The 220,255-nt window shown below is 42.0% G+C and overlaps 4 protein-coding genes, 1 long non-coding RNA gene and 1 pseudogene across 9 annotated transcripts; 3 read left to right on the top strand and 3 right to left on the bottom strand.

Annotated features, from left to right (window-relative positions):
• Window positions 1-3,380: 3,380 nt before the first annotated feature.
• SMPDL3B (sphingomyelin phosphodiesterase acid like 3B) lies at window positions 3,381-26,499 on the top strand. Its single transcript, XM_077896506.1, has 8 exons — window positions 3,381-3,699; window positions 14,217-14,430; window positions 17,879-17,976; window positions 21,517-21,660; window positions 22,652-22,824; window positions 23,158-23,338; window positions 23,421-23,554; window positions 26,134-26,499. Exons 1-8 carry the CDS (start codon window positions 3,639-3,641, stop codon window positions 26,497-26,499), a joined length of 1,371 nt encoding a protein of 456 aa, XP_077752632.1. The 5' UTR covers window positions 3,381-3,638.
• An 884-nt stretch (window positions 26,500-27,383) lies between these two features.
• On the top strand, window positions 27,384-33,692 carry XKR8 (XK related 8). Its single transcript, XM_077898895.1, has 3 exons — window positions 27,384-27,791; window positions 30,244-30,440; window positions 32,088-33,692. The coding sequence occupies exons 1-3, from the start codon at window positions 27,499-27,501 to the stop codon at window positions 32,795-32,797; spliced, it is 1,200 nt and encodes a 399-aa protein (XP_077755021.1). The 5' UTR covers window positions 27,384-27,498; the 3' UTR covers window positions 32,798-33,692.
• A 2,221-nt stretch (window positions 33,693-35,913) lies between these two features.
• On the bottom strand, window positions 35,914-138,426 carry EYA3 (EYA transcriptional coactivator and phosphatase 3). Of its 4 annotated transcripts, XM_077898892.1 has the most exons (19): window positions 138,272-138,412; window positions 123,522-123,684; window positions 104,291-104,389; window positions 96,308-96,351; window positions 91,129-91,208; window positions 86,315-86,381; window positions 83,320-83,456; window positions 76,816-76,953; window positions 70,309-70,394; window positions 66,949-67,132; window positions 64,967-65,106; window positions 59,892-59,975; window positions 58,369-58,458; window positions 56,059-56,117; window positions 53,644-53,804; window positions 50,982-51,096; window positions 49,805-49,926; window positions 41,916-42,016; window positions 35,914-40,040 (listed from the first exon to the last, which is right to left on the bottom strand). In XM_077898892.1, exons 3-19 carry the CDS (start codon window positions 104,321-104,323, stop codon window positions 39,960-39,962), a joined length of 1,722 nt encoding a protein of 573 aa, XP_077755018.1. In that variant the 5' UTR covers window positions 104,324-104,389; window positions 123,522-123,684; window positions 138,272-138,412; the 3' UTR covers window positions 35,914-39,959. The 4 variants fall into 4 exon arrangements, with proteins under 4 accessions (XP_077755018.1, XP_077755017.1, XP_077755019.1 ...); XM_077898891.1 differs by lacking the exon at window positions 123,522-123,684 and having other exon boundaries at window positions 138,272-138,426; XM_077898893.1 differs by lacking the exons at window positions 123,522-123,684; window positions 138,272-138,412 and adding an exon at window positions 103,167-103,180.
• LOC144314581 (large ribosomal subunit protein eL19 pseudogene) lies at window positions 125,826-126,522 on the bottom strand (annotated as a pseudogene).
• LOC144314583 (uncharacterized) lies at window positions 137,647-173,179 on the top strand. The gene is made up of 6 exons (XR_013380468.1): window positions 137,647-137,836; window positions 138,224-138,647; window positions 165,514-165,626; window positions 171,228-171,396; window positions 171,899-172,060; window positions 172,192-173,179. It is a non-coding gene; the product is annotated as an uncharacterized LOC144314583 (long non-coding RNA).
• Window positions 173,180-195,665: 22,486 nt separating this feature from the next.
• Window positions 195,666-217,249, bottom strand: PTAFR (platelet activating factor receptor). 2 transcript variants are annotated; one of them, XM_077898890.1, is made up of 3 exons: window positions 216,703-217,249; window positions 208,133-208,291; window positions 195,666-197,687 (listed from the first exon to the last, which is right to left on the bottom strand). In XM_077898890.1, the coding sequence occupies exon 3, from the start codon at window positions 197,646-197,648 to the stop codon at window positions 196,617-196,619; it is 1,032 nt and encodes a 343-aa protein (XP_077755016.1). In that variant the 5' UTR covers window positions 197,649-197,687; window positions 208,133-208,291; window positions 216,703-217,249; the 3' UTR covers window positions 195,666-196,616. The 2 variants fall into 2 exon arrangements, with proteins under 2 accessions (XP_077755016.1, XP_077755015.1); XM_077898889.1 differs by lacking the exon at window positions 208,133-208,291 and having other exon boundaries at window positions 216,703-217,247.
• Between the last annotated feature and the right edge of the window lie 3,006 nt (window positions 217,250-220,255).

Genomic DNA, 220,255 nt, shown 5'->3' with positions numbered 1-220,255 from the left:
TATTTTCTTGTTGCTATTCTTTTTTTAAAGATTTTACTTAGGGAGAGGAAGTATGAGTCGGGGAGGGGCAGAAGGAGAGAGAGAACATCCTCAAGCAGACCCTGCACTGAGCCTGACATGGGGCTCCATCTCACCACCCTGAGATCATGACCTGAGCTGAAATCAAGAGTCAGATGCTCAACTGACTGAGTCACTCAGGCGCCCCAGTGGTTTCCTTTTTGAAAGCCCCTTGATTGAGCTTGTGCAGTTACAGGGAGCCCGAGGCTCTCCTGCGACTCTGGACCCTGGGCTTTGCCAGGCCAAGAGCCTTGTTGATTCATTTGTGTCATGTCTGTCTCTTCTGCTGAATGTAAGCTCTAGGGGAACAGAGGCTTTGTTTTGTTCACTGTGTCCCCAGGCCCAGAAGCAAATAGACATCCAATATTTATTGAACCCAAGTAAATATCCAAGTACCCCCTGTCTGAAGATCTGCTCACTCCTGGAAACAGCCTAGACACGTTTGGAACCCAGCAAGCTGTGTCTGCTGTCCTGGCTGGGCCAGTCTCCCCTCTCTGAGAGATGCTTCTCCTCCCCACTCTATTATTATCCTTTTTAGGAGGGCAGAGGATAAAAGCCCCAGAGGTGGCTGTCTTCAAAAAGTTATGGCCTTCCACTTGAACACATCCTCCCCCAAGGGAAGGGACCTTTGCTACCTGCTTAGAGCAGGGTTTATTTATTTATTTTTTTATGATTTTATTTATTTATTCATGGGAGAGAGAGAGAGAGAGAGAGAGGCAGAGAGGCAGGCAGAGGGAGAAGCAGGCTCCCCACAAAGGCAGATGCTCAACCGCTGAGCCACCCAGGTGTCCCTAGAGCAGGGTTTAAAAAAAAAAAAAAAACAGCGAGAATACAATTTAATACCTCAACCAATGCCTCAGCCACAGTCTGCTTCATTCTTCCCTACCTCTACTTACCTAGTCCCTAGTGTAGACTCTCACTGCTTTTCACCAGAACTTCTCTGCTTCAGCCTCCTTACTGGTCTCCCCAGAAACCCACCTTCCATGAAGCCAGTGCAGTCTATCTAACATGTTAATTGGGCTGTCTCTCCCCTAGTTAAGACTCTTCCATGGCTCCCCACAATTCTCACTTGGCAACTGAGCACGGCCTGGCTCTTACCCGCTTCCCTGGCTCAGAACTCCAAACTCTCAAATCACTCACCACTGCTCCCTGGAATGTTTCAACATCTCTGCCTTAGCAGGTGTTACCCCTCCTGCCTGGGATGCCATCCTCTCTCTTTTCCCCTTCTCCTGGCTACCTGCTGCTTATACATCAAGATCAACCATACAGTTTATATGCCTTATGATGCAGTGTAACAGGAGCGACACAAGACCACCTGAGGAGTCTTCTTGCCAACAAAGCAAACCCGAATGCCATCAAACCTCTAGGTCTAACTACCGTTAATAGGAAGTATGCAGGATAGAGGAACATGTGAAATTACACTACCAAGAAGCCATCAGCCAAATCCTCCAGAATGTGGGAAATTTAATAGGACAAACAACCAGGTTCCTTTGAAAAGAACAAGGCCAAAGAGAAGGAGGGAGAGGGAGGTACAGATTAAGAGAAACTTAATAGACATATCAAGCAATTGGAATGTGTGGACCTGAGGTAGGGAAGCCAAAGGGACCCCATTTTATTTCAAAATGTTACTTATTTATTTATTTGAGAGAGAGAGAGGGAGAGAGAGAGAGAGAGCACAAGGGAGAAGGGCAGAGGGAAAAGGAGAAGCAGACTCCTCACTGAGCAGGGAGCCCGATGCAGGACTTAATCCCAGATTCTGGGATCATGACCTGAGCCAAAGGCAGGCGCTTAACCAACTGAGCCACTCAGGTGTCCCAGGACTCCATTTTAGAAAGGCTCTGGGCCTCATTCACTCATGTTCCATATTTTGCCTCTGAATACACCAAAAAAGCTATGTTCCCACTTCAAAGGGAAAACAAGAAAGTTAACCATTCTCTGAATTTTGTCTTAGACCCCAGACACCTAGTAATACCTAAGAAGAGTCAGATATCAAACATGTTCCGGGACATTAGCTTCAAACAAACCTTAGCTGACACTGGCATCAATGCCCCCTACCTTCAGTGATTTATGGAATAACATCTATTGTTCACCTGACACTTGCCTGTGACTGACCCTACCCTGGATTCCTGGAGAAACACATACCCTAGACCCTTTTCTAATAAAGAACCCCTACCCCCAAGCAACAAGACTCATTCTTCATTCCTTTCTGAGGCTTCTAGACATTCTGTCTGCTATTCTCTACCTGTCACTTCACTATTCAATAAACCAGGTTTTCACTTTCTCTGGCTTGTATTTGATTTCGATCTATCCTGCATTAAGCCAAGGACTCTCTTGGCTGGCCTGGTCGGGACCCTCCTCTGCATTTTCATATTTAGTCTGCCTGCATCAGACCTGGTTTGGATCCTGATATGAGTGAACCAGCTATAAAAAAAATAATGAGACAATCAAGACTTTAAATGTTGACCAAGTATCCACCTGGTGATAATAAAGAATTACTATTTTATTGCTCTGTTAGGAAAAAAAGAGTCCCTATCTTCTACAATATGGGCAAAACGATATGATCTCTGAAATTTACTTTAGAATAATTCAGGGGGCAGCCCCAGTGGCGCAGCGGTTTAGTGCCTCCTTCAGCCCAGGGCGTGATCCTGGAGGCCCGGGATCGAGTTCCACCTTACGCTCCCTGCATGGAGGCTGCTTCTCCCTCTGCCTGTGTCTCTGCCTATCTGTCTCTGTCTCTGTGTCCCTCATGAATAAATAAATAAAATCTGAAAAAAAAAAAAAAAGAATGATTCTGTACAGTTGGGTGGGGGTACAAACGAAGTAGATTGGCCATAAGTTCCTAATCACTGGAATTGGAAGATGGGTGCCGAGGGCTCATGATCTATTCTCTCTATTTCTGTTTATGTTTGGCAATTTCAATAATGAAAGAAGAGATTAGGCCCATCACCTCCCTTTCCTCAAGAGTTAGATTCCTCCTCTGGGCTTGTCAAGCCACCTAACACGTAAAGCTGCAGTCCATTGGTTTCCTTCTCCCTCTTGAAGGCAGGGGCTGCCGTGGGTCCCCTCCATTTTCTGGGGATGTGGCTCCTGGCATAAATGTGTGACCTAGTCTTGGTTGGCATGTGGTAGAGCATCTGGAGCTCCAGCTAGCAGTAAGTTCCTTTGATGGCAAAGGCCAGAATCTCATCCAGGTCTGTTTGTTGGGCCGAGGTGGGGCAATGTAAAAGCTTGGAAAGTAGATGATTTTGCCACTCAGTGATTGGGGCTGGGCCAGTTTCCTGGGGAATCTGGTTGCTGTCTGGACAGACGTGCTCTGAGGAACAGGCAGGACAAGTGCTGCTTTCTACCTCAGAGTTCAAAGGCCTGGCTGGTGCATCTTCTTGGGCAAGCCCAGCTCACACCCTGCCAGGCAAAGGAGGAAAAGCCAGAGGAGGCAGTGCCTCGGATGACTGGGCACACAGGGAAATAGGACGGAAACTTCTGCTTGGGCCCATGGCCACAAGCACCCAGAGAGGAAACCTGTAGTGTCATCCACAGTTCCTGGAGAATCCAGGGGCTCCCTTAGAAAGTGAGCCCCAAGGATGAGGCTGCTCAAGCTGCTAATTTTCCTGGCCCACTGGGGAGTCGCCAGAGCTGAACCAGGTAGGTGCTGCAAGTGCCTTCGTTTTGTACTATGAACTTGGGATCCGTGGCTCCTGGAAGCTGCCCAAAGAATGCTGAAAGTGCTGCTTAAAAATAGCAAGGCAGAAAGCAGGGAGGTCAGGAAGAGAGTTAGTGAGTGGTGGGGGTATTCTTTGAGCCTAAAGATTTTTTAAAATGTATTTATTCATGAAAGACAGAGAGAGAGAGAGGCAGAGACACAGGCAGAGGGAGAAGCAGGCTTCCTGCCAGGAGCCCAATGTGGGACTTGATCCCAGATCCCGGAATCATGCCCTGAGCTGAAGGCAGATACTCAACTGCTGAGCTACCCAGGTGTCTCTAAAGATTTTCTTTTTATTTTATTTTTTTATTTTTTTTATTTTTTATTTTTTTTAGATTTTCTTTGTAATATTTTATTTATTTATTCATGAGAGACACACAGAGAGACAGAGACATAGGCAGAGGGAAAAGCAGGCTTCCCATAGGAAGCCTGATGCGGGACTCAATCCTGGGATCCCGGGATAACGACCTGAGCCAAAGACAGATGCTCAACCACTGAGCCACCCAGGTGTCTGGAGCCTGAAGATTTTAAGTGGAGGCCAGAACTGACCAGGCGAGGGATACTGACTTTGCTAAGAGTTCATGCGTAAGAGCCAGCCCTCTGGTAGAGGTAGTTGGTGGCAGGCAGGTTTGTGGAATCATTCAACAAACATTGGTTACGGGCCTTCTGCATATCACACAGCATTCTAGGAGCCAGGAATGCAGCAGGAAAGAAAAGAATCAAAGCCCCAGTCCTAGTGAGGCATTCCTTCAACTAGGGAGAAGCAGACCAAAAGACACATGAACAAGTAAATGGATGATATTCCAGGAGTAATAAGTGTTAGGGAGAATTATAAAGCAGAATAAAGGGGTGGGAGTGGGGCTGGGGGTACTTACGGTGTGGCCAGGGAGTGCCATTTGAGTAGAGACCCGAGTCAGTGAGGGAGGGAGCTGTATGGACATCCAGGAGATCATTCCAGCAAGAGAGCTCAGAAAGCACACAGGCCCTGCGCCTGACACTCTGGGGGTACACGTGAGGATGAGCCCGGGGCCAGAGTGGCTGGAGCAGGGTAGGCAAGGTGGGTGGCAGAGATGAAGTCGGGGACCACGGGAGTGGGGCTTGGGGCTGGCACCAGCTCACATATAAACATGTAGATAGCGTGAGGACTCAGGGTGGGATGGAACATCATTGGAGGGTTTTAGGCAGAGCTATGGGGTGATCTGACTCCTGTAAGCTTAAACGGCGCCCGGGGCTATGCATTGAGAAGAGACCATAGTGGGACAGAGGCAGGGTGACCAGATTATCTCATTGTGCCTGAGATTTGCCTCCTTTTAGCACCTGGAGTTCGGTGACCTGGGCACTCCCTCAGCCCTGGGCGCACTGGGAGGGGGGGGGGGGTTGGTCACCTCAGTAAAGGAGAAACAGCCAGACCCATGGCTGTTGTCATCCTCCAGCGAGCCAGACCTCCCGGCTCTTGTCATCCTCCAGCGAGAGGAGATGGAGGCTCGCCAGGATGGTAGGAGCAGGGCTGGCTGGAGATGGTCTGATTCTGGACAGGACTTGCTGGCAGATGGTGGGGGTGACAGGAGGACTCCAGGGTGACTCCAGGGTTCTGTCTCAGTAGCTGGGAGGACAGAACTGTCATTGGTGAGGCGCAGGAGGAGAGGATGGCAGTTTGATCAGGGATGTGTCCAGTTGGAGATGCCTGTTAGATTTCCCTGTGGTGGAAGACGAGTCAGTGGGCAGGCTGGACCTGTGATTCTCCTTAGGATCCTAGGTTGTCCTTTCCTGGAGTTCTGGGATGGGACCTTACAGGTGACCCAACACCCTTTCTGTAGCGGCAGAAACAAGGATGAAAGAGGGAAGGGAAAGGCTCAGGGCTCTGCTCGTTGCCTGTTCTGTGGGGCTCAGTTCTCTCAGGCTGGAGCCTGAAGGGCTGGTGGCCTCTAGGGACTGCCTTGGTCAGTGCACACCCTTGGACACTGCCCAGGAGTAGCTGGGAGCCCTGGCCAAGTGCTCTGCATGCATGGTTGGGCATCTCAGAGGCCAGCGAGGTGGAACGCCAGGGCCTGGGGCCAGGAGACCAGAGCAAATTGCCAGAGAGGGACTAGGCTCCAAATGCTGTGACCCAAATGCGGAAATATCATGGGGACAAGGCCTGCGATTGTGCCATTCCCTGTGAGGGCAACTTGCCTGGGAGAAGGCTGAGTGGCAGTCCTCCTTCCATCCAGGAGGCAGACCCTAGCCACTCCCTGGGGACCTGGGGGCCCTGCCAGCCTGACTGGAGAACAGAAATGGTTGGAAGCATCTCCCACTCTCTCTGTCCTTCACTTTCAATATGCTTGCTTGGAAATCCAAACACCAGTGGGCGGGCAGCCTCAGAGGCCACCCCAGAGTCCTAGTGGTTAGAAAGGATCCCCCTCCCCACAAATGCACTAAGACGTTCATTGTAGTGTTGTTTACTGTAGTGAAAAATCCTGACAGCAATAATGGAATAGCTGAATGGATTGTGGTAAAACCACCCGGTGGAAAAGTTTCAAGGCGATTCAGCAAAACCAAAAACAATAGTGACAATTATTAAGTACTTGTTTTGTGCCAGGCACTGCTGAAGTTCTCACGTAATACCCTCTCGACAGCCTTGTCAAGCAGGGATTATCGAAGTCGCTGAGGAAGTTAACTAACTACCCCAAGGTTACACATGTAGTGTCTGAGTCAGGACATGAGCCCAGGCTGTACAACCTCACCTTGTTTATAAAATGATGCTGTCAAAATAAACCAAGAAACACTGGAGGTCAGTGTGAAGAAGAGCTAACATTTTTTTTTTGGGGGGGGGGGCGGTTTGAGATTTATGATGGCCCAAGCTGGTGCCAGTTGCTTGACGTCTACTGTTCATTCAAAACCCACTTGAAAAATGAAAGAAGAAAAACCTCCTTTGGTTTTTATAGTCCCTATAAAGCAGGTATTATACTCATTATACCCATTTTGCAGATGAGGAAAATGAGAGTCAGAGGATGCACAACACTTGCCCAAGTCCCCAGAGTCAGGAAGTGGCAGGACCAAGTCTGTTCTCAGCTGCCTTACACACTATGCCCCATGAAGGGTCCTCCTGGGATGGTGGGTTTTATAGGGACTATTTTTTCCTCTTTTCTCCAGACTTTCTGGAATGTATCTATCTATACTTTAAGAACAAAATTACATTTTTTAAAAAGATTTATTTATTTGTATATTTATTTATTCATGATAGAGAGAGAGAGAGAGGCAGAGACACAGGAGGAGGGAGAAGCAGGCTCCATGCCGGTAGCCTGATGTGGGACTCGATCCCAGGACCCCAGGATCGCACCCTGGGCCAAAGGCAGGTGCTAAACCGCTGAGCCACCCAGGGATCCCCAGAACAAAATTACATTTTAGAGGAATCCCTTACAGCACCTGTAAGTTTTCTCCGAATCTGACACTTTCCTGAAGTGCAGGAGAAGGTGGAGACACCCCGTCAGAGAGCAAGCATACCTGCTCTGCCTCGAACTGTGGGGTTTCTACTTCCACCTTCCTTAGCCAAGAGCTTGGGTGGGGCACCAGCTTGTTGGCTCCGACTCCTCCCACGTATCCCCTTCGCAGCACTGTGTTTATCCTTCAGCTTCTAATTGCAGAGAAAGGGACAATCCCTTTCGGTGTGGGTCAGCATGGGAGGCAAACAGTTCCCTCAAGAATAAAGCCTATGGGGCTGTCATGTGAAGAGAGAGCAATCTATGGACGTAACACTAGGGGTCAGTCAATGTTGGATTTAACAAGGGAAGCTTCTGTGTTTCAGAGGGCCTCAGTTTATAGGGGAGGAGGGTTATTGCCCAGGGTCAAAAGCAAAAGACTAAAATAGAGACCAGGATCGCCTTGTGATGTGGCTTATACACGGTAAGAGAGAAAAGTCATGGAATCACAGAGCATTAGAACCAGCAGGACCTTCAAATAACTTTGTGCAAGACTTTCATCCTACGCTCGAGGTAACAGAGGCTCCAGAAAAGAAGAAAAATTGAGGCCTGAGGGACAGAGTGGCCCAGAATATGCACCCACGCTGGCTTGTCCACCACGTGGCCAGGGGCTCCATGTGAGATCACTCCTCTCATCCACGCCTTTATTACTGTCATCATTACGCCCATTTTACAGATGAGGAAACTGGGACTCAGCTGGGGAAATCTCTCATTCAAGTTGCCATTGCCAATGTGGAAGAGTCAAGGTTCAAAATCAGATTTCCCTTATTCCAAGTTCCATGCATGCCCTTTCCAAAACAACCTGCTGCCATAAGCCGGAAAACCTGGGTCCTACCTTTCAATACCTATGTGATCTTGAGCCTCTATGTCACTATCTGTAAAATAGGATAATGATAAAGTAGAGATTAAATATGATAGTTAAGTGAAATCATACACACATATTGTAATGTGCTGTAAAAGTTTAAAGGATCTTTTTTTCCCCTTAAATATCCAAGGTCACACTGCTTGCTAGTGACAGAGTAAAGTGCATTGTGATCATTTCTGCTCTGACACGATGCAAATCACAGGTCTGCCACTAGCTAGCTCACTTTCTTCATCTATAAAATGGTACAATAATAGAATATATTTCATAATTTTGTCATGAGTAGAGTGCATGGGTAGAGTGCTTGGCACAACATCTGGCATTCAGTTAGGCGCTAAATGAAAGGCAGGTGTCCTTCTGCCTTCCTTTTCTTGCCTCCAACTGTAGGTAGACTCATCTTTTGGTCAGTTTAAGACCTTCTTAGGCTCTAGGAATTATTTTTGCAAGTCTCCCTCCCCCTATCAGGCATCATAGTTAAAGAATCTCACATTATATGATTTTACTTTATTTTAAATTTTAAAAGATTTTATTTATTCATGAGAGACACACAGAGAGAAGCAGAGACACAGGCAGAGGGAGAAGCAGGCTCCCTGCAGGGAGCCAGATGCGGGACTCGATCCCAGGACCCCTGGGTCATGACCTGAGCCAAAGGCAGATGCTCAACCACTGAGCTGCTCAGGTGCTCTACATTATATAATTTTAATAAACTTTAAAATACATTATTGTTGTTGGGTTTTTTAAAAAAGATTTTATTTATTCATTCATGAGAGACATACAGAGAGAGAGGCAGAGACACAGGCAGAGAGAGAAACAGGCTCCATGCAGGGAGCCCGACTCGGCACTCCATCCCAGGACCCCTGGATCACGCCCTGAGCCAAAGGCAGACACTCAGCCACTGAGCCACCCAGGTGTCCCTACATTACTGTTTTTAAAATGAATTATTGATTTTTGATGGTATTGTTTTTTTCCCTGAACTTGGGAGCCAATGCATTTTTTTTTCAGCTCTCAAACATTCCCCTGTCCCTTACAAGGCTACAAGGCCCTAGCCCCTATATTTGTTGTCCCCTGTGGACAAGGAGGCCTGGTGACCCTTTGGTGATGGAGAAGGAAGACCAGGAGACTGTTTTGCCTGCCCAGGGATGGGAAGCAGAACTGAGCTCTCAAAATTTATTTTATTAAAGATTTTGTTTATTTAGTTTAGGAGGGGGGAAAAAGTGAGCAGGGGGAGGAGCAGAGGGAGAGGGACAAGCATATTCCACTCTGAGCATAGAGCCCAACATGGGTTTGATCTCAGGTTCGAGCCTGAGATTATGACTTGAGCTGAAACCAAGAGCCGGATGCCCAACTGACTGAGCCACCCGGGTGCCTCCCTGAACTCTCAAATTTTATTTTATTTTATTATTATTTTTTTTAATTTTTTAAATTTATTTATGATAGTCACAGAGAGAGAGAGAGAAGACAGAGACGCAGGCAGAGGGAGAAGCAGGCTCCAGGCACCGGGAGCCCGACGTGGGATTCGATCCCGGGTCTCCAGGATCGCGCCCTGGGCCAAAGGCAGGCGCCAAACCGCTGCGCCACCCAGGGATCCCGAACTCTCAAATTTTAAACTAGAGGGAGGACTGTGGCCACCAGCCCTTTGCTCAAGGAGGGCCATCCAGGAGGAGACAGGATCTGTCTTCACATTGTTCTGCTTCAAATTCTGGCCCTGGATCTGCACTTTATCTGCAGAGGACAGTAGCTAAGGGGACTCTGGGGTGACAGGGGGAAGGTTGCAGCCACTCCCCCCTCATCCCATCTCCCTCCCAAGGTGAAAGGGGGACTTGCAGGACACCCCCCCCCCCAATCAAATTCAGAGTACCTGCTGTTTCGCAGTGCTGAGTGCCTCGGCAGTATCTCAATTAACCCTCACATGGACCCTGAGAGGTAGGAGGCACTGTAGTCCCCCTTTTACAGATGAGGAAACTGAAGCACAGAACTGCTCATGCTCACACAGCTAGTGGGCAATGGAGCTGGAATTCCGTGCTCTCAACCACTCGCTGTAATTGGTACCAAATTTATTCATAGTCTCCATGGTTAATGAACAATAATGACAGCTAAGACTGATACAGCTTTTCCTAAAACTGAAGGAACTCATGAATACTTTCTTACTGTAAAAGATTCAGGCAGTATGGATATATACTCTTCATTTTAGTGGGACCCTCAGGTGAGGCATCTGCCCAGTGAAGTCTGAGGAACTCTGGTCTAAGAGTAAAGTGTTGAAGTGCCTGATTCCCCACACCTTCCCAGTCTCTCCTGGCCCCAGGGGTCACTGCCAGGGACAGCAGGTGTATCGGGATTCTTCTCCACCAGCCCTTTCTCTTTATTATTTTATTTGCTGCTTGCAGACAAGCGGGCCAGATGTCGAGCACCTATAGGCTCAGCAAGGCTAACCAGCTTGTCAGAATCCTCAGCCAACACACCGAGGAGCCTGCATTGGAAACCAGATAACTCACCTCCCTTAGGGTCCTTCTATTCACCTTCTCCATGATGTTTTTGAGCTTAATTCCTCATAGTCTGTGACTAATTCCATAGAAGCCTGTGGCTCCCACTGTTTTATGGGCAACATGTGTGTCTTATGAAAGCCATCTTCTGGAGGCTGAGTCAACATTTTGTCTCAGCTTTGGAGTCAGAGAGGGCTGGGCTTGAACCTCAGTTTCCTCATCTGTGAAATGGGCATAAGAACCCTACCTCACAGAATGGCTGCAAGGATGAAATGAGATGAGCGTGTGAAGGGCACCTAGCTCACATTCTCTGAGTGTGTATTAGTCCCCTCATCCTCCCCACAGTCTCGCTCATTCATTGAATACATGTTTGGGCGTCTTCCACACCCCAGGCATTGTTCTAGGTGCCGAGGACACAGAGATGAACAAGACAGGCCACACGCTCTCATGGCACTGACACTGTAGACAAGGAAGATGGATGATAAACAAGTCAGCGAGATAATTTCATTACGTGAGAGCGCTCTGGAGAAAATAAAAGTGAAGGAGGTGATAGCTAGTGACCAGATGGGTGGTGAGGGGTGGGACTGGAGAAGAATTTGTCAAGGAAGGCTTCTCTGAGGTGGTGACCTTTTGAGTTGAGGCCTGAGTGGGGAGGAGAAAGCAGCCGTGGGATCACTGACCTGGGGAAGATTGGGTTAGGCAGCAGAGGAACCAGGCAAAAGGCTGTGCGAGGTGAATGAGTGGGCTGAGTTGCTCCGTGTGAGGTCTGGGTGATCTACCTCCATAATGAAGCCACCAGAGCCCAAGGAGGTGGAGACCTCTGCTCTCCGTGCTATTCCGTCCACTCTCGTAGCTTCTCCTGGAAGCTCTGGGAGGCCTCTGGGGCACGTACACACACACACGTGCACACACACGTCACTCCTGGGGAGGCTGGAAGGAGTTTCAGTTCTGTGCTCCGACTAGACTGGAGCTTGTGGGAAGAGGGAACCTGCCAGCTGATGACCTGTGAGCCTGTCAGCAGACAAGGACTTTCTGAAGTGAAGCAACATTCACTGAGTTTTTTGAGGGCTGACATCAAAGGGGCAGAACCGCTCACTGTTTACGATTAGTTGAGAAAGGAGTCTGCTTGAGGCCCAGGAATGGTCTCTGCATGGCCTTCGGAGGAAGTCAGGGCACCACACTCTGGAGAGAAGGGCGAAGGGCCTCTTGCTGCATCTGACCTGGCCAGCGGGTCTCAGGCTTGGAAGCAGGTGCGCCCCCTTTCAGTTTCTGTGCAGGGGCTCAGGAAAACCCACCAACTCTGCCCATTTACTAGTTGAAATGGGGCAGTTAGTTTCTTTGGCTTGGGGTTTTGTCTCCGTAGGAGTAATTTCGCATATATTAATCACAATTTGTATGACAAATTTTCATTCCCCCAATTATAAACAAAGACTCTCAGTTTGGGTAAAAAATAAACAAGCAGGCATAGGCTGTCTACAAAAAGACACATAAAAAAAAAAAAAAAAAAAAGGCACCGGTTTGGGGCCCCTGGCTGGCTCAATCGGTAGACATCCAACTCTTGATCTCAGGGTCATGAGTTCAAGCCCCATATTGGGCATGGAGCCTACTTCAAAAATAATAATAATAACAAAAGAAAGACACTGGTTTTACCCCCTTAGCAATCACATCTTCCTGGGAGAACACTGAGAACCACACGCCGTCCACCGTTTACCGTGTCATCTCAGAAGGTTGACATCTTAGACTTAGTTCCCTTATCTGCAAAATTGGGATAATGATCAATGTAGTTGACCCTTGAACGACACAACCTTGTACTGCGTAGGTTCACTAATACACAGATTTTTTGATAAACCCAGTACTATAATGTATTTTCTCTTGGGATTTTTCTTAGTAACATTTTTTCTTTAACTTACTTCATTGTACAAATACGGCATATAATATATATACAAAATATGTGTTAGTCGGCTAACACTGTTAGTAAAGGCTTCTGGTCAACAGTAGGCTATTAATTACTGTTACATTTTGGGGAAGTCATAAGTTATGCACAGATTTTTGACTATGGGGATTGGTGCCTCTAACCTGCACTGTCCCAGGGTCAACTGTACCTTCAGGGCTGTGGTGACTGTGTAATGAATGACCTTGGGAGGGATCATGATTTACTTAATCAGTCATTTGCACCTTAATGTAAATAAGCTTCTGATCCTTTCCTGGGACCAGGTTTAGATAAGGAGAAGTGAGAAGTCTTGGAGAGAGGATCAGGGGCTGGACTTTGCCTTCCCAATTCTCCTAGAGCCACGCTGAGTGTCCTGTGGCTTGGGTGGTGCCCCGGCTTTCCAACCTTGAAGGCAACCCTGGGAAGCTAGGACTCCCAGGCCCAGGCAGGGATTTGCTGGGCTGGGGGCAGGGCTGGGGGTATGACTGTCAACACTGAGTGATACAGGAAATGGAGGAGGAAGTGACAGCAATGATGGATGGGGAGGAAGTCCCAGGCCTCACCCTAGTCTTAGCCAAAAACACAGAATTTAGGGCAGCGCCTAAACCTGTTCAATAAGCATTGTTGTAACTACTTATCTAAGGCCCTGTGTTGGGTTCAGATGACAAATCCACCCCATGGGAACTGTTTCTTTGTTTGGATTCCTTTCTCTTCATCACACCAAGAGATTTTTTTTTTTAAGATTTTATTTATTGATGAGAGACACAGAGAAAAAGGCAGAGACATAAGCAGAGGGAGAAGCAGGCTTCCTGAAGGGAGGGGAGCCCGATGCAAGACTTGATCCCAGAACCCCGGGATTATTACCTGAGCCGAAGGCAGACGCTCAACCACTGAACCACCCAGTGGTGGTTTTTTTTTTTTTTTTTTTTTTTTAAGATTTTATTTTTAAGTAATGTCTATATCCAACATGGGGCTTGAACTTACAACCCTGAGATCAAGAGTCGCATGTTCCTCAGACTGAGCCAGGCAAGCACTCCTCATGCTGAAAGATTTTGGACATTTTAGCCACCCTCGGTTGGAAGCAAGGCCAAGTTTCAGTGGACCACTCCCAGCTGCACTCAGAATTGCTAGCCACTACACACACAAGAAGTTCAGCCCAATCTGAAGTTGTGTTCCTCCTTTTCTTGTCCAGCACTCTTGAATTCCATCTCCACACACGTTCCCCAGGCCTTTGCTGGTATTAATTCACAAGACCTTACTATGCAATTGGTGCTGTAAACCTTCTCCCAGGTCAGATTTTTGTATATATTTCCCTGTAGCCTGAGAAGATCTGGCTCCAGTTCTGGACTCAGAGAGGTGCAGCGAGTCACCCAAGGTCACACAGCTTGTAGGTGGCTCCAGAGCTCGAGTGCTAACCGAGTGCTTAACCATGACACTCCTCAAACTTTGCTTTCAAATAAGCACTCTGCTTAGAAGCCCCAAAGGATTCTTTTGAGAGTCATGAAGTCCAATTCCTGTGCTGCTGGGTCCCCTGAGGTGGGGAAATGGAAAGGTCAAAGGTCACAGGGCAAGGTCAGACATGTGGCTCTTTCTCTCTGAACCCTGGCTTCTGAGGAGACTTCGTTTCACATTTGCAGCTCTTCTCCCAGCCCAGGACCCCTCCTGGGCTTCCTCCCCGTCTAGGCTCAGGGAGGTACCAGCATCCAAGAGGGTCTCCTTTCCCCTGCAGGGAAGTTCTGGCACATATCTGACCTGCACCTTGACCCTGACTACAAGGTATCCGAAGACCCCCTCCAGGTGTGCCCATCGGCTGGCTCGCAACCGGTGCCCAACGCAGGCCCCTGGGGTGACTACCTCTGTGACTCCCCCTGGGTCCTCATCAACTCCTCCATCTACGCCATGAAAGAGATTGAGCCGGAGCCAGACTTCATCCTCTGGACTGGGTGAGAGCAGTCACAAGGGCTATAGTTCACCGGGCCGCTGCTGTGTGCCACCTGCTGGCCTGGCCCCCTCCCCACCCTGTCCCCCTTACTCCCGATTCAGAGAGGATGCACGTGAGGCTCCAGGGGCACAACCTGCCCAAGGGACAGTGGGCCTGGCTGGCCCCACAGCCTGTGCCCTTGACTCTGTGTCTCCTAGCCTTAGCAGAATGCACCTCTCTGAGGCTGGGGATGCAGTCATGGCACATCTGGTATCTGGAGAGCTTCTGGCTTTTATTTTATTTTTTTTAAAGATTTATTTATTTATTTGAGAGGGGGAGAGAGAGCGCAAGTAGAGGGAGGGGCAGAGGGAGAGGGAGAGAGAAAACCCCCAGCAGACTCCCAGCCAAGGTGGAGTCCCACACTGAGGCTTGATCCCCTGACACAAGGTCATGACCTGAGCTGAAGTCAAGAATCAGAGACTTAACAGATTGTGCCACCCAGGTGCCCCGGGAACTCCTAGATTTTAAGTCAGGGGGATGAATACTGGGGTCATTCTCACCAGGGTTTAGGGACTCTAAGCCCTAGAGATCCACATGAAGAGAGGGAAGAAGGGAGGGGGGCTGAAAGTGGTCCTGGCTTTGGGACCAAGTGCCCTGGCTGCCCTGGCCCTGGGGGTTCTCACCGGTCAGAGCACTGCTCTGCTGAGGATAGCTTGTGGGGTGATTTCTACTTAGCCAGACTCCATTTCTGCTCCTCATCCAAGGATGCTGCTGTGAGTCCTCCAGCTTCCCTCAGAACTGGCTGTCCTTGTCACTCATGGTCCCGGCTCCTTTTTCCCTCCCTTGGCAGGTGGCCTGTCTGGTGCTCAGCCCTGGGTAGACACTGGGGAGCTGAGATGAAAGAAACCTGGAGCTCCCGGTCTTGTGGGCGTTACAGACAAACGCATGGACCATCATATCCCTGCCAGGAAAGAGGGGAGCACTGGGGGTGTGGGAGCTTTTCCAGGGCACCTGACTCCATCCGGCCGGTTGGGGGAGGACTTCTCACAGGAAGTGGCAACCAGGGAGCTAGGGGGGAAGGTTGGCAGGTGCTCTGACTTCCTGCTCCTTTGTCCAGCCTCCATGGACACTTGCACAGGACAGGATCAAACCCATCCTGCCCCCAGCTGTCCACCGGTGTGGTGTAGGAATGACCGGGAATGACCCTCAGATGGACCCTGTGGTCGGCAGCGGGAGGCTGCAAGGCTGGACACTTCAGAAATGTGACAGTGTCTCAGGAGGGGCCTGGGCGGCTCAGGAACCAGCGTAAGAAGAGAGTGAGCTCTCAGGCTGTGACCCTGAACTCTCCCTCCTAAAGGGATCTTGCTCCAGCAGCCTCTGGATTTTCCAAGGAGGGGCCCTGGGAGGAACACGTAACACTCTGAAAGTCATGATTCCTCTGGGAAAGGCGACTGCTTTGGGATATTCACATCCTTCCACAGAAACATCATGTTGGGCAGCCCCGGTGGCACAGCTGTTTAGCGCTGCCTGCAGCCCGGGGTGTGATCCTGGAGACCTGGGATCAAGTCCTGCGTCGGGCTCCCTGCGTGGAGCCTGCTTCTTTCTCTGCCTGTGTCTCTGCCTCTCTCAATCTCTCTCTCTATGAATAAATAAATTAAAATCTTAAAAAAAAAGAAAGGGAAAGAAAGAAGAAAGAAAGAAAGAAAGAAAGAATGAAAGAAAGAAAGAAAGAAAGAAAGAAAGAAAGAAAGAAAGAAAGAAAGAAACATCATGTTTCCGAGAAATCTCTGACACCTAGAGGAGGTGTATCATGTTGAATGAGATGACCTCTGGGACCTTTTATAATTCAATTTCTAAAAAGTTTAACTTCTCTGGGCGAGTTGCAATCTCTTAGGGGTAGGCTGTAGAAACTGGAAGTGTTTTCTAAAAGAAAGAATTAGATCCTCCAAACTAGAAAACAAAGGGGAGGGATCCCTGGGTGGCGCAGCGGTTTAGCGCCTGCCTTTGGCCCAGGGCGCCATCCTGGAGACCCGGGATCGAATCCCATTTCGGGCTCCCGGTGCATGGAGCCTGCTTCTCCCCCTGCCTGTGTTTCTGTGCCCCTCTCTCTCTATCATAAGTAAAAATTAAAAAAAAAAAAAAAAAAGGGGAGGGGGTGGTGAATTTTGTTGTTTTTGGACCTGCTGGCCTGTCCCTAGGGAGGCCAGAGTGAATAGGTGCCTCTTGCGGCCCTAGGGAGGGTGTCAGAGACAGAGCAGGGTGTAATGAGGGTAAGCACAGCCTCGAGCCAGCCTCCACCACTTTCTAGTTCCACAACTTACCCAGAATTCTCCACCTCTCTGTGCCTTGTTTCTTCATCTGTCAAATAAGACTAACAATAGAACCCACGCTGGGGGGCTATCATGGATAACTAATTAGGAGATGTAGGTACAACACATCCCTGCACAAAGCAAGCCAGGGTGAGCTGCTAGTAACAGTATCAGTACTACTATGCTAATTAACTTCTGTGGGGGCTATCGAGGCAGCAGCTGCTTCACCCCATTGGGTCCAGCAAGGTCTTCAGACTTTAGATTGTTGGGGCTCCTACCCATCCCACACTGCACCTTTCCCCTTACTCCTCCCTTGCTCCCTGCCCTTGCTGTGCAATTTTTTAAAGCCCAATGTGGGACTTGAACTCATGACCCTAAGATCAAGACCTGAGCTGAGATCAAGAGTCAGATGCTTAAGTGACTGAGCAATCCACGCACCCGTTGTTGTGCATTTCTGAGTTGGAGGCAGGTATTTAGGGCCAAACAGGGGATTAAATGGTCCTGGGGCAGGTCCTGGATCTGTCCATAGAGTAGGATGAACTCTAAGCTCTGAAGCCAGTTCCAAACTCCTTAGGACCCTTGAGGTACAGAGCAGGACTCAGAGATGGCTCTTCCACCCCAAGGTCCCTGGGGGTTTGCCAATGGGACTGGAACCCCCAAGCTTCCCTCTTTACATAATAATATTAACTGCAACCTAGCAGCTACTATTCTTTTATTTTACTTTATTTTTATTTATTTTTTAAAGAGAAAGGAGAAGAGTTTTATTTGAGCTCAAGATAGGATAGCTGCCTGGGAAATATGCTCTTTGCAAGGAAGAAAGTGGTTCCACGAGTCTACATTTTATATGTATAATATCCTCCCCTTGCCCTTTTTAAAAATCTCACAAATACTCTAGGAGTAGGTACCATTATCACCCCTATTTTGCAGATCACGAGGCTCAGAGAGATTAAGCAGCCAGCTCAGGGACCCACAGCAGGTCAACGGCAGAGCCCAGGTTTGAACTCTGCCCTGCGTGACCCCTGCCTCCCGGCCAGCCCTTGCCTCACAGGGGGTGTCTGAGGGGCAGTTCCACAGCCCATCTCTCATGGCTGAGCTGCCCCTTTCCTGTCTCGTGCCCCTTCTGAGCTGCCCACACCAAACTGGCTCGGTGGTGTTTTGCAGGGATGACACCCCTCATGTGCCCAACGAGAGGCTGGGAGAAGCAGCCGTGCTGGGAATTGTGGGGCGCCTGACCAGGCTCATCAGAGAGGTCTTTCCAGGTAAGACCCTGCCCTCGTGCTCCCCCTTCACCCTCCCCCCACAACCCCAGCATTTCCAGAAGGTGGAGTAGCAACAGCAGTAAGATGTGGGGAAAGAACCTTCAACCACTGACCATGCTGGCTGCTGGCCAGGCTCCTCACAGCGATCGATGGCTCCTCCGCTTCGGACAACCCTGCGAGGAACACGAGCCATCCCCGGCCTGTGTTTACACGCAGATTCCTACTAAGGGGAGCGCCTGACCTTCACTGTCCTCTGCCCCAGCCTGTTTTACACGGGCTCACAGCCCTTCCCAGAGCACCTGCAGCTGCATGGAGGCGCGGTGGCCTGCTGGGTCTCACAGGGACTCAGGCACATAGCCCTGTGTCCTGCTCTGGCCCCGGAGCTCCCACTCACCGCCCTCAAACCACCCCGGCTCCTGGGGCCTCTGGGAGATGCTCCTTTCCAGCCAAGGTGCCGTTCTTGGCGTTCCCAAGGTCTCCAGGGCCCAGGAAAGCAGGCAAAGCCTGTGGGTGATGAGGGAGGCAGTCCCATGGGACTTGACAAGGAGAGCGGGATCTGCACACCCCATCAAAAGGCCCCCCAAAATGTTTTTAAGCAGACTGTGCCAAACATAGGGTGCTGGGGACTGACTCAGGCTCTCAGGCTGCCAGTTGGGGGCCGGTCAGAGCAGCCCGCTAGCCCCCAGCCCTACCTCCTCCGAGTTGGGGCACCACTACATCCTCTAAAGGTCTTACTCCCGGACCCCCAGGACCCAGATATAGATTAATCATAATAAGTCATCGCTGCAGCAGTAACTACATGTGTCTATGTACTGAGTGCTAAGTGGCAGGCACTGCTCTCAAAATATTATATGCTGTGGCTCCTTCATTGTCGTGATGCTCCTGGAGAGAAGTGCTATTAGGATTTCAATTTTACTGGTGAGAAATGTGAGCCCTGGGAGTCAAGTAAACTGGTCAAAGTCACGTGCCAAGGGCAGCGACACAAATCCTGGTTTGAGCACCACTCTTATCCATCACTCCCGCTGCTGCTGTAGGAGGGGCCCTGCTCTGCTGTCACCATCCCACATCTGTCCTCAAGGCAACCTTCTCTCTGCCACCTCCTTCCCTGGACTTGAATCGTTTCGTGCAGAGTTGTCTGGATGTGTAGCTAAGGCACCTGGGGCTCAAAGCTAGTCAGTTTGTAGGGAGGGATTCAAACTCAGATCCAACTCTGAGCACTCCTTCCTCTGCTCCACATGGGCTTCCGGAATAGAAGGGAAATAGTGGACAAGAAAATGCTTTACATGCTCATTACTATGAGTTCACATGCAGATGTCAATTAGAAGATCCTGTAGTTTATTACACATGTGCACATTTTTATTGAATTTCCTAATATCCAACATGCCATCAACCACAACATGCATCATTATTTTAGGTATTGCTCAGAAAAACATGCTTGTTAAGGTATGACGGCGCTCTCTCATGGCCTCAGGGGTAAGTCACAGCCCACCTGCAGGGACGTTAAAATAAGAACATAGGAGAAGCACTGAAATGAGGTATTATCTTATTTGGGAGTTATAGCAACACAGGCCATGCAGAACACTCTCCATTTTATAAATAAGCCGAATCACAGAGAAGTCAAAGCAAATTGTTAGAGAGGAGGAAGGGACTGGAAGTTGATATCTAGGGTCCACGTCATGTGTCATGTGATCTTCCTGCCATGTGCCTACTACCTGCATTTCCCATCAGAGTCACCGTGAGCGCTGGCCCATCTGCTCCAGCACGGCTGAGTGGTGTGCACAGGTGCACTAGGCAAACCGAGCCTGCTCCCGACTCAGGCTTGTCAGTTCCAGGGGAGCCATGCCCCAGAGATTCCATTTTCTGTCTGTGCAGAAGGAGGAAAATAATGGTACCCATCCCGTACGTTGTTGTGAGGATTCAGTAAAGCAATCCACTCACTCATTTAGCCAACAAGTATTTACTGAGGGTCTACTGTGAGGGAGCTATCAAAGGAACTTGGCTGTGAGCTAGATGCCAGGTTGTGCTTCTGCATGTAGGGTGGCTTTTCACCATGCCCAGCACAAAGCAGCAGCAAAGAAGGGGAGAGCTTCTTTCTCTTCTCATCTGTCCTTGGAATTCCAGGGGTTTGTGTTTTTTCTAAATGGATTCTTTTTTTTTTTTTCAAGATTTATTTATATTTTAGCATGGGGGGGGGAGAAAGAATCTCAAGCAGACTCCTTGCTGAGCATGACCCCAAGATCATGACCTGAGCTGAATCCAGTCTGAATCTTAACTGACTGAGCAGCCCAGGTGTCCCTCTAAATGAATTCTTTTTTTTTTTTTTAATTTATTTATTTATTCATGAGAGACATACAGCGAGAGAGGCAGAGACACAGACAGAGGGAGAAGCAGGCTCCATTGCAGGGAGCCTGACATGGGACTCCAGGATCAGGCCCTGGGCCGAAGGTGGCGCTACACCGCTGAGCCACCCGGGCTGCTCTAAATGGATTCTTAAGGGCTACCGGCTAGTGGCATGTATGTAAAAGGGGTGAGGTTTTTCCGGGCCGTTATGGAGATGGCTTCTGGGTTTGCAACGATTCCTGATGGGAATGTTACAACCTCCTCCTTCTCCAGAGTTTTCAGCGCTCCCAGATCTTGTAGGCTCCGCGGGGCAAAAAGTTTGTGAAAACTTCTCAAGTGGGAATTAGAGGCTCCAGCCTCCCTCATTGGTTCAAGGTCACTCCCTGGGGAATGCCAAGCTCATGAAAGGGCACAACCCTGCCCTGAGCTCAGAGGACTTTTTGGTTAATTGTCCAATATTTATTGAGCAACTACTACTTGCCAGACATAGACGTAAAATAAAAGCAGGAATGAGGTTCCTGGCAAGGAGGAAGTGACTCTGATGGGTTCCCCTCCCTGAGGGGTCATCCACAAGCCACTTCCTCCTCTGACTCCTGTTCCCCCTTCCCCCCAATCTCCACTGCACACTTCCACAGAAAGTGGCTCTTCCCTTTTTGTGACAGCCCTCACACCTCTATTAACTCAATACCTGTCAACCCTATAGCCCAGCAAGGTCCCTGGGACTAGGAATGGGTGCCTGGTTCCCGGGGCTATGCATCAGTACCCATGAGGTGTTCAATAAACACCTGTTGAATCACGAATCTGTGAAACTCCTAGGGCTCCCAGAGTGAACCAGACCCCTTCCTTACCAGGAAATGGACCTGGAATTGATAAGAACAAGCAGCTCACAATACCCAGGGGCTCACAAGGGATATGACGATCATTTAGGTCTTCTAGCTTTCTTCTCATCCTCTGATGTTTCCTTCCAAGCGGGAAACTTTCTTCTGGGAATGGGGTTAGGAGCTGGAATCAGAGAACTCACTGTTCTTCCTACCCAGATCTGAGCAATGTTGAGCCAGATTGTACTGAATGTTGTTCTCTGCCTGTCTCTGTATTTGTGCTATGGCCCTTGGTTCTTGATGGCCAGTGGCAGGGCAAAAAGTACTAATTCCCCCAAGCGCTTTCACATAAATATATTTATATGTCTCTTTTTCCTCCCAGATACCAAAGTCTACGCTGCTTTGGGAAATCATGACTTTCACCCTAAAAATCAGTTCCCACCAGGAAACAACAACATCTACAATCAGGTAGCAGAACTGTGGACACCCTGGCTCAGTAAGGAATCCATCGCTCTCTTCAAACAAGGTACTAGCACCATTTGCAACTAGAAGCACCTACTTGTCTGCCAGGGTCTGGTCGAATTCTCTTCACAACGACCCCAGGAAATAGGTACTGATTTTATCCCCAGTTTACAGAAAAGGAGACAGAGGCTCGAAGATGTCGAGTCCCTTGGCCAAGGTCAGCCAGCTTAGAGGTGGCCTACTTGAGAGCAGAATCCAGGGCTGGCTCCACTGCCCATGCTCTCCACGGCACTGGGGATCATAAGTGAATGTTTATTGAGCATTTGCTGGTGCCAGGCACTACTCTCAGCATATTCCAAAACTCCTTACGGAAACACGAAAGGGGCAGCAGTCACCTCCAGTTCAGCCAGGGTTTCCCACCCTTGGCCCGAGGGACATCTTGGGCCAGATAATTCATTGTGGGGGCCATCCTATGCATTGTAGGATGCTTAGGGGATTCATGGATGCTAGATATGAGTAACCACTGGATACGAGTAACACCTTCCATTGCCAATACAAAAATGTCTCCAGACACTGCCGAATATTCCCTGGGGGACAAAAATCTGTGGCTGAGAACCACTGATCCAGAGACACAGCCAGCCCAAGGTGACCCTGGCCTACTCTCTTCCCTGTCCTCAGTCCCCACTGGTCAAACCCGCCCAGAGGCCTGCTGATTTACTCCACAGAGAGTTGAGTGAACAGGGTTGATGGTGGATCTGCAGGGGCAAATGCATCTTATTGTCATGCACATTATAGAAAGGAAGAAACCAAAGCCCAGAGAGGTGAAGTAAAGATTTTCCCAAGCTGCACAGCTAATAAGTGCTAGAGTCAGGACTTGAGCCTAGGCAGCGGGCCTCCAGAGCCCCTGGTCTTGCTCACATGCCCCTCCCATGGGGACGATGGGAAGGGGGATGCAAGGGCGGGAGGAGGTGGGAGTGATGGGGAGGGACACAGAAGCGTTCTCATCAGAGGCAGGGGGCTGGCCCTTCAGATGCTCTCTGGCTGTGACACCTTAGGCGCCTTCTATTCCGAGAAGTTGCCAGGACTGAGTGGCGCTGGGCGAGTCGTGGTCCTCAACACCAATCTGTACTACAGCAACAACGAGCAGACAGCTGGCATGGTGGACCCCGGCCAGCAGTTCCAGTGGCTGGAAGAGGTGCTGACCAACGCATCCCGAGCTAAGGAGATGGTAAGGCTCCTGCCTCCACCTGCTACCTCTCTGGGGTGGACTCTGAACACGTCTCCCACCCCTGTTCGACCTCAGCCACTCGCACGAGGTGCCTAGCTCATGGAGGGTCCTTCATCAGCCTGGCCCGGGAGGGCGCTCCTTCTGTCCTTGCCACAGCCTGTGTAAAAGAGCAGGGTACTCCAGGTGGCAGGCTCAGCACGGGCAAAAGTACAGAGGTGGGAACCACATGGGGGAAAGCCATGGCTGGGTACTCAGTGCTGGAATCTGCCGCAGGAGGGGGCTGGGGGTAGCTTTGAGCATCCCTGAGCCCCCTGGACCACCCCATCCTTGCAGGTGTACATTGTCGGCCACGTGCCCCCGGGATTCTTTGAGAAGACGCGGAACAAAGCGTGGTTCCGGGAGAGCTTCAATGCGGAATACCTGAAGGTGGTCGGGAAGCACCATCGAGTCATCGCAGGGCAGTTCTTCGGGCACCACCACACCGATAGCTTCCGGATGTTCTATGATGATGCAGGTACTCGATGAGGAGGACAGCTGCCAGCCCACCCCCTCCCACTCTTGCCAGGCTCTCAGGCCTGCTATCTCTCTCCTGAAAGGTGCCCCCATCAGTGTCATGTTCCTTACACCTGGAGTCACCCCCTGGAAAACCACCTTACCTGGCGTGGTCAACGGGGCCAACAATCCAGGCATCCGGGTATTTGAATACGACCGAGCCACACTGAGCCTGCAGGTGAGGGGCCCTGGGTCTGCTGGGGCCAGAGCGGGAGGATGGGGAGGGACCGAATGTATTACTGTCTTGCCTAACTCCTTCCAGCTGGTCCACTCTCCTCTAGAATTCGGGTTTAGAACCCTTGAGCCACTCCAAATTCTGCAACCAAGTCAGGTCAATTCTTGGTCCCCAGATCTCCCTTCACCCCTGATCACAGCCTCCTACGTGGCCTTCCTACCTCTAGCCCTGCCCTGTCATAGCTCATCTACTCCATACTACAGAAGGCACTAATCTTTTTAAAGCACTTGTCTCTCTCCTGATCAAAAACTTTCAGTGGCTCCCCAGTGCCCACAGATAAACTGGATCCCTTTGGCCTGGTATTCAAGACCTCCCACAGTATGACCTCATGCCCATTGCCTACCTCATGCCTGCACCGACTAGGCCTCAGCCAAAGCAGGCTCCTAACTCATCAAGCAATCCCTCATCTCCTGGGAACTGCTTGTGATTGTTGAAATGGCAAAGAAATAGCATTCCGTAACTTTTTCAACAAAATGTACTATAAGCATCTACCATGAGCCAGGTTGGGCTCAGGAGATAGATAAGTGAACAGCTTTCCTGCAGCTGACATTCTTACGGGAGGCACACAATAAATAATAAAGGAAAGTTAAGCATGGCATGGAAAGAAGCACTAAGGACAAAGCAGAGTGAGGAGGCAAGCGGGCTTGTTGTCGGGTGTGTGGCACATGCACGTGCATGCTGTGAGGTCGGTGGGACTGGAGTGCCACCAATCGGGTGACATTTGAATTCTGAGTAAATTGAGGGTGGGAACCAGGTGAGGATCTGGGGAAGGTGGAGGAAAGAGCAAGTCAGAGGCCCTGGGTGGGAACATGCATGGTGTGCCAGGGAAGAGCAAGGTCTGTGGCTGCAGAGGAAGGCCCCAAAGGGAGAGTGGAGGGACGAGATCCTGTCAGTCATGATTAGGACTCTGGATCTGGAGGGTTTGGGGCAAATATTCTGGCTTAGAATTTTATAAAATCACCCTGTCTGCTATGCAGAGAACAGGCTGTAGGGGGCAAGGGCAGAAACGGGGGTGACAATGAGTTAGGGGGTGACCCCACAATAACCACTGAGAGAAGACGGTGGTGTGGGCCAGGGTGTGGCAGTGGGGCAGTGAGATGCCTCAGATTGTGCATGTAGGCTGAAGGCCGCGAAGACAGGATTTGCTGGTGGCTGGATGAGGGTGTGAGAGAAAGAGAGGAGTCAAGGCTTTGGCCTCGGTGCCTGGAAGGGTGAAGCCACCCTTTACTGAAATGGGATCACTGTGGGGGGAGGGGGCAGGTTTCAGAAGGAGGATCAGAAGTCTGGTTTGGGACCTGTTTACTTTGGAAGGTCTAAATGGTGTCTTAGTGAAAATGTCTGAGCTGAGGAGGCAGCTGGGTATTCCAGCTGGATGCCCAGGAAGAGGCGGGTGTAGAGGTTTAATCCAGTTGTTGAGGGAGGACATTTAAAACTAGGGACTGGGGCAGCCCCAGTGGCTCAGCGGTTTGGTGCCGCCCTCAGCCCAGGGTGTGATCCTGGAGACCTGGGATCGAGTCCTGCACGGGGCTCCCTACAGCAGGAGCCTGCTTCTCCCTCTGCCTGTGTCTCTGCCTCTCTGTGTCTGTCTTATTTATTTAACAAATAAATAAAATCTTAAAAAATAAATAAATAAAACTAGGGACTGGATGAGGTAAGCCAGGTCAGGTCCTTGATTCTAGAGTCAGTGTGCATGGAGAGGTCTGACGTCTTTCAAGAGTGTGGCCTGTTGTCCACATGGGCACTCAGAGGGCCTCAGCACAGGAATCACAGGCTGGCTCCCCACGCCCCCCACCCCCAACATGCCCTACATCCTTCTCAGGGAGGGAGTCAGAGACTTTGAATCCTGGCTCCAGCACTCATGACATTTTTGACCTCTTCCCGCCTCCACACATCTGTAAAACGGGAGTAACAGTACCTCACAGGGTTTGGAGAGGACCCACTAAAATAATGTAAGATGCCTACGGGGAAGCTGCCATCCATACATGGCAGCTCTTCCTACCCCACTTCTAGTGACCTGAGGCAGGTCCACAAAAGTTAAGTGGAAAGCAGGGAACAGATCAACCTTTCCAGATTCTAGTTCTGAAGATAACATGCGATCCCAAACCCTCCTCAACCACAATTCCACAACCTCTTTCAGCCGGGCACCCCATCCCGCTTCTTCAAGTGGCTTTTTATCTGTAAATATTTACTGAGCTTCTCTGGGTACCTGGGACAGAACATGCGGAGGCCGCCGCGGGGTTAGCAACCTGGATTCCAGACCCCGCCCCTGCCACTAAACACCTGTAGGGCCCTGGACAAACGAATTAACCACTTAGGCCTCAGTTTGCCCATCTGTGAAATGGGGGTCATAAGGTCAGTCACCTCATCGGCACAGCGGGCCTACCCGGTAAGTAGGAAATGCTAACCAAAGGCCGGCATTGTGGGAGCTGTAAAGAATCTGGGGGCAAATGCGAGGTGCGGGATTGTGGGGGTGAAAGCTGCCAGCTGCTCACGGCCTGCCCTCCCCCGCGCCCTCCCTCCAGGACATGGTGACCTACTTTGTGAACCTGAGCCAGGCGAACGCGCAGGGGACCCCGCTCTGGGAGCTCGAGTACCGGCTGACCCAGGCCTACGGGGTGCCCGACGCGGGCGCCCGCTCCATGCACGCGGCGCTGGGCCGCATCGCCAGCGACCCCCGCGCGCTGCAGCGCTACTACGTCTACAACTCGGTCAGCTACGACCCCTCGGCCTGCGAGCAGGCCTGCCGCGCCGAGCACGTGTGCGCGCTGCGCGAGGTGGCCTTCGACGCGTACGCCGCCTGCCTGCGCGCCCCCGGCGCCGCGCCCGCGCCCCGGCTCGCGCTCCTGCTCGCGGCGCCGCTGGGCCTGCGCGCGCTGCTCCCGCGGTGACCCGGGGCCGCCCGGAGCAGCCGCCGCTCGGGGACCAGGCCCGGAGACCCCCCTCCCCACCTCGGCACGGGGTTTAAAAGTTTCATTGGAAAAACAATGCTCACCGAGCATCTTATGCTGTGCGTCTTTCCTCTTAGTATATAAGTAATGTGTGTGTGTGTGTTTTTTTTTTAAGATTTCATTTATTTATTCATGAGACACACACACACACACACACACACACACACACACACACACACACACAGAGGCAGAGCCACAGGCAGAGGGAGAAGCAGGCTCCGTGCAGGGAGCCCGAGCCGGGACTCGATCCCGGGACTCCAGGATCACGCCCTGGGCCAAAGCGGCGCTAAAGCGCTGCGCCACCGCCACCGGGGGACCCCTATGGATAATGCTGAATGCAACTCCCCTGCGCAGTTTCTGGACGGGTCTTGCAGGTCCCCCCACCCTGGCCTCCCCGCGTGTGGATGGTCCGAGTACCGGGGGCCTCCGGGGAGGGGCGCCCCGCGGGCCCGTGCCCTCGGGCTCAACGGGCGCTCGGCCCGCTCGAGGCACACCCGCTTTGCGAAGTTCCGCCGTCGGGGAACAGAACCCGCCTCGCTGTCCCGCGACCGCGCAGATGCGAGGGGTCGCAGTCCCAGCCCGGGCGCCGCTCTCCGGGCCCTTCCGTCGTCTCCATCGCAAAGCGAGGCGAAGAGAAGTCCGGGGAGGCTAAGGACGGACGGAGTGGCCGGCGGTCTCCGGGCCCAGCGGCCCTCGGGCGCGGCGGGGCCGGCCTCCCGGGGCGCCGGCGGGCGCGGGCCGCATCGCGGGCGCCCCCAGCCGCGGGGTCCGCGGGCCTCGCTCCTCCCCGGACGGGGCGGGGCGGGGAAGTCCCGCCCAGGAGGCCCGGGCCCTGGGCGGCCCCTAGGGCTGCGCCCGCCTCCTTCCTGCCGCCGCGACCCCGGGCCCCGAGGGCGGGCCTGAGCCCAGAGGAGGAGGAGGGGGAGCGGCTGGCGGGTCATGCCCTGGTTACCCCGCGCCGCGCTCCTCTGGGACGTGGTCCTGGGCTTTGGGGGCACCGCCGCCTTCCTGATCGACCTGGGCGCCGACCTGTGGGCCGCGGGCCAGTACGTGGTCAGCGGCCGCTACCTGTGGGCCGCGCTGGTGCTGGCGCTGCTGGGCCTCGCCTCGGTCGCGCTGCAGCTCTTCAGCTGGCTCTGGCTGCGCGCCGACCCCGCCGGCTTGCACGCGCCGCAGCCCCCGGGTCGCTGCCTGGCGCTGCTGCACCTCTTGCAGCTGGGCTACCTGTACAGGTGAGCACCACGCCCTCGGGGAGAGGGAGGCAGGCGCCGCGGGCTGCTAGCCCGGGGGAGGGCCGCGACACCCCGAAGGGGGCGGGAAGGGAGGATCCGGACCCTGGAGAGGAAACTAAGCCCTGTGGGCACTCCTGCCCACAGGTGAGCTCCCCGCCCCTAAAGCCACGGAGGCCAGGCCGGCAGACAGCCCTCTGAGCGCCTCCTCTAGCCCTACCCTCCTGCCAACCCTGGGGAAGAAACTGAGGCACTTGGTCTGGAGTCAGGCCTCTCTGGGCTCCAGTCCTCGCTAATTTACCGTCTATGGCCTCATGCCTGCGTTCTCTAAGCCTTTTTCCTCTTCTCTGAAAAGGCAACAGTGATGTAGAAACAGGTCTGGCAGGCGGCCTCTTGTGGGGAGTGGAGGCAAGAGCTGAGGTGCCTAGTATGGTGCTGGGCTCTTGGTGGGCTCTAGGGTAAGGGCAGACTCCTTATATTTTCCATACAAAAAAAAAAGTTCCTTTTTTTCCCTGGGTGGGGCCTCAGGCAAGTCACTGGAGCCTCCGGGTCTGTTTACTCATTGCTCAGTGGGGATGGTTGTAGCGCCTGCCTCTTTTATTTATTTATTTATTTTTTAAATTTTTTTAAATTTTTATTTATTTATGATAGTCACACACACAGAGAGAGAGAGAGAGAGAGAGAGAGGCAGAGACACAGGCAGAAGGAGAAGCAGGCTCCATGCACTGGGAGCCCGACGTGGGATTCGATCCTGGGTCTCCAGGATCGCGCCCCGGGCTAAAGGCAGGCGCTAAACCGCTGCGCCACCCAGGGTTCCCCCTGCCTCTTTTAGTAGAGATTAAATGAAATAAGATCTGTAAGTTGCTTTGAGTAAGCATTCAACAAATGTCAGCTGGCTTGATCACTTGGGTCACCGTGTATGGAGCGGGGTTGTGTGTGTGTGGGGGGGTGCGGGGCGGGGAGCTTCAGCAGCCCTGACCCCCAGAGCAGAGCTTGTTGTTTCAATCCCTCTTTCCGAGTTTTGTTCTCTCTGCCCCAACCTCTCACCCCCAGAGCAAGTGAAAGAGCAACATGGGGTCTGACTCACGCATGTCCCTTGAGCCAGCCAGGGCTGGACACAGGCTGGGTTCCAGAAAATCTGTGTGGGTTATACTCCTCCTCTGAACTGGCAGGGCCCTCTAGAGATGAAGAAACTGAAAGAAAGCAAGGGATCAGAGTCATGGGATGGAGTCAGGACACATGTGGTCTGGGTTGGGATGGGGTGGCTGGAGCCAGGATCTGCTCTTGAATCGATTTTACAGATTCTCTCCAGGTCTTGCTTTGACAAAGCTGCATCGGGTCTTAAGGAGTGGACAAGAGGAGCTTTGATATTGCAGTTTTGCCCGAGGGGCTGCACAGGCATCAGTAACATGCTGGGCGGGCGCGAAGGAGTGGTTATTCGGGTCCTGGCAGACCTCGAGGAGCCCTGAATCCGTAACTGTGTCATGCATCTTCCCTTCTCCTATTTCTGCTGAGCACGAGGCCAGCAGACTTTCCTACACTTTGGTTTTGAAAATGGGGTCTCTTTGACTAGACTGAGGCAGGGGCCTTGGGGGACCAGGGGCAGAGGCTTTTGCTGAGGGAGGAGCCCCAGCCTGGGCCTACCCGCTCTGCTCCCTTAGTGTGTTAGTCCATCCAGGGGGAAGTGACAGTAGATGACTGAATTTGCTGTGACTGAGTGGGCTCAGTAGCCCGCTGAGATCAGCTCTGTGGGGGAGATCGTGGTACATCTTCCTACCACCTCATGCCAATGCCAGTGGGTCAGTCACCCAGGCCTGTTTGGCCAACCTCTGGACCCCTTAACTCTGCCTCTGTCTCCATGTCCATTACTCTGGACAGTCCTCTTAAATAGATCTGTGCTCTCACAGCTGAGGGCTCACCCCTCCACCCCTTCCTCTTCTCCACAGCCAGGGTAATCTTCCTGCAGCACCATCTGACCTATCTTGTCTGTGCTCGCAAGCTCTCAATGTCTCCCCACTCCACCCCCCGGCCCCCAGAATCCTAAGAAAAATCTTATGCTTGCTAACATTTGAGAACTATCGCCCGAAGCAGTTTCACAGTAAACCTTTGAAATTCACACAGCTTTGGGGCCAAATCCTGTTTCCACCATTGATTAGCTCTTTGGGTCTATTCCCCATCCGTTAAATGGGAATGTTGTCAGGAGTAAATGGTTTGTGATGACCTTAGGACACCCCGGCCAGCTGGAGCCCCGGTAGCTGGTACTGCTCCCCATTCTACAACAAAAAGCAAGTTCAGGGAGGTTAAGTCACTTGTGCCCAAGGCCCCTCAGCATGTAAGTGACAAAAGCTAGGACTGGAGGCCACCTGCATCGACCCAGTGGGTGAGGGAAGGTGGGACACCACCACACACTAACCTGGCCCCTTGGAGCATCCGTGTCCGCCCCCCCCCCCCCCAGGTGTGTGCAGGGGCTGCAGCAGGGGCTCCTGGTGTGGCGGCAGGAGGCGCCCTCGGAGTTTGACTTGGCTTACGCCGACTTCCTGACCCTGGACATCAGCATGCTGCGGCTCTTTGAGACCTTCTTGGAGACGACTCCACAGCTCACGCTGCTGCTGGCCATTGTGTTGCAGAGCGGCCGGGCCGAGTCCTACCAGTGTGAGTGATGGGCCCTTGGCCAGTCCCCCTGTGGTGACTTGGGAGAGCTTCTGATGAACGTCATGAGTGTTTTAACTCTTTTATAAAGGCTGCTTAGAAAATAGGAGAATGTCCCTTAGGCAAGGTCCGAGTCCAATTTGGAAGTTCTTCCTTAGCCTCCTGAATTAGGACAAATAACAGGAATGGTGGCCGTGATGATTGAGGGCCTGCCATCAGCCAGGCACTGTGGGAGGTGCTCTCCTTTTGACATCGCTCACATGCACAGCAGCCCTGTAGGCTCACGTGCTCTCCATGTCACATGAGGGCAAAGACGTGTCAAAAGGTGAAGTGATCTGCTCCAGGGCACGTGGTACTCACTGGGCACGTGCTTCGTCTGTTGGAGCGATGTGGGTGTCTAGATCAGGGCTCCCTGGGGACAGTCTCCACTGTACATGCAGGGGTGGCAGGGAGCTAGGGAAGAGACAGATTTTTCTGACTTTTTATTTAACCAACATTTATTCGGCTGCTATTATGTGCCAGGTCCTGGGCTGCTGGGGACCCCAAGGGAGCAAAATGTTTTATACCGTGAAGGAGCCCCGAGACAAGGCAATAGATAATTACTGTGCTAAGACTCCAGACAGAGTGGGTGAGGTGCTACAGGTCACCTGCAGAGTGGGGCGGGGTGCGTGGGGTCAGGATGGGTGACTCTAGGGGATAGTCAAGCTGGAGCTCGCAGGGCACGTGCTCCTGGCCTAGTGGATACTGTGGGCTAAGCTTGTCCAGGTCAGCGAATGCAGCATGCTAGGCGGACTGTGAGATATCGGCCCCGCCGAGACCTAGCATGGGGTAGTCAGAAGGGATGTTGCCACAGATCTGCTCCCCAGGCGGTGGGGGGGGGGGGGGAGGCGGGGCAGTGGCCTCCTGGGCCACAACAGGTTCCCAGTAAACCTCTGTTGATGGTGGGAAGGGACAGGGGAGGAAGCATTCCAGAAACGTTCCAGTGCTGCTTTCATCCCTCCTCAGAGGTCCTAGTGCTTCTTGTCCAGCCTGGGCACCCAGGAGGTGGGATAGGATCTCCATCGTAAACTGCGAGCATTGAAAAATTGAAAAATCAAAACGAAGGCCCAGCCTGAGCTGGGATGTTGTTTGTATGGCAGGGACGGCCCTCCTGGCCTGGAGGGCAGCTTCAGCCACCGGCCTGTTGCCACCCCTGGGATTTCCTGCTTCCGTTTCTGAGACTACGAAAGAGGAAACTGGGATTGTTGGTTTTCAGGCCCCAGAAAGGCTGGGCTCTTCTGGGAAAGGGTTACAGGGCCCTAGAAGATGCTCAGGATGTGGCCAGGGCCCAAGGTGCCAGATGCTGGGTGACAGGGGTGCAGATGCGGGTATGTAAGTCACATAGTCCCCCACCCCAAATCCTGGAAGAATTAGCACCATGCTAGCACCTGAAAAGTAAAGCCTTGTGGCGAAGGGCAGACTCCGTATTTGGGTCCTAGCTCTGGTTTTGGTTGTGTGAACAGGTGCTACCCAGCTGTGGTTTCCCTTCAGCAGTCGGGGGCTCTCACACCCTCCTCAGGGTGGCTATGAGGTCGCGTGGTGTCTGCGACCCCTAGGGAGTGCCGGGCAGGCTGCCCACAGGGCTCACCTTTTTCTGCTTACTCTCTGTAGGGGTCGGCATCTGCACGTCCTTCGTGGGTATCTCGTGGGCGCTCCTTGACTACCACCGGGCCTTGCGCACCTGCCTCCCGTCCAAGTCGCTCCTGGGGCTGGGCTCCTCTGTGGTCTACTTCCTGTGGAACTTGCTGCTGCTGTGGCCCCGAGTCCTGGCCGTGGCCCTCTTCTCAGCTCTCTTCCCCCACTATGTGGCCCTGCACTTCCTGGGCCTGTGGCTGGTGCTGCTGTTCTGGGTCTGGCTTCAGGGCACAGACTTCATGCCAGACTCCTGCTCTGAGTGGCTGTACCGGGCAACGGTGGCCACCATCCTTTATTTCTCCTGGTTCAACGTGGCTGAGGGCCGCACCCGAGGCCGCGCCACCATCCACCTGGTGTTCCTCCTGAGTGACAGCGTTCTCCTGGTGGTCACCTGGGTGACCCACATCGCCTGGCTGCCCGGCGGGATCCCACTGCAGATGCTGCTGCCTGTGAGTGGCATTTGCTTCCTCTTGGGCCTGGCTCTACGGCTTGTGTACTACCGCTGGCTACATCCTAGATGTCGCCAGGAGCCCGACCGGGTGGATGGGGCCTGGGGCCTCCGTTCCCTTGAGTGGCGTCGGCTACCTCAGAACAGGCGCATGGCCCAGCTGGCTCAGAGCTTTTTCCCCAGGGTCAGGGATGAGGCTGCTTTGCCACAGAAGGGAGAGGCGAATGGGGTCCTTTGAGGCAAGGCCAGACCCAGCAGGTTCAGAACAGATGGAATCAACTGGTAAAATGCAGAAGATAAGCTAATTTTGCTGCTATGGGTGTTGATTCACCCCAGAAGCACTTACTGCCTGATGTGCCGGGCACTGGCGACCAGAGTTGAGTAAGACAGAGGCCTGGCTTCAAGGCTGAGAACAAGATGAGGACGGCTGGGCCCTGGGAGTCATGGGCTCTGATTACGTACAAGACACTTTGGGAGGAAAGAAGAGACCCCCTGCCCCACCGCCTACCCCCACCCCGCCAGCCAGTAGAGCTGGTTCCCCAAGGCTCTTAGAGCTGGCCTTTCACCTCCCTGGCCACCTCTAAACCAATTGGTGAAAGTGCTGTCCCAGTGCCTGGCTCCCCGATCCTTGGCTAGAAGGCCCAGGATCTCCGGGACGTGTTCAGAATTCTTCCTTTCTGCCCCACCTGTCACTCTGTTCATCTGACAAATGTTTACCGAGAGCAACTTCTGTGCCTGGAATATTCTATCCTTGGAACCTGGAACAAGATGAGCTGCCACCCAAGCTTCATCCCTTGTCCTCTCCAGCTACTCCTGAGTAGGCTGCCATGCGGGAAGCCAGGGGTGTCCCAACTGGCCACCCTGTCAGCCTCCTCAAGGCCTCGGCACAGCTGGCCCAGCCTCTGGCCCTGCTCTCAAGTAAGCCACCTTTCAACCAAATGCTTGTGAACCTGTGGTCTGGGCCATGGCTCAGCCCAGAGAGTATTTTTATACTTTAGGCAGTATACTTTCTACCTCAGAGTCTATGTGAGAGCAAGAGAAGGGGTGTGCATATGTGTCTCTACAAGTGAAGGACATGTATGTGTTGTTTTTGTTTAACAGTATTATTATTAAAACCTCACGAAACCCTCCAACCTAGTTGTGTCATTAAATCTACAGTGTTCAAAGACACTTGGAAAGAAGGGTCCAGGGACATGAAGTCCATCCTTAGAATTGGTAAGGGCCCTGGGACCAGACAAGAGGGCTGGTGCAGGCAGGATTTCTCAACCTTGTTTTCCAAGTTTCAGGAGCTGGTAAGCCATTGTGGGGTTGATTGTTGCCAGGCGGGCATCAGAACCCAGATCTGGACCGACCCTAGTGCATGCAGCTTTGCTGCTAGGTCTGGTTGGAGTAGCCACAGACATCTCTGCAACCAGGAAGTGATTCCCAGAGCCCGGGTGAAGAAAGGTACCTGTGCTGGGAGCTCAGGGAGGGTGTAAGTGAAGAGGCAGCTTCGGGGATGTGGGTGTGGGCAATGATGCCAGGGCGGTGGGACTTCTGTTGCTCTGGAAGATCTGTGTTTGGAGAAACTAGGGAACAGGGAAAGGGCACAGAGACAGGAAAAAAAAAAGTAGCAGTCATCCATGTGAGGGGATCCAAGACAGTCTAAGTTCTAGTATTCTTTTTAGTGGAGACACGATAAACAGGAGAAGTCAAACTGTTGGAGATAGCGTAGATGTGGGGGAGGGCACAGGGAGAGGGTGAATGTAGGCTGTGGGTGGGGGTTACGGTTCTGTATAGAATGGCCAGGGAAGGCCTCCCTGAGAAACGGATTCAGCCCTAAAGGAGGGAGGGTGAGGAGCATCCAGATGCACTCTGTCCCAAGGACCAAATCAGCAGTGTCCGGCGGAAGGCTTGTGCAGCTTTATGGGCAGGCCCAGGATGAGAGATGGGTGGGGTGTGGGAGGGGGGAGCCCTGGGGAGATGATGCTGGTGCTTTTTGACATAGAAAGGGAAGGTGGAAAGGATCTCCAGGATCATGTTGTCCAGTGTTTTCCAGATTTGAATATCACGGACCAGGGACACCTGGGTGGCTCCGTGGTGGAGCATCCCTTCAGCTCAGGGTGTGATCCTGGGGTCCTGGGATTGAGTTCCGCATAGGGTTCCCTACAGGGAGCCTGCTTCTCTCTGTCTTTCATGAATAAATAAATAAAATCTTAAAAAAAAGTATCACGGAGCAGTAAAAAGGCCAACATGGTTGCTGACTTAATTGTAACAAAAAAAGGTGGTAAAAACTACCATCTGTTATCTTTATCATCTCTTATAGGAGATAAAGGCCTCAGAAAAGGGACCATTCTTGTAATCAAATATATTTAAATACATATAAACACATCCATAAGTGAAATCATTAGAATTTCTCTCAAATCAAGGGTTGAGACCCTAGAGGGTGGACTTAGTGCCTAACCTAGCCTTGGACATGGGTCCTAAGGGTTTCACTGAAACAAAGATTGACGTTATTTACTTTTCCAAGCTTCTTGTCATAATGATTAGGATGTAATGTAGAGATTAGGTTCAGGGGAGATGCCATATATGCCCAAATAGAAGACACAGTTTTAGGCAATTCCCTACTTTGCCCTGACAAAAATCCCAAAGATGTGTTTTTAATGTTTTGGCGAAACTCTCGTCTATAATCACTAAATTGTCAAATAATGGTAGTATGTACCTAAATTAAAACATAGAGTGTAACACTTAAATCTATGGAATGAAGCAGTCACTTCATTTGTATATAAAGCTTGCAGAATTACATTTTTTTAAAAAAAGATGACAGTGACATTATTTGCAATTAGAAATTGCCTTTCAAGATTCCCACCAAGAATTTTTTTTAAAGGTCAAGAAACTTGTTTTTGAAGAATAAAACCATCCTGAATTACTAACTTGTACCTGCCAGCAAAAGGTTTTTGAGAAATACACAGATGTTATACTTACTATACACGAGATGTTTACTCCTAGGGCTTGAAAAGCAAATAATACTCTAGTATTTATTTGTACTTAGGACCAAGTAAAGATGTAACAACTAACAAGTTTGCTTCAACTATGATGTGGCTAGAAATATGTACCTTCTGATGCAAACATTTAAAGCCTAGAATATAAGGTAAGTCCCTTTTCTAAAGGGGAATTAATTTGGAGGAAAATACATCTTAGAGTCTGACGCGTGTACTTAGAAGCTAAACTCGAATTCCGGCCTCCTTCGTTGGAATAAAAGGCAAAGGGATTCTCGACTGTTTTCCAGACAAGTTAGTGACAGATCCAAATATGAAGAAATGAAATGAGATACGGTAGTTGATGTGACAGGAAATCAGGCCAAATCAAGCGATGTTTGATATCAGTTTGTCAGTTTTATTGCTTTTGCATTTTAAGCTCATCACAGCAAGGTATCGATTTCTCTTTAATAATTATATTTCAGCACATTTGACAGCAAATGAAACCTCTTATCATTCCAGTCCTAAATTTTAAAAAGCAATAGGTTTTAGAAACAATTAATAAACTTTCCCTTGCAAGTTATTTTAAAATATTTATTTCCCCATGTACATTTATTTATACCAAATGGGTTAATTTGTTTTTGTTTCTGATGAAATGAATGACTGGGTTATTGAAGGGTGCCATCTTTCTAATGAGCTCTTCAGGTTTTTTTTATGAAGCCCTACTTAGCCTACTTAGCTGGGCAACTGGGCTGATCCTACTCAGAAAAGACACAGGAGCAAACTGTATAGAAAATAAAAACTTTATTTTTTTCAAGTTTATAAGATAGTTCCCATTACATATAACATTATGGTCAAGGACTCTACACAGCCACGAATGCCCGCAGTCACATAAATATATCTGATCCACTCAATGCCTTTTCCTGCTAAATGAGGCATCTGAGGTCCAGAGGGTCATGTTTTGAGTAAAAGTTGTCCTTAATGAGATGGCTCCCGTCAGTGCATTAGGAACTAGCCACGGAGCCTTGCTTGCTGGAGCTGTCTAACTCAGAGGAGAGGAAGGGGCAGAGGGACTGCAAATCGGGGATGGGACAGAACGAGATTTTTCTCTCATAGTTTAAGATATTTTAGAGTCCCAGAATTAGATTTAGCTTCTTTGTAAGTGTGAACATCTGGGGAGTTCCAAGTTTTGGATGAAAAAGGAAGCCAATTTAGTTGTAAGAAATAGAAGCCTGCTTAGGAAGGGCCTTAACTAGCCCCCTTCTATAGGAGTGAGGAAAGGAAGGCCCAAGCTCACCACCCTTGGCTTAGACCTTTATTCTCCCAGGAAGAGGAAGCATGTGGCTCTGCCCCTCCCCCCTCTCCCCCATGGTTCAGTGGCACTGACACCCATTCAAGGTAGTGAACATCTAGATGCTCCATACGCTGCAGCTAGAGTTTGCCAATCAGAATCTACTTGGAGCTTTAAAAGTGAGTTTGTATGAACTTTTTGAACAAGCTGTGGCACAGGTCTCCTGGGACACTAGCTTTGCCCCCCAACTTACAGAGCAGAAGACAGGAACACCCCAAACCAAATAAAAGCCCAAATAGGCATCTAAATTTGGAACAGGCATCTATTCTCCTGGACACCACCAGCTGCCCCAGGGGAATTGGACAGGGTGATGCTAAGGCACAGTCAGTTTTACATTCGAAAGTCAAGCCACCTCTTAAACCCAGGACACATCTGACAACTCCAGGTCCCATACTAGAGACAGTCCTCACCGTGAAATGTGCAGACCCATTTTGTAGAACCCACAGTGCCCAGCTGGGGGAAAGACTGATCACATGGCCAATTTCAAGGGTATACTTTCTAGCAAAGAGGGTTTCCCCCTGAAGAAATGACTCATGGTATCCTTTTGCCCTGAGCTTCTAAGAACTCTTGGTGCTACCCACTTATTTTCCTTTCCAGCTCTTTGTGCTGGGGAGGAAGAAAACACAGGGTAAAAGGAGGACACTGTGTTCCCTGGACAACTCATTTTGGCAAAGAGGAATCAGGAAGCTCTCATTTTCTGTCTGTCCTATAACGAGGGCAGCAACCATCAAAAAAAAAAAAAAAAAAAGGCAGAGGTTGCTCTGCTCAGTAGAGCTCCTCACCTCTTGTAGCCAATTTCAAGTTCCTTTTGCAGGCAGTCAGGGCAAGGGTGGGGAGTGGGGGATAAATGCCATTGAAAAGAGGAGTCCAAGTCATATTACAGGGATAAAGAGCTTCTCCCAAAGGGCAGGGAGAGGAAAGTGTTTGTGTGTGGACCGGTGTGCATGATGGGGGTACCATTCCACAGCCTCAAAAGCCTGAAGTACAGCACCAACTACATGGCCTATGTCCAGTGCAGAGAACCAACAGTTATACTGTCAGTATGGGGAGAGCTTGGGGCCTGGAAGAAAGGCCCCTCATAGAGCTTTCTAAGGTCAATTATCAAGCAAGGCAGAGTAGCATGTGGATAACTATGCTGAACACAGACCACAGAAGGCTGGCCTCAGACTACATGCCTCATCTCTTCCCCACCTGCCAAAGGAGACTGGGTCAGAGACGCAGCTAAGTAATGAGCACTGACTTCAGCTCCTCCCCCAAAACTGCTTCCCTAAAATTGAGTAATGGAGCACTTTCTCAATGAGCTCTGAAGGAATGTGTCTATCAGTCAGTCTTTGTCTGCTGCCATCTGGGTGGCCTGGCATTGGAAGGAGCCGGGCCCCTTTGTGCCGCAACATCTCTGGAAATGGATATGCAGAATCTCTAGGGGTGAGCAATTACAGCTGGGGTTGGTCAAGGGATGCCTCCTGCTGAGGACCCAGACTGCACACCTGAGGTGCTTATATGATCGCCTCTTCATGCTGCCTGGGAGAGGCTGAACTTCCTCAGCTCTAGGAATTTTGTCCTGAGCAGATAGATGCCCACATTGGTCTTGGAGAGATGGAGCATCCACAGACACAGCTAGGCTGCAAGGTTGGGATTAGTTGCCTGGCACCCACCAATCTTCCCAGAGGTCAGGGTGAGATGTTCCTGCATTTGGCCCAGGATTAAAATTTCAGGCATGGAGTAGGGTTCCAGCACTCTCATTTAAATCAGGAAAGTCTTTCTGGCCTTCTAGTTTCCCATTTTAGAACAAGATTTGAGAAGCAGGAAGGGTGTTCCATGGGAAAAATGGGTTTTGATCACAGCAATCTGTTCTTTAGTTTCAGGCAGAGATTTGGGTAAATATAGGCCCAAAATACCTTTCTTGGCTTAAGGGCTTCAAAGGAAGTCAAATGTAGTTAGAAGTCTGTTTTTAGACTTAACTTCTTAGATCCAAAGCAGAGGGACTGGCCAGACCTGCATGGAAGTGGATGTGAGGTACAGGGGGCAGGAAAGGGGCAAGAGTCTAGTACTGATGACTAAGAAGGAAGAGAAGGTTGTAGGGGTGTCTGCCGGGAAGTGTGCTTCTCTGCAGGAGGAAAAGGTGGAATCTTCTTGTTTCAAGAGCCAAAGAAGCAGAAATTCCTCAGAAGCCTTAGTCCTTACCCTCCAGTTTGGAGGTAAGCCCTCTGGGATGCAGTCTTTGAATAAAAGTCAAGCTGAAGGCTTAGAATTTACTGTCAAAAGGGGGCGTTTCTAGAGTTGTGCCATTTGGTTAAAGGGGAACAGGGATTGGGATGGGGACTAAGGCTTCTAGGATGGGAAATACCAAAGCCTAAAGTTAATCAGTATTCAGTGCCCCACAGTTCAGCAAACTAGGAGATGGAAGAACGGGAAGGAAACCACCCTAGAGAGCAGACCACTGGAGCAGCTAAAGAGGTGCTACTGTCACAGAGAGGTATTTTAGATATTTCAATTGCTATTTTCCAAGGAAACTTTACACACTCCTTTCTTGCTAGAAAAAGAAAGGAGGGAAAACCTGCTTCAGAGACCAGACCCTTAACTATAAAAATAACATATACATTCCCTGGGAATATTTTCTAGAGCTAAGGAGATTACAAAGACTGCAAGAGATGGTATCACAAAAGTCTGCCATGTTTATCCTGTTACCGCAAGTCCAGAACAGTTCTCAAACTGGGCACGAACTAAGAGTGCAACTCTGCCCCAAGAATTTCCTTTTCTTTTCTTCATTTTTTTGAAACAAAATAAAATGAAACAAAAAACAGAAGAATTAAAAGCACTGTAGCTGCGGTGAGTCTATTGTTCTCTCAATCCAACTGTCTCCTGCCTCTACGAGGATGAACACAGGGCTGCAGCTCACTCTTGGCAAAAAAAAAAGCTTCGTCCCTTGCAGCTGTTGGTTCTGATTGTGTTCTCGCCAGCATTCCATGGAGAAAGAGAGAGAGACACACACACAGAGACAGAGACAGAGAGAGAGTTCCCAGATGGTTCCGGTCTCTAGCTCCCTTGACGAATAAAAAGGAGCTCATGGGGAAAGGTCTTCATTCCAGTTCTCAGAGAAAATCAAGCTCCAAAGCCTGGTGGAGGGACACTAGGTCTCCATGGTTTGTGATTCTCCAGAAAGGCATGTTGTGCTGGAAGAAAGGAGGACAGCTGATTAGCCCAACTTCTTTTGCGAACTTATATTTACCTATATATACCTCTTCCTCTCCCCAAGATACTTGGGAACACTCTCTCCTCCTGCCCACCTTATAGGGCTGTTACAGGATCAAGTCAGTCATATGTGTAAGGATTTTGTACACGCTAGGATACTTTATAAATGTGAGAGATTTTTATCAGGTCTTCAGTTGTAACTCTGCTTTTATGATATATACTTGTTCTAGCCATTACATAGGGTCTTCAGGATCAAATAAAATGACCCATGTAAGACATTACAACTAATATTGTATTTTCTTATAGATGGTCAGTCTTCTGTAAGTTTCAGAGCTACAAAGCTTAAATATTCTTCACAACTAAGATACACGAATCTAAGAAATATGATCCCATTTACTATATTGTCAAAATCATGTCCAGGAGACCATGTGCTGTTGTGGAAGCCATATTTTAAAGAAAGGATTTGAAAAAATCGAAGTATTGGAAACCATGTTCAATGAAGCTAAAGGGGATTAGCTTTACTGATCATTTTGCTCAAACTGGTTGCAAGTCACCCAAAATACTGAAGTCTTATTACAACAGTTCTTTGGCAGTAAGCTCAGCGTTTTTCAAGCATGTGGCTTGCACATAATATTTAAAAGGCTTTTAATATGCCGAAGAGGAAACAGACTTGTTACGTTGTGCTCAAGACTAGGCCCAGGATGTGAAAGAGACACAAGTTTTAGTTTAGTGGAAGGAGGAACATCCTAACAGCTTGAGTGACTTCACAGAAGGGGATACACAGGAAGCAGTCTCCCCATCCTTGGGTTTATTCAAGCAAGGACTAGAAAGTCTTCTATCAAAGGGCCACAGAGAAAAAACAAAAACAAAAACAAAAACAAAGGGCTACAGAAAAGGCCCCTCACAGGATAGAGTCTGAACTGGATAGAGCTCTAAGGCATCTTCCAGTGGGTATATTCTATGGTAGATCAGGCATCAGCTTAGAGGCACCAACTCTGCTAATGACTTAAGTTGTTCTTTATCTCCCCAACTCCCTTCTTCAAACCAAGCAGCACTATTGCCTCCATCCACTAGTGTCTTTCCTAGAGCGCAACAAGCACTTCAGAATCAAAGCCTTAGAAATAACACATTAAAAAAAAAAAGGTCCTTGAATTGCTACATAAAATGGTAATGAAAACATAATGAGGTAATAGTGCCACCTGATTAGCAATCTCAATTTATTAATAGTTGAAGTTTTTACATTAAGTGATGAAGAAAAGCAGGACAGCTAGTCCTAGTTGGCAATCTTCCACTTCCAAACCTAAGAAGCAGAGTTGCTGGAAGGAACCAGAGTAGAGGAAAAGAACTTTTGTAGATTCATTTAATAAATGCAGATGAGGAAACTCAAAGAGAAGTAAACTGTCCAAAGTCACACAGCTAATAAATGGATAAGATCTGACCCAGTCTAATTTTAGATTCCATAGGCAAGACTCTTTCATCCACCATTTCCTGTAATGAGAAGAGGTGGCCTGGAGTTGGGACCTGCACAGCTGAATAATCTTTTCTGGGCTCAAAAGCAGAAAGGACTTTATCCAAAGAACTTTCACTTGGTTGTATTGGCCTCTACCAGGTTTAATGATGGGGGTCTCTCCAGCAAGGCTCAATGATTTTAAGATTTCTGAGTGGCAGGGAAGAGAGAGAAAGGAAGGATCTAACAACTTATAGGGAAAATTCTATTTGGGGAAAAAAGGAACCTCTTTCTTTAAAGAAAAGGGAAAACATTATAATGCATAAGATTACTAAGATTTCTGACTTTTACCATTTTTCTAACTGCTTGATGCATTACCACATGGGATTATTCTCTTAACCATGTTTACCTGTTTGGCTGCAATTTCTTCATCTCGTCCATCTCCAATCACTACGTATGTGACTTTCTTTCCAAACCTAGACACAATTCTCTCGAAGCAGCTCTCCTTACCTGGTAAGAAAAATAAATTTCCCATTAGGATAGTCTCCCTACCTTTTTTCAGCACCAAAGAGGGCTGCTGCTGGTTCACCTGCCTAAGCTTAGACAAAATAAGTGGCAGCCCAAGTAATTTGTCTGGTGGGGAATATGGGTGGCCGCTAGAGATCCAGCAGGCCTGCTACCCAAAGAATGTGAAATTGTGCTATTAAGATGACAACAGACTTCCTAGGCATTGTTCTTTTTAGGTTCTTATTTTAATCTGCATACTGAGGGTAAAATCCCTAAGATCTTAGTGTGGGGATTTTTTTTTTTTTTAGTAGGGTCCACACCCAGCACAGGCTTGAACTTATGACCCTGAGATCAAGGTCTGAACTGAGATCAAGAGTTGGACGCTTGGGGCACCTGCATGGCTCAATGGTTGAGTGTCTGCCTTTGGCTCATGTCATGATCCTGGGGTCCTGGGATTGAGTCCCGCATCGGGCTCCTGCAGGGAACCTGCTTCTCCCCTGCCTATGTCTGCCTCTTTCTCTGTCTCTCATGAATAAATAAATAAAATCTTTAAAAAAAAAAAAAAAAAAAAAAAGGGTTGGATGCTTGACTGACTGAGTCACCCAGGCACCCCTTAGTGTGGGGAATTTTTATAAATGGGAAGCAAAGGGGCCTAGGCAGTGTGAGAGCTGAGAATACCACCTCCCTCTTCCATATCTCCTGTAGCCTACAAAGCAGTTCTCAAGGTATTCCTTTAATGAACTCTCAAAATAATCCAGTGAGATGAGTATCATTTCCCTACTGTAAAGATGAAAATGGAGCTGAAAGGATTAGTTACTTGTCCCAGATCACAAACAAGCTAGTAGCTATATTTTGGGCTCCAGGCTCCAATCTAGGCTCTAGCTATCTTGCCATGATATAAGAATGATTTCAGAGGGAACCCGTTTTAGTGTAGGAAAAAAAAAAGTGGAAGCATAAGGTCCTGATTTCTTGTTGGTAACAAGAAATAGGCAAACAGCCATTTCCTCCAATTCTTCACTTTCCAGAAACAGTCCTTAGGCCAGAATCTTATGTCTTTCAGTGGGGGAACAGCCCCAGACTACCAATGAATATGGCAGTAAATCTGTCACATCCAGAATATCCTATTATACTTTGTAACGTCAGCTGAGATAGTGTCTCTCTGAAATTGACCTTGGGGAAGGTGATTTCAAGCCATGGTAGACAGCTGAGGAACATGGCAGTGTATCAAAATTCAAATCCCATCTGGAACAACTGGAAACATGCACTGATGATAATGCTGTGGGAAAGATACTTTATTTGCGTAAATAGAAAGGAAATTATTTCCTTTGCTCTTATTTCCCTGTTTCTGCCACCTTCTTCAGTTAAGCAAGGTCCTAACTCTGCTTTCTTCTTCATCCTTTCTTCCTGCAAGATCCAGTGACTTAGCACCAGGGTTCCTGTGTGAACAAGAAAAAAAGTGCCTCTTCCCCAAGGCACTTGTCTGCCATCTGCTGGAAATTTTTTGTAATAAACATATAAATACATGAATTTGAGATGACTACATCAAAATTGACAAGAACCTATCCACCCATACTCAGAAGTCCTGCTTGGCACATGTGAGCAACTGCAAGTCTTTGAAACTCCTAGCCTAACTGGCACCTCAAACCAGGTGAACTAGTCACCTGAACCAAATTCTGGTCCATTTTGGACTTTAGCCTCCCACTTGTAATAAAAAGCTTGGCTCAGGTGCACGTAGGTCCCTTTAAGTGCTAATGTTTTACAATAGCATTGTCAAGCCTGACATTCAAATCAAGCAATGCAGTCAATGTTTGCAGAATAAATACACATTAATCTCATAAATGATTCAGTAGATGACTGCAGTCCATGTCTTGAGCCCTAATTCAAACATTAAATAGTTCAACTAATAAATTTTTATTATGTTCAAAGTGTTGAAGAGCTGTTTGCGTAATTCCATGCCAAATATTACATCCTTACAACCTAAGCCAACCTCTGCCAGATCCAATCTCCTTTATGATCTGTTTATAGAAAAGAACCTTAAGTCAGAGTTTAGATTTTTTTCTATAAGACCCAACAAAGGGAATGTCTCATATTTAAAGGACAAGGACGTAGAAAGATTTTTGTCATGGCATGTAATGATCAAGGATGAAATACATTTAGGAATGTCTCCTCTAAAAGGATGGAGACAGAAAGATTTATTAGCAGCTCAAAGTGAAGAAGTAGCTATATAAAAAAATGACTCCCATACTGTTGGTAAATATACTTCCTCCATTTTACACTCTCAAAACAATCCTGAAGATGAGCCCTGCATGCAGGAGGATATGGCCAATGATCACTCAGCTTACCAAGTATCAGACAACTAAATCTGTAACAGCAAGACCAACTAAACCTTTGGAGAATATTAGGTTTCTAGGATTCCTGAAGCATTTTTGAGAATTCTTTTTATTTATTAATTATTATTATTATTAAGATTTTATTTATGAGAGAGAGAGAGAGAGAGAGCGCAGAAACAAAGGCAGAGGGAGAAGCAGGCTCCATGCAGGGGGCCTGATGTGGGATTTGATCCCGGGATTCCAGGATCATGCCCTGGGCCGAAGGCAGGCACAAAACTGCTGAGCCATCCAGGGATTCCGAGAATTCTTTTTAATATCCAAGATAACAGAGTGGCCATTTAGAGAACCTTAACTCAAAATCATTTCAGAGGAAGAAAACAAATATTTCTTCTCCTTACTCCCACTTCACAGTTCTGTACAGGAAAGCCTCAATTCTCTCACTGTGGTTACCAAGGTCCAGGTACCTATTGCTTTGCAAATTAGCTCTGGGTGAAATGAGACTGAGAAAAATTACCAAATAAACACAGGTACTGTCAAAGGGAATAAAATCATTCCCATTAGTTGGATGAGCCTTTGGATGTCAGGACTCAGTATAACAAGGACTACAGAGAATTTACCTTTCAGGTGTGAAAGGCATAAATTATTGGTAAGTGCTCTGCATTCTTATGAAACGCATAGTGAAGCAGTGGCAGTGATATCAAAACACAAAGGGGAGTGTGTTTCCTGCAATCCCTTGTAAATGAAATAACTAAACATACAGAATAAGGAGAATAAAAATAAATTCTTGTATATCTACCACCAACTCACTTTTGTCAAATCGTAACACTGTACATAAAAAAATAAGAATAATGAGATATTACAGATTTGATTTCCTGTGTACCCCTATCTGTTGACCCTTCATTTATCTGAGTATATATATATCCATAAACAATATATGGTTACATGGTTATGTACGTTTTTGACCTTTAGATAAATTATACACTCTGTACATATCTACAATGTGTTTTTTGTGTTAAACACTGTTTTTCATATTAATCCTTATGGATGTTATGTAGTTTTAGTTCATTTACTTTTTTAAAAAACATATCTTATTTATTTGAGAGAGAGAACACAAGCAGGGGGAGCAGCAGGCAGAGGGAGAGGGAGAAGCAGGCTCCTTGCTGAGCAGACAGCTTGACATGGGGGGGGGCTACATCCCAGGACCCTAGAACCATGACCTGAATTGAAGGCAGATGCTTAACCGACTGAACCATTGAGGCGCCCCAACAGGTTTTATATATGAATTAGTAAGTAAAAGAGCTGCAAATATCTTTTCCTAGTCTGGTTTATCATTTTATATTTTCACTCAATATAAAATAAGATTCGTCTAATTAAAATGATAATTTTTTGTTTTTTGAAACTTTTTTTGGGCCATTTAAATAAGATCCTCTTCTATCTTAAGGCCATACAGATACTATTCTGTATTTTCTTCTAAAAATTAAAGTTTTGCTTATCATGTTTTTTTTATCTACCTCAAACTTACTTTTACAAATAGCATAAGGAAGGAATAAAATTCTGCTTTTCTCCTCACATGGAGAACCCAGTTATCCTCGTACCAGTGAGTGAAGGTAAGTTCCATGAGGAGAGAGGATTTTGTCTCTGTTATATTCCTAGTGCCTTGGCAATGCCAGACACACAGGAGTCACTATTGTCCCTCATCATCTAGAGAATTGCTACCACTTGCATATAAAGTTGGTATAATTTCTCTTATGTTCAAAAATTCTCTTGAACTCATATAACCTTCCATTTATAGACTCATTTCTTTGTTCTTCTTTACATCTCATCTAAAGTGTTACCATACGGTTACCATACCTTCTGCAGCTCTTCCCTTCCCATTCTCTCTTAAACCCATTCCAATTAGGAATCACCCCCATCACTTTGCTCAAACTGCCCATTCAGGGTTATTAGCAGCCTCCAGGTAGCAACCTCATTTGACCCATCAGCAACATCTGATTGAGCCCATCACTCTCTTCTTTTAAGACACAATTTCCTTGTTTTCTTCCTATCTCACAGACCTCCTTCTGACACTTCTGCTGGTTCCACCTTAAGATCTAAACATTTAAATATTAGAGGGACTCAGGGCTTAGTTCATAGACCTCCATTCTTCTGTCTACATTCATTCCTATGATTTATCCAGTCATTTTTATTTTTATTTATTTATTTTATCCATTTATTTATTTATTTATTTATTTATTTATTTATTTATTTATTTATGATTTTTATTTATTCATAGAGACACAGAGAGAGAGAGGCACAGACACACACAGGCAGAGGGAGAAACAAGCTCCATGCAGAGAGCCTGACATGGGACTCGATCCCGGATCTCCAGGATCACGCCCTGGGCTGCAGGCGGCGCTAAACCGCTGCGCCACTGGGACTGCCTTATCCAGTCATTTTTAATAACCACAAGTACATGAAGAACTCCCAATTATTTATCTCCAGCCCGTACCTCTCCTTTGACTTCCAGATTCAGAAACCCAACTGCCTACCTGACACCTCCACTTGGATGTCCAGCAATTATTTCAAACCTAGCATCCAAAAGAAAAGAAAAAAGGTAGCTTTTCCTTGAGGCCTTCCCTAACTACCCTAATTTGAAACATGATCTTCTTTTCCTAATTGATTTTTAGCTATAGCACTTACTACCATCTGACATATGTAGTTTATTTTACTTACTTGTTTACTGTTTTTACCTACTAGGATTTTTGTCATTTTTGATCACTGCTGTATCCCCAGTACCTAGAAAAAATGCCTTGCACATAAAGGTGACCAAAAAATATTTGGTGAATGAATGAAGAAAAATAAATGTCAACAGGACCTGGTGGGCTTATAACCTCCACAGGTCCTGGGGTGTGTGTATGTTTTTTATATATATAACATATATATTTTAAAAATATTAAAAATATTTATATTTTATATAAAATTATATGTAAAAATTTTATATATATAAAATCAGACCTATTTTTTTTCAGACCTCCTTTTTATGGAGAAAGCTCCATATAATCATGCATGTAGCAGATTAAAAAAAATAATAACCACAGCTCACTTTCAAACTCCATGACCCTCTCCTTAGAGACAACAGGGAAGTAGGAACTGTAAGCACAGACTAAACAGTCTGGAGAGATGAGGAGTGGGTTGTCATATTCCTCCTTCTCTGACCGTGTTCAGCACACAAGAAGTTGAGTGACACATTCTACGGCCTTCTTAGTGCAACAAGTTGGTTTTGTATAAACCTGGTGCCAATGAATTAATACTGAGTACCTACTGTTTCCCATACTTGGTTCTGAATATATTTTATTTATTTATTTATTTATTTATTTATTTATTTATTTATTTATTTAAGATTTTATTTATTCATGAGAGACACACACACACAGAGAGAGAGAGAGAGAGAGAGAGAGAGAGAGAGGCAGAGACACAGGCAGAGGGAGAAGCAGGCTCCATGCAGGGAGCCTCACGTGGGACTCAATCCAGGGTCCCCAGGATCAGGCCCTGGACTGAAGGTGGCGCTAAACCGCTAAGCCACCTAGACTGCCCTGAATATATTTTTAAAGGTTAAACAGTACCTTAATAAAAATAGTCCCATTGATTTTCACAAACTCTCTCTACATGTTTGTCATTTTATATGAGAAAACTGAGGCTCAGGAGAAAAAGTAATTTGCCTAAGGTGAGAACTAGTTAAGTAGGAGAGATAGGACTTGAATTCTAGTCCTTTTTCCCCCTTTTAAAAAGATTTTATTTATTCATGAGAGAGATGGGGTGGGGAGAGAGAGAGAGGATATGAGAGAGTACAAGCGGGGGGGGGGGGGGGGGGGGGCGGTGGAGGGAGAGGGAGGAGCAAACACCACCCCCCACGGCAGGGAGCCTCATATTGGGGCTCCATCCCAGGACCCTGGGATCATGACCTGAGCCAAAGGCTCAGATGCTTAACTGACTGAACCACCCGGGCACCCTGAATTGTAGCCCTTATTACTGTTTTTTTCTTTTTTTAAAAAAATGTACTAAAACCATAAAATCTGCTATCTTAACCATTTTCAAAAATATATTTAATTTTTAAAAAATATTTTATTTTATTAACCATTTTTTAAAATGTGTACTTCGGTAGTGTTAAGTATACTCACATTGTTGTTCCAGAACTTTTCATGGTGCAAAGCTGAAATTCTATATCCATTAAACAACAATTCCCTACTTCCCTTTCTCTAAGCCTCTGTTAATCACCATTCTACTTTCTATCTCTAGGAGTTTGACTACTCTAAGAAACACATAGTACTTGCCTTTCTGTGACTGGCTCACTTCATTAGCATAATGTCTTCAAGGCTGATACATGTGGTAGTGTAGGACAAGATTTTCTTCCCTTTAATGGCACAATGATATCCCACTGCATGTATGTATATGCCATATCTTTTTTTTTTTTTTAAGATTTTATTTATTTATTCATGAGAGACACAGAGAGAGACAGAGGGAGAAGCAGGCTCCATGCAGAGAGCCCGATGTGGGACTCGATCCCAGGACTCCGGGATCAGGCCCTGGGCTGAAGGCAGATGCTCAACTGCTGAGCCAACGAGGCATCCCTGTATATGCCATATCTTGTTTATCCATTCATTTCATGGATTCATTCTACCTTTTGGCTATCATGAATAACGCTACTATAAAGATGGGTCTGAAAATATTTTTTTGAGATCCTTCTTCCAATTGTTCTGGATATACAGCAGGAGTAGGATTGCTGATCAAATAAAAGTTCTAATTTTAATTTTTTGAGGAACCACCATACTGTTTTCCACAGTAGTCATACATTTTGTATTCCCAACAACAGTGCAAAAGGGCTCCCATTTATTCATATCGCTGTCAGCATTTGTTATTATTATTATTTCTTTTAAATATTATTAAATAAACTCTATGCCCAATGTGGGGCTTGAACTCACAACCCCAAGATTAAGAGTCACAATCTCCACTGACTCAGCCAAGCACCCCAACTATTTTTTTTTTTACAGCAGCCATCCTAAAGGGTGTGAGGAATTTAACCAATTTTAAGTATACATCTTAGTCTTTGATTTTTTAATCTAGTACTTTTTCTATTAGAGACTATAGCAGCACTCTCTCTGTGAAAAAGAAAAATAAATCTGGAATGAGGCAAAAGTAGATTTTCAAGCTACAATATTATGTTCTTTCAATTATTATAAAAGGTAAGAACATGATAAACATTAAGTCCTACAAACCTGAATTTGCTTACTAGCTGTGAAGCCTTAAGCAAGCTATGTAACTGGTAAGCCTGAACTGGCCCATCACTAATCTTAGGAAAAGACTGCTATGAGGATTAGAGATATGTATAAAGTGTCTAATTAAGGGATTGGTAAATAATTAAGTACATCATAAATTATGAAGTATTATGTAAGGCAAGTGACAAGAAATAGAATAGAAATCATACCAATTTTGGTAGCACTATAGATGTTTTCAATAGGAAATATTTCTCCTAGCCCATATAGGAGAACCTTGGCCAGAGCTGGAACCAGCTGGGTTGTAGTGATCAGAACATTCACACAATTCTTTCTAGAAGGGAGAAAAAATAAAAAAGAAAAGAAAAAATAAAAAGAAAAGAAAAGGAAAAGGAACCAAACCAACATGAGAGCAAGAATTCAAATGCGTCTTCTCTTTAGGATCTAATTAAAAACCTAACCTCAAAGGGCCTGTTATTTGTTCAATGCCATGTTGGGTTATCACTCTATCTCAGGTTTATTCATTTCCCATATTAAAGGACAGAGTCTATATATATAGTTGGCACAGAGCAGCAACTTGATTCTTGCCCCATTTCCCTCCTGACCATTGTAGCTCACTACACTTGTTAGCAAATAAACCACCACCACCGCATGTCACTGATGCCATACTCTGGAAAACCAGCAATGAAGACTTTTAGTCACAGACTATTCTATCTGAATGTAACTCAGCCCTTAAATAAGACATGATTTAAGTCCTCTCTGCCTTTCACACAACAGCAACACAGATTCCAGAATACATGGTAATCTCATCACATGTCCTTTACCTTTATGGGTATCCACCCCTTGGTGTCAGTTGTACTATTTGCTCTACTGGTTGTAGATCTGGAATTCCTGATTTGAGGGAGGGAGCAACAGGGTACTGATGCAGACTATATTTGATTCTATTTCCCATTCTAAGCTTCAAGCTGAAATCTCCTTAGACTGCTTAATATATTCCTTTTCTTGTGAGTCCTGCCTTCCTGAGTGGGTTTTGGTACATTTCTCTGGAGCTTCCTCTACTTATGTGGTGTGTCTCCTACATGGATTTTTTGATGTGACCAGGCCCATCTCCTGGGCTGGAGATGATGGGTTACTCTGATCTTTTAATTCTGTGAGCAAAAAGTAAGGGGAAAGAAGACAGTTTCCATATATAAATATCCTTTGAAAATTCAAACATGTACTGTCAGCACAGAATGACTTCGTCTCCCACTTAACTTGAATATTTGTTGGTATCCTTTGAACTCCCTTCACCCCTGTCCCAAACCTATGTTACAGAGTGGCCTATTGTGGACTGGTACAGGAAAGAGCACAGCCAGGAGAGGATGAGAACTGAAAGAACCATTTCCATACCTGGACTGGATGAGAAGTAAGGACTTCAATGCAGTTCCTAGCCAGGAGTCTGTTAAAACTTCAATTTCGGCTCTCAGTCTCTGCAGTGCTTCCTTCCTCTGGGGACTGAGCAGGCCTTCGGGAATAAAAGCAGACACATTCATCACTCATCATCTGACAACATATCCCTGCTGTCACTGAGAAAGCAACTTCTAGAGTCAATTTAGAAACAGTGTGAGTCACTGAAATACTCTAATGAGCGAACAGATTTCTCTTCTTGGTAAAACCCTAGAGTAGCTTACTTCATTAAGATGCCTTTTCAACTTTATCAGAATGTTTTGCTAGGAGGGCCAACACCACCACAACAAAATCAGCTGAAAGAAACACTGTGATTAGATTCTGCCAAAGCAGAATCTTTCATCAACAGCCAGTAACATAATTTGCAGATGGGTGGACCATACTGAGTAGCACTGCTTTAGATGTGATATCAAGAATCAAAGGGGGAGAAATGAGGGTTATAGTTGGAAGAGTGCAGCATTTCCAATCTCTCTAAAGAAACCAAAGCCCAAGGAGGAAAGGGGGGCTGCCTAAGATCACACAGCAAGTTAGTGGCTTGGTTTCAGAAGTCTATGCACTGCCATACATTGCTCCCATGGTGACTGTGCTTTCACCCTATCACAACACATTGACTTGAGATTTCAAGTTGAATGACCAACTTTAGGAATGTCATTTATTTGTACTGAAACAACTCCAGCTAAAAAGAGACTGAAACACTGTTTAAGATCGGTCAATTAAGCATAGAACAAAACAGAATTCATCTGATGGGAGCATGTTAGCAGACATTTGAACTGTAATACTCAAATAATAAATCTGGTGTTGTATTTTCTGTAGTGAAGGTAAAAACACAAATCCTATATTCTATTTCAAATATTTCACAAAAACAGAAGGCATTTCTGTGAGGAGAATGGTGTATCATGTTTTCAGACTGATGGTTTCACAATGCAACCCTAGAATCACATGACTTTCAATGTTTCTGATAAAACAACAAAACCAGTACCTGTATGTCATGTGTGGCATACACATAAGTACACAGGTCACACACTTAACTAATAATATGATGTGGCACTTTTGTTAATTCCTATTTACAAAATCAGGTGGACATTACTTTTCGTGTTCCTTAGGGTAGGCTCAAGGGATTCTCACAGGATTATATCACTTTCTTCAGGAGACCAGGTCCTGGCACTCATTGAACAGAGGAAGGATCAGATACTTAGGTTGTATATGAAAACTAACAAAAGAAAGGCTAATATGTGGAGAGAGTAAAAGCAAAAAGATGGAGTTGCCAAAATATAATACTGGCTCTGAATCATGAGAAAAAAATAGGCTATTAAAAAGGGAGTCTAAAAAAAGCTAATTAGGGACACCTAGTTGACTCAGTGGTTGAGCATCTGCCTTTGGCTCAGGTTGTGAATCTGGAATCCTGGGATCGAGTTCTGTATTGGGCTCCCTGCAAGGAACCTGCTTTTCCCTCTGCCTGTGTCTCTGCCTCTCTCTGTGTATCTCTCATGAATAAATACTATCTAAAAAACAAACAAAAACTAATTAAATTCCTAAAGCTTAGATGCCTGTGATTTTTATCTGGTACTGGGGGCTCTAACAGAAGTGAGCAAAATTATCTTTGAAGCCCTGTTTTTATTTTCAGCACCACAACATAAGGCAGCATGGTATGGCAGGAGGACTCTCTTGATCTGGGGTAATATACCTCTTGATAGTCTATCGAATCCCTGAAACTTCATGCAACATTTCATATTAGATCTTTGAGGGTGATAGTTTATAGCTTAAAATTTTCTTCTCATAAGTATGTCACTAAAAAAAGGAACTGCATTGGGGCACTTGGCTGCCTGTTAGTAAGCATATGAGTCTTGGATCTTGGGCTTGTGAGTTCAAGCTCCATATTGGGCAGAGAGCTTATTTTAAAAATAGATAAATAAAATAAAAATAAAGACATTCTTTATATATATATATGGCCTGCATGAATGTAAAATGCACTGGATCAAGAGTTAGGGGATTGGGTATGACCATGGGTAAAATGTCCTCAGTATCCTCATAATAAACATGCTTTCTCAAATTGAAAATGAGAGGTTCTAAACATCAGAAATCTAATCTATGGCTAAGTTATTAATTCCAAATAATAGAATTTTAGGCATAGTGACACTGATAGTTGAGGGATTTCTGGGCAGAATTTCCAAGGTCTAACACATGGCTACTGCCAATCTAGAATTCTGGACTGAGTTTTCCATCCACCATAAACCTAGTCACTAGTTCTAACAAACTTGTTCTGGTAGTTTCATTAATCAGTCAAAAAATACGGCAACCTATTAACTAGTACTGACAACAGTTGTGACTCCAGAATAAAACATATGTCATCCAACATAATCTTGGGAACATATTTCTTTAAAAAGGTATTTGTCTAAAAAGAACAAGAGAACTTTGCTAAGAGAAGTCCATGAGAAATGCAGAGCTTCCTCCTGACAGGGTTTCAATCAAATCTCAATTTTTTTAAATACAAAGTTAAAATGTTATTGTGGCCCCAATTCCTAAGCAGTTGCTAGGAATCCCTGGAAAAGAACACAGGAAATAAAGAGGGAAACAGAATACCAGACTGGTTGTATGCCACACTTACCACCCACGTTGCTTTTATGCTTATCATAGATTTCTCTCACTTTTCGGTAGCGGAAAGCCAGTTTTCTCATCCAATCCACACCTCCCTGGACACCCACAGAGGAACCATGGCTCCCCCCACCTCCTGATCCACTGAAACCATCTGTTGAGAAACTGTAGTTGCTGCAGAAAGAGAAGATGATGAAAATTAATAAGTATACTGTAAAGGGTTTTGGACTGAATCCCACCTGGGATTCTCTGTCCTATTCCTGGCAACTGACATCAAGTCTAAAGGCTAAGAGAACTTTCTCCCCCAATTTCTGTGTGTCAAATCTATCTTCCATTAGTTGTCTACCTCAACCCTATTACTGCCATCAAAAAAAGGAGGGAGAAAGAGGGAAAGAGAGGTAGGACCCATCCAAACATTAGCATCCACTAGATGTTGTCTTGGGAATAGAGCATCTTTTCATTAATGACAGAATATCTTATACTGAAAAAAAAAAAAAAAAAAAAAAAGCAGAAGAAAACCCCACCCCAGAATATAACATTTTCATGTACACACATACACACAAATGATGGCAACTATGTAAAGCAGAGAAACATGTCAAGAAGTAATGGAAGGAGGGATCCCTGGGTGGCGCAGCGGTTTGGCGCCTGCCTTTGGCCCAGGGCGCGATCCTGGAGACCCGGGATCGAATCCCACGTCGGGCTCCCGGTGCATGAAGCCTGCTTCTCCCTCTGCCTGTGTCTCTGCCTCTTTCTCTCTCTGTGTGTGTGTGACTATCATAAATAAATTTAAAAAAATTAAAAAAAAAAAGAAGTAATGGAAGGAAATGACTCCAAATATTAATAACTGCAAGGTATAATGGTAATGTTCTTCAGAGACAGAAGAACTGTCTGGTTCTTGGTTTATTTGATGGTGTCAGATCTCTTGCTCTCTCTTGGAGTACCTGCTCTGAAAGAAGTTAGCTATCACATGAGCACACTCAAGCTGCTCCATGGACAGACATCAGAGCGAAGAACTGAAGTGTCCTGTTAGCCACATGTGAGAGAGGCGGCAAACAGATCCTCCAGCTCTAATCAAGCCTTCAGATGATTTAAGCTCCAGCCAATATCTTGATTTTAATCTCAGAGACTCTGATTCAAAACCACCTAGGTAAGTCACTTTCAAGTTCCTGTCCTACAGAAACTATGAGATGATAAATGTTTATTACTTTAAGCTACCAAGTTTTGGGGTAATGTTACAGAGCAATAGATAAGTAACACAGTTAAACAGGCTGGGAGAGATTAATACTTCCTAAGTAAAGATTTAAAAAATGACAGAATTAGAGACAACTTGGTTCAATCAAAAGTCAAAAATGAGTTCAATAAGTACGAGGTTCTATTCTTAAGAAAATGAAGCTGTCCAGATATTTAGGTAATTAGTGGTTAGCCACATGTAGAAGAGGAAAAAAAAACCCACTAGGCTTCAGGGTAGATCATAAACTGCTTCAGACCAGGCACTTTCCTAAAAAGTCTAGTAAAATCTCATTAGAATGGTGTGTTCCAAAAAAAAAAAAAAAAAAAAGAATGGTGTGTTCCATGGCTGTGCAAGCACCACATGGAGAACTGGATGCTGCTCCTGATGTTAAATCTTTTAATCTTTCTCAGCCCAATAGGATTAGGTCCTTCCTAAGTGTTATGTCCAGTCCTGCTCTATGCTTGAGAATTCATGGGTGAAACAATTTTAGGGTAGATATAGGGAAGAACCTATGAAAGGGACAAACATGAACAACATGAAAAAAATGTCTTTTTTTTTTTTTTTCTGAATGTCTTTAAATAGAAGCTACATAAACTTTCAGATTATTTGCTAAGACTACTGGGCCAGAAGATAGTAGCCAAGAGAGAAATGAGGGGACGAGCAAGCATTTTGTCCCAGAGATCCCCTTGGTGTAGTGTTCACTGGTACAATACTTAGGACTGGCTACTATAGGCTTATTCCTGACACCAACAGACTTCCACCATTAGTTTCCTTGGCAAAATTCCTGATGTTAATTTGTATATAAAACTAATCAGTCTGGAAGCACATTTTTCCTGATTTAAAAATCTGGCTAAAAAAAAACTAATGTATCCTTTACTCTGAAATTCTCTTCCCTCATCCCGTCATTGCTACCCATTTTTTAAGGCCAAAATCAAATTCTACTGCACTGAGAAAGCCACTCCAATGCTGGCAATTAGCCATTCTCCACAGCCATCAGAATTACTTTCTTTTCTGTGTTCCATCACATTTTCTACTGTCACCTCTACACATCGCAGTCCATTGTTAACTCTGTTTCCTCTAATAGACGGTGACATCTTTTAGGGCCATGTCTTACTCATTTTTGTTTTTCTCTGAATCTAGACAGTGTCTCGTGCTTAACAAGTAATCTGATATTTAAGACATTACTGTTTCTATCACCTCAAGTCTTGGCCATTGTCATCAGAAGCCACATCTTCCACGTGTACCTGGTCACACTCCTGTTAAAAGACAAAACCACACACTATTTCAGTGCAGGGAGTATAAGTGCTATCACCACCATGACATAATGTAAAAAGATCACAAACAATGGCAGATGATGAAATACCTTACAGTCTTTCTTGTGTGTGGAGGATCACTCTCACCCCCCTGCTGTCCAACTTCTTTTAAGGTTTAATTCATGTCCCACAGTCTTCATAAAATCTTCCTTAACCAGCCCAACCCTCAGGTGTGCTCTTCTCTTAGCAGTCATGGGTATAACACAATAGCTCATGGGTACAAACATAAACTCCCCTACACTGTCAAGGATGTCTATGTCCTAAGCTAGACTATAAGGCCTATTACACTGTTGCCCTTCTATGGCACAACCTGTATCTTATACCTCCTTTGTACCCTTCTAGTCTAGTCCTTGTGTAGCATGTGCTCTTATGTAGCATGTACCCAATAAATTTTTGTAGATGAAGCAGATATTGGCAGAGTATGGTATCAAAATGGAGAATGACTGAAACAGAAATCTGTAAATTCAAACTTAGGAATTAGAAGTGGTCACCTAAGTTAATCTCATGTTCTAAAAGTGAGATGAAATGAATGACCCAAAGTCATACGAGTGATAGAAAGAAACTTGAAAGAGCCTGGGCCTTCCAATTTGAATCTAAGGTTCTTTCCACCAAGCCCGTGTTACCACTGATATAAAATGCCACCCACTGCCTAACTGAGAGAATCACTCCTCTGACACCACCTAGAGCAATGTTGTGATGTCTGCCTGCATCAGAATCCCCTGGGGAAGTTTTTTAAAAATGCATATTCTTGGGTCCACCTCAGACCTCCTTGAATCAGAATTTCTGGGTGTGAAGTCCTAGAATCTTCATTTTTAATAAGCTCCCCAGGTGATTCTTATGCCCCCTAAAGTTAAGAACCACTGACCTGGGGGGCAGGAACACATTCAGGTCAAATTCTTCACAGAACTTTCAGTCCTGAGTGAGGACTATGTCTAGAAAATCATTACAAATACAATTTGGCAATAATTATTGGCACAAAGTAGGTTTTCAATAAATGTTTGCTGAATAAAAATTATGATGCCCTAACGTATCAACATGTGAAGTTGAGGAAGATAAAAGCACTGTGGAGGTCAGACAAAAGTACTGAAGTTTAGAGCCCTGGTAATTCAATTTGTTGGAGAATTGTCCATTGAGTAGAACTAGACTGTATTTAAACAGAAACAGAATTACTTTGTGTTTATAAAATGCTATCTTATTTTTAATTAATTAATTAGATTTATTTAATCTTTACACCCCATGTGGGGCTCAGACTCACGACCCTGAGATCAAGAGTCACATGTTCTCCCAATTGAGCCAGCCAGGCGCCCAACTATTTTATCTTTTTTTTTTCTATTTTATCTTTTTAAATTAAAATTTTCACTGTTACTAAAAACTAGGTTATGTAAGTAGTACACAGCATGAACTTAAAAGGGCATGAGATATGCCCTTCCCACCTCTGTGTCCCAGCAACACACCCCCTTTTCCAGATGGAACAACTGCTAGTTTCTTGTGTAGGACAACTGCTTGACTGAGGTCCAGCCAGAATGGGGAAATAACTTTCCTAACCTGGAACTCACACTCTGATCTTCTGACTTCCCAGTCTCGTGCTCTTGCCTATATCATCATGGGTCACCACAAAGGTAACTCAAATGTCAAAGCCAAAAAATTCACCAAGAAGCTCTGTGTTCTTGCTTTTCCTTGTATCTAACATAAAATGATTCTGGACATCAAAGTTAACCTACACATAGATAATAAGCATGTATAAATTACAATGAGTTAGAGCAGCCGTTTATAGATCTGATACATCAAAAGATTGTATTTTTAGAAAGTAAAATAAAAGAAGTCAAAATATAATTGAATACAAAGAATCAAATCCACCATACTACATGTTATTTAAGATAGATGAATAGGAGTGTTGGTTTATATTTCACTGTTTTGCCTAAAGGGCTGGCATTTCCTCTAGAGCTAGATCATTTCCAAATAATCTAACAGAAATAAAATTTTTGAGTCAATGAAATTGAGGGCCAATACCAAGACTGATGACCTAGCCAAGGCCTTGTTCTTATAAGACTATATAAGCCTAAGTGGTCAGCTGGCCTCTTCACAACCACCCCTTCTCCCACATTTCCTTCTAAATAAAATAAGCATAAGGCTAGATAGTTATTAAAGAAACAAAATGTTTCACTGAAGCACAGAAACAATTTAAAATGCTTACTTCTAAGTCATTAAAAAATAGATGTGTATCAGCCACTTCAAAAATCATCTCTTCCATTGTTAAACCTGAGCCAATCACTACTGTTGGATCCTAGAAGACAATAAAAGAAAAATTTGTTTAATTGGTACTAAAAACACTGTTCCAATCTTTAAATATTTCAAAGTTATTCTGGGTCAAGACCAAAACAACACAGACTAGCAAAAGTGCTTCTAACTATTACTTATGCAATTTCATTGACAGAAGATTGTGCAAAGGGATTGTGCAAAGTTAATAATTTTAGGACTTAGTTTTTAGAAAACTAAACCCACCCCCCAAAAAAACCCCAAAACTCCAATTTGGGTAGAAATTCCCTGTTTTGTGAGAAATGTTATTGCTGAAATATTACTATTATAACACCCATCTCCCTTCCACCTCACAGCCATGCACGAGCATATACGGTGTAATACTGCAAGTCAGTTATCTGACAATCTCAACAGCCAGGAAATAAGTAAAGAAAGGAAAGAGAGTCAAAATATTTGTATGAAGAGCAATGCATTTAGCTTTATAGTGAACCATCAGGTCTTCACTTAAGAGGATGTATGCTCTTATTTTATATACTTTTATAATCAGCTTGTTAGTGTTACTAGCTTATGTCAGCTTACCAGCCTAGATATTAAAACCCCATGGAAAGTACTTCTAACAGAAACATTAATGACAATAAGAAACAAATGGGAATAGTAAGAAAGCAAAGGAGGCAGATATTTTTATAAAACTTATTCACAGAAACTGAAAACTAGAAGCCTGGAGATAATTTAGTGTAGAAATATACAGCTTATCCCTCTATTAAAACTGATGCTTAGGGGTGTATGAGTGGTGCAATTGGTTAAACATCCAATTCTTGATTTTGGCTCAGGTTGTGAGATCTGCACTCAGTATGGAGTCTGCTTGGGATTTTCTCCCCTTCTCTCTTTACCCTTCGCCGCGTGTGCACTCTCTTTCTTGCTCTCTCTCTCAAATAAATCAATCTTAAAAAATAGAAACAAAAAACCTCCCCAAAATCCTGATGTTTGTATTGACGACTAAGTAAGTTAAATTCTGCTTTGTATATTTAGTTTATGAAGGTATATAATTTTAGAAAAGTATTTTATATGTACTTTAAATTTACGTATCTAGCATATACTCAGCTAAATAAAATACTCAGTTTGGGCTTTAAAAGTGACTTAAGGTTAACAGATCAGTCTTTGGAATGAATATATAATCCTTAGGTTCCACCATGTTTTGAGCTTCATTTCCATATTTAATCTTCATAAAATAGTGCTCTTGAACAACTTCAGTTTAGTACTGGTCCCGGGTCTAGTGTTCAGTTTTATCAATACTGCCTGACCACGTAGCCTACCTGGTACAAGTCATCAGGTAAAGTTTCACATAGAAAGTAAAATGCCAACAGGGTAAAATGGAGGTAGCAGAGAAAGTGATTTTGGTTACCTGTCCATATATTGTTAGGAGGAGGACGGTTACAACAAAGGAAGAAAGACTTCAATTACCTTTCCGTATTTCTGGGCATAGGATCCAGTAAGAAGAGAGTGAAAGATGATGATGGTTTCATCCAAGTCCCACAGAAATACCCGCTGAGGAAGGAAAACATAAAAAAAAAAAAAAAAAAAAAAAAAAAAATGAGTGAGCATCTTTTCTAAATACAATGGAAAGGAACAAGAAATAAGTAATAGAAAGAAAACTAAAAAATTCATAAATATGTGAAAATTAAACAACACAATTTTAGACTACCAATGGATCAAAGAAAAAAAACCCCAAGTGAAATTAGGGAATACGTTGAGATGAATGAAAACTAAAACACAACATGCCAAAATCTATGGGCTGCAGTGAAAGTAGTACAAAAGGGAATTTGTAGCTGTAAATGCATGCCTTAAAAAAGAAATAAGATCTCAATCAATAATATAACTGTACAATTTAAGAACTAGAAAGAGCCAGCAGAAGGAAGGAAATACTAAAGGTTAGAATATCAGAGAGTAGGGGCACCTAAGTAGCTCAGTGGGTTAAGCAACTGCCTTTTGGCTCAGGTCATGATCCCAGGGTCCTGGGATCGAGCCGCACATCGGGTTCCCATTCAGCTGGGAGCCTGATTCTGATTCTCCCTCTCCCACTGCCTGCTGCTCTCTGTTCTCTGTCAAAGAAATAAATAAAATCTTAAAAAGAAAAAAATCAGAGAGTAGAAAAATAAGAGAAAAATCAATGAAACCAAAAGTTGGTTCTTTGAAAAGATCTACAAAATTGACAAGTTTTAGCTAGATTAACTAGGAAAAAAAGACTCAAATTAGTAAAATCAGAAATGAAAGTGGGGATGTTATTATCCAATAACATGATGTTTAAACAATTTTATAGAAATAAAAAGAATTATGAGAATACTATGAATAGTTGCATACTAAAATAACCTATATAGAAATGGACAAATTCCTAGAAATACACAAAACTGCCTCAAGAAGAAATGGAAAATCTGAATAGACCTTTAATAGAGGTTGAAATCAGTAATCAAAAAGATACCAAGAAAGAAAAGCTCAGGACCAGGTAGATTAACTGGTAAATTCTACCAAAAATTTAAAGAATTAACACCAATTCTTCTTTAACTCTTCCAAAAAGTGGAAGAGAGAAAAGAAAGGAATACTACCTAAATCACTCTATGAATCCAGCATTACCCTGATACTGAAGTCAGATAAAGACACGTCAAGAAAACTGCAGACCAATACCTCTTACGAACATCGATAGAAAAAAAAAATCCTCCACAAAATAAGAGCAAACAAAATTCAAGCAGCATATTAAAAGCATCATACATCATGATCCTGTGGAATTTGTTTAGAATGCAAGGATAGATCAACATACCAAAATTAATCAATGTAATCTGCTACCTTAAAAAAACAGAGGGGAAAAAAAAACAATGGTCAACTCAACTGATGCAGGAGAAGCATTTGACAAAATTCAACACACTTTCGTGATAAAAACATTCAATAAATTAGGAATAGAAGTCAGTTTCCTCACATGATAAAGACTGTGTATGAAAAACTCAAAGCTAATATCTTACACTTAATGGTATAAGACGGAAAGCTTTACTCCTAAGATCAGGAATAGGACAAGTATGTCTGTTTTCACCAGCTGCATTCAATGTAAGTATGAGAAATTTTAGCCAGAATAATTTGGCAAGAAACGGGGAAAAAAAGGTACCCAAACTGAAAAGGAAAAAGTAAAACTATCTCTGTTCACAGATGACACAATCTTATTTGTAGAAAACCCTAAAGAATCCACAAAAAATTGTTAGAGCTAATAAATGAATTCAGCAATGAGCTGTACTTCTATATACTTGGAATGACTAATCGTCAAAGAAATTTATTTATTTTTTATTTTAGTTTTTTTTTTTAAGATTTTATTTATTTATGATAGACAAAGAGAGAGAGAGGCAGAGACACAGGCAGAGGGAGAGGTAGGCTCCATGCCAGGAGCCCGAGTGGGACTCGATCCCTGGGCTCCAGGATCGCACCCTGGGCCAAAGGCAGGCACCAAACTGCTGAGCCACCCAGGGATTCCCCCTCAAAGAAATTAAAAAAAAATTCCATTTACAACTGCATCAAAAATAATAAAATACTTAAATATAAATTTAACAAAGGGGTGCCTGGATGGCTCAGTCAGTTAATCATCCAACTCTTGATTTTGGCTCAGGTCATGATCTCAGGGTTATGAGATAAAGCCCTGCATTAGGCTCTGTACTGAGCATGGAGCCTGCTTAAGATTCTCTCTTCCTCCCCCTCTGCCCCTCCCTGCCATTCCCTATCTCTCTCTCTTTAAAAAAAAAAAAAAAAGGAATTAATTTAACTGAGGAGGTGAAACAATTGTACACTGACAACTATAAAACATTGCCGAAGGAAGTCAGATGGACATAATAAGTGGAAAGACATATCATGTTTATGGATGAAAGATTTAACAATGCTAAAATGACACTACCCAAAGTGATTTACAAATTCAATGCAATCCCTATCAAAATTCCAATGCTTTTTTCTTAATAATAAATTTATTTTTTATTGGTGTTCAATTTGCCAACATACAGAATAACACCCAGTGCTCATCCCGTCAAGTGCCCCCCTCCGTGCCCGTCACCCATTCACCCCCATCCCCCGCCATCCTCCCCTTCCACCACCAATGCTTTTTAAATAAACAGAAAAACTCATCCTAAAGTTCATATGGAATCTCATATCCCATGGCCTGAATGGCCAAAATATGAAAAAGAATGAAGTTGGAAGACTCATACTTCCTGATTTCAAAACTTATTACAAAGCTACAGTAATCAATACAATGTGGTACTCGTATAAGGACAGACACACAGACCAATGAAATTGACAAGATAGCTCAGAAATAAACCCTTACATATATGATCAATTTTGGCAAGAATACTAATACCATTCAATGGGGAAAGGAAAATATTTCTAACAAAAGGTGCTAGGAAAATTGTATATCCATGTACAAAAGAATGAAATTAGGCCCTTACTTTATACCATATACAAAAATTAACTCAATATGAAAAAAAATTCAATATGAATCAAGACCCAAGTTTATGAGCTACAACAATAAAACTCTTAGAAAACACAATAATTTTTACCTTCCTGATAAAAAGAACTCACAGGAGAAATATTTGCACATCATATAGCTGATAAGTGATTAGCATCTAGAATACACAGAGTTCCTAAAACTCAATAACAAAATACCAAACAACCCAATTAAAAAATGTGCATAGGATTTGAACAGCTATTTCTTCAAAGAAATCTACAAATAGCCAATAAACACATGAATAGATGTCAAACATTATTAATCATTAAGGAAATGTAAGTCAAAACCACAATGAGTTACCATTTCACATCCATTAGGATGGATATTACAAAAAAAAAAAAGGGAAATAATAAGTGTTGCGGAGGTGGAGAAATTGGAACTGTCATGCGTTGCTGGTTTTTATTCGTTCTTCAAAAAGTTGAACACAGAATTACCAAGTAATCTAGCAATTCTACTCCTTAGTTTATACCCAAAATAACTGAAAAGAGATACTCAAAGAAATATCTGCATAGCAATGTTCATAGCAGCATTATTCAGAATAACTCAAAGGTGGGAAAACCAATAGTATCCATCAACAAATGAATGGGTAAACAAAACATGGTATATGCATACAATCAATGGAATATTATTCAGCCATAAAAAGAAATGAAGATCTTACACATGCTATAACATACATGAACCCTGAAACCATTATGAAAGTGAAAGAAGCCTCACACAAAAAGGTAATGTATCATTCCACTTAAACAAGACAGTTAAAATAGGTAAATTCCTACAAACTGAAAGTAGAATAGAGGTTACCAGGGGCTGATAGAAGGAGAGAATGGGGAGTTATTGCTTAGTGGGCACAGAGTTTTTGTTTGGGATTATTAAAAAGTTGTGGAAATAGGTAGTGGTAACAACCACCATTGTAAATGTACTTAATGTTACTGAATTGCACACTTAAAAAAATAGTTACAATGGTAAATTTTATGTTATGTATATTTTACCACAATTTAATAAAACTAAGTGAGTTCTCAATAAATGTATCAGGACTTTAGATTTTCTTTCTTGCCTTTTTTTGTCAGGAAGAAAGGGAAAGAGAGTCCTCAAACACAGCCTCAATTTACTATTATTTTTTTTAGATTTAAAAAAAAATTTATTCATGAGAGACACAGAGAGAGAGAGAGAGGCAGAGACATAGGCAGAGGGAGGAGAAGCAGGCTCTACATACAGAGCCTGATGCAAGGAGCCTGATGCGGAACTTGATCCCAGAACTCAGGGATCATGTCCTGAGCTGAAGGCAGATGCTCAACCTCTAAGCCACCCAGGCATCCCAATTTACTTATGTTTTAACAATTTACTTATGTTTTATGTTTATCGATGAACTCATCATATTTAAATACAGTATCCCCCTGCCCCATTAAATGTTCATATTATAGAAAAATCAAAAACAAATGAAAAATGCCACTATTATTAGTGTTTTGTATAATTTTCTAATCTTTTTAATTACAAAGCCAAATGTATGCCCATAATAAATTCTTTTAGTGCCTAACCACAAAATAATTGAGTGCCAATCTTGTTAATAAGTTACCAGATCTCGCTGCAGGTTTCAAAGAAGCTTGGCCTAAAGCCTAAAGCACTCTCACCTTCTCATTTTACTTTTAGATGTTTAAATGGAGAACACTATGACAGTACTTGTGATACCCTCTGCTTTCTGAATATGATGGAACTGTTCTTTCTGTTCTCCTCCGGAACATAGAGAACCATTTGTTCTTCCCCTTAAAAAGTTATCTGGCTACCTAAATTCAAAAAAACTTTTTCAAAGCCTTGGTGAAAAGCATCTGAAAGTAATATGGTGAGCTATGGGCACAGAGAAATGTGTTTCTATGTTTCTCTCTTCACTTGGCCAATTTCATTCCTCTTGCCCAGGAATCAGGAGGCATTCAACACAGAACTACAGTATCTCTAGGAGTTTCAGATATGTATGTTCGATAAACTTAAAAAACGAGAAAAAAAAAGTTTCTTCCCATACTTCCAATTCACTGTCCTGGGAAGAGCTGGCATCAGCTTTCCTTTTGCCCCGGTTCTTGCCAGTCATGTTTTTTCTGGATTGCTCATCAGCCTCTTTATTTGGTGTAGTTTGGGACAAAGACGGACTTGTAGAAGGGTCTCCTGGAAAGGAAAAGCAAGAGATATATTGCCAGTAATCACAGGCTTTAAGGACCAGAGTAGGAAGAGGGTCAGCATGTTTTCTCTCCTTAAGAATCATATTGCAAGGATAAAGGCTGAAAAAGCAAACTTTCTCTAATCAGTTTAAGAATATAGATCTAGGCATCAACAATGAGCATTCACAGCTCCTAACATCACAGAAGAGAGTTATAAATGGAATTTATATACCTGCCTCTCAATGGAAGAACACAGCTATGAAGTTGTTCTACAAAAAAGAACCTGTATCTGATAAAGTTTCTACACCAATTTCTCAACTTGGCACAACTGACATTTTGGGCCAAATAATTTTTGTCAAGTGGATGTCCTGTGCATTATAGATTTCTGTCCTCTATCCACTAGATACCAGTAGCACTCCCCCACCCACGGTAACAAATGAAAACATTTCCATACATTGCCAAATGTTTTAGGTGAACTGGGGAGAGAGCATGGCACAAAAATCACCTTTAGTTGAAAACCATGACTCTAAATCTATTTAACAATTTAAAATAAATTAGAGAAGGTAGCAGGACATGCTGAACTACCCAATATAGAAATAATCAGCAAAATTCAGACTAGGAAATGGTATGAGAGAGAGAGTCTGGTTTCTTCACAAATACAGTAATATCAGGGAATAAAAAAAGAAGGGAATTTGTTAAGAGACACAAAATACATATCTACCAACCCCAATGTATGGACCTTACTTTGATCCTAATTAAACAAACTATAAAAGGAAAAATAAAACTCCTAACATTCATGAAAAGCTACAAATAATACCTTTTAGTATTTTATGATATTAAGGAATTATTGTTGAATTATTTTAGATGGGATAATGGCATTGTCGTTATGATAGCAAGTATTTATCTTTTAGATATATGATGCCTGGCATTTGAGGAGAGAACTGGACGAAGTATAGTTGAAATAGGAGTTAACTGCTGAAGATTAAATGTTGAAGATTATTTAAAGGTTAAAACTGTTATGAAGAACAAAGATATTTAGAGATATGAATTCAAAACTAAGGCATCAATATGTGTAATTATTTCAAATTTATGTAGGTTTGAAGCAGTGACCATCTATATGTCTACTTAGAAGACTAATGAAGGCAACGTGCACAGAAAACTGCTTCAGTTATAACAGAGAGCACTGTTTTTAAAATTGTATCAGTGCTAATGATAAGCAGTCCTTCCTCCAGTTATGTGATGTGACAGCCAATCACAAATTTTCTTGAAAAATGAAGACAAATTAAAAGCATATACATACGTTTATTGAATGTGTGCATAAAGCCTTTATGTCAGTTTTTTTTAAACCTAGACTTTGTAATTTATCGATACATTTCAAGCCTAAATGTATAACTTTAAACTTATACCTTAAATTTTATGTATTTACTTGAGGGGTAAAGGATCATAGCTTTCCTCAGAATCTTGGCGATTCGTGACCCATAAAAAGTTAAGAACTACTACTCTAAGGCCTCAGCAAGCACCTAATATAAGCGCAGAACTAAAACTGGAGTCCTCCAACTTTTACAAACTGTGCTAAGATTTTGATGTTCCCCATGACAAGCACATTAAAGCTAAAGGGTGGGGTGGGTGTCACAGTCTTTTCATTCTTGGTACTTTCTGTTCACAGCACCAGGTATTACATTCAGCCTGTCAATGACTCATCATATAGTCTGGATCCAATGTTTAAATATTCCTTACCTGAGAGGGAAAGCCAATAACACAGTGACTCAGACCAAAACAAAATGATCTTTACTATTATATGTTGAATGAAGTGCCCTTAAGCCAAAGTTTTTGAAACAATGGTGCTTACCAGAGGAAAGCCTCTGTGCTGTAGGCGCAGGTACCATGACACTAGGCTTCTCCGCCTGGTATGTGGCTGCTGCTAATGTGGTACTCTCAGCGTCACTGTTAGTCTGGCCTGTGACTCCAAAGCTGGAGCTGGGGTAGCAGGTCTGGTACTGACTCTGACCAAGGATAGTATAGGTGGGATAGTCCTGGAGACCGAGGGGAATAAGGGGGGAAAACAAGACTCTCAGAAAGAGCAAAACACTGATTTCAACACAAGAGACTTTCATGTCCCTCTTATTCACAGCTATTTTCTTAAAACATTTATTTGACTCCTCATTTACCCATCTATAGCTTCCACTTAAACCAATGATTTTCAAAATGCATTCTGTGGCAGCCTAAGAGTCAAGAGGAGAGACCTGAGGGGCTATCTTCACCATGAGCAGAACACTGAGGGAAGGGTCCCAAGCACTCTAATTTCTCTTTTCTACTCAACAGCTTTCTTATTTTCCTATTTTACGTACTGAATTTCTGTGTAAATTTCTTCACAGAGTATCTCTATCTTCTTAAAATAATCAAGTTTTCTTTAAAAATGAAGTTTCTTTAAAATATCTGGAGGGAGGCCTCAGGTGGCTCAGTTGGTTAAGCCTCTACCTTTGGCTCAGGTTATGATCTCAGGGTCCTGGGAGCATGCCCCAAGGGTCTCCCTTGCTGAGTGGGGAGCCTGCTTCCCCTTTCTCTCTGCCTGCCCCCCCCATCTCATACTCTCTCTCAAATAAATAGATAAAATCTTTAAAATAAAATAAAATATTTGGAGGGAAGGGCTTCTGGGTGGCTCAGTCAGTTAAGCATCTGACCCTTGATCTCAGCTCAGGTCTTGATCTCAGGGTCATGAGCTCATGCCCCACTTTGGGCTCCATGCTGGGCATGGAGCTTACTTAAAAAAAAAAAAAAAAAAATGGAGGGAACTTTTGATGATTTCATGGGCACATACATGTCAAAGCTTATCAAACTACAACTGCAACTTATGCAGATTATTTATTACTATTTTTTAAGACTCCAACTATTCATTCATGAGAGACACACAGAGAGAGACAGAGACACAGGCAGAGGGAGAAGAAGCAGGCTCCATGCAGGAGCCCGATGTGGGACTTGATCCCGGAACTCCGGGATCACGTCCTGAGCTGAAGGCAGATGCCTAACCACTGAGCCACCCAGGTGTCCCAAATGCAGATGTGTTAATTATACCTTAATAAAGCTGCACAGAAATGTGCATGACATATAGCTCAAATACATATGCTAAAAAATTTCCACTGATACTGATGTTAGTAATAAGTAGGAAGAAACCAATCAACCAGACCAATTATAAAGAGTGAACATCTATCATAAACAAATACAACTCAGTGTGTGTGTCTGTGTATGAGCTGGAATATTACAGAAAAGAGTGAGTTGTACTGGCTGAACTCAAGGGAGTTAAAAACCTAGCAGAAGAAGACAAAAATATGTCCAACAAATTGGCAATAAATTATATGTCAAATGAGTGAAATACAGAAGAAGTCAACTATCACTGCAGACTGTTGTCAGAGAGCTTTCTGAGATACAGGGAATAAGAGCATGAATAGGCCCTTATTAAAGGACCAGAGGTGTTGAGTCTGGTTGAAACAAAGGCTCTTAGAGGCTTGAATGAGTTATGCAAGCCCATGAATGTGACTTGGATTCTTTAGACAACTGTGTATAGTTTGTATGGGGCAGGTAATAAGGACTATCAAAATAAAACAAACAAACAAATAAAAATACAACAAGATTCTGGACAGGTAATTGATGGGATAAAAGTGGACTTTTGAGAAAATTACTCAGATAGTGTTTTAAATTTAAAAAAATTTTTTTGGGATCTGTGGGTGGCTCAGGAGTTTGGCGCCTGCCTTTGGCCCAGGGCGTGGTCCTGGAGTCCCAGGATCAAGTCCTATGTCGGGCTCCCTGCGTGGAGCCTGCTTCTCCCTCTGCCTGTGTCTCTGCCTCTCTCTCTCTCTCTCCCTGTGTGTCTCTCATGAATGAATAAATAAAATCTTAAAAAAAAATTTTTTTTTTTAGTAATCTCTAACCCTAACAGGGGCTTGAACCCATGACCCCGAGACTAAGAGTTGCACGCTCTACTGACTGAATCAGCCAGGCATTCACAGTGTTTTAGGAAATGGTTAGGCACAGAGAAAAACTAGAAATGAGATAAACAGTTAACTAAAGTAATTCAGGATTAAAGGGGAAAAAACCAAAACATGGGAAATAATAGCAAAAATGGAAAAAAGAAAGAATTCTAGAAATGGCTGGATTAGAATAGGTGAGGGAAAAAACTGCAAACAACTGGTCTGGTTTGAGGCCTAGATTTATTTAAAAATCGTCTCACTGAGAATTCATAGGGAAAAATGGTTTTACTTTTGGAGGATGAGACAAAAAAAGGTGGAATAAAAGCCTGGTTTTCGATATGATGAACTTAGGGAAATAGTAAAACATTAAAGAAAAAAATGGCCATCGATCAGCAGGAAGTCTGTAGATATTATGAAGTCAGAACTAGAATAATCATTTCAGGGGTAGTAAATGGATACTGTGAATGTGGTTAAATATTACTGGGGATGAAGTAATAAACACGTGGAAAACAACAAAGACTGTCCATGAGAGAAAACAGGATCAAAAAGAAAACCTATAAAAGGGAAAGAGATAAACAGTACACTGAAAAGTGCCAGGTATATAGTAGAAATTCAGTAGTCTGCAAACTATAAGAATGAATGAATGCAAAAACAGCCAAACATAAAAGATGAACCAGAACAGTTATGTTAATTATAGCCAGAAAAAGAGATTCATGGAGAAAATTTCATTGCTGCAGAGAAAACAAATAATAACATAACAGCAAATCAAAAAACCCTAAAACCTAAAGATATTACTAGTGATCTAAACATAAGGAGTTAATAGAACAGTGATCAAGATCAGATCATGAAGAATTCACAAAGGAATGAGTAGCTCAATAAAAAAGTGGAAGAACATTCATTCCACAAATACTTATTATGTGTCTTTAATGTGAGAACCAGGCATTTTCTGAACTCTAGGAACATGTAAGTGAACAAAATAGAAAAATAAGTCCCTATCCTCATGGAGCTTACTTTCTAGTAGGGATAGGGCAGGAGGTAGACATGCAGAGTAAGTGAAGGAGCAGATACAGCTCTATCACTCAGAAGCTTAGCAGAGTAATGAGAGAAACTAGAAGGCAGCCTGAAAAACCATGCAGGATCCTAGAGTTCTGGTTGTTCATTAGACTGGCAAATTGATCTTGGAGAGAAGAGAAGAGCAAGCTTGATGAACCATATCAAATAGGATGAATAAAGTAGCACAGTACCTGGTTTGAGATGCTGGAAACTGCTGCTGCTGGAATATTGGCAATTGTAGATGAAGTGGATATCAGGCTGGCATTTGTGCTTGAAGCTATAGGATTGAGAGTGTTAAAAGATGTTAAAGATATCATGCAAAAGCCTAGAAGAAATGGAAAATATATTGTATCTTATGTAAACAGATCTACAAGGAGATAAAGAACATTGGGCAAAAGAAACAAATACTGGTTTTGCTCTACTGCATGCCATACCTTACTGTAATCTTGATTAGAAATAAAACAGTTCAAACATTTTTCTGTTTCAACTCTTCCTATTAGGAAGTATACTTATACAATACACTCATTCATACTAATGATATCAATAATCAGAAGCTACGCCAACTCCAGTCTATCTTTTGAGCCGTTGAAAAATGACTCATCTGCAATATGACCTACTGACAACCAAGAGAAATAACAAGAGCTCTGGTAAATCCACGTGTAAATCCTGCACTGTGATATTTGTTGTTACTTGCCCCAAATTATGCCTTTCCTAATGCAACATAACTACCTTGAGAAATAGAGCTGATCCCCCAAACATGCTTAAGAGTTGCTTTTGGGCTCTACTCAAATCATGGACTATTAATATGATCAACAAACATGATGATGGCATTTGATGATTTTACCAGTAAGCCTGGAAAAACTTGGAAAGTATTAAATATTATTCTGGCCAGGTAACGATGTAGTCTGTAAGCTATTTAGGCTGCCTATGCTGGGAAAGGAATTTGGGTTAAGTTTTCATACTCTTCTATCACAGATTCCACTAGGGTTTTAGTCAAATCTTCATTGACTACTATTTGTTACGGTGACTTTTTTCAGGTGGACCATGTGACTGAGCCTGTGAGGTACCTGTCTTGAACTCCTCTCTCTCACTTATCATAAGCACACTTAGACATGGTTCCCACTGCAGTTACATGTGCCATCAGGGCTCACCATCAAGTAGACCTGACTGACTACCTAACCCATTAGCAACAAAGTCTTTAGAGGTAAAGTTAAGTCATGGAAATGGAAAACTTCCATGAAGAACATAACAGATGAACAAATGGAGCAGAAATGTGAGAGTTCTTGTCAAAATCAGAGGCATCCTTACCCTTTCCCAAGGGTACACTGCTTAGAATGAGGTCTAGAAGAGATTAGAAGACAAAGTCTAAGAAACAGCTATTGTTGCAACCGCAGCTTTCATACGAAGAACGTGGGACAAAGAAGAGTTAAGTAATTTGTCCACTATCATGGAACTAGTGGCAGTCATGATGGTGATTGGGATCTCCAACTAGATGAGCTAAGATCAGATTTCCTGACTATCCAGGGAAATTTTCTTTTCTACAATACTTCTTTCCCCAGGAGAACTAAATGACTCTTAAGAGTTTACCTTCTTAAATCCCAAGACCAAATGAAATAGATTTTATAACCCCATAGATGGTATTTTCTTCCTACCAATATTCATTTTCTTCTCTACTTAACCCATTTTGTCCCCCTATGAGGAAGTACAAGGAATTACTGTACAATACACAGGCTTCAATAATTCTTTAAATAGTTTTTAATCATTTTTGTGGATAGAGATTTTGAGTGGCTTTCAGGTTCTATTACCAGTATACTATGGTAGGCACCCATGCAATAAAACAGATGGAAGGACACAATGTGATTTAAGGTGGGAAAGAAAATGAATAATTTACTTAATCTCTCCTAGCAAAGTCCATTTCTAGCTCAATTTTTCTTTGGTCTTTATTCTAGCATATACTCCTCTTTTACTCCTATGTACCTTTAATTGTTTTACCTTCTAACTTATAAATGGTTAGCACTACAACCCATTCATATCTGATCTTTACATACATGGAAGAAAAGGTACTCTGACTGACAAAGTGGTTTTACAAATTTAACAATTTTTCAGATCATTTACTGAATTGGGTAGACCTTACAAAACAATTGGTCATATACCCTATGCTAGGAAATTTAATGACTTGATTAGTTAGTTGCTGATCCTGAGTTTTTAACAAGTATCTTACTAAAAATCACTAACTACCTTCAGCAATAGTGACTTCTATTATAGGAAATGCTGGCCTGATGACCTAGAAAGTTTATAGGGTTCAATAGCCCTTCTTTCTCCAACTCAAATCATTTCTATTATGTGCCATTAGTTCATTCATTCAGCAAACTACGGTTTACTATGTACCCAGAAACTGTTCCAGTCACTGAGGAATAGAGGAATGAACAAGGCAAAGTCCCTGCTCTCATGGAGATTAGATTCTACTGATAGAGTTAGATGATAATCAAACAATATTTTTAGGCTCTTTTAACAATCACAGAACTCAAGCTAAACTCACCTAAAAATATATATAATCACTGTATACTCTATACATAACTGACTAAAAAGCCATGCATCTCAAAAAAGTACTTATCATTCTGTGCATATATGTGTGTGTATATATATATTATATATTCCATATATATATATATATACATAAATTGCAGATATAAAAAAAAGCAGCAGCAATAAAATTGCAACAAAAAAATAAACTTAGAGGATCATCAAAACTGAAGTGGTAGATCCTATTGATAAATATCTGAAGACTATTAGCTCTCCAAAATGCCAATGGCATGGGTAACTGTTTTTGGATAGTTTCCACTCCTGTTCTGACAATGGAGCTGTGAAATCACAGAAAGACAAAATTTCTGAGAGTCATGCCCCACAAGAGGTCCAACTGATACAGTCAATATACACAGATAGCTTTAATCAGAAGATGGTGGTTATAGAATTGAGGGCATAGCCAAATTAAATGATACTGCCCCAAAGCCAGAGGACCTAAGGGTTAGTGATACATAAAAGTTGGCACAAGATTTATTTTCTACCCATATCTAATCTTATACATGTCTCCCTCTACCACCCTTGCTTACCTAGCTTTCAAGTTACTCAAAATAAGATGAGCTCTTTCTCACCTGAGTACCTTTGTAATACTGCTTGCTCTGCCTGGATTGTTCTCCCTGGCCTGTCCCTTTTGCCCTCCCAGCATGATGGCTCCTCCTCAGCATGTCTACTTCCTCAGAGACATTCTCTTTGAGCCCTCTATTGATACTAACTCTTTGGGGAACCTCAGTGGCTCAGTTAAGTGTCTGATTCTTGGTTTCCAGGTCATGAGATCAAGTCCCACGTCAGGCTCCATGAAGCCTACTTAAGATTCTCTCTCTCCTCTCCCCGCCGCCTCCCACTTGGCACGCTAATAAAAGATAAGTAAAATAAAAATTAAAACTACTTGTTTTCCCAGTCCCAGCAATCTATTCTTTTTTTTCTTTCAAACTTTTTGAAATCTATTTAATGATTTACATGCTTATTTTGTTTCCTCCACTCATCTGTAGCTCCATGAAGGCAGAATCTGTCTTATTCATTATCTCCAGTATCTAGCAAAAAACCTGGCACAGTGTATACAGGTGATGCTCAATAAATACTTGCGGGATTCATGTATCATGTAACATGTCAAGGTCATCAAAAACAAGAAAACCCTGAAAAACTGCATAGTCAAAAGGAGCCTAAGTAGACATTACAATTAAATGAAATGTGGTATTCTGGATGGGATCCTGGAACAACAAAAAAAAAGGCATCAGGTAAGAACTAAGGAAATATGAATAAACTACGGACTTAGTTAATAATAATACACCAATATGGGTTCATTAATTGTAATAAATGTTCCAATCTAATGTAAGATTATGTCAATAATAAGGGAAATATTATGCAAGATGGAGGGGATATAAAACTCTATACCATCCTCAAAAACAAAACTCCTACTAGTCAATGAAAGACTATCAAAAAGATTATCATGTGCTACCAACAATACTAGAGCACAAACACATTCATTAAAATTCAAGATTGAGTTAAAATTAATTTTGAAATTTCTGAAATTAATTTCACCACTTAATATCAACCATTTAAACCACCTCAACTGAAGAAAATAATCAGGGACTGGACCACATAGTTATACCTTAGGAAAAGACTGATTTAAAGAAGCCAGATTTTTTTTTTTTTTTTTTTAAAGAAGCCAGATCTATTTCATCAAAGAGTTTTCATGAACATTGCTATATAAACTAAAGAAAGGTTTTTATTTACTTTTTTTTTTTTAAAGAAAGGGTTTTGATCAGAGTTGATCAAGCCTGAAGTAAAATTATTTTAGGCTGAAATTATATACATTTTAAAAGAAATTGCAGTATGTTGACACACAATGTTACATTAGCTTCAAGTGTACAACATAGTGATTTGACAACTCTATACATTAATGGTAGAACGCTTTGGGGTAAAACGAGGAGACACTGCTGTTTTGACCATTAAAAAAAATTGATTTTTTATTGACTAATAAAAAAACCTTTTTATTCTGTGGAAGGACTGGATAGTTACACAGGGGAAAGGAGTAACCCTGGATGGCTGATAGTCACTATCTATGCTAAAGTGAAATTAAAAGTGTGAGGAGAGTAATATTGATAGAAAACAACCCAGTACTTGTATTTCAATTTTAGACAATTGTTTCAAACTCATATTCTACCAATTTTTTCTTCAGAATAAATGGCAAAAATCAGTAACCTGATGGTTACCTTCTGCCTTAAATCCTACCCTTTGCCAAAGTTCTAATGAACAACGAAATGGGCCAAGCAGTTAACCAGAAAGGGAGGAGGAAAAATGAACTTAGTTATCTGTCAGTAAAGGTTCTCACTTAAGGGAGAGTTGATTTCAATATTGAAAATCATAAATACTGTACTCATGCTCTGAGGTCAGACTGCCCAGCTTACATCCTGACTTAATTATTCACTAACTTTGCGACCTTTGACAAATTACTTTGCTTTTCTGTGTCTTATCTTCTCCATCTGTGGAACTGGATTAATAATAGTAGCTTCCTTATAGGTGTGTTGTGAAGATTACCTGAGTACACCTGTTATTTAAAACAATGCTAAGAACATGGTAAGCATTTAAGTACCAACAATGATCATTATTAGCAAATGAAGAGAACAAATTTAATTGATCAAAAGGAGAAAAATGTACTAACATGTAACAAGTATGGATAGTGGTTAATGAAGTTCAAAGATGTTCTCATGACCCTTTCAAGTCAATGGGTCCTAAGTCCTAAGAGACTGTAAAAAGGTTGTTCCTCTTGTTTGACAAGGAGGGAGAAGTAAGCAAAGCTATTAGATTTCCTTAAACTCAAGATACAACTACAGAGGAGTGGTGATGCTACACCTTGGAAAAGGGTTATTAATATAAAACAAGAGAACTCTTTGCTTTTCTTCCATGACCTAGGTGTAGTCATCAGGAATGTTTAGGAGGGACATAGCAACTAGATTTGCCTGTAGTTGGATCTAAAGGCCTATTAACCTAGAGAAACACTTTACAAAAATGAAATGGGGTAGAAGAGAAGACAAAGTCATGCTCTTGAGTTTTTGCCCTCCTAGTTTATTACCATTTTAGAAAGAGGAAGGAAGGGGGAAGAGATAGACAAAGAAAGAAGGGAAAAATAAATAAAAAACAGGAGACTCAGTAACTGCTGGGAGGTAAAGACAGCTCAGGGCAAGGTCTTAGAATGTAGTGACCAGTTTGTTCTCAAGCAGAGGTAGTTCTCAATCATATAAATGAAAACAATTAAAACTGAGCATCAAAATATTTTATTTAATCTACATCGAAACATTCTTCATCACCAAAGTTTATATCTTAAGAGTACCTCAGACTAGTTTTTGCTGTCCCACTCCCACTCCTCTAGCATCTATTTTATAAGGAATAAAATTTTAAAGCTGGGAGAAATCAGAAGAAAGGAGGCAGATGAGATGCCAGGTACATGAACATTAATTCCTGATCTGGAGCAATGACAAATTGCCTGTGTTCCATTTGGAAGGGTACGGAATTAATTTCATAGTGCCTTCTGAGTTTCTTTGTCTTCATTTGCCATTGTCTAATAGTCTTGTCATAATTCTAACCTTTTAGAAGAACAACTCAGGAAGGCAAAGATGTTTAGAGTTCATTTAAGGCTATGCTTTTTATAATGAAATAGGAATAAGATTGAACTTTTTGAGAAAGAAAAACGCTCTCACCAAGAAACAGCAAGTGGGAGTGGAGATAAGGCTGTAGCAAAATACCTCACATTCTGCCCTATGTGGACTTCACATAAAGAAGTCAGTAAAGTTCTACCCCATGGAGTCTTCTGCTTACAGGACAAAATACCACTGAGAACAGACTAAAACAAAATCAGATAGGTTTTCTGGACACCAACATGCAAAAGGGAAGGCTTTGATGCTACTAAGCAGCTCATATTTAAAGGTTAAACTACTTACAAATCATAGTCCTGGGTTCTGGTTTGCCAAACACAAAAAAAAGCATGCACAAATGCAAATATCATCCCCTTCTATTTTACAAGATAGATCTCCTGTATTACCCAATTTGTTTGGAGATCTAGGTAGACTGAAAACAACAAAAACAACAATAATAAAACACACACAACCATGCCTATTTACCTTGAATGGGGTAAGAATAATGTGCTGGGCTTGGCTGGCTTGTGGTTAACCCTGTAGTGCAGGTAAGAACACTGTGTTGACTTGGAGATGGAGTCTGAATTAAACCACTTTCAGGTTTCATACCTGGCCACAATGCACCTGAATCAGATAAATTGGACCAATTACAAACAACAAACTGGGACTGAGGAGCATGGTTATGCTTTCAAATATCAGCCAGTAGGTTTAAAACCTAAATCTTAAAACAAAAGTAAATTTGCTTGTAAGAGAAAATTACTGATTCTCCCACTCATAATATACCACAAGCAAATACAATTTCAAAGACTGGGAAGTGGGGCCACAGAAACAAAATCTTGTCAAAAACCCCATTAATGATATGATATAAATTCATTTCAATGGCTGGGGGAGACTGATCAGGGTTCAGAAAAAAAGGTACTGACACCCAACTAGAATACTGATTGTAAAGTGCCTGTTGACCATGTACAGTGATAAATCATTTATCCGTTGTCAAGGTGGGAGACATTCCACAGTTTAAAATTCACTTACCCATTAAATAAGCACCAAATCTTTCTAAAATGTATTATGTACTTTTCTGCCTTCTTAAGCTGGTTATTTTGTTACCTGTTTCTTCTGATTAGGAAAGACATACCTGCTTATTTTTATAAATTAAAAACATTAAGGAAATATGTAACTTAGAAAAAAATAGTCATATATAATCCCAGCATCCAAACTTAAGCACTATTTACAGTTTGCAGAAGAGTCACTTAGATTTCTTCTATATATGTACTAATCTTTTTTTTAATAAAAATGGGATGTTATATATACTGTTCATAATTTGCTTTTCCACATAATACCTGTGAAAGACATCTTTCTACGTCAGAACATATAAATCTCTCATATTGATAGACATCATAGCTGTTCACTTTTATTTTATTTTTATCACAATGCTCCTGGGTGACAATCTTTCTAAAATATATTTATATCCTTTCCTGCCTTCTTTGCAGGGAGGAAAGAGTGAACAAAACATACCTTTAGATTTTCTCAGAATTACTGTCACAAAGATTAGTAGTGTGCTGTGATATATATATTACAAAGACACTCCCCAGAGGCTACTGGGATATGTGAAGACATTTGCTTAGTACTAAATAGAACTCAGTTATAGATCTTTATCACTTTGTTTTTTCCTCTGTGACCTATCACTTGACAATCACTTGTTTCTCACTTTCTCTTTCATTTGCAGTAAACTAGAAAACCATAAATGAACCTTGCTTCTATGTGACAGCCTAAGGATGTCCTTTATGGTGTATAGTTTTAGTGATAATTTTGGCTACGCAAAAATCTATTTATAAAAAATCTTACCGTCTGGTTGTTCACTGTATTCTGAGCAGCTATGGCTGGTGGATTGGTGTAGTTGGAGCTAATAATTAGGTACAAGAAAGCTCATCAATCACATTCCAGGCAAGAAATCAATACCAAGGTCAGCCATAGCTTCAAATTTAATATTAGCTCATTTCATTTACTTCTAATCTGATACTGAATTATAGAAGTATAATGTACTGATAATGCCTCTGCTTCACGAGGGCATTGAGATATCTAGGTGCAACTCTGATCTGATCTGTAAAATTTGTAGATTAGCAAATGTAAAGGAGATGTGAAAATCTCAAATGGTCGTGGGCTGTGGCAATTGCCTTGCCCCCAACTCTTAAAATATAAAAAAACCAAAAGTCATATTCTTTCTTCACCTATTAAACACATGAAATAACTTATTTGATGAGACTGAAGAATACCATCATCTCCAAAATGCATTAGGAGGATTTGCCCCCGTTCCATGCTTAGTTTATGATAATTAGCCACAGCTACAGTTCTACTATATCTAAATTTCAACACTAAAAGTATTTGAAAATGTTATTTTTTAAGTATTTATATGAAATTTGAATATCAGTGCCACGATTCTTGGTGGTTGAATATCACATTTTTTAGTAAACAAAATGCCATTTTATTTTATTTTTTTAATTTTTTATTTATTTATGATAGTCACAGAGAGAGAGAAAGAGAGAGAGGCAGAGACATAGGCAGAGGGAGAAGCAGGCTCCATGCACTGGGAGCCCGACGTGGGACTCGATCCCAGGTCTCCAGGATCGTGCCCTGGGCCAAAGGCAGGCGCTAAACCGCTGCGCCACCCAGGGATCCCCAAAATGCTATTTTAATGTCACAATAACTTTCAGATTTATTGTAATCAATGTAATTTTTTTCCTAAATAGGTTCTGAATCTGAGGTGTTGGATCTGTGAAAATGTTTAGATTACACTGTACTAAAGTATAATCTTATTAATGAGAACAGTATTACCTGAAAATGTTTTACTAGTCTCATTATTTAAGATATATTTAAGTTTCAAAATGTAAAATATCTATAAACTGGCCCTAAGGTAAAAAAACAGACAAAATGTCCAAGGTAAGTGGGAAAATGACTACTTATAGTAATTTTGAATGTTTTTGACTGAAAACATGAAGTTGATATTTAAAATACAATTATTTTATGAAGAATAGAAGAATAAAAGACCATAGGAACAGTGCCTCCAGCATCACGGCAGCCTTGCTCTGCAAGCATATAAACATCTTCCTTTAAAAGTGCCCTCCCCAGAATTCCAAGTCACAGACAGCATGACCAAATGATCTGACTGTACTGCAATATTGCCCATAGTAAAGATGAAACCAAATCCTGGTTTCCTGACTGCTAGTCCATTGCTCTATCCCTACAACTACAAAGCTTATCAAGTCATTTTAAGCACCAAGAGCGTGGTGTGGAACAACAGCTGGTCTAACAGTGGCAAATGAAGCCTGTCTCTGAAATGCTATCCTCTCAATGCCCCACACTGGGGTCTTATCACAAACTCTACCCAAGTTTCTCAACACAAATACCTCACCTTTGGTTAGTCACTAACGAAACTAATCTGAGCAGCTCAGTTTACAGTAATACGTATCAGAGTAGTGGACCCTAAGAGAAAAATTAGTTTGGTTAGGAACTGAAGTACTAGTTGCTTAGGAAAAAAACACAAGAAAGAATATCTTGATTTGTTGATTCAATAGCTCAATGGGATGAGCTATTATAAATACTAATTTAATGAGTATTTTTCCTAATTATAAAGCAAGTATGTTATAGGAAATTAAGAAAATACAGAAAGTATAAAGAAAAAAACTACAGTCTCATTGCACAGAAAAAATATATAGGCAGTTCTTGCTTTTGTATGGCTCTGTGTTAACTGAAACCCATGCATAGTGCAACGGTGTCTTCACCGTGCATGGTTCTGTGGTAACTGAGATCGAAGCTGTAATGCCTGTGCTGTGAACATTCACATTTGTCTTCCAAAATATTCTTTATGTACATTTTTGAAAAATACCTACTTGGACTACCATATTGTTTTTAGTTTTACATACTGCTTTTTGAAATTAATAAACTTTTCTCAAGATGCTGAATACTTCTAAAGAATGTGAATTTATAAGGGACACCTGGGTGGCTCAGTTGGTTAAGTATCTGCCTTTGGCTAAGGTCATGATCCTGGGGTCCTGGGATTGAGCCCGGCATTGAGCCCTGCATCAGACTCCCTGCTCCAAAGGAGCCTGCTTCTCCCTCTGCCTGCCTCTCCCTCTGCTTGTGCTCGCTCTCCCTTTCTCTGTCAAATAAATAAACAAAATCTTTAAAAAAAAAAAAAAAAAAGAAGAAGAATGTTTATTTATAGAACATGATTTCTAAGTTTTCCATTCTGTAGATGCACTGCAATTTAACACACACCTTTCAATTAAAAAAATGTAGGCTGTTTCTAATCTTTTACTGTTAGAAGTAATGCTTTTTTTTTTTTTTTTTTTAGAAGTAATGCTTGATGAATACCTTGGTTTGAAAATTTCTGTATCTCTAATTAGTTCTCTAGGATAAATCCCTTGAAGTGAAATTGCTGGGGGAAATGGCATGAAGATCCTTAAGGCTCTTAACAGTATTACCAAATCTCTCTCACATTAAGAGTTCTTTCAAAAGAGGCTGGGATAGTGGCAGCTAGGTAATCTTTTATGAGTTCCTAAAGAGAAATGGATGCCCCATTCCTCTCACATGTTTATTGAGATCAGTGGACCCTCTAATCCTCTTTCTACCATTTTACTACTTTCTATGTAGCTCTTAAAAAGAATATGATCTTTATTCCTTTACTTTTACAGACTGGTCACAATATACTGCCTCCTAGATTTCCTCTAGTCTTGTCTCCTTTCATCAAGAGGAGGAATATTTTTTAATTTCAAATTCAACTCTGAGACACAGACTAAATTTATGAGTACTTCTGAAATTAAACAGACCAGGGTTCAATTCTAATCCCAGGCATTTCCTGATTGTATGACCTCAGGCTAGTCACATGATCCTTCTAAGCCTGTTTCCTCATCTATAAAAAGGGATAATGCTACTGCTCACTCCCTCAGACTGTTCTGAAGAATAAGTAAGACAATAATGTGAAGTGTGAGGTACCTGTTCCCAGCTTACTGCTTTGTATATAAAGTACTCCATAAACATTAGATATTATTACAACAAGATTTCCTGAAGCCCTGTTTACATCTGAAATAAAATAACAGACCAGCAATCTAACTTTAGTGCTAATAGGCAACACTAAGATAAAATTGCCAAATCTTCACAAGAAGAAATAGTGTTTTATACTTGAGTGAACACACTTTTTAAAAAAGAGCTATATCTATAATTTCCTTAATAAATCTGAGACTATGCCACATCTACCATTCACATTACCTCAACCTAGATCTCCAAGTAAGCATCATGTTACTTAAGAATCAAGTTTAGCTGATTCTCTTTGAAATACTGATAAAGAATTTATAAAACCAGTCTCCCTCATTCCCAAATATTAAACAAAACCAGATTAATAAGTCTGTTAATACCAATATTTCTTTACGATATAAACAGTTTCAAGTTTTTACCAAGGATCTATTACACAGAATTTTCTTTCTTTCTTTAATACAAGGGAATGCAGTGATCATAAAAGACACTATAATATGCATATAGTACTACATTAGGTATTTTATAATCTGAGATTAGAGATATAATAGGAATTTTATTTAACACTGAATAGCAGGAACGACCGCCTGTTCAACAATGTCATAAAGGGCTCTGGGCTTACTGATAATGAATTTCAATCAAAACAGAAGGTAAAAAACCAATATAAATATACTTATTTTATACTTGCTAGCTTTTACTAGATAGCTATTGAAAAATTATTTTGATACAGGCAAAAAGATAGAAGCATAAATGTATTCACAGAGAGTTCTATTTCCAAAAGGACTGCTCAGTCTTGGCTGGTTAAATATATAATAAATTTAAGATTTTAGTATAGTGGCTGATACTGACAGGCATGGAGACATGGACATGCTAATGGGCAAACAAAAGCATTTGTTTGTCTCTGTTCATGAAGATATCAACTACCGGTATCATTAAAACATAACCTCTCATTTTTGTTTCTAGTAGTTACCAGGAACTAAGGCATGCTAACAAGCATAAAACTAAGAAAGCTGTCACTATCATAGAAGACTAGCCCATGGGCCAGGTAAAACAGGAATGTAGAAACCAAAAGGAAGCAACACTAATACATCCAGAGTCTGAGGTGGCCTTTTAGAAGATCTTTCTAATTTGCAGCTAGTTTCAGTAAAGGCTACAGAGATGTAATTTTATTAACATGTTGCATATGTGAAAATAATACAGTTTTCCCTCAATTTTCTAACACCAGTTCTAAGAAGCCAGGGAAGGGGCAATAAAGCACACTGCATATATCTATCAATTTACACACAGAGAGAAAAATCAGCACAGATATTAAGTGCTCAAAAGAGTCTCAATCGGACTTCTAGCAAATCAACCTAAATTCACAGTTCATGTCTAACATACCTAAAACGACAGAAAAAACTATGCACAAGGTAAGGGTTCATAAAATTGGGGACTCTCTTCATTCTAAGATGACTTTATGGTTCAGCAGAGCAACAACTGATTGGTTTGGGGCACAAGGAGGAAAGAGAGGGTGAAACTGACCAAAAAAAAAGGAGAGTAAACTATAAGGCATATTCTATCTGGATATTTAGATTACCAAGTTTTAGCAGGAAACTGAGTCACCTCAAATTATATTATGCTTATCTAACCATGGTAGCATATTTTATATAATGAAAAAAATAGTAACTCCTCAAAGATTCCAAGCTTTACAGTCAAGATTTTAGTACCTTAGAAACAGCTAAATTTTGGCAGATAAACAAATGAGTATTGAAAATTAGGATTTTATTTAACATGCATCAAACATACTGTTGGAAAATTGCACACTTAACTTCTATCATACTCATAACTGAGTAGATACTCTTTAAGAACAACTCATCACCTTTCGGCTTCCTGATTAGCCAGCCATACTTGATTTTTGGGAAAGATCAAAGTTTCTGAGGGATAAAATCAACACTCTTAGAAACTGCTTATAATAGAATGCCTTACCAAAAGGAGGTAGTCCATATGTTTGGGTTGCCTGAGGGTAGACAGCATAGGGTTGAGACTGCTGTAGTGTCTGGTACGGAGTCTGCCCAGGGTAAGCAGTTTCCGAAACAGGAACTGACAGGATATGTGCATAAGGTCTAGAAAAATTCAAGAAAACAAAAACTTTCATGTGTGATTTATTTTTAATGAAAAGCAGAGGAAATAGCTAATACCACTAAAAGCAAAAAAAATCAGCAATGAGGAGACTAACTTTCCACATAAAATGTTTCTTACTATGGTCAGAAAGTAGTAGTAATTTTTCTTTTCCAGGTTCTACTATCACCTAAGAAACATTTTTATGGGAAATTTAATAGTTCCGAATACCCTCCCAAGGTCCAATTACTATGCTACAACCATTTGTGATAGGTTACATGTAGCTTGTAGATAAACTTGTTTATCTACCTGTAGAATGAACCCCTAACAGAAAACTGGATAGAAAGAGATTCACAATTGGCTCTTATTCTCCATCCAGCCCTCTGGGCCAAACTTAAGTTCTAAGAGGGAAAGTAGAACTTGAGGAGAGGGTTAGGCTGGTAGAGATAAAGCAAGCAACCACTATAAATCAAAGAACAGGGAGTAAGGGTAGGCTCCAATATTCCCAAATCAAGCCTACAAAACAGGAGCCAGATAACTAATAAAATCTGAAAAGTCCCAGACAGGGCTCAGAATCTCCCCACGGATATTTAAGCCAGAGTATAATGCCACTGGTTGCAGCCAACCATATCAGGTTTAGCTAGGGAATTTGACTTTAGCAGTGAAACTTCTGGGACTTTAACTAGATGACATGGTCATTTCATCCATGCAATAAAATGGTCCCACATTTTGTGCACTGAATTTTTAGATACCAGTTATTTGGTGAGTTATGTTGTACTTAAAATTGTAAGCATTTTGCGTACCACGGAAATCAGAACAATAAAATATTGGGAAGAAGGAATGTTTCAGAAGGCGAAAACATTTTTTTTTTTTTCAGCTTTGGGGGAGAGGAAAATGAATGAAAGCTATAAAGAAGTACTATGTGAGCTGAGCAGATAAGATGTGCAGAAATGAGAAAGAAAGGGTGTTCAAGGTCAAGAGAAAAACTCTGGTAAAGGTACAGAGGAAGACAAAGAAGGGCTTTAGCCTACAAGTAGCACAGATTATATTAAAGGTTATATAAAGTGAAGGAGAGTAGCAAGAGAAGGAAAAGACAGCAAAGACCTTGAATACCAGGCTGAGTTCAGACCAATCTGAAATAATTGGGAGTCACTGAAATTACTGAGCAAAGAGTGACAAGATTAGAGCTGTACTTGAATAAAGATTAATTTGACACTGCTTTGTAAAATGGGTTAGAAGTGGGAGAAAGTTGAAGGAGAGGTCCAGTTAAAAAACAGCTATAATGCGATGGTTCGCATAAATGCTAAAGAGGTCTGAACTGAGATAGAAGGTATAGCTAATGAGGGGATGTCCTGAATGCAACAGGTATGAAAATATTTTTTGAATAGGCAAATGAATCTGGAAATGCCTGATGTTCCTATCTATTCTTCTTAGCCAGATCTAAGAAGAAATAGCTCAGATTGTAGCTATTAAGTTACATGGGAATAATTTAAAATCCTGGTGACTTCAAATGGACTGATCTCCAGATATGTTAAAGATCATAATACCTAGGGTGGCTCAATTGGTTGAGCATCTACCTTTGGCTCGGGTTGTGATCTCAGAGTCCTGGGATAGAGCCCTGCATCGGGCTCCCTGTTGAGTGGGTAGTCTGCTTCTCCTTCCCCCTCTATTTCTGTGATCTCTCTCAAATAAATAAAATCTTAAAAAAAAAATCATAATATCTCTTTTTCCTACAGTGTTTTTATAGCTCAAAGTATTTTCTTATTTCCTTCATAATCTCAAAGAACATGTTCAGTCATTTCACAGAAAAAAATGGCCCAAAGATGGACCATTAATGGTTAAATACCAGATTAGAATTTGGAGACCTCATTGAATTGACTTTTTATTTTTAATTGATGAAAAATTCAAAAGGTATAAGTGGGCACAAAAAGGAAAAAAAGAAATGCCAGTTTTCTTTCTATAACAGTTCCATAGGTATCAGTCATCTTTGTTACCAATTCCTTTTGGTGTTTTGCCTATGTAAGCACTTGTGAATACCTTCTAATTTAATAAACACATTTCATGTGTCGATGAATGTGCAGGCTCACTCTTTATCAATGAACAGCTGATAGGCATACACTCAGTTCTGTACCTGCTCATCTTGGGAGATGATTAGCTTGTAGATCTTAAATGCTGATCTTACCTGCTGAAGGCCCCAAATGTTGCTCTTAGTGACTTCAACCTGCTATGCCTAACTTGAAGCCTAATTCTACTTTGAGGGCATTCCTAAAGCAAGAAACTGAACATAGATCAGGCTGAGAAGTCCCACTAGGAGGCTGGCTTAAGCTGTGTTTATTGATGTAGCAAGGTAGAGGAAAGAGAGAATGATCAGAGGTCAATCAGTGATATGCTTTGATCACGAATAGTATTTTTCATTTTCAGTGGGTAGTCATTTATTTATTTATTTAGATTTTTAAAAAAATTTATTTATTCATAGAGACACACAGAGAGAGAGAGAGAGGCAGAGACACAGGCAGAGGGAGAAGCAGGCTCCATGCAGAGAGCCTGACGTGGGACTCGATCCAGGGTCTCCAGGATCAGCCCTGGGCTGCAGGCGGCGCTTAACCGCTGCACCACCGGGGCTGCCCTCAGTGGTTAGTCATTTAGAGCAAGCTCATGGGTAACAGTGATCTACCCCAGGCAACCATCTACTTTTTAAAAGTATGTTACAGAGACTCTATGATTAGAGGGAATAAAAAAATTGGAGTCAGAAAATAAGAGGTGAAATTAAGTTAAATGACTTAATAAGTAAAATATCAAATTAAATTTTGAAACGAACCTAGAGAAAAGGCATATATATTTTTTAAATAATTATTGAACTTACTTTGCAGAATACATTTGTGAGGTATAATCATTGGATGAGCGAGGGATGTAATCGGTGCATGTCATAACTGAAAGAAAGATATCACCAGGTAAAAAGTTAGAACATGTCAAAAATGAAATGAGAAAATTGCATATCTCACTGTAGAGTCTTTCAAACTAAGTAACAGCTTGGACATGAGAAATTTAGAAAGACTATGCCATAGAAAATCCCTCTCTTACAGTAATGGATTTAGAGACTTTTTGAGACAGTAAAAGAAGCTACAATGTGGGGGGTTTGGAAAGAGCTGAAGGTTAGCACCAGTTATCTTTACCTTTATCCATCACTGATCTAAAGCCACAGATGAAACAAACTCCTAAGCTTTAACTGTGCTTACAGGCAAACTTAAAAAGCAAGATCCGTATCTAAAAAACTGCATTATTCAGCTTATTCATTCTTTCAGTGCTTCTACTCTTCTGAGTAAAAAACCAGGAAGACAGATTTGGGGGTAAAGTACCCAGTTTTATTAGAAAATTGTTGCTACTGCTGTTTACAATGCAGCAAAAGATGCAAGTAGCTTCTGTACCACTATTTTTCAGCTCTGTAGATAGCTTTCAAATTTGGCAAAGACAGATCTGAGGAATGATGTGATACTCTGATGAACCATCAAGTAGAGAGACTTTCACAGGTAGTATCCTTTTGATTCCTATGATTTCATCTAAAATAGCTGTTGTGAAGGCTTAACTCTACTGATTTCATCTGTAAATATTCTACTGAAATCTGACAGGTAGCAAAATCCTATTCATTAGGCACTATTTCAGTCCATGCTGTAGACAGAGTTATATCATAAGAACTTGTACCAGATCCCTGAACTGTCCAAGAACTTCCTTTAACATCTATAAAGGAGGTTGCTCTACTATTAATAGGAATTAAGAGTAAATCAACTAACTTTATATCTAGCTGGGTTTCCTGAGAGTCTGAACTAAAAAGGGAACTGTGGTCAAGAGCACATGAGGGGCCAACTCACGGTCAACAATAAGACACTGTTTTTTTAAAAGATTTTATTTATTTATTCATGACAGAGAGAGACAGAGAGAGAGAGAGAGAGAGAGAGAGAGGCAGAGACATAGGCAGAGGGAGAAGCAGGCTCCATGCAGAAAGCCCGATGTGGGACTTGATCCCCAGACTCCAGGATCATGTCCTGGGCCAAAGGCAGGTGCTAAATTGCTGAGCCACTCAGGGATCCCCCAACAATAAGAAAAATTGATATCTGTGAGTTTAGCATAGAAGATCTTTCCACTGCCATTGTTCAAAGTCTTTAAAAATAATCACTGGAAATTTGTAGATCACATTCATCCATAATAATTTTAACAAAAATGAAAGAGAGATCAATTAGGTCTAAAGTTCTTTATTCACATCCATCACAGAAAACATAACTTCATTTGAATTCTGCATGATAGTTCCTTCCCTGATGACAACTACTTTCAAAAACCCCAACTCAGGATGCGTGGGTGGCTCAGCGGTTGAGCATCCTGCCTTCGGCTCAGGGCATGATCCCAGGGTCCTGGGAATTGAGTGCTGCATTGGGCTCCCTTCGAGGAGCCTGCTTCTCCCTCTGCCTCTGTGTCTCTCACAAATAAATAAATAAATAAATAAATAAATAAATAAAATCTTAAAAAAAAAAAAAAAAGAACCCACAAATCCTTCTCCTCTGATTTAATTTAATTGTAGAAGAGATCGACAAAACATCCTGGGAGACTTAGGCTGATATTTACTTCTCTGTAGAATGAACGAAGCTTTATCTTTGCAGTAGTTAGGAACCATGAAAGGATTATAAACAGTCAAGACATAATCTGCTATAACATTAGAATGGTAGTAGTGAAGATGAGGCACAACCTTGAAATACAATCTGGAGATAAAACTAACAGGACATTCTGACAGATCTGCATATTAGGAATGAGGAAGACAGGGGAATACAGGATAATTTTTGTTTTCAGCTTGAGCAACTGGAGGGACAGTGAAACTACTTCCTCAGATGGAGAAGTTTGGGAAAAGAAGAGATTTGATGGGGCCTAAGGGAATAAAAAGCTTTCACACATTTTAAGTATGACTTTCAAATATCTAAAGTTGATTTATCAAATAGGCAGTTGGATACACAAATGAAATTGGGGGAGAAGTCAGACTGGAGATACAAATTTGGAATTAACAATGTATACAATATGTAAAGTAATGTAGTGGATGGGAGGATGCAGAAAAAGAAAAGATGCTGGACTAGAAATATATCCTGAGGCCCAACATTCAGAGTTCAGGCAGAGGAAGAAGGGCCAACAGAAGAGAAAGGTGGGAGGAAAAGTGGAGAGGCAGAATATGAGAAGAAAGAAACATCCACTAGAACTAGCACTTTCACAGTAACTCCAAGTAGCTAATGACCTTAACAGGAGCAATTTCCTTGAAAGAGTGGTGATAGAAGCTAAATTTGAGAGGGCTGAAGAATGAATAGAAGACAAGAAAACAAGAAAGGGCAACTCTTTCCAGAAGTTCCAATGGGTCATGGAACAAAGGAAAGGTCTAAAACTAGTAGGGAATGTGGATTCAAAGGAAGATTTTGTTTGTGTTTTAAGATGGCAGATATTGTGTCATGTCTCTTTTCTGACAGGAAGGATTAAGAAGAGAAGAAGAATGTGGTGATGCAGGAATGGTTTAATTAACTATAATACCAAAGTCCTTGGGGAAGGTAAGAAGGGGTTAGATATGGAACCCAAATAAAATGTCTTACCTTTGGCAGCACTAAGAATACTATTTCCATCCTGATGAGAATGAAGCAAGAAAACATGGGTACAAACACAGGTAAGCTTGCAGATTTCGTGGTGGAAGGAGGATAAGGGAGTTTCTTGTCTGACAACTTCTATTTGTGATGGAGCCATCAGTTAAGAATGAGGAAAGGTGAATGAAGATATGGGTACTCTGAGAGGACAGTAAGTGCTTGTGAAATATCAAAAGGTAGGGCACCTGGGTGGCTCAGTGATTGAGCATCTGCCTTTGGCTCAGGACGTGACCCGGGAGTCCTGGGATTGAGTCTTGCATCAAGTTTTAAATATCAAAAGGTAAAATTCATTAAGGAAATGTAAGAGGATTTCCAAGCATGCTGGGTGCCTATTTGAGGACTTGTGAGTAGTAAGTCAGCTCGGTTTATATTTATCCAATGTTTAGCTATGTGAATGCACTTAAAGGGAAGATGGAGAGTTGTATTAAATTAGATTAAATTAGGACTGGGATTTAACAAGGAGAGTACTAGAGGCAAAGTTATTGAGGGTATTTAAAAGAGAGTAATTATAATAAAGAGCCACAGAATCTATGCTGAATAAGAAGGGATATAAAGGCAGACAGATATGATGACAGGTATTTGATAGGTCATCTACATGGATTTTGAAATTACCAAGAACAGTAAGGGTTTGGATGGAGAAGAAAACAAAGAAGACCTACTCTTTAAAGCACAAAATGACCAGGAGTTCAGTCTAGGGTAAAAAGAAATGTAGGGGAGGCATAAATATAGATTTCAAAGGAATTAGAGTTTTTGGAGGGAAAAGAGAAAGAGAAATGATTTGGAAGGAACAAGAAGACTCAATTTACCTCCTGGCCCTGGAATATATAATTCTCGGGGATGAGTGGCACATTAAAAAATATTAGAGAGACTTGTCGTTGATTATAGCAGTTTCCCATAGCATGAATAGTTTCTCCTATGCATCAAAATTACCCAGCTATCTTCTTGAAAATACAGATTCTGTGTATCAGATTTATTGAATGATAATCTCTGAAAATGAGGCCAGAATTCTACATTGCAAACAAGCATTTCAGATGATTCTTAAGTATGCTAGAGAACCAACAGAGTAGTACTTTCGAGGAAATAATATATATAGCTTAAGATATACCATTTCCCTCCTTCTCTCCTTCCATCCTTCCTTTTTTTAAAGACATAGCATTTTCTAATACATGGAATTATATCAGGTTAAGCATGACCACCTTAAGAGAAGAAAAATCTCCTAAACAAGTGTCTTTTTAAAAAGTGTCTTATAAAAAAAAAAAAAAAAAAAAAAAAAAAAGTGTCTTATACAAACTTATTCTTTTAAATTATTTGGTGAAATACGGAAGGGCACCAATATTTAATTTCAGGGAGAACTACTTGTCCTATAGAGGCAATCTGGGGTAGTATGTGGGTATGCTAGAGAAACTTGACACCTCTGCAAAAAACAAAAACAAAAACAAAAACAAAAACAAAAAAACACCAAAACCAAAAACAAACAAAAAAAACCCAGAACACTCTACAAATTTTTGTCTATTATATGAATGTATCTGTTGTATAGGAGAAAGCAGATTGGTAAGTGGATGACGTATCTTATTGGGCTGGATATTTCCCAGGGCCATCAATCTTACTGGATTACTGGATTAGTTTTCTTTTTTGGCATAGATGGACAGGTAGAGAATCATTTGGTTATTAGAAAGGTGGGAAGACATCAAGGCGTCTGGAGGAATAGTTAGTGGTTGGCCCACAAACTTTTCTGATTTTGAGTAAGGCAGTATTAACATTTAGAACATCCAACTTCAAAACAAAAATAAATTCACCAAGTGTGACTCCTCAGGTACATGGATTCCATGTGCTTTTGTTCCTCAGCTGGTATGTCAATAAAGCTTATATGAAAGCACAAGGATAAATACACACATACACACACAGAGAAAGGAAAGGCTTCTGGATATATGGGGCAAACAAGGCAATTAGTGAAAAACAATTCGAAAAGAAGACCATCATCCATTTATAGGCGTACATAGAATACAGTACTTACTTTCCTCTGACATGGTAAGGTTTGAAGCAAGGCTTGAAGTTTCAGGTTTCTGATCACTGACTTCAGGGCTGCTCACTTGGCTGAGAGAACCAAAATGAATACATTAGCCCCTCATGGACTTGCTATATTGCTAAAAGTGATTAAATCAAACTCATTTCTCTTCCTAGGCTGTACACGTTAAGAGGCAAAGTAAGACTTCATGGTATCATTCTTGGTTCTTAGCAGCTATCTGAAGAGGTAGGGCCAGGGCTAGTATCCTCAATATTTGACTGTTCTTTCTCATATCGCTAGATCCTTTCTGTTTTCATGTCTCTCAGAACTTCCAAGTAAGTCGGGGGGATCCCTGGGTGGCTCAGCCCAGGGCATGATCCTGGAGTCCCAGGATCAAGTTCTGCATCACGCTCCCTGCGTGGAGCCTGCTTCTCTCTCTGCCTTGTGTCTCTGCCTCTCTCTCTCTCTCTCTCTCTCTCTCTCTCTCTCTGTGTCTCTCATGAATAAATAAATAAAATCTTAAAAAAAAAGAGAGAGAGAGAGAGAGAAGAAAAAGAAATTCCAAGTAAGTCATAGGCAAGTCAGAGTTTTCCTAAAGACCATGTAGTAAAAACAAAAAACACACACAAAAAAACCCAAACCAAACTGCGCTGTTACTTTGTTTCCATAAGTTCCACAGGAAAGCAGGGAGATGTCTGATTTCAGAGAGTGGTTTTCCTAATTACTAGAGAAATTTTTTCAAATTACACATGCTTGTTTCCAAGAAGGGAATTCTGAACCTTAAAATGGTTCATTCTACCATATTTCTCTTTTCCTCCAATTAAAAAAAAAATTAAAATTTGTTATCATATCCCAGACTGAGCAATATCTTTATTTTTTTAAGCTATAAGGAGAATTCAGAGAAATTACAAAAGGTAAATCACAAAAATTGGGGGTACAAATCATTATGTTAGACACTTTAATGATGGTAAGATTCTCACTGAAATTCTGGAATAGAGATTTTACTAAGTTTCACCCCTCACAATGTCCTCCCTCTTCCTTCTACTTTACTTTCTACTTTCCAGTTATCTTCTCAACTACCAGGATAGCATAGTGGTTAAGGGTACACATTCCAGAGCCAAATTGCTTACAATTATATTCCACTCTGCCAAAATTCACTTAATGACTTTGGGTTAAATTTCTTTGTGCCCCAGTTTCAACTGTCAAAGAGGGACAATAACAGAGCCTAACTCATATGGCTGTTAGATTAATGAGTTAATATGTGAAAAGTACTTACAGACTAGAACAGAGTAAATACAATATAACCATAGCCATGATTATTATATTACAACTTCTCCCCAGCCCAGGCAACCTTCTCACATTAATTTTCCTTAGAAAGAAATCTGCTTTGCTAATGTATATGCTAGGGACAAGCAGACAGCACTGTCTGTACCAGAGGCTCCATATATCTCCAAAGATAATACTCACTAATAAAAGGTAAGAGTAGTTTCTACACAGCAGAATTTTTAAAAGAAGTGTTACTTATAAAAAATACACAGCTCAAAATTCTTAAGCTCTCTTCTTTTTTCTGAATGGACCTGTAACATTCAAGTATAAAATCAAGATTTTTTTTTTCCTGGTATATTCTCAATGTTCAAACAATTTTTCCTCAAATGTAATTAACTTTTATTTTTTTCAAGTTTATTTATTTTTTAAGTAATCTCTACACTCAGTGGGGGCTTGAACTCACAACCCTGAGATCCAGAGTCACATGCCCTTATGACCAATCCAGTCAGGCCCCTGTAATTAACATTTATTTATTTATTTTTCTTAAGTAGGCTCCATGCCCAATGTGGGGCTTGAACTCATTACCCTGAGATCAAGAGTTGCATGCTCTACCAACTGAGCTAGCCAGGCACCTCTGTAATTAACTTTTGCTTATTTATTTATTTTTAAAAAGATTTTTTTTTATTTGAGAGAGAGCACAAACAGGGGGAAGGGGAGAGGGAGAAGCAGGCTTCCCACTGAGCAGGTAGCCCAACTTGGGGCTCGATGGGTCAGGACTCTGAGATCATGATCTTAGCAAAAGGCAGATACTTAACTGACTGAGCCACTCAGGTACCCCTGTAATTAACTTTTAAAGCTAAATCCCCAGATAAAGTTTATCTATTTACTCAAATGCCTGTATTTTTGGAATAGCATTTAATGTACTAACCAAGATGTGACTATGAAAATTGAAGGGTAAGGGTAAGAAATCATACTAAATAGTTACATCAATGTTTCCCAAACTGGTCTATTATTATAATTACCTGAATAATTGGTAAAAATACAGACTTTTGGGCTCCATTTCATGCCTTAGATAGGATTCCCAGCAGAAGGGTATAAAAATAGACAAGAACTTATATTCCTGACTACAATGACTGTTTTGTCTTCTATGTGTACCTGGATAAGTCTGGGGTTCACTGTTACACCCATTGCTGAAGGACTATTTCTAGACCCTATAACTTAGAAGGTGTATTTTTATAATCTAGGATATAATGGTATAAATCCTATGGTCCTGGAATATTATATTATAGCAAAATCCCCTACATAGTTCACTGAGCGTCTAGAGATTCAATAGAAACAACAGTGTCAATGGGATGCCTGGGTGGTCGGTTGAGCAACTGACTCTTGATTTTGGCTCAGGTCATGATCTTAGGGTCATGGGATTGAGCCCCATGTCAGGCTCCGCACTCAGTGGTGAGACTGCTGGAGATTCTCTCTCTTTCCTTCTCCCTCTGCCTCTCCCCTGTTCATGCTCTTTCTCTATCAAATAAATAAATCTTAAAAAAAGAAAGAAAAAGAAACAACAGTGCCAAAACAGTGAATTAAGTAGCATTTTGTTAAACATTTAAAATTATTTTATCCAGGAAAATTATGTATTGTCTCAAAATTTAATTATTTTTAATTATATAAACACAAATTTTACTTAACAGTGTGTGCATGATGGAACAACAACAAAAAAAGATGTTCCAAAATAAAATGATGGGATCCCTGGGTGGCGCAGCGGTTTGGCGCCTGCCTTTGGCCCAGGGCGCGATCCTGGAGACCCGGGATCGAATCCCACATCAGGCTCCCGGTGCATGGAGCCTGCTTTTCCCTCTGCCGGTGTCTCTGCCTCTCTTTCTCTCTCTGTGACTATCATAAATAAATAAAAATTTAAAAAATTAAAAAAGAAATTTAAAATAAAATGACTTCAAGGTGCCTGAGTGACTCAGTCATTGTTTGCCTTGGACGTGGGTCATGATCCTGGGCTAGAGCCCTACATTGGGCTCCCTGCTCAGCGGGGAGTTTGCTTTTCCCTCTGCCTAGTTTGCTTTTCCCTCTGCCTGCTGTTTCCCCTTGCTTGTACTCTCTCTCTGTCAAATAAATAAATAAAATCTTAAAAAAAATTAATAAATAAAATGACTTCTACCCCCCAAAAAGCAAGAACACTCAAACTCCAAAAAAGTGAGCATTACAAATACTTGATACTCATTCAGTAGAATTTTTGTCAATAATCAACACAATCAACCAATACACAAATAAGCAAAATTCGGTATGGACATATAATGGAATATTATTCAGCCTTAAAAAGTAAGGAAATTCTGACACCTGCTGACATTGATGAACCTGAAGACATTGCATTAAGTAGAACAGGTCAGTCACAGAAAGATAAATACTGTATGATTCCACTAATATGAAAAACTATTATTTAATGAATAGTTTGTTTGGGAATATGAAAAAAGTTCTGGAGACGGATGGTGGTGATTATTGCAGAACAGTGTCAGTGCAATATGAATGAAATGGTGAACTTATGTTTATGTATGCTTTATCATAATAAAGAAACTGAAGGAGAGAGAAGGGATAACTGCAGGAAAAGATGAAGTTGGTAGGTTCTATAATATAACTGGAAGGATTAGCCTTACATATAAGCAGGGGAATAACTTGAGAGGATAGAGTAACAGGGAATATTGTAGAGAAGCAGATAAATGGGTAGATTTGGTTATAGGTAAATGAGGTAGTTTCTATCTAATTGTTTCTAACTTTCTGAATTAGGTAGCAAGATCCCCAACTGTGTGAATAGGGACAGAGTGGAGGGGAGGTGAGATGAAAGGAAGGGGAGCAAGCAGGAGGCAGGGAGGGAGGGAATGATAAAAGGAAGGAAAGAAAGTTAACTTTAGAGACTACGGAATAAAATACCAGGAAGGGTGGCTGGACCACCAAGAGTGTTTAAGTGCCTGTGTAATTTTTTTTTTTTTTTTTTTTAGTGCCTGTGTAATTATAAATGAAAACAGATCAATCAGCTCAATTTTCTGTTTTTCTCTCACAAAGTTCAGGTGATTGGAAATAGCATGGAATAAATGGATAGTGGGTTTAACCAGGGCTGTGGTTTTGCTAACGCAACGTGACATAAGGGAAAAGGAGAGTTAAAAGTGTTTGTAAGGGACTGATTAAATTAATAGATGTTATAATTTAAACAGCATAAGAAAGAAACTGAAGTCTTTTTTTGTGGGAAGGGTAAATGGTTAAGAGTGAAAATATGATAGCTCATTTAATGGAAAGTGAACAGGAAGATATATAGCTACTGTGGCAGTAGCATAAATGAGCAGGAACGTAAAGTGTGGTCCTAACAGTAAGATTTTGGAAATTAAGATGTCAGAGGTGATACAGTTACTGGTTCACAAACAATAGGAAGAACGAAGAAAACAGAAAACCATGGTGTTTTGGAAGCCAGAGGGTGAGGTACAGAGACTGCCCCTTGTCTAAGGGGAGTGAAGCTAATGATTAAGGCATCCCATATCCATTCGATAATTAACAGAAAATCCCTTGGATTTCCCTTATTTCTGCTTATTCTTCCCATTCTGTATACTGTACATCTGACTGAAGAACATTTAATTTATTGTCATGTCTCTTCCATGTATCACAGTAGCTGACAGATAACCTGAGCTCAGTACATATTATTGAACAAATAATGAATAAGAAAATATCAGCACATATTTGTTTCAAGGACAATCTATTAGAAGGAAATTTTCATCTTAAACCAAGTAATTTCAAAAAGAAATTTGTAAAGACTGAGATACAAAAACTCAAAAGGAGACTAGTCAACCCAAAATGCACCCATTTACTAATCAGTGTGTGAAAAAAACCTTCTATGTAGATCACTAAAAAGAAATTCAACTTTACATACCTTAAAGTTTGCTCTCCTGATTCCTGCATCTTGGCTTTTTTCACCTGCAAAAATATATACAAAGCCATCAACACAGTGATCTGATTTTGAAATCATCTATCTATTTAAATGGCAGGCTAATATTAACTAATAAATTATACAGTGTTGCATGTTGTTTTGCTTAGATTTATGTAATTAACTTTTGTTATATTTTAGAGATGAACTCCTTTGTATTTCACATGAGCTCTTTTCTTTTAATGAAATAAGTGTTTTCCAGATTCAAGGTAAAATGTTTACCAGGATTTCTACTCAAGATAAAATGTTTATCAGAATAAAGTATTCAAACTTGAATACAAACTACTTGGTTTTAAATTTTAACAGTCATATATTATCAAATAGTATGGCAATCTCAATATCATTTATTAATTTATTAAACAGAAATGCCTTAATATCTAAATTACTTGCATGCCAAAAATATAGATAAATTCTTATGAAGTTATGAGTAATTTTTTAAAATATTATTTATTTATTGAGAGAGAGAGAAGGAGGCAGAGACAGGGAGAAGCAGGCTTCCTATGAAGCTGGGAGCCTGTTGCGGGGCTCAATCCCAGGACCCCAGTATCATGACCTGAGCTGAAGGCAAACACTCAACAGACCGAGTCACCCAAGAGCCCCAGGTTATGAGTAATTTTTTAAAAAGATTTTACTTATTTAGTTTGAGAGAGAAAGCACACACGAGTAGGGGAAGCGCAGAGGGAGAGAAATTCAAGTGGATTTTACACTCAGTGTGGAATCTGATACAGGGCTCAATCCCACAACCCATGAGATCAAGACCTGAGCCAAAACCAAGAGTGGGATGCTTAACCAACTGAGCCACCCAGGAGCCCCAGGTTATGAGCAATTTAAAAAATATTCTGCATGCTGTTCTGTTTTATTCCAGATTTTCACCTTTTCTAATTCCTTCGGAGGTGAAAGCATTTCCACTGAAACAGTTTAACCCACAAACGGATGATCAACATTTAACACTACTAGTGGATTTTCCTGCTTTCATATTACAAAGAAACTGATGTTAGAATTAGAACTCTAAGATTAGAATAACTAGTCCTAGTAGAAACATGCTTAGTATGCTTAACCATACAAAATTATGGATCCTTAAAAGTAGTTCATGCTAACAAAAGGCAGAAACTCTGTTAAATAATTTTAAACAAAAATATCAAGTGGAAATATAGCTATTTAATATAATTAAATTTAGTATCTCAGACATTGTTTGCCTTGATTTGGGCAATTCTGTGCCGCTGTAATTCAGGGATAGGAAGTACGTGCTACCTTGGTACTAGAGGCAGGTAAATGAACTCAAAGGATACAGAGGGACTTCACAAGTAGGGGTTCAAACAACAGAATTCAGCAACTGACAGAATATAAAAAAGATAGCTACTCTGGAAAACAGTCTAGTAGTTCCTCAGATAAGGCAAATAATAAATATAAGATAAATACAAGGCTATAACATTTCTCATGGACATCTATTCCTCATGAGAAAACATGACAAATTCACTCTTGGTTCCTTGCTTATGGCATGCCACATATGTTATATTTAATGCTACTTTAATTTTCAGTTACCAAACAAGATAAAACAATGAAAAAGGGGGCATTAAAAACAAACCCTCTGGGGGCCTGGGTGGTGCAGTCTGTTGGGTGTCTGACTCTTGGTTTTGGCTCAGGTCAGGATCGAGCCCTGTGTCAGGCTCTGTGCTCACCTCACCTCCACTTTGTTCCTCCGGCTCATGCTCTTTCTGTCTAAAATAAATAAATCTTAAAAAAAAGAAAAAAGTCTAAGAATAATAGGCATAGCATACAGCATATAGTCAATCACATTGCAACAGCATTGTGTGGTGATAGATGGCAGCTACAACTCTGGTGAGCGGAGCACAACACAGAGCAGCTGAATCATTATGCTGTATATCTGAAACTAATGGTGTATCTACTATATTCAAAAAATTTTTAAATCCTCTAAATTTAAAAATAAAATTACAGAGGCATATGAAGAAAAACAAGAGCAAACAAAAACCAGTGAGGCAGATAAAGTCTTACTAAGCATATTAAATTCCAAAGCCATAAAATAAAAAATAGATTTGAATATACAAAAATTCAAAACTTCTATATGATAAAAGATACCAAAAACCAACCAGGATCAAGGGGTCCTAGGATGATATACGGACCTGGACAAAAACATTTAACTTATTACAACTGTATGATATAACCCCACTGAAAGGGGTGGGAGACAAATGAGGTACTTAAGAAAATAATGGATGACATTTTAACTGGAAATTGCAAAGTTAGACATAAGAAAAATTCAACTATCTGGTTTCACAAATGACAAAATATATGCCTTTGTTATAAAATGTGCTGTCCTTCCCACCTGGACAGTATTTACATTAGGTCAGATGATAATGTAATTTTCTAATAGTGGGGATGAATTTATGCTTAGCTCACCCTAAGACTCTCCTTCTCCAAACAGTCATCCATATAAAGAAAACTGGAGCACTGAGGAATCTAATTTATAATCTTAATTTTATTAAAACCACACAGTAATAAACTTAGCTCTAAAATTCCAAAAAAAAAAAAAAAAAAAAAAAAAGGTGGCACTGGAGCAAAAAATCTAAATTTGCCACAATACCATAGGGTCTTTTTTATTTTTAATTTTTAAAGGTTTTGAGAGAGAGGGTGCACGTGCATGAGCGGCGGAGGGACAGAGGGAGAAGCAGATTCCCTGCTGAGCAGGAAGCCTGATACAGGGCTCAGGGCTCAATGCCAGGACCCTGAGATCACAATCTAAGCCACCCAGGCGCCCCTATCATAAAGCCTTTCAAATTTTATACCACTTTTTATTTATTATAGGGCCAACCCAGTACAAAGAACAAGTAATACTAGAAATGGAGAAAATGTACCCCAAATCATATCTACCAAATAAAGTTTGGAGGAAGAAAATGTGTTATCAGCTCATTTTTTACTTTCCATGGCCCACTGTTTGCCTTGACTTGAGCAATTTTGCTCTCCTATAAATCAAAGATAGGAAGCATGTGCTGCCTTGGAACTCCAGGCAGGTAAAGGAACTAAAAAAGATACAGAGATTTCACTGGATTACAGAATCACGGGTTCTAACAATACAACCCAGAAACCGAGAGAATGTAAAATAATGTAGCTACCTTGGAAAACACTTTAGCTGTTCCTCAAAAGATTACATATATAGAGCTATCATATAACCCAGCAATTTGACTCCTTATCTATATAACCAAGAGAAATGAAAACATATGTCCACAGATGTTCATAACAGCATTATTCAAAATAGTCAAAAATTGTAAACAACCTCAATGCTCACAAATAAACAGATAAATGGATACATAAAATGGTAAAATAATGATAAATTAAATAATGATGAATGCTAAATAAATTCATATAATACATTTAACAATAAAAGGGAATGAAGTACTGATACATGCTAAAACATAAATGAACCTTGAAAAGATTATGTTAAGTGGAGGAAGCCAGTCTCAAAAAATCACAAATTGTATGATTCCATTTACATGAAATGTCTACAAATTGGTAAATTTTTAGAAAGAAATTAGATTAGTAGTTGGCTAGGGTTGTAGGGGATGGAGCAAATGGAGTGTGACTGCTAATATGTATGGAGTTTCTTTCTGTAATGATGTAAATGTTTTAAAATTGATTTTGGTGATGGTTGAAAAACACTGTGTTTAGTATATTTACATATACTAAAAACCAGCAAATTGCACACTTTAAAATGAATATGTGAATTGTATCTCAAAGCTGTTATTTTTTTTAAATGACATATAATCTTATTTTTGACTTAAGATAACACAAAAAGAACCACTGGCAAACTCATGAATCAGGGTTCTATTTGTGCCTCTGCTTAAAAAAAAAAAATCCTGCTTTAATTTAAATGTAACAGAGTAAGGGAATGCTAGTAACACAGAACATGAATTCAGAATATCCACATTCTGTTTCAAGTACTTCTTCACTATGTGATTTTTCAGATGATCAATGCTGGCTTTGTATTGATGTCTGAAAGTTTTAGTTTTATGAGATAAAACTGCTGTTAAGTGTGGAAGAATAGAACTCATTTGAAATAACTTAGGTACTTGCTTATACATATTAAAATAAAAAGTATTTTTAAAAATTGAGGTATGCTACTCTTTACAGCTCACCTTCTTTCATAGGGAAGATAAAGAAATCAGGGGTTCTCTCCTTACTAACTGTTCCACCTCTTTCTTCTCCTTACCCTCCAAGCCCCAAACACATTTTTTTAAAAGATTTTATTTATGAAAAAAAAAAAAAAAGATTTTATTTATGTATTCATGGAGGGGGGTGGGTGGCAGAGACACAGGCAGAGGGAGAAGCAGGCTCCATGCAGGGAGCCTGACTGGAACTCAATCCCAGGACTCCAAGATCACACCCTGGGCCGAAGGCAGGCGCTAAACCGCCGAGCCACCCAGGGATCCCGCAAACACAATTTTTAAAGTCCTTTTTTTGTTCTCAAAAATGTTTCCCAAGATTCGCTCTTTTCCATGTTTTAGCCTAGAGAGTATACTATGGCTATTGGCTATAAGCATCTGCCACCTCTGTTGTCTACAGTATGAGGAATTTCTTTTAAAAATTTAAACACAAAAGGCATACATGCTCATATTTTTAAAAATTCAAACCATTCAGATATGTATAAAAAATAGAAGATCTTTTTCTGACCCATCACCTCCATGAAATAATCAGTATTAAGTTTACTTTATATTACTCTAAAAATTTTTCCTACCCCGTGTATCCTTTCAAAATGTGAATTTGGAAAGCACCCCTGACAGCCATGAAGGAGTTTTTAAAGTGCTTCTAACCTTGCCAGGGACAGTCTTGGTTTATATCTCTTATCCCCAAACCAAGTCTGGTTAGTGTCCTGTTTTACTCTTCAAGAGTATTATCCAGTTTAGAAAATAATACAACTGCTTCAGTGTATTTGAAAAAGAGGAAGGCTGGGATGGGGGGGAAGAAGGAGGAGACTGAGTAATTTCAAAGTAACTGGTGACCACAGAGTGAATCATTTCTGACTGCAGAAGACTATGGATTGACTGGCAAGAAGGGAGAGTGAAAGAGAGAACCCAATGTTAGGATTTACATTGCATTGTCAACAATGACCTGAACAAAGCTTAAGATGGAGCAAATAAGTAGTAGAGAAACAAAAAGATAATTCAGTAGGCAAGAGACAAAAAGACACAAAGAGTTATAACATAACTCCAGTTAATACTGCCCACCAACATCTATGTATACAGGTAACAGTCAGTAGGGTAAAACTCTTGGTTTTATTTATTATCATCAACTTGGGATAGAATCATTCTTTCTACTCAATTTTTAGATCTCTACTACAGCCTGTGAAGACTTTTCTCCTCAAAGTACAATATTTACCCTTCCCATTCTAATTATTTTTAACACTTTATAGGCATTCATTAATCATAGGGACAAACTACAGACCAAGGCTGTGTACATCTCCCCTGTGATCCAGAGCCCATACTCTGATCCTTCTCTTTTATGCTACTTACACACCAAGTCAATATTTCCCCTGCTCCAATCATCCCAGAGCCTGACACCAGACACCTACTGACAGCCTCAAAATCCCAAAAGCTCTTGGAATTATTCAAACAAACGAAACTTAAATTGTTTACCCTGCCTTGCCTGTGGAAACTCCAATAAAGACCATGTCTTCTGTATTCCCCTATCTCCTTTCTGTCTCCTAACTGACGCTGGTACTTCCCCTGTGGCCTGGTGTGATGTGCATGGCCTTTCATTTCTAAGGACTGTAAGTAACATTAAACTTTTCTTTCAATGGCATTGACCTCCCCATGTTGTCACTCAATTACCTTTATAAATTAAGACTAAGGCACAAGTCAATAAAAAAAATTATGCCCTGGGTCAATCACCATTTAGAGTCAGCAGAAAATTTGCTTTTAAAATGGTTTAATCAGGGCAGCTCAGGTGGCTCAGTGGTTTAGCGCTGCCTTCAGCCCAGAGTGTGATCCTGGAGACCTGGGATCGAGTCCCACGTCGGGCTCCCTGCATGGAGCCCGCTTCTCCCTCTGCCTGTGTCTCTGCCTCTCCTCTCTCTCTCTCTGTATCTCTCATGAATAAATAAATAAAATCTTTTTAAAATTTTTTTAGAAAAATAAAATGGTTTAATCTGGGACACCTGGGTGGCTCAGCGGTTGAGCATCTGCCTTCAACTCAGGGCGTGATCCCAGAGGTCCCGGGATCCCGCATGGGGCTCCCTGTGGGGAGCCTGCTTCTCCCTCTGCCTATGTTTCTGCCTCTCTCTCTCTTCATCTCTCATGAATAAATAAACAAAATCTTAAAAATACAATAAAATGCTTTAATTTCTCACCTTCTTAAGTAACAATCAGGGTTGCATATCATGTTATAGAAATTGAACAGAACAGAAAGGAAATGAAGAACAGAAAAGATGATCACCAGCAGGTCAGCCTCACAATCCTCATTACCTTCAATAAGTGAGGAGTAACTAACAACAATACCCTTATTTCAATAGTGTGTCAGCATGTAAGTCTTGAAACTAGACCTCTATCTTGACTAGATCTCTGTTTTGCTACCCTAAAAACTCAAATGACATAATTTTCTTTTTTTTTTCTTCATAATTTTCTTTAGTACATTTAATGTCTCTAATCTAGCTATATTTGTTCTCACTGTACATATCCTAAGAACACTGCTGAGGATGATTTCCATAATTATCATTGCCCCATCAGGGATAGTGATGACATTTCTTGTTTCAAGGTCATTTTACCAAATGTGTATGACTTTCTAGTCTTATACTTACCTTAAGTGAGAGGGCTAAAAGAATAATGGCAAAGTAATCATTAGTATGACTTCTCAACATAAAACAAATATTAGAAATGTATTAAAGGACTTCATGCAAGCAGGTGTCCATCCTTCTGAGGTTTAAAGAATATATCCGGAACATGAAAAACATACCCTATTATCTGCTTTCAAAATTCAAATTTTTCTAAGTTGGATTTTCATAAAGGTAAACATGTATCATTCTACATTCTCTCTTAATATGATATTCAAGAGGCTCATTCAGGATAGTAAGCTGACTCAGAATTTATCTAACTTCAGAAAAATAATCAACACAACAGGAAAAGACTCTTTATTATAAAGAGATCTTAAAAGAATGATTACTATTGTTTTCCTATTTTATTTTATTTTACTTACTTTATTTTTTAAGTAGGCACCATGCCCAACATGGGGCTTGAACTCACAACCCAGAGATCAAGAGTTGGATGTTCTACTGACTGAGCCAGCCAGGTGCCTTTGCTTTTTTTTTTTTTTTTTTTTAATGCTAAGGGTCAAAATACAAATAGAGCAAAACAAACAAACAAAAGGCCATGGCGGCAATAAATCTGTATCACATGGAGACATTTATAATTACTTTATTTATATTAAATATTTCAAAGAAATTAAGAATCTAACCTAGACTCTAGGGTCTTACCTGTTTTTAACAATCAGCTAGTAGTCAAATTATACTTTTCTTCAACTACTGTTTTTTGAAAAATTAAGTCAATCAGAGAAATTTAGGTAAAGATAAAGCTAAGTTTTCTGGCAGAAATGGTATATATTGTTTTCCTGGTAAATAGATATCTTCTTTTATTTTCTAAAAACTGTAAGAACAGCCATTGGTGTTTTTTTCTTTTTTAATGATATTTCCAAATACAATACTTGTTTTGTAATGCTGAATCTTCTAAGCAGACTCCCTAGCATTAAGCTAACAAAATGTGAATTTTAAGAATATAACATAACACTGTTTTCTTAGAAGTATTAGGAAGTCTTTTCCTTATTTTTATTCTAATTTTGAACTTGTAGCATAACAGTAATATTTAAAATCTCGTACGATTACATTTTCTAAAAAGAATTTTAATTGAGACACTTAAAGGAGACACTTACTGGTTGTTCTGGTAAGTCTTGCTCTTCTTCCATGAGGACCAGTATTCCTTTCTATCGTTTATGTGGCTGGATTGTGTCTGTCACAGCAGTCTTCACTGTCTGTTTAAAAAAAAGGGATGGGGGATTCAAAGCTTTATGTACTCTTAAAGCATTATCATTGAGGCCATCAGAGAATAATTTTTTAAAACTTTTTGTTACTCCAATCTTTCTACGTGAATCCCAATCTCAAAATCTCAAACCTGCACGTGGCTTTTCAAAATTGACATGCTGCACCAAGTCAAGATAGGTGTACACAATGACCTTTATACTACCTTGTAAAAGCCAACACGTGGAACTCCTTCTGCTGTACTTAAAACATAGTTACTATAGTGCCTAATGCACTAAACATTTTATAATGACAGCCACGTGCAGATAACTAAAACATGATTTTTAGGATTATTGTTACATTAAAAAATGATAAAAACTAGCATAGCAAGTCAATAAGTTATGATAACATCTAACCTGCTTGAATGTGGAACATTTACATAACTGTTAACACAGACACTTTAAATAGGACAAATTGGAATAGCAATTGAATACTTTCACAACCATCTATCTGTATATATGTAATTAATTTAAAGGAAAATTCTTCTGGATTTATTTTAATAATGCAAATAAATAAGTAAAGCAAAACCTTGAATTTTAGAATTAAGGAAAAATCATGTAAAACTAAGACCCAATTTTATTCTGAAATAACAAGCTCCATTAAATATACTACCTAGTCAATTTAAGGGAGGGAGAGAGCGAGCACGTGCATGTACACACTAGCAGGGGAGAGGAACAGAGGGAGAGGGAAAAGCAGACTCTCTGGGCTCAATCCCAGGACCCCAAGATCATGACCTGAGCCGAAGGCAGACAGTTAAACAATTGAGCCACACAGGCAGCCCGCTACCTAGTCAATTTTTAAGCAAACTCTTTACCTTCTCAGACCCTATTCTTCCTTTCCTGATTTTCAAACTAAAAAGAAAAAAAGAGGACTCAAAGCCGCACATTTACAAGTAATAACATCTTATGGTGGCCTGCTGGCAAGAAAGAGACAGGTAGAGATATTAGCAAACTAAATACATTATAAAAATAAAACTCCATTTCTATGTAACACAAATGAAACCGACACTTCTCCAAAACAGACATGATAGCTTACGCCTTTAATGAAGGTCACACCTGTTTTCACTTCTACCAACCACTGTAATTAAACATATTAAAGCTAAGTATAGAACCTTATTGCTAAAATAATGAAAAGAGAAAAAAAACATGTAAAGGTAAATAAAAACTTCAGTTGTGCCAATATACCCCCCCTTCTACTGCTCTATATTGATGCAATACAAAACACTATTTTAGAGCCACACTCCAGAATGGGAAAAAGAGGGAACACACAAGTGATCAGATGCAAAATTGTCTAACTCCACCACAGCTTTACTCCCTTCTCTGACCTAGATGTCAAAGAAAAAGTTTAAAGGTCAGAAGCACTTGATGATCAATACTCACGTGTAGCTCATACATAGAGCCTCAAAAGCCAAGTTCTCCAACTACATGACGCAGGTAATTGGTGCTGCAGAATTACAGGGCGCAGTAACTAAAGCCCACAGGAGCTATCTTGCCTGAACTTGTTTTGCTCTCCTCAGAAGAGCATAATCAATGTGACGTGAAACGGATTCACAATTGTGAAAGATGAAACATTTTATGTTTTACCAGCTTATATCTATTTTAGTTTTAAATTGAAATGTCTTTATGTTATGGGATTTTAATATCGTCTAAATGTACATAAGGTACACATAAAATTTCATCTGAAAAGAAGGAACAAAATAGGGCCAAATTATGAGGGAAGTGTAATACCTTTAATAGCTCATTTGTTGGATTTTTGTATGACCATTTCTTAGCTAAACAAAAAAGTGATAATATTCCATATTTTACTTAATTGAGGGACATATGTAATAACTGCAATCTGTAGATTTTCAGCACGGCAGAGGGTAGGGATATTCCTTCTTATGGGGGAAGGGTTATAAAATCTGCCTCCAGGCAAGAAGGTAAGAAAAATTGTTTTAAAAAAAGGATACTCAGTAACATGTGCTTTAAGTTTAAAACACAGGAACTAATTGATTTAAGAAATATAAACATTTAAGAAGAATTGTTTTTTAATCGATCAAAGGGATCACAGATTTTGTAAGGTAAATACTACTCTTAATTGTGGGGAAATAAATTCTTAAGCCATATAAAACTAAATATTAAAATCTTGAATTTTGTTTTTTAGAAATATGGCAATATTATAGTGATTTTATAATGAAAATGAACAATTTCTCTATTTTTCCTAAGACAAATTCTATGGTAAGTTGAAGAAAACTTTAAGGGAAAAAATTAGAAGACATTTTTTTCTACCTCTCCTATTTCTCCTTTGAAAATAAGCACTGGTTGTTGCTTCCATCTTAAAAGTCACCTTATTTTCTCAGCTTTTCAATTTAGGGGAAGAAAAGGGGCACAATTTCTATGGTTAGGAAAAAACTTTTAAAAATCAAGTAGCTGTGGCCCCCCACGCGGCCCTGGTGTGGTGTGGGGCGGGGAAGGTGGGAACCCCCTGGGCGCCTGTGGGGTTGTAAAAAATTAAATAAATAAAATAAATAAAAATCAAGTAGCTGATCAATGATCACCAATAATTTTGATCATTTAAAACAAACAAAAGCAATCTTAAAAGGAAAGCACATAATTTATTACAGAATCTTCTGGGATTCTATTGGCAACATGTAAAATGCATAAAGTTGCAAGCATACATTCTGGTACATTTGTGTATATAATATGTTAATAACTATAAATTATGTATTTCCATCACAATATTCATCTAAGTACTACTTTCTGTTAATACAGTAGTTTTCCTTCCTTCCGATAATTTATAATTTGAATAACCTGAAATATAAGGACATACTAAATACAAGAATACAAGTACTTGTCACATTCCTCGAACTTCTCAATGAGCTAAAACTTTAATATTAAGATCTGACACCATTTTCTGTAAGTGGCACATGCTTACAATCAAGTCACATTTACTAGCAACCAAATGGAAGTGCTGTATAATATAGACACAGTACTATAATAATTGATAATAAAAAAAGTACAGAATTACTATACAAATCTTAGTATTCTCATTTCCATGTTCTAGAGTTTAATCTAATTGTGGGTTTTTGTAAACCATTAATCTAACATGACATTATTCTACACTAAACGAAATTCATCTTCTAAAATATCCAAAAATACACAGACTTGACATAGAAGTAGAAAATGGATTCTTATTGGAACTTAAATGAATACAGTTACTTACAATTTAGTCAAACAGCCAGTGAAATTATGAAACAAGGTGTGAGTTAATCTTTTAAGTGCCTTTCAGCATTTGGATAGTAATGTCTTCTCACAACTTTCTAGTTTCAATTCTTATTGTTGATTTCTAAATACACCTTTTTAATCACAAGAGTTTGTCAGTATCTAAATGCCTTTATGGGCAGAAATTGGGAAAATCTACAACTGAGAACAGAAATAGTATTCTGTTCCGTATCTGCAAATAGATATGGAAATAGACTTTCCGTATCTGCAACTGCTCACAATGAAAAAATAAGGAATTTTGTTTGGATTTGAAGAGATCACATAATTTTAAATACTGTGATTTCACATGTTCATAAATAAAGCAGGATACTTTTATAATATGGCAGCCATAATTTTTATTTTTAATCTTTAGAAATCAGAAGGGAAATAACTAGTAAATATTTTATTTCAATATTCTAATTAGATTTCTACCTCATAATTTCTGTTTTGTATCAAGTTGAATATACTATTCATCCTGTAATTGTAAATGGCTACATGCAAAAATCTAGGTTACTGCATTATTATAGCTCTTACGTATAGGAAGGGGAGAAAATATATATATTCTAAACACACGTATAAAGAACAAAGATCAAATCATAATGAAAATAAACACTACTCTTAATTATAACATCAAGAGAAGTGTCTAAATAGGGCACAACATTCTGATCCTAGAAGGGGAACTTGCATGTGGCAAAGTGTGCACAGATTAACTGAATATCTTTGATACAGTTCTAAAGAGTATCTCTAAAGAGAAAACAGGTAGATCATAAATTTAACCACTGACCATGCCGTGTTTTAGCAGTCTACTTAATATTTCTTCCAACGCCTTATATATACATATTTTTAGAACATAACAAATAAAGGCTGTAGAAGTTTCCCTGTGGAAAATTAACAGCATCCTTCCCAAAATTAAGTATGTCACAGCAATAGTTATATACAACAGTAATCTAAAGAAGTATCCAAAAAAGTGGGATATCATCATTTAAGATTATTAACATGTGTATTACTCTAGGATTTAAAAGTACATAATCAGCAAATATCTACCACGGTATCCTCAAATACGTGTATGCCTTGAAGAATGAAAACAATAAGCAAAATACCATCTTCTAGTGGCTTTAAGATGACTGCTTCAGGTATTGTTATTTTCAACAATAACTGATCTATTTTAAAGGAGATCTATAAATGAATTCAGAAACTAGTGCTCTAATACCCAGAGTATCAAACATAAAACTTAAAGATATCTCTTAAAAACAAACTCTAATTTATAAACTAAGGGGCCTTAATAAGGCAAAATCAGAAAAAGTGTCAGGAAAAACGGTTTCAAAACGTAAAGAAACATTTCTATGATCTCTTGCAGAACACTGCTTATTTGTACTGTTAGTGGGTGTGTAGAAAACTGGGCTTCATAATCTATAGAATGTATACATTAGTTTCAAACAAGAAGTGAACAAAGGTTTATTCCATACCTACAAATGTCTTACTGAAATTAGGCAAAAATAACAATGAATATCTTGGAGGAGAGGAGAATTATTAAGAGAATTAAGGAAGACGTATGCCATACCAGCCTTTAAAATCAGTTACAAAAAAAAAAAAAAAAAAAAAATTCAGTTACAGTGGGAAGGATGAAACAGGAATAATTTACCAAGCATGTAAAATACACCACATATTTTTACATTTATTGTCTTACCTAGTCTTATCTCCACAACTATCCTAAGACACAGGTGTTATCCTCATACTATGGAAAGGGCAACTGGGACTCAAGAAATTGAAACAATTTGCCTGAGAATAACAGCAATAATGTCTCAGGTTAAGGTAGAAATATACCAAATAAAGAGACTAAAGAATGGTGGTGATGGCTGCACAACACTGTGAATGTACTTAATGTCACTGAATGGATATTTAAAGTGGTTAAAATAGTTAATTCTGTTATGTATATTTACCACAATGAAAAAATACAAAAGACCTACGAAACAAGAAATACCAAATGATCAAATCCAAAAAGTGCTTATAAACTAGAACTTAAATAAAAACTTGAAACAAAACAAAAACAAAAAAAGTGCTTCTAAGTAGAGAAAATCAATACTTAAAAAGTACTGCCAGAGCATGCAACTATCAGTCTTCCATCTTCAGGTTTTGAGTTTGAGCCCCACGCTGGACATAGAGATTACTTAAAAAAAAAAAAAAAAAAAAAAAAAATACTGCCAGAAAAACAATATCAATATGGAGAAAAGCATGACTAATTCTAAATAAATTAAAAACTAGGCATTCAAGAAATTTTGGAGAAAACGGATTAGCATATTTTTCTCATCTGTGGAAACGATAAAAATTGCATGCAATAGAAGAAAACATAAGCAATGAATTAATAGACCCAATTATATAAAATATACTTTCATGCAATGAGGAATAATATATCTAATACTAAAAGAGTGTAACAAATGGAAGCAAGACCTGCAATAATTATAATAAACCTAATGTCTGCAATATAAATCCACCCAATTCTATATTACTGATCACTTATAATGTGGCAAACCGTAACTAATACTTATATCCATCAAAGGATACAAACAGTTTAAGTAACCACCAAGATCAAATCAGCACTTGGGAAAAAAGATTCTCACTACTAATTGAAAAAACTTTAATAATTTCAAGAGACTACTTCATTCCTATGAAAATACCAAAAATAAAACTAAACAAAATCAAGTGTTATCTGAGCTATAAGAAGATAAGAAATGTTCAGGCACTGGGACACGTTGGGTGGCTCAGCAGTTGAGCATCTGGCTTTGGCTCAGGGTGTGATCCTGGGGTCCTGCATCGGGCTCCCTGCGAAGAGCCGGTTTCTCCCTCTGCCTATGTCTCTGCCTCTCTATGTCTCTCATGAATAAATAAATAAAATCTAAAAAAAAAAAAAAAAATGAGAGAGAGACAAATGTTCAGGCACAGCTGTAAAATCATGTTATCTTCAGACTGTTTTCTGGTTAGAGTATAAAACAGGTCATAAAATTGCCCATGGCCTGATTAATTTTCTAATTTTTTCCCCCAAAATTAGATAGAAGGGTAAAAAGCTAACTCTAATTCAAGAAACAGTAAGTTTGTTCAGAGAAATTAAAAATTGGAAACAATCAGCATGTGGAGAATGGCTTACCTAGGCTGTAATTCTATAACATTCTATATTAAAATAGAAACTGTAGGGGTGCCTGGGTGGGTTAAGGTAGAAATATACCAAATAAAGAGACTAGAGAATGGTGGTGATGGCTGCACAACACTGTGAATGTATTTAATGTCACTGAATGGTATATTTAAAGTGGTTCTAATTTTTTTCAGTTAAGCCTCTGCGCGCAGCTCAGGTCAGGTCCAACTCGGGTTCCCTGCTCAGCAAGGAGTCTGCTTCTCCCTCTCCCTCTGCCCCTCCCCACTGCTCATGTGCTCACATTCTCTCAAATAAATAAAATCTTAAAAAAAAATAAAATGGGAACTATAACCTATTTCAATAAGCTCATTTAAAAAGGTGAAAGAAAAGATTTTACATTAATTATGAAACTTAATATAATTTGTTAAGAGTCAAAAGCAGATCCAAAGGGATACAATGTTAGATGTCTCAAGGTTTGTACAGTAAAATGTTTACACACATTATTTTACAAATGCTCCTAAAAAAGTGTTCAAGACATTAAGCTAAAATTGGACATAAATTCTCCATTCTTGCCCCACCCTTTTTCCTCAGGAAAAAACTTCAACTTTGAGAGAAAAGCAACTTAAATTGTATTGATTCTCCCTTACCCCAAATCTTAAAGAAGTTCAAGACAACACTACAGGCAGAAAGACTTGTTAATTTTCTTGTTCCGTTATCTCTTTCATAAGCAAAAAGTCTAGTTAGACCCTGCACACAAACCTAGGGTTGTTTCATTTTACAGTTCTATACAAAAGCACTGAACTTCCACTAAAGAATTTGATATCAGAAGATATTTCACATTTGATTTTACCCTATTAGACAGAAATTATGAATGCAAGAAAATATATAACATAAAATGCTATACAAGGAATATAGATTTTAGGGTTGTAAACTAAAATCAAAAAGGTGAAGACACTGCCTCATGAAGCCTCTTAAGTAGCAGAACCAGTAGTAGAACCCAAGACTATAAATTCCCTCATCTGAAGCTTTTTTTCCCCTTTCAGGTAGAATTGAATATAGGATTTCCCTTTTGAAAACTACATTCCTAATATTAGCATAGGCTATTTATTCCTTTTCCTACACTAAATCTCTTAACTATTCTATTACTTTGACTTCGTGGCATTATAGCATAATTTTTAAATGTTTTAAATTTATAAATTCAATACATTTTCAATATGTTAACTGGCATCTTAAGGACCGCCTCAAAATCTTAAAACCAGATTTTTTTTTTTTTTTTTAAGATTTTATTTATTCATGAGAGACACACAGAGAGAGGCAGAGACACAGGCAGAGGGAGAGGCAGGTTCCCTGTGGGGGACCCAGGTGCCCCTACCAGATTCTTTTCTAATGTTACTTTTTCTTTTTTTTAAGATTTTATTTAGGGGATCCCTGGGTGGCTCAGCGGTTTGGCGCCTGCCTTCGGCCGGGGGCATGATCCTGAAGACCCGGGATCAAGTCTCACGTCGGGCTCCCTACACGGAGCCTGCTTCTTCCTCTCCCTGCCTCTCTCTGTGTGTGTGTCTCTCATGAATAAATAAATAAAATCTTAAAAAAAAAAGATTTTATTTATTCATGAGAGACACAGAGGCAGAGACACAGGCAGAGGGAGAAGCAGGCTCCACGCAGGGAGTCTGACGCGGACCTCGATCCCGGGCCACCGGGATCACGCACTGGGATGAAGGCAGGCACCAAACTGCTGAGCCACCCAGGGATCCCTCTAATGCTACTTTTTAACTTCTTGTGAAGTCTAGCAAAAATAACAATTGGTCTTTACAACATGTCTTTAATTTACAATGTACAGATGGATTTACTGTTAACGAAACAGGTCGTTTTAATTACAAGGTATATGAAAATAAATTCCTTTACTATTTCTACTCAAAGATAAGCATCACGATTTTAGAAAATTAAAATACCTATTAACCTACTAAAACCTCAGTGTTGTTAGTGAAAGTTCCATGTTTCACAATTAATGATTAAGAATTCTTCAAATGGAAAAAAAAATTCTTCAAATGGGACACCTGGGTGGCTTAGTGGTTGAGAATCTGACTGCCTTCGGCTCAGGGCATGATCCTGGGGTCCTGGGATCCAATCGCACATTGGGCTTCCTGCATGCTTCTCCCTCTGCCTGTGTCTCTCATGAATAAATAAAATCTTAAAAAAAAAAAAAAAGAATTCTTCAAAACTCCTCTAAACCTCTACTATGGTCTGTAAGTCTGACAGTTTATAATTCTGTTAATACCACTGTTGTATACTCACTTGTTACCAATTCAAATTCATGTTTTCAAAGCTTGTTTTGGACAAAGTTGTGGTATGAGCTTGTTTTGAATAGCTTGCTTTGATGGAATTGTTTTTGAAGATATTAGGATTTTCTTATCGAACTTTTGCACCTTGAGTGGAGAGGACCATGAAGTCCCCGATACCATGGTAAGAGCAGTGGTGTCCATCAAGTGATGAACTTAAAAGTTCAACTTTAAAAACCAAGAGGTCTGACCACCAACTCGACAGCGTTCGGTCTGGGCAAGGCTATTCTTTGCCGATCTACACAGCCCTCTGAAATCTTGAGAAGCTTGCTCCTGCTATGGCCAGACTACCTGTGGTCGGCAGTGGCAATAAATCATGTAGCAGTCTCAGGAGTAGAAGGGGCATCTGTTCTGGCCTTGGTGAAGCTACTCCTCACAGGCAGTGGCTCTTGGAGTAAAAAACCTGTGGAGCAGCCCACCTTGCCCGTCAACACCACTATTAATTACTGTCTGTGAGCAATGTGCCCCGGCAGCAAGGGACCTACGCCAGCAGTTGACACTCAGCTTTTAGTTGCAATGACTGACTCCACCAAGACCAGCTTGTTGAAAGGTATACCTCAACTAAATTTGGATTTTATTTCTTTCATCTCCCTTTACCTGAAACAATAGGGTAATTAATTTATCATTAGTTTGCAATATCATTGGTTTATTGGCTTATTACAAGACATTATCCTTTATGCCATTGGTTTGTAAGATATTAATATTATAAATTCTAATTCCCATAAACGTGTGTTAAATAAATTATTAGCAAAGACAATCTCTGTCTCGGAGCATAATTTGCCCCAAACAAAACAACTACTAGTTTTCCTTGGGGTTGATTCCTGTGGAATTTGATACTAAATTCCACAGTGGCAGAGACCACTTTCTTCTTTTTAGTATCTGACAGCACATTGTGGGCATTCAATAAATATTCAACCAAGTACAATTTCTAGGCTCTTGATTCCTCTAAACATTTACTTAAAAGCAGTTCACTAAGAAACTTCAATACATTTAGAGGCACAGAACATTCAAATCTTCACGTTTCCCATTTCTCACCAGGGATGTCTAAATCACAACTTTAGTTCCTTACAAAGTTTTGTTAACTGACTTCAGGAATATCACTTTGAAGTCCGTGTTAACTGAAAGGTTCCGTTCAAGTAAAAGCAAGGAATGATATACTTTATATCACATCCATAACAAAGAATTTCAGCACAGGTACTACTTATATAGCAATCAGGAGCCCTCGGGTTTCTCTCCATTAATAGACTAAAGTTAGAAAAAGAAAAATGGGGGGGGGGAGCACAGAGAAAGAGGAAAAAGAATCCCCTTTCCCAAACACACATATACACATAAAAAAGATTTCTGATGAATGATAGGTCCACACTTTAATCCCCAGAACCAACAAATGCCATCTTATTTGGAAAAAAGTCTTTGCAGATGTAATTAAGGATTTTTAGATGAGATTATCCTGGATTATCTGGATAGGTCAAAAATACTATCTCCAGTGTTCTTGTTAAAGGTGAAAATGAGTAAGAGAAACCTCATTTGAAATGGAGTTCAAAGGCCATGAAGGGGGTGCTCTCAAGCCCTACCAACTTGTCAACTGCAGACCCCGAAGGAAGAAACATACCTTGCGTCTTCCAACAGAAGAATCCTACTTTATTACAACAGTGGCAAAAGGTAAGATATCCTCCTAGCTAGGCAATAGCCCAGTCAATGAGAAACCATCACCACCCTGAACTCTCCTCCAATGGACTTCTGCTCAAAACAGCTCCTCCATACTTCCTCCTTTTTCCCTATAAAGGAGAGATATAACTTGCTTTGGTGCACTTCACTTTATTGCACTTCCCAAATACTCTGATTTTTGGAAATTGAAGGTTTGTGACAATCCTGTGTTGAGCAAGTCTATTGGCACTATTTTCCCAACAGAATTTGCTCACTTTGTCTATGTACCACATTTTAAAAATCTTGCAATATTTCAAGCTTTTTCAATATTATTATGTTTGTTGTAGTGATCTGCAATCAGTGACCTCTGATGTTACTACTATAATTGTTTTCAGGTGCCATGAACTGTGCCCATACAAGATCATGACCCTAATCGATAAATGTTGTGTGTTCTGACTGCTCCACTGACCAGCCATTCCCCCATCTCTCTCCCTTTCCTCAGCCTCCCTAGTCCCTGAGACACAACAATACTGAAATTAGGTCAATGACTAATCCTACAATGGTCTCTAAATGTTCAAGTGAAAGGAGGAGTCACACATCTCTCGCTTAACTTTTTTTTAGTGTAACCTGTTTATTGAATTAGCTGACTTGATAGGGTGCCTTCTCATCAGGTCTCCTCTTTCTCTTTTAAAAAAAATTTTGAGGATATTTGGCAATGTTACCTTAGTTTCAGATATACAACACAGTGATTCAAGATCTCTATAAGTTACATTATGCTCACCACAAGTGTAACTACCATGCGTCACTACACAAAACTATTACAGTATCATTAACTATATTTCCTATGCTGTGCCTTTTATTCCCATGACTTACTCTTTCTATAACTGAAAGCCTGTATCTTCCATTCCCCTTCACCCGTTTTATCCCTCCCTCTGGCAACCATCACTTTGTTCTCTGTATTTGTAAGTCTGATTCTGCTTCTTGTTGTTTATTTATTTGTTTTTTTAGATTCCACATATAAGTGAAACCATATGCTATTTTTCTTTCTCAGTCTGACTTATTTCACTAGCATAATACCTTCTAGGTCCACCCATGTTGTAAATGTTGTAAATGTCCTTTTTCTGCATATCTCACTTTAAATGAAAAGCTAGGGGCAGCCCCAGTGGCACAGCGGTTTAGCGCCGCCTGCAGCCCGGGGTGTGATCCTGGAGACCCGGGATCGAGTCCTGCGTCGGGCTTCCTGCATGGAGCCTGCTTCTCCCTCTGCCTGTGTCTCTGCCTCTCTCTCTCTGTGTGTCTCTATGAATAAATAAATAAAATCTTAAAAAAAAAAATAAAAATAAAAAAATAAATGAAAAGCTAGAAATGATTCAACTTAGTGAGGAAGGCATATCAAAAGCTAAGGCAGACTAAAAGCCAGGCCTCTTGTGCCAAACAGTCAAATTGTAAATGCAAAGAAAAAGTTCTTGAAGGAAATTAAGTTTCCTTTTAATTTTCAGAGTAAAATTTCAGGGAAATTTTACACACTTTTCAGAGTGTAGTGAATACATGAGTGGTAAGAAAGCAAAATGGTTTCATTGTTAATATGGAGAGATTTTGAATGATCTGGATAGAAGATCAAACCTGCCAAAATATTCCCTTAAGCCAAAGCCTAAGCCAGGGCAAGGCCCTAACTCTCTTCAATTCTATGAAGGTAAGAGAGGGGAGGAAGCTGCAGAAGAAAAATCTGAAGCTAGGTGAGGTGGATTCATGAGATTTAAGGAAAGAAAGCCATCTCTACTTCATAGAAATGCATAGTGAAGCAGCAAATGCTGATGTAGAAGCTGCAGCAAGTTATCCAGAAGATCTAGCTCAGATTAATTGATGAAGATTGCTACACTAAACAACAGATTTTCTTTTTTTTTTTTTTTTTAAGATTTTATTTTATTTACTTATGAAAGATACAGAGCTAGCGAGAGAGAGGCCCAGGTCTCCAGGATCAGGCCCTAGGCTGTAGGCAGCGCTAAACCGCTGCGCCACCGCCACCGGGGCTGCCCCAAACAACAGATTTTCAATGTAGATGAAATGGCATTAAATTGGAAAGAAGATGCCATCCAGGACATTCATAGCTAAAGAGAAGAAATCAACACTTGGCCTCAAAGCTTCAAAGGACAGGCTGACTCTCTTGTTAGGAGTTAATGTAGCTGGTGACTTTAAAATGAAGCCAAAGCTCATTTACCATTTCAGAGATCCTAGAGCCCTTAAGAACTATGCTAAATCTACTTGTCTGCACTCTGTAAATGTGACATCAAAGCCTAGACAACAGCACATCAGTTTACAACATGGTTTTCTGAGTACTTTTTTTTTTTTTTTTTTTTTTTAGAGAGAGAGAGAGGCAGAGACAGAAGCAGGCTCCATGCAGGGAGCCCGACGTGGGACTCGATCCTGGGTCTCCAGGATCGCGCCCTGGGCCAAAGGCAGGCGCTAAACCGCTGCGCCACCCAGGGATCCCCTGAGTACTTTTTTTTAAAAAAAGATTTTATTTATTTTAGAGACAGAGTGAACATGCCTGCATAAATGGGGGGGAGGGGCAGAGAGAGAGGGACAAGCCCTCTGTGTTGAGTGTGCAGCAGAGTTCAGGCTCCATCTCACGACCCGACCCTGAGAGGTCATGACCTGAACCGAAATCAACTGAGCCACCCAGGTGCCTCAGTTTTCTGAGTATTTTAAGCCTACTGCTGAGAACTACTGCACAGAAAAAAATATATTCCTTTCAAAATATTACTGCTCATTGACAATCTACCTCATGACCCAAGGGCTCTGATGCAGATATACAATGAGATTAATATTGTTTTCAAGCCTAGAATATATTATTCCAAAACTAAAATTATACCAAAATAATTACTCCAAAATAAAAAGTTTATCTTTTAAAAAGGGAGTATCATTACACACTAGCATGGCTGAAATGAACAAAGGAAAACTGACCATATCAAGTGTTCACAAGGAAGTAAAGCAACAAGAACTCTCATGCATTGTTAGTATGAATGTAAAAAGTACAATATAGCCATTGTGGAGAAGTTTGATAGTTTCTCAGAAAGCTAAACATCCACTTACCAGATGAACCAGCAATCCTACTCTGAAGTATCCACCTAAATGAAAATTTATGTTCACCTGAAAACCCGCACATGAATGCCTATAGTGGCTTTGCTCATATATACAATGAGAACTGGAAACAAATGTCTTTCAAACCAGTGAATGAATAAACTGTTGTACATTTATAGAATGGAACACTATGCAGCAATTCATGGAACTCAGATGAATTTCCAATACATTATGCTAAGTGGAAGAAGCCACACTCAAGAATCTACATATTGTATAATTCCACTCATATGACATTTTTCATGTAAGGACAGAAAAGAGATCAGTGGGTGCCAGGTGCTAGGGATGGGGAAAGGACTGGCTACACAGAGTTACAAGGGAACTTATCGGCATAATTGGAACGGTTTTCTATCTCAATTATATTGGTCGTTACATGATTATATGCATTTGTAAAACTCAAGAGAACTTAGTATGATGACTTTATTATATGTGTGAATTATACCTCAAAAATTATATAGGATCTGTTTAAATGTTTAGAAAAAAATTAATTGTATATGAAGTTGAATAAAATTCTGATTGTGAGCACCTAGGATCGAGCCCCACATTGGGCTTCCTGCTCAGTAGGGAGTCTGCTTCTCCCTCTCCTCCTCCCCCTGCTCATGCTCTCTTGCTTTCTATCAAATAAATAAAATCTTTTTAAAAAAATCTTAAAAAATAAAATAATAAAAATCTACATCTTTTGTTTAAAAAATTCTATAGCTGTAATATATACAAATAAAATTATAAACATAGATCAATGGTTTATGAATACAGAGATTGAAATGTTGGTTAATAAAATTATAAATAGGGCAGCCCCGGTGGCGCAGCGGTTTAGCGCTGCCTGCGGCCCAGTGCGTGATCCTGGGGACCCTGGATCGAGTCCCACATCGGGCTCTCTGTATGGTGCCTGCTTCTCCCTCTGCCTGTGTCTTTGCCTCTCTCTCTCTCTGACTCTATGAATAAATAAATAAAATCTTAAAAGTAAAATAAAATTATAAACAGTTGGATCAAAAATTCACAAGTACAGAGACTGAAATGGTGGTATTACTTGATATTATCTTAGAGGAGTTTTCCATCACATAGAGGACTTAAATAAGGTCAAATTGTATAAATTTTTTATGTTAAATGGAGCTACCTTCAAACAGATATCCCTACCTAAACTGGAGTGGTAGAAGAATTCTAACCCTATGCTAAGCCATTAAAGGTAGATCTATACAATACAATTAGAACCAATTACACCTAACTAGAAACAGATAAATTACACCTAAAATAGAAACATATGTACTCAAAGACAAAAACAAAGAGTAAGGGGTACTTAAGAGACAGGCAATGAACCAAAGATCTCTGCAAAATACATAGACATTTATCAAGCCAGAAGAATTACTCTACAGAAAATACTTCGCAAACCCAATGATATACCATGAAAACATGTATCTGGAAAAAATAAATAAATTTTAAAAACAAAAAAAAAAAGAAAAGAAAAAGAAAATCCTTTAGTTGGAAGTCTTAAAAAAAGTCGCATAAAATCCGTATCTTTTCATCATTTACCGGAGTGTCATTATGGATGTTAACATTGAACAGCACTGTTTTCTTTTAAAAAAAGATATTTAAGGGGCTTAGAGGCATAATACCAAAAAGGTTGCAAAAAATCATTAAGCAAGTTTGCTTTATAAGACAGATGGTTCTGGGCAGCCCCAGTGGCGCAGTGGTTTAGCGCGGCCTGCAGCCCAGAGTGTGCTCCTGGAGACCTGGGATCGAGTCCCACATACGGCTTCCTGCATGGAGCCTGCTTCTCCCTCTTGCCTATGTCTCTGCCTCTCTCTCTCTCTCTCTCTCTCTGAATGAATGAATGAATAAATAAATCTTAAAAAAAAAAAAAAAAGACAGATGGTTCTTAGAAGTTTGTGATCAAGTTTTTATAAAATCAGTCATTCCAAATACACTACAGGAGCTTGCTTAATTTAACCGGCAAATTAATACAAGGGAAAGAGATGGGATTCAGAGTCAAAAAGGTTTATTTACTCTGTTAACTACTAGCTGTAAGACCTGGACAAGTCACTCTTATCTCTCTTGTAAATATAGATTCATTTTAAAATTCAATGAATACTTAGAAAAAGAGTCTAGTAAAATCCATGTGTCTAACACAAATATAGGTACCCCCAAATTGTTAGTCCCCTTTGCATTCATAAGTGTCTTGCTATGCACTGAGAGGGGAAGACTAAATAAGGTAGGACCGTATCCACAGGTTATTTAGTCCAGTGGATTTCTTAGGTATGAAACCACTGCAAACCCACAAAAAAAAAAAAAAAAAAAAAAAAAGAGAAATCGGACTTCATCAAAATTTAAAACTCCAATTCTTTAATTTGTATTCTGGTTTCTATACCACTATAAAATGTTTCCTATGGAAATTAAGAGTTAATTTTTTCACTAATGTTTTCTCAGTCCACATCTGTGTATGTCCTATCAGTGCTTATCGTAAATGTAGTCTCCTTAGACTTTACCAACGCCCCACCCACTCACCTATGGCAACTACCAGTTTATTCTCTGTATTTAAGAGTGGTTTTTTTGGTCTCTTTTTCTTTGTTCATTTGTTTTGTGTGATACGAGTGAGATCTTATGGTATTTATCTTTCTCTGACTTACTTCACTTAGTATCATATACCCTTTAGGTCCACCCATGTTGGTGCAAATGGCAAGATCTTTTATTTTTTTTATGGCTGAATAGCAGTATTCTATGTGTGTATGTACCATATATTTATTCATCTGTGAATGGACACTTGGGTTGCTTCCATATCTTGGCTACTGTAAATAGTAATAAACATAGGGGTGCATATATCTTTTTGAATAATTAGTGTTTTCATTTTCTTTTCCCATTTTAAAATTTTATTTTGTATTTTATTTAAATTCAATTTGCCAACATACAGTCATCTCATTCTGTGCCTCCTTAATGCCCGTCATCCAGTTAACCCATCCCCCCTATTTTCATTTCTTTTGGGTAAATACTCAGTAGTGGAATTACTGAATCACATGGTAATTATATTTTTAATTTTGAGGAACTTCCATGCTGTTTTCCACAGTGGCTATACCAATTTGCATTCCCACCAACTGTACACAAGGGTTCCTTTTTCTCCACATCCTCACCAACATTTGTTATTTTGTGTGTACTTTGGAAAAATGTCTACTCTGACTTAAAAATCAGAAGACTGCTTATTTAGTGTTGAGTTATATATGTTCTCTATATATTTTGGATATTAACCTCTTATCAAATGTGTCATTTGCAAATATCTGCTCCCATTCAGTAGATTGCCTTTTTATTTTGTTGACAGTTTCCCTCTCCATGCCAAAGCCTTTGATTTGGATATACTAAGTGTACTTCTGCAGGATCTGATGATGCTGACTGGCCCCTCTGTACTAGATTTCTTTGGGGATACTTGAGAATTGCCTTCTTTACACACAAGGTTAGGTACCTTTATTTTTTTATTTGATTTTTTAAAAGATTTTATTTATTTATTCATAGAGACAGAGAGAGAGAGAGAGACAGTGGCAGAGGGAGAAGCAGGCTCCATGCAGGGAGCCCGATATAGGACTCGATCCCAGGTCTCCAGATCACGCCCGACGCTGCAGGTGGAGCTAAACCGCTGCACCACTGGGGCTGCCCGGTTAGGTACCTTTAGCCCTTACAAACACACATGTATTATTTATCTGTGTATGTGTATGTGTACATATATTTCTTCTAAGTAGTTCTGCTTCTCTGATGAACCCTAACTCTGCCAATCCTGACAATTTACTAATAAGGTTGCAACCATTAATACCCACTTTGCTGTGCCTTAACCAGCACCAAGTACCATCTTTTAAATTTCTTGCCTAACTCAACAAGTAAAACATGATCTCAAATTGCAAAATAGAAAGCATGATTTTTAAGAAATAAAACTTGTCAATCTTTTTTCCCTTTGTGCTTTCTAGAATTTATGCCCTATTTAGCCTTCTCCAACTTATACATTCATACTTTTGTCTACAACTTCGATAGCTTTATTATCTACATTTACATGTATTTATCAGGAAAGGATATTAATTTGGTCAAATGTTTTTCTGGCATCCAAAATGATCATACAGTTTTTCTATCATCTATTAAAACTTGTTAATAGATGTTCTAATATTGAGCCATATATGCATTTATTTCAGAAACCAAACTCTTGGATTGTAGAATATTATTTTAATAAACTGTTAAATTCTATTTTCTAGTACTGAATTTAAGATTCTTACATTGATACTTGTAAGATTCTTCCACAGTTTATTTTGTGGTTTTCATGAAGTTTTAGAATCAACATTTTATTGGCTTCCTTAAAAAGACCATAAACTTACCTTTAAAAAACTTTTTTATTTATTCATGAGAGACATAGAGAGGCAGAGACATATGCAGAGGGAGAAGCAAGCTCCCTGTGGGGAGGAGCCTGATGTGGGTACTCATCCCAGGACCCCCAGCCTCATGCCAGAGCTAAAGGCAGACACTCAACTGCTGAGCCACCCAGGCATCCTGGGGGGCTGCTGGTTTTCAAAGTTACCATGGAATTAGAGAGAGGAGGATGGCACTTGGGCAAGTTAAACTGCTACAAAGTTTACTGTTTTTCCTGAAATGTGGCCATTTTTCTTGAATAAATACTCCCAGTTTACTGTAAGCCTATGGTTAATTTTCAGAGTTCTGAAACAGTTGATTGTGTCTGCCCAGGTTCCCATTGCTTTTATGGAAGGGAGAATTTCAGAGGTTCTCACTGTCATTACTGCTGACATCCTGCACTTTAACTGAGAAACTCCTTTAACTCAGTTTTTTTTGGTTTTTTTTTTTTTGTTTGTTTTTTGTTTTTTGGTGGGGGGGGGGAAGCTAGCCCCAGTGGAGCTAGGGGTAGGGTGATGAGAGTGATGGGTGGGGGGGGGTAAGGAGAGAATCTTTTTTTTTTTTAATTTTTTATTTATTTATGATAGAGAGAGAGAGAGAGAGAGAGGCAGAGACATAGGCAGAGGGAGAAGCAGGCTCCATGCACCGGGAGCCCGATGTGGGATTCGATCCCAGGTCTCCAGGATTGCGCCCTCCAGGATCGCAGGATTGCGTGGGCCAAAGGCAGGCGCTAAACCGCTGCACCACCCAGGGATCCCCGTGAGGAGAGAATCTTAAACACCCTCCACAGCCAGTACAGAGCAGATGTGGAGCTGGACCTCATGACTCTGGGATCATGACCTGAGCCTAAATCAAGAGTCCGACATTTAAATAACTGAGCTACCTAGGCAACCCTTAGCTCAATCTTTATGTTTATTATTTTGCTATATTTGCTTTTGAATTTTTCTCTTCAAAATTTCAATATTTACATTTATTTCATTATTTATTTCCTCTGAAATTACTAAAAAATGCTTATCTTTAAAATCTTCAGTTCATACTATTCACTATTTCCTTTAGTGTCAGCTGCATTTGATTCTTTTTTCATAACATTACTTTTCCTCAAATGATTAAATCTAGACTATTAGAGTTCATTTTTACAGTTGGGAGTTTTACTTTTTTCCCTCAGAGTAGATGAGAATTTTTGTTCATCTGTTGTATAGGTAGGTTCTAGTTATATACATTCACTTACGGTATTATGGAAGAGGGGTGAAATATACAGTTCATCAGTGTCCGCAGGTAATCTGCTTTCCGGATATGAATCCATCTCTTCTGAACATCAAATAAATTATTAGGGATATCTCTGGCCTCTTATGCCATGACTTTCACTTTGGAATAGCTATCAAAGCTTTATCCTAGGGAGAAATACCAGACTTAGCTAGTCACTTTGCATTTCATTTCCTCTACTTTTGTTATAGCAGTCTATAGTTACTTCAGACTCCTCATTCTTCTTTTTCTAATCCCAAAATTCATTCATTCATTTATAAAATATTCATTGAATGTGTACTATGTGCCCTCCATTAGCTTAGATACTGGGAATTCAGTGATAAACACAAAATCCCCAGCCTCAAGGAACTTATATTCTAATAGGAAGATGAACAAATACATAAGGTAATATAATTTTACAAAGTAATAAGTACTATGGAAAGGAACACAAAGAGACAACAACGGACTACAGGGGAGCTATTTCAGATAGGGTAATAATTTCTCTGAGGTGGTAATATTTCAGCAGAGTTCTGAATAATGAAAAGGAGAGAGTTATAAGCAGATGCAAAGGAAGAGGTTTCAGAAGAAAACAAGAATAAAAAAAGTGAAAGGATAACATCTTGGCATGTTTGAGATATAGCAAAGAGACCAGTATTAGAAAGTGAAGGAATGGTTGGAAATGAAGACTGAGAAGCAGGCAAGAGCCACATCACATACCGCCTTGTAACACATGATATGGAATTTGGGAAGGCAATGGGTGCTTCAAGCTAGAGAATGACATAATTTGTTTAATATACACTAAACTCCAAGGGGAGAATAGACCAGAGGGAAACACATGCCCTCTCCAAGCAGACTGTACAATGTGTCTTGAAAGCATTTCTCCAGGCTTTATCCAGGAGACAAACACCAGATGCTCAAAATCAAGAGTAAGGGCCGGAAACTGATTTATGCTCCAAGCACCCTTCAATTTCTTCATAATTGTTTCTTGGAGTCTGATACATTTTTGGAACTTCTACATATACTTCCAGCTGTGATTTCTTCTCCTACTCTCTATTAAATCCCATCTCATTGTTTATCTTTCAGAAATTCACCAGTCTCATCAAATGATGGCAACCTTTCTTGATATATTACCTTTCAAAAAACATCTAACATATCTAACATATTACTCAAAGTCCTTTGTACTCGAGTCCTGCTGAAGTAGACAAAAATATCTCACAACCCTGGGATCATGACCCAAGTTGAAACCAAGAGCTAGATGCTTAACTGACTGATGACTTATGTTTATTATTTTGCAAGCTGACCCACCTTAAAGCTGACCCACCTTAAAGCTCTCTTTTAAGGGAATTTAAGAAAGCCTTTTAGCTCTCACAATTCAGGCATCAACACAAATTACATTTCTGTGGGGGAAAAAATTATAACCAACAACACCTTCCCTGCAGAACTGTCTGCAGACAGACAAAAGCCATCACCACGGTGGTGAACTCCTTCCATAAATAAACAGCCAACTGACTGTGGTAAAGTTGGTGAATTCTTCTGGTTACTTTATTTGGGAAGTATGACTGACCGACATATCATGGTATTGTCAGCTGTACGAATATTTATAGTAACTACACACTTAACAGAATACTATCAGAACTTACAGAGAAATAATTTTTAAAAAATACACTTAGGCTGTACCACGTTCTTTTTTTTTTTTTTTAAAGATTTTATTTATTTATTCATGAGAGACACAGAGAGAGAGGCAGAGACACAGGCAGAGGGAGAAGCAGGCTCCATGCAGGGAGCCCGATGTGGGACTCGATCCCAGGACTCCAGGATCCCGCCCTGAGCCAAAGGCAGACACTCAACCGCTGAGCCACCCTGTACCACGTTCTTAATAAGAAAAATACTTTATCAGGAACAGATTCTCTAAGAAGAATTGTTCTTAACCTAATATTATTTCTTGGAAAATCATCCTTCAAGCTGTCTATAAAATAACCTTTAATAAAAATTAAAAAAACTTTCCCCCCACAAGCTTCTGATAAAATAGGGGGATGTGTTCTACAAGAAAAATTCCAAAACCATAGTAAAAAGTATTGCAAAGGAATGAGTTAATCTGAATTAGATTTGTCAAAGTGAGCTTAATAATAATCTAACAGTTCTACTACAATCCTTCCAACTCTTTCTGTTTTTAGTAACTTGTCAATCACAAACCTAAGAATTTATTTAATGTGCCAGATCCAGACTCCATGGAACTCAAAGCCTCCAAAATTTTCTCTTTTTTTTTTCTTTTTTTTTTTTTTTTTAGGCAGATAAAGGTTTGTTGTATTGAATAACTGATCTGATTCATGCTGAGGCCACTATGTACAGACAAGAGAGAGGGAGTTTTATTTCTTGGTCTCTTCCTCCTTGGAGAGAGTCTTGATGATTTCCTCCTTCTTGGCCTGGAGCCGCTCTTCAAGGCGCTTGCGGGCCTCCTTTGTCTTAGATCTCCGGGCCTCAGCCTGGTCAGCCAGAAGCTTCTTGCAAGCCTTGTCTGCCTTCAGCTTGTGGAAGTGTTCCATGAGATCCGCTTGTTCTGGAACATGTTACCCTTCACTTTCAGGTAGAGGCTATGATACATGTGGTGGTCAATCTTCTTAGATTCACGGTATCTTCTGAGCAGCCTGCGTAGAATTCTCATCCTCCTCATCCACGTTACCTTCTCAGGCATTCGAGCATTGGCAGTACCTTTTCTCTTACCAATGCCCATATGCCTGCCCTTCCGTCGGGCCAGAGTGTTTTTCCGGCACCGAGCTCGGGAATGGACAGTCACAGGCTTCCGGATTATCAGCCCATCTTTGATCAGTTTTCGTATCTGATGACGGGAGTCTGCATTGGCAATTTCATTGGTCTCATTGGGGTCCAACCAGACCTTCTTTTTGCCACAGTGGAGGACACTGGAGGCAAGCCTCTTCTGAAGCATGAGCATACTCATGGCTGCGGCCAGCAGCAAAAGGAAGGAACCCAAAATTTTCTTTATCCTTCTTTGATCTGTGAGGTTAACATTTCTAAGAGAATCGCAATTTTTTTCTATAGGTGCTATGGCCTGATACATGGTTTAATTCCAGTATGAATATCCTATGTGGGACCCAGGAAATTTAACAAAAATCCCCTACCCCTGGACAAGCAGAGCAGGACACTAACTCCATTTTGTGCTACACCTGCCACCTCCTGTATGACCCCCACATAACCTGCTTATTGCTTAAGGCGCTGCCCCACCCTAGCCAAACCGCTGGGCACACCCTAATCGGAAATCGGCTCATAACAATGTAACCCCATCTTGTGCCTGCCAAAACTACACCCCCGATTCTGACCAAATAGGCCAGCTCAAATGGATACTATAGGGGGAGATGTAATTCAACTGGCCACCTGCGTGTGGACATGACTGCAACTTTCTGTATATCCCATTGGCCACTGGCCCCTATAAAGCTGCTAGGGCTCTTAGTCTCGGGGTCCAAGTCCCTGCTCCGCTGTGTCGGGTATACTTGGACCCAAGCTCGAGCTTGTAAATAAACCCTCCTGTGTTTGCATCGGTGTCGGCTCCTTGGTGGTTTCTCGGATTCGCAATCTTGGGCACGACACCTATAAATGTGTTTTCCAGTTATATAGAAAAATTTTTACCCTATTTCTTCCACCTTTGAAAAACAAAACTGTATCACTTCCTATAAATCTATCTATATATTTAATTACCAACTCTCTATTATTCAGATCAAATTTATCTTACACTATACTAACAGAACTAAGTCTTTTGAAATGTATGTCTTCAGTTGTCAAAACTATAAAATCTAGGTTCAGTTCTTCTATTAATGTTTTATTTCCCCAAACTTATTTACTCTTTTGAGAATACATCAGCCAAAAATTCAGTACTGTCATTTCAGCACAAGGTGAGGAATAGTGAATTTTTTTCTATATTTAAAAAAATTTAATTCCAATGTAGTTAATGCACAGAGTTGTATTAGTTTCACAGTAGTAGTGAAGTTTGAACACCTGTTATTTTACTCTTTTCAACATAATTCACCTCTAGAAGAAGCAGGCTGGGCAAGCTTGAAGCATTAACTCTGGAGCCAGACTACTTAGGCTCAAATCCCAGCTCCACCCTGATAAAAGGTATGGGAGTTTACTTATTTATAACCTTCCTATGTCCCAGTTACTTCATCTGTAAAATGGGAATAATAAATAAATAATAAATAAATAAATAAATAGATAAATAAAATGGGAATAATAATAATGTGTCTTCATCATAAGATTTAAATGAGTTAATATTTGTGAAGCTCTCAGGATAGTGCCTGGCACTACAGGAAACATGATATAGCTATTTGTTAAAGAAAAATAATAAATAAGTATCTTAGGCGTAAGATAAATTCAGGAAAGAAATCTGGTCTTGAGTGAAAGTCAATTTGATAACTAGTTGCCCTTAGTTTTTCAAAGGGAAAAGTATTTAGATTATTAAGTATATGGTCCAAATAACAAGAGATTCCTATGAAAGATTAAATAAGTTGGACCTGTAGCTTTACCTTTCTCATTTGGCTTTGATTCCCAATACCCTATATAACAACTTTCCCTATGAGTCCTTTCCAAGAAACGCTGTTTTCAAGCTCCTGGACAATAAAACATTGAATGTCAATCACAGACTGTTACTTAGCAAATACACAGAACTCATCATGGTCACAAGTACTTTTAGGAGATCCAACTGTGAGTTGTGAGTTATTAATAACTAACATTTATGGAATGTTTTTTATGGGTTAGAACACCGTTCTAAGTACTTTACATGTATAACTCATTTGATCCTCTCAATAAGTCTATGATAGGTACTATTTATCATTATCACCATTTTACAGATGAGGAAACTAAAGTACGGAGAATGACTTGCCCAAGGTTATTTACCTAGGAAGACACCAACCTGAAATTCAAGCCCAGGCAGCCTCGCTTCAAAGTCTGAGGTCTCAAACCACAGCTATGTACCATTCAATATGGAACATCACAGACAGTGCTGATGACTTTAAAAGGCTGACCAAGCTAAAAATGCATGCTATGCCATGCTACACCAGTAGCCAGAATTCACAAGCCAGATAATAATAAAGAGGCAAGTTTTCTTCTTTATCCTCTCATTCTCATTCTCCTAGGCCTCCCAAGCGAATGAAGTGCTTTATTATTTTTTTAAGACTTATTTATTTAGAGACAGAAAGAGAGAGCGTGTTTGTGCACGCATGAGCACAAGTGGAAGGGGCAGAGGGAGAGAAAATACCCAGCAGACTCTGCACTGAGCACAGAACCCCATACAGGGCTCCATCTCATGACCCTGAGATCATGACCTGATCTGAAACCAAGAGTTGGATGCTTAACTGACTGTGCCAGCCAGGCGCCCCAAGTGAAGTGCTTTAAATAGTGCATGGAACATAGTAAGTGCTTAGTAAATGTTAGGAGGTGGTGGTGACAAAAAAAAAAAACAAACAAACAGTAGAGTATGCTGCTGACCCTGCCTCACTTATTGGCTACGATATGCTAGGAACTGTTGATATCTCTACTCTCTTTTCCCCTTTGTGATTACAGGAAAGGAGTCAGGACAATACATACGTGCAGTCTACTCTTTAGACATGTTACTTTCACCTGACCATATACACACAAGCAAACTGCTTCACTCCTCAGGTCTCTTTTTTGGTTTACAAGGACTGGATTGGGGCCAGAAGAAAGTAGAATAAAGCAGCTTTGTAACCTTTTGATTAGCTGCCAAGGGCAGAAACAAAATTTGTGAAAAGCAACTTCATCAACTTAAACTTTGACTATTATTTGGAACCTAGCAAAGGATTCTAATGATAGAAGTTCTACATGTGAACAAGTGTTTTCAACCTCCCGATTCTTTATTATTGCAGTTTTTAAAATGATATGCCTGGACACAGTAAAGAACAGAGATGACAGTAATGGCAATTGGCAATAGAGTCTCCCTCTCTTAATTGTTCTGCATAGTTATTTAGATTAAAAGCTTAACAGATTCAAGATACATTTCAGAGAAAAAAGTAACAAACTCAAACATTTTCAATTCCAAAAAAACAATATTGGAAAAAATCTAGCAGTCATTAGAATTTTTCAAACTGCAGGTAAAATGTATTAATATCTTATTAACTTAGTGGAGATCAACAGTTTTAAATGAAATACAGTAAAACAAAATAGAGTAGAAAATATTACAATTCACATCCAGTAGTAAAAATAACACTTTCACAAAACTCCTGTTTCAATTTTAAACATTAATATGTACATTAATATGTACAAGTATTGGATAATACACATATATATGTGAGTACTGGGTAACAATGAAAAACTGCATCTTATAGTGGGTCCTGATCAAAAAAATTTGAAAGCCACTTTATCAGAATAAAAGAAAATGCCAGACAATAGGAGAAAAATATCCACTTCAAACTACATAGGAAATAACATTCAGAATTTTGGTGGTTCTCTAAATTACAGTATTTTTAAGGCAACCCTCTGAAAAAGAAAACCATCTGCATAAGAATTAATAGTTTAACAGTTATTCCAAATAAACAATTTCACAGAATGTGAGGTACCGACATTAAATAAATACATACTAACAGGAGATACACAAAAATGAGATAAAGCAAAGATTTTCTGTTCATCTAGCTATTAAATGTCACGCCAATGTTAGAGATGGCTTATTCTCTTTGCAAAAGCTCTCAATTCTCACTCTCATGAACACTTATTCATCAATGTTATCTAATCATTGCTTCCGAATCTACAGCAAAGATGTGGTAAAAAGAAAAAGCAGATTTGAAAATTTCAGTGAATTAGTAACACTTTTTTAAAAAATAAGACCTGTAAATACTATTTTTTTATCCTAAAATGTTCTCTAAATTCTAATTTTCTAAAAACCAAGTCACGTACACATTATTTTCTATGATGCTGTCGATAAAGAGAGTGAAGCTATCATATCAATCTAGTAGGAAAAAAAATTAACATCATTGTGCTAAATTAAAATTCCCTCTTATTTTGAAAAAAGGAGGAACAACAGGTAAATCTGACCTAAATCTTTTTCAACTACTATGGAAACTAAAGAATAAAGTTCAATCCCACCTAAGAGCTAATCATTCTAATTTATTCCCATAGTAACAGTGCTGATAGCAATAAACAATTTTTGTAAATTCAGTAATTACATTATTAAATTTCAGGTAAAAGTACTATTGAAATTTTAGAAGAGAAACTGATTATCAAACACACATAAAAGAGCTTCTTTTGAAACAAATATTAAATGTTTAAACCAAAGTACATTCTAAACACCAATAAGTAAATTATCATAGCAAAGCCTAGACTTTTCAGCTCCATAATAGTATTTTTCCCAAAGAAAGAAAAAAAGACAAAAGCTACTATGAAAAAGGGTGTACTTATGTCTGAATTAACAAGTGGAGTTAATATGTAAAAAATAAGTAGTATCCCTAACCAAGTGTCACTTCTTACCAGAAATAACTGTAGTTTTTTTCTGTTAACCAGATCCCATGATTCTCAACTGTTTTTAAAATACTCAGAAAAATCACTTCTCCTATCTCAGTCCCAGATTCTTAAACTACCACCTCAACTGATATAAAATCATCTCCTTCCCTTGGAGACGCAACAAAAATTTTTATATTTGGGAATAACAAAAGCACAAAGAAGTATCCTAATATGATTAATGATATTCTAAATGACTATTTGCATTTTTTAATTTACAAAGGAATTCATTTGTCAAAATTCTCCTCCTCTTTTCTAAGTAAAACTAAAAACACTTAGTTTTGCACAAAGTTCCAAATTTGGAAATGAAACACAGGTAAGTCAGAAATTTTAGTTTTAGTTTCGTTTTGTATTTCTAAGTTGTTAAATTCATATTGGGAACATTAAGATTTCAGAGTTTGAGACATAAATTTGTTGAATACTTTGCAGATCAAAGAAAGAAAAAATATTAAGATCAAGAAGTAAGGGCAGCCCCGGTGGTGCAGCAGTTTAGCGCCGCCTGCAGCCCAGGGTGTGATCCTGGAGACCTGGGATCAAGTCCCAGGTCAGGCTTCCTGCATGGAGCCTGCTTCTCCCTCTGCCTGTGTCTCTGCCTCTCTCTCTGTCTCTCATGAATAAATAAATAAAATCTTAAAAAAAAAAAAAAAAAGATCAAGTAAGACATGTTAGTAATATAAAATGCACTTTATTAAAAATACTGCCTTTTCTCCAAAAACTCAAAAGTAACTAACTTCCACAAGATAATTTTTTTAAGAGGCAAAGACCTGGTCCTGTTTTCCTTAAGCTATAAAGGAAGAAATCACTAAACTAGTAGAACTCTGTACAAAAAGATCATGAACTCTGAAGCCAGAAAGACTAAGTTCAAACCCAGCTGCCCAACTAACTGTGTTACTTTGGGCAAGTTTTATAACTTCTGTGCCTTGTTTCCTCATTTGTAAAATGGAGATAAGAACAGTACTTACTTCACAGGGTTGTAAAGATTAAAGAGTTAATATAATTAAAGAGTTAAACCACACGGAATAGTTATATATATATATATATATACGAATATAATGAATTTATTATATATAAATGAATGAATTTATTATATATAAATATATAATATTATATATAAATATATATATTTCATTATATATATATTCATTCATTCATTTATTTTAGACATAGAGAGAGAGAGGCAGAGACACAGCAGAGGGATAAGCAGGCTCTCTGCCAGGAGCCCGACATGGGACTCAATCCCAGGTCTCTAGGACCGCGCCCTGGGCCAAAGGCAGGCACTAAACCGCTGAGCCACCCACGGATCCCCTAAAGCTGCTTTTATGTTTACTGTTTTACCATTATAGATTTTTACAGTTCATTTGTGAAGACTCCCAAATGAAATTGATTTAACTGTACCTATAAAGAACATGATTTTATATTAAACTGTGATGCAAATTAACACAAGAACCTCAAACTAGATTACTGATGAGAAACCAGTGTTTTGAAAACATAAAATCATAAAATCTTTAAAAAATCATATACCATTGTCACTGGTTGAAATAACATTTTCTTAGGATGAAAGTTTAATTCTAATTATGTTATCTCCTTCTGCTTTTTTTTTTTTTTTTTTTTTGCTACCACCTGGTGATATAGGTTATATTACATCCTATAGTTTAATTCAAATATGTAGAAAGAAAACCAAATTCAGGATTTAAGTGTAAATGTCATTCTTACATAATGTTACCTAGTTCACATGAGCAGCCTGTACATGTATTATTGAAACCGAACATAGTAGGGACCCAAAATAAATTTGCTAAAAGAAATGTATTACAAAGATTATTGCTATTTTCTACAGCAAATAAAAGCAAGTCTACCTAGTACAAATTATTAACCAAGCTAATAAGTTAAAGTGCATCCAACACAATCTGTAGTAAGATCTTTAAGACGTTAAAGTACTAGACTGCCTTGGGAAGGATCTGTTAACTTACAGTTAAGTCAGCAGTATTTTTTTTCTTTCTTATCTTTTTAAAAAAAATTTTCCACCCAAATGTTAGAATTATTTGTTCCAGTTCTGTGAAAAATGTCACTGGAATTTTGAAAGGAATTGCACTGATTTTGTAGATTGCTTTGGGTAGTATGGACATCGTAATAATATTCTTCTGATACATGAACATGGACTATCTTTCCATTTATTTGTGTCATCTTCAATTTTTAAATCAATGTCTTATAGTTTTCTGTATACAGGTCTTTCACTTCCTTGGTTAAACTTATTCCTAGACATTTTATTCTTTTTGATGCCATTATAAATGGGATTGTTTTGTTAATTTTTCTTTCTGATAGTTCATTATTATTGTGTAGAAATGCAACAGATTTTTGCATATTGATGTTTTACCTGCAAATTTACTGAATTCATTAATTCTAACACATTTCTGGGGAGACATTAGGTTTTCTACATGTAGAATTAGGTACCTGCAAATAATAGCAGTTTAACTTATTCCTTACCAATTTGGATACATTTTCTTTTTCTTTGTGTAATTGTTGTGGCTAGGACTTCCAATACTATGCTGAATAAATACAGTGGGTAAGAGCGGAGGCATCTTTGTCTTGCTTCTGATTTTAGAGAAAAAAGCTTTCAATATTTCACTGTGGACTATGTTTGTGATGGCTTTGTCATATACAGTCTTTATTATGTTGAGGTATGTTCCCACTATTGCTATTCTAAGAGTTTTATGAGTTTTATGATTTCAATGGAGGTTGAAAGGATAGCACTATTTATAATTTCCTTTTTTGATTTAAAATACTAATACAGGGGCACCTGGCTGCTTCAGTCGGTAGAGCATGTGACTCTTGATCTCGGGGTCACGAGTTCCAGTCCCATGTTGGGCGCAGACTAGATTACTTTAAAAAAAAAAAAAAGTAAAATACTACTACATATTTAAAAGGAGAAATAGTAAAGATAAATTTTATGAAGTCCATATTTCAAATAACTGGGGTTTTTAATTATTTTATTTATTTATTCATGACAGACACACAGAGAGAAGCAGAGACATAGGCAAAGGGAGAAGCAGGCTCCCTGCAGGGGGCCTGATGCGGGACTCCATCCCAGGACCTTGGGATCACAACCTGAGCCAAAGGCAGATGCTCAACCACCTAGCAATTCCCAAATAACTGTCTTTAAATATACTATAAATAACAAAGAAAATACTCAATTATTTTTACATTTAATAATTAGATACTAGGACTTAGATTGATGGGACCAAATAAAGATATCAAGATGATGGTATGGTTTGCTATGTTCTCTGCCAATAAAACATATTCAGTTTATGCCATACATTCTATATAAGAACATGCACCTGTATTTTTAGGTTCATTAGCAAATAGAAAGTACACCTATTTTCAACTTTATTCAAAATGTAATAATCCCTTGACATAAATGAATGTATGAGAAGAAAAACTATTCCTTTTTTTTTTTTTTAAGATTTTACTTATTCATGAGAAACACAGAGATAGAGAGGCAGACACAGGCAGAGGGAGAAGCAGGCCCCATGCAGGGAGCCCAACATGGGACTCAATCCGGGGTCTCCAGGATTAGGCCCTGGGCTGAAGGCAGCATTAAACCGCTGAGCCACCCAGGCTGCCCTATTCCTAATATTTTTAAATACATTTTGAACTATTTCTATGTTAAACTAGTATATGTTAACTATTTTTAACTATTCTTCCTCCATTTAAAATACACAAAAGGTAAAATATCCTGCCGTTATATGCAGAACACAAAAGTCTTTTAGACATACAACTACCAAAATAGAAGTTTTATCAGCCTTTTATCTGAAAGCAAAACAAAAAGAATGAAGTTATGAAGTGGCTTAGGCAAATCACAGAAACCATCACACTGCAAGGTACAAAAGGTAAGGCCATGGTAGAGGTGTACTTTGCTTCTGGAATTTTTAAAGCTGCACTTTCCTTAAAACATATTCCAGGGTTCAAGAATAAAAATTAAACCATGTAAAACAAAGCACAGTAACAAGGAAAATGACAAAACAGCAAAATAATTAAACCAAATAAAAACAGAAAACCTGGGGCACACGGGTGGCTCAGTGGTTAAGCATCTGCCTTCGGCTCAGGTTGTGATCCCAGAGTCCCACCCACATGGGGCTCGCCATAGGGAGCCTGCTTCTTCTCCCTCTGCCTATGTCTCTACCTCTCTCTGTCTCTATGAATAAATAAATAAAATCCTTAAAAAGTAAAATAAGAAAAAAAAAAAAAACAGAAAACCTGACAGGCATAAAATAATATGCAGAAATTTATTTTAAATTGAGACTTCAGGGTCACAAGTTAAGACTGCCAAACTAAAGGAGAAATTTCTATAGAAAACTGACAGTGATTCCTCTCCTGAACATTACAAACATATACACTAAGTTGTCTCTAGTGATATTTTTATTTCTTTGGAAGCTGGGTAAGACAGGCAGGCTTTTTAGTAAACAGAAAATCTATTAGTTCTGGGTAAGAAGACCAGGAGCATGAGCACAATTGCTCCAGTGAGACCATGGGATGTTCATTTCATGTAAAGGCTTTTATAGAAGAAGAAAAGAGACTCCCTAAGACTAATTTCAACTTCTACTTCTACACAATTTCTTTCTAGAATCCACCTTTGAAGGCAAAATGACTCCAGCCTTGCATTTAAAAATCTGTCATAAGTTTCTTATCTTAAAACTCATTCCTGTGATACAAATGTATTGAAATGAACCACTAAATACTACGTTGTACTCTCTGATCTGCAACTTTGAGGGAACTAAAACCCACTTCTGAATGCATGGACAAGACTTCTTTATTTGTAAAAACTGACCTTAGAAAAATCACCAATTCTTTGTCTTGATTTCCTTATTGTAAAATGAAGGGGTAAGTCTGAGCTCTGTGGTTCCCTCCAGCCGTAGTAGAAATTCATCTAGGTTTAGACTTACGACATACTCAAGAAAGAAAAAGTTCAGAGATGATAAAGGTTAAAAGAGGGCCTTACATCAATCCAAATGTTTCTCTATGAAATATCTGTGGCTAAAAAAAAAAAAAGTCCACAAACCAGGAGGTAAGGAAACAGAGTCAGCCCATACTCACTGGAGTTAGTTTTTAAGGATGCAAAATAATAAGATCAGGCTGAACAGAAACTAGGGTTTCCAGTGTAGGTGGTGGGGAAGATAAGAGGTATGGGTAAGGAGCTCTCAGCCGTTAGATGAGGCCTGAAAACCACCCAGAAGGGTACTTCTCTGTAGGTTCTAGGACTAGTATGGCCAAGCTCCAAAGTCCTTTGCTAAAAATAGCTGAAGGGAGTAGCCCAATTCTGGAATGAGCCAAGGTCTATGCTATGCTTGCATATGTATATGTATCACATAATGAGAGAAACTTTTCTGTAACTCAGTAATCAGAAGTGAAACGGACACTAAAAGCTGTATTTATTCTGTTCACTTAAGTACTAAATTTCAGAGCATAATTTATATTTCAGAAGCTGCTCACACAAAAATATTTGCAATCAAATGCTACACACCACCATAAACATCAGAAAAACAAAAGTAAAAATTATCCAATCCTGTGTCTCAAAATATACCTCAGATCACAAAATTTGAGAAATAGGAACTAACCACTATTAAATCCAATCTCTTCAACTTATTTTTTTTTAAAGATTTTTTTGAAAATCTTGAGTCTGGGATCAAGTCCTGAGCTAAAGGCAGATGCTCAACCAGAGTCACCCAGGTGTCCCTGATCTCTTCATCTTAAAGGTGACTATGAGCCATTAGAGAAATTTAAGAAATTAAAAGCCTAAGTCTCAAATGAGAAAAAGACGGTTCTAAGGCTAAGGTGGAGGGGCTGCCCGAGTGGCACAGTCAGTTAAGTGTCGGACTCTTGGTTTGGGCTCAGGTCGTGAGATCCAGTGCATTATGCTCCATACTCAACATGGAGTCTGCTTGGGATTCTCTCTCTCTCTCTGCCCCTCCTGCTTCTACTCTTTCTAAAATAAATAAATAAATAAATAATTCTTAAAAGGTAAAAATAGTAAAGAAAAAATAACAGAATAATAGTCAATGTAATAATGTACTGTAATGTCTGGCTTATGAAGAAACAGGAAGAAAAATAGAAAACTTGTCAATAGAGTAAAAATGAAAATTTCTAAGAGGTAAGGATAAAGATACATATGCACACTGAGTTCAAATAAAGAAAACTTAGTGCGAAATTACTACAGTGCGCTCTTTAGCAGAAAATATTTCAGTGACACTAAAATTTTTGGCAATAAGCTTATTAAATCTGGGGCTAAAAAATCTCCCAAGAAACCGTCCTCTGTCATAGCAACTGTTCTGTAAGTAAAGCCTATGCAGAAACAGAGATGATCGTCCCAAGATTATCCGCATTTTTGCCTCAGCTGTGCACATCCATTCTCAAGGGATAGAGAACACAAAAATGACAGGACATCCTCAAGGCCTGTCAGTTAACCAGACCACACAAGCCCAATCTCTAGCAGTTCCGTGTGCCTGCCACCTGTTAGCCTGCTCTGGAGAGAGCACCGAAAACTGTGCTCCAGCAAAGAACTGGAACCGCCTTTGTTGTTCCCTAACAACGGAAGCTACCCGAGTTGGGTCTCACACGACGCCTCAAGGCAAAACTTCTCCCTGGCCGGATAAATCGGCCCCGATTGGGGCTTTGGCTAAGCATTCCCCTAGCTAAGAAAAGGCGGGAGAACCCCAGGCGAAGCACAAATGTCACCTACTAGTCCCAGGAAGGGACAGGGGTCGAAGGAGATGGAAGTTGGAGGACAGGACCCAGGTAGGACCCGAGAGACACAGGCTGAGCTTCGCAGTGGAGGAGGGGAAGCACAATGAGGAGGTGGGCTGTCCTGCTGCGGGAAAGCACAGCGAGATCCCAGGGAGGTGCTAACGTGAGAGCCGGGGAAAAGCGAGAGGCAGTGGTGAGAGAAGCGCCGAGGCGAAAGGCAAGAAACCGAGGCTTGTAACCGGGTAACCGGAGGCTAAGGACGAGGAAAACAGCCAGGCAAGAGGTGCGCGCGGACGGGCGAGGCTAAAGGGAGGTGAAAGAGGCGAGGCCGGCGAGGGAAAGGCTAAAGTGAGAGAACCATTGCAGGGACAAGGGACAGGCAAAGAGAACCCCCACCCACAGGGACCGGGACAGAACTTTTGACCCGTCCCTCTACAGGCTGTACTCGACCGGCCGCATTCAGACCCTGTCGCAGCGGAGACTCACCCTACGGCTGCAGAGGCCCCAAAGCAGGACATGGGTACTGGTCCAGACTCACAGGAGAACCAAGCGGATGGAGGAAACCGCGGCGTTAGCGTGACCCGGATGCGCATCCCTAGGAACCGGAAGGCAGCGGCCAGGGTCACCTCGCAATCCACACCTCGTTCCACCAGGAGCCTCTGGGCGCATGTGTCAGACTTCACGAGGCGGGGCGAGGACGGGCCTAGGCCCCGCCCACTCCGCCCTCCCGGGAGCCCCGCCCCGCCCCGCCCCGCCCCGCCCCTGGTGACGCCCCGCTGGGCGCCTAGGACTTGCTTAGCGCGAAGAGGCCGGGTTTTGCTGCGGGAGCCTCGGTGGTGGCGCCGGGGTACGAGCAGCCCCGGTAAGGCATATTTCAGCGTTCACATTTTTAGACGGTCTTTTAAAATTCTGGTAATACCCGCCTCCCCAAAGCCATCGTGAGAAGACACGCCGGATGCATCTGATTTAAAAAAACTGTGGGAGGAGGAATGTGTGAGAAGTTTTGGAAACACTGGTGTAGAGGCGAGACTAAGGTGGTGTTTTTATCCTCAATATTAGTTTATTTCTAATATTGGATTAATCTCACAGTGACTTCTATTTCGTGCACATTATTTTATGGGAAAATTTTTATCAGAAACGATATTAATGCTTCACTAACTTTAAGTTACTACCCAAATATGGGCAAGGAGTAAGGTTGAATTCAGGTGTTGTGGGGACTTGAGATTTATTCAAATTGAGGACCCTGTTTAAAAAAAAATCCATAATTACGTGGGGCGCCTGGGTGGCTCAGCGGTTGAGTGTCTGCCTTTGGCTAAGGGCGTGCTCCTGCAGTCCAGGGATCGAGTCCTGCATCGGGCTCCCCTGGGGTGCTTCTCCCTCTGTCTCTCATGAATAAATAAATAAAATCTTTTTTAAAACTCCAAAATTATAAATACAATATGAGGTATAAAAATGAATCTTTTCTTTGGAGAAAAGAAATCACAAATTATGAATTTGTAAAATTTAATGAATACCATAAAATCCAGAAAAATTACAAACTAATTTTTATTTCTTTTTTTAAGATCTTATTTATTTATTTATTCGTGAAAGACACAGGCAGAGAAAGGGAGAAGCCGACTTCATGCAGGAAGCCTAACATGGGACTTGATCCCGGGGTCTCCAGGATCATGACCTGGACTGAAGGCGGCGCTACACAGATGAGCCACCCCAGCCGCCCAAATTACACACTATTTTTAAACTGTTTTATACCCCTCAAATGCATTTTTCTTCTTTTCTCTGTTTTTTTTTTTTATTTTAAAGATTTTATTTATTCATGAGAGACCTAGAGAGAGAGGCAGAGACATAGGCAGGGAGCCTGATGTAGGACTCTATCCCAGGACCCCAGAATCACACCCTGACCTGACCGGAAGGCAGACACTCAACCACTGAGCCACCCAGGTGCCCCTTTTGCTCTTTTTTTTAAGTAAGCTGCATGCCCAATGCAGAGCCCAATATGGGGCTCGAACTCTACACTGGGAGATCAAGACCTGAGCTGAAATTGAGAGTTGGATGCACAACTGCCTGAGCCACCCAGGCACCCCTAAAATACTTTTTCTCTACATTTTTGGCTATATATATATTCTTTGATCACCTCTTCCTATGACAACAATTTATTAATATCATTTACTAAGATCCTTGACTCCACCACTCACATCAGTGAATTCTCTTTTTTTTTTTTTTTTTTTTTTTACGGTTTGGTCCTTGTGAGTCATTATTATTACAATATACTTTGACAAAAATAGAAACTCATTTCATATCAATACAACAACAAAAAAACAGTTTCCTGGACTGTTACACTGCTAACGTTTTCCAAAGGTTGCTATTTACAATTACAATAGCCAAAAGGGAAGGTGGGCTGTGGCCTGGGGGTGGTGGGACAGGAGGTAGCCTAGCAAGAGGACGGCCCAGAGCAGGGAGGTGGGGTCATGGGGTCAGGAGCAGAGGAGCTAAGAGGGGCTGCCATCAAAATTTGTTCAGAATCTGACCACTTACTGCTTCTCTTGGTAAAAGCCACAATGTGTGACTGCTCTCTTATATACCCTTACTTTTCCATGATTAACATGGCAGCAAACTTCTGTTAAAAACTTTAAGCAGATCGTGTTCCTTCCCCAATGGACTCCATTTTCTTTTTTTTTTTTAATATTTTATTTATTTATTTATTTATTTATTTATTTATTTATTTATTTATTTATTTATGAGAAAGAATGAGAGAGAGAGAAAGACAGGCAGAGGGAGAAGCAGTCTCCATGCAGGGAGCCTGACATGGGACTGGATCCCTGTTCTCCAGGATCACGCCCTGGGCCGAAGGTGGCGCTAAACCACTAAGCCACGGGGGCTGCCCTGGACTCCATTTTCTTTTCTTTTTTAAGATTTTATTTATTTGAGATAGAAAGAGTGAGAGAGAGAGAGCACAAGCAGGGGACAGAGGTAGAGGGAGAAGCAATCTCCTTGGGAGCACGGAGTCTGACATCATGACCCAAGCCAAATGTAGGCACTTCACTGGCTGAGCTACCCAAGTGACCCTAGACTCCCATTTTCAAGTGAAAACAAAAAAATCCTTAAACTGGTCTACAAGACCTTCAAGATGCAACATGCCTCCTCCCCCCAATGAAGTATAACGAACCTCATCTCCTATTCTCAGTTATTCCCCCCACCCTACCCCACCCCACCCAAGGCACATTGGCCTCCCTGCTATTCCTCAAATCTGCACATAAACTCAGGCCCGTGGTGTTTGCTGATCTCTCTGCCTGGAATGCTCTTCCCCCAGATAAATGCATCATTCACCCTTTCACCTTCTTTATGGCTTTGCATAAATATTAACCCTCTTAATGAGAACTTCCCTGCCATTGTATTTAAAACTAAAGCACCACCACCCTCCCTGCATTTCCTAGCCCAGTTCCCACTTATTTTTTCTCAAATAACATTTATCCCATCCATTTGCTGGTGGAATTGGTTAAATGTCTTTCTCCCACGTATATTCGCCAAAATGTCAGCTCCAGGAGGGCACAGATATCTGTGCTTTGTTCAAAGGTGTATTTCAGCACCATTACAGAGCCTAGCACATTGTAGGTGCCCAATAAATGTTTGCTGACTGAAAAGATAAAATTGCTCATTTATGTTGCTTTTGCTTATCTGAAAATGTGCAAGCTGAGCCACCAATTCCACCAGGGGGAGCCCATGAGTAGCCAATGTGGTATTCCCCAGAAAAGTTATCCTAAAGCACCATACACATACAGAATTTTAGAGCAGGGCCACAGAAGAGCACAAAAATTCCTCCCAAGAGCATGAGTGTTGTACCTACTAACAGTAAACAATAAAACCCCTCAAATGATCTTCACAGTCCCTTACGAATAAAATCTTAAAAAATTTAAGCTCTATACTATGATCCGTGAGGCCCATCTTGACATGTTCTCCCTGACTCTCGTAGGTCATGCCCAGCCTCCCTTCCTCTCACATACAGATCCAGTCATCCTGTCCTGCTTTCTTCCTGTATACACCAAGCTTTCTTACCTCAGAGCCTCAGCACATAATGTTCCTGCTCTCTCATACTCTTCCCCAAACCTACTGATGACTGATTCTTTCTGCTACTCTCAGTTAAATTCACCTCTGAAGGCTTCCCATAGGCCTCCCCAGACCTCCTGTCTGCTTCTAAAGTAGCTCCTGCATCTCCTTCCCATACTTTTCCTCAGGGTCCTTATCACTATCTGAAATTACCTTGTTTATTGTCTATCACTGGAAAGTAAGCTCCACAGGGGTCTTATATATATATATATTTTATTGGAGTTTGATTTGCCAACATATAGTATAACACCCAGTGCTCATCCCGTCAAGTGCCCCCCTCAGTGCCTGTCATCCAGTCACCCCATTCCCCCGCCTACCTCCCCTTCCACTACCAGAGTTAGGAGTTCATTTCCCAGAGTTAGGAGTCTCTCATGTTTTGTCACCGTCTCTGATTTTTCCCACTCATTTTCTCTCCTTTCCCCTATAATCCCTTTCATTATTTTTTATATTTCCCATATGAGTGAAACCATATAATGATTGTCCTTCTCCAATTGACTTAACTTCACTCAGCATAATACCCTCCAGTTCCATCCACGTCGAAGCAAATGGTGGTATTCGTTGTTTCTAATGGCTGAGTTATATTCCATTGTATACATAGACCACATCTTCTTTATCCGTTCATCTTTCGATGTACACCAAGACTCCTTCCACAGTTTGGCTATTGTGGACGTTGCTGCTATAAACATTGGGGTGCAGGTGTCCCGCAGTTTCACTGCATCTGTATCTTTGTGGTAAATCCCCCAGTAATTGCTGGGTCGTAGGGTAGCTCTATTTTTAACTCTTTGAGGAACCTGCACACAGTTTTCTAGAATGGCTGTACCAGTTCACATTCCCACCAACAGTGCAAGAGGGTTCCCACAGGGGTCTTTATCTCTCTTGTTCACTGATGAATTCTCTGTACTAGAAGAGTGATTGGCATATAGTAGGTGCTCAATAAATAAAGTAAGTACAAATATTTATTGAAGCTTTGCTCTTACTGTATATGGTAAATATATAAGTGCCCATATTTTTCATTCAGTTATCCCAACAAACTTGGGAAGTATTGCGATTGTCTCCACAGATGAGAAAACTAAGGCAAAGATAGGTTAAGGAGGGATGCCCAGGTGGCTCAGTTGGTTGGGCTTCTGCTTTGGCTTGGGTGATGGTCTCAGGATCCTGGATAGGGCCCCTCGTTAGGCTCCCTGCTCTGCGGGGAGTCTGCTTCTCTCTCTCCCTCTGCCTCTACCCTCACTTTTGTACTCTCTCTCAAATAAATAAATAAATAAAATCTTTAGAAAAAACAGTTAAGGAACTTGCTCAAGGCCACACAACTGGCAAGAAGCAAACCTAGGACTTGAACCCAGGTCTGTGTGACTTCAGAGCCCATGATTTATCTCAAACTATAGGAAGAGCTTATGTAGCCACATATGAATTCATTTTACTTCCTCGTTTTTCAATGATTTCATGCATCTTCACTTGTTGCCACAGTCAGTAGGAGTGGAAATGTGTTTTTTTTTTCCTGACCTATTACACTGCTTTTGGTGACAGATCTAAGAATATGTGTGTGTGTTTTGTTTTTTTTTTTTTTTTTGAGTTGGGTTTAATTAGATATTTTTTATATTATTTTCTGTAGATTTAAAATATTTTGAATATTTCATTCAAAATTTAATACAAAACAAAGGCTATTCAAGTAGTCTAAAAATATTATAGCCAGGTCCTTTTTTTTTTTTTTTTTTTTTTATTTATGTATGATAGTCACAGAGAGAGAGAGAGGCAGAGACACAGGCAGAGGGAAAAGCAGGCTCCATGTGCCAGGAGCCCGATGTGGGATTCGATCCCGGGTCTCCAGGATCGTGCCCTGGGCCAAAGGCAGGCGCTAAACCGCTGCGCCACCCAGGGATCCCCCCTTTTTAAAAAAAAAAAAAAGATTCCTGCATTTATTCCTGAGAGAGAGAGAAAAAGAGACAGGCAGAAACACAGGCAGAGGGAGAAGCAGGCTCCCTGCAGGGAGCCCTATGCGAGATCTGATCCCAGATCCCGGGATCATGACCTGAGCCAAAGGCAGGTGCCCAACCGCTGAGCCACCCAGGTGTCCCACCAGGTCTTTTTTTAAAGTCTATTTATTTTTAAGTAATCTCCACACCCACTGTGGGGTTTGAACTCACAATCCAGAGATCAAGGGTTGCATGCTCTTCCAACTCAGCCAGCCAGACACCCCTGTACCCAGGCCTTTCTAAACAAATCCAAATGTAAATCAAAACACAAGCCTAATTAAACTGAAAGTATCTAAAAGTAATATCTCTAACTTATATATTTCCATTTTTAAAAGACACAATGAATGTTTGATCAGTGTTTTGTTCACAGTTATCAACTTAAACTCTCCTGATTGATGTATCTGAAGCACATGGATCTGGGTTTTTTTCTGGTAATTTCTCTATTGTATTTAGGACAATATCTTATGATACACATGACAGTTGAACCTCTAAAAGCAATATATAATGGGTGGGATAAAAATAAGATTACTGTATGATCCAGCAATCCCACTTCTGAGTATGTATCCAAGAGTCAAAGGCAGAGTCTCAAAGGGAGATCTGCATACCCATGTTCATAGCAGCATTATTCACAATAGTGAAGAAATAGAGACAACCCAAGTGTGCATCAGCAGGAGAATGGATAAACAAGATGTGGTATATACATACAACAGAATACTATGGAGACTTATAAAGGAAGGAAATCCTGTCACATGCTGAAATAAGGATGAACCTTAAGTCACATAAGTGAAATAAGCCAGTCACAAAAGGACAAATAACAGTATGATTCCACCTACACAAAGTATCTAAAGAAGTCAAATTCACAAGTACAGAAAGTAGAATAGTGGTTACCAGGGCCGAGAGGAACTGGACAGAGGAGAATTGTTCAGTATACACTAAACTGTACACTTAAAAATGGTTAAGATGGTGAATTTTATAATTTTTTTGCCACAATAATTAATTTTTTAAAAAGTACTTTGATATAGGGATCCCTGGGTGGCGCAGCGGTTTGGCGCCTGCCTTTGGCCCAGGGCGTGATCCTGGAGATCCGGGATCGAATCCCACATCAGGCTCCCGGTGCATGGAGCCTGCTTCTCTCTCTGCCTCTCTCTCTCTCTCTCTCTCACTCTCTCTCTGTGACTATCATAAATGAATAAAAAAATTTTTAAAAAAAAGTACTTTGATATAGAACTACCCTATGATCCAGCAATCACACTACTAGGTATTTAAAAAAAGAATACAAAAATACTAATTCAAAGGGATATAGGTACCCCAATGTTTATAGCAGCAGTATCTACAATAATCAAATTATGGAAACAGCCCATGTATCCATCAATTGGTGAATGGGTAAGTAAAATGTTACACACACACATGCACCATGGAATATTACTCAGCCATAATAAAGAATGAAATTTTGCCATTTGCCATGACATGGATGGAATTAGAAAGTATTATGCTAAGGGAAATAAGTCAGTCAGAGAAAGACAAACACCATGTAATTTCACTCATATACAGAATTTAAGAAACAAAACAAAATGGGGGAAAAAGAGAGGCAAATGAAGAAATAGACTCTCAACTATAGAGAACAAGGGGTGCCTCTGCCTCTGCCCCTGCCCTTCCCCTCTGCTCATGCTTGCTCTCTTGTGCTCTCTCTCTCTCTCTCACTCAAATAAATAAAATCTTTTAAAAAAAAGCTATAGAGAACAAACTGAGGGTTACCAGAGGGGTGGGAGGTGGGGAGGGGGTGAAATAAATGATGGGATAAGGAGTACACTTGTGATGAGCATCAAGTGTTGTATGGAAGTAATGAATCACTATATTATAACCTTAAACTAATATTACACTGCGTGTTAACCAACTGGAACTTTTTAAAAAATTATTATTTTTTAAAAATTATTTATTTATTTATTTATTTATTTATTTATTTATTTATTTGACAGAGAGAGAGACAGAGCACAAGCAAGGGGGAGTGGCTGGCAGAAGGAGAGGGAAAAGTAGGCCCCCTTCAGAGCGGGGGCCTAATATGGGGCTTTAACTCAGGGCCCTGGGATCATGACCTGAGCCGCAGGCAGATGCTTAACCGACTGAGACACTCAGGCACTCCTTAATTGGAATTTAAGAAAAAACTTTTTTAAAAGAGCAATCAATAGCAATCTAGTTAATGCTATAAGAATGTGGGTCACTTTATGCCTATTTGGCCGTGTATAGAAATTATTAGAGTCTCTTTCACAGTTTTGCCTAAATTTCCACCAGTAAAAATACTTTGAGGTAGAATGAACTCACATTTTTTAGTGTATGTGCTGCTGAAGCGAGCACTAAACTCACATTTTAAAAAAAGATTTATTTTAGGGGTGGGTCGCTTATTTGGTTAAGTATCTGCCTTCAGCTCAGGTTGTGATCTTAGAGTCCTGGGATGGAGCCCCACATCTGGCTCTGTGCTCAGAGGGGAGTCTGCTTCTCCCTCTCCCTCTGCCCCCACCCTTGCTCATGCTCTCTCTCTCTCTCTCTCTCTCTTTTTTTTATGATAGTCACAGAGAGAGGCTCTCTCTCTTGAATAAAGATTTATTTGTTTATTTGAGAGAGAGAAAGAGAATATGAGCAAGAGGGAGGGGCAGAGGGAGAGGGAATCTCAAGCGGACTCTACTCTGAGCATGGGGCCCGATGTCAGGCTCAATCTCATGACCTTGAGGTTACAACCTGAACTGAAACCAGGAGTTGGATGATTAACCAACTGTACCACCCAGGCACCCCTAAACTCACATTTTTAAGATACGCAGTAACCATTGCTGTCTTCAGAGCAAAGCATTTCCAGTCCCCTGAATATATTATCTTCACTTTACCCACAGGCATCTTTTCCTCATGGGTACTATTGTTGTGTGTATTTACCCCTAACAAATTATTATGATTTGGCACCATCCAAGATCTCTTGCTGTATAGCCAATGATTCTGGTATAAAACTCAGGTGTTTTAGGAACACCTCACAGCAATGCATATAGGATTAAAATTATAGCCCTGGAAATCTACATGAAATAGAAATGGAACACTTTCTGCATCCCTATCACGGTCAGCTTTGTGTCACAAAGTGTGTTCTGGTTATCTATTGATATGTAACAAACTATCCCCAAACTCAGCAGTCTTAAACAATCGCTGTATTATATCTCACAGGTTTGGAGTCAGGAGTTTGGGCAGAGCTGATTTTTCTCTTCTGTATGGCATCAATCAGAGTCAGTTGGTAGTATTCTAGCTAGCAGATAGGCAGTGAGGCTAGTGTGGCAGGTCCAACACAGCCTTTCTCATGTGCCTTGTACTTGATGGGATTGGCTGAAAGACTGAGTTCAGCTAGCCCCCTGATCACATAGTCTCAGAACCTCTCTACATGGTCTCTCCATGAGGGTAGTTGAACTTTTTAAGTGGCAACTCAGGCCTCTATAGAGATGGGTCTTGGAAGTTGCCATTCTTTTAAGGCCAGCCTGGAAACTGACACTACAACACATCCATCCCCATTGGTCAAAGTGGCCATAGAGGTCATCCAGATAGACCTGGCCATTGTCAGAGTAACTTGGACCTATTGCCACTACTGTAGTTGGCCTGATGTTCACCAAAAGAGCTCCTGGGAAAACATTCATATTGTTGTGTATCTACTACTTTGTAATATGCTAGACTCTGAGGACACAGCAGAAATGAGGACACAGCAGAAAACAAATTAGACCAAACTTCTTCCCTCATGGAGCTCATATTCCAATCAATCTGTGGTCAAAAATACGTGTTGTATATGTTTGGCTGGGCTCAATATCCATTCCCACTTCTTTCTGCAGAAGTGGGAAGGTTAAAGATGGCACTTCCCAGGCTCCTCTATTGCTAGGGTTCTAGATGAAAACTAGGTATTGCCAATTAGAGGGACTGGGTCAGATTTACAAGAGAAATGAGTAAGAGGCAATTTTCCTGCACATTGGCTCTTTCTGGTGGTCAATAGGATCATCACTGGAGATGTGGGGCTTTTCTGTGTCAGTCTTTCAGTTTCTATTTCCAGCTTCATGAGTTAGAAAGATAGTTATAGCAACAGCAACCAGGAAGACAGTTCCCCAGTCCTAGCTTTCTGATTTCTGAACCTTATTTATAGAAGTATGTTCTTTTTTTTAAACATTTCTCTTTTTTTTTAATTTTTTAAATTTATTTATGATAGTCACACAGAGAGAGAGGCAGAGACACAGGCAGAGGGAGAAGCAGGCTCCATGCACCGGAAGCCCGATGTGGGATTCGATCCCGGGTCTCCAGGATCACGCCCTGGGCCAAAGGCAGGCGCTAAACCGCTGCGCCACGCAGGGATCCCCTAGAAGTATGTTCTTAAGATCAGTAATCCCCCAGCTGGCCTCCTGATGCGTACTCTCTCCTTCAGATTTTCCCACAGTTTTCTAAACATCTAGTTTCCTAATATAATTGCTTTCTGCTTTAAGCACCTAGAATGATTTCTTTCCTGTGTGGAAACCTGAGAAGGTATAACATTAAAATTGAAAATACTTGGTTCCCACTACGTCTCCCTTCTAGGTGGCTACCTACATGGCTACATTAGATGGCTACATTAGAGTCACTCCCTGGATATCTGAGCATCTGATGCCCTTGCCTTTAATGCCTCCCAGACAGTATGGAGTCCCAGACAGTTCTACAGCTTTAGGGTCTGGGTGAACAGGACCTGTCCCAGGAATCATTGGAAGCTTAGAAAGTCCAATTGCGGGATCCCTGGGTGGCTCAGCGGTTTGGCGCCTGCCTTTGGCCCAGGCCTGATCCTGGAGACCCCGGGTCAAGTCCCACATTGGGCTCCCTGCATGGAGCCTGCTTCTCCCTCTGCCTGTGTCTCTGCCTCTCTCTCTCTCTCTGTTTTTCATGAATAAATAAAAAAAAAAAAGAAAGAAAGAAAGAAAGTGCAATTGCTGCAGTGGGGGATCCAGGGACACCATCTCAGCAGGAACCCTAAAGAGGCAGGGTTCTTCCTCTGCTGGTCCCTTCACTGCTCCCACGGCAGTGTGCTTCCCAGCTATAAAATGGGAATAAGAATACTTTTCCTAATTCAAGGAGCTTTGTAAACTATACTACCACATAAAAATAAGATGCTACATATTATCTGAACCAGTGGTTCTTCCAGTATGGAAGTCTCCAACACACTATCAGGGAGTGAAGTGAAATAAAAAAATTACTTAAGATAATACCAACTTGGGGTACCTGGGTGGCTTAGTTGGTTAAGCATCTGCCTTCTGCCCAAGTCATGATCCTGGAGTCCTGGGATGGAGCCCCATGTCGAGCTCCCTGCTCAGCTGGGAGTCTGCTTCTCCCTCTCCCTCTGCCACTCCCCCTGCTTGTGCTCACTTGCTGTCTCTCTTTGTCAAATAAATACATAAAATCTTTTTAAAAATTATAATACTCAGTATTTTACTTTTTCACTCTTATTCTCCCAAGAGTATGGTAGAGGTTTCCAGAGGCTATGTGATGATGTTATTCCTCTGATAGCTAAGGAATATGTATTCAAAGATGTACTTTACTTTTAAGATTTATGTTTTAATTGGGAAAGGAGCAAATATTCATAGCTATAACCCATTTAAACAAAAGCTCTTTGGGGTTCAAAATCATTCTTAGGAGTATTAAGGGATCCAAGATCAAGACATTTGAAGGACGCCTGGGTGGCTCAGCGGTTGAGCGTCTGCCTTTGGCTCAGGGCATGATCCCGGAGTCCCAGGATCAAGTCCCATATCAGGCTTCCGGTGCATGGAGCCTGCTTCTCCCTCTGCCTGTGTCTCTGCCTCTCTTTCTCTGTATCTCTCATGAATAAATAAACAAAATCTTGAAAAAAAAAGACATTTGAGAGCTGCTGACTTAGACCATTGTAATTCCCATTTTTGTACTCTCTACATGGCCCCCACTTTAACATCTTCTGGATGCCTGCTTCCCACTCATGGTCATATCCCTGCCATGTCCAAAAATCTTCTACCAGGATGCCTTTCTATTTTGATTAACACACTTAAGATAGTATCTTCTTGCACAGATGTCCAATAGCAGCTGTCTTGGCACAGCCTTGAATCTCCACATAACTGAGTGGGGAACAAGAGACCCACAAACCAGCTCCTTCCCTTACTGGTACTGGGTCATCCTGGCCAGTTGCCGTGACCAAGCTGAGTCATCCCCACCCCTTATCTCTGTCCAATTCCAGCCTCCCCCATCCCTTATTGCAGTTTAGAGGTAGGTCAGGCTGAAGCCTCCTGGAAGCTTCCTGCCAACCAGATAATAGATTAATATTTGCTTTTAATTATGGCTATATCCTCCCCAAGAATGCTGTTATCTATGTATTTATACTCTGTTAGATTTAAAATTAAGACATAAACAGTTAGCAATGGATAATTCTTGTGACCAAGGATGAAGGAGAGTATTCACTTCTATGTTATACATAACAGGCAAGTTTGCTGGGGTTTTTTTGTTTTTGTTTCTTTTTTTCCTATCATAAGAATGTGTAGAGATTAAGGACACAATGTCTTTGGGGACATTGTGTCTGTTCTCCCAGAGTTTGCTGGCTCTCCCACTAATAATTGTGTGACACTACACAGGTCAAATAACCTCTTAGTACCTCATATTTATCATCTGTAAAATGGAGATTTTAAAAAGCACTTATTGGAGAAGTAGGAAGAGGAAGGAAAAAGTCTTTATCTCATAGAGTTGTATGAGAATTAAAAATATGTAAAATGTGAGATGCCTGAATGGCTCAGTGGTTGAGTATCTGCCTGTGGCTCAGGGTGTGATCCTGGGGTCCTGAGATGGAGTCCTGCATCGGGTTCCCTGAGGGAGCCTACTTCTCCCTCTGTGTTTCTCATGAATAAATAAATAAGATCTTTTTAAAAATATGTAAAATGCTTGGAATTATACAGATACATACCTATATAAATGATTAAAAATCGAGAAGAATGGAGATGTAGAATCTATGCTGTGAAGCTTTCATGAATTTAGAAATATAGAAAAAGATTATAACGGGTCCTAACGTCTTGATCTTTTTTCCCCAAGATTTTATTTATTTAATTGACAGAGAGCACGTGCACAAGCAGGGAGAGTGGCAGGCAGAGGGGCAAGCAGGCTCCTCACTGAGCAGGGAAGCAGGCTCCTCACTGAGCAGGGAGCAGGACTCAATCCCAGGACCCTGGAATCATGACCCTAGCCGAAGGCAGATGCTTAACTGACTGAATCATCCAGATGCCCCAAGTTCTGATCTTTATAAGGAAACTTGAGAAGGTGACAAGCCATTAACCCAAGTGCTTTGGAGAATGTCAAGCACTGGATGGTCCATTCTCCTTTGTTTAGAAGATGAGAAGAAGGGTGCCTGGGTAGCACAGTTGGTTAAGCATCCGACTCTTCGTTTTGGCTCAGATCAATCTCAGGGTCATGGGATTGAGCCTACTGTGGGCTCCATGCTGAGCATGGAGATTGTTTGGGATTTTATGTCTCCCTCACCCCTTGCTCATGCTCTCTCTCTCTCTCTCTCTCTCTCCACTAAGAAAAGAATAAAGAAAACAGTGGTTATTCACTTAAAGCTGTAACTATGTTTGTTATAAAAGGTTAATTTTTCTCCAGTTTAGTGATAAATTTTTTAAAATTCTTTTAATCAATTTATTTATTTATTTATTTGAGAGAGAGGGAGAGAGTGCGCACAGGGAGGAGCAAAGGAGGAGGGAGAGAATCTCAAGCAGACTCCATGGTGAGCAGGGAGCTCGATCCCACAACCCTAAGATATTATCTGAGCAGAAACCAAGAGTCAGATGCTCAAAAGACTGAGCCACCCAGGCTCTCCCTAGTTTACTGATAAATTAAGCCACTGATTATGTCTTTGCTGACCAGTATAAGAAGTCTAATTAACTTGACCAGTATAAAAGTCTGGGCAGGGGCATCTGGGTGGTTCAGTCAGTTAACCATCCAACTCTTGGTTTCCACTTAGGTCATGATTTCACATTCAAGAAGTTGAGCTCCTTGCTCAGCAAAGAGTCTGCTTAAGATTCTCTCTCCCTCTCCTACCCTTTCCCCCGCCCGCCACCCCCTGCCATGCATGCACACTCTCTCTGTTTCTAAAATAAATAAATAAAATCTTTAAAAAATTTCTGGACAGATTCTTTAAAATTTAGTAATACATCAAAATATATTCCTTCATGTGAAAAGAGTTATAAAAAATAAATATAAGACTCTAGTAGATTAACTTTTGTATATATGCTGTCAAGGAAACACACTGGCAGATTAATTTTAAAAAGCAATTCAGAGGGGCATCTGAGTGGCTCAGTCAGTTAAGCATCCAGCTCTTGGTTTCGGCTCAGCTCATGATCTCAGGGTCATGAGATTGAACTCTGCCTCAGGCTCCTCACTCAGTGCATAGTCAGCTGGAGGGTCTCTCTCCCTCTTCTTCCTCTGTCCCACCCCACACACTTTTCGGTGCTCTCTGTCTCTCTAAAAAATAAGTGAAAAATAAAAAGCAACATAGAGAATACAATTCTGATACATGCCACAACATGGATGAACCTCGAAATATCATACTAGGTGAAATAAGCCAAACACAGAAGGACAAATATTATCTAATTCCACTTGATGAGTTACCTAGAACAGGCAAATTCATAGAGACCAGAAGTAAAATAGAGGTTACTAGAAGTTGGAGGAAGAGGAAATAGGGTATAACTGTTTATTAGTACAGAGTTTCAGTTTGGGATGATGAAAAACTTCTGAAAATAGTAGTGATGGTTGTAAAGCACTGCCAGTGTACTTAATGCCAGTGACTTGTACACTTACACATGGCTAAAACAGGGTGGCCTGGGTGGCTCAACTGGCTAAGCAGCTGACTCTTAATCTAGCCTAGGTCTTGATCTCAGGGCTGTGAGTTCAAGCCCTGCATACCAAGTATGGAGCCTACCTTAAAAAAATTAATAAATAAAGTTAAAAAAGAAAAAAAGGCTAAAGTGGCGAATTTTATGTTACATATATTTTACTACACACAAAAAAATACATGCCAAAAAAAAAAAAAAAAGCCATGCAAAGGAAACAATGTAAAATTTTTTTGCAGGACAACTAGTCTGGATTCTTCAAATCATCGATGTCATGAAAAATCCAGAAATGGAGTGGAATTGCTCCAGATTAAAAGAAAATAAAGAGAGTGCCTACGTGGCTCAGTAGGTTAAGCTTACTCTTGGTTTCAGCTCATGTCATGACCTCAGTGTCTCTCTCTCTCTCTCTCTCTCTCTCTCTCTCAAATAAGTAAATAAATCTTTTTAAGAAAAAGAATAAAGAGACTCAACAACCAAGTGCAATGAGTGAACTTTGATCTTTGATTTGAAAAAAAAAATTTTTTTAAACAAGTCTTTTTTTTTTATTTATGATAGTCACACACACAGAGAGAGAGAGAGGCAGAAACATAGGCAGAGGGAGAAGCAGGCTTTATGCACTGGGAGCCCGACGTGGGATTCGATCCCGGGTCTCCAGGATCGCGCCCTGGGCCAAAGGCAGGCGTCAAACCGCTGCGCCACCCAGGGATCCCCTGAAAAAAAATTTAAATACATTCTTGGGAGGTGGGCGGGGGGGATGGGGTGACTGAGTGACAGGCACTGAGGGGGGCACTGGACAGGATGAGCATTGGGTGTTAATGCTATATGTTGGCAAATCGAACCCCAATAAAAATATACAAAAAAATAAAATACATTCTTATATCAGTTGAGGAAATCTGAACATGAACTTTCTGTAAGATATTATAGAATATTTATTATCTTTTTAGGTATGGTTAATGGTATTGCATTTATGTAGGAGAGTGGAGTTATCCTCAGGAAATATATGAAGTATTTAAAGGGTAATGTCTGCAGCTGTCAAAGAGTTCACCAAATTTAAAAATACAAGGGCGCCTGGGTGGCTCAGTCTGTTAAGCATCTGCCTTTGGCTCAGGTCATGATCAAGAAGTCCTGAGATGGAGCCCTGCATCAGGCTCCCTGCTCAACAGACAGGCTGCTTCTCCCTCTCCCTCTGGCGCTCCCCCTGCTTGTGCTCTCTCTCTCTCTCTTTCTCTTTCTCTCTCTCTGTCGAATAAATAAATCTTTTTAAAAAATTTTAATGCAGAACAAAATTAAAGCAAATGTAGCAAGATGTTAGCATTGTGGAATTTAGATGGACATATAAGTGTTTCTTGTTTTATTCTTTCAGCAATTCTGCATATTTGAAAACACTTGAAAAATTCTGAATCTTGATATTTAAAGACAGAGAGAACAGTATTTGTAGAGGACACCTCCTATTTGTGTTCATCCAGTGTACACACCCCTCTTCTGGTAACAGAACTTCCACTTACCTTCTGAGCATTCTCTCTCCCATTGTATGCTCACTTATTATGAATCTCAATCAAGGTGCCCTCTCCTTCCCTGAGAAAGGGGATAGGGTATGCAACACAACTCAGGTCAGTCAAACAGTCTCTTGGGAGAATTTAATCTTGGGTAGATCAGCACAAGGCACACCCGATAGTTCCTGGAGAAACTGCCCATCATTTCCACTACCTAGATCCCTAGAGCTACCCTGTATGCTTTTGCTGAGGCTTGACTGATAGCCTTTTCTTCAGTGTATTCTATATTTTCCCAATAACATATTTTGTTGTTGTTGTTGTTGTTATTAAGACCAGAATTAGTCACTGATGTCTTTAACCAATGAACCATAGCTGATCCAGTGTTTGGTCTGTAAGAGGCATATGGGGTGCCTGGTTCATTCAGTTGGTAAAGTAGGCGACTCTTGATCTCCAGGTTGTGAGTTCGAGCCTCACGTTGGGTGGAGAGACTACTTAAAAATTTAAAAAAAAATTTTTTTTTTAAAGAAGAGTGGCACAGGGATAATTTCTAGCATGAAAAATCTCTTGCTTTTATATAACAGTTAAAATCATAGAGGCAGGCAGCCTGGGTGGCTCAGTGGTTTAGCGCCACCTTCAGCCCAGGGCATGATCTTGGAGACCCAGGATGGAGTCCCATGTCGGGCTCCCTGCGGGGAGCCTGCTTCTTCTCCCTCTGCCTGTGTCTCTGCCTCTCTCTGTCTCCCTCATGAATAAATAAATAAAATCTTTTTTTAAAAAAATCTTACAGGCAAGAGATAAATCACAATTGTGAAATGAGCTGTGAACCCTAAAACCGATAAAAAGCTTTCAGAGTGTAAACAAAGGAAAAAAAGAAAAACGCATTAAATTTATTCCTTCATTGAACTGCAGTCTCATCTATCAAAGTAGGCAATGAGAGTGGAAGTAAATGGAACATAGAGAAAGGGGGCAGCCCGGTGGCTCAGCGGTTTAACACCACCTTCAGCCCAGGGCTTGATCCTGGAGACCTGGGATCAAGTCCCACGTCAGGCTCCCTGAATGGAGCCTGCTTCTCCCTCTGTCTCTGTCTCTGCCTCTCTCTCTCTCCTCTCTATGTATTCTCATAAATAAATAAAATTAAAAAAAAAAAAAAAAGCCTCACTGCTCCACCGAGGATGGGCTCTCACAGCAATATGGCCACCATGTACCAAGAGCTCAGGGTCACACAGGTGCTGGGTTAGTCCTTCGTATCCATCATCTCACTGAATTCTCCCAATGGCACAATTATCATTTATTATTCAACTACATATACTCTGATTATCCCCCCTTTACAGAAAATTGAGTGAAGCCTAAGGTTGCTAAGTCACTAAGCCAAAGTCCCAGAAGGAGGAGGGGCAGGATCCCAATATAGGCAAGTGGCTCCAGTGCTCTGGGCAACAGACCCTGGAGGGCCAGCAAGCTCCAGCTTCCTGGTCCAGCCTCATGGCAGCATCCCTGGGGCCTAGGCCCCTACCAAGTTCCCGAGCCAATGTGGAGAGAAATCAGTGGATATTAACAGAGACTCTGCTGCTCTCCGCTCACTCTGGTCCCAAGAGCTTCTTCCACAGTGTTCAACTGCTGCTGGCTTCCTGAGTCACCTCTCCTGCCCGAGAGAGCAGAAAAACCAGGTGGGGAGCCCTAGCCATCCCGATGCCACACCCTCTCAAGGTACTTGCTAACATTTTGCAGTGTTAACTCCATTCACAGGAACTAGATTTCTCCCACTCCTACTCTCCTGGAATTAGTAAAGCCTAATGATTAAAAGCAATAGCTTTGGAGGCAGACACACCAAGGCTCAAGTCCCTGCATCACTTCTGCCTCCCTGTATTAAGTTTCTTCATCCTCAACCTCCCAACCTCAAGTAGGAATGCTAACCTTACCTTCTTAGTAGAGTTGTGAGATTAAGATGCTTTCTGGTCTTTTGTAAGCACTCGGTAAATAGTGTTTGTTATTTTCATGGTTTCCATTTTTATTGCCATGCTATAATCTGTCATTTGGGGCTTAGATCTCCTGCCTTCTTTTGTCATATTTTTTTCTCCCTAGTAGTGAATCCCAACCTTTGAGGGCTCCCAGGGCATGGATGGGTCTTCTTCGTTTTGATGTATCTTCCAGAAACAAGACTTTAGCCTACCTGAAGTCTTCATTTATAAAAGTTATTTCCAGGTGGAAGTTTGCCGCAATGCCCACCAATTTTCATCTAGAACTTCAATGTAGGTGATATGCCCCCTGAGAGAACCAATAAAGGATGGGGCATCCTGAGGTGGGGCTAGGGCATGGGCTCTCAAGTCAGCTGCACCTGGACCTGCATACTCCCTCCCTCTCATCTCTGAACTTCAGTTTCTTTAGCTATAAAATGGGGAGTCTTGGGGCACCTGCATGGCTCAGTTGGTTAAGCATCTGCCTTTGGCTGTCATGATCCCGGGGTCCTGGGATAGAGCCTGATATCAGGCTCCCTGCTCCACAGGGGGCCTGCTTTGCCCTCACCCTCTGCCTGCCATCCCCCTTGCTTCTGCTCTTTCTCCTTCTGTCAAATAAATAAATAAAATCTTTTTAAAATTAAAAATAATAAAATGGGGAGTCTTGCTTTTAACCTGAAGAGATGTAGTGAGGATTCCATGAGATAATGGCGGGAAAGCCCAGGTACCTGACACAGAGTAGGCAGGGATAGTGCCCATTTCCTTCCCTCTGGGAAGCCATCACATTTTTGAAATACTGCCACCAGCATCCTAACAGAGAGGTCCCAGCCCTAGAGAAATAGCAAAGCTCCCCCTTTCCTGTTGCTCCTTCTACCTTCTTTCTCATCCTTATTGTGTTTCTCCAAACCTTTGCCATTCTGAAGTTGGGGTGGGGCAGGGAAGAGAGTCTGTCCCTGGGGTTCAGCTCTGAAGTGGCCCTGCTCAGATGCCATTTGGTCAGGAGCCAGATTTGCTGCTTAGAAAAACACATCCGTTCTGGGCACCACTACTGAAGGGGAGAGCTCTGAGAAACGTCAAAAGCAGCAGTCAAGATGATTAAAGAGTTCAAGAATAGGACCTTCAGGTTAAGGAAGTGAAGGCAGGATGGGAAGGCTAGGCTGCTGAGAAACACTTTTCAAAGAAACAGAGCCTATGTGTGTGTGTGTGTGTGTGTGTGTGTGTGTGTGTGTGTGTGTGTCTATGCTGTAGACTGGCAGCGGTGAGTACGGGGCAGTGAAAAGGTCTTGGTAGGTCCATTGAAACAGAGGCCAGAAGTCTCTTTAAGAAAAAGAATACGATGGGGATCCCTAGGTAGCTCAGAGGTTTGGTGCCTGCCTTTGGCCCAGGGCGTGATCCTGGAGTCCCAGGATCGAGTCCCACGTCGGGCTCCCTGCATGGAGCCTGCTTCTCCCTCTGCCTGTGTCTCTGCCTCTCTCTCTCTCTCTCTCTCTGTCTATCATGAATAATAAATCTTTAAAAAAATAAAAGAAAGAAAAAGAATACAAAACTATCATTACAGAAAGGTGCTTCCTGGGCTTTGGAAGGGTTATGAGCAGGTGAGGTGCCCTGAAACATAAGCTCTGCTGATTCCACAGTATATTCACCTCATGAAACAAACTGGTGGTTACCAGGGGGGAGGTGGGTGAAGGGGCTGAGTGAAATAGGAAAAGGAGATTAAGAGCATACATATCATGAGGAGCACTGAATAATGTATAGAATTGTATATTGTACACCTGAAACTAACATAACACTGTATGAACCATATTGGAATTAAAATTTTAAAAATTTGCATCTAATCAAGGATGTGACAAGTGAGCTGGCAACAGGTCTGGGAAATGAACATACAACTAACTCCATTATCCTGCAGACTTTGGCTGGAAATGCCGTCTCTCCCTTCTTCCCCAAACTAATGCCTCCTTAGTCTACAAGTTGCAATGTAAGCCTTACCCTCTTCTCCGACATCTTACCAGAGGCAGCCCTTCCTGCCAGCATGGAATGGTGTGCCACCCTCACGTGTACACCTCTCACATTGTGCTTGTTTGTACCACTCCCCTTGTGTATGAGTTATCTATTGCTGAGTAACACATTTCCCCAAAACGTACTGGTTTAAAGCAACACGCATTCATTATCTCACAGTTTCTGTGGATCACACAGTCCCGCATGGTTTAGCTGTCCTCAGTCACCTTCAGGCTCAACTAGAAAAGATCTGTTTCCTAGCCCATGTGACTGTTGGGATTCAGTTCCTCACAAGCTGCCAGACTGAAGCCTCAGTTCCTCAAGAGCTGCTGGCCAGATGCCTCCCTGGGTTCCTTGCCATGTAGGCCTCTCTGTCAAGCAAGCAAGGCAACTGGCTTCATCAGAGTGAGCAAATGAGAAAGCCAAGAGAGAGTGCCAGCAAGGTAGAAGTCACAGTCCTTCATAACCTAATCACAGAAGTGTCATTTATCGCTTTTATCACATTTCATTCACTAGAAGCAATTCCCTAGGTCCAGCCCATACCCCCAGGCAGGGAATTACACAAGGGCATGAATACCAGGAGGTGAGAATTGTTTGGAACCTTCTCAGAAACTGCCTACCACAATTGTCACTCCTTCTCCATATTGTCATTGCCTATTGTCCTGCCTGTCCCTGCCATTCCATCATGAGTTCCTTAAAGACAGGGACTACATTTTACTCACCAGTTAGTCCTCCTTGGTGCCTAGCACAGTCCTCTTGGGCTTTTTAACTGAATAGATGATGAATAAATGAATGGCTGGTTACTTATGGTAACAGAAAATGAATGGCTTTTGGTTCCTTTGGTAGGAACCAAAGACAAGCATATCATTTTACTTAAGCGAAGGTGCTATTTGGGGCACCTGGGTGGCTCAGTGACTGAGCATCTGCCTTTGGCTCAGGTCATGATCCCGGGGTCTTGGATCGAATCCCCATGAGGCTCCCTGCAGGGAACCTGCCTATGTCTCTGCCTGTCTGTACTCTCATGAATAAATAAAATCTTTAAAGAGAGTGAGAGAAAGAGAGAGCGTGCTACTTATTACCTTTTGACCCAGTCATTTAATTTCTAGGAAGTTAAACAATCAGGAATGCACTTACAAGGATATGTTCAGAAGTTTACAAATTAGTTGTGAGGATGTTCTATGGAATTGTTTATAAGGTCAAACCTCCCCCTCAAAAAAACCAACCCATAAACTACCTGAATGTCCAGTGATAAAAAGTTGAGTAAATGCATTATGCTACAGTCATACAATGGATATTCTGCAGTCTTTAAAATGAAAGGTGTTAAGCAATAGTGCGTATCAGGGAAGGATGCTTGCGACACTGCATATTATCTTAATATTGTACAGTATTGCACATTATTTATTGTACATCTGGAAAGCAGGTAGTTGCAAAGTAGTGTATGTATTCTATACCTTTACAAAGTAAATATGCACATAGAAAAAGTCTAGGAGGATTTAATCAGCTTCGAGTAGCCATGAAATTATGAAGATAAACCAATTTTTTTTTAAGATAAACCAATTTTAAACTGCTTCAACAAACAAGTATTTTTGGCTTTGTAACAGACTATCTGGAGGCAGGCAGCCTCTGGCCTTGGTTCTCTCTGGCTCAGTATCACTGCAGTTCTTCTGGTATTCCCCTCATGCTTGCCCTGCCCCTGCAGTCAGAAGATTGCTGCCCCATTTCCAGGCAGCATACCCACATTCAAAGTAGGAAGAACAAGTAAGGGGAGGCTCCAGTGGTGGCTAACTCATTACTAGGAAAGCAAGAGCTTTCCCAGATGTCCTCCACTAGATTTCCTTAACACTCTCCTTGGTTGAGTCACATGAACAATCCTAGCTCGGGAGGCTGGGGACACTAGAAACCAAAATTTCATGATTAGCTTAGAAAATCATGATTTATCCCCTACTTTCACTATCACTCAAACAAACTTGGAGGTAGATCTGTTAGGAAAGAAGGAGAGTGAAATGATATTGGGTAAGCAACTAGCCTCCTTTAGACAGGACATGATCCTACCCTACTGGTCCCAGTCCCAGTCCCAGTCCCAGTCCCAGTCCCAGTCACCTCATTCCTAGTCTGCTCAGTTAATCACCTGCTATTCCCTGAAGGCATTGGAGCTTTCAACATATGAATATAAGATTCAGGGTTAGAAAATGTGAAAAAAAACCTGCTAGTTATCTTCCATTACCCATGATTTCCTTCTTGTAATAACAAAATAACCCTCATCTCAAGATATTGAGGGACATATGGCTGCCCAGCTCTAGCCCGCTTTTCCCAAACCCCCTTGCAGCCAGCTGGGCGTGACCATGCGAGGACTCACCATTGGAAAGTAAATAGAATTGGTATGAACCTCATTTCTCCTACATCATTTCTTAAAAGGAAATTGTTAGGCATCTACTTATTTTCCCCCTCTCCCCCAAGTTGGGGCCGTTGGTATAGTTAGTGGTGGAGAACTTGCTTTAGCAATGTCCTAGGAAATGGCAGAGCAGTAAGAATAGAAGGAAAGTGTGTTCCTAAATGTCTGCCTGGAGTGGAGCCACTTACTCATCTCTGGACTCACTCTGAGCCACTCATAGGCTTAAAGAAATAAAACAAGGGTAGGGATCCCTGGGTGGCGCAGCGGTTTAGCGCCTGCCTTTGGCTCAGGGCGCGATCCTGGAGACCCAGGATCGAATCCCGCGTCGGGCTCCCGGTGCATGGAGCCTGCTTCTCCCTCTGCCTATGTCTCTGCCTCTCTCTCTAACTATCATAAATAAATAAAAATAAATAGATAAATAAAACAAGGGGCACCTGAGTGGCTCAGTTGGTTAAGTGTCTGCCTTTGGGTCAGGTCATGGTCCCGGGGATCCTGGGATCTAGCCCTGCATTGGACTCCTTGCTCAGCATGGAGCCCGCTTCTCCTTCTCCCTTTGCTCTTCCCCACTGCGTGCTCTCTCTCCTCTCTCTCAAATAAAATAATAATAATAATAATAGTAATAATTAATAAATAAAATCTTAAAAAAAAAAGGGGGGCGCCACCTTCAGCCAGGGTGTGATCCTGGAGATCCCAGATGGAGTCCCGGGTCTGGCTCCCTGCATGGGGCCTGCTTCTCCCTCTGCCTGTGTCTCTGCCTCTCTCTCTGTGTGTCTCTCATGAATAAATAAATAAAATCTTAAAAAAAAAAAGAAATAAAACAGCAACGACAACTATTAAACAAGAGATTTTTAAAAAGTATTCTGTATTTTTGAATCGCTTTATTAAAACAACTTATTCTACTTCCTAACTAATATAGAAAACAAACTGCGTTATGCTAACAATTGTTGTTAATAGTTTAAAAGGGGGTTAGGGGACACCTGCGTTGGTCAGTGGTTGAACATCTGTCTTTGGCTCAGGGTGTGATCCCGGATGTGGGATCAAGTCCCACATCGGGCTCCCTGTGAGGAGCCTGCTTCTCCCTCTGCCTGTCTCTGCCTTCTCTCTGTGTCTTTCATGAATAAATAAATTTTTAAAAGTATCTTTAAAAAATAAAAGGGGGGTGGGAGGAAAGATGAGAAAAGAGAGGAGTCAAATAAATGTAGGCATAGGTGTTTTTATAAAGAAGTGGGAGAGACAACCAAACTATTAATAGGCAGGATATTGATTGAAGTTGGTCACAAGACCTGATGGGGGAGGTACCTGGGTGGCTCAGTGGTTGAGCATCTGCCTTCCACTCAGGTCATGATCCTGGGGTCCTGAGATTGAGTCCTGCATCAGGCTTCCCGCAAGGAGCCTGCTTCTCCTTCTGCTCCCTCCTTCTCCCTCTCCCTCTGTCTCTGACTCTCTCTCTCTCTCTCTCTGTCTCTCATGAATAAATAAATTTAAAAAGGAGGAGGAGGAAGAGGAGACCTGATGGGTCTACTTTGGTTTGGAATGGAGTTAACATGTTTTAGCTGAAGCTAAATACGAGGACCAAGGTGAGACTGAACCAGTGCAGCCTGTCTATGGGATGAAGGCCCATGGCTCAAAAAGGGTCTGTGAGCTATGAATTAGACGACAGGACCATTAATCAGGGTCTTAGGTTGCAAGCAATAGAGAGCAAGTCTGACTCTTTCAAATAAAACAAACCCCACAAGGAATTTATTGGAAGGACACTGAGGAGTTCAAAGAATCTAAGGAAGATCTCAACAGCCAAGTCCCAGGAAAGGACAAGATCCAGCAAAGCTCTAAGAATCCCACTAGCAGAAACTTCCAGTTCTCTAGAGCAAAATAATCTGGAGGGTTTATTAAAACACAGATTCCTGGGGCATCTGGTTGGCTCAGTTGGAAGAGGATGAAACTCTGGATCTTGGAGTTCTAAATTTGAGCCCCACGATGGGTGTAGAGATTACTTTTAAAAAAATCAATTAGGGATCCCTGGGTGGCGCAGCGGTTTGGCGCCTGCCTTTGGCCCAGGGCGCGATCCTGGAGACCCGGGATCGAATCCCACATCAGGCTCCCGGTGCATGGAGCCTGCTTCTCCCTCTGCCTGTGTCTCTGCCTCTCTCTCTCTCTCTCTGTGACTATCATAAATAAATAAAAATTAAAAAAAAAAAAAATCAATTAACTTAGAACAGAACAAAACAAACAACAACAACAACAAAAACAGACTCCTGAGGCCTACCCTAGAATTTCTCACTCAGTAGGTGTGATATAGGGCCTGGGAATTTGTATTTCTAACAAGTTCCCAGATGCTGATGCTGTTGGTCCAAGGACCACAGAGGAGAACTATTGCTTTATGGTAAACATATCACATGACTCAGCTCTGACTACCTTCCATCCTTGCATGTCTCCAACTTCAAGTTTCCAACTAGACTAGAGAAAGTCTAGTTGACTCAGAGTTGGGTCATGCCTGTGGTCAGAAAGGTAGAGTCCTGTGATGGTAGCCCTGCAAGTATCACATGGGGTGGAGTGGAATAGAAGTTCCCCAAAGGAAAGAATAGTGAACACACAAAAATAGTTGTCCTCAAAGTGGCAATTGGCCAAGCTGAATGCACAACTCCATCTGGAGTGAGATCTGGGCAGCAACGTCTCCTCTTTGAGGCAGAATGTTCCAGAAGAGAGAATAAAATGATAATGATAATAATAATAATAATAATGAGAGAAAATGGACTCCTGTGGACCATTATTTCTATTCAAATCTCATTCTATTTTCCTAACAAAGGAGATGCCTAAAAAATATAAAATAAAATAAAATAAAATAAAATAAATAAAATAAAATAAAATAAAATAAAATAAAATAAAATAAATAAAAGGAGACTCCTGCCCCCAAGAGGCCAATGATCAATTCCACCAACTCCTTGATGACTGATTGGATCCATGAGGTGGCTTTAGACTTCACAGTGAGGTGCATTTTGACCAATTATGCCACCGCCCAAGACAACAATCATCCTGCATACTGTAGCTTTTCTCAGACTCAGAGAGACTGACACTAAAGATAGTTCCTAAAAAGCCTAAGCATCCCATTTTTGCATTATATTTTGTAGGCTCACAATGAATTTTCTCCTTTAGGAAAACTTCGCAGAGGGAAAAAAAAGTCTGTTAACCTAAGTAACCAAGCCTATATAAGTCTAAATTGTCATCTATCAGATTTTCTTAAAATGAGGCCCACTTGAGCTTATAAACCAAGGTGATGATTTAACACAGCAACACGGAATGTGTTAAAAACACCACATTAAAATTTACACAGCACTCAATGGGATATACCATATTAATAGAATAAAGGACAAAAATATGATTGTCTCAATACAGGCTTATTTCATTTTATTGCTCTTCACTTAATGGCACTTCACAGATAAATTGAAGGTTTTGTGGCAACTCTGTGTCAAGCAAGTCTGTCGACGTCATTTTTCCAACAGCATTTGCTCGCTTCGTGTCTCTGTGTCACGTTTTGGTAATTCTCTCAGTATTTCAAACTTTGTCATTATTATTACATACGTTATATGACACCAAAAGCTCAGATGATGGTTAACATCTATTAACAAAAAAGTTTTTTTTTTTAATTTTTATTTATTTATGATAGTCACACGGAGAGGGAGAGAGAGAGGCAGAGACATAGGCAGAAGGAGAAGCAGGCTCCATGCACCGGGAGCCCGACGTGGGATTCGATCCGGGGTCTCCAGGATCGCGCCCTGGGCCAAAGGCAGGCGCCAAACCGCTGCGCCACCCAGGGATCCCAAAAAAGTATTTTTTTAATTGAGGGATGTACATTTTTTGAGACTTAATCCTATTGCACCCTTAGTAGGCTACAGCATAGGAGGAATATAACTTTTACATGCACTAGGAAACCCCAAAATTCACTTGACTCACTTTATTGTGATATTTGCTTTATTGCAGGGGTCTGGAACCAAAGGCACAATATCTCTGAGGTTCGCCTATAGATGCATAAAAAAGCATTTGACAAAATCCAACCTCTTTTCATGATAAAAACACTCAACAAAGTCAAGAGTAGAGGGGAACTCTTTCAGCCTAATAACGGGGCATCTATAGAAAACCTACAGCTAATATCACACTTAATAGTTGAAGACTGAATGTTTGCCCTTAAGATCAGTGTAGAGTGGCTGCTAGGAGCTGGGGACAGAGAAATAGGAAGTGACTACTAATGGGTACAGACTTTCTTTTGAGGATGTTGAAAATGTTCTGAAATAAGACGGTAGCAAATGTTGCACAACCTTGTGAGTGAATATCCTCAAAACCACTGAGTTGTGTGCTTTAAAATGGTAAGTTTCGTGATATGTGAATTATATCTCAAACAAAATTGTTACTAAAAATGTATATTTACACAGGGGCAACTAGTTAAAGTATAGCTAGAAGGCGAAAAAACATTCCACAGTCCCTGGCAATTTGTTTGAGACAGGAGAATTATTTCTTGTAATATCCTCTTGAGCTTCCCCAAAACAGGAGGGAAAGAGATCCCAGCCTAAGAATTTAATTTTGTTAGGGGGAAGAAAAACCCTGTAATTTTCTAGTGTGTTTGGTCCTTTGTTTTGAAGGGCCCGTTAAGGGTCCTTTGTTTTGAAGCGTTCAGTGAATCAGTGTCAGCCTGGCCTTTAGCCTGACGTCTGGTATGGAGAAGAAAATCCTTTGTGTAATGAAGTATGAGAAGTTCGGAGTACACAGGAGACTGGAATGGAGCTAGGGAGAGGCTGGAGGAGATGGGGGCCAGTGGATTCCTAAAGGGGGATACAGTCAGAAAAAAATTCCTCTTGGCAGGAATGGCCCATGAAATTTTAGGACAGTGATGTCTTCTAGATCATTTTAAGCTGGTGCCCATACTATGCTGAACTTGTCCTTCTGTTTCCCCCAAATCTCAGTGGAATCTGCAAAGTGCTAGTGATATTTGGATGAAGGGAGGAACCAGGAATGTGTCCAGAAGTGTCTGAGAGCGCCTGCAAGAAAAAACAGCACCAGAGGAGCAAGAGTAACTGTAAGAAATGCTATTTCTTGGGCTAGCCAAGAGGTGGTCACCCCACATCCATGTCATCCCTTGCCAACATCACAGAAATTAGGGAGAGACAGCTGGAGACCAACCTAAAGATGGCTTTGGGGGCACCTGGGTGGCTCAGTTGGTGGAGCATGTCACTCTTCTTTTTTTTTTTTTTTTAAGATTTATTTACTTATTTGAGAGATAGAAAGAGAGCGTGAGAACATGAGCAGGGGGCAGAGAGAGAGAGAGAGAGAGAGAAGCAGATCCCCTGCTGAGTGGAGAGCCTGACTCCGGGCTTGATCGTGGGATTCTGAGATCATAACCTGAGCCCAAGTGAGACACTTAACTGACCACTCAGGTGCCCCAGGAACATGTCAGGCTTGATCTCGAGGTCGTGAGTTCAAGTCCCACGTTGGGGGTAGAGTTTACTTAAAGAACAAAAAAGGGATGAGGGTATCTGGGTGGCTCAGTCAGTGGAGAATCCGACTCTTGATTTTGGCTCAGGTCATGATGACAGGGTCCTGGGATCAAGCTTGCAATAGGGCTCCATGCTCAGCAGGGAGTCTACTTGAGATTCTCTCTCTCTCCTCTCTCTCTCTCCCCTCCACACCTACTCCTTCATGCTCTCTCAAATAAATAATCTTAAAAGAAATAAAAGGAAGGCTACATGTTATAAAAAGTCAAACTCAAAAAAAAAAAAAAAAAGTCAAACTCCAAAAATAATTAACCAATAAGGATATATTTTTTTTCATATAACAAGAAGTCCTAAATTGGATGGGTTCTGGGGTTGGTGAATTCAGCAGCTTAATGAAGTGATCAAAGGCCCACTGTTCTTTGACTCTTGCTGTTCTACTATCCACAGTTTGTTGGCTTGTCTTCAGGCCACCAGAGATCCAATTACCCTGTTTATATACTAAAGTGAGCCTATGTTTTCTTGATCAGAATTCTTTTGGCTACAAATGTCAAAAATCCAATCTAGGCCAATTTAAGGAAAATAGGAATCAAATAGGACTTCAGGCATGTCTGGAACCAAGAGGTCATCAAACTCTCTTTTATTTCATCTTTCACATTTATTTGATTCTGTTTGGCTTTGCTCTCAGGCAGCAGGATGACTGCTGGCATACCCAATCTTCAATGCCATATATCTCATGCTTTGTAGTGGGGGAACAGGGAGGGTGCCATGGGGAGGGAGAGAGAGAGAGGTTCTTTTCTTTCTGGTGTCCATATGACAAATTTTTTTAATATTTTATTTATTTATTCATGAGAGACACAGAGAGAGAGAGAGGCAGAGACACAAGCAGAGGGAGAAACAGGCTCTATGCAGGGAGCCCGATGTGGGACTCGATCCTGGGTCTCCAGGATCACACCCTGAGCTGAAGGCTGATGCTCAACCACTGAGCCACCCAGGCGTCCCCCATATGACAAATTTCATGAAGGGATCCTGACTGACTAAGTCACAGGCCCAACCCTGGACCAATTGCTGGCAACAAAAGAACATAGACCTTGGATTGACCAGCCTTGTGTCTTCCACCACTCCTGGGACTTGAGGTCAGGACCACCCAAACCACAAAGACTGAGCTGAATTTGGGGAAGGAAAAATGATTTCCCACGGGAAGACAGGCAGAGCAACAAAAATGTGTCTGGCACCTCCCTGAAGGCTGAGAACAAGAGGACACCAGGATTCCAATACAAACTGAGGCTAACAGTCACCTTCCAAGAAATCAGAAGGAAAGAGTGAAAGAAACTGGAATTTTGGGAGGGCCTACTATGTACTTTCCCAAGGTCACAGAGCTAGAACATGACAGAGCCTGGATTTAAATCTATGCCTTTTTAGTTCTAGGGGGACTAAGCACAGAGGAGACAAGATAAAGAGAGACTACACTATTGTGAAGAAAAAAAGTCCAGCAAACACCATAACAAAGCACTTAGCCCAACCAGGGAAGCCTTTCTGGAGGAGGAAATGCTTGAACTGAGGTTTGAAGGACAATAGGTGTTTGTCAAAAGAGTAAAGGAGAGAAACAGGAAAAGAGGTTGTCTGAGTAGGCGGGGAGATCTCCAAAGGCCAGAGTTTCAACTTTGGAGAGTCACTGTCTCCGTGGGGTGGGAGCTTCCTTGTCCTGCCTCCTCTCAGCCCTACCCCATGCCATTGCGCCATGACAAGCCGTCATTTTTCTGAGACACACAGTTATTCCCATGGGGGTTTCCAGAAGCATTCTCACAGTGGTTGAAGCAGTGGCCTTCATTCTACTCTCTGTATGGCCAGCTACTCTCTGTATGAGTATTGGCTATTCACTTCCCTCTTTGGATGGAATTATCCATACAATTAGAGTGGGCAAACGGACTGTGGTGATGGTTGTACATATCTATGACTACACTAGAAACCACCGAATTGTACACTTGAAATAGGTGAAATGTATGGTATGTGAATTACATCTCAATAAAGCTGTTTTAAAAAAAAAATTGTGGGCTAGGTGATAGGGCAAGTTGCAGAACTACTGCAGTCAAGGCTTTGCTACTTTGTAGCCAGGTGACCTTGGCACTTTGTTTTGCTTTATCTCTCTGAACCTCATTTTTTTGAACCTCATTTTCCTTGTTTTAGGAAGGGAATTATATCCTTGTCTCATTTAGGTAGTTAAGGAAAAGGTGCAGTAAGGTGTTGCAATGTTAGAATTCTGGCTCTATCACTACGGTCTCTCTGTGCCTCTACTACCCCCCTTTTTTTTTTTAAGATTTTATTTATTTATTCACGAGAGACACAGAGAGAGAGAGAGAGAGAGAGAGAGGCAGAGACACAGGTAGAGGAAGAAGCAGGCTCCATGCAGGGAGCCGGATGTGGGACCCGATCCCGGGTCTCCAGGATCACACCTTGGGCTGAAGGCAGCGCTAAACCGCTGAGGCACCCGGGCTGCCCCTACCCCATCTGTATAATGAGAGTAAGAAGACCTAGTTCATAGCGTTGTTGGGAAGATTGACTTGACACCTATTCAGTTCTTAGAACTATGCCTGGCAAGTGGCTCAATAGTTAAATAAAAATGGTAGATCATTTATTATATCCACTTCATAATCCTAGATTCTATTTGGGAGCTTCTCTAAGAGATTAAACTGCCCACCGAAGTCTCTATTGGATTCCCTGAGAACTGAGGATTCCCCTGCCTTCAAGGTAGTACACAATTTTGGGGGTGGTCAGCCAACCTGTGCTCTTCTTCTCTAAAATTGCCTTTTCCATATGAGTGGGCTTTGGCAGTTCCCAGCCATGACCAAATGGACAGGGGCAGACCCCACACCTGAGCTGGAACAGTCAACTTCTTTCTCCCAAAAATTTGGAAATTAGGACACTAGTATGTGTTTACCGGGTGGCGCTGGAGCTGAGACATTTTGTGCCATGGTAAAGGAGATATGAAGAAGACAGGGAGGAGCCCAGAACAGAGCCATAAAGAAGAATACGAAACCCCTAGCCTCAGAGGGAAAAGGAGAGAGTAGTTCTACCTTGAACCCTGGTGCATTCCCACTTAGTCATTTAACAAATTTATTGAACATCTACTATGTTCTACGCCCAAGAATAAAGCAGTGAACAAGAAGGACAGATTCCTACCCTGAGGAATGGAAACCCACTGAAAAGTTCTGTGCAGGGAAACAACATAATCTTACTATATTTTTTAAAAATTGGGGCACCTGGGTGGCTCAGTCAGTTGGGTGTCCGACACTTGGTTTCGGATCAGCTCATGATTTCATGAGTTGTGGGATCAGGCCCCATATTGGGATCCATGCTTGGCAGGTGGTCTAGTTGAATATTCTCTCTCTCTCTCTCTCCCTCTGCCCGCCCCCCATGCTCACTCATGCTCTCTCTAGAGAGAGAACATGTGCAAAACCGTGTGAACATCAGAAGGGGCAGAGGGAGAGAGAGAATGTCAAGCAGACTTCATGCCCAGCACAGAGCCCTATATGGGGCTGGATCTCACAACCCTGAGATCATGACCTGAGCTGAAACCAAGAGTCAGATGCCCAATCAACTGAGCCACCCAGGTGCCCCCCAAAATAAATCTTTTTTTAAAAGATTTTATGTATTTATTCATGAGAGACACACAAAGAGAGACAGAAACATAGACAGAGGGAGGCCTGCTGCGGTACTCGATGCCAGGACCCCAGGATCATGACCTGAGCCAAAGGCAGACACTCAACCACTGAGCCACCCAGGTGCCCCCCAAAAAATAAATCTTGAAAAAAATCATTTTGGCTGCTGTGTGAAGAATGAGTTGTAGGGGAACAAGTGGAAAATTGGAGAAAATGTCGCAATGGTCCAGGCAAGAGATGATGATGGCTCAGACTATGGCAGTGCAGAGGAGTGGTGACCAAGAGGGGATCTATTTTGAAGTTTCCAGTTCCTGGTTCTAGTTCCTCATGAGACCTGTCTACTTCCTGCCTGTGAGCTCATCCAGATTCCACACCCCCCCCCTTTCCCTTCTCCAACGTGTTTATTATGCTTGGACTAGTGTGTACCACGGATTCTGTTATTAGGAGTTGAACCATCCCTGACTAAGTCACCTTGGTTCTTCAGGCTAGTTTAATTCACCACTAGCCAGGACATGACCAGTTTCATTTTCCCTGCATTAAGGAAAGTGTTTTCTCCTATGAGTCACACATATAAGAATCAGCAAGTTTCCAAGGAAATGTTTTCTTCTGGAGAACTTTCAAAGGAAATAGTCAAAGAAGATTTATTTTGTGATATGGAAAAAATGCTTATGATGTATCCTATGCTGTCTCCTATTATATCTACAAGGTCAGATAAGGGGAACAGATAATAGTAACATTTGCTAACATGTTTGGCTATTATGTGCCAGCCTTTTTCAAAAGCTTTGTATATATTTTTTAAAGATTTATTTAGTTATTTGAGAGAGCACGCACGCATGTGTGCGCAGGGGGAGGGACAGGAGGAGAGCAAGAGGGAGAGCAGACTCCCCGCGGAGCATGGAGCCAGATACAGGGCCCCATCTCATGACCGTGAGATCACGACCTAAGCTGAAATCAAGAGTTGGAGGCCAACCCACTGAGGCACCCAGGCATCCCAAAGCTTTGTGTATTTTAATTCATTAAAGCTTCAAGGCAACCCCTCTATGAGGTAGGCTATCATAGTTCTTATTTTACAATTCATTTCATTGCCCTATTTGACAACTGAGAAAACCGAGGCACAGAGAGGTTTAATAAGTGTCTAAGATGATGAAACCTAAGTGGTAGATCTGTGATTCAACCTGGGCATTCGAGCTTCATGCCCTCAGCCAGTGTTTCTCCACTATGAGTTCTGATGGCATTTTGGGTGGGATGATTCTTATGTACAGGACTGTCCACCTAACTCATTGTGGTTAATGTAGTTTCCCGGGCTTTACAGACATTAATTCAGTTTAATCCTCTCCCCATCCCTATGAGTTAGGTGTTACTACTTTCATCCCCATTTTACAGAAGAGGAAACTGAGGTTAAATAGCTTGTCTTGAGTTATCCAGCTCATGGAGGGGGTGGGCATGGCAGAGAGTGCCACTAGGGTTTAAACACAAGCAGTCTGGCTCTAGCTGTTGCTTTTAACCATTCTGTCCTCCTGCCTCATTAAGAGGTAAGAGAATAGATGAAGGAGTGGAGCACCCTGGCCAATTGCACCGTTAAGGAGAGTCCAGCAGGCCTTTCAGCGTGGGCTTAGGAGCTCAAGGGAGCTACTCCAGCTGGAAAGGTGAAGACTGGCAGGAACCAGTGACCATTTCTTCATGCGAGACTAACCAGCAGGTAAAGGGGAAGGGAGAAGTGGTCAGAAAAACTCTAATCTGCAAAGCATATAGGCCAGGAACTGGGGTTAATCCAGAAGTGGGAATCAGGAATCGACAGCAGAGCAAAGCCAAAGGAATGTCCAGAGCACTGGCCTGCTGGGGGGTGGGAGGGGGGTGCCTTATCTTCCCTGACTTGGGTTTTCCCCAGCTCCTCCTCCTGCAGCTCTTCCTTCCCGTAAAGGTATCACGTTGCCTGAGGCATCCTGGGCACTCGTTTCTCTGTAACTCTGCACTTTTATACTCAAGATACGCTCTGCAATTGGCACCAATTTGGGCAAAGCCACTAATAGCTGATGCCAAATCAAATCCGTGACTCTATAATTTGACTCCAAAAATAACTCAGCCAAAGCTGAAGGCTGAAGGCCTGGAGATACTGGTATCTGCCCTCCCAGACTTTCTACTTTTAAGCTGCAGAGTTATATTTTGTTTTTTTAAAGATTTTATTTATTTATTCATGAGAGACACAGAGAGGCAGAGACATAAGCAGAGGGAGAAGTAGGCTCCCTGCAGGGAGCCTGATGCAGGACTCGATCCCGGGACCCCAAGATCACGACCTGAGCCAAAGGCAGATGCTCAACCACTGACTGAGCCACCCAGGCGCCCCAAGGTGCAGAGTTTAAAAGGTAAACTTGTGGAAAGCAGCAGTGGGACACTGCCCAGGACACCACCTCACTTTGAATTCAACTTCTGTAGTCCAGCTCTGGGACTGTAGCCCAGACCGGTAACTTTGTCTTCATTTTCTGCCTCATTTCAGACCTTTAAACTTGTGGAAGATTTGGACACAGACTCTCCTCTCTGATTCCTCTTATCCTGCCTACTTCGGAAGGAACACCCAATCCTGGGCCAGCAATTGCCTGTTTGCCAGTGGGCGAAACCCACTCAAACCAGTGGGTTTCTCCAGAGGAATTTATTATATGAACCCAGGGATCTTACAGAACCCAAGGCAATAATTGCAGCCATGTAATAGGATGTAGAAACGGGGCCTTTCCCTGCTTCTGTTTCTCCAGAGATGCCAGAGCATAGACATCATGTCCCAAAGTGAATGTGAAGTCATCTCCCAAGTAGAAGTTACAAAAGCAAAATGTAGAACCTGTTTTTCTACCTTTGGACGTCTGGGGCAGATCTGTGATATTAAAATGTGGGCAGAATGTAGAAAGAGGAGGGGTTTGATGAAGACATATCTTAGAAGAGAACTTTGTCTGCCCTGTTTTCCCACCATCTCACCCCTGCCCCTAGAATGACACGGCAGAGAGGGAGAGAGGCATAGAACACATCATTTCAAGCCCAGGAAGGCAGTTCTTCAATGACAGGGGAGCCTCTCCACACTGAGGCCCGAGGCTGACTTCTCCCTAATCAATCCTGAAGATAAGAGATGGCTCACCAACTACTTTGACAACTTTTATCAAGAGCTTTATATGTTAGGCAGCCCGGGTGCGTCAGCGGTTTAGCGCCACCTACGGCCCAGGGCATGATCCTGGAGACCCCGGATCGAATCCCGAATCCCGGGATGGAGCCTGCTTTCCCCTCTGCCTCTCTCTCTCTCTCTATCTATCTATCTCTCCTGGATAAATAAATAAAATCTTTAAAAAAAGAAAAAGAACTTCATATGCTAGATACGATTCTATGTATTAACGCATTTAATCCTCCCCATAAGCCTGCATAGTAAATGCTATATATTTCAATATATATATTGACTCTTTCTTTCACCTACATGTTGTAAATATTTTCCCACAATAAATATTCTTTCTCACATCAATAAATATTCACACGGAGTTGATGGCTGCAATCTTCCTTTGCAAAAAAGCATCATAGTTTAGCACATGGACTCTGGAGTCAGATCACCTGGTTCAAATCCAGTCTCTACCAATCATATATGGTTCAGGACCATTTTTATAAAGGAAATGAGTACTTGTAGGCTGAGGTTGGCAACCTGCATGACCCCCTCCCCATCTCCAGCCCTTTGGGGTCACCTTTTACTCCGCTTCTATTTCTCAAACACTGAGCATCTTCCAGAAACTGGAGATGCATCAATGAATGAAATAGATGTATTCTTTGCTTTCAGAGTTTATATTCTAGGAAGGGAGACACACATTAACCAATAAAAATGCCAAAAAAGTCATGCAAAATAATACAAATGGATAAATTCAATATAGAAAAAAAGCAAGGGGCTGCTGAGATGGGGAAAACTGTCTTTCTTGGGAAGTTACATAAAACTGGCTTAAACTCCCAGAGCTTGAGAGTGGGATATTCAGAGCCCCTCCCTGCACGTCTAAAGATACACGTGACTGGGGGTGGAGGACAGTGAACTTTCAGCTTCCGGTTTCCCCGGCTCTAGTTCCCTTCTCTTGCATTCTTAACTCCCCGCCTTTCTATAGGTTCCTGGGATGAACTAGCAGGACCCTGAAAACCACGATACTGCTTGGGGTCTTGGTTTACTTCCTCCTCTGCCCAAAATATGTTGTTTGTTTAGAGAGAGGGAGAGAGCAAGCACGTGCAGGGGTTGGAGGTGGGAGTGGGTTAGAAGGAGAGAGTATTTTAAGGAGGCTCCATGCTCAGGGTAGAGCAAGCCACAAGGCTCAATCTCTGACCCTGACATTAGGACCTGAGCCAAAATCAAGAGTCTGGCACTCAGATGACTGAGTTACCCAGGCACACCCCTCACTTGGGATATGGTTTTTTACCAACTGAGTTCTTATAGGTCTTGGCAGGCCCGTGGAGCAGCTCCCTTTCAAATGTAGGGCCCTTTGGAGATTACCTCATCCCACCACTCCTCCATCATCAGATGGAGAAACTGAGCTGGTCACCTTCGATACTTTTGTAGAGAAATTTAAGTTTCTCCTGAATCAGAAAATTATTATGATAAAATGCACATTCAAAGGGACATAGAAATTAATCTGAAGTTTCATCAAAAACTATCAAATCATCATCATCATTTGGGGCATTTCCACATTCCAGATCGAGAATCAAAGCTGAGGGAACTGAACAAGATGCATAGAAATGGATGTTTCAGAAAAGAGAAGTAACGGCAGTCGACAGGAAGAACAACATCCTCAATTTTCAAGATACTTACCGAGTGTGCATATGTTTCTTTTTTTTTTTCCTAAGTTCCCTCTTCAAAGAAAAAGTATTCCTCCTCAGTTCTAATAAACTTTTACTTATTGGCACACCCTGTTTGCCTTTGCTGTTAAAGAGACAAAAACCAAGCAAATTGTGAGAATCCTTATATAAAACTTTAAAAATTATAAGGGTCAGTGCTGGCAAAGACATAACAAAACCGGTATTTACACAATTTGCTGATGACATTGTAACTGGAATAACCCCCTTTTGAAAGCAATTTGGCAATATATTTTAGGAGACAAAAAGTTCTCCTGGAAGAACACAGGCAACACCCTTTTTGAACTCAGCCACGGTAACTTCTTGCAAGATACATCCACGAAGGCAAAAGAAACAAAAGCAAAAATGAACTATTGGGACTTCATCAAGATAAGAAGCTTTTGCACAGCAAAGGATACAGTCAACAAAACTCAAAGACAACCTACAGAATGGGAGAGGATATTTGCAAATGATGTATCAGATAAAGGGCTAGTTTCCAAGATCTATAAAGAACTTATTGGGGATCCCTGGGTGACGCAGCTGTTTAGCGCCTGCCTTTGGCCCAGGGCGCGATCCTGGAGACCCTGGATCGAGTCCCACGTCGGGCTCCCGGTGCATGGAGCCTGCTTCTCCCTCTGCCTGTGTCTCTGCCTCTCTCTCTCTCTCTGTGTGACTATCATAAATAAATAAGAATAAAAAAAAAAAAGAACTTATTAAACTCAACAGCAAAGAAACAAACAATCCAATCATGAAATGGGCAAAAGACATGAAGAGAAATCTCACAGAGGAAGACATAGACATGGCCAACATGCACAGGAGAAAATGCTCTGCATCACTTGCCATCAGGGAAATACAAATCAAGACCACAATGAGATACCACCTCACACCAGTGAGAATGGGGAAAATTAACAAGGCAGGAAACCACAAATGTTGGAGAGGATGCGGAGGAAAGGGAACCCTCTTGCACTGTTGGTGGGAATGTGAACTGGTGCAGCCACTCTGGAAAACTGTGTGGAGGTTCCTCAGAGAGTTAAAAATAGATCTGCCCTACGACCCAGCAATTGTACTGCTGGGGATTTACCCCAAAGATACAGATGCAGTGAAACGCTGGGACACCTGCACCCTGATGTTTCTAGCAGCAATGTCCACAATAGCCAAACTGTGGAAGGAGCCTCGGTGTCCATCAAAAGATGAATGGATAAAGAAGATGTGGTTTATGTATACAATGGAATATTCCTCAGCCATTAGAAATGACAAATACCCACCACTTGCTTCGACATGGATGGAACTGGAGGGTATTATGCTGAGTGAAATAAGTCAATCGGAGAAGGACAAACATTATATGGTCTCATTCATTTGGGGAATATAAATAATAGTGAAAGGGAATATAAGGGAAGGGAGAAGAAATGTGTGGGAAATATCAGAAAGGGAGACAGAACATAAAGACTCTTAACTCTGGGAAACGAACTAGGGGTGGTGGAAGGGGAGGAGGGCTGGGGGTGGGGGTGAATGGGTGACGGGCACTGAGGGGGGCACTTGACGGGATGAGCACTGGGTGTTATTCTGTATGTTGGCAAATTGAACACCAATAAAAAATAAATTTATTATAAAAATAAATAAAATTAAATTTAAAAAAAAGTTCTCCTGGAACTTTCTCCTAATTAAATCAAATAAAGAGGAAATGAGGTAGCAAAAATTTGGAAATGACCTATGTGTCTAAGGTGTTTTGAGTGCTTACTTTGTGGTGAGTCCCATGTTGTACACTTGACACAGATTATCTCATTTAATCTTAAAACACTTCTAAACAATATATGCTAATTTACCCCTCATATAACAAGTGGGAAAACTAAGGCTATAGGAAATAGTGTAGTTTGCCGATGGCTCAACTGAGTTAAAGCTGGGATTTGAATCCAGGCAGTCGGCTTCCAGGGCCGCCTGCCCCACCACTGTGTTTTGCTGTCTCTGCCCAGTCTCTAACGTCAGTGACCTGTTGCTCCAGTGCAACTTCCTTTTTCTCCGACCCAACCCTAAACATGATAGTGATATCTTGATCTGATAATGAGTTTAGGAAAAGCTTCAAGCAAGGGATGTCTTTAGTAGTCAGGAGTAATGATGATCCAGAACTCCCTTCTGCTCTGCAGTGGTATGTGGAGGAGGGGCAGTGAACAGCCGTTTGTCAAGTCTCCACAACACAATGACTGTGGATAGGTCATTTCATGAAATCCTCCCAACTCCAAGTGGGGATCATTAGCCTCCTTGACATGTGTGGAAATTGAGACTCGGAAAGAGGAGGTGACCAGCTCAAGGTCATCCAGGTTAGTGAAAATGGTCCCAGGATCCTAGCCCAGAGGATCTGATTCTAGAACCCACACTCCCTCCCCAGGTTGTCTCTTTAACAAGACTCATAATTACTGCAGTCAGCTCAGGCATACGGAATGAGGAGCTGGTGGGGTGGGGAAGATGTTGGCAGATCGATCCAGGGGTGAGCCAGCTCTGGCGACACATCCTAGATAGGAAGTCAGGCAGTCCCAGGTTTGAGATTCGAGAAAAGGGGGGGGGAGGTTAATATGGCCTTGGCAGATGCTTGACTAGTGCAGCTAAGAAGAAGGTAATACGCAAAGTCTGAAGCTATCTATGTTCATGTGCAACTGGAAAACTAGGTAGGGAAAGTGAAGCAGAATCCTAGTCAAGGACTGGGCCAAGATGGCAACATCTCAGGATCATAGACTTATGGGTCCTCAGAATCTTTTGCTAATACTATTCCATGTCTACAACTGTTTTCCTTACAGGAGATGAGGGGTAAGGGAGGGACAGTGATACCAGCAAACTCATCTCTGGGGATCACCCTTCTGCCTGTCCAGAAGTAAATGGATGCAGAAGACAAACCTGAATCTAGAACTTGCCATCCAACTTATCCATATCTCCTGCCTTTGCCGGGCTTGGCCCACAGGCCAGGCTGGGTAGACTTAGAAAAGGGGCCTCAAAAGAAGGAGCTGGGAGGCTGAGGAAGCCAATCCAGAGGATGCAAACCACTCCCCTAGCAACAAGAAGATCTAGAGAGCATCTGGAGATGAAGTCTTCCTGAGGGAAGGCACCTCAGGATCAAGGATTCACTCCTCCGAGTGCAGGATGAGGGCTTGAGATGTATTGTTCTAAGCACTTTTTCAGAGCAGATCAGGTTGACTTTGGAAAGAGGCCAAACCAAGCTTGAGCAAGAGCACCCACGCCAGGAGCACCATCTCCTGCACGCGGTCCCCATCTGGCTAAGATGAGGGAACCTAGTTGAAGTCTGAGGTAGGAAGGATGGGAAGCATGCAGACACTGAGTACCTACAGTGTGTCAAGAGTTTCGCTTATCTCATTTAACCCTCTCTACCACTCTAAGAACTCAAATTCTTAACGTTCCCCATTGCACGGGTGAAAAAAGATATTCATGCAGATTCTTTGCATTGGAATCAACAATCCACTGAAGTGAGCTTTCCCTAAAAAGGCAGGGGATTAATTTTAAGGAACAAAAGGTGTGACTTGAAATCCATGGACATGTATAATAATTAGTGCTTACTTCATACTCACCATGTATTAGACATTGCTCTATGCACTTTTATCTAATTACTATGGCAATCCAATAAGGAGGTACTACTACCATTCCCACTTATCAGATGACAACCAAGGCACAGAGAGGTTCAAGAACTCAGCTAGGATCACAAAGCTAGTAAGAGTTAGAGCCAGAATCTGAACCAAGGTAGCCTGAAACAAGAGACTATGCCCCAAACCACTACACCAATGGTTACCTAGCCACCTACCTAGCTGTCTGACAGGTGGCTGGGCCTAAGAGATAATCTGGAATGAGGACTCTATTCCCTTCTCCTGCCACAGACCAGCTCTAGTCTAGTCCAGTTTCTGTAGTGGAAAATGGCCTAGCCACCCCCCTGAGTTCCTATCTCCTCCATTTAAGAGGCCAGCCAAATTAAAACTAGAATTCCAAATTCCTGTAAAAAAGACTCTGACTGACCCATTTTTAGGCCAGTTTCATACCCCTAGACCAGTTGAGATAGGGTTGAGGGAGGGGTACAGGGTCACCTAAAACTAGAAGCCTCATCACATTACACATGTGAAGATGGGAGGGACAATTACCCAGAAATGGAAAGATTGCACTGAGAAGTTACCCCCAAAGATATCCACTACAGGAAACTGAGGCTCAGGAAGAATGGGGAACTTGCCCAAGTTTACCAACAGTAAATGATGAAGCTCAGATTCTAACCCATGTTGGTTTGTCTCCAATCTAAGTCCTTTCCTCTGCAGCATACAAGCTCCTCACGAAAGTAAAAAGCTTTATAAGATGAATAAGGTAATTTCACAGTGTCATTTTCATCCAACCACCTGATAGATAACAGGTGCTGTCATAGGCAATGGGGTTACATGGTGAACAAAACAGACAAAAATCCCTGCTGTCACAGATCTGACACCCCAATGATATCATCTAATGACAACAGAGGCCCATGGTATGGAAGCTGAGGTTTTTGGTTTTTGGCTGAGGCCCCAGGTGGTGTGGAACATGAGAAGAACTTGGAATTTGATGTCTGCCGTAGACTGGCTCCTTGGAGTGGCACACACCATTCTCTCTGTGGATTGCAAAAATGGCACCAATTCCTCACCTTTCCCCTTGCTGTGAAATTTTCTAGTGTTCTCTCACTCTGACGCCAACCTTAGACTCGCACTGGCCAATAGGATATTAGCAAATGTAATACAAGCTGGAGTTTAAAAAGCGCTTGTGTGATACGGTTTGCCCCTCTTGTGCCTCTGCCATTACCATGAAAATATACCAGAACTGGCCTACTGGAAGAGCAGAGCCAGAGGTCCTTGTTTTCCCAATCAAGATCAGAGTAGATCAGCCAATAGCCATCCAACCTGGAGACATGTGAGCAAGTCCAACCAAGATCAGCAGAGCTGCCTAGCTGACAACCAGATGTATGAGCTTATTGCTGCGTGCTTTTGAAGCATGTGGTTGTCTACCATGCACCACTATTACAATGATGGATAACAGGCATACTGCCCTCCCTACAGATGTATTAATTTCCTTTGTGGCCTTGATGGAAGAGTAACTCCAAATGACCCATTTCACTAAAGGAGCCATATGCTTCTTGCCCTGGAAGGCAGGGCCATAATGGAAACGAATCTCATCAAACTCCTTCTCCTGAAAATTTAAATTTTGAGACAGTGTAATCAAGCTAGGAGATGTTATTGGAGGTCATTCATGGTGGTGGTGGCAGGAGCACTTGGGCATAAATGTATCTGCAACCTAATCCTGGCTCTCCACCTCTCCTTTGGTTCCTGTATGTCCCCAAACTTGCTTCTCCCACTACTCATAAATTTTTTGAGCCCTACCCACATCCTTACGATAAATTTCTTTTTGCTAAAAATGGGCAGAGGTGGTTTCTGTTGCTTACAACCAAGAACCTTAACTGCTACTCCACCATCTAGACTCAGATTTAAGTCACAGCTCTGCTACTTAGCAGCTGATCATTGTCCAGGGACTTGATGGATGGATGACCTCTTAAGAGGTTGTTTGGCCTTTGTGCCAACCAATAACCATAGGGAAATGAGGGCAACAGTGTCAGGGGCTTTGAGTGCCAACTCTCATTCTTTCTTGAAAGGGAACAATTACCTCTCCCCTGCATCCATGCATCTGGAGTACGGCCAGATAACCAACCAATGCTTGGTTCATGGGATGCTGCCAAGTGGGTCTTTGAATCTTGAGGGACAATCTCAGAGACAGAGGGATAGCTGGATTAATCACAGTGGGGACAGTGCCAGTGCCAGTGCCTATGCCCATGACATTGATCCCACAAGCTAGTTCCTGGAATGTGGACTTGGCTCCATTAGTTGCTCACCCTCCTGTTTCCTGAGGCTGGTTATCCTGCTTTCCTTTCAGTTCTAGGATCCATCTGATGTCCTTCCAGTAAATTCCATTCTAAAGTCAGTTTCTATTACTTGCATCCAAAAACTCTAACTAGTGTAGTAAGGATAATGCCCATTTTACAGAGGAGGAAAACATACTGGGCTAAAATATATTGACTTGACCTAGAGCTCTATCAGACTAGATTTCGAGCACTTTGAGGGGAGAGACTGTGGTTGATTTGTCTCTATGTCACCATCTTTCAGAACAGGGTCTGCCAATGAGCAGGAACTCTGGGCATACTTTAAAAAGTAGGAAGGAAGAAAGGAAAAGAGGGAGGGAGGAAGGAAAGAAAGAAAGAGAAATGTATATGGAAGAAAAGAAGAAGGAGAACTTCCTCCCACCCCTGAAAGGTCAAGCAAATTGTCACTCTTTTCAGATCCCTTTCCAAAGACTTCAGGAATTAGATAAGGTTTGTAGAGCTGCACAATCAGAAGTGATGCAATCTTAATCCTTTCCCTATTTCAGAGGATAGGAGAGTGGAAAAGAAAGAAAAGGCAGTTTTCAGAGGCAGATTTGCGGTCCCCCCCCCGCCCTTGCTGCTTGTATAACCTTGGAATGCTGAGCCCTGGTGTCCAGATCTGAAAATGAGCATGTGTATCCATGTTTTTAAGAGACATTAGATGCCTGCAGAACAACATGCTAGGGATTTAATGGTGAACAGACACATAAAAGGACCTTGCTCCCCTTGAGCTCACAAGCTAGTAATGGTTGTGCTGGGGAGAACAAGTATTAATCAAATGAGTACGCAAGTAAACAGAAAATTAGAATTGTGTTAGCACTATCTAGGTGAAATATACCATTTATAATGTTTGTGATGGAATACAATGAGAATTTATATGGAAGAATATGATCTAGTCCAGGAGGTTGAAAAAGGGTCCATGGAGAAATGAGATTTGAGTTACAGGTAATCAGGAGACTGCACAGAATATCTATGATTAAATGATGAAAGACAACATGACAAGTTTGAAGAAAAGAAAGAAAGTACAAGAAAAACAGAAAGTTGATGGAAGGGAATCCCCGGGTGGCTCAGCGGTTTAGCGCCTGCCTTCAGCCCAGGGCATGATCCTGGAGACCTGGGATGGAGTCCCACGTCAGGCTCCCTGCAGGGAGCCTGCTTCTCCCTCCGCCTGTGTCTCTGCCCCTCTCTCTCTCTCTCTCTCTCTCTCTCTCTGTCTTTCATGAATAAATAAATAAAATCTTAAAAAAAAAAGTTGATGGAAGGCAAGACTAGAAAAATAGAGAGCAGACTCTACAAAGACTTAGACACCATGGGAAGGACTTTGATCTCTCTCCTAAGAGCAATGGGAAGGCAGAGAAGTGTTCTGAGTGGGTGAGTTACACAATCAGATTTGCATTTTGGAAAAATAACCCTGGCAATGGTATGAAGAACCTGGAGGTGAATTAAAATGGACACAAGAGACAAGTTTAAATGGTCAAGGTAAAAGTCCAGGCAAGAAGAATTAATAGCTTAGGGGCACCAGGGTGGCTCAGTCGGTTAAGTAACCAGCTCTTGGTTTCAGCTTAGTTCATGATCTTAGGGTCATGAGATTGAGCTCCAAGTTGGCCTCATACTCAGGAGGGAATCTGTTAGAGAGTCTCTCTCTCTCTCCCTCTGCCCTTCCTCTCACCCCGCTTGCACACACACTCTCTCTCAAATAAAATAAATAAATAAATAAATAAATATTTTTTTTAATAAAGAAGAGTTAATAGTTTAGACAAAAGTGGTAGCTTGGAGTGGAAAATGAGAAAATTGAGAGAAAAAATTGACTTAAAATCAAAGAAGTAAAATTGAAAAGACTCAATCAAAGATTGGATTGGGAGGAGGGAAAGAATAGATATTAAGGATGATTGTCTAGGCACCTATCTCCCATAGCCAGAGGGATGGTGGTGCCATTAGCTGAATTAGGACTGGATTTAGAGAAAAGACTGTAGACATCTTAAATTTGGAAGGCCTTTGAGATAGACAAGAGGAGGTGTCAAGTAGGCATTTAGGTACATCAGTCTGGACTCAGAGATGTCTGGGCCAAAGATGTGAATATGTGAGCATAGTTGTTAAATACATCTTGAACTCAACAAGCTTGCCTGGGGAGAGAATATATTGAGAACAGAGGAAGTCTTGAGTTGAAACTTGAGAAACCCAGGATTTAAAGTCAGATAAAAAAAGATGAGTCATGGGACCCCTGGGTGGCTCAGTGGTTGAGTGTCTGCCTTTGGATCAGGGCATGATCCTGGAGTACCAGGATCGAGTCCCACATCAGGGTTCCTGCATGGAGCCTGCTTCTCCCTCTGCCTATGTTTCTGCTCCCCCCCCTCTCGAATAAATTAATAAATAAAATCTTTAAAAAAAAAAAGGAAGATGAATCTGCAAAAGATACAAAAAAGTAGCCAGAGAGATAAGAGGCAAAGCAGAGATAATAGCCACTAGCCACTTGTTGATTTTGCCATCCAGCATCTGCTCTGAGATAGGCAGCATAACGCCTCCCTTCAACCAAGATATCTATGTTCTAACCCTGAATTTGGTACATATGTAACCTTATAGGATAAGAGGAATTTTGCATATATAATTAGGTCAAAAATCTTAAGGTGGGGAGATTACTTTGCATCATCCAGATTGGCCCAATGTAACCACAAGCGTCTTACAAAAGAGAAGAAGATTAGAGTCAGAGAAAGAAATAGAACAACAGAATCAGAGGTTAGAATGATGTGACCATGAACCAAGGCATAGCCCCTGGAAGCTGGAAAGAAAGAAGGAAACAGATTCTTCCCTAGAATCTCCTGAAAGAACACAACTCTGCCAACATCTAGATTTTAGCCCCACAAGACCCATTTCAGACTTCTAACCTCCAGAACTGTGCGAGAATATTTGTGTCATTTGAAGCCACCACATTTGTGGTCATTTGTTACAGCATCAATAAGAAACTAATACGTGCCTTCTCTTCTTTTGATAATAGTACCCCACTTTGCTTCGAGGAAAGCAGCCCTATTCTAGACCTGTATACTCCAATAAAGCTAACTCTAACCTGAGGCTCCAGTGGTGGGCTAGGTGACCTCACCCAAGCCAGTTTGCCCAACCCCCCCCCACACACACATACACACCCCACATTGATCAATCAGGATTGGGCCTATGATCTCAGCTAGCGCAAACAGAGCAAATCTCAGGATTTATGCTAGGGATTTTGGAAAAGGAGACTCTCTCCTTTTTGCTGAACGTAATGAGGAAGAATATAGCTTTGAGAGTCACTGGCAGTCATCTGGCAACCACGAGAGAGAGACAATCTGAAAATGGAGTCAACATGGACTAGCACAACTTGAGAAGTGGAAAAAAAAAAAAAAAGAGAGAGAGAGAGAGAGTAACCAGTTCCTAACACAGGGCTATTATTCATCTGGTACACACTGGAGTAGTCAATTGTTGAAATATTTCTGTGGGGATCCCTGGTGGCACAGCGGTTTAGCGCCTGCCTTTGGCCCAGGGCACAATCCTGGAAACCCGGGATCGAATCCCACGTCGGGCTCCCAGTGCATGGAGCCTGCTTCTCCCTCTGCCTATGTCTCTGCCTCTCTCTCTCTCTCTCTCTCTCTCTCTGTGACTATCATAAATAAATAAATAATTTAAAAAAAAAAGAAATATTTCCGTGGGTAAATAAATGTTGCCCAGAACCCCCTGGGAACAGGAGCAAGTCCCTCACTGCTTCCCAGCCACTCTTCTTCAGGAATCCCTGGACTTCCCCATCACCTGGTAACTAGAGAGTTAATGACAGGATCTTCAGGGGACTTTCAGGATACTCCTGACATCTACTCTGATGGATCAGTGACAGTGCATTGATAGTTGTTAAATATTTTTAATAGTACTCCTGTCCTAATACTATTGTTTGAACCTATCTATTCACCTGGGCCCAAACATCTACCCTGGACTATTATTGACAATATATTCTTTTGTTGTTTTTTAAGCCAGCATAAGTCAAGATTTCTGTCACTTGATAATCAAGAGAGAGCCCATCATATACATACATATATACAACATAGATGGACCTAGAGGATATTATGCTAAGTGAAATAAGCCAGATGGAGAAAGACAAATGCCATATGATTCCACTCATCAGAATTTGATTCCACAATGTGTGGAACAAAAAAAGCCAATAACTAATGAATAAACAAAAAGCAGAATCAGACCTATAAATCAAGAGAACAAACTGATGGTTGCCAGAGACGTAAGGGGTAGGCAAAATGGGTTTGGGAGAGTGGAAGATACAGGCTTCCACTTATGGAATGAATAAATCACAGGAATAAAAGGCACAGCATAAGAAATACAGTCAATGATAATGTAGGAGCAATGTAACAGGAAAGATGGTAGGCTTGTGGTGAGCACAGCATAATGTATAAACTTGTCAGATCACTAAGTTATACACCTGAAACTTATATAACTGTGTGTCGACTATACTCAAATAAAAGTTAAAAAAAAAATTTTTTAAGGGACTCCACAAACTCCAATTTTTAGTATATGTGCTGCCGAAACAAGCACCAGACTCCACAAACTCCAGGAGAAATGTGAGGTCACAGAAGTCAGGGGATGAGAGAATTTTGAGAAGGGAATGGTCAACAGAGTCCAATGCTTCTGAGAAGTCAAGTGAGAAGACTGAAACTATGTACAAGTATAAAATCATAGGAGCCTATAGCAGGTGCTCAATAAGAGTAGCTCCTCTCCATTTACTTCTTCCGTGCTCCACCAAGAAATATTAGTATAGGTTAGATTTAGCTGCATATAAAGAAAACCCCAAACAACAGAGACTTAAACAAGAGAGAATTTTATTTCTTTCTCACATAAAAGGTGTCCAGAGGTAGGCAATAGAAGCCAGGAATAGTACCCCACCAATACCATGGCTCCAGGCTCTTTAGATCATACTTTCCATCGTCACAGCAAATAGTTTCTATTTTGAAAGCCCCTTCAAGGTCAAAGACGGCTGCTGCAGCACCAAATTCCAGGCAAGAAAGGAAAAGGAGGGAAAGGCAGAAGGGAATCACTTAGCTAAGTCAACTCTCTTGAAGCAGCATTTCCAGATCTATCAACTCTTTAACATCTCATTGGCCAGGACTTAGTCACAAGGCTACCCCCAGCTGTAAGGAAATGTAGTCTTTAAGCTTGATGTGTTGTGACTCCAAATAAAATAAGAGTTCTTCTATTTTGGAAGAGAGAATAGATGTTAGGCAACCAGCAACATTGCTACGTTAGCCCCTCACATCTGATGACGCACGTGATGGTCCTTGACAAATTAGAAATAGTTTTCTGTTACCTCCTCCAATACTTCTAACATATCTGTGCAGTTGTCATTATCTCCATTTTTACAACTAGGGAAACTGAGGCTCAGAGATAGACATTCAGTTGCCAACCAAACAACCAGTGAGGACAGCACTGGAAGGCAAATCTAGATCTAACCCCAAGGCCCATGTTTTTTCCCTATTCCACATCTTGCCTTGCTGACTGAATTTTGGCTGCTACTGTTGCTGAAACTCATTTGTTGTGAAACATCCACAATGTTAGGAGCCACCACCAGGCCATAAGGTCAAATATAAACAATGAAACAATGAACTGTGGAGAGCAATCATTACCCCTTTCCTTTCTTGTCTTCCCCTTCCTCTCCCCAGGGCACAGAATAAGTGCCTCTGGAGTTATTTCTGGACTGTTGCTCTCTCTGGACGACACTCAGCCTGGGGTAACATTGCTGCCAACTGAAGAAATGGGGGAGGCGTATCAGCAGTTATCTGGACTCCCAGTTATACATCTGGGCTCCCAGGAGTTATAGGCAGGCTCCCTGTCATCCAAGAACAGCCAACACTGCAGCCCAAGAGTCAAATTATCCTCTTCCGAGGAAAGGGAAGAGAAAGAAACTGGTATTTATTACATCCATTTTACAGATAAAGAAACTGAGACTGGGGAGGGGAAGTGATTTGCCCAAGGTCACAGAGCCAGTGACAGAGCTGAGGTTCAAAAGATTTGTGGCATTTGCTAATTTCGGTGGTGTAAATACTCCCGAGAGGGCTGAGTTCAGGCTACCAACATGGTAACCGGCCAGAGCCGACCATTGAACAGCAGACATGATGCTCACTTTCATTTTTAACACAACTGCCACTTGCTAAAGTGTGAAGACAGAGACCTCAATCTTTTTTATTTGTTCTCACCACCCATGGCAGGGTGCTACCTATCAACAGGCAATCATTAAACATTGGTAAAATGAAGGAAAGGCACCCAGGCTGCTGCAGACAGCCACACATACCAGACATCACATGTGTACAGAGTTTTATGGACTAAGCTCTCTCGCACACAGCAGAGTTCATTGAGTCAACGGCAGGCAGCACCACCTTGAACTTTACAGGCTCACCTTAAAAAAGGACGCTTTGAGATTTAGAGTTTCTCCCTTCCAGACCCACTTCTTCCTACCTTGTCCTCCCTTTTTTTTTTTTTTAATGGTTTTTTTGTGTGCAGTAACATAAAAGTTACCATTTTAGCAGAGCAGATTTTAAGAATACGCTTCAGTGGCATTAAGTATATTCATATTGTTGTAAACCATCCACACCATCTAACTCTAGAACTTTTTCATCTTCCCAAATTGAATGCCATACCTGTTATGCAATAACTTCCCATTTTTCTCTTCCCCAACCCAGGCGTTCGCCATTCCACGTTCTGTCACTATAAACTTGACTACTCTAAGCATCTCCTATAAGTGGAATCATACAAATATCCGTCCTTTTTGTCTGGCTTATCTCATTTATCATAATGTCTTTGAGGTTCATTCAGTTTGTAGCAGGTATGAGAATTTCCTTCCCTTCTAAGGCTGAATAATATTCGATTGCATGTACATACTAACTTTTGTTTACCCAATTCATCCCTCATGGATAGTTGAGTTCCTCCACCTTTGGCTGTTGTGAATATTGCTGCTATGAACCTTAGTGTTAGAGTCCCGCTTTCAATTCTTTGGGGTAGAGTTGGGTAGAACTGGAACTACTGGGTCATGTGGTAATTCTGTGTTTTTGAGGAACTGCATACTGTTTTCCACGGTAGCTGCATCATTTTCTATTCCCCCCAGCAATGAACCCAAGTTCCATTCCTCTGCAGCTTTGCCAGCTCTTGTTATTTCCTGTTTTCACCTCATTTTGGCTTGATTTGCATTTCTCTAGTGAAGAGTGATTGTGAGCATATTTGCATGTGTTTTTTGGCCATTGGTACGTCTTCTTTGGGAAAATGCCTATTTAGTTCTTTGCCCATTTTTTTCATCAAGTTTTAGTTTTTTATTGTTGACTTGTAGGAGCTCTTTATATATTCTGCATATCAAGCCCCTATCAGGTATATGGTTTGCAGATAATTTCTCTCATTTGTGGGACACCTGGGTGGCTTGGGGATTAAGGTGTCTGCCTTTGGCTCAAGGTGTGATCCTGGAGTCCCACAATCGAGTCCCAAATTGGGCTTTCTGCATGGAGCCTGCTTCTCTCTCTGCCTGTGTCTCTGCCTCTCTCTCTGTGTCTCTCATGAATAAATAAATAAAATCTTTAAAAAAAATTATCTCATTCAGTTGGGTTGCCTTTTAACTCTGTTAATAGTGTGCTTTGGTGACACATCCTTTCTTTCAAGGAACTGATTCATCATTTTCTTCTAATTGCCAAAATCCCCTTACTCATGCCTGTGACAATTCTTCTTTAAACACTCTGAATGTCCTTTAGAATGACCTGGGGAAGTTAAATAAGAAAGACAGACTAGTTACTCTTTGTTTTCTCTTTTATGGTTTCACATTTCTGAGGAAAATTCAGGGTTACACAATATGAACTTTATGAGCAGGGGTGAGGAAACAGGGTTATGAGCTGGGATGAACAGAAAGCCTCCAAGGAGAATGATACAATCTATCTGGACAGGACATGACATTTGCCCATACTTACGCCATGCTGGGCACTACTCTAAGAAATTTTAAATCCTCAAAACTACCCTATTATGTCAACAGTAAAAATTCTCATTTTACAGATGAGGAAATAGAGGCCCAGAGAGATGAGAATCACAGACCAGGTAAAGCCAGAAATTGAACCCTGGCAACGTGGCCCCAGAGGCCACTTTAATGATCACTATGTGATACTGCGCAGGCTTTGGAGGCAAAATGGTATGAATTCAAACTCAACTGGGTAATGAGTACATGATTACAAACCCATTAACAATCTGAGAGAAGTTCAAACCAAAAACAATATATTACTTAACACCTACCAGCAATTTGAAAGGGGGACAATGCCAAATGTGGGTGGGGACTTGGAGACATAGAAACTCTCCTTTAACTGCGGATGTGAGTGTAGACTGGTACAACCACTCCAGAAGTGATTTGGCAATCCTTAAGTTCAATTACGTAGGAGTGAAGCCTCTGATCTAGAAATGTCACACTTGGGTTTACATCCCAGAGAAATTCTCATTGGTCCATAGGGAAGCATCTGGAAGGATCTCTTCATAGCAAGGTTTATAGAAAAGGAAGCAGAAGACAATCTAACTTTTCATCGCCAGAGGAACAGGTAAGTAGAATGTAGATACACACGATGGAGGGCCAGGCAGATGTTTGCAACAGTGAACCTGATAGGCTCGCTTCACCACAGTGAAAGTGTAAAAACAATGCTGAGTGGGACAACTATGAGACACAGAAGGAGGTCCATAGCCCAACTTACATAAATTGTGCCTTTAGTGTGAATTTTAAATGAAGACACCCAGAAGATAACACTACATTTTCCAAGGGTACATACAAAGGCAAGGATACTTCTTGAGCGCCCTAGAGCTGTTGTGGGGCCTGAGATCGAAGAAAGATGGTAACAGAAAATAATAGGCATCCAGACAGAAAAATGCACAAGGAAGGGGTCTGGCAAAATGCAGGTGAAAAAAAGCATTGACGCCAACTCAGTCATAAAGAAAAGGATGAAGTCGTGCCACTTGCGACAACATGGGTGGCCCTGGAGGGTATTATGCCAAGTGAAATACGTCAGACTGAGAAAGACATACACCCTATGCTTCCACTCATAAATGGAATCGTAATAAAATGAATAGACAAAGGAAAACCAGAATCAGACCTGTAAATACAGAGAACAAACTGACAGTTGCCAGAGGGGTGGGGTGCAGAGTGTTGGGCAAAATGGGTGAAGGAGAGAAGGAGGTACAGGCCTCCAGCTGTGGAAGGAGTAAGTCCCAGGAATACGAGGCACAGCATGAGGGATGCAGTCAGTGGTACTGTAATAGGAATGTAATGGGATAGATGGCAGCTACACTTGTGGTGAGCACGGCATAATGTATAAACTTGTCAAATCACTAAGCTGTACACCTGAAACTGATGTAACATTGTGTGTCCATGATGCTCACATTTTTAAAGAGATTTTATTTATTTATTCATGAGAGACACAGAGAGAGAGGCAGAGACACAGGCAGAGGGAGAAGCAGGCTCCCCGCGGGGAGTCCGATGTGGGGCTCAATGCCAGCACCTGGGGACCACGACCTGAGCTGAAGGCAAGAGCCTCAGCCACTGAGCCACCAGGTGCCCCACTCACATTTTTTTTTAAGAAAGGATCAGTGCATTCCAGTTCTACCAAGGCATTGCTGTGTGACCTTGGATAAGTCATCTCCTTCCTTAATACTTTTTTTCTCATTGGGAAGAGGGAAGATATAGACCTTCACCCCTTCCCCTCATGTCATGGAAGGTGTCTACAGAGGAGATCAGGGTGCTGGAATGAAAAGTGTATGGCCTTTGGCGCCAGCCTGACCCAGCTGTTTACTGCGTGGCCTTGAGAATCACTTCATTCCTGAAGCTTCTGCTTTTTTTTTTTTTTTTTTTTTTTTAAGATTTTATTTATTCATGAGAGACATAGGCAGAGGGAGAAGCAGGTTCTCTGCAGGGAGCCTGATGTAGGACTGGATCCCAGGACCCCGGAATCATGACTTGAGCCGAAGGCAGACGCTCAATCACTGAGCCACCCAGGTGCCCCCTGAAGCTTCTGCTTTAAATAAAGTGGTCAAGGCAGGCCTCACTGAGAAGGAGACATTGGAGCAGTCTAGATGGAAGTGAAGGAATGAGCCAAACAGATAGCTATCTAGGGAGAAAAGTAATTCAGGCAGAGGGAAGAGTCAGTTTTATCCATAGGTGATGATGTGAAACTCCCCTGGCAGTGCCTGGCACACCGTAAGTGGTCCCCAACCACTGAGTGTTCACCCTTTTCCCTCCTCTTACAGAAATGTCGGGATCCAGGTGGCCACTTAATGCACCTTCTAGCTTTAGCGACAATGACACTCTGGTTTCAGGTGTCCTTTGAAACACTGCGTTCATGTACACCACCCACTTGTAAGAGCACCCCTATAACTGACCACAGGAGTCTCAGCCCAGAAAAAAGTCATGGCTTCTGGGGCTTCAGCCTACATGGGGAGCACAAGAGTTCTCAAAGAGAAAATTCAAAACAGCAAGGTGGGGTCCATGCCAGCTCCTGTTGCCCTCAAGAAATCTCTAACCCAGCACACACCAATACCAGGATGGTGCTTACAGGGACTTGGGCGAGGGTACAGTCATATGGAGGGGAGGAAAGATAGGAAGGGACCCATATTTACTAAGGCAGATCTGGGTTTGGATATTATTCTACCACTTACTAGCTCTTATAAGTCACTAGACCTCTCTGAGCCTCAATTTCACCCTCTGCAAAATGGATTTGAAGATATCAATTCTGTACAGAGGCTATAAGGACTCATTAAGACTTGTGAAAGTGGCAGGCAAATGTCTGGGCTCAACAAAAAGTAGGTCCCTTTCCGTTTATACCAAGTACCTAGGAGGCAGCCACTGTCTTAGTCTTTATTTAATTAATTTCTAGGAGGATAAAATCAGCTACGTTTCAGTGGGGACTGTGAGGTTTCGTTAAGACAACAGATAAAAACTATGCTTAGCATACTTACTGGCCCAAAACAGGTACTCTGTATGTGTTTTTGTTTTTTGTTTTCTGTTGGGGTTTTTTTTTTTTGATAGATGGATGGACGGATGGATGAGTGACTGGATAGGTAGGAGGATGGCTTGCTGGCAGGTTGTCAAGGGAAACATGATTTGTATGACAGTAATCCTAAGTCTGCACAAAAAAACAAGTGTTTACAAGAGGGTTTTATTATATCTGCTTGTAGCCTTAAGTCTCAAGCACAAATGTAACATAGATAAGTAAAAACAAGCATAAACATACCCAGATCTAGTCAACTGTGCCCTACCCTTACCACTCTTGTGTCTGTGACTCATCTCGATGAGGTGAGGGGCCACATCTTGTTTCAACCAACATTCTCCAACTGAGATCACTAGTGTGAAGCTGTGGTCAGGGCAGGATGAGGCCTTCTTGACATGCAAGATGGCTTGGAAATCCTGATTGGTGATGTTTCATCAAAAGAATTACAACATAGCTTTTCCCATAATCCTGTCACCAAGAAGGAAAAGACACAGACGAGCAGCCAGCTTTGTGTTCACTGCAGCTTTGTTATGTGCAATCCTGCAATCACTTCGCCCTTCTGAGTCCCATGTTTCCCTTAGTGAGATGAAGGGATTGGACCCTCCTAGCTCCACCATGTTCTTTTTTTTTTTTTTTTTTTGCTCCACCATGTTCTGATCTTCTGAAAATCCCTGACATTTCTTTTAAAATATGGACAGAAAACTTTGTAAGAATGTGCATTAAATTCCTTCCCTATGTATCTCTCAAGAGTCTCCTAAACCCTTTCTCTATTTTTTTTTTATCGTCTTAAGCAAGCATTTAAGTGACCAAAGCAAAAGTACACTTTCAAGGTGGGAGAGTGTACAGGCCTAGAGGTGGTAACTGCCTCCTTAAACCCTGCCACACCAGTGTGTGTATATGTCAGTATATCTGTTGATGCTACACCCAGGGGAAGCAGTAAGCTTTGGAGACAGACAGATCTCAATTCTAGACCTCGTGTGAGAAATTGTGGATACAGAGATGGTTAAGATTCAGATATCGCCCCGGGGATCTGGGAGACAGACATTGAGGTGGATAAACCTCAATAACCATAGTAATTAAGACATTAAAAAGTTGGCCCCCGGGGCACCCAGATGGCTCAGTCCATTAAGGGTCCAACTTTTGGGTTCCACTCAGGTCATGATCTCAGGGTCTTGGGATCAAGCCCCCATGTCAGATGCCATGCTCAGCACAGAGTCTGCTTGAGGTTCTTTCCCTCTCCTCCCTCCCTTTCTGTTCCTCCCCCTGCTCTCTCTCTCACACACACACACACACATGCACACACTGTCTCTCAAATAAATAAATAAAATCTTTAAAAATAAATAAATAATAAATGTTTTACAGAATTAAAAAGTTGGACCCTCCCAGCCTTAAAATGCTGAAAGCAGGAAGTCAGTTACCTTCCCTGGAGGAATTCAGGAAGGCTGCCTATAGGAAGTGTTCTGAGTGGAGTTGAAAAGAGAAAGAATCTGAGAAGGTCACGATCAGACAGAGGTCACAGGGGAGTAAAAATGGCTATGTTCAGAGCCGTGCAGAGATCAGCAGCGCTGCAGAATGGGCCACAGCCTAAAACGTTCTTCCTACCTTCTTGGGCCCTGGGTGGGAGGGAGACCCTGGCCTGTGTGTTGGGGCAACACTTTGAGCGAAACAAGGGGGCAATCAAAAGTTACCACCTCCGAACTGAACTTACTCTTCATTGAGTGCCTACTGAATGCAGACCCTGCGCACTTTATATATCATAGCAGTGTTTGCTAAAGTGTGCCCGCTAGTCACCAGGGCACATGAGGAGACTGAAGACTGAACACCGAGAACTTTTTTATCTTTTTTTTTAAATGGTTTTGGTATCACCATCTTTATTTTCTAAGATTTTATTTGTTTATTTGAGAGATACAGACAGAGGGAGAGAGAGAGTGTTGACAGGGAGGAGAGGCAGAGAGAAAAGCAGAGTCCCTGCTGAGTGGGAAGCACAATGCAGGGTTCGATCCCAGGACCCTGGGATCATGACCTGAGCCAAAGGCAGATTGTTAACCAACTGAGCCACCCAGGAGCCCAAAGAACCTTTTATCTTAATAGTTATGTTTTATATGGGGTGCCAGGGTGGCTCAGTGGGTTAAGTATCCAACTCTTGATTTCAGCTCAAGTCATGATCTCAGCATCATGAGATCAAGCCCAGAGTGGGGCTTCATGCTCAGCATGGAGTCTGCTTGAGATTCTCTCTCTCTCTCTCTCTCTCTCTGCCTCTGCCCCTCCTCCAGCTCATGTGACAAGCGCACAGGCTTTCTCTCAAAATAAATAAATATTTTAAAAAATAGTTATGTTTTATGTTTATGTTCATCTTCTATGCCATTAGTTTTCACTTATAATTTAGTTATAAAGCATCCTTTTAAATAAATAAAGTTTTTTTCTTTTCAACTTTTTATTTAAATTCTAGTTAGTTAACATACAGTGCAGAATTCTGTGATTCATCACTTACGTACAAACCCATCATGATGAAGTGCTCATCATAACATGCACCCTCCTTAATATCCATCCCCCATCTAGCCCATCCCTCCCCTCACTTCCCCCACCAACCCTCAGTTTATTTTCTATCATTAAGAGTCATTTACAGTTTGTTTCCCTCTCTTTTTTCCCCTCTCATATGTTCATCTGTTTTGTTCCACATATGAGTGAAATCATATGGTATTTGTCTTTCTCTGACTGATTTCTTTTTTTTTTTTTTTTTTTTTCTCTGACTGATTTCATTGAGCATCAAAGCCTCTAGCTCCATCCACATCAGTGCAAAAGGCAAGATTTCATTGTTTTTGACAATTGGGTCATATTCTATTGTATACATATACCGCATCTTCTTTATCCATTCACCAGCTGATGAACATTTGAGTAAATAGATTTGTTGTAAAAAGTGACTCAATTTAGAGCAAAATATTTATTAAGTAAACATACAGGTGGTACATGGCTTTTGAAAAATCATGTGTGGGAGGAGGAGTATACACAAATGACTGAAATGCAAGAACCTGCTTTAGCATCTAAAGCATTCATCTCATTCAGAGGTGAGGAGCAGGTCATAGATACTCAAATAGGCTTCAGCAAAATAAGAGAATGCATCCTGACAAGGGACTCTCTCAGGACCCAAAGGAAGGAATGCAAATGTTGGGCTTTGAGAAGGCCTGGCCTGGAGGAAGACAGCAGGCCCCGGAAGCACCGGCCTCCTCTCTCCAGGTTTCTGGTCTCTGCTTTGCTCTGCACACTTCCATCTTCTCTCTGAGCAGGTGACCCACCCTCCCTCACCCCACCTCATACACATAGACAGACACACACATATAGACACACATACACACTCACAGCTCCAGACTTGTTTGTCTTCAGGTTAGTGACCTGCAGACCCTGAAATAGCACCCCTGAATCTGGCTGCTTATTCCTGACAGAGAGAACCTGACTGGCCCAACTAGAGCCAGATGCCCACGTCTCATCCCATCTGTTCGCTCCTTTTGGAGGATTAAGGGGAACACATTCTCAGAAAAAAAAGGAGCCTCTGGGATGAGCAATCACCTTGACCAAGGGATATCTGTCTCAGCACTCACCACTCCTAACAACCCTATGAGGTAGGAAATTCAGCTCACAGTCCTTCGGCAGGAGGTGATGGAGCCAAGACTCGAACCTCAGTCTGTGTGACACAAGAGCTCGATTATGCTGCACTCCCCACCTAGTCACCGTCAGCTGAGTTCAGCTTACAGCTACCATCCCAGACCCAACAGGTTACAGGCCCACGGGGAAGCATTGATCAAAATCAGCCCAGGAGACATGAAACAAGGATCTCACTTTACAGGGATTGTGGCCGGAAGGGAGGAAGATGTCACAGAAGGAGCATGGGGCTCTGGAAACCAGGGAAGTCTCCTCCAAGCCCCTGGGTCTGTGGCTGCCGGATTCACACCACAGGTGCTCAGGGTGAGAGGAGACTCATTTGAATATATTTGCCGAAAATAACAAGGAGGCATCTAGAGATCTTCAAGAGAAGCTACACATTTCTTCTGCATCCAGAAGTCAAAGTGCCTGCTGTCCCTTGGGATTATAACTGCTTCTCTCACCTTTTGAAAACTAAATTAGGAAGGCTTCCCCCAACCCCCTTCCTCCCACTGCCTCCCCCCCACCGCCCTACTCCCCCACCCCCACCCCCCACCCCCCACCCCCGTCCCCTGCCCCAGAAAGCTAAGTGACAGAGGAGACCTGACAGGCTCCTCCCACTCTGGAGGACCCACCTGCACACAGGTCCTTCTCAGCCTAAGTGCCCTTTCTCATGGAAGCCTCTGAGCAGCGTGGTGCCCTGGATGACCCCAGTTTGGCTTTGAGGGGTCTCTGCCCACCCACAGTGGGTAGATCCCCCCATTAGCATTCACCATCGAGACAGCTGGATGTGGCAGTTGTATCTCTCACACTCCCCCAGAGCTGACCCAAGCCTGAGGCGTGGCCTGTGCAGAAAACCATATTTACCTCAGGAGACAATGTCCCCAGCCTAGCTTTTGACCTGTGCATATCTTCCCTTCTCTGGCACCATTCAAGACAGGTTGTTGGATAAGTGGTAAAAGGTTCCACTGAGTCATGTCCCCTAAGAAGTGTCACAGAGATCTTGCGCCTCTGAATGGAAACAAGGTGGCACTATCCTAGCTCAAGAGTCTTCCCCAGAGATAGCACCACACAACCAGAGGAGTATCCCTTTCCCTAGATCCCTTGTCTGCCTTTATGGTGACAAAGGAGATAGTTGCCCAAAACTTCAGGCCCTACTGGCTCAGGGCAGCTGCCTCGGTAGGCTGAACAGGGTGGCTCAGAGTCTGCCCCCAAGGTCTGCCCGTGGCCCTGACATTCCTCACAGAGCTAGCAGACTCAGCTATTCAGGATGAGGTCACTAGCCAAGGTTATTACGTGTGTGCCCAGAGGTGGCCAGCGGGGCACATTCAAGTTCTGGATTCCCCAGCAGTCTGGCCCTGCCATCACCCCCACCTCAGTGAAGTAGCCTCAATACTTAAAGGGCCACTTGTGCCCAGGGAGGAGGTTCCCAGACCACAGCAGAGACCTCTTCCTCCCCCCGGGTCAGTCTGTGATGTCCATGGAGGATAAGCCTCCGGGCCTGGCCCCAACCAGCAGGGGCTATTTTTTGAGGGATTTGACAGGGACTTGGCTGAGTGGCATGACCACCTCGGTGCCCGTCTCTGAGGTAGCCCGGGAGCACTTCCGGCTGCCACGAATGCTATGGAACTTTTCTGTGAGGTGCTTGCGAAACTTCTTGGTGAGGAAACAGTAGATGATGGGGTCTAAGACACAATTGGTGCTAAGAAGGCAGAGAGTGACCTGATGGGCATCGTTGATACCCTGGTGGAAGCTGCTGCTCTGGAAGCCCAGCTCGGCCAGGGTCCAGGGCAGCTGCACTAGGTGGTGGGGCACGAAGCATACGATGAACACGGCCAGGACGGTGCACACCATCCACAGAGCCCGGCGCTTGACTTCCGCGTTGTGCTGCAGCTGCACCGGCTGCATGAGCAGCCTGCGGATGATGACCACGTTGCAGAAGAAGATGATGAGGAAGACGAGGAAGAAGCCGAACACGAGGAAGACGTGGACAATGAGGACAGGCACGCTGCCCTTCTCATAATGCTCAAAGCAGCGAGTGATGTTGCCCGAGCCGGACTTGCTGGGCACTACGTTGGTGGAGTCCAGGATGAAGAAATAGGATGCAGCAGCCACAATGGCCACCCAGATGACCAGGGACACCAAGAAACCACGCTTGCGGGTGGTGGCCTGAGCTGTCTTGATGGGCCGGGTCACTGCCTGGAAGCGGTTGTAAGTGATGACAGCCAGGAAGGCCACTGAGCAGTAGGTGTTGATGAAGAAGAAGCAGCCAGCCAGGTTGCAGAGGAAACTGGGGAGAATCCAGTTGCCCTGGTTGTGGTAGTAGATGATCCACAGGGGCAGGGTCACCAAGAAGAGCAGGTCAGCCATGGTGAGGTTCACCATGAAGATCTTGATCTCATTGAGTTTCTTGGAAGGGTACAGGCAGGCAAAGACCCACAGCACATAGCTGTTGGCAACTACCCCCAGCACAAAGATGATGCTGTAAACAATCGGGAAGAGGGTATAGCGGAACTCAGAGTCCACGTGAGAGGAATCATTTGCCATTGCCATGCTTAGAAGGGGCAGCTGGTCGTAGAATCCTGCCCAAGCCTGGAAGACCACACAGGAATTCTGGTTAATGAAGGATCAAAAAGGACATATCTCATTTTAATCAGTTCTAAGACCCTCATTTTGCACATTTTAAAAATTCTAAGATTGGCAGTATCTTCCAATTAATTGGCAGTATGCTTTCCCTACATAAAATAATGGTGTTTTTTATTTAAAAATCAATTAAATTCAATTCAAAATTCAAAATTCAAATCAATTTAATTTAATAAATTAATAAAATTTAATAAATCAATTAAAAATCAATGGCAATTCAGTTTCTTTTTTCTTATTCCATTTTAAAACAGATCTCTTCATTCTTTGGCTAATTTTTTACTTAAGGTTTTACATCATCTATTTCTGATGATAAAACGTGAAATTTTATATTAAAATTTTTAAATTTTCTAACAACTTTTCAATATTTTTCTATTGATGGAATTTGAAATGCAAATTTTGATGGTAAATGTTCTATATTAAAAAATAATTTATGGGGATGCCTGTCTGGCTTAGTCAATAAAGCATGTGACTCTTGATCTTGGGGTCAGTGGGTTTGAGCCCCACACTGGGGACAGAATTTACTTAAAATAATAATAATAATTGTTATTATTATATATAAGCATATAATATTTACTTAAAAAATAATAATTTACTTAAAATAACAATAATAATTGTTATTATATATAAGCATATAATACTTTTATATTAAATTTAAATTCAATTAAAATTTAAATTTGATATAGTTATATATAAATATTAAATTTCAATATTAAATATATATTTATATATAAATAATAATAATAGTTATTATTATTTATGTGCTCATACAAAATCTGGAAAATACAAAGAATTATATTAGGGTGACCCAAAGATGAAATACTAGCCAGTCGGGATCCCTGGGTGGCGCAGCGGTTTAGCGCCTGCCTTTGGCCCAGGGCGTGATCCTGGAGACCCGGGATCGAATCCCACATCAGGCTCCCGGTGCATGGAGCCTGCTTCTCCCTCTGCCTGTGTCTCTGCCTCTCTCTCTCTCTCTCTGTGTGTGACTATCATAAATAAATAAAAATTAAAAAAAAAAAAAAAAAAAAGAAATACTAGCCAGTCATTAGAAAGAATGAGTTGTATCTCATTCTTGTACTGACATGGAAAGTTATCCCCAGATAATATTGTTAAGTAAAACAAAATTTTAAAAATTGGTGTGCCCATTATATGTGTGTATATGACATCTAGAAAATTATCTAGAAGGATATAATCTAAAGAGTGCACAGTGGTAAGTAACCTTTGGGAAGCTGAGATGGGCTTCATGAGAAGTTACTTATTCTATTCTTCCTTTGTTTTAATTTTTTAGAAGCATTTATTGCTTTAATAATTAAAAGGAAAAAGACTAATGAAAAAGTAAAGTATAGGTGCTGGCTCAGTTAGTGGAGCATGTGACTCTTGATCTTAGGTTGTGAGTTTGAGCCCCATGTTGTGTGTAGAGATTACTTAAAAATAAAATCTTTAAAAAAAAGAAAAAGATGAAGATGAAGAAAAGTAGACAGTGGAGAAACTCAGATAATACTTAAATGATTAAGATGCATCCATCATTAGTAGGACATATATCAACATCAGGTACACTTGATAATGGTGCACTGAAAAGAATATAATATCATTTTTGTGGTTTTCTTGCCCAAATCTTGCCCAAATTGCATAATCTCAATTTAATCATGAGAAAACATCAGACAGACCCAAATTGTGGGACATTGTATAAAATGACTGTTCAAAAGTATCAAGGTAGTGAGTAAGGAAACACAGAGGAACTGCCATAGATCAGAGGATATTAAAGAAATGTTGACAACTTAATACCATGTGGGATCCTAGATTGTATCCAAGAACAGAAAAAGATCGTTAGTGGAAAAACTGGTCAAATAAGGTCTATAAGTAAAATAATATCATATCAATGTTCATTTTCTGGTTTCGATCATTGTATTATCGTTTGGTAAATTGTTAACATTAGGGAATATGAAGTGAAGCCCACACATGCACTCCTCGTACTATTCGGCAACTTCTTTGAAGGCCTAAAATTATTTCAAAACAAAAAGTCTTTTTAAAAGCATATTAAAGGGGTACCTGAGTGGCTCAGGTGGTTAAGTGTCCGACTCTTGATTTTGGCTCAGGTCATGATCTCAGGGTTGTGAGATTGAGCCCCAAGTCAGGCTCTGTGCTGGGCGTAGAGCCTGCTTGGGATTCTCTCTCTCTCTCTCTCCCTTTCCTGCTCATGTGCTCCCTCTCTCTCAAAAGTTAATTAAAAAAAGATTCTCCCATAAACTATATATAAATTTATATTATAAATATATATTTATATCATATTATAAATATATAAACATATAAATATATTTTAAGGAAGATGAAATTAACCATAATCCCACCAGCCAAAGTCTGGCCCATTTTCAACAGCATCTTTACCACCATCCACTCTCCATCAGAACCGGTTTGCTCCCTCCTCTCTTGTTCCTTCCACTGTGTTGCCAGCACAGAAGCCTGAAAGCCTCTCTGATGCTTGCATTGCAGGTGGGGTGGGGGAGGAGAGGGCAGGAGGCCCAGATGGGGTTAAGCAAGGCCCAAGGCTCACCATACACCACAGAACAGTGAAAAGAAAACAGAATTGGGAGTAAGATGCTACTTCGGAGCCAGACACCCTGCTAGATGTTTCCACGTGCACTACCTCATTTGGATCTCATAAAAGCCCTTTGAGATAGGAAGTAAAACCCCATTTTACAGAATAGGAAACAATAGAGGGTGTTTATGTGATTGTTCAAGTCACACAGCTGTTAAGAGATGGAGTCAGAATCTCAAATCCAGCTCTATGTGCATCAGTTCATTCACACATTAAGCCAACAGCGATTTCTGAGCACCAATTGTATGTCAGGCCCACCACTAAGCACAGGGGATCTGGGGTGACCATGACCGAACAGGCCAGCACACAGGAACTGACAGCCTCATGAGGCCGATGGACAAAAGCAATGTAAACAAACATAGTTGCAATGTAAAGAAAAGGGAGTGCTGATATGGAGCATACAAAAAGATATCCTTAAAAAATAAGTGACATATTTCCTCAGAGATCTGAGAGAGGAAGAGTGTTCCAGGCAGAGGGATCTGCATGGGTCCAGGATTGAAGCAAGAAGATCCTCGCCCTGACGTCTAGCTGCCATTTCATACTCATCTGCTATCTTCCCACCAGAGGCCAGTCAAAATGGACCTCCCAGGTGGGTCTCCAAACATGCTCAGACCTTTCCTGCCTCAACCCGCAAGCATACATCTGTGCCAATGCTTCGAACCCTCTTTCCTAACCACACCCCACTTCCACCTGGCCATTCTAACTCATGCTTCAGACCTTAACTGAATTTCACTTCTTCAAAGAGGTCTTCACCAGTTCAGGTCAGGTCCCACTTCAAAGCTCCCTGTCCTTCGTAAATCCTAGCACATTTGTGATCCTATTTATGTTTGTATGATTCATAAGACTCTCCCACTTGACTGTGAGCTCCAGGAGAATGAGGGCCTTGTCTGATTATTCAACACTATTCCCAGCACCATGAACCAATAAAGGAATGGGTAATAAGCCTTGTTGATTACAACCATCTCTGGAGTAGAGAAGAAGAAGCCTATAGATACTTACAGGTGAGTTTAAAGAAACAACTGTCTCTCAAAGTGGAAACAGACCCATAAATAAAGAGAACAAGCGATGGTCTGGTTGCCAGAGGGACGGGGGTGGAGGTATGGGCAGTATGGGTGAGGGGGAGTGAGAGGGCTGGGCTTCCAGTCATGGCATGACTAAGTCACAGGGATGAAAGGTACAGCACAGAGAATAGAGTCAAATGGGACTATAATAGCGGTGTATGGTGACAGATAAGTTACACTTGTGAGCACAGCATAACACAGTTGTCAAATCTCTATGTTGTACACCCAAAACTAATGTAACATTGTCTATCAACTATACATCAATTCAAAAAAAAAAAAGAAAGAAAGAAAGAAACTAAGAAACTATTGGCTCTAATTCGAATTTTGATGATTGAGAAAATGTGCTTTGCCCCATTTAGTGTGGCTGTGGTTTATTATCTATGCTAAATTAAATACATGTAGGTTTCATTATTCCAATAAATAATGGTGATTCCTTTAAAAACAAAGAACTCAGCCTCAAGTCATATTGTGGATTACATGGCTGATTTGAATTACATAGTTTTATGTTGCTTCCCCGGCAGCAAAATTGCTAACTTCTACTTAGCCAGGATCTTTTCCACTCCTTTTTTTTGTTTTGTTTTTAATTTTTATTTATTTATGATAGTCACAGAGAGAGAGAGAAAGGCAGAGACACAGGCAGAGGGAGAAGCAGGCTCCATGCACCGGGAGCCCGATGTGGGATTCGATCCCGGGTCTCCAGGATCGCGCCCTGGGCCAAAGGCAGGCGCCAAACCGCTGCACCACCCAGGGATCCCTCTTTTCCACTCCTAAATGTGGTCCTGCCATCTGATCCCAAAGCTCTAGAGTAATTATTCTCAAAAGGTGGTCCACAGAGACGAGGGAGGAGAGAGGAATATCTCTGAGAACTTCTAAGGGATCCATGAAGTCAAAACTATTGTTCTAATAATATCAAGACATTATTTGCCCTTTTCACTGTGTTGATATTTGTACTGATGGTACGGAGTGAACAAAACGGCTGGCTTCTTAGCACATATCAAGGCAGCAGCACCAAAAGGGAGTAGGAGCTTTATTTTTCACAGCTGCGCACTACTTAGTGCAAATAAATAAAGCCAATTTCCTTGATAAAGCAAGGACATTATTGATTTTTATTAAATCTTGAGTACACGCCTTTTTAATATTCTGGGTGTCAAAATTGGAAATATGCACGCAATACTTCTAAACATTGTAGTCAGTGTTTTGTCTTCAGGAAAAGCGCTTAAGCAACTGAGTCCTGAATTGAACTTCTCTGAGGATGATTGTTATCACTTGAAAAAATTACGGACCAGTTATGGTATTTCAGACTTGGGTGTCATATCTGCTCAAATATGAACAAAGAACCATCACTTCAAGGAACACAAACAATAGTCTTGGTGGCCAAGCATAAAATTCAAACTTTGGAGAAAAATAGTATCTTCAGAAAAAATTGTATCTGCCAGTCTGAGTTTGACAGCTTCCTATTCCTTAAAGACTTTTCTGATAAGATTGGTGGAGATGAATGTAATTTTTAAAAAATCATTTAGTCAAAGGTCTGTGTTTGGAAAACCTGCATAACTTGGTGAACCAATATTTTCCAAATGAGGGAAAAATGTTTCAAAATTATGCATAGGTAAAATAATCAAAGGGCGAGACAGATCAATATATTGCTGTGCAACAGATTACAGAAAGTTCATTGATATGATTCAGGTTCCATATTGCAACTGACTTTTAAGAAACTACCATTTGTGGACATTTGATATAGTATCAAAGAAGAGCATCATCAATTATCTGAAAAAGACATTAAAATATCCCCCCCACATCGCTCCTCGGCCTTTTGACTAAGGTCAAGTGAAAATATCCCTCCCACTACAGATTTTCCTCATATACTTCAATCAAAACAACATATCACGATAGATTAAATGCAGGAGCAGGTATGAGAATCTAGCTGTCTTCTATTAAACCATCATTAAAGAGATTTGCAAACAAAAATGTAAATTAAGGCCACTCTAAATTATTTATGTTTTGAAATTGTTAGCTAATTTTTGCTAAAAATGTTATCTGTGTTAACATGCAATGGTCTTGTTATTGGGTTTTGTATTTAAAAACAAAAGTTTTTCGAAAGTCTTAGTTTTCATTTTGAATATGGAAAATTCTGATTGGCTATAACCCACATAAACAAAAGTTCTCTGGGGCCCTCAATAATGTTTAAAAATATAAAAGAGAGGTTCTAAGACCAGAAGATTTTAAACCCACTGCTCTACAAGAGGAAGAAAAAAGAGAAAGAGAGACAAACCAGGAGACAGACTCTCAACTGTAGAGCACCAGCTGGTGGTTACCAGAGGGGAGGTGGGAAGGAGGCTGGGTGAAATAGGTGATGGGGATTAAGAGTACACTTATCATGATGAGCGCCGAGTAATGTAGAGTTGTTGAGTCACTATATTGTACACCCGAAACAAATATAACACTGGATGTTTACTACAATGGAATTAAAATTAAAATCTTAAATAAAAAATACATAAAATTGCAGCTCCGCAATCTCAGCCCTCCACCTCACCTTTTGTTTGAGCCCAAGACGCCCCATTCTTCTGGGACTGGCCTTGTTTCTTTCTCCTGCTGGACCCTCATGCCTTGGGGGACCCTGTTTCTGGGCCCTCAGAGAGGTGGGGAGGCAGCCCACGCTGAGCAGTGTGTCGTGCTCACTCCGGGTCTTTGGAGAGAAGACACGTCCCACCCATCCCTACCACTCAATCCCACCCCTAAATAAGTCCCTTCCTCTTCTTGGGTGTAGGATCCAGCTTAGTAGGGTGGGGGCAACTCTCCCCTGGAAAGTCTTTCTACAGCCAGAGGATTCCACCCAGGTTGTCTCCTTGGGCCCTGTCCTGCTGTGCCATGCCTGTCCAGGCCTGTTGAGAGAGTCTTCCCACCAGGACCAGAACTGAGGTAAGGCTTGTGGAGGCATCCTAACTGTAAAATATAAGGGAGTGTTGAAAACCTCAGTAATCAAGATAAATAATATTTTAATGCAGTATCTTAAAAACATCAAAATCAGTATTGCAAATTGTTCCTTTTGCCTCAGATTCTAATATGGCTCTGCTTGGAACTATTATGATCCTGTCTTCACTATGATAATGATATTGTGGTTCTATATTTTTATGTTTTAATTCATTAGTGAAGTATTTGTAGGTAGATTTACACAGTATCTTGACTTTGCTTTAAAACATTTCAGGAAAAACATTCCTGCATGCTAATCTCCGTTTCAAAATCAGCTTCCCTGTGAACCCAACCTCTAACAATGTGTAATCAGGTCGGCTTGGCCCTGGAGACTCTCCAGTCCACATGGCCCCTACAGGAAGCCCAGTGGAGGCCTCCTCCTTCCAGATATAGGGCCATAATCAGTCTCGGGTGGGACCCCAGCTTTTGCCCAAAACCTTGCCCTGGATGCCTCTAGTACTGTCACCCTGGCTCTTCCTATCTCTGCTGTCTTCCCAGATCCTGGTCTTCATGTGATTCCCACTCCCTTAGCCTTCATCACAAATTTAGCACCCAGTTGTCCCTTTGACACCCAGTGGAACCCTTTGACATCACCCAAAATGTACCCAGCAGAGTCTCTTCTGAGTCTGGGGGCTCAAATCTCCATGCCTTTGTTCATGCTTCTCTTTGCTCTGCCTGCCTGGCTACCTACTGATCACTCTTTAAGACTGCCCCTGCCTCTTTCCCTACAGCTTGTTCCTCCTAAGCCTCCCTGCCTCTTCCACACCCTGTTTTCTGCCCCTAGATGTGGCTAAGTCCTCATTGTCTGAGCTCCCATAGCTTATAGCTTCTTATACCATGGAAATTGCTTGTGTGTCCTGCCATACTAGATGGTAGCTACTGGAGGGCAGAGAACATGTCCATCCATTCACTCTACAGTTATTGATATATACTGTTGGGAGCTGGGCACTTTGTTGCAGATGCTGCAGGAACAAAATAGGCAAGACTCCTGTTCTTGAAGAGCTTACACTCTAGTCAGGGAAAACAGAAACAGAGAGATCAAAGAACACAATAATTCCAAATTGTAATGAATTCAATAAAAAGAAATAAAAATAGTGACATGACAAAGCTTGGGTAAGGTGCTGCTTTAAATAGAGTGACCAGGGAAGGCTTCTCAGAGGAGGTGACTTACAAACAAAACCAGAGGAAGATTTGCCATGAGGCCAATATAGCGTAAGCTTCAAGGCCTCTTCCTAGGTCTTGTATCTAATCAATCACCCTCCGTGGCTCCCTTGCGCAGGATCAAATCCAAGCTCCTTTCACACCTCATCTGCCTTCAGCCTCTTTTACTACTTGCCCTGTATTCCAGCCACACTGAATTTCCTGCTGTTTCTCTAAAAACTCCATTTCCGGGGCACCTGGGTGGTTCAGTCTGTTAAGTAACTGCCTTTGGCTCAGGTGATGATTTCAGGGTCCTGGGATTGAGCCCCAGCATCAGGCTCTCTGCTCAGCAGACAGCCTGCTTCTCCCTTTCTCTCTGCCCCTCCCTGTTTGTGTTCTCTCTTTCTCGCTCACTCTCTCAAATAAGTAAAAAAAAAAAAAAAAAAAAAAAAGCCCCAAAATAAACAATAAGCAAATAATAAAAACTCCATTTCTTCTCAAACATCTGTGCCTTCCCACACTTGCTACAACCCTACTGAGAGCCCTTTTGCCTATTGCTTTGCCTAGCAAACTCCCAATCTTCCTTCCTTAAGACCCAATATGCTGACTCTAGGATGCCTCCCTGATTGCCTCAGGCAGAATGAGTTGCCTTCTTCTCTGTGTCAATGTGGTACCGGGGACATTCCCCAGTATAGTACCTGATACAATGTGTTATAAGTATTGATTTCAATGGCCATTTCCTCACCAGCCAGGAGATTCTGGAGGGCAGGGACTAGATCTTTTTCATCTCTTTATCCCCTGTGTCAGATATTGGGTACTGAAGGAATGAATGACCAAGCCCCTGATGACTATTCAATAGAAACTGGCATGAAGGAAACATGTGCAGTCCCTCCGGGGGAGGCACAGTAGGATGGGGAGAACAATCCCTTTCTAGAGTCAGAAAGACCTGGGTTCATACCTGGCTCTGCCATTTACTTGCTGTGTGACCTTGAGCAATAAACTTGTACACAGTCACACAGTTTCTTCATTTGCAAAATTTTACAATTCTAACAGTGATTCCAAAAATAAGCATCCCAAGGGGTCAAAACGGCCAGGCCTCCCTCCCCCATCGGCTCAACCACATGAAGTCAGCGGAGGTGACTATGGTCACCACTGTCCCAGGGGCTCTAACCCACATACTGACTTCTCTGTCAGCTCCAGACAGAGCCTTAGGCTAATGCCAACAAATATTTCAACAGGTCAGGAAGGGAATGGGCATTTGGAGGGAAAGAAGGCAGCAGCAACTAAGAACAATCAATCTTACATGAGGGCATAATTCTCTGATGCCTCAAGTCTGGGCAGCAGCCCAGGCCCAGCTCTCAACTAGGGGTAGGTGAGGGAAGCCATAAATATCCCTGAAAACAGAAGAATTCTGCTATCTGGATATCGCATCCTCTACCCTGCATAGCATTCAGTCCCAACCCCCTACCATTCCCATACTGTCTGGGAACATCATGCCCCTAGAGAACCTGAACTCTCATCCTCAGCTGAATAGTCAAAGGGGAGGGACCACCTGAATCTGGGCAAAAGGAAGTATGTGCTGGTTACTTCCCCAGTGCAGGCAATGGGTTGGGAAGTTGGGTTTGCCAGTCAGACTAGCTCCTAGCATTTGTAGGGCCATTAGGGGTCAAAAGTACAAATGTCAGGGCACCGGAGTAGCTCAGTTGGTTGAGCATCTGTCTCTTAATTTTCACTCCGGTCATGATCCGTGAATCATGGGATTGTCCTCCCCATACGCCACCCCCCCATCCTGTAGGGCTCTGTGTTCAGCAAGGAGTCGGCTTCTTTCCCTCTCCTCCTGCCCTTCCCCACACCCACAAGAGCTCTCATGCATGCTCTCTCTCTCTCTCTCTCTCTCAAATAAATAAATAAATGCATTTTTTAAAGTACAAATGTCTAAATATTTATAAGCTATAAATCACTCACATTCAAGTTCATGCAGATCTCATGCACCAGTAGCTGCTTGCAATTGCTGCAAGCCTGGAGGCACCAGCACAGCTCAGGCTAGAAGTTGGGTGTGGGAGGGACACTGGCTCCAAGTGGACATTTACACATGGATCCAAAAACATCCTTGCCTTGTGGGTAGAGCACGACAGGAGGGGAGTCGCAGCCATCCTACCTAAGCTCAGGGTACCAGATTAAATATACAGACACTACTTCCCCATGAATACATTTCGTCCTCAAGGCAGCCTTGTGAGGTGAGTTTTACAAAATGTTCATTTTTTTCCGGAGAAGAAAGTGAGGTTAGAGATGGGAATAGACTTGTCCACAGTCACACAGCTAAGAAGTGGCAGATGGGATTTTGAACTCCAAGACCCATCCTATCTCCTAAACCAAGCCATGGCCCTTGCTGAAAGCAAACCACTCATTGGCCAACTTAGCCACTCACAGACCTACCTATCCTATGACCCGAGAACAGAAACGGATCGGGAAAGGAGGGGAGGGACTGCTCTGCGTCCATATCTCTCCTACCAGGGAGCCCTGGAGCTGGAATCAAATTCTGGTTCAAACATTAAACTCACCCCATGACTCTGAGACTCTGTTTCCTCATTGGCAAAACAAAAATTGAAAAATGGGTCAAAGAGGGGTACCTGGGTGGCTCAGACAGTTCAGCGGCTGACTTCAGTTCAGGTCACGATCTCAGGGTCCTGGGATAGAGGCCTGAGTTGGGCTCCGTGCTCAGCAGGGAGTCTGCTTATCCCTCTGCGCCTCCTCCTGCTCACACACTCTCTCTAATAAATAGATAAAATCTTTTAAAAAATAAATAAAAATGGGTCAAAAAAGAAATTAGGAATACAATCCCATTTATAATGGCATCAAAAAGAATAAAATACTGGGAATAAACTTAACCGAGAAGGCAAATGACTTGTACACTCTAAACTACAAAGCATTGCTACAAGGAATTACAGAAGACACAGATAAATGGACAGATGTCCTCACTCATGGGCCAGAAGACTTAGTGCTGTTACAAGACCCATACTACCTGAAGCCATCTACAGATTCAATGCTCTACCAAAATCACAGTGATATTTTTTGCAGAAACAGCAAACACAATCTTAAAATTCAGATGGCATCTCATCTCAAAGGACTCCAAAGAGTCCAAACAATCTTGAGAAAGAAAAACAAAGCTGGAGGCCTCATACTTCATGATTTCAAAACATATTACAAAGCACAATAATCAAAACAGGATGGTCTTTTTTTTTTTTAATTTTTGTTTATTTATGATAGTCACAGAGAGAGAGAGGCAGAGACATAGGCAGAGGGAGAAGCAGGCTCCATGCACCGGGAGCCCGATGTGGGATTCGATCCCGGGTCTCCAGGATCGCGCCCTGGGCCAAAGGCAGGCGCCAAACCGCTGCGCCACCCAGGGATCCCAGGATGGTCTTGACATAGAGTGATATATATACCAGTGGAACAGAACAGAGAGCCCAGAAATAAATCCTCACACATATGGTCAAATGATCTTTGACAAGAGTGCCAAGACTACACAATGGGGAAAGAGGAGCCTCTCCCACAAGTGCTGAGGGAAAAACTGGATATGCACACACAAAAGAATGAAGCTGGACCCTCTCTTATACTATACACAAAAATTAACTCAAAATGGATTAAAGATCTAAACCTAAGACCTGAACATGTAAAACTCCTATGAGGAAACCCAGGGGGAAAGCTACATAACACTGGAATGAGCAATAATTTCTTGGATGTGAGACTAGGAATATAAGAAACAAAAGCAAAAATAGACGTATGGGGCTACATCAAACTTTAAAACATCTGTGGCAAAGGAGACAGTCAACAGGGGTAAAGGAACCCTAGACAAAGGGAGAGAACATTTGCAAACCATATCCTAGATAAGAGGTTACTATCCAGAAGATACGAAGAACTCTTATAACACAATAACCACCACCACAACAAAATAATAATAATTGATTTTAAAATGGGCAAAAGACTTCAATGGATTTCTCCAAAGAAGATACACAAATAGCAGGTAAGCACATGAAAAGATGTGCAAGGCCACTTATCATCAGGGAAATGCAAGTCAGAACCACAATGACATAGCACTTCTCAGTCGGTAGAATGGTCACTATCAAAAAGGCAGAAAACATCAAGTATTAGTAAGGATGGAGAAATTGTAACCTTTGTGTACCATTGGTGGGAATATAAAATGACACCATCACTGCGGAAAATAGTACAGAATTTCCTCAGAAAATTAAAAATAGAACTACCAGATGATCCAGAAATCTCTCTTCTGGATATACTTCCAAAATAATTGAAAACCAGATCTTGAAGAAATATTTGCACACACATGTTCATAGCAGCACTATTCACAATACCAAGAGGTGGAGGGGTGCCTGAGTGGTTGAGCATGTACCTTCAGCTCAGGTCAGGATCCTGGGGTCCTGGGATCGAGTCCTACCTAGGGATCCCGAACAGGGAGCCTGCTTCGCCCTCTGCCTATGTCTCTGCCTCTCTCTGTGTATCTCTGATGAATCAATAAATGAAATCTAAAAAAAAAAAAATACCGGGCAGCCCCGGTGGCCAAACGGTTTAGCACCACCTTCGGCCAGGGGTGTGATCCTGGAGACTGAGGATCAAGTCCCACGTCAGGCTCCCTGCATGGAGCCTGCTTCTCCCTCTGTCTGTGTCTCTGCCTCCCTCTCTCTGTGTCTGTCATGAATAAATTAATAAAATATAAATAAATAAATAAATAATAAAAATTAAAAAATAAAAAAAATACTAAGAGGTGGAAGTGACCCAAACATCCAACAGCAGGTGAATGGATAAACTACGTGTGGTATGTACGTATAATGGAATAATATGTGGCCTTTAAAAGGAAGGAAATCCTGTCATATGCTATAGCATGGATGAAACTTGAAGATATTTGAAGATACCATTAAGTGAAATAAGCCAATTACCAAGAGGCAGAATCTGAATGATTCCAAGTATATAAAGTATCTAAAGTAATCAAACTCATAGAAATGGAAGGTAGAATGGTGGTTGTCAGGAAATTGGAGAAGGAGAAACAGAATTGTTGTTAAATGGGTACAGAGTTTCAATCAGGCAAGATGGAAAAGTTCTAGAGACCTGCTATACAACAACATGCATAGAGTTAACAATACTGTAATGTGTACTTAAAAATTGTTAAGAAGAGGGGCATCTGGGTGGCTCAGTCAGTTAAGCATCTGCCTTTGGTTCAGGTCATGATCCCAGAGTCCTCAGATGGAGCCCCGCATTCTGGCCCCCTGCTCGGTGGGGATCCTGCTCCTCCCTCTCACTCTGCCCCTCTCTCTGCTCATGCTATCTCTCAAATAAATAAATGAAATCTTTTTTTTTAAAACTGTTAAGAAGGGAAATTTATGTCATGTGTTTTTTTACCACATAAAAAAAATTCTTAATGGGAATTAATCTACCAAGTCATGGTAGATTTGAAAGTACATTGTATGTTCTTAGAATCACAGGGCTCAGCCTTTTAAGACCTACTACTGTGCAACTTTGGTAAAACTGTTGACCCTCTCTGGGGCTCATGTATAAAATGGGGACTATAGGGATCCCTGGGTGGCGCAGCGGTTTAGCGCCTGCCTTTGGCCCAGGGCGCGATCCTGGAGACCCGGGATCGAATCCCACATCAGGCTCCCGGTGCGTGGAGCCTGCTTCTTCCTCTGCCTGTGTCTCTGCCTCTCTCTCTCTGTGTGTGTGACTATCATAAATAAATAAAAATTAAAAAAAATTTAAAAAAAAAAATGGGGACTATAACACAGGGAGCTTTTGTGAGCATTCAGTGAGATAAAGAATACCAAGTGTTTAGAAAGAATAGTGGTTAAGACCACGACTCTGGTCAGACAAACCTGGGTTCAAAATCTGCCTCTGTCCTGTCCTAGCTTGTGACCATTGCCAGGCACATCACTCTCTAAGCCTCAGGTCCTTCTCCTGTGAATGCAGTGAGGGTATTCCAAGCACGTATCTCCCCAGAGTGGTATGAATATTCGATGAATAATGTGAATAAAGAGCTTGGCACAATTCAAGGTATTCACAATCAACAGCTCTAAAAAACTGTATCTAGAGGAAATCCAATCTCCTAATTAGATCAGATCAAATGTTTCTCAAAATAGCACCACCATCATTGCAACTGCTCACATTGAGCTCACGCCAGGCTGAAGCCACCTACATTAGGCTTCCAGCTGTATCATGAGCTCTGAAAGTTTCTGGAAACCAGTCACATCTTTTTACGGTAGCTGGTGACAGTTGGCAAAATGCCATCAGTCAATCCTTACCCAAGATCATTAATTAACCCCCAATGGGCCTCTGTTTATTCATCTACAAAAATAATAATACTGGGACGCCTGGGTGGCTCAGAGGTTGAGCATCTGCTTTGGCTCAGGGCGTGATCCTGGAGTCCCTGGATCGAGTCCCACATCAGGCTTCCTGCAGAGAGCCTGCTTCTCTCTCTGCCTCTCTAATAAATAAAATCTTTAAAAGATCTCTTATTTTTTAAAACTTTATTTTAAACTACCTACTTCATAGGGTTGTTGTAAGGATTAAATAGAAAATGCCTCATCCATAATCAAAGTTCAAGGAATGTTGGCACCTTGTCTGACTTCTCTGAGAGGGAGTCGTGATTCCATAACACAACACATCACACTGGTTTCTTTTTCCTTTGGGTTGGGAGTTCCCTGGGTTCAAGGCTTCTGGTATTTCACCAGCATGCACAACAGGACCTCCTCCACAGCAAACACTCAGGAAATACTTACTAACAGAGGTGCCTGGATGACTCAGTTGGGTAAGTCTCCAACTGTTGATTTGGGCTCAGGTCATGATCTCAGGGTCGTGAGATCAAACCCCACAAGGAGCCTGTTTGGGATTCTCCCTCTTCCTGTCTCTCTGCCCCTCCCCTCCCTCACATGCATGCATGCACGTGTGCTCTCTCTCTCTCTCTCTAAAACAAAACAAAAAAAAGAGAGAGAGAGAAATATTTACTAATAGATAAACACACACACACAGAGTCACACTGTCCCTCATCAGCCTTAGCCACTCCCAGCCCTTAGATTTCCTGAGGCCTCCCAAACACAACAGTTTAATCATTTCTCTTCTGTGAGTCCTATTTTTCCTGTGTATAAAATGAGAATAATATCAACATTGACCTCACAGGATAGCCCTGAGGTTGAAGGCAGGTGAACGTCTAAAGTGCTTGGCACGTAGTAGATGCTCAGTAAATGAGTTACTCCTATTCTGACCTCCCCTACCACTTGACATTTGGGCCCTGGCCTGGCCATGCTGGCCATACTCTTTAAAGATTCCTTTCACTACCATTTCTCCAAGAAGTGGAGACATTTGAGGGGGAAACTGAGGGAGCAAGTATCTTGACCTCTGGGGAGTTCTGCTCTGGGCTCCCCACAGTTTCTAGTTCAGGGAGTCCACACCATGCCGGGTACATTTGTGGGTGGATAAATGGAATTTCTTGTCTGGGAGAGGTCCGTGACAAGGCCTTTGAGGTGAGAGTGGCCTGGGTACCAGATTTCCCTTCTCACAGAGGGCCCTTCCCGGACTCCAGGAATATATATTGCACTGATGAGACGCGGTCTCTGCTCAGGTGATCTAGGACATTCCTATGGAGGTGGGGGATCCTGAACCTGGTCTGGGTCTTTACTCTTGGCTCCCAAATACCCAGATGGTATCTGTGAATCTTCCTCCCTCCTCCTTGATTCTGGGAAATAGGCCAGGGCAGGGAGGAGGGAGTGGAGAGGCACTTCTTCCTGCGAGCTTCCTAGCATTGGGCATACCCTCTGTTATACCAGGAATCACACCAGAGGACCACGTCTTCCAGACTGGAAACTCCTGTGAACTGCTTGTGTCCCCTGGGTACCCAGAGGCTGACCCAATGGAAAACATAGGGTACAGGGCACAGACCTTGGGGTCACACAGAACATGATCCACATAGAGCTCTGCTCTTCCCTAGCTGCTCTTTGGTTTTTTGTTTTGTTTTTAAAGGTTTTATTTATTTATTCATGAGAGATGCAGAAAGAGAGGCAGAGACACAGCAGAGGGATAAGCAGGCTCCCTGCAGGGACTCGATCCTGGGACCCCAGGATCACCACCTGAGCTAAAGGCAGATGCTCAACCACTGAGCCACCCAGGTGCCCCCTTAGCTGCTCTTTGGCTCTCAGGCTTTGGCTCTCAGAAAGGTCTTTAGGTCTTTGGCTCTCAGAAAGCTCTTTGGCTTTCTTCAAGTGCAAAATGGGGATAACAAAACCTTCCTCACCAGGTGGCTGTAAGAGCAGAATTGAAGCAATCTATGCAAGTGGTTATTGCTCAGTAACTGTGAGCTCCTCCTAACCCCTCAGAAAATGTTTGTTGAATGAATGAATGAGTAAGTGAACAAATTAGCCATATACCAAACTAGCTGCAACCAGGGGTAGCTGAAAAGAAATTACAGGACTTGGATCGGACTGTGATCTCAACCATGCTCCCCACCACTTGGAGCCAGTGAGTCTCTTCCCAGAGTCTGAGGAAGAACCTCACTGACTGTCTTGTGATCTGTATCAGAAAAATCCGGATGGGGAGTGGGGGGCAGGGTGCACAGAGGCATTAGCATTCCTTTAAAAAGAAAATAAGGGGATCCCTGGGTGGCACAGTGGTTTGGCGCCTGCCTTTGGCCCAGGGCACGATCCTGGAGACCCGGGATCGAATCCCACGTCGGGCTCCCGGTGCATGGAGCCTGCTTCTCCCTCTGCCTCTGTCTCTGCCTCTCTCTCTCTCTCTCTCTGTATGACTATCATAAATAAATAAAAAAATTAAAAAAAAATAAAAAAATAAAAAGAAAATAAGATGAGTAGGAGTGATAAAGGGTTTGTCAACAGCAAATCACTCGGGAAATAGAAATGGACTTTATAAAGTATAAAGGGCACTACACAAATGTTTGACATGCTTCTCCCATCAGCCAACTGAGCTCAGCACCAAAACCAGGCCCTAAGGGCCCCCCTCCTACAGAACTAAAGGGGTGGAAAGGGGCTGTTGAGTGGTGGTCCTTCCCCCCACATATCCTCTCTCTCTCACATATACACTCTCTCTGTCTCTGTCTCTGTCTCTCTCTCTCACATATACACACAGAGTCTGGCTTTGGATCCTCTTTGGCTGAAGACACAAGGGAAGAAAGGTATACCAACCTCCCAGTGGGTTTGGCTGATGATTCTGTTTCTGGGAACTGCTGGGCTGTACCATACCCTCCTGCAGGTTGGTCGTGTTCCAGGCACATGTGACTATAGCTAGAGCCAAAGCCCCAGTACGGCCTACACAACCATGACACACATGCACACACAGATACAGCAGAGGCAATTCTCCCCACCCACCCTGCTGCCAAAGAACCCAATGGTGGCTGGGCAGAGAGGTGGCTGTACTGGGGACCCAGCATTTGCCCTTCTGGGAATGGGCTCCACTCCCAACCCAGACACACTCCCCCAGGACCAGTCAGGGAGTGCTCCCACCCTATAGTTAAGCCGATGCCCCCTACTGGGTCAACTTTTATGGGGGTAGGGATGGGAGTGGAGCCCCAACTCTTATGGGGGATATGGGAGATAGAAGGGGTTGCCACTGACCAAGAAGAGCACCTCCTTCTCAACATGACCTTGTTCACAGGCCTAGGGTGGGGAGAAGGGGTCCCTCTATAAAAATCTCCTGTAAAAGGAGAAACAGACAGGATCTCAGCCTCTCATCACACCTCCTCCCACTCCAATACCAATCAGGAGCAGGACCTCAGTTCTGGAGGCAAATTTTGTCATTAACGCCATAGATGATAATCCCATACCCAAACCTTCATTGGACAGATGGGGAAATGAGGCCCAGGGAAGAGAAGCGATTTGCCCAAGGTGACAACAGGATCAGGGGCAGAACTGGGACCAGATGCTAGGCCTCTGGCTTGCTGTCCATTCTCTTTTAAGTACAACCTATTACTTTACCATCCATCTATTCAATTCATATTCTAAGATTATACTGCTCACCAAACACCGTGCTAAGGGTAAGGAGAAAAAAATGAATGAGACCAATTCCTCATCTGTAAGGCGTTTACAGTAAAGACTACAGGGCCATTAGTACACATTGGTTCACTCTTGTGCAGCATCTCTCTACTGACAAAGCATTTTCCCACCCAGCCTCTTACTTCATCCTCCCCCACAAACCCAAACGTCAGTACTTTAAACCCTAATCTACAAAGGAGGAAAGTGAGGCTCCTGAGTTGCCAAGGTCCCAGCCTATAAACAAGAGCTCAAATCAAAATTCTGGGTGTCCAGCCTCTGGCCCAGGGCCATTTCCTCATGTCCAGAGTAGACTTCTTTCTTTGGCTGGATTGTCAGTACCTAAAGGCAGGGACATCTCTTTCTTTTGCTCCCCAGCACCTCCTGAACACACACACACACACCCACACACACACACACACTCCGAGTACCTAGAACACAGCTGCATATTGACATAGAGCTAAATCAGAGCTGCCCAAATGCTTTTGGAGAGACTCTGCTGCCTTCCTAATCCCTCACAGATTTAGCAAGTGTCTGGACAGCAACCTTGGTTCATCTGAACCTCCAGCCAGCAAAGGAAAGCTTTGCGGCCTGTCCCTCACCCCTGGGACCCGCTGGGGGAAACCAGTTATGAGCCAGGCCCTTTGTACCAATAACCTGGTTATCTTCATCATCCCCCAGGAACACCTGCAATCTCACGAGTTCCTAAGGACCCAGCTCTGGACCAGACCCTGTACTTCTCCCGACAGTCCCGCTGGGGGAACAGAATTATCCTCATTTGCCAATACAGGAAATTGAGCTGCAGTGAGGGAGCATAACTTGGCCAAGAGACTATGTGCAGCTCGTCAGCAGATGGCATTTAGCTCCCTGAGATCTAGATCTCATCACCATCATCAGCTCCCAGTAAGGTCTCTGGGGTCACTTTAGCATGGCCTTGGCCTCAGACAACTGAAGAGGGTAGCTGGCTTTCCTGACAAGTGTGGTCACGAGGAATCCTTTCTGAACACAAGACTCTGGGCCTGAGGAAGGTGCCAAAACAGTCCCTTAAGGACCGAACTACCCATTTGCTCAGGTGCAGGCGAAGGGCATGACCGTGGTCTCCTGAGGACATTGTCACATGCCGCCCCCCGACCCAGCCAGGGCTGGGGGCCCCCCCTTACCTGTATCACAGAAGGCTGATGAGCCGACGGGCTGCAGCAGCAGGATCAGAGTGTCTGTCTGCGGACACAGCCCCTGAGCTCTCTGGAAATTGCAGAAGTGAGGAAACAAGAGCACACCACTGCCAAGTCACCCCTGGGGAGGAAATGCTGTGACCCTGGGGCTCCTCCAACGGGTGGCACAGGAACCTCCAAGCGGGGTCACCGGGCCCTGACCACAGCTCGCGGGGTTCTCACTGAGCCGGCGGGTGGGGCGTGGGCCGAGGCCAGGGTGCCGGGGAGCCGGGATCAGAGAGGAAGCGGAGTGCGAGCGCCCGCTCCGGAGAGAGAGACGCTGAGCAGGAGGGCGAGGCAGAGAGAAGAGCAATGAATGACCGAGAAAGGGAGAATGAGAGGCAGGGGCGGTCGGGAGAACTGCGGGAGCTGGAGGGGGAAAGGCAGAGCAGGACGGACAGATGTAAACACAGACAGAGCATGAGGGCAATGAGGACACACGAGGCCAGGGATAGGGGAATTAGCAGAGACGATGAGGCGGTGAGTGTGTGCCTGGTGTGCGTGTGTCTGTGTGTCTCCGCGTGGGCCTGGGAGGGGGGATGAGAGAAAGGGAGAGAGGGAGGGGCGGGAGGGCCAGCCCGGCCTCGAGAAGGATGGGAAGGAGGAGGTCGGAAGAGCTGCTGTGGTCAGGGTGTCACTGGTCACCCAGGAGCACCGAGGCCGAGAGCCCTGGGGGACAGCGTGGTGGCGGTGCTGCTGCTGCGGGGCCTGCGGGACACAGCGGGTGTCGGGGCCCCCAGGAGCGGCCCGTGGGTGTGAGCGAGGGATGGGTGGACGCAGGTGAGTTAGTGACCCGGAGTGAGCGCGTGTGAGCCTGTGGGTGGGAGAAAGCCAAGGGGTGGAAGCTTGATGGGGCGTCCGGGTGGCGCAGCGGTTTAGCATCGCCTGCAGCCCAGGGCCTGATCCTGGGGACCCGGGACCCCTGCATGGAGCCTGCTTCTCCCTCTGCCTGTGTCTCTGCCTCTCTCTCTCTGTGTGTCTCTCATGAATAAATAAATAAAATCTTTTAAAATAATAATTAAAAAAATAAAAATAAATAAAATAAAATAAAAATAAAAAATAATAAAAAAAATAATAATTAAAAAAAACCAAAAACAAAAACAGTAGCCGATGGGCAGGAGCTCCCTGCCCCAGCTTCTGGTCCATTTACTCACTCATTCAGTGAGTAAACATGTATTAAGCACCACACGCTGTGGTGGTCACTGCCTAGGCAGCAGGGTGTTCATCTATCGGCCAGTCCAACACCCTTCTACACAGAGAGGGGTGTGGGTCTCGCAGGGCCCAAAGGGAGGTGGGTAGGAAGCAGAGCCAGGGAAGAGTAGAGGCTCCTGACTCCCCCGCTCAGGGTCCACCCTCAGCTCTGCCCTGCATGCCTGGGCTAGCCTCGTCCTGCTGAATGGGACCCCACTACTGCCAAAAATGGATCTCAAAGGGCATATCCCCCCCCTCTTTTTTTTTAAGTAGGCTCCATGCCCAGCCTGGAGCCCAACACTGAGCTTGAACTCACACCTCTGAGATCAAGACCCGAGCTGAGATCAAGAGTCAGGTGTCCACCTAACTGAGTTAGCCACCCAGGTGTCCCCGAATCACTTTTAACATGCGCCTCAGCCCTGAAAAACTAGACCAACGTTCTGCTCCTGCCCCAGCTCCACCCTCATCGCCCACAGGCAGACATGCTCGCACCTCTTACACAGATGACCCCTGCACAGTCATGTACACTCAGTGCACACTATTATGCAAAGACACTTGCTCACAATCACATCCCTCCACCCACAATCATGTCCCTCCACTCACATGTACACTCACACACTCAGGTGCCCAAATCTGTTACCCCTGACTCACATCCACCCCGTCACCTCCTTCCTCCTGCCCATTCACTCTCAGCTTTCCATGCTCACCCACCACACACACTCTCCTCACAACTCAGCTTGTGACCCAGGCCTCCAGTTACAGACTTTGAAGAGGGCCAGACTCGTCATCCCTTCCCAGGTCCCTTAGAGGCATCTTGAGTCTTGAGGGCCCTAGGCACAAACTGAAAAGCTGAGGTCCTAGTTCTGCTCCCTAACTCGGATCCTCTTTCCCTAAATTGGCTTCACCTTCTCAGCCATCCTCCAGCCACCACACTCCATGAGAGCTACCAGCCTGGAGGGATCTCCAGGACCCACTGGTCTCATTTGACCACAAACTCCAAGGACACTTGTCTTAAATCCAGTACTATTCAGTTTAGCCTGTTTTCCAATAGTCCTTTACACATGCTCTCGTAGTAAATGTGTTTCAGTACCTCTTTTAAGATGATCAATAAGCAGGTTAGGTAGGCAGACATTATCAACATTTTACTCCTCCTTCCTGTCACACCCACATCCATTCTCTTAGCAAATTCAGTCAGTTCTACTTTGAAATATATCTAAATCTGAGTCTAAATTGCCAATCAGGACATAATGCTGTCTGGTGGTGTGTGTGTGTGTGTGTGTGTGTGTGTGTGCGTGTGTAATCTAGCCTTGGAGGAAACTAGGTTAGGGTACTTGTGACCTCTGTGTACTATCTTTTTTTTTTCTTTTAAGTAATCTCTACATCTACCATGGGGCTTGAACTCACAACCCCAGGATCAAGAGTCGCATGCTCCAGGTGTCCCCTCAGTGTACCATTTTTGCAACTTCCCATGAATCTGTGAATATTTCAGAATAAAGGACAAAAAAAAAAAGTAAAAATTCATACACACAGAAGAACACAGTGGAAAGATACTCAAGAGCAATGCGTGCAAGGAATAATAAAAGTGCTAACTATAATAATCACAATGCTATTGAACACATGGTGGGCATTTACTGTGTTTCAGGCCTTTGTACCCTATGTAATTGCTTTACATATGCTATAGTCTATATCCTGACAATATTCTTGTAAAGTTGGTGCCTTTATTATTATCTCCAATTTAGAGACAGGAAAATTGAGTTATAGAGAAGCTGAGTAGCTTGCCCAAAGTCACACAGCTTGTATGTGGCAGAGCTCGGATTTGAACCTAGATAATCTGGCTTCATAGCCCACTCTAGATCTTAACCACTGTGCTGAAGTGCGAATAAATGGGAACAAGAAAAATGTTTTGTTTTGTTTTTTAAATAAAGGACATATGTATCAGTTAGGGTCCTCAAAAGAGCTGCACACTCAGTGTGAGGACAAAGGACCTATTTAGAGAGGGGAGAGCAGGGCTGGAGAACCACAAGGAATAGTGTAGTACTCCAAGGCTGCCAAGAGTGGGCGTCCTTATCATCTGAACGGCTGGAGAGAGGGAGACGTTACTGGAATCCAAGAGTAGCTATTTAAAGAGGGCTGCCTGGCAGGAGGTGTGACTTTGGGTAGGAAGTTGCAGAAATCCCCCATGACCTGTTGGAGAGGGAACTGGAAAATAAATACCCAAATCTCTTCCTTCTTCCACCCTCTGATGTCTTACCAGTACCCCACCCCCACCCCCCACCCTTGGCTGAGTCCAACCAGAAGCAAAGGACACTGG

The sequence above is a fragment of the Canis aureus genome, chromosome 5 (genome assembly GCF_053574225.1).
Source record: "Canis aureus isolate CA01 chromosome 5, VMU_Caureus_v.1.0, whole genome shotgun sequence".
In the NCBI taxonomy this organism is placed as follows: Eukaryota; Metazoa; Chordata; class Mammalia; order Carnivora; family Canidae; genus Canis; species Canis aureus.
This window is presented reverse-complemented; position numbering and strand designations above follow the sequence as displayed.

Coding starts and splice junctions, on each gene's coding strand:
- SMPDL3B (XM_077896506.1), top strand. CDS start 3,639: ATGAGGCTGCTCAAGCTGCTAATTTTCCTGGCCCACTGGGGAGTCGCC. Junction 14,431..17,878: donor GACTTCATCCTCTGGACTGG/GTGAGAGCAGTC, acceptor GGTGTTTTGCAG/GGATGACACCCCTCATGTGC. Junction 17,977..21,516: donor CATCAGAGAGGTCTTTCCAG/GTAAGACCCTGC, acceptor TTTTCCTCCCAG/ATACCAAAGTCTACGCTGCT.
- XKR8 (XM_077898895.1), top strand. CDS start 27,499: ATGCCCTGGTTACCCCGCGCCGCGCTCCTCTGGGACGTGGTCCTGGGC. Junction 27,792..30,243: donor CAGCTGGGCTACCTGTACAG/GTGAGCACCACG, acceptor CCCCCCCCCCAG/GTGTGTGCAGGGGCTGCAGC. Junction 30,441..32,087: donor CCGGGCCGAGTCCTACCAGT/GTGAGTGATGGG, acceptor TACTCTCTGTAG/GGGTCGGCATCTGCACGTCC.
- EYA3 (XM_077898891.1), bottom strand. CDS start 104,323: ATGGAAGAAGAGCAAGACTTACCAGAACAACCA. Junction 91,209..96,307: donor TCAGGAGAGCAAACTTTAAG/GTATGTAAAGTT, acceptor TGGTTCTCTCAG/CCAAGTGAGCAGCCCTGAAG. Junction 49,927..50,981: donor TTACTTCTCATCCAGTCCAG/GTATGGAAATGG, acceptor TCTCCCTTCTAG/AAAGAATTGTGTGAATGTTC.
- PTAFR (XM_077898890.1), bottom strand. CDS start 197,648: ATGGCAATGGCAAATGATTCCTCTCACGTGGACTCTGAGTTCCGCTAT.